Source organism: Sparus aurata, chromosome 13, assembly GCF_900880675.1.
Source record: "Sparus aurata chromosome 13, fSpaAur1.1, whole genome shotgun sequence".
Lineage (NCBI taxonomy): Eukaryota > Metazoa > Chordata > Actinopteri > Spariformes > Sparidae > Sparus > Sparus aurata.
In genome coordinates this window covers 6361734-6650091 of record NC_044199.1, presented here as the reverse complement: position 1 = coordinate 6650091, position 288358 = coordinate 6361734, and the positions used below count along the sequence as shown (strand labels likewise).

The following is a 288358-nucleotide window of genomic DNA, read 5'->3' as shown; positions in this document are numbered from 1 at the left end:
TTTGAATATTCTCTTTGATATTGGCATATGTGATGTATTGGATTGTGTGGTCTGGTCACAAGCCAAAAAGGTTGGTAAATCGATCTCATACAAATAATTCTACTTGACACGGTTGAATATTTTTGTTTTAGTTTTATAATGTGAAAGACTTAACGACAAAGGTAATAAGTACAATATATCCATTTGAGATGCAGTGCTGTTGAAGCATAAAGTGGCATAAAAATGGTAAAACTCTTGTACAACTGCCTTTAAAATTGTATTTAACTGTGGTACTTGGAGTATATGTGCTTCCACTGCCCAAACTAAATGAGAATATACAAAAAGATGGGCGGGAGGGGACAATGAGATGAAAAAATATGACAAAAATATATAAAACAAAAACCACAACAAAATTTGAGACAATCCAAACATAATTGTTCTGTTATCCTAACATTATGTCTATTATATAAATCACCTTAACGAAATACTTCTGTGAAGAATAATCTTTCCCTAAACCTAACAAAGTCATTTTTTGTGTGCCTGAACTTGTCCAAACTTTAACGTTGCCAGAATACGAAGGTAGCCCCAAAAGTGTACATCTAGTTTGAAGGAAGTTTGCTTTGTAAGATGGTTAACGAGGCAATTAAGTTTGTGTTTAGTTTTCCTTTCCTGACTTTTTGGGAGTTCACTTGTTGGACAACATACACAACTCACCATTTTTCTCATCTCCCAGCTACAACTACTGCGGTACAAAGTGGCGTTAGGAGACAAGACGAGTTGGAACGTTTTCTTGATTTATATAACGAGGACTTGTTGGGCCTTTAATTTGTAGCGTCAGTGAACATCATGTCATGTCTTGATTGGGACTTTTTTCTCCCGCCTAAGACGTACAGTGCACGTTGTTTTGATCAAGCTGTGTGGCAGTCAGTTTAAGAACTGAACACATCGCTGTCAGTGAAATTAATCATTTAAGTGTGTTTTTAATGCTGTGAGTTTTTAAGGCTAATTCAATAATTAAGGGAACTCATGCATAATTAGTTTTAGTTTGGTTATTATGTTGTGACATTTTGCCAACGTATGAATTTTTTAATGCCTCCACCTACCTATTTGCACCAGTCGTAAGAATCCATAAATATTGCAAAACCACAAAGATGAATGACTGTCTGGGGGGACAACAGAAGAAGAAAAAAAATACTGCCACCTCTGTAAGCCATTAGTTCTTTTGCACCGTTGAGGGGAATCGGCCCATTGTACGTCCAGAGCAAAAGCTGATTCCTCATAATAATACGGTCATTTGATGCCTACTATCATCAGCACTAGTGTCTGCATAAAGCAATTTGTTCGCGTTATTTGTTTACACTGTCACGCCACTTCTTCCTCTTGGTTAAGGCGTCCCTCACATTCTTGATGAACACTGGGCAAACAGAACATCAAAAAATTACAGAGCGGCATTAACACTGACTAACACAGCATGGCGAAAAAATGGGAGAAAGAATTGCCTCTCAGCACTTTCACAGCCCTAGGAGATTTAAATAATAAAAAGCACTGGGCCTCTGAACAAACAGGATAATTATGGCCTACAGTCTTCCTGTCGCTCGTCTGGCACGGCCAAGCGGAAAGAAACATGTTATTATCACTCAAAGGTTCTGCAAGGAGAATTAGGAGAAATAAATGTTTCATGTGGAAGGATGGCTTCATCGTGAATCCCTCTGACCAAATCAACAGCCGCTTTTTATTGCTTCCATATATTTTATAGTATAGCGGCTATAAAAAAAAAAACATACCGTATGGAACACATCCATGCATACAAAGGCGTCAAAACACACTGTTGAATCAGACACGTTTTAGCCTATTTGTAATATATTTAATTAAAATCACCCATTTAGTTTGATTTAGTTATAGCCTTATGGTAGAACAAATATGAATCGCTCCAGCAACAATTACTGTGCGGCGCCTTTGTTAACTCAGCATTTAAATTCAGCGAAGAGCCCCCCGAAAAAAAGTTTCTAATTTTCCCGGCGTCAGAAAACACCATCAAGCAGAGGAATTCAAAAGGACCTCCACTGATCAGTTTAGATAATTAGCCCCTTTGTCATAAAATAACTGGCTCTGTCAGGGCTTAACAGAAGCACGGGGACTCGGACCTTTTTTTCTGTCTGGCTCTCTAGGTCTCGCTCCAACATGTGCGCAGCTGCCAGCGGTACTGTTCAGTGGAACAGATGGAGTTGTAATGGAAAGAGCTTGTCTCCATTAGCCGCCCCTGCCTTCCTCTAACACAGTCATTGAAGGCAGCCGTCGCTTTCATATTGCCACACTTTTCAAAACATAACGACGGCGGAGCAACGCTGTGACCTTTTTGTGTCTTGCCGCATACGAATGCAGCACCAGCTCTGCCGCTTTTTCCTCGTTCTTTACAATATCAAGGACACCCACTTCAACCGGGAGAGACGCACATTGTGCTGATTTGTTTGTGATTTCGGCCTTACCTTAACACTTTGCATACAGATGAGCCTTTATTTACCTGCAAACACATACATTCATGTGCAACCCAATAGCTAGAATAAATGTTGGCTACCTTAAGTACGTTTCTGCAGAAACCACAGATCATTCCAACTTAACATTTCTTTATGTTACAACTTTGTCTGTTCAGGTTCAATTTCTCTCTTGACATGGGGCTGTGCTTATGCCCTGGTTAAGTTATGGCATTGGTAATGGTGAGTAAAACATCATGGTTTGGCAAAATATCTCCACAAAGACAGCTGGAGAAGGTCCGCCTTGCTATGAAAAAAACATGGTTTTGGTTGCAACTAAAATGGCCAGACATGGTCCCACGTCCTGTCAAAACACCTGGTTTTGGTCACAACTAAACAGCTGGAGAAGGTCCGCCTTCCTGTGAAGAACACCAGTGGACCGGTTTTGGTCGCCACAGATTGGGTGGAAATGTCTCCGCACACTCAATCGCCAGTTTCCGCGAGCTCATGACTTGTAGTATAATAAAGCCACCGCCTTTAAATGGCTGAATTGTTGTTGACGATATGGTCCGGCATGTTCTGTTTTTGTTTGGAGGAGCGCCGTTTTCTTCTTTGTGTGTTTTTATGATGCTGTGTGCGCTGCTTTCCTCCCAGCAACATGTGTGCTCATGCTTCGTCTGCGCGCCAAACGGTGAATGCTAATGCTAATGTCGAGAGCATGCTAGCAAGGAGGGCTGATGTCTGTATTGTATGTATGTATGTATGTATTATTGTTAGTATGGTATATAAGATTTATTTTGTTTCATTTGGAGAAAGCACGTGATCATCTTTTGTTTCACACTTTCCATATTTCATTCATAATTCATTATTCGCCCGTTAAAAAGATTTGTACTGGGTTTGAAATGTGATTTATATATGAATTGTTAATGCAACTACATGGAAATATTTTGTATGTCTTCTGTTTTTATCCTGTAGTTTTCACGGTGTTGTATGATGATGGAGAAGAAGGACAGGGAATTAAAAGGACACCCGTTTGAAACTCGCTGCGTCTTGCTGTTAACTCCGAGTGGCCGCCACACCGCCTTCCCCTTTCGCCTCCTCAAAGTTCACATTACACGCTAATCGGCATTTAATGTGAACTTCATATGTCACGTTTGCTACACACCCACACATTTGCGGTCTTATAGAAACGCTAACGCTGATGCGTCCTTGAAGAAATTTCACAAATATCTGATTTCATCCTTAGGAGTCGTCGGGCCTTTCCTTCGGTGCCAGTTCATACCTGTTATCATAACAGTTTGTAGGGAAACAGACGTCTGGATGGCAGCTAATCTAAACAACCTTTTTCCCCCCTGTCTGACACAATCTGATCCTTCAGTATATGTGAGAGTGCGTATGTTCTGCTGTTTTGAAAAAGACAGAACTATCAGAGCTGGCTCGAAGTGTTGACGTTGACGTGCGAGATTTACGTATGCGTGACTCGAGAGCATCACTTCATCCCGGCACACTTAATATCAAGGTGTTGGGAAAGATTTAGCAAGCGTTGATTGCTTGATTTGAAAAAATGGGTTTGGAGTGTGCTGTGGTTGTGAACTGCACGGTCACGGATACCTGAGAGAGAGAGACTGAGAAAACCTGACATCTGCTGTGATCCAGACTTGGACTCGGTAAAAAGGCTTTGTGCAGGGGGGAAATTACGTCGTCTGGCCGGTACACTTTAAATTTAATGAGCGCTGCATGCTCTGATTCAAATGTCATAATCTCGCATGCCAAGTTTACATCTTCTTTTCATATTTAGCTAGGCTAATGCAGTTAGACCATTCAGTCAAAAAAAAAAAGAAGGAAAAAAAAGCCACCTTCCTCCAGACTCTGTGTATTAATTATGAATATGCTTTCAGGGCAAGACCATCCAGATGTCTTGTGGCAATTGGAAAACCTTTTTGCCTCATATTTTTTTTTTTTTTTTTTCAAGATTGTGGAAATCCCCTGTGCACCTTCGAGAGGCCGTTTCCCTCGGACCAATTAGCATCTTAAGCAATTAGCTAGAGCAGAAGCCCAGGGTGAATGCCAGCGCGGCCTGTGTGCACCTAGGGTTAAGGCATGCTGTGCAGGGGAATGTTTGCATTGAAATAGCAAACGCACAACCAGAAATATATCAGTCTTATTTGCGCTGAGGAGGAGAAGCCGCCGCCGAATAATATTTATGCCGAAGCCTTTCACAATATCCCACTCTGTGTGTCGTTAAAGCCAAATGTAGCCACTGATGTACAGCAGTGTGACAAAAAGCCCGGTTCCCACTATCTAATTTTCCCACCACCCTTTTGAGTTTATTGCTCATTTCAAGAGCTTTGTCATTTTCTTGGACATTGTTTTTGGAAGCATAACGGGGTTTAAAGTGTATACTTAGCCTCCACTCAAATCATATGCCGCAAATAAGACTGTATTAAACTGTGAGTGCTCTATGCGATGTGCACTTAAAATAATGCAGCAGAAGAGAGAGGAAAGACAAAACAAACAAAAAAAAAAAATCAACCCACGCTTATACATATTCCATTGCGAAACGCACAAAAGGCTCACCGTGTTGCACATTTCGTTTGTGTTTCTGAAGTTTCGGCGGCACGGCGCCGGAAAAAACAACCACGAGGGGCCGTTTCAAGCAGGTAAAAACAAAGAAGGCATTTAAGATATATAGCGTATAATGGTCATCCTCGTCCACAATGAATGTCTGCATTGCACTGCGACACTAAAGTCACGAAACGCCTGATGAGACGTACAGTTGAGCACCCACACAGCGTATGGTGAGACGCCGCATCCACAAGAGGGATTGATTTCGGTAATGATGGTGTCGAAATAATTAAAACTTTTCTTCATGGCTTCCCAAACTGCAGTCTAAAAAAAAGACCACCTAAATTTCATGTCGTTTCACCGTAATTACTTTTTTCGATAGCCTTCCAGCGGCGCACAAATAGTCAGTAGCAAAACAAGAAGACGTGAGAACTCTTTTCTTTTTTTTTTTTTTTGGATTCAACAAGCGGAAAACATGACAGAAACACAGATTTCGGAAAAACACAGATAGGAACATGTGAGTCCTGGCTCTTTTTTTCTTTTAGCGGAGCAGATAACACTTGATAAATGGCCGAGCTGCTACCACATCACCACTCTGTTTTCTTACCCGGGCTTCAGATCCCCTGTTAAAAAAAAAAAAAACCCTGAGCCTGAAGTCTTTTGTCATGTTAAATCAACAGCCTTCTAAGCTACAGACTCCCCGCTCATGACTATACTTAATTCTTTTCAACATCGACTGCGCAGAAAGGATATGAGACATGCACCCAGATATCCACTCTGATCTACTGGCCCGGAGACACTTGTGCTAGCAAGAGTATGTTGTTTCTAACACCAATTAAAAGGCTCCTTCCTCTATCTGCAAGTCACACGCATTATCATGTTGGCAGCTATTTTAGATTGAGTCTTAGTTCAAGTAACATTTTACAGGGTTCATACACATTTTTCAAGGTCAAATTCAAGCACTTTTCAAGCATTTTTAAAGGTCATTTTCAAGATTTTCCAGCACCTTAATGCTGGGGTGAAATACGCATCTACAGGAATATATATTCTCTTGATTTTTTTCTTCACTTTTTATCACAATTATGTACATTGTATTATGCTGTAAACATCTAAAATTATGTTTCATAATAGCAAAAACTTCAGAAATTAATTATCCAGTCTGATCCCAATTTTGTGAACGACACAGAGTTATAATGTCAAGCACTTTCAAGCACTTAAACTAAAATCCAAGCACTTTTCTGACCTTGAAAACGCAACATTTAAATTCAAGCACTTTCAAGGATTTCAAGCACCCGTACGAACCCTGATTTTAATCATTTTTACCCATCACAGTTTTAGTAAAGCAATACATTTAAGTCAACTTTGAGTCAAAAATGTTCTCTCTCTTTAAACTCATTCAGTGAATCCTAATGGGTTAGCATCAGTTAGCATTTTCGCACATCTGGTTCCCTCATCTCAAAGTCTACGAGTTTTTAAAATAGTCTTTTGGTTATATGCCTGAAATAAGGTTACCACAGGCATAAGATATTTACACGTTCTGTTCTACATGATAAAATACATCATTAAATGTCCCACAATTGAATTTTAAAGCGTTTACGTGTCCTTAAAATGGCAGTTGCTAACAAGTGGCTAAATGAGATAAAAGTTGTAGTTGTAGGACTTTAAACGTCACCCGACTTTTACCCATTAGTCCGTCCAAAAGTAACTTTTTTAGTTTAACTTTTTTTTTTTTTTTTTTTTAACACCGTTTACATCGATCAATTTACAGAAAACGTGTATTGTATTTGTGTAGTTAGACTCCTTGTGGTGGTGAGGTTTAAGTCACGCGACCACAGCGTATTAGCTTTTTAGCTTTTTCATTTCATGCTTCGAGTAAAATGCACATTTCATCCTTGGTTTTATCAGCACAGATCAAGTTTTAGCTCTCATTTAAGTCATGAAAGGTCACAAAAATATTTTGCAATAGTCTTGGTTAACAAAATGAAGGCATACTGCGTCACTCTGCATCCAGACTCCACCTGCAGCGTTTCTTGACAGAAGGTTGTACTGTATCTGGGGGTGTTCCATATGCCCCCCAAAAAAGGTATTTCACATCTCCACACACAATTACAAGGACACATAAATACTTGGCAAAAGAGTGTGCTGCTTGGTCCCTTGTCTCTAAATGAGCCTTTTCGATTGTGTTGATCTCTCAGAGGCCTGCCCAGCCGCATTGCAATCACACGAGAGACAGCCGCACTGGACATAATAACGGTGTGGGAAGCAACTTAATCATTGTCTTTACTCGCTAAAAGGCTACGGGGGTTGATAGCTACGAGGTGTTTTGATTGGTCCGCTTCTCAAAAAATCAGGATTAACACAGACGCTCTGCAAATGTGCGCTCTATCAAAAGCCAAGAGCTCTGGGGAGAGAGTCAGATACCGCTTGAAATCCATAACTACGGCACAGGTTGAAATGCACATGGTTGAAACGTCCTTCCAAGAATTCTTAAGAGACGGACTAATCCTTAACAGAAACATTTGTGCAATTAAATATTTGGCTCACATACTCGCGCTTTCCCCTCGCCACTTTGCACTCACTGAACACTCTCAAAGGCAGCACTTGAAACAATCTATAAACCTTTTAGATGGAGGACTAAAAACAGAGAGTTCTGAAAGACATCATTAAAGATATACTGTGCCGTTTTTTTTGTTTTTTTGTGTGAAATCTTTAAAATGTGATGAAAGAAAGCCCGCTACATATCATACTGGTGCATGTGGCGGAATACCGGCCGTGCAGTCCTGCTAGAAATAGGTCGGATGCGTCCCGCGATGTGAGTGCGTTTCATCAGATTTAGATCGTTGAATTAAAACTGAGTGCCGAAGTGATGGATGTAAGACGGGTGGCTTTCGGATGGGGAACGCAGATGGCGTACTCCTCAACCACCTCGGTCCCTCGTCCCTCTGTCCATCCCCGCGCCATGTTGCTCTCGCACTACATTTCCTGCCGCTGTCCCTTAAAACAGCCTGTACTATTCAGAGAAAGAGGCTTTTTAATTGCATTTCCATGTAGGTGTTTTTTTTTTTCCGAGGGTGTCGTTCCCCAGGCAGAGGGGAGAGTGCTCCGAGACGAGCTGTACAAGCTCACCAGTGCAGTCAAGCCCCACCAGGGGAAGTGCGTCAGAGTGGAGAGGTGCTGGAAGTGCAGACAGCCCTGTAGGGACACTTGAAAAAGCCATAACAGCCCGAGTATAAATAAATGCATGGGGAGAGCATTTTTCCTCATGGATGAAAAGCCTTTAACCTTTTGGTCCAGCGTAAGAGCAGGAATCGTTCTGTGACATTTAACTTGCATATTCCTCTTCTTTTTTCTTTCCGGATAGATAATTTTGGAGCTTTTATAGGTAAATCAGCGCCGCCTTATTGGATTCCGGGCAGCCTATTAAAACATCCTCAATCCTCGACTCCACGCCAGTGAATTTGAATAAATTCGGATGTTCCAAAGGGGGAACACCTGTGAATATTGAGAATGCCGCTCCCTCTGCCCTTGGACAGTTTGCTCGGCGTTAGCGAACGCCACGTCAATTCAGCCATGAAATGACAGAAGAAGAGTTTGTTTTAGCCCCAAATCTGCGATGCCACACTGATGCATAATTGATTTGGAAAAAAAAGGACAGAAAAGGAAACTGTGACATAACCAGAACAGTGTTTGATGGCTAAGGGTGGGCTCACTGGTCTGAACAGATTTCACGAAAGATAACACTGAGGAGAAGCTGGCGCTCGTAAGAATGGTGTAAAAGAAAATAAAAAAAATCCGCCTTGATGGGCTACACACTCGAGAAAATCGAGACAAGTGACTGTTAAATTGCTGGTTTGAATCCCGAAAAAAAGAAAAATAAGGCTTTCTCCCCTCTTATACTGCCTTCATGCACCTTCGAGTGGTATTCGGTGGATTGGGACGCCGATCGCCTACAAGTGCGTTCAGTGTTGCATAACCGGCATAACGAGGCAAAGTTATTTTTGACCACATAAATTAAAAAGGCATCTTCACGTGCCGATTGTCAGCGGTGGAAAGGGCAGCACATTGGTGAAAAATGGTGATATATTTAGAGCGAGGCGAGGGCACCTCTCCACTGGAAGGGCACCCAAAGGGCACTTCTTCATGTTTTCTTAACCGGAAGGGCAGCCTTAAGGGCACTTTATCTCGTTTTCTCCCCTAGAAGGGCACCCTGGGGGGCATTTTATCACGTTTTATCCACCATAGAGGCATTGAAGAGGGCACTTTTCACTGCTTTTTTTCCCCTAACATGGGACCATCTTGCACCCCCGTTGAGATTGTGATTGAGGTGTTTTACTTATAGTGCATAAAGAGATCAATATACAGTCTGCTTTTTTTCTGCAGTATTTACAATGTCACTGATGCAAACAACGCTTTGCTACTATCACCTTCTCTGCGGCATTAATAATTTAGGTGCCGTTGTTGTCTGGCGCCGGGCTTTAAAGGACCCGTCAGTCAACCTGACAGCCATAACAGGTTGTGATGTTTTGACGTTCAGCAGCGGGTCAGTCCTCTTTTTTCATCTGAATCACAAATTGTCCCCCTTCAGAAACACTTCAAAAGCACAGATTGGACTGATCAATAGCATCAACGCCTTTGGTTGTAGCAGACAGCAGCGGGAATCAAGTGCAATCACTCCGAACAGTAGCGCGTGTGTGCTTATCCAGGTTTTTTTCGCTGGATAAATAATGGTTAAAAAATCCACCCAGTCAGTTTCCGATCCATTGAAGTAGAAGAACAGCTTCGGGCTGTACATCAATGTGACATCGCAGATCATAGCCGCGGATCTCTGAGGGCTCATTTATAAAGCTTGTATACACTGAAGATACACCCTAAAAACTGCGCACAGCAGCTTCCAATCTCAGGCGGAGATTAAGAGAACAGGGATGTGTGCTCATGAATCTGCGGAGAGGGAGTATCGGTTAAATGCTGAAGAAGAGCGAGTCTGTAAAAATTAGGGTAACGCTTATTTAAGCGTGCACTTGCTGGGAGTGCGTCGTGATCTTTCGCATACGACCGGCTCGCGTGGCATATACGGGGCGCGCTTAATTACAGGATTTTAATGAGTCTGATGAGATGGCCTCGCCGCAGTGCAGCAGACTATCAGAGACCAGAGCAACCTTGACGCAGTGCCAACACTCAAGACCGCTCAACGTGGTCATAACGTGCATATATTCCATTTATGATATGCAAGGCAACATATAAAAAGGGCCGCAGTCATCGCCCTTAACATTTATTTCATATTATAACCTCGTCGAGTCAGTCCTGCTTCCCGGCTTTATTGGACAGTTTTTTTTACCACAGAGGCAGGCAGGAAATGAGGGCGGGGAACCATTGTGGCCACACGGCGTGGAAACAAACCCTTGGCACCTCTAATCTCGGAGATATGTTTAAGTCTAATGAAATTAGCGATATGCTGAATGGCGAATGAATATGAATAAATAAGGAGCCCACGCGAGGTGGCTATTACGGCCGAGCTACTTTGCTGCAAATGCAACCTATAGCATAATGAATATAGTCTGAATGGCACATTATACAGTGTGTCCAAGTGCTACACTCTCTCCTGTGTTATTTGTCGGCCTTTGTTCCTCCGTAAAGCTGGTTTGTGACTCAACGGTGCTCATCCTGACCTTTGCACAGGTCGGTAATGGCTCGTTTTTATATTGTACTCATCGTGGGCTACAAGCTTTTCCGGTAACGCTGAATAATGACAGTCAAATTGGATTTATATTAAGCTTAACAATGGCACGACTCACGATCCTTCCTTTTTTTGTGTGTGTGTTGGAGGAAATTGCGTTGTCTTTGCAGCAGCGGCACCAACGGTAACACCACTTGGAATCACTGAGCGGGAGAAGTTGTCTGCTGCCACTTTGAATTACGTTCATGTAATTGGAATTCAGCTAATTTGGTTGCATATGTATTTATGTATGACATGACTGAATGTACATTTCCTTGATTGAGGAAATACTCTTATATAGTCACTTGATCAGTTGTTAATGGTGAGCAAACAGGAATTCACGATAGACCCAGTATTACTTCAAGTTTTACATCATCATGAGACCTGCATTAGTTAAACATCATTTAAATAAGTATTATAATTAGGGCTGTCAAACTTAACGCGTTAATAACTCGTTAACGCAACATCCTCTTAACGCAGTTCATTTTTTTAACGTGCGATTACACTTGGTATTAAAAAAAAAGAAACGCGCATTGTATGATTTATGGCCGTCGATGGCACCTGCAGTCTTGATCCAGAGGGTGGCAGAATAATAAGAAAGGGAGTCAGAAGAAGAAGAAGCAGGGTTGGCTTTCGGGAAAAACACGGTAGACTGAAAAGCGAAAGTGAAAGGAAATGGAGAAAGGACTTATGAACGGCAAATTCACTTTCAAAACACTGCCAGATGGTTCGGTCGGTAGGACAAAAGTTATCTGCACGTACTGTCGACATGAAGTGAGTTACCACTGAAGTACGTCGAGTCTCAAATATCATATGCAAGCCAAACACTTGGCAGATGCAGAGAGCCCACCGCCCCCCTCGCCAAAAGCAGACATCACCATGTTTTGATCCCATTTAGGGTAAGGGGATATTTTTTGAGCCTTTTATTTTCCTGCAAGTGTTGAATTAACATTTTCATAAAGCAAGCATATTTGCCCTTTCTTATGTTGTGAAAAGTATTAAGAACATGAAAAAAATACATTAAGGTACATTTAGAACAGAAAAAAATTTGCCAAAAAAATTGCGATTAATTGGGAGTTAACTATGGACAAAATGCGATTAAAAAAAAAAATAATCGTTTGACAGCCCTAATTACAATAATATGAATATGGTGATAGGTTAAAGGAAAATATTGAACACTTTTTTTTTTATAAATTGCAGAATTGTTGAACAGGCTTCAGGAAAAAGTTAAGGCTTAATCAAGATTTATCAAATAAATGCTGAGATTAGCCCTTTATGCTGAATTGGGTTGGGCTAATCAGCAAATGTAGAGCCAATAAGAAGAAGAGTCATCAGAATCTGACCAGGCCAGCATACTGCAGATGATCAACAGAGGTTTCAGTTGGGATATCATGGAGTGCTGCTTTTGCACACCTGAGGGTCGACAGGTGCGTAGAAGGCCGACAAAATCAGGAAAAAAGACTCCCTCAAGATCACACAGTGTATTTATTTGTATGTCGATTTGTTGGTCCAGGCGTGCTTGATGGCATTTTGAGGGACGTCTGTCTGCGGTGTGGCCTGATTGGGCCACGCAAGTCCACAACCCCACTTAAAGGGATATTCCGGTGTAAATTTAATCCATGGTCTAAATCACCGTGAAACTGTGTTAGACTCCCTCTTGAGAGATCAAGTTAGCAGACCGCTAATTTACAGAGTTTTATCAACCTCAGAAACGACCGCACGACAACAATACACTGCAGTAAATGGATCCAACTATAAACCGTCACCAAAAAGCCACAAATAATGCTCAAAACAGCACCAAACTTCAGCAACAGTACAAATAGGGTCTCAGCACATAGTCTGGGGCATCTAACCTCTGCTAGCTTAGCTGGATTTCTACTGAAAAGCTGACAAAATGTACCACTCTTCTGCAGCAGCTTCCTGTTGACGGGAAGTCCCGATGAGTCGATTACCGAGTGCAGTACAGTTCCGCAGCTCATGGATGAAAATGTATGATTATGACTCCATGGAAAAGCAATCAAAGTTCATATGTGTCTTACCTGACAGTTTATAACAGTTATTATCAAGAGCGGACAGGGAAAAGAATGGAATTGAGCATTTCTAACTGCACTCGGTAATCGTCGTGTTGGGACTTCCCCGGAAGCTGATGGGGGAGAGTTGAAATCTGTTTTTAGCTTCACAATAGAAATCCAGCTAAGCTAGCGGATGTTAGATGCCTCGGACTATGTGCTGAGACCCTTTTTGTACTGTTGCTGAGGTTTGGTGCTGTTCTGAGCATTATTTTTGGCTTTTTGGTGGTGGTTTGTAGTTGGATCCATTTACTGCAGTGTATTGTTGTTGTGCGGTCGTTTCTGAGGATGCTAAAGCTACGTGAGCTAGTGCTCTGCAAACTTTATCTCTCGAGGGGGGGGGGTCCTACTCGGTGTCATGGTGTGTTAGAACATGGATTAAATTCACACCAGAATATCCCTTTAAGACAGCCTCCCCCATTGTCTTGTAAGATAACCCGATGAAGGTCTGAAGAGTCTTTTTCCCTGAATTGGGATATTATAAAATCTTATGGGGATATTTCAAGATAAAACACACTGTGCGGTCCTTGATATCGAAGCAAAAAAAGAGGCCATTTTACATTAAAAACAATATGCAGGAATATGGATATGGAGTGGAATGCAGGAGTAGAGCTTGTGTGCGAGCGGGGCCGAGGTAATTCATGTGTTGGAATGTGTGTTACAAAATCATAGCGGGATTAGATAGCTACTGATGAGATAGAAAATAAAATAATATTTTAAAAAAAAGAAACCATCCAAATATCTCTCTGCTCCATCCCTCATGCCTTCATCCAAGTCGAACCACAAGATTTTTCACTCATGGTATTTGTGAGGTTTTGAAATCCCGACCTTGAAATATTATGTCCCCGTCAGGCACACGGGTGTATGTTATTGCCAGAATGCGGTGCCAAAAATCATCATCCCTTCTGCTTTCATCAAAATCACAAGAGTAGTGTCGGAGTGATTAAGTTTAAGTCTCGCCTCGGAGTGTTTTTATAAGATATTAACAACATCTACTTGGACGGCGTTTTCTTTTTGTCACGTACTTTCCATAGTGATTTATATTCTATGTATTTTTAATTCTTAGGTATATCCAGCTTCTCTGCTGTAATAGGTGTATATGGTAGGTGTCTGTGTTAACATTTCATTCCAACTCCAAGCATGAACATCACTGAGTCATTGAATAATACATCAAATTGGATGGCTCAGCTCGACTGAGCTGAAGCTGCAAATAAATCAATGTCCGGCGGTTGTACTGTAGCCCACTCTGTACAGATCTAAGTGTGCCGACAAGTTTGCTAACACAGACGGGGTGTTCAGGACTAACACAATTATTTCCGTCCAACCTTTGGGAATTACTTCAATTTCTGGCTGGCTGCTCCCTCCAAAAAAAAAAACGTGGTTGATCAGCTTCATTCACAGGAATTAATCATGAATCAAATGAACCGGTCCTGAGTGTATTCACTGCGAGTTGGAAAGCTTGCAAGAATTAAAAGAATCATCTTCCCACTCTAATTTCACTCGCTGGCGTTTCAAAGGGAAAGAAACTCCCATCATTATCATCAATCAATACGCAAAGTAAAGAGGGGTACAATCGGACCTGCTGATGTTCGTTGTTAATTACGAGTAAAAGTACCTTATTCCCACAGTTGCTTCACATGCCCGTGAGATATACGTGGTGCTCAAATCTATGCACATTTACATAGCATACTCGGTGGTGCAGGCAGGAAAAGGTTTCAGCAGTTTAAATTCTTAAACTAGGAATTATTTAAAGGTGCAGTGTGTAGGTTTAGCGGGGATCCACTTGCAGGGTGAATAATCACCTGAAACTAAGTCTCATTGTGTTTTCATAACCTTAGAATTCACCTTTTGTATCTACAGGAAGTCTTGCGTCTGTCACTGACCAATGTGAGTGGCTGCCTGATTTGTATGTGCGAGCGGCGCATCCGCCATCTTGGACAGCCAGGACATTTGATATTGGAAATTTGTAGTTTTTGATGTGCATACTGCTGTGATTGTGCAATGCCCCAAATATTAAGTCAAAATTTTGCTTATAAGTTCCATGTCAACGAAAGCCCCTTTGAGATGAATTAAGTTTAAATGAATTGGAAAAAATGCTATGCAACGGAAGGCGACCACGCTCAGCCGTCTGAAAAAATCATTTGTAACTGTGTGTGGTTTGTCCAGTTGACGGTGCCATACGTAACTGGCTAGGATGCGTTTGGGCAAGTTCGACTGAACCCACAGTTCATCCAGCCATCAAGTGGCATTTCTGCAGACTTGGGTTGCAGACTTCAGTGATTTAACCGTTCATTCGTGCTCCGTCGGAACTATCGGGAAAGTGGTTTATCTGGCAAAATTCCCGTGAATGCCTTCTCAAGTCAGAGCAACAACCTGGAAAGTCGGAGAAAGTTGTCGTGCATGAGTTGCTGAGTTGACGTCATATGGCGCTAAAAACATGGCAAAACATAGTTAACACCGGGTAGACAGGTAAGATACTTTTACCAACAGGATTATGTAGTGATTGTGTTATTTCCATGGCTCTTGACTGTCAGTGAAGCTGTCAGTGTGTTGTTTAAAAGCTCTGAGTGAGGGACCATCAGAGCTGCATGTGAATGAGAAACAATTAGTCAGTTGTTCATTGCAATACTAACGTGACATTGTAGTTTTTCCAGTGCAGACGGGAAAACGAAGAACTCGGTATGAATGTGCAAAACATTACGTGACTCTTGAAGGTCAGAAATAATATTCCACTTATTGGCGGTAGCGATGATCAGCTTGCTTTTTTATTTTTGTAGTCTTCGAGGATGAAGGTACTTTATTTGTCCTTGTACTGCACGTATAGAACATATTGTAAATTCAGAAAAAAATACACATATGAATAATAAATTAACAAATTCCAAGATATTATTTAGAAGTGATCTTTTTTTTTTTCCCTGCATCACTACAAACCTTTTTTTCTGTCACTCACAATAGATTGCCTGGGGGCGGAAGTGGCAGAAAATAATGTTTAACCACTGATGACACGGTCTATTTGATATAATATGAGCTACCTGGTCACTTACCTTCTCTGTAACGCTTTTTTCCCGCTCCCTGTCTCTTCCTCCGCCTCCCACGGGACGCTCGTATTGACAACCTCAATGTGATTCTCCGACAATTTATTTTATTGTTTTGATCTTGCACCTGCTATGAATTACCCATGTATGTTGCGGGAAAATGTCACAGGAGTGCGCCGTATGAAATAACAATGCAGTTTGCAGCGTAGCAGCTGGAGCCTGTTCTATCCTCCCGCCGCCCGGCTCTCATCGTGTCTGCTGCTCTCTTTGATGGCTGCATTGAGAAACTAAGACATAAATTTGTTCTGTTTTTGTGCTTAGCGGGAATGTGGTCTTTTTTTCTTTTCTTTTTTTTTTTTCACAGAATCCTCCAGAATGCTTTTTTTTCTCCTCTCTTTGGTTGGGAAGAACAACAGTTGCTGTGTGTCAAACAAATGGTAATACATTTGAGTCTTATTACTGGATATTGTAAACAAGTCACACTGCAAGAGCAACATTTCAGCTGTTTCGCCTGCATTATACACCCGAAAAAAGGGGCTTTCTTTCATCAGACTGAGCCGGGAAACGCTTCTACGCGCACATATTCCTCGCCAAACCTGTATAGCTGAGAGGCAAATTTGTGTAAAACAATTCCGAAATACTAATGACATGCTCTATGTGATAATATTCTATTAATTCCAGATTCGTATTCCTCACCTGGTCCTCTCTCCTTTCTCCCTGCTTCGCCTGTGGGCGCCATCATTCCCTCTAACTCAGTCTAATTCTGTTTTAACAACAGCCGGGAGGAAAAGCAAACAAGTCTTTATCCGTTATGAATTCAACATTAAAATTGAACATAAGTATTACTTATCAAAGTATGCTAATGGCCCGCTTGCGCGCCTACAAGGACACAATGGCCTGCTTCCAGAGCAAAAGTAAGCTCTTCGTCTGACAAATAGCTTACCTTTAAAGGTGGGCGGGTGGCGGGTTCCATTAGCAAACCACAAACATGTTGGTAAAACACGGCAGTCTATAAACCGTCTTATTGTGTGCTCTCGACATGAGGAGTCTGGTTTCACTTTTATATGTGACAGTCCTGTTTCAAGGATATTCATGAAAACGAAGAAGGCAGAATGATAAGGAAATGATAAAAAAAAAGAAAAAAAGACACCACTCAATAAATTCAGCCGGAGGTACGCAACAGACATATTCATGTTTAGACATCATCCACAAATGCTGCGTCATAACGTGACAAGTTTAACGATCGGATCGCAAAAAATCACCTTCAGAAGATAAATGCAAACACGGCCGTCAGTGAATCACGATGAATGGAATTTTTTGTACACTGTAACTGTGTTGAGTATTGTGAATGCTTGCATCCAACCAGGCAAACTCATGGTGACTAATTAATGGTACCTTGTTTATATCTTTAGATCTGGCTCCTATTTGATCTAACTATGTATTTTCTGTTTATTCCAACGCATTCGGTAACCTGGTAACTGAGCGGTGCTATATGAATTAAGTTATTATTGTTATCATCATTAATTATACAGTGAAACAAAATGACAAATCTAATAGAATTTCCCTTGTCCAAACATCACTGCACTGATTGCCAATTAACAGAGAGGTTACCTTCTTGTTCATTATTATCTGGTCAATAACGTGAAATCAGCGCTGACCTGGAGTGATTGAGCAAAACAATTAAAGGTTTAATTTGAGAGAAATTGCTTGGATTTGATGGCAGCAGTGGTATTGCTTGAAGGCAGAATAACAACTGCAACTGTTGCTCATTGTACCTTTTGCTGTAGCTATCTTTGGCTTCAACCACTAAAGCTGCTGTTAGCAAGTTGCTCAGTTGGTTGCAATGCTATTGCTGACTGGAGCCAGTCTGGACCATAACCTCGGAACACAGGGGCAGTCGATGCAGAGCTCAGCCGCCTCCAAGTGAAAACAGCTGGACATCAGACTGGGACTGAACACGGCTTCTGAGATCGACAGATGACAGTTTGAAAGACAGATGATAGAGCATGGAGGTGATTTACAGTGACTCCTGGGATGAGAAGACACAACAAGCAGGGACAGGGGAGAGAATCTCACTCCAGCAGCGGGCAGAACCCCTGTGTAGAACCACATCTTACAAGGTGTTGAGGATTTATTTTGAGCATACCAGAGTGTGTTTCACAATGAGTAAAGAGGCAATTAAACTTGTCTTAGTGTGTTCAATGAGAGAAACTGGAATCTCAGACGGTGTCTCGTATTTTTCTGTATGGTAAAGGAAAAAAAGGCGTACAAATATTTATTTTCTGTGACATTCTGTGATTTATTTTGTTTACTTTGTTGGACTAGAGAACTCGCCGCTGTATACATCTCCAAGCTGCAACCACTGTTGTTACAAAACAGGACGGGCCTGTGCTAGCTGTTTAGCATGCTAATTTCAGCAGACGTCCAGCAACACAGCACATAGGCGTATCTGATGCTGTTGTATTTTCACATTCCGTTGATAATGTTTAAATGTTGTAAGCCAAAGTTCTGTCCAAACCTTACATTTTGCATAAGAAATGCAAATTAATATCAACTGTCAGCTGCACTGTAAGAGCGGCACTAACCCCACCAACCACAGCCAGACTTAGAAACACGACTGGAGCGAGGATGCATTTGCTGTCTGAGGCTTTGTCAATTGTGATTAAAACAACAACACAGAATACATTATGCAGGGTGGTATGCACTCACTGTACCAAACACAGTAATGATGTTGTTTTGTGACTTTATATATCAGCTCGCAGGCTCTCACACACACCCCCCTCTCCCACAGTCTCGAGGAATAGTTTTGGGAGCGTGTGTCGCAGCCCTCTGCGAACACATGCAGTGTAAAAGCACAATCCGTTAATTCCTGTTTCATAAAGAAGGATCCACTTGGCCACTGCCTTCACAAACAGCTGGCCAGATAATTTCACTCTCCTCCTAACAGCCATTTGGAATGTGGTGGCAGCTTGAGTTTGCAGCTTTCTTTTATTTATTTATTTATTTGATTATTTTCCATTTCAGCTTTATTTTTTTTTTTTTCTAAATTGAATTATTCCCTCAGTCTCCCTTTGTGTAATTAAATGGGCCTGACAACCTCCATCAAGCCTACCTGGAAGATGCTGAACACAGTCGATCATAAAGCATCTTCATTAGGTATTACCTTATGCTACGCACTGCACCATTTGTTTAGAGCAGTAATCAAAATGATTATGCTCTTGAGCGTATGTCTTCTTTATGTAGCCTGACCGTGTAAGTGATTAATTGACTCTGGAGCACAGACAAAAACCCTGCCCACTCTTCGGGGTTCAAGAGAAAAGTCAAGTCGCTTTTGAGTGCAGTGTTTTTCTATTATACTGCTGTGTAGTTAACCTCACTGAACATGACATGTTTTAAGTTATGTAAATGTTTTTTTTTTTCACATTTTGACGGTCACAGGCAACAAATGATCAACAGTGTGACCTTAACACTCTTTGCAGGGTGTAGAAGAGTAGTGGAGAGTAGTTTTCTTCACTCAGTGTACGTCATCTGATATTGTTCTAATGATACTATCCTCCGAAACAGTCGCCAGGATAAAACATCTGCAGTCCACGTTTCTGCAAAACACTGATACATGCACATGTCGCGGGCTACATACCATATTTACAATTCTACAAAAACCTGTCATATCAAATTTACATTACATGTTTATGACCTGACTTACAGATGTATAGGTATGAGAAAGAAAAGTCAGGAAGAATTTTTTTTAATTTTCATTATGCACTTAAACAAATGTCTAGAACAGCGGTCCTCAATAGGCGGCCCCCGGGCCACATCCGGCCCACCGGCCTCCTGTTTGTGGCCCCCGAACTGTTATTCCTTCATCATGTGTTTTGGTTGGGTCAGCACATGTACACCGGGACTTGTCTCCATGCCAACGATACACATACAGCTGGGTCACTCACCGCTGCGATCGCAACTTTTAACTTTCACTTTCGTTTTCGGAGCAGTTCGCGTATTCACATTTCGCCGGTGGTAAGAGATTGAAATGGCGTTTTCCAAGTAAACTGCTATAGCAAAGTGGACAATGAGAATCAGCCACTCATAGAAGTAGGAACTTTGCATTCATTCATCCTCCAACCAGGACAAAACCCACGGATCTGACGGTGCTGCAATAACACACACTTACGTTGTTTAACAGGTAATATATTAGCAAGTCTCATCATGTATTTTCAACACAAGTGTAACGGACGGGGAGTTTCTCCCGGCAAACACCCTTTTACTCATGGTGCCAAAATTTTTATTATCCTTGTTAAAACTCAACACCATTTAATCACAGAACAAATGACGTGAATTAACCCACAACCATCTTACATATCATCTTATTCACAAACACATTCATGAACCATAATTACATCAACACCAACAGAATACCCAAGAGTCATTGCGCCACAGTCCACAAGGGGCGTTACAATATGCCAGGAGAAGCTGTGATGAAGATTTCCAATTTGAAACGGCATTATGAGACGAAGCATAGGAATTTTGAAGAGACATTTCCTCAAAATTCAGAGATGAGCACAACACAAATAAATGCACTGAAATCGTCATATCAAGCTGCAAGCAGGATGCTCGTCACATCTATGTCACAATGAAATAAAATAATGCATGACAGAAGTGATGGACACAATGTTTGAAGGCAAACAAAAAGAGTAAATATTCAATTATGTATTTTAATTTATGTTAAAATGGAAATTACATTTTATTTTAGTTCGTATTTTGTTGTTTAGAATGAAAAGGACATTTTGTTTTGAATATTACAGTATTATTGCATGTGGCCTGACCGACCTCAGCACATGGACCTTTGAGTCATTGAAAAAAATCTTTGTGGCCCTTTAAGATTTGTATTTGAGTACCCCTGGTCTAGAATAAAGTCGAAATGAAGTTGAGAGTTCAAGGTTAAAGTCAACATATGACCGCCTCAACATAATGCCTTGTGTAGATGAACTGGTGAAACGTCATTCAGAAACAAAGACATTAATTCTCTTGTAGCTCATCGGTTGTCAGTTGTCAGTGTTGGGACAAGTTCATCTGTTCAGAAGGAAAAACCACACAAGCATGGAAGAGACGGCCGCGTTCTTGCAAGCTGAAATTGCAAGGATGGAGTAACGGCAGAGACCTTTGACTTTATTCTCGACATTTCAACTTTATTCTCGACATTTCGACTTTTTTCTTGAAGTGCATAATGAAAAAAAAAAAAAATGCCCTCCTCTCATGTTTTTCCCTCATCACTGGTCCTAATACTCTTCCCTACTTATCAGAAGGTGGAGGGGATGGTGGCGGAATTACAGGCGAAAAGGCTGCCGATGCCAATGACCGCATTTCGAGGCTACGCTACACACACACGCACACACACACACACACACACCCCATCCCCCCCTTCGTCCTTTCAGTGGACACCCCCAAGAATTCCGCCCACCTGTAAAAAAGAGATCCTGGTGCATTACAATACTATCGCTCATTGCTCCCTTCACCTGATGTTCCTTCCCATCATTAACTTCCTCTATCCTCATGCATTTACCCTGTTATTACCCAATAACAGAAATGACACTTTGCACGACACTCAGTATTATTCTCCTTGTTATTATCATCATGCCACAATCCAACGCCACCACTTTATTTCCATCTTTTTGCATTATTGCTGAGCCGTAATGCAAAGTGCCATCAATTATTTATCACAATATTTCACGCTTTTATATAATCATTTTTTAAACGACTGTCCATTTACGCTCCTTCTTCGTATTCATTCAACAGAGAGGACAGCTGAGAAAAAAAAACTGTTTACAGAATGTCCTTGGAAAAAGGTGTGTATGTAAACTAAAGTGTAGCAGAAATCGCTGGGTTGAGTTTGGTTCACTTAACTCTCAGTAAAAAGGAAAAAAGAAAAAAAAAACGAATTAAATATTTGTACCTCTTTTTTATTTTTTTCAAAAAGATTCAAATGTGGTTCTTCGGCTGGATGAATATTTCAAGCAGAAAGGCTTTGATGGAGTGCATTTGAGAGGTTGTGCATGTTGTGTCTCCGTACAATGGCTTCGGTGGGCTCCATGCTTGAAGCACTTTGGCTGCAGAGTGGCAGGGAGAGAATGGCCTCCGTCCAGCTGAGATAATGGAATTGGTGTGTTCTCCCTGTGCTGTGCTCCTGGCTGGAGTTAATTCTGTTAATAGCAGGAGCTCCTACAGTCAAAACCCTTTTCCCCCAGCCTGGGCAGTGCTCATAGAGCACACGGGGTGGCTTCTGTAAGATGGGTGATGGATGTATAATGGATTATCATTAAAAGTGGCACATACGGCTTACAATTGTTCTTGAAGCTGGTAATGTGTAATCATGAAAGGACCTGGCTCTCAATATTCAAATCCAAGTGCTATTCATGCAAGGCCAAAAGTGCCACGGTATTTTCGACCTCTCGCGGTGCAGAAGTCAAGATTATTTTTTATAACATGTACAATGCAAGGCACACGTCAGCAACAGTTACCCACCCGGTTTATACTCTTTGATAAGAAAGAAGCAACTCCCCCAGCACCTTAAACACATAAGCACAATGAGCAAAGCAGCAACTGAAACCATTTCTATTCACAGATGGGTGAAGGATGCAATCAGCACCACAATTTAACCCTTCCTCAAACCCTGTATTGATATTTGTTTACGCTGACAGTATAATGACATTGATTGCTGACTGTTAACTTGAAGGCTTAAGCAAGTTTTCAGACAGGATCGAAGTGTGTTCTCTTCTTTCTCATAAGCCGCAGTCACAGTCGCATATCTGCTTGATTTATGGCAGCGCAGTGGAAAAGGAAAAAGTTCACTCGCAATATATGTGTAAATGTAATTTATGCAATACTGTCTGATCAAGAGCTCATTCCTTCACTTGGAAAACAGTCAAATTAACCCGTTGGTGCTCAACATGGATTAGAAATGACTCAACGGAATTTGTATTTTCTGCCATTATATATTTGCTGTAGATTAATGTCATCATTAAATATTTCAGATATGCCCCAATTAACCTGTTTGATCACCACAAGTCCTCATTTTCATTCTTCCGTTCTTACTTTTTGATTAAATGCAATTCTCTTCATGCGTGGCTGACTGTTTCTTTACCTTATCTTTGAAAGATGTCTTATTTTTACATCATGCTGAACATACGTTTTTTTTTTTTACTTTTAGGACTGTGACATCCATTAATAGCGAGCCAAAGAAATATGACCAATACCTCTACATAGGTAGTTGCTGAGAAATTCACTTATAGCTAGCTAACATTAGCGAGGTTTTACAAAATTCAACTGTTATGTAAGTATCAATAAAGCATATGTCAAACATTTAATGTAGGATTGTTTGGTCCAGGTAATTATAGTTATAATAGTTACTCAAACAAAATTATTATCATAGTATGTCTTGGATTTTTTAAATGCATTTGCATATATGGCTTATTTTGACTTGCTAAAACCATTTTTGCTCACAAAAGAGCAAAGGTAAAATGAAAATAATAATTTGTGGCTATCAAAAACAACAATGAATGCTTGGAATATTACATTCAGAAATAATTGGTTGTAAAAAAAACATTGAGCAAAGAAACACTCAACCATGCATGAAATAACACCATAGTCGAAGGGGCTGTGTTTTGTCTGTGCATCAAAGGGTCAAATAAGCCATACGTGACAAAGTCAGGCTAAGATATTTCTCAGCGTGATTGATAATATCTTCAGGTCTTTCAATGGGATTTTCAATCAATGCAAGAAAACGACAGAGCAGCAGACAATAGAGAACAGCAGCTCTAACTTCATTGGCTGTGTGAATTGGTTCATTAACTGTTCAGTTAAAGGTCATGACCTTTAATTGTCCCACATGCCAATTTTGGTTTTGCAACCCCCTTTTTTTTGAGAACTCTCCTCCTTCATATGCAAATATCTCTATAAAACTAATGCAGGCACCATTTTACTTTGGTTGAATCCAGTTGTGCACATGTATAACTATAATTTAAGTACAGCTTAAGTTAATTAGATGACAAAGTGCAGTGTATACATTTTCCTAAATTATACTAAATTGCCACATACATATGATGTTCTGTCTGTAGATGCATTTTCTGTTGTTTTTTTTTGTTGTTTAAATGCCATTTTAATTTAGATGAAATGTACACATTACTTCTATATGACCTATATAAGCATGGCTATTTATGAGTAGTCATTGTAATTATCCTTTGCACCCCTATAGTCAGATTCTGACTTGGTGACAGACATTAAGAAGGAGATGCTCCCTATGCTCTGTAGTCGGCTGGTACGGCACTGAAACAATGGCCATAAGTAGATACAGTACTTTATCATTATGCATCCTGCCAACAGCCGAGTTTTTAAAAAGAAAAACATTATTTAAAATATGTTGCATTGTTCTTTCACTCGCCTCCAGAACAAATGCTCGAGCCAGCCAGATCAGATTTTTCAGGCCTTTGCACACTGGGGACGTGATAAATGAAACCATACGAAAACTATTCACAGTCAGTGATGTAAATCTGGGATATTATGCTACAATATGCAATAATCCAATTTGAATTTGTGAGTATATTATCACACTAAAATGATACTTGCCAAAGACCTAGCGGGGGAAAAAACAGCATAGAGCTCTAAAGCAGAACTGACCGGCTCTCTGACAGGTACAGAGAGGTGGAATTCACTGGGTTCATCTCAGCTGACTTTCTGTTTCAAAGAAATTAACCGATTGAGGCAGCAGTACACCAGCAGCTTCCATGTTCTGCAGGGTAAAATAAATGTTTTTTTCTTTTTATCAAAGTAGTCCAGCGGATTTACAGAGAGCACAGATGGATATAACAGCTTCAGTTTCCCCCCGTCGATAAATCCCACATATATATATAACAGCCTGTCTTTGCAGAGAGCAATCAAGGTTGTACATCCCGAGTCACCTTTGTCACATTGTCTTTATTGTTTTGTGTCCTAAGTCATATAATAGGGTAATAACAATTATTGCTGACAATGTCATAGACTCACAGCATTATTGCTTGATGCCTTTCTTTCGTAGTCCGAAAACAAAGACAACCCAGCCTCGTTCTGAAAAATACATATGTCGCTTTTTGCCACTTAATGTTCGCTTTAGTGAAAGTACTCATGAACCCAAGTACTTTATGAATGCCTTATGACACGAGGCGGTGGTGCTAATCTGCTTTTGTCCACAGGGGCCGCCAGAATCAACACAATTGAAAGTCCAATGTAGCTGCTTTAATTGTGACACAGCAACGCAACGACAATTATACAGCAGAGTATTTCTATGTGAAACAGTGACAGTCATTACTCCCTGAATATAGGCTGTCAGTGTTACAGACTCAGCCATCAGTTTGTCTCTTGAAGCAACACTGCAAATCTGTCCTTTTGTTTCTTTGTCTATAATGCAAAAGTGCATTAAAATGCATGGTGCTGTTACCATAAATACATATCAATGACACATGCCAGCTGGGTAGATTAGTGTGCAGTTCTGATCGCTGTCAGAACCATTCTCTATCAGCTGCAGCAGAAGCTATAAATGAGGCCCATTGTTTTGGGCTTAGGTCAGAATATGAATTCTGCATGATGTGTACACACTAGAGAAGAAATCTCCCGTAATCTTCACCTCGAGTTAATTACTGCAGACAAACATTATGGATCGCCAGAGACTCTTATCACTGGCTGCTTGAATACAGAGGAGATTTGCTCCGCATCTGATATGATTTTGAACTCTAAGTAATCTTTGCAACAAAACAATCTGTTTGCCCCTATTGTCAAATGTATCCCTTTTTTCCGTGAGCCGATCTGAAGGAGATGGATGTACATTCTCACTAATTACAGCAATTATTACTCAGTGATGATATAACAAGCTCTCAAACAATTACCCCCTTCTCCCCTCTCTCCCTCTCTGCCTCGTCCTCCCACACGGTCTCAGCAGAAGCATTTTCACTGCACAAATACACGCCTGCCATTTGTTCTAGCTCGTCAGGAAAAAACTACAAGCATATCATTCATTATACTGCACGCCAACATAGAAACTAAACAAGACCAGCACTGGGGAGCCAACTGACTTCCTGCTGAGCACAAGATGTCAGGATGGCGACACTCTCTACTATGCCAAATTTGCAAGACTGCTGACTAAACTTGTGCTTATGCCTTACATATACAAAAAGTATACTGCCCGGAGTGCAGGGATGCATCCACTTTGAAAATACTGCTGGACCCCACTGACTCTACTGTCACTGCAGACGCTGTGTTTGGTAAACATAGAATTCTTATTTCCTGATTTAACAAGGCATGTTTACCGAAAATACATCCTTTTTACAGCTATAGTTGCGGTGTGGTGGTGGTGGTGGTGGTGGGGGGGGGGGGGGGTTATAGGCCATGTGTACCGACAGTCACAGCTGGGAGCTACAAAGAACAAACACTACAGCCTTGTCTTGTTGTCCTCAGAGCAGATCTATGACTGCCGTTGCTCCATGCCTTGTTTAACGCCCTGCTCAGGGGCGTTTGAGCCGTGGCGGATGACAGAGGTGAGGTCACTCCTCTATCTGTTCCCAACCAGATTCGCAGAAGCAGCACCATTCCTCAGCACAGGCCCGTTCTCCCCAACGCTGCCCACTGCCACATGCATGACTAATACACTGTGCATGCCTTTTGACACAATTATGCTCGCAATGTGCGGTATCACATTCCGACGTTTGTTCGAACGTTTGGAAACCGATATTCAAGAAGTGATATTCCTCTCTAGGAATAATTTGGCTTCTCATCAAAGTGCTCTCCTTCAGTTAGTCTCCGGCTCCAGCTAGCATTTCTGTGTGCCACATGGCAGAGACTATTGAGGGCCTGTGGGGGAGTGAAAAGTGAGCACAATGGACAAAGGCATGTGTGGCACCTCACATCCATTTCTTCTCTTCCTCGCAGCTATTATCGTATGAAAGTGCTGTCGACAGCTTTTGCACCGCACTATGCATTCTCAAACAATAGGGAACTTACCTGCCTTTTGCACATGGAAATGAAATGGATGAAAGATACACCCGTAGATCTTGAAACTCACTTTTGTTATACAACAAATTGGTACATACCAGTGTGTAATCACTCTCCATGCACTTTGTTTTGGATTACGTTTTATAAGGGATATAAATGTTGACCTTATGATTAGACAAATGTGCTAAAACCCTGCAGTGCAATAACGATATCCAGCCTGGTGATTGGTAATTACTTCCTCTTGATTAAAGAGGAATTTTCTTGTATCCCAAGTGAACACGCTAACATATTAAAATGGGTTTAGCGTCGCATGACAGTCTCGCTAGTTCTGGGATGTTAAATGTCACAGTGGTAGTTTTAGGGCTGAAAGTAATGATTATTTTCAATAGATTCATATGTTGATTTATAATAAATTAAAGGTCCAGTGTGTGGGATTTAGTTGCATACAGAGGTGTCATAGGCTGAAACCAACTAAATAGCCCTCGTCTGTGTTTGGTTTATCATTTCTGGCCATTCCAGTAACATGGAGGTGCAAGATGGCAGTCCTCATGGACCCTTTCTTTTTAAAAATGAGGATCGGTCTGTCTGAGGAAAACACGAAAACACATATATTCTTAGTTTAAGGTCATTCTATACTAATGAAAACAGATATACAGATACTATTCATATTTATTTATTTAGATTTATTATTTCTGACAATATTTATCACATTTATGTGCCAAAATCCTACACACCGGACCTTTTAAAGTAAATAAATAAAAACTGTTGAGTCTATACAAAGTCGATAAAAGATGGAAAATGCTTGTCGCAAGTTAACAAAGCCTTATGGTTATTACTTTATCTTGGTATTGACAACAGTCCAAATGTTCAAAATATTTTATTGTGCGTGCTTTAATGCTCGTGAAACACATCAGTTCTCTCATACTGTTTTAGCTCCTGTCTCTTTGAGGCCTCTCCTACTGAATACCAAGTCTCCTCTGATTGGTCAGCTCACACATGCCTGAGACGGGCACCACTAACGACAACAACAGAGCAGCTGTGGTAACTCAATTCTTACATGAAAAACTAGCCGCTAGGCTTAAAGATGCAAATGTGTGACTCGGTTACATAGTGTGATGTCACAAAGTAGCACAATTGAAGGCCGGACTACAGAAGATGCGCTTCAGGAGCAGTGTTAAATGTGAGAGAGAGGCTCTTTTTGAGCTTTTTTAACTTTCAAGACTTTTAGCATGCAAAATAACATATAAGACACACTGAAGAAACAGAAGAGAATGAAAAAGCCCAATAAATCTCCCCTGAAAATGTTGTGTGTTGATTTAATAATCATTTAAGGGACTCATCTTTCAGCACAATACCATTCAGTATGTGTGTTTCTGTATTAGTTCTACATAGTTTATGTCTGTATTCATAATGTGTACCAGACATGACTAAAATTGACCTTAACTGACAAAGGGCATGCGAGTTCACTGAGAGACACTGGCTATTCTCCTGGTAATGGGGACATACTCAGCTATATTTCCTCATCTGACTCGGTGCTGAAACAGCAGAATCAGTTCAATAGAAACTGAATCACTGTTTCACTTCTAGTGATACTAAAAAGACACGATCACTTTCCTCCGCTAAGTTACCTTCATCCAAAAATAAAACTGTATTTTTCTTTATTCCTTGTCATAATTCTTTCATTCCACTCTCATAATATTAGGCACACGTTGTGGATTTAGCGAGTACAGCTGTACCGGATCTTTGAACCCAGATGGATGGATGCGGCTTCATTCATCCCCCTTGTCCCTGGTTTACATTGCAGCCCAGATTGCGGAGGATTAAAAGATTTACCGTGTGGCCTTCTTTCAACTTTCAAGGTTTCGTGTCTTATGTTGCGAAGATGCCCGAGTTTTCTACAGTGGGTACGAAAATTAAATCATTACAGGCGATTGTATATAATGAAATCATTACTCGCCACCGGTATGTTTATGACAAAGCTAATTCGGCACAACAGTTAGCTGGACGCTGTCATATATTTTCTATGGTCGTTGGATGCCAAGATGTAAACTGCTGTCTGAGGCCTTGAGATTCACCTCCAGCCTAATCACACCCTCAGCGTCCCCCCCCCCCCCCCCGCCTCCCCCATGTACAAATGTGCCTGTTGATGGGCTGTCTAATGTGAGAGCTGTGGCCAGGCCTGGAAGAAGTCATCCACTCGCCTCATTTGGTCGCTTCATTGCACTCTTGGAAATATTTCATGAGGTCTAAGTGACTAAAACACACAGTGAGCATTTTTTATCAGATCTTTACATTTTAATATGGTTGAGATATTTTAAAGTTTGGAGTGGGAGGGAAGAAAACTTGCTCTCTGCGCACACGAAGGCTCGCGACGGTTCAGATCCTCTGAAGGTCAAACTAGTGATCGCGTACCTAATAACGTCAATGATGATGACGGTCATAACCACGCCTGCTATCTTTTAAAGTGCATTTCAGCTTTATTTCAGATTATGGGGCAAATTGGGGCAATAAGAACTGAGCGCTTAAGCATCGTAGCAGTACATTGCAAATGACACATTCTTACTATTAGGAAAAAAACAACAACATTATAGACAGATAATAAAACCCTATGCACTAATCAAATAGTATTATATATTTATGATATATCATGTTCACTCTGTCGTCAGCTTTCTATGTTTTTAAACAATTATTCGGCTAGATGTCAGATGTCATTTACGTAGGTTCAGCCTTCGTTTTTATTGGCTATCATGACATTGCCTTTGCCAGAGATTTCAAAAGCAACACTGTTAATTTCTGTTTCTGTTATTTTTTCATTTTCATTTTTTAAATATTTTTCATGCACTTGTGATCTTGACACAATCGGGAAATGATCCAGCTATTGACTCTTTATGTCAGGTAATGGTATAATCTGAAGATTGTGATATGAATTTAAGTATAATTATTATTTACCTGCATGTTTTGGTCCCCATACACAGTAACTTACTCAACATTTGAATTATCATTATTATCATTGTCAAATAACATTGGAGGCATTTTTCTCAATCTTGAATGTATTTATAATTCTCTGTGTACACCTCTTTTAAATATAATTCCACTGTTTTCTTTAAGCGTGCGTCTTTTATCTGCATCATCTAAACTCACGTCACTCCAACTGGTTTTGTTACTCTCCCAGAAATGATGTATATGTAGATCACTAATTTGTTTATCCATCATGTTTTGAGGGTAATGCAATTGCCTGGATTGTGTAAAGTGGCAAGGTTTTTTTTCAAGAGGAGGAAGTGCTGTGTTTGTATAGGCACACATACACAGCGTAGGAAGGAGGATGGAGGAGATGATGCACAAAAAGCATTACTTTGGTTGTGGACACAGGGGGTTCTCTCCTGACTCATGCATCGGCCTATGGTTAGCAAGGGCGGATATTTCATTTCGCTGTCAGGTGTGATGATAAACAGAAACATTACTTGAGAGCAATTCCTGAAGGGCACAACAAAAGTACAGTTGTATTAAATGCAACACTGGAACACTGATTACTACCATTAAAGTGTACTGGGTAATTGAAAGGTAACTAATGTAAGGGTTGTCCCCGGCATGTTAAAAAGACGTGCCGCCATCGTAGCCGCCCTGACTCACAAGATTCCATTGTGAGTTAGAGGGCTGAACAAGATGCAGTCTGGTTGTAAACTGTAAATGTGTTTTGCTCTCTTGAGTCGCAGAAGTAAATAAACACATGAGTTAACTTTTGTGAAGCAGCTACTAACTGGAGGTCAGCAACCACCACCAACACACTCCCAGAGCCTGCTCAATAGTGTGTGAAGTGAAAGGTTGGTACAGTGGACCCAACCATGGTGTGTTATATGAAGGCGGGGTGGAAACTGTAAACTGAATAAAATATAATAAAATATGTTATTGATAACATTTAGCCACATTCCATCTCCTCCCTTCCACTGCATTCACGTCCCAATGCCACTGTTGTTCGAATCATCTGCCCCCTCATGTGGGGGCCAGTTTGTCGCACTAGCTAACACTGCTAACGCTGCCTTGCAAATGTAAAAGATGCTAATCCGAGCTGGCTAACTTTAATGTTGTTAGCAATATCTTACGTCAGGGCAGTATGCTCAGCATGATGGGTCAATACTGTCGTTTTTTTCCACAAAGTGGCAACTATGGCTGACAAAATACAAATACCACTCGATACCAACAGTGTTATACTATTAGCACATGAACATGGATAGAAGCAGGAACTGTCAGAATTCTTACACAGAGATGAACAAAACAATCATTTTGGACCCAACAAATTATTTTAAATGATTAATCAATGATTATACTAATATTTTTTTAAGGAAAAGAGATTCTATTTTCAAGCTCTGTAATGATAATAATGATTTTTCTACATGAAAATGTCCTCATCAATATAACACATTATTTTCTGTCTGTACCTGTAAGTGTTTTAATGCATGCAATTATATTTAGAATAAAACAATTAAAATCAGATGTTTACAAGGGTGAGGTCTTTTTAGGGGGACAACTCACAACAACACATCCTCTGCGTACTTGTGTTGCTACGAGTGGATATTGTTTTGCAATCAGTATTTCCGGCATTCATTTATCAACATTTGCTCATTTTATCGATGACAATTATAATCCAGGTGGCACCATGTGTCTCTCATATTTGCTGTGGTACGTTAGCAGTACCCAGACGTACTGTTTATGAGTGAGGGTTGTTGTATGAAGCCACCTGGGGTGAAAGGATTTAAGGATGAGGTCTGACATTTAGTCACTCAGAACCTGTACTGTCAACTTTTCATCACAGTAATACCAGCCTTAGGGGACAGGGGTTATTCTCTGAAGCTGTGGCTTGATGACCCTATTCGCCCACCTTATCACCTAGGGAGCTGCCCTTTTGTATAAAAAAAAAAATCAAAAATGCATAGGCGCGCTCCATCGTGGACTGCAGCAATGGCTGAAGCCGAGTAGACAGCGTCTGGACACAGCACAAGGCAAGAGGGTCTGCAAAAATATAATTACAGCTTGCATTGTATGCACAATATGGCTCAGGCATATAGACTTCCCTAATGCCATCCTCTGTGAGATCCACATACCAATTCAGCCAGCAAATATAGAGTGAACTCATGTGAATCAGCAGCTCATCCTGCGTTTCTAAATACGGTTGCTTCATATGAGTAGGAAAAAAAGCAAACAGAAAAGCCTTTTTTTTTTTTTTTTTTTGCTGCACCGGTACCAGAATCAAGAGGGAGACCCACGAGCCCTCTGCATTAAAGTGGCAATCAGAATGCTTGGTTGAATCATAAGTGTTAAAGCAAACCACTGATCACTGGCTGATCTCACTCTTGATCATACCAAATGACTCTGAGACCTATTATGGATCTACTGCCAGGGGTCACGGACTGTGGCCGAATTGAAATGACAGGGACATAAAATATGGCTATAATCTGTTTATTGATGACGGGAGGAAAAGCCTCTCTCTACATGTTTTAGCTAGAGACTCAATCCTTACTGGTATGTGGAATAATAAAGCTCAGACATTGCAGTAAACAGTGCAATTACACTGGACCTACTGGCAAAGTTTTAGAGACTGGAAAGGCGAAAAAAAGTTATCTTTAGGAGGAAACAACTGCAAAAAAAGTGGAGCCACAGGAGACGGCTGTAGCTGTTAGATGTGGAGCTGCTGTTAAGGTCTTTTCATGCTTCAAACCAAATTGCAGTCAGCTGATTTATACCTGCTTGTTTCTCTTCTCGTCTATAGGGTGCTTCAGGGAGGAGTCTTAAAACCCACTGGCAGTTCCCTCGTCTCGAAGTCAACGGGTTTTCGGTTACTGTAGAGAGCATGAGGTTTACACAAGCTTAAGGGATTTCTGCCTTTTTTATCCACAACATAATAGACGTCAGTCATTACAGGTAAGGTTTACACACAGATGTCACTTGATTAGGGTTGGAGTTCATCACGCTTTGGCTTAAAATACCAGTTTTGGTTGCTACAATCACAGATGTACCTGGTCAGACTTCCTGTAGCGTGTTTAGGTTTCCACTAAAAAACGGCTGGAAATGTGTGCAGGTTTTCCTTAAATGATCATTTGGTCACGTCGACACAAAAGAAACGTCTGGAAAGGTCTGACGGTGTCCTTAAAAATACCCAGTGGTGTGACTCAACCGTTTTGCAGAATTGTTGACTGGTAATAACAGCACCACCTATCCCCTTCACCTCCTGACGGGAGGGTGGCTAACAAGCATATGATGTGCAGGTGGTAACCCTCGTAGGGCAATGTCAACCTCGAATGTATCTGACTGCAGAAACATTAATTGCCAACATTATATCTTGGCGACTGGGCTGAAACACAAAAGTTCCTTCCTAACTTCCTAACTTTAGCTTTTTATTCCTGGCAATTACAATCCTTTAGGTGTTTTTGCTGAAGAAACCGGGGTGATGCTAACTTCCAGGTCAGCCCCCCCAAAAGACATTATCCTTATTGCAACCCCTTAAGCTAAAGTGGTCATTGTGGCTCCTACCCACAGATGTCATGTTTTTATATATTTTTTTCAAACCCAGACTTCTACTCAGCATCACTTGAGCTACAGTGACTTGTCACATTTTGAGACCTGACTCCAGACACTAGAATCACTTAGATCTATTCCACCAAGCCTCAGTTGCCAAAATAACATACTAATGGTTTAGCATCATGACCCCGTTGGCAGCTTAATCATCTTAAGGATACATCCGAGGTGAAGAGCATGAACTGCCTCCCAATCCCTTTACTTGTTTCCAGCACTTTGACAGTGACCTGATATTTGGTATTATCATCATTATTTTCCGCAAGTGAACTTCTTATTCTGTCCAGTGCCTGTATGTCCTCACCCATAACCGTCCTTGTCCACTGCAGTCTCTCTGTCTGTATCAATGTCATGTTCCATTAGTGGTTCATACTTTATAGCGTGAACATAAAAAAAAAAGTATTATGGATGACTCAGATTCAAACAACTTTTTTTTTTTTTCGCTCTTCTGTTTGCTATATTTTTAAACTGTGTATTTTTTAAAATCTGGCTATCATGAAAATGTGGTCCTCATTCGAATACAGCAAAGAATGTAATGGTTCCAGCTCCCGGAACAGCTATGAGTGAACACTGGCTAATTCAATCTTTGTTGAAATCACCTCTGGCGAAAGGCTTAATGACATTCAGTTGTTACTTTTACTCCTTATAGACATAATCAAACACATAGTTTTGCATTTGCACATGATGCTTTCTAAAGATTCCCTCCAGAGATGAGGAAATATAAGACATTGTTTCTGTTTCTGTTTCTCCATAAAATTACCATGTTAAATAAAATATTAAATCATCTGCGCCTTCTCCCTCGTTCTAAAATCCGGAATCTATGAATATGCAAATATTGTTCATTTCAAAAGATTTGCCGGATGAAAGATGTCTCTGACTTCAGTTCAAGTTCATTCTCATTCTCAGTCTGCATGGGAGGTGTCAAGTTCCCACATCGCACTCGGGTATGGTGCATATTGGGTAAACTATTTGAGATGTCTTGAAATGATGTGGTGTTGAACGTGTTTAAAAAAAAAAAAAAAAAATCACGCCCAGAAAACAGCCTTTTTGGTTTTAGAATCGACATAATTTGGTAACACTTTAAAATTAGGGAAACATTTTTTAGGGAACAAATGAAGACTGGATGAGGAACTAACTGCTTGTTAACTACTAGTTAACAAGTAAACCCTAATCTAATTTTATAGAAAAGCTAATGAGTTGTCAATTATTAGTTAATTAGGAAACAAGTGAGGACAGAATTTGGAATGAAAAGGGAAAAGGAAACTTGTTCACTAACGGACAGGTAGTTATAAATGTGTGATTTAGTCCTACCACGAAAAAAAAAACTAAACTAAAACAAACTATTAACTACTTTTTTGTTAAATTTGCTGAAATTGTCATTAGGGTCTGACAGTAGAATAAGATACAGGTCAGCTGTCTGTGGCTCCACCTAGCGGCCCTAATTTCATATGCAAGAATCCATCGCTCCTGGATCAACACAACCAATCAGAGTCAAGGGGCGTGTCTGAGAAGTGTCAATCACTCTCTTGCATACTGTGGCAGCCCCCACACAGGGCAATGCCTGCTCTTACCTGGTCAGCTATGTTCAAGCCCAAGTTGTAAACAATGGCGGAGAACAGACGACAACAACAACAGAGCCGAAATACCCCACCATTGCCCACGCCAAAGAGAAGAAATAAGAAGAGTGACAAAAAAAAAACGAAAAGCAGTGTAAAAAAAAATAATTGGACCGAGCCAGAGAGAAATCACAGATAAATATCCAAGTGTCATTTTTAGAGGTGGAGGGAGCTGCAGGATTTGTCAGGACTCAAGAGCGACACAGAGTTAGCCGCTTTTCTGCTGGACAGGTAAGGACCCCTGCTTGATGTATGTTTAATTCTGTGTTTTAACTACAAGGCTAAGATGGCGGCGGTTACAGTAATACTCCCAGGTTGCAGTCGAGCTACGTAGCTTGTTGCTAAATCTGGCTTGTTAGCTTGTATGCTAACTCCGGTGTTTAACTTTGTCTTTATGGCTAATGGTTAGCAAAAGTGTCTCAAGTGACTGGCAGTAATAATAACGTTAGTTTGTGTTCAGTACACTCTGAAGTGGTTGAATTGGTTTAGAGAAATGATGTTACTCATGCAGAAAGGCAGCATGGCAAAGTTGTTGCACCTGATAATTTTAGCTGGTAACTCTGACTACCGTGATGTGAGGAATATTGTTTGTTAATCGGCATATCTACAGTGATCGGCATGAGGCACCCGTCATTGTAATTAAGTTGTATTGATCAGAAATGGGCTTATGTTGTTATTTTGAACGCGCCACCTTGGTTATCTGGCTTCCTCTGTTCGCTTTGTTACCAGCCTGCTCGTGCACGGCAGGCTCCTCCGTGGGGAGGGGCTTTGAAAGACCACTTTTCTACTCAAAACTCCAGACTGCAGCTTTAAGCAATAGGACTCACATATTTCTCAATCAATAAATCCCATGAAAAGACTCAGTAAGGCTCAGTAATTTCCTAAAACAGCTAGACACTGCAATTTATTTTGTTTTGGCAAATCACAGCCAGAGTGAAAGTGCATTTGTTTGGTTGTGTTCAGCGGTGGATTAATACACACGAGGGAGTGTTACACTGAATGTCTCAACTGACTTTAGTTTGACTGGCTCAAACTAAAATTACATGTTCATTGTGATAGAGGAACATGTCTCCTTATGGGTGGTATGGGTCAGGTCATGGACCCTATGTAATATGTTACTTCTATAATTGGAAGAGACTGAGCCGCAAACGTTTTCAACCAGCTCGAGAAGGATGGTTTAAACTGTTGTTAATCTGTTAAACTGGTAAACATTGCTACCTAATGACCCGTGAACACTTAAGCCAATGTCTTCTCTACGGTTGGAATAAACATATTATGTATGTTTATGATTGGATTGGCCAAAGCGCCAGTATTTGACGACCTCTATGGTTAATTGCATTCAAGTGTATTAAATAGATAGACAAGCTGGAATCTAGGTTCACTGAATTTGATGAGCTGTAAAGGTTTTTCCAATCGCACGTGTTGGTCCATCTTGCAAATTGCATTAAGGTAGAGTGAATTAATAAATACAAACACTTCCTGTTCTTCTCGTATCCGCTATATTTCCGGCTGATTAGATGCTTCACAGCAGGCGGAAACCACTTTGCACATATCAATCACATTATATTCTCATTAAATGCTTTGGGGCATGTAAACGCACATCTTATGTTTGATTGATTTGTTTAGAGTCCATATAAACAATTTTGTCGGACACTCTAATCAGTGTGATTTTAATCAGACTGAAGAAATGTTGTCTGTGTTAGCACATATATGGATGTTTAATGGGTGTTAGACAAAATGGAGGTCTATCGTGTACAAAAAACAACACCAATCCATTTTGGTTTTGGTCTTTTTTGTTCGACTTTGACGCTAAGAAAAAATATTGGATATTCCCAGTCTTGCCTTTTTAAAACAAGTCTTGAACACATTCACTCGGCCTGTTGGGGTTGAACAAAAAAATAAAATAATTGCAGGGAATATAAATGCAAGGACAATTAAAAAAAAACAAAAAACTTTAAAAACACCAAGAGAGCTGGACATGAAAAGTCAATGCGTGGTGGTGACTAGAAAATTACCATGCAAATGACTAAGTGAAGAGACGGAAGACGATTGCAACGAGCATATAATTAATAAGCAGGGAACCTTCCATTGCTGTGCATCCATTACTTAATACAAAGACAAAAATCACATCAACAAATCCTGTTAATATTTTTGTCTTCGCTGAAGAAAGAGAGTAATTGCAATACAGCCTTTAACACTGGCATTACACTGTCATTATACCCTCTAACTATCAGAAACCAGATGAATTTAGAACTTGAAGAAGAACTTGTGGAAAAAGAGAAAAAGACTTCAATGGGACCATCATCAAATTTAAGCAGCAGAAATGTGGGCCTTCATTACTGCAGCGCACTGCTGGCATATGACTTTGATGTGTATATGATGTGCGAGTAGAAAGGGAAAGAAGAAGTGACACTGGAACGGTAACTACTCTGATAACGGAGCTGAGATCCTGCGCAGAGAGCCATCGCTTTTCATTCACTCCAATTACATGAATCTCCTGCATGGCCATCATGAATCATAGAACAGATCATGGTCCTTTAATGGGGAATCACTGACAAGTCGGGCCTGGTTGTTTCCTGATCCTGTTATTTCTATGCTCGGCAGTGTGAGGGAATGGACCGAAAACGATTTCTGCTTTTTCCTAAACAAGCGGAGTTCATGAAATTACGAGTTGATTGAGGACATAATTGAGCGAAGATGAAAGATGATGATGGAGAAATCCTGCCGCTAATGACACGGAGAGGAATCGGAGGGCACATCAGCATTGTGAGGGAGCAAAACAGTGTGTGGCTGGGTTTGCGAATGTCTATGTGCGTGACATCATGTGAAATAACAAGTCAATGCATGTACAATGTTTATTAGTGATTTGCTTTGCGCCTAATCACTGTTTATGTTAAGCAGCAGAGTTTTTAATTTTCACCTGGATAAGTTGTTCACATGCACAAATGGAACTACTCCAAAAACAATTTGTGCAAAAACAATTTGTGCAACTGTGTAGCTGTCACTAATTCATATTTATTGTTTACCTTTTTGAATATCAGTGTGTTGATGTGCACATGAAAGCCAAACTAGTGGTTTCATTCACAGTAAAAAGATGCTCTGTGGCTGTACTGAAATATGACGAGTTGTGTTGCTCCTAACCTCCTGCCTTCGCTTTTAAACATCAATATAACCGATCCTACTGCACAGCTGTGGACTGCTGTTAAACATATCAATAAGCCGTGATCAAATTTCTCTGGTTGGGTTTTCTGACAACAGAAAACCGATGTTAAAAGAGAAATACAACACCAAATCACTGGCTTGCCGATTCCACTATGCAGGGCTAACAACATCACATGACCTCTGTGTTCAGCGAAATATGGTATGTAAGATGCATTGGAATTTTTTATTCACAAATTACAATGAACATGTGAACACGATATGACATGTGGAAATGCCAATATTGTCAGTAGCCAGTGACACTGCCCATTGCCGGCATCTTCTCGTGGTGACACTGTCGCTGTCAGTCCTTTCCTGCCAGCTGTACACAGGTGTGAAAGTGTGTGTAAAGTCAGAAATCTATCACGGTGATGAGACGGATATAGACAGGGTGCCGCGATGTGCCAATCAATACTCGAGTGTTGATACGTTTGATCCTTATGTCTCCGTTTGCCAAAAAAAACCCCCATCAATACGAGTATCATGTGAACATTTAGTGAGGTTGAATGCACATCTGGTGCAGCAGACACAATGTAAAAGAATGACATGTTTCACACTGCTGCTCAAGGGAGAGAAACCTCTGTCTCCCTGCTTCCAACACAGCCTGTACACAGTGAGAGAGTATACAAAGCACAGGAAGAAAACTTAGCTTATTAGCTTTATTTCCTCAGTACTTGAGGATATTTTCAGACTTCTTGGTATCAAGCTGGTGTCAAGCTACTGTTAAGGAAATTACTTTGTATAGATGCGGAAAAGAATCGTTGATGGTGATGATTCATATAAAGGTGATTTTACAGGTAATTGCCCATTGCATGCTGGGATAGGCTCCAACCTCAGCACTCCAGACATATGGATGGAAGAAAAAGTCACTGAATTAATTCAACTACTCAAATATAAATTGCCTGAATAAATAGCCTATATTTTCATTTCTTCAGAAGCCTTTACATTCAATCACAAAACTTAAGTACATATATTATGGTATAACATATATATATATATATATATATATATATATATATATATATATATATATATATATATATATATATATATATATATATATATATATATATATATATACACATGTATATACATATATGTATATATATATATATACACATGTATATACATATATGTATATATATATATATATATATATATATACATAATAACCAGGCCCGACTTGTCAGTGATATAGATAGATAGATAGATAGATAGATAGATAGATAGATAGATAGATAGATAGATAGATAGATAGATAGATAGATAGATAGATAGATAGATAGATAATATACATTATTGAATGCAGGGGGTAACATTATTGTTGCTTTGTTCCAGGTTGAAAGTCATATAAACATGGGAAATCTGACAAATTGTCTTCACTTCAGAACTTAATTCAAGGCAAAACAACATGTTTGATAACCTGATAGTTAATGTTAGCATTCAGCCATGTCCTAGCTAGCATTACCATCTGTGTTTCACTTATAGGCTTAATTGAAAATGACGATGATGCATTTGATATTTAAGAATTAATTAACACCTTTCCTATGTTTTCAAATGGTAATGTTGGCTAGAAAGTGGTTGAATGATAATGCTAGCTGCTATCTAACAGAAGCTAATGGGTAATCAAATACTTTCCTGTACCTTGAAATATTGAATATTCATGTATACATAATATTCAATCCTACCAGATTGTCACTAACCATCAGTAGCTGACATTAGCTTTTGATGTTGATTTTGCCTTGAAATATGGCCCAAAGTCCATCTGGAATTTCACTTTCCATTGTCTTCTCCGTTGCTGATCCATCAGAAAGCAGTGACATGGTAATGATTGGTCAGATTCCCTTATGTTCATAGGACTTGCAACCTGCAGCCTCAAGAAGCAAGCACAGTGAGTTTCTGAAGTTTTCTCAAAATTACCATTTAAATAAAAAAAAATAAAAAAACCTCCAGATGCTTTATCTCCAAACCTTTTTGTAAAGGTCACATATTCCCTATCTGTGCTGCGCGGACCTCCTTTGACACTCGCCTTATCTTCACCCAAAAGAACAGCCTTATATCATGACAGTTCTGTTTTTGTGTTGGATTCGGTGCCTGCAGGTAATCCTTTTCCCCAAAACATAGTCTGTGTGGTCCTGTGAGTGATGTGCTTTCATGAATCATATGGTCAAATTTCCTAACTGACGTACTACATTTTGTCATTCTGACATACATCTCCATCCAAGCATCCAAAATGGCACTCTGTAAAAACTTGGTCTGGGAGATAAAAATGTGTTTAACCACAACCAGAGCATTGATTTTGAGTTTTGTGTACTCCAAAATGTATTCCAATGGTTAGAATTGTCATTGGATAAGATGTCTTGGCTTGTTACACAACAGTTTTCTTTTTTTTTCCAATCCAGGGCTTTCACATTTTGAGATCCTTCCGGTGTTGCTCAGCTGCCCTGTTGGAAGAGTCACCAAAATAAGCACTTAAGAGTGTTCTTTCAAATTGATAAGCTCACATTTAATGTCATATTTTGTCAAGCATTCATTTCCATCGATCACTGATAAGAACACTGGCATTTATTTTGCACATTTTGGTGAAGTGAAAAGCAGGGTAATCAAAGAAAAGGTGCAGCAGTTGTTGCCATTTCTTACATGAGTTTGAAGTAGACAAACACACATCAGCTCTCTGATACACTCCAGCTAAATATACTTGTGACTCCTCTTTGGAGTGCTTCGGTCCTGTAAAGTTCATGCACAGTTCGCTTTTTTTAAAGAGACTCCTTTGACGGGGGAGTCACTCTACTTCACGACCGCCCTTCGCTGCTTTAAAAAACATCAGGCAGTGACGAGGGAGTTTGACTGCAGACTCAATGAGCACGCACAGTCTATTTCAAAGTCGCGCGAGTTGTGAGAGCATAAAGTCATTGATAAAATCGGAGCTAATGGAGATAAACTGAATTGAAACTGAATTGTTATTAAACATTAATGGTTTTATTTTGGAGGGTATTATTTGGCAAAGTAAACATGCGCGTGTGACTGTGACCAAAACCAGTCGTGCAGTTATACTTTCAATCATCATAAGAATGCTTCCAAATGTACGTAAAAGCAGGCCTATTTTCTGTTTCACAGTCCTGCTTGCTTTGACTCCTGTAAGGCTTTGTGTAATAAGTGGAACTGTTTGCAACCATGCAACTGATCAAGGCTAAGTGCATTTCGCACAACATCTCAAATTGCTGCTTCTTTTGTTGTTCGTCAGTGATGGAAAAGTTAAAAGCACCAAGTCAGGTGCTGACCAATTATCAGGATCATAATAAAAGTTACCTCTGCTGCTTTCTGGGTTTCAGTGACAAGCTTTTCTCCGAAAGAGTGTCATTTATCTCAAAACTGTATACTGTATTATTCTGTCACCTGGAGAGCAAAAGCATAACACTGGCATGTCATGTCAGGCAACGAAAACCCAAGAATGAATGTTTGACATGTAAGTTTCGGCATTCCACGGCTATGCTGAAACTTTACAATTATTTGGTGGCAATTCTACGTTTGTTTAGGTTTGATTTTTTTTACCTTATGTTGTGATAATGCACTGCTAATGGTCTGGTTTATACGGTGGCCCCAAGGTGTCAGGCCAAATACAAAAGCCACAACACAAATACAAAAGCCACAATGGAGATAGTCCGCCAGCAACAATCCGCCTCATTGTCAACATCTGTTACAACATCTGTTACCGTTCACTTGTAGGTCACTTCCGTTGTGGGTCACTTCCCTTGTGGCTTTTGTATTTGTGTTGTGGCTTTTGTATTTGGCCTGATACCTCTGGGCCACCGTAGGTAGAGGTTAGGCACAAAGCAACACTTGGTTAGGGTTTGGAAAATATCTTGTTTTGGCTTGAAATGTTTGTAATTCAGTTCCGGTTGCCACAGACATGGCTTAAGATGTCTTGAGGTCTTGTAAAAAAGGTAACTCCACTTGTTTTACCCATTAAAGTGTGTTTCCAGGTCTCTGGTAAGCCTCCAGTGATGTCACTCAGTGGCTAAGTTGCATTATGGGTAATGTAGGTGATGGGTTTTGAATAGCACTCCACTGATGGACAGTTTAAGGAGAAATGATCTGATGCAGGACCAGAGATATTGCCCTTTTAATTCCATGATTGCTTCTTCCTCGTCACAACCATGTGCCTGCATTACCCACAGTGCAACTGAGCCATTGAGTGACATCACTTGACATGATTTACCGGATTACATGCAGCTTCCTCCAGAGCCACAAAAGGCTTTATTTCGCTTACGCAGTCGCACTCTCCAAGACCCGTAAACACACTATAGTATGTAAAATTGGTGTAGTTACCCTTTGAAAACACCCACTTTAATAGCCACAACTGCTGGAGACGTCTCGAGATCTTATTAAAATGATCCTGTGGTGTCATGCTTACAAATGCTGAAAACAGGTCTCGACTGCGGCCAACGACTCGTGCAAACCCTCTCTCCTAGCTCAACCGTCACCCCGTCCACCCACATATGTGAGAGTCAGGTCACAAATGTGTACAGTAAATGTGAGACGACACATGTTGTAGGAACTCCACTGTGTGGAGACCGCGTCAGGAGAGATTAATCAATCAGAAAAGTACACCCGCATTTCTGGGATGATGCCGAGCGTCTCTCAGCAGCGGCATGTTGTTCCTGGCGTGTCACTCCTGCTACCAAACACCTGTTTTCCTGAGCTTGTTTTCCCCCTACAGTGTGCTCGAGAGGAGTGTGTACTGAGACAGTGTATATTAGTTGTTTTGAATTGGGGGGGATCCGTTATGCACCACTGACAGTGTAAGACATGCAGTCAGCAAAACTGGCAAATCTTTCCGTGAGTGTCATAAACTCTCCCAGACACTCTCTCAGGGTCACAAAGCCACAGAAAACACTGTGTATGTACTTTTGGGACGACTCACGCAAGGTGGTGGAAATCAGTGGCACTATGAATTTGACGGATGTGTGACGCGCGTTTGTCATGCAATCCAAATGTGATTGTTGTTTTTTATCTCTCCCCAAACCTGAATTGCTGCCATAAACCACACTTGTCATGAAAGTAATCCTACCCTTTCAAATGGCCCTGAGTGATGCGTGTGTAAAAGCCTCTCCGAGAGATGTTTTCTCGGTCGACGGCACTGTTGTCTGGCGGAGGACGCACATCTCTAGGTGTACCGCTGTCAGCGTGTTGTTTTGACTGCGATTCTTTAATGTTGACGGCACTTTTAATGTCTCATTTATAACATTTCACGGCAAACAAACGTTAATTCTGGATGGAAATGTTTGATAAAACTGATCAATCAAAGTCTCTCACAGACGGCTTGATCCATCGCTATCCCTCCCCATTTCTTAATGTTTCTTAATATGAAAAGCAAAATATGACGCGTGTCATCGCCCCCTCTTCTTCCTGCTTTAAAGACCCTTTGTGTTTACCGAGGAAGCCACACATGAGTTCACTTGGAGTGGAGAGAGCAGGTGGGTATAAGCCGTTTGACAGAAACGTGTAATATTTCACAATTTAGCTGTCAGCTGTCTGAGCTTTGGAAGACATCATCAGGCTGTCTGTGTACATGCATGTGCCACTTTCCCCACACAAGACTGTCTTACAGTTTTTATCTCGAACTTCAATAACTAGTGGGTTAAAAAGTTTTCATATAAAAGGTATAAATATGCGTGCGTGAGGATTTCTTCTACAAACATGTTTTTTTTTGTGTGTGTTATTCTCACCCATGTATAGGTTTACACCCTGTCATTTAAACTGTCCGGTTAATGTGCACATAATGCATTCGAAATTTTAGATTGCTTGTCATCGATCAATAGGCTATTATGGTTCAAATTACAGCATGTAATGGCTGCGAATGACAACACATGAGCCGCTGTGCTGTTGTTACAAGACGTATCCAGTGTCAGACCGAGGGTCCAGATCCTGAATTCCAACATGATACAGATACTGATAATGTGAATATGCAGTAGCCGTTTTGTGCAGAATTTCACGGTGACTGATATGTATGACCTGCGGCAATCTAATGCAGCGGCGGCATATTGTGCTTCTGTGCACACTGTTGTTTAGCCTTGAAACAACAGTATTATGCATATTTCCCCCCTGAAAGTCTGTTGAGTCTGATAAGAAAAAAAAGACTCATCTGTTGCAGAAATGGAAGAGAAATATGCTGTTACTCATGTTAACTACACAATTTGTATAGGACACTGTGTAAATACTACTTGTCTTTTGTACAATATGTATTAAGATGTTATAGTCTAGTCTATTACAGAACTTCATGAACCATCAGTAATGCATATGTACTTATTGGATCTCATGCCTGACTTAACGCAGGAACAATACTTAAAAGTACAACATTTAAGAATCGGCAACCTGTTGAGTTCACACAAATAGGGGGGAGCATATCACCAAAGTAACTGCTAACTGCTGCCTACTGTAGCTCCTGTTTGCTCTGTTAGCTCAGTTAGCTAAGCAGCTAGAAATTTGGACGGTGAGCTCTGGGTGGTATTATGTAAAACGGACGAGCTGGGGTTAGCTGGTTAGCATGCTAATTTCAGTAGATACCGCTGCAACACAAAACATAGATTTTTTCCACAATCTGTTGATAATTTGTGTTGATTTTTGAATGTTGTAAACTAAAATTTTCACGTGTTGCATCTTTAATGCACCTAAGTGTTATTGGTAAAGGCCACGAACGTGATGAATTAATCAAAAAGAAATGCTAAATTAATCACAGTTTTTTGGCTTGTCCCCTTGTCTGCAGACTCAACTATGAAGAAGACTATTAATAACCCAGAATTCATGATTGTTGAAATACATTAGTTGTCATCCTGGTGGCTCGTCAAGCCATGCCGAAGCCCCGATAACAACCTATTCGCTTGTTGAAGCACGAGACCATCTAAAAGCACCAGATTCAGGATTGAAGTTTGAGGAGAAGAAGAAGATTAACTGTCCTGTTGTCCCTGCATTAAGGCAGACCAACAATAAATGTACTTTACTGATACGTCATGACTTTATGCTTTTTCATGCATACAAATCATGCATGAATTGATGATCGTTCATACCCTTAGCATAAGGTGCTACCAAAATGTTCAATTCACATGTGCAATTGTGATTTTCCATGTTGGTAAAAGGTAATATGAAAATAAAAGAGATAATTTGAAACACTTTGATATTTATTAAGACTTCAAAGACAAAAATGTGAGGGTAGGAGCAGCAGGCCAGTAAAAAGCCAAAAGCCAAAAAGAAAAAATCCAATAATTTCATAAGAAATGGTGTGAAATTCAGTTGCATAAAACGTCACAGCCACACCAGAATATTTCCACAGATAAAGTGAGGTAATTGAAAGTAAAATAGAAAAGACAGTCTTGTAAAACGGCTATAATTAAAATAATGTGAATGGTAATAAGAATTGTTAGTTTAAAACAATTTCAACTGGTGGCGGGGAGGTTTGAGATCAACTTTCTGACATGGCTAAACGGTACGAGGGTAATGATTTTAATTAGGTGCTGTATTTTTGTATTAGCAGTCAGGGGCACTGATATAAAAAAAAGCAGTCTTTCCGAGTTCGGCCCTGACTCGTGGAACATGAAGTGTGAGCCGGTCACTGGAACGAGTCTGATGGAGCCCATCAGAGAGATGAAGCATTTCTGTCAAATAATGTGGGAGCTCTCCAGTCAAGACTTAATTTGGCCGTGATTCAATATTGAGATTTGACATGAATTGACGCTGACATGAAATTTCTACCCTTTTTTTTTATCTTTAAAAATATTTAATGAACCGAATGCTCAAATATTGATGCACCGCCGATCGATGATAGAAACCCATTGGAAGTAAAAGATGGGCGTCTTTTTTTGTGCTGCAGCCAAAGTGTGCATTTGTTGACTTCAGTTCCAGGTTTGGTGTGTCATCCATCTGCATTCTGCATTCTCAGCAACACTATCTTTTCCAAAAAGCCTTATTGCTTCAGCTGTCGCAATCGACTGGTAGGAATTACAGGCCAGCGTGCGTTACCTTTGTTGCTAGCTCGCCTCGGGTTGACTGCTCATGCAAGGTAACATACTGCAGCATGATGCCTTACAGTGCTGTGTATTCAGTTACAACCCAATACCAGTACAGGCTATACATGAACACAGCAGGAGTTAGTAGCTATAATTTGAAATAGTACTTGTTGTCAATTATTCAGCCCCTTCAGAAACAGCTCCAGGCCTCACTCAGGAAACGCCGTTGATTGGAATAATTCACATAAGAACACGGAGCAAAAAATAGAGGCACAAAAATAGTGCCGAGAGTCACTCAAAGAGACGTATTAAAGCGCAATGTTTCAAGAAATTTTGTTTTAGAACATCCACAAATTGAACACTTTGAAACACCTGTCAGCGAGTCAGAACTGCTGCCTCAGGGAATCAAACTCTCAGTCTGGAGCTGGATTTTCTGACATTAGAGGCACAGCGCTCGACAGTACACAACCGGCAGCAGAGGCAGGCTGTTGCAGAGAGAGGAGCAGCGTGAGGAACAAACAGTCCGATTTATTTTTATTTTTTTTTAAAACAGCTTGTTGACATACGCGCAGTCTCAACCTCAGGAGTGTTCATCGGTTAAAAAAAAAAAAGTGAGTTGTCGCTACATAATAAATACGCTGTTTTTTTCTTTTTTTTTCCTGCAGAATGTTGTGTTTTTAACTACGGTATAAAAGCCGACACCTGGGCTGACCCGCCGTAAACTGCAAACCCATCTCGGCAAGTGAAGCGTAAACTGTTAAGAAGATTATTTTCAGGTGTTATGAATGAGTTATTAACCGCGCTTCAAGCGACGCCTTTCTATATGATTGAGTTTCTCCAGCCCCCGTGCGTTCTGTGGGGAGTGCAGCATCATGGGGGCTGCCTTGACAAGCTCATCCATCAGCACAGCATGTTCAAGTCCCCATCAAATGCCTGCACCGCTCCATAAAGTGGAGGAGGAGAGGTGTCACTCCCTAAACAGGATATATGGTCTCTCACTGAGACACAAATTAGACAGTAAATACATTACAGTGGAAGTAGCCTCTTCCGCGGCAACATGTTTGCACTGCCGCTGTGCCAAAACCAACACTGCAGGGCTATTAGAGGAGGCTGCTCGCCTGCCAACAAGACATACACATTTGCATTGGATTACCTTCTGCATCTCACTCACAGCAAACCGGAGCATTAACATCTCGACGGCTTTATCTTTTTAATGCAATCCAATTTTCTAAAATCAGCAATTCATAAAATTTCACATTCAAAGTCCGATTTTAACCAGAGCTATTTGTTTTTTTTATCCTAATGTTATTACCTTGACAATCAAACCGAATTAGTGTTTGTTTTTCATCTAGTTTTGTAGCATAATTATCATCATTTTCAGCCTTGACTGACCGTTATTCAAAGCAATATACTGGAGGCACAGGTGGAATCCAGCCCATCACGAATTTTGATTTGGCAACGCGCTGGGACTCGGATCTGTGTTGTCGGTTCATTCTGGCCGATCGAGCCGGAGTACTTGTCCCACACATACAATGGAACATGACTGCACACAAAACAGACAGAGCTGTCACACCTGCCAACACACTTTATTAATTTCCCCCCCCCCCTCTCCCCTCCCCTCCCCTCATCTTTTTGCCGCTTCCCAGTTTGGTTTGGCCAATTCCCCAGCAGCGCTTGTCTCTGCCGGCCTGGAGTGGGTGCAGACAGTCACATTAACAACTGACAAATGTCGAAGCCAACACCGGCACTCAGCGGCTACGACATGCGAGAAAGTTAATATGATATCCCCTAAATTGCACTCACTCATGACCAAGAGGAAGCAACAAAGGCACGATACTTCATTGCTCTCCCGTCATTGAACATGACTGTGTCTGCTGGGAGTCACGCGACCAAATCCAGAAGTGCGACAGCTGGGGTTCGAGTCTGGTGTTTTTTTTTCTGCCACCTGTGCACCCCGACAGGCTGTTTAGATCCTTGGTAGGGGACCATGAAGAGGTGCTCTTTGTAGTTTTGGAGAAAAAATGTTATTCAGGAGAGAAAGATCCTCATTGATAGATTTTTTTCTTTTCCTTATGCCTCAACACACTAGATAAACTCTCTTTGCTTTCATGGCTGAATAAACAAACTGACCCTAAAGATCAGTAAATGTAACACACTTTCAGACTGTTACTCTCACTGTTTATATGTGGCAGACCCACCTTTCTAGCTTCAAATAGTGTTCTGGGGACCTTATTATCCCTCTAAGAACAACTTGTTATTCAGTGATGGAAAAAAAAGTATTGCTGAGTTTGTATTATTATTGTTAATATTAAAATTCTGAGTTTGAATTTCTTCTCCTAAACTACATAGCGCTGCTATGTAAGAAGTAAGAAATCTAGAAATCAATTTCACCTTTGAAAAAGGATATGGCAGATAGATAATCAGAAAGGTGTATCAGACACATGTCAAGGGCGAGTTATTTTCCATGAGAAGCAGGAGCCATGTTTTTTTCTTTTTTTTTGTTTGAGGAATTTACCAGTTTCAAGGCCGGCAAGAGAAATGTTATTATTGAGCACGGAGATGAAAACTGAAGCGGCTTGTCTCCGCCGTGTGATGTAACGGAGACTTTCAGTCCCCCTGAATCCCTGAATGCGAGGCTGGAAGGACACAAACCGGGCATTCATGAATATGCATGATGCAGTAAAAAAAAGGCAATTCAAAACAAAACTGCATTCACTGGGAGGGCTACAATGCAACGGGAAGAAAGCACACATTTAGGCACAGGTCGACGAACCTTGAATGCTCATAAATAGATTTGTGAAAGTTTTTAACGAATCCGTTCGCGGTAGACGCAGAGAGTTTTCCCAAAATGCCGACACATGGAGCTGAATTAATTACAGTGGAACAGCCCACCGAGGGGCCAAGTTTGAATCTCCCGAGGCGAAAGAGTTTGCCCCTTTCATCTCAGACACAATGCCACAACTCCGCCTCGAGGCCGCCTGCGCGCCGAGTATGTTTGGAAGCATTTATGTGTGTAAACAAATGTTTCTCCGTGATGAGGTTTAACAATCATCTCGCAGGTCCGCCTGACAGACAAGACGAGGGATCCGCTCTTTTTTTTTTTCTTTTCAAAGGTGTCTGCTGTCTGACTACAATGTATTATTTCAGGAACAGCTTTCACAAGTTCTCGTCGCCGCTTTTGTTTTTCCGATGAGCGATCACAGTGGAGTCGTCGCAATCAAACAGGAGGGGCAGCTGACGCACAATGAGCGGTGTCAAACACAAAATCGCGAGGAAAGGCAGACGTTTCTTACTGAATTGATACGGATATGATGGTACAGTATGAGGAGAGAGAGGCTCTGCATGGCTTCATTTGCAAAGGAAGATGGAAAACTGACCAAATTAAACGGAATATTGACAGTGTGAGGCTCCGACTGTCAGAATGTGCGAAAAGAGAGAAAGGTCAAAAACATGATTTGGGTGTACATGTTCGACAAAAGGTTAGCGACTGTGTCAGAATAGTCACTGGCTGTCAGTCTATGACAAAATAACTGGCCCATTTGGAAATGTCACAAACAGCCTGTATTACCCGCTGAGATTGAAAAAAACGGGGGGCACTCTGTAAATATGAAATATACACTACAGCATTCTTTTTTTCACCCGAGAATGAATTGTATTTGTGGTCAGGAGTGCCAATCCGAGTCAAGTCTGACTAAAAATAAGTAAATAAGTAATATGAATTCAGAATGGCAGCGTCTCCCAGTACTCAAAACAGACAGAAAGAAACATGCACAGCCACAAGCAGACAATTAAAAAGGGACCGGCAGAACGTCAAACACAGAAAAAAATCAATGAACAGAATGCATTTTTTATGCCAGGAGAACAAACCCTCCATGTATGAGTTTTTAAACAAAAAAAAATACGGTTTACCGGATAAATTACTACAACATGATGAAATTCAAGAGACGGAAAGACTCAAATATTTGTGAAAATGTTGAGACATGACAAGAGAAAAACAGGGGAAAAAGGGCTATATTCTTGTGACAAGAACAAGAATGCAGTGCGCAGTACCGATCCTAAACACTGGGTGATGGCAGTGCTTGGTTTTGGCTGCACCAATTCTCGTTCTGGTATTGGAAAAGGAAAAAAAAATATGCTCTGGCTTCGTTGCATGTCTGTAAAAACCAATCACAGTCGTCTTGGTTGGCGCTCAACCCAGGATGCAGCAACAATGCCCCTTAAAAATAGTGCTGCTAGCTTTTTTACGTTTGTGCCCTCAGTGAAACGATTAGCGTTGGAGTAAGTGTATCAGCAGTTTACTACCCAATCAAAATTGTTGAAATTGTAAACACTGTTTTAAGTTCCATTTATCCCTTGTCTGAATGAGGGATTTGTCTTTTTTTCCTGGGTTGTATGTGCCCCCCAACAAAAAAGCCGGCCCCCAACCTGGCCCCCCTATTAAAACTGGTCTAGAACCGCCACTGTTCCCCCTTAAACGTAAAAGTAAACAACTCACAATATGGGTTCAAATTCAAGCGACGACATCTTCTCACCCCCAATTTGTCAAATCCAGCAGAACAGTCAGTGGCTTGAACCTTTAAACTATCACGCTCCACTCGCCCATCTGACATCAGTTTCAGCACATGGAGGGCTCAGCAGTCAAGTTAGCAATGATAAATCTGTGGCGGCCGGTTAGATTTTCAATAAAAAGTTTGTTGACATCATTTCACATGACATATTATTACGATTGGATTGATAAATGTAGGGTTTTGGTTAGATTTAGGCGACACAACTACTTGGTTAGGTTTAAGAAAAGATTGTGCTTTGGGTTAAAATAAATAAGTAAGTTCTGTCAGGTCACTGAAGTTACATGAACTACTTTATGTAAGTAGCCTTACATCCGTAAAACAACTTAAAAACAAATTAATCTCGACACTTGTTCCGTGGAACTGTAACCCAGGTTGCCTTGGGAAAAGTCCTTGATACGATACATCCAACCACCTCAACAGCCCACCTGGGGACAGTTTTTGTACCACTGCACTTGAATGACAATTCCAGATATTATGCTTGAGGCATAAAACCATTGATCAGGCTGCCGTATTTGACAAGCTGGGAGCAAGAACGGGCTGTTAATCATTCTCCATGACAGCCTATTTCGTTTGTTAATTCGTCCATTCTTCTAAAGCAGTTGCATTAAAAAAAAGCACTCCATCAGTTTAGCATACTAATATAACGTTGTTAGACGTTACACTTTCTTCTTCACCAGTTCGACCCAAAATTACACACTATGCTCATGGTGGCTTGTGTAGCCCCTAGCTGCTCGGGTCAGGCAGAGATCTATCTGCTAAGCTCACTTCTTTCAACCTTCCCATTTGCTGTACTTTGTAAACAGATTGTGAAGTCAGTGGCGTTGCCCTTCAAGCTCAGTGGACGGCAGCACTGGGCTTTGATTTTTTTTTTTGGCTGGCTTGTTGATGGTCATCAATCTTGGCAGTTTATGATTTCAAAATGATGAAATCCACAATCCTTATCTTCGGAGGAAAAGACAACTGAGCCAATCCACGGGGATCATTTCCTTGTCGGACATCAAACTAATCTCCCAGTGTTGTCGTGATGGCTTCACAAACAATGTTTGAATAACTTCAAGTAAGTATCTCTGCTGATACCGCGCGCTGTATTTAAATTAACATCTAGTGCATCAGTTTCAGGACCGAGTTGAAAAGGACATTGCAATGTTGGCATTTACCGATGAAAGTGAGAATTTTGGTGCTCACCTCTTTAATGGTTTTGGAGGGCTGCGTGACAGGATCATTTCTGACAGGCTGATGGGGAGAATCAGTGACGAGCCACGTGGCAGTCTGATTGCAAAGAGAATAGAGAGTAACTTCATTAGTGACACCAATCAATCAATTTGAGCAAAGCTTTACAGACATGTTTATGAGAACAGACATCATAGTCTTACTGTGACAGCTCATCAGATTTATTGGACTTCGTGCAGCTGGACGTTATCATGTGCAGGACACTTGAAACTCATTACATTTTTGGTATGCTAACTAATAGAGATATACAGGAAGTTCAACTATGTTGTCATGTAGCTTTCTAGTTCATATCAATCATCATGATGATATGCGATATTAGAGCTTGTGTGGCTCACAGGCCTGATAGACTTTCAGTTATGTTGTGCCTCCACATTGAGTTGTGAATATAGTTATAGCTCTCTGAAGAATCATGCTCAGAATTTGATACGGGATAACATCTTTTCAGTGCTGTGAAATTTTTTTACTGTTAACTAAAATGCATTCATGGAAATGCATCAAAAGTGACTTTGGCACTTTCCACAAATTTCTTTTTTTCTTCAGACATTTCTTCATGTCTTAAAAGGCGCTAAAAGGTTATGGAGCCTCTAAGCAATGACTTACTGACTTGGGAAGTTATTCAAGAAGCAATTTTTGTAATATTTGTGGGTGTTGCAGACCTCTGAGCCCATTCAGTTGTTTCATTTGTCCTGTCGTTCAGCTGCTAACGAATTAGCACACAGTCCATGAGCCAAATAACAGAGCCGCTACAGCAGCAATGACTTGTTCAGCAGCTAACATAAGCACAAAGCACACAGTCCCTGAGCCAATCTAACCAGTAAGCTGGAAGTACACTACAACAATAGGTAGTAACTGTCGGACATGTAGCCTATATGGACTCGTGTACATTCATGACGACTATTTTCCTTGTGTTTATATGATTGTGACATTTAACAGAGTTGTTTGTTCATGTATTTATTAAGCTAAAAAAAGCTAAGAGAGCTTGTGGTATGTAGGGAACTAGCAGCTACCTCATCTCCCAACTAACCAGCAAGAGCTATGGTGCAGATACTACAAAATTGTGCTTTCTCTTGTTTGTCCTTACCGACCTCAGCTTTGTAGCAGCTGATTATTTAACACAAATATGCTTCAGATGTGTTTCTGCTCCTTAATGTTAAATATAAAAGGGCTGTATGTAGCATTTCAAATTGATCAATCACGTCTTTATTGGTCATATGTGAGCAGATCGTAATGTGACATGACAAATGAATCCTTTTCCGTCTCTCTCAGTTGCATATACAAGCCCGTGGACAATTTGTCTAAGTTGTTTAACGCTGCTGGACTGTGAATTTCTGTGTGATGGACTCGGGTCGGATTTTCCGCGACAGTTCAAAGGATGTGTGCAGATTCTCTTGTGCCTCTCTTCTGCAATGCTAAAAGGAAGCAACAGCCGCTAACGCTTAGAAGTGTCGGAAATGAAGTCCGCTGATATAAACAAACGAGCGTCTCTCAGCACAACAACAGAAAGTCCAGAGAGCCCCTTTAACGACAGGAAAACTTATTGACATGTCAGTATACATAAAATATACGAGATTTAAATTAGCGACAGTCCTGCCGTCAAACACAACACCTGTGCGACTGCATATGGTCTGCGGACCTCAAGAATCTCACATCAGCGTGTTGGCAAAGCCTACACATAAGGCCACCATATGCCTCACACTATAGTTTCCATTCTGCTCTGAATCCCGTGTGTTTTCTGCACGTCTTTTTTTGCAAATTCATTTGTCTGCAGCAGCCGAACACTTAAGGAAATAGCTCCGGCTCGAAACATTTATTAAAAAGACAGAGACAAACCACGAAACCTGTTATATATATGTACGATTCATAAAAGTGTGCAATCATATGTGTAGTTGGCCATCAAGGATGTGTCAGGTGTGAGCGTAACAGACCAAACCACGAACAAAGAGTACGGTCTGCTGGCTGTTACGGCCGATGCACGTCAACCCACCTGTTACCTATTAGCGGAGTGTTTTGAAGCGAAGACACATCATTAGTGTTGGAACAAAGCATTGATTAAAGAGAACAAAAGCAAGAAAACACAAAGGAGCGGGAGTTGCGCTCATATAATATCTGTTGCAAATATTGCAACACACTTGACATGTGGTTTAGGTTGTGATTTTGTTCTGTTTATTTTCCCTTGTATGTGTGATTGATTTTTCTTTCTCTTTGAGCAGCTGTGTTGTAGTTGTTTTTTCGCAGCGAGGTCAGTCCCGCCGAGACCTGTTACCACCTCCTCTCGCAGATATATATATATATATATATTTTAAGTTGAAGGCTAAAGCATTGTGTTATCCAGTGAAATCATGTTCGGTAGCACTGTCTGTAGGATTCAGTCACTTCCTTGTGATCGTGGTCCAATAAATTCAAACACTATGTAATACAGACTACACAATGTCAGCTGTCATATACGAAGCGTAATCACCCATTTATTCGCCACTCAGCCAGCGTGATCCATCAACGTACAGGCTCAAAATAATCCCTTCCTTTTTCTTTTTTCTGTCTTGTGTTCATCAAGTATTTCGAGCTGATCACAACACTTTTCACCCCTTTATTTATTTATTTTTTTTTTTATCTCCGGAGCACTTTGACATCAGTCATTTGTCAGACTCGCAGCTATAATTTGCTTAACTACTCTGACAGAACAATAGGAAACTGCTCGTTACAATGCTTGGAAGATGTAGACGGATGATAATGCAACCTGCTCTGCCTCCTCCATCTCCTCCACTGCATCCCCTCTGGCTACTTCAACAACACGCCAACACGCGAAAAAAAAAAAAATAAAGGAATGGGAAAGGGCCATTTTAACTTTAGCCCTTTGACACAGTTGCAGACCTCGTGGCAGAACATTTCAGTGTGAAGCTGCAGTACAAACATCTTTCTTTGTGGAACTACAAGTAAAGATATAAAGGAAATTCACAAAACTAGACAGAAACTCTGCACACAGACTCAACACTGGTTCTGCTGCGCATTGAGCTTAAATACATAATTTAAATATATAATCAGGAGCTACCCCTGAAAATGCATACAGTATTTTCTGCAAAATTAAAACAGTAGTCTCGCTTTTCCCCAGATAAACGGAGCATCTTTCCTTAGTTCTCGCTTCTGTTTTTTATTGTGACCGCAGTCGTTTGGCATGAATATATGTTCTTTAACATTTTTTAGAGGATATTTTTGTACCATTCAGAGCCGCTTCTTCAGAAAAAAAAAAAAAACAGCTATTCACTCCCGATATGAATCTCATTTTGGCAGAGAGCAAGCACAGCTTTGCATGATTGGCTGTATTGCTGTCCTCTCACACTCCCACAGACATGCATTTGATTTGTCACCGGCATCCAAAGTCTTATCTAAACACTGCGAAGAATCTCTGAGTAAATGTCCCCGTTGGCACACACTCCGGCAGCACAGAAACCAGTTATTCTGCAAAAAGGATCCTCTAAGTACCTTTTTTTTTTTTTTTTTTCATACGCGGGGAGATTAGAATGCAGCGCAAAATAAAGAGAATAAATGATGAGGAGATGACTTGGCACATAAAAACATGCAGGCTGTGGTACGTTATTACCATATGATAAGAGGACCGTAGGAAGTTTTCATTCAATCCTTCCCGCGTGAGAGGGGGAATGAAAGAAAACAGGCAAAAACTTAAGTAATTGGCTTCAGAACTTCCAGCTTTCTCCATTTCTACAGTGAGAAGGAGAAAACCTGCCATGCTTGTCAAATCTGCCTGACTGTTACTGTGATGGCCAAAGAGTGCGAAAATGGCCTCTATCTCGTAAGAATGAGGGAGAGGGGGTGGGGGATACAGGTTTGGTCATGTGTGAAAGAACGTCTCGTTAGGGAAGTTGGAATATGTCATACTGGCAGCTGCCGGACTGACATCATAAAAATAAAATTTACCGATTCCCTACATTGTTAAACAACTGTGAACTTTTAAAACAGCTAATCATGGAAACAAAGCATGAATCGGACATCAGAACGTTGCGTCTGCCAACTCGGCTTCTAACTCTCTATCTCTTCCCTGTCACGTAAAGAGAGACGTGGCGCGCCTGTAACAAGGTCTGATTTATTGTCTGACAACTGTAGCGTCAGTGTCAGCGCTGATTTGAAATATGATCGCTAATGAGTACGGTCCTCGTGGAAAGAACACCTGTTGTAGGCTGTGTTATTATTATTTATTTCATTTCTGTTCATGAAAATAAGAGAATGATAAGAAGCAATAGGAAATGGCCCCAAGGTGTGAAGCAACAGTGGTTAATTTTGAGGACACGGGGGATTCCTGGGAGGAGAAGTGTGAAAACACCACGGCAACACGTTTTTTCGTCATCATCAAACTGGCACGTGGGAGACCACAGGTGAATAGAGGTAACGCTCTAACTGATAGACATAACACGAATTTTCCCCATTTCTAGCAGCTGTATCGCAAGCAAATTCTCAATTTACTTATATTAGGACAATCATTTTTGTAGTTTTCTGAGATGTTTGCAAATGGGGGATGACCTGATGACAATTTGGATTCATTTCCAAATCAAAATTCTAAACATTTAAACCATTCTTGTCTCTTTTTGCTGATACATTTTGAGAGTTTTTATTAACCCAATTTCTATGTTTAATCACTCAATAAATCAGAGCTCAGCGATATATAATTCCACGTTCGCCCATGTTTTTACGAACAAAATGTTATATAAATCTGGCTATGAAAGATATATGAACAAAACTCTGTAAGAACATTCAGAATGTACTGAAAAGTATGGTGTGTGGAAGGGCAGCTGAGGTGGAGATGAATCCCTCAGCGCAACAGAAAACAAATTAATTTGAGAAAATGGCTTTTAAAGCACCATTATGCAACTTTTGTACCTTAAAATAACGACTTCAGAGTCTCTGTGATACCACAGTGTCTTTTAAAAGGGTGAATGGTGTCTCTGTCTCTGACACTTCACTTGATTCTGCACTCTGTAACTTCATGTTTACTTTAACATACAAGTTTTCAACACATAACGTTCTTATGATGTCATTAGTCGGCACCTACATTACATCTGACAAATTGTCAGTGGTGTTCCAATAAAGAAATGGGGGCAGCCAAACTGCACAAAATGCCAATTTCTATATAATGTTGCTTTAAATATATGTATTACAAAATTCCCCAAATTTTGGACGGAAGAATGGTCAATAATGAAGAGATCACCATGAAACTGCCCCAGATGATTACTTATATTAAGACAATTATTGTTGTTTTCTGGCATTATATGTTTATGCTTCAAATGATGCTGTCTTATTAAAATATGTAGGCTACTGATTTGCATATATGCCCATAACAGAAATCTGAATTAAAACAAATACCTCAATTTTTTAAGTTGATTTTTAATTTTTTTTTCTCAGAATAAGACCGGTTTCAGAAGCTAAATTGACCAGTGAATGAAAAAAATGATGATATAACGTTCTGTCTCTCCCAGCAGCTGAGACAGATCCAGCAATGCTGGGAACATAAAGAGGCTTACAGGCTGTGGATGCATGTGATGACTCTTGACTGAGAAATGTTTCTCACATTGATTTATTTTGAGAAAAACAGTTTCAAATTGAAACAAGAATACGACTTTGGCAGGAGTGGCTTCACACCATAACTGTAAAAAAACAAACAAAAAAACAACATAATTCCCAGTGTTTCCAGAGTGAGGCTGACAGTCATCAGACCTTTAATTGTTATGCCAATACAGCATTTACTGGCAATAACAAATACTGTATCCGCTTTAGAACCAAATTCCATTTTTTTTTTTGTTTGCTTGTTTTCGCCTCCACATTATCTTCTGCCATTCTCTACACGGAGCATGTGTTTGCATTTAAAGACATTTTGCTTGTCTCTCAAACTTCCAGCCTGGATGAGAATGCGAGTGAATCCAAACAGCAAGCTGTAATCCCAGCAAACAATGGCAGGTATTGTGGTGAAATCTTTTTAACTAAACTGACATTGCATCACTGTTTTAAGATTTCCTTAAATACTGTGTAATGAGCTGTCATCGTTGGATTGCACACTTGCCAAGCACACGCGACTTCAAAATTCTGGTGTGCCTTTCCAGAGATAGGCCTACTTGTAATCAACCGAGTCCTGATTTCCCAAAACTGATTAGCTGCTGCCATTCAGTATTTGGCAGGCAGTGTCCCCAACTGTTCAACTTTCAGAGCTGTAGCTCACATTGCCATGTTTTTTTTCTTCCGTGAATTCGTCTTGGCCATAAAGACTCCAAATGTTATTTTAATAAAGTTCGAGCACCAAGTTATCCTTGGTGAAATAGGCATAAGCAGGAACCTAAGTAAGGCTCATTAGCCAGCACAAAATCAAGCCGACTTCAGTGTTCAATAAATCCTTTGGCGGGGGGGGGGAATTTAAAGTTCCGTTCTGCACTTGGCAGCCAGATAGACTGCATCACTTTCCTGAGCTTCTAGCTGCTCAGTGGGAGATAAACAGCCAGGCTAGAGGACATGAGCAGGTGCTGCAGCCTAACATTACATCCTGACTCCCCTAGCTACAGCCACCCCCTACCATGCACCCCCTACACCTCCACAGCATGAAGTACAAACCTCAGGATATTGATGTCACGTCCCAAATAAACAACTAAAGGTAGGAACCTCGGTGAAGGAGACAGATTCGTTTTTGACGCTTGATCGGAGGAGTGCGTGCTGCATGCATTTACAGTGACACTGAAAGCACTGTGCATTTAATGCAAATAATCCTACTTACTTCCCGGTCTGAGTGTTGAAGGTGTGGAAAATATACACAGCAATCTTGACCAGTTCAAAAATACAATGAACATGAAAATGCAAATTGCACTGATCATCGGTTGTTTGAATGTTTGACACTAAGATTGTCATTTTTACTGCAAATGAATATCAGTTCGAAGAATTGGTTCTCCGTCTCCTTGATTTCTAATAATCGGTATCGGCCCTGAAAAAGCCATATTGGTCGGCCTCTGCGTATTTATGTATGTACATAACTATACTAACTATTTTCTCACTTTCTTTTCCTGTTTAACTTGATCATCATCATCATCATCATCATCATCATCAGCAGCATCATTAGTAGTTGCAGTAGTAATAAAAGTATTTTCTTCTTCACTATAAAGCATATACAAGTTGTAGGAATGCTGTAAGTGTAGACAGACATCATATGGAAATGAATGTAAATTCATGTAAAATCTTGTATCGTCATAGTAAACTATTAGAAACAATCCTTTGGGGCCAGTAGTGTAATTCAGATATACATTTGTATGCATTCACAAGATTTGTAGGAACAATTGTGCAACATGCAGCTGCACAGTAACAACAGTGTTGCCGTTTTAATAGCTGCACCTCTTTGAGTACGTCATTTACATATAATGGTAATTTCTGCCCTTGTCTCAAGAAAAAACTATCCGCTCCTTCTGTGACCAACCAAAAAGTAAGATACATAACAGAACTATGTGTGGTACTTTTGCAGTGATATATTTCCATAACCTTCTTACAAAAGCACAGTGCAGTCTTTATATTCTAATGGGAGCTAAATCTAGTGCAGACTACTGCAACTAACAGACTAAAAATAACCCTGCTGCCCTCTCAAGACACAATTACAGAATTTGGCATCATACAATACTGAGAGAATAATACTTTTTAGGTTTGCTCTGTTTTTTTATTCAGGCTCCGCAACAGGGAGGAAAACTACGGAGGAGACGCCTCAGCTTCCCTCATCGAACAGATTTGCGTCCCATATGTCTAGGGCAACAAAAGAGAGGCAAACAGAACCTTCAGTACTGATACAGGAAGCAGACGAGATGTTGAGATCTTAAACATCTAAAGGAATGGGCTCGAGTCCAAAACAGTGCTTTAGAGCTGCGCGGAGGAAGTAAACAAGCAAGAAAAACCCCCACTGGCTGGGAGCTGAGGTGAGAGGTGTGTCGAGAAGGAGCAGACAGAATGCTTAAAGCTTATGGAGCGAGACAGTGATATTCAATTACGCATTTTCTAATTTACTTAAGACGTAAACGCGGCAGGAAAGGAAGAGGAGGCGAGTTTATTTAGTTGGGATCTGAAAGAGAAAGGGGAGAGAGTGAGACCTTTTATTTGACGAGCACTAGACACGCGAGGTGAGAGGGAGAACGAGAGACCTTTAATTAGACAAGATCGACAGTGAGAGGTTGTGAAGTCCAATTAGGTGTGTTTGAAAAAAAAAAAAAAAAAAAACAAGTTCTTTTTGAAAGCGAGATCACTCAACTGAATGAGAGACTTCATTATAAATGAAAGAGAGCGAGAGATGGACTGTGTATTTTTTTAAATCACTATGGGCGACATTTCAGATAGCGAGTGATTAGCTCTTTTGTCTGTTTCATTAGCGAATGAATTTCCTGTCAATTTAATTTTCACGATACTGAGGGCCCCCTAATTTTTGTACCAGAGCAGATCAGGCTCAGTGACCTTGTAAAGTGACAGTCTCATTGAGCAGAAGCAGGTATTTTCCCTGCCTGCACCCATTTGGTAGTTTAATGGCTCTCTATGACATCGCCTGCAGCAGAATGTGAGGGGGGCACGCTAAAGGGAAATGTCAATAGAAATCGAGCAGTTTGTAGTTGAATATAATGCCGTCAGAGGCTTTCACACGTCTAAGCACAATGGCTGCCGTTTTATGCTGTGTCGCTTTAGCATCGGATGTGGAAGGCACAACATAGATGTCTGAAAGTAAACACATGCTCCTCCCAGCAGACATTTGAATGTTTTTTTTCCATGAGAATTTACTGTTATTGTGCAAAAAAAAAAAATTCTCTGCTCTGGATATTGTCTTTTATTGGATTAGGTATAGCACTTATTTTTCAATTCAACCTCATAATTATAACATCAAATATCAATGAGGTAATAATACAAACACAAAAATATAATTGTTTCCATAACTGAATAAACAAACTGTTTTCTCAGAGGAAAATAAGGTCCCCAGCACACTGTTTGAAGCTGGAGAGGTGTAAGGAAGTAAAACAGTATGAAACTGTGTTGTACTTTGAGGTCAAACCCTCAGTTTATTCGGTTATACAACCAAAAAAAGAGAGTCGGTTCATTTAATCTGTTTCAGTATAAAAAAAATCAGTCGATGAAGATCTTTCACAAAACTTTCCCTTTCAATACTTTTCAATACATATCTGAAATGATAATTAATTACATTATGTAATATTATACTAATATTACTATTATGTAAGTTTATAGCACATACTGGTTAAGCATATCAACAGAAACACACAGACTTTTCAAAAAGGAGATAATATACACCATTGTGCCAAAGAAGGCCACTGTACCAAAGAAGATTTTATATTATCCTGCTTTGAAGGCTCATGCTCACCACTGCCACAGCACCTCTATTCACCCTCTGCTTAAACACTCCATTCCAGCTGCCGTCTCTTTATAATAACGATAATAACTTTATTCATATAGTAACTTTCAGAAACCAAGTTACAAAGAGCTTCACAATAAACACATGTAGTAAGAGACCCAGACGTTAAGATGGTAGCAAGATAAAATAAAAGAGTATACAGAGTTTGCCTACCTGAGATCCTCAGGTTCATCAGGAGTTAGAAAATCACAGATAAAGGCAGGAGCCAAAGCCATTCAAGGCTTTCAGTACAAGATTTTAAATCGTAAAATCAGTTCAAACAATCATGGGTAACCACTGAAATGCAGTGAGGATTGGTGCAAGTGGGTGTTAAACTTCCAATAAATGAGATGTCTTTATTACGGTAATCACTGTAGTAGAGTGTTGGTCAGTAACCCATGTCTCTCTTCTCCCAGCTTATGCAGTAAAAGAGAAAAGAACATTTTTTGGTATCCCTGCCCGCTGTATCCAGTCAGGACAGAGAACTCCATAAAGAAGCGGTCCTGTCTGCCCCTTCTTGCTGCTATGTCTGGCAGTTACCGCTGCACGTTTAACACTTACAGCACCTTAGAAGCCTATCAGCAGTTTTTTTAGTATCAAGTGTGGTGATGGGTACTACGCTTGATATCGGATTTTTTTTAATTTCAGTGAGTTCGGACATGGGCATGCATTCGTAGTGCCAGGCTTGATCGGAAGAATCAGTTGGTTGTCATCCATGGACAGTAAAGATCAGTAGCATGTCACCACAAGATTTGCCCCATGAGTAGGATGTAAAAAGTTAACGAGAGGGGACAAACATAGATCTTATAAGGAATCTCACAAAATTAGCCACCCATTAAAAAGTTGATCGGGCATGATTGGGGGGTGGACTGTATAGTTGTGACATCACGACTTTACAGAAGTCCTGAAAGTTTCTTTAAAAGCCAAGTTTTTTCACACTGGCCGTGTGCATTTCTCTTTGGATTGAGTGTTTTGAGCATTTTCTAAAGAAACTAGACCTGTTTTATAACAAAAAGACATGGGAATCTTTACTTTCCACAACATGGGACCTTTAAGTCAAATATTGGCCCTCCTTTTAAGCTTGGCTTTTGATCTTCACTGACTCCTACGGGAAATTTCTGGATCTTTAGCTTTGAAATGCTGCACTCCTTGTTGCTAACTGTCTCTGTCTGTTGTTTTGTGTCATTCAGGTAGCCTCCAGTGAGGTTTTTTTGGAGCTTTTTCTCACTGAAAACAGCAGCCTATGGTGGACAAAATTGATGCTTTGAGGGTGGTGAAAGTGTGCCAAAAGAGTTAACTTGAGGACCTGACGAAGAGTAAACTGAGAGATTGTTAAAGGAAGTTCAGTCTGCTCCCCACATAAACCTTTTCACATTACACATTTGAACACGTGATCTCTGTTATTAGAAAAATATTGATTATAGCCGCTTTAAGCAAATGTCCAGTTTACCACAAGTGCTGTCTCGTGTTAAAGTAAGGGCACTGACGGGTTGGGTTACCGGATGAGTGTGGATATTTTACACCTTCAGTCGTCTCATACCAATCTTGATTGGTAACTAAAACCCTCGTCAGCAAACCATCACAGACAGAATGAGCCAGAGTGCCTTCCTCACTTGGGATTCACTCATAAATTGAGTCTTAATAGTTATGAGAGAGTCCGGCAGAACTGTTTAATGATTATGCAGTGAATGAATGTAGCCCTTATCTCCCTGGAAACCATTTTGGAACTCGTATAAGTTGAATCATTAAGTGTAATATAACGATTTGAAGATGTAGGTTTAATAGACTTGCTTTCTAAAACAGGGTTTTAGGTATCAGTTGTTTTTTTGGGGGTTTTTTTTCGTGCAAGAGCAATATTCATCCCACATCTATTTTTCAGGAGACTGCCAATTTGGAGATACTTCCCGTCCCTGATTAACACGTAGTTTGTATTCTTGACAGAGTTCCTCAAAAAGCCTCAAGGTATTCCTGTCATATGGATCTTTTTTCACCAGAGAAATCAGCCCCCCCTTTACCAGTCGATATGTAAGCTACTGCTTCTCTCTCCGCATTTACAGAGCTGACTCATCCTGCCGCGATCCCACTCTGCTCCCATGGCTCCATTAAATATTGTGCATGAGGGTGTCCCACTCAACCTCATTTCACACACGCAGCTCATTCACTGCAACAAAACTTCTCCGCGCACTTTACTTCCAAATTTACATTTCACAGTCTCAACTGGTAAGGTGAGGGAAAAGGAGGGATCTCAAACTTTTATAAGGGAGAAAACAGACGTTCGATGGCACGGAAGAAAAACGACAGCACACGGCATGTATGAAGATTTTAACACGCTGGAATATCACTCAAATATAATGCCTGTTAACAGCTTATCCTGGTTTATGAAACCTGGATATGCTTCCAAAAGAGGCAACTGTGTCTTGTAAACAGCTTATGCAGGTTTTTCCGAATATCCTTTGTTGGTACAGAACAGACATGGTGAGAAATGTGCAAGAAGATGATCAGAAAACCTTGATGATCACACTGTATAAAGGGAAATGACTGACAGGGTTTCTCATGTTCCATGTAAAGGCCACATCCCAAGTACAATCAAAATAAAATTAAGACTCTTTACAACAGCAATTTCTCAGTTATTCAGGTTTTTCTTTTGATTTCACATCACTACTTCTTCAGTGACCACTGACAAACCTCAACATGTTTTAGCTTATTGTGGATGTTATCAGAAATAGTGTCCGTGTTTGTCATTTTGAATACTTTTCAAAATATTTTACATTTTTCAAGAATTTTCCCCCAGAAACCTCACCTTCTTTCCTTAAAAGGTGCAATATGTAAGAAGTAGCCACTTAATGAATTTAAACTTACAACAAGTATGGGGCAGCTTACCACCAAATTACCCAATAAGTGCTGCCAACTATAGCTTCCGTTAGCTCAGTTAGCTGTGCAGCTATGAATTGAACTGAATTGAATTGGATTCTTTATTGTCATTGTAACAAGTACAACGAAATTAAGTGCAGTCATTTCAGTGCTAGAGGTCTGGAATGGGAGCTTGGGTCACTGGGAAAGTGTTGGTGTTCAACAACAGAAGCAAAGGAGCTTTGGACCCGGATGGCCCAGAAGTAGCTGGCTAGCAGGCTAAATATTGCATCACATTGCATGAAACTGTTATTACTCAGCAGTCTGTTGATAATTTAAATGAAGTCTTGAACGTTTTCAAACTAAAATTCTAACCGGTTGCACCTTTATCCCACATGTCTGACTCTTCGTACATTTTACTTTCTATCAAAAGATACATTTGTCCTCTTTCAACTGACTTCTGCATACCAAAAAAGAAATGTCCCAAAAGCTAAAGGTCACTTACTGCAGGCCTTAGGAGGATGATGACTTTCAAAATAAAAGTCTGAATTCCATTTTCTTATTCCATTAAACACAGACACTCATACAACCATAATTTAACTCCCTTCAATATACAGCAGTGCTTGTGCTGAGCCTTCAACATGATGGTGCACCCTCATTCTATCTAAGACAACTTAAGTGACACCTCAACTTCTTCCCTTTAGCTCATATAAGTCTTTAGACTACAAGTCTTATTTCAACACTTTTCATTGCTTTCACACCTGAAGCAGTCGAAATTTAGCAACTCATTGTTTTTCAGTAGCAAACAATCCCATAGCAGTTTCTTCAAACATTGCATTAACTAGTGTCCTCTTTGTATGTATGACCAAAACACAATGTTTCCACTGCACTGAATAAGTCTAAAGCCAATTAATAAAGTCAAGCAGAAAACGGCTGCATCACTGCACATCCGACTGCCTTGATGTCCTTGAAACCAGTCGTAAACCACCGACTGCAGCGCCAGAAAATAAAATGTCTCATCTCAGGACCAGAAGTAGACAGCTGACCACACAACTGGAAACAAACAAGCAGCAATGGGACCAGAAATAAATGACTGACCCAGAGAGGTGGAACTAAACCGGTGATCACAGGAGAGTAGATAGATGACCAATTATCAAGCGGTGAGCAGGCAAAGCTCCGAGGGGTTTTTGACATCCGTGAGCTGAGTGCGTATCCCCCCTCAACAAGCCGGTGCCCTTTTCGGCTGCCTCTTGAAAGACTCGGCCGCTCTGAATTTGCTGTCTACGCTGGCTGTCCCCGAGGAGATGGGGCAGTTCCTCCTAAAGGTTACATTCTGTCACTGGAGGGGAGAGGGTCAGCTGTTTGGGAGGATTACAATCAGCTGGTGATTATTGTACTGTAGATATGTGTGTGTGGAACGTGACAGACCAATAAAGGTTTGGCTAATTAGTTCTGCAATATATATATACATATATATATATATATATATATATATGTATATGTATGTTAAAGTGTATGTTTTTTTTATACAATATGGAAATAATATTAATATGTTTATGTACTGACTGCTCTTTAGGGTAAAAGTATGCTTTAATGAGTAAGTAAATCACACCTAAAAAGGCTCTGAATACATTGATAATATACACTTTGCTACTATCCAATATTGATCCCCGATGAAAGCGCATTTCAGCACAGATAGTGCTGGTCAATAACTGCTGGACTGTGCTTGTTAAAATGCTCAAAAGCTGTTAAAAAATCCAGAGCCCCTCGGACATTTCCATCAACTGGCATTCGAGGCTATGTTCAAATCCGTCTCCCCTCAAAAAAAAAAAAAAAAAACTGGTCCTGCAGCAGTTTCTAAACATTGCAGTATGTTAGTTATAAGATTGGCAAGCACAAATTAATACGGCAATAAAACCCCCGGTGAAACAGAAAGTAGAGAAGAGAACGCTCCGACTAAATAACGCAAAAGTCTCACACAGAGATAATGTAGCATTGGGATAATGAGCCCAATCAATTATTTGGATCCGCTCAAGTGACACTCGGGGGGCTCCCGCAAATCCGACAAAGTCAACTCTGCCTGCGAGATGTCACTGGATGTTTCTGTTTAGCACAAGGATTCCACCGTCGCCGTCACCTAACTCTTCGGAGAGAAGAAGACACAGAAGACAAAAAAGGAACTACAACATCTCCCTCCTGGAAGAAAGTGAACCATAACCAATTATTCTATCACCTAGAGGCCCCTCGATGAGAAGTTGACGGATTGTATGAGGCAGGTGATTAGTTTTAAGTGTCAGATGATTGGGCTGTGAACTCAAAGGACTATTACAAGGACTAATGGAAGGAAAGCTAATATTCCTTCGCAAAAACTCCCTAACAAGCTTTCTTACTTTCTTTTTTTTTTAGTTAAACATAATGAAACACTTCAAATGTTGGAACAGCTCTCTCTGTCAAATACCTGGAAACCCTTTCACACTGCAGTCGACACACCGGGCATAATGATACAGGCGGTGAACGGAACAACTCGGAACTGAGAACTACTACTGCACTTCTACTTCAGTATCACACCAGACCAACATACAACTTAGCATGTGACGTTACTGAAGGGTTACGCCAGTGCAGCGAATTACGCACCGATAGAGAGAAATTCTGCTAATTAGATTTAATATTTAATTACGAATCACGGCCTGTAAAGTATAATAAGCCAGGACTATCTCCCAACAACAGACTGTAATGCCTGAGGGCGTTACACTGTTTCTAGACATGGCTCTTGTTTAACATTTCATTTGCCGTGAGATTTCTTCTGTTCTCGCGGATGACTTTGCGCGTGCCGCACGCCGGCAAATCTCGGATCTTAATGAGCGAACGCGCTCTGAGCATGTGACCCCCCCCCCCCTTCTTTTTGTTCAAGTACTGCTGCTTTTGAATCCTTATTTCATGTGGATTTATTTATTTACTTATTTTTAGTTAGCTTTATTGGGAACTTGTTTATATCTCCTCCACTTCAGGACAGACATGCATATTTCATGGTCCCCGTCTGCCTCTGTCTTCATTTACCTCCTGCTTTTGTGAGGAGCCTTTTCTGGTCCTTTTTGCGGTTCCTAACAGCAGCCTCGGATTACTCTGGGTATTAAGTGCCACCTCTTCCAAATCCATCCTCGAATCTTTACATTTACCTTCCATTGGGATCTGTACCTGGCTTGAACATCAGTCTCAAAAATTTTTTTTTCCCCATAATTGTACTTGACAAACAACCCGCTGGCGCGAGTAACTGTTTATTGACTTGTCTCTCTGCACAGTGCTGCTGGCCCTCACGATGCAGCCCCACTGTAGTTGTTTAAGAGGCATAAGGTGCTGGCTTGCACCCATCCCCACCCAGGTGCCACAGTGTGTGAATTCAACGATCGATTTCGAATTTCTTGAGAGCTGCAGGGAATGCCCGTGGTCACACAGAACTGTCCCATAACCATAACATCTGAACTCACCTCCCTGCAGCTTTGCTCACATATCCTGTGTCCCTCTGGCAGCAAGCTGCTAAAAAAGACTGAATAGAAACATAATGAAAAGGCTGATTTGTGTTTGCAAGCATGCACAGTGCGTGCTCCAGGCTATTCCGAGATTAGTCCAGTCGCATAAGCCTATGCATATGCTCTTGACATGCCTGTTATTGTTTTTGGATAGTTTTCACTTATTTACATTCGGAAATCAGCTCTTAATAAAACACCATGAATTTTATAACCACATAAGCCTAATTATTTTTTTTTAATATATAGATTTGGCAGGAGATCCGGCCCTATATCTAACTGAAACTGAAGTGGGCACTTGAGGAAAAAAGGAAAACTCCCACCATGACCTCTTATGTCAGGAGCCTTTACTAGTTATTGCAGATAGTGGTAGACATTATAAATGCAGGGCTTATGCTGCTAATGGAAATGAGAACGAGATAAGGGAGAAACTGCAAATGAAGCCCAGACATCTGAAGACGTCTATGTATACACTGGATACATTGTGGGGCGACTGCAAACTGCGTTAATTCCATTTGGACCTGTAGTGGTGGCTTATTAGATTACTGCCTAAATGTCATGTTTATCAGGTTTAGAGATGTAAATGGAAGGCATTAAATGGATCCTCTAAAGGTACAAAGTGGTGGTGAGCGAGCTCTCCCATGCTAGCAGAGAGCTTGTGGAGAGTTTAGAATAGAATTTGCGACTTATTTAATCTAAAAACCGTCCTGAATGCCTCGACGTGCGCGGGCGGTTTGCATTAAACTAAGTGAATATTTGGCGCCGCAGACAGGCCCAGGAAGTGTTTGGACAATGAAACACTGTTTGATATTTTGACTCCATTCTCTCTCTACTTTAAAAAAAAAAAAAAAAAAACACACAAAAAAAACGATGCTAATGAGGTTAGTTGGTTTTAATTTTGGAGTATTCTTCGAGATTAATATTCAATGAAGCGCTCGTTCTCCGCTCTTTATTTCTCCGTTAGAGCCATTATGTGCGTGCGGCGCCTGGAGACACGAGTGCCTCTCCATGAACAAGGGGCTTGTTGTGAACAGAGGCCAGCAGCACTGAAGCGCCTGCTCACCTGTTCAGCCCCGGCAGCCAACTCCGCTCTGCTCTGCCCTGCCAAGCTACACTGCAACCAGCTGGTAGCAATCTTCAATTACAACACCTGAGCCGCATTAACTCGTCAGCCTCGACCCTGAAAGCCAGCAGGTGCATTGGTGGGGGGTGGGGAGGAGGTGCAGGGGGGGGGGAAGCCTCGCTGGTGCCTGTGGACAAGGTTTGGCTCGTGTCAAAGGGAATGAAGTTGTTTTATTAATTTACTGTTGTGTCGACTTTTGTTCCCTTTGTGTGGAAATTGGAGATTGGCGGTGTGTAATGGAGCCTACCGACCGGTGAAATGAATGAATGATAAAAAAAACAATAGAGCCTTCATCACAGCTTTTAAGAATGATGGATGTGCGGCGAGCACCGTTAAAACTGTTGATGTTTTAATTTTCCACTGAAGTCATAAAACATTCATGTAATAGGGAATTTGCAGGCTTACGGTGTGATAATAATAACTCTAACATAATACACTTCTCATTAATGTAATAGATTTTTTTTTTTTACCTGCCAGTGATGAGACAACTTTCATTCCGGCAGCGGAACAAATATAAGATTTTATTGGCCAAAAATCCATTGCAATATAACAGTGCTAGTATTTAATTATAAAAATTGAGATTTTTTTTTCTTTCATGTGAAATACCTAAACTAATCCTGTAAAATGAAACTAATTGCTTTCATGCATTTGCACATTTCCTGTAAAGTGAAACTAATTGCTTTCATGCATTTGCACATTTGGGTTTTAAACTAAGAAAGTGATGATTTTAAAGGAGACATATGCTTTTTTTATTTGGATTACTAGTAGAACATAATTACATGCTTAAGTGCTCAAAAATACATCAGTTTCCTCATTTTGTCCAGGTGCTGCAGCACTGTATTCATTTAGATCCTGTGATTGGTCAGCGCACACACGCCTGAGCCAGCACGGTCGGCTCGGTCTTGTTTTCAGCTTCCAGTTGGCTTCACTTCTGCCTTCAATATCTATCTATCTATCTTTATCTATATCTATAGCTATATCTCTCTCTATATATATAACTTTAAAGACCTTTTACATGGACAAGAACCTATATATGTCTAATGAAGAAGGAAAGCGAAAAGCATAGTCAGTCTCCTTTGAGTAATCAGAAAGCATTAACATCGTGGGAAGCTGTCATGTTATTTTTCTATTACAGTCTTTGGTGTTGATAGGATTATTTTGTAAGGAGAAAATCTTCAAGATGAGCAGCCAGCATGTATTATCACACCCCACCTTCAAGTAACAGCACAGAGCGAAAAGTCAAGGATCAATTCCCAGTGGTGCTCTGTGAAAAGCACAGGCATGGGAGGAAAACAGGATGTTCAGGTTCACAGCTGCGTAATTGCAAAAGAAGATTTCTGACCTGTTATCTGACCAATTACTTTTCACATCATTAAAATTAAGAAAGAAATGTAGGCGCTCTGTGCCGGAGACATGTGTTTTTATATTGATATCAGTGATTAAAGTAAACCTTGTGTCCTTCAACCTCGCAGTCATTATGTCTTTTTCTTTGTAAAACAAATCATTACACCAAACTCGAAATTCAATCCCACTCAGTGCTGTCGCATCATAACAAGTCCTCGATCTTGGTGGCAGCATGCCGCGTCGTTTGAATTAATTTTGAAACGCGCTCAGCCACTGCCTCTATTTAGACAAAGATTTATTGAAGTGAAGATATTAAGTCTGAAATTTGTTTCAGATATTTTCACAGAGGAGCGGAGAGTGACAGTTAAATTTGATGTTTGTTAAAGGGATTTGTTCCAAGTAGACTGTAGCAGGAAGTGAAACTGTCTTCAGGGTTATGATGGATTAATTTAGTTTATCTATAATTACAGATAACAAAAACATCCCAAAAAGATATCTGATACTGTGAGATTTTATGGTTCATTGCTTTGTGTAAGACGGCACTCTGAAATCAGCAATCACGCCGACCTGATCGTCTGAGGGCTTGTCGTTCGATCACAAAAGTTCTGTCGGTGCAAATGGGTAGCTTGTAGGTAATTCAGTAATGACTGAGGGTGAGCTCAGGTGGGACGTGATAGAGCGTTAAATGAGACGATGCAAGGCTTCACATGCAGGCTCAGCCGAGGTCTGCTGTGACGGCCGAAGCACACACAGCGCGTCTTCCTTCTTTTTCTCAGTTTTTTTTTTAGTACGTGTGAGAGCCGCTGACGGGCAAGATTAAATTAATGATGATGTTGTACATGAAACATACCAAGTGCACTCCTCGAGTGCACTTCTTCATTTAAAGCAAACGTCCCGTATGATTCACTTAAATTTACTTCATCAATTTTAATGCCGTAATAACATCCTCAGTTAATCAAAGTGAAAATCCTGGGCAGTGATGTAAATTGCTGAGTGTGCTCCGACTTAAAGACTTGAAATTGTCGTTCGCTCCGCCTATATCATTTATATAGAAATGGCCTTGAATGGAAGAGCAAAAAAAAGATAAATAGAAATTGCTCCCTCCAGTACTGTGAAACAGTGGTGCACACACAAGGATGCAGAGTTGCATTGATCACTCAGGCATTTTTTCCTCCATTCTGTGAGATAACCATAACGATGTCCCCAGCATTGTTTTTGCTTATTTGAGCGCGGGGGGGGGGGGGGGGGGAAAAAGCATCACAGCAACAAGGCAGCTTCTGATCCATGTTGCATTTTGTATTTGCGGCGCTGAAAGAGGTTCTGACATTCTGGAGTCATTCATCGGTATATACCAACAAAAGTGCAGGTTTTCAGAAGCATAGCTCCCAGGTGCATGGTTTATTATATAGAGAGCAGATGTAGCCAGAAGAAACATTGCTATTTGAAAGTATTTAATTGGAGACTGCATTTCAAGACAGCCAGCCCTGCCGCTGGTTTTTATTCTAATTGCCAGCAGCAACGCACTTAATGAAGCGAGTGGTGAAGAGTGTGGATAAAAGAGTGAGAGTGACCAGGTTTCCAAGGCAACAGCAGCGGTAGCCGAGTAGTGTTTTCATCTTGAGGAAAAAGGCTACAGGAGAGCAGTGTTTCCCCGCAGTGCTTCCTGCAGCTCTATAATGCATATCTATACGGTAATAGATATGTTTGGGGAGATGTTGCAAGGCTGAAAAATGTGCGCAAAACCTGTGGAGCTCTCCACAATCCACCAGAGGAAAAAATTTCCCCACCGAATGTCAGGTTTTAAACTTGTGCAGGTCCATTGCTGATGTGTGTGCCAGCTTAGAAGTAACTCTGCAGGGAGAGAGAGCTCTGAAAGCTTTCTGTCTTAACATTCGAACAAAGAAATAGGCTCGTCAGTTATTGCCCTGTTTATCTTTCAGATCTACAGTAAATCAATGCAATATCTTTGGAGTCCAGGAGGTTTCTATTTGCACTATATCAACCAGAGATGCCCCAGTGGATCATCATTACCCCCGAAGTCCAGCTCTGTAAACCAACCTGAGCCTAATGGCCCCGACACAGTATCGGGGTTGAGTTTTTTTTTAGGTGCACTCCAGCCTCAGGTTGTGTTCAGGTTTGGTTATTTTTCAAATATCATTTTAAAAAGAAATTGCTCTTCCTTTTCTTTTTGCCAATGGTCTGCATCCATGTGTGTCATGGATTCCAAGTAGGACACAGTATGCCCAGCAGGAGAAGAGAAAGAGAGGCAGTGCGTGGACGATGTGTTGCGTTAGGCTAACGGTCAGTAATGAATGAAATAAAGCAAAAAAAGAAAACTTGCTAAAGGGAGCAACTCCAAAATCCCAAATGATTTGAGGCTTTTTTCACCACAGGAACATTATGTCCTGGTATGATCCACGATTATGACTGTACGGAGAACTGGCAAGTTCAGCTGGGAAAGACACTCAGTGTTTATACAAGCCAATATTGGGGTAATGTCAAAATTGAGCTTGATATGGATTAACACATTCTTAGTCATAAACACTGAGTCATAATTGGTAGTCTGCCAGTGCCTTTTCCCAGAAATAAATGTTAAAATTCTGCCACAGCTACAGTATGTTCAAGGGACCGTTGCGAACTCTAATCCGTAGTGATTTGTCAGAAATGTACATTCATTCTAGATAGTTTTTTTTTTTTTTAGTTCAATGGTTTATGAGGTGTTTTGTGGGAAAAACATATCGGCCAGTTTGACCAATCAGCCACCAGAGCTTACCTTTTCTGGTAAGAGGTTAATGTTGTTGTGCTTTCTGCTTTTTGTGGTTGTGTTTTCCTAATCGCAGTTTGGTTTTTCTATTTTTCTTATGTGAATTATGATCCTAGGTGATTGTTTTTTGTTATTTTTTACCACATGTGGATGTGAATTTCCAGATGTGGAACAACAAATATTCACATCTAACAATACTCACCACTTGAAGAGGCAGACTCCATCCTGGGCTTGATTTTCAAATTAGCTTGTCGACCTGTGTCAATAAGCCGAAGAGTCTGTTATTCAAAGTCCACCTGTGCTGCAGAAGCAGGTAATTTTCAAACTCTTTCCTCTGTACCCCGTGGACCCACACCATCAAACTACTCAGCTCCCAAGCTAACCATTCCCTGGAGCTAACAGCGGCGCACTGGCTGGACTACAGGAGGTAACTGAGGAGGAGCTAACTCAGAGAATCAGTACGCTTAGATGCAAGAAGCGCCACTTGGGTTTTATTTATGTTGGCCAACTGTTGTATTGAGCCACAGACTGAGTGTTTTTTGTTTGCTTCCTGGAATCCCAAAAAAGGAGCTTTTTGTTGAGACAACTGTGGGTTTTTTGTCTGGAGGTCTGAGAGCATTTTCAAGTCAAGTATCTAGTCGTCGTAATGGATTTCCCATGTTTTGAGTCTACCCTGTCTGATATAGACTAATTAAAATAACATAATTAATTTTGCAGGATGGGAAACTTATGAACAATAAGGCTAATGTTTGATGTAGTCAATGAACCCTCAGTTAAAGGCTACGGGTTGCAATTCTTTTGAGATTGAATAGGACTTACAGTAACAACTGAGAGTAATTACTTCATATGTCCACTTATATCTCTTTCACATTGTCCTTGCGCTTTTTATTTCAGGACGACGCAGTTGGTCATTGTCGATTTTCTTTTAAAATTGCTGTTAGGTTGGGGTATCTCGGTTCAGATCAGGTAAAGAGCTCATTCACGGCGGGTTGAATGATTGTTAAGGAAGGACAACTGGAACACTTGATTATATGAAAGGTTAATGGAAAAATGAATGAAACCAGTTGTAAACTCATGCACCACTCTGACCCGCACAGCCTCACTTTTCACTGTGCTACATGCAGCTGCTTCCCCCCCCCCCCCCGGCCTCTAAGAGCTGTTGAACGTACAAAGACGACTTTTCTTCATCTGCAGACGAGCGGATGAGCAAGACAGATGGTTTATCATTATGAGATATTGTACTTTCATGTGCTGCTGTCTCGTGTCAGCTGTTATTTTCACTGTACCGAACGTGTGAGAGGAATTGAAAATATAAGCTACTTGTGTCTTATTGTACTGAATATTTTTGTTATTCCCAATGTAGGGATATTTTTTTTGACACAGGGAAAGAATAGTTAAGAAAATAATGTATGTCAGTCTTGAAACTCAAATGTGCCAGTTTAACTTTAAAATAAGCTTCAGTTACTACAGTTGTAAAAGGAACATGATAAATAACTGAATTATAAGCCGGACTTGCTTGCAAGATACGTAAGGAATTATTGATCAATTTAACATCTCCAATGCATCATGTCCCCACCCTCGTCTTTATTGCCTTGTCAATTACCACATGCTCACAGGTCTCCCTCGTCCAATTCTAGGTGACTCTCCTGAATATCAAAACACTTCCATGAGTCAAAAAGCAGATAATAACCGTAATACCGAGACAGCACATCCCTCAAGTAAGAGGGTCTCCAGCAGAACACAGACACATTAATAATTGATAGATAGAAACGCAGCACTGCACGGCAATTTTGAGAAGCCCAGCGCCTGCCACAGGAGACATTTTCCAGCAGCAAATAGGTCTTGAAGGTGCCAGTTATGTCATCTTTCACTACAACAGTGAGGGGAAATGCCGACCGAGACTAATAGACTAATAAATTAGAAAATGGAGCCCCTTACCCTGAGTTAAAATTCAGTGGAGATTAGAAATGCTGTAATGTCTAAAGTAACAATTGAATCAGTGTTACTGAGATCACAGAATATCTGTGGAAGGTGCAAAAAAAAAAAAAAAAAAAAAAAAATCCCTTCAGCCAAAATTCTCTAAAACGTACTGTAGTCCTGCACTTACCAGCATACTATACCCCAGTGTGCCAGCCAATGAGCCGTAGTTCATGGCACACTTGTTTCAAAAGCTTGAAAGATTGTGCTGTTTCTTTCACCGGAGTAGATGATGCGCAGCAAGCTAGCTGCCCCCTGTCCAGCTTTAAGGTTACATAGTATTGATGATATTGGCTTCCTCTCACTCCGCAGCAGGCAGGGGTTGGGCTAAAATTAGCAGCAAGATAAGCATGGCATCAGAGCTGATAAACTCAGGGAAGTTACTCATGCAAGTTCCCATAGCGAGGAAAGTGTTGGAAGCTCGTGGAACTTCTGCACCTCCACCCTGCTGCTCGGAGGAGAACTAATAGGATGAGCCATTATTATTATTATTATTGCGTATGTATTCAAAAACCTTACCTTTTTAGTATAGCTGTTCAATCACTTCCTCGTTGCGACCCTGGTCAAACGTGTATATATGTGTTGCTGCTAATGTCCGTAGCTTCACCTCGGTGATGGTGAGGTTGAACTGAGTGGAAACAGGCTGAGGCCTTCTGATTGGTCAGTCCGAGGTGATTGCTCCCTTTGGATAGGACCAGAGGGATGACATGACCCTCCTTTTCTCCCTTCCAACAAACAAGCAGCATGTTGTTCCGTGTGTGCATTCAGTTAATCTGTGCGTAACTAGCATGTTGAGTGATTGGCAAAGTTCTTGACAAAGCATTGAATTGGGCGGTTTGGTGAAGTGAAGAGCTTGTTATGTATATTCTGTGTTTTATAAATGGTAACCTGTAAATAGATTGTGTAGCTGTTAGGAGAGAGACACCCTGTTTGTTTACCTTAATCTCTTTCCCCTGTTTTTCGTTTAGGAGATTTGGTAAGTTTTTCATCAATCTTTTACATCTTCGTGTTTTTCCTTTGTTAGGGCTGATTAGCACTTTTATGTTCAGTGTTTAGAGCACTGCTCTACTCTAATGCCAATAAACTACTTTTGAAACTTGTAACATCCTCCCAAGTTTTATTCCCCCTACCCAGCTGTTTCTGTTTCAGTTGATCATATCATGTTGTTAAACGTTAGAACCTGCAAAATTGTTTCATCACACAATTGGCTAAATAATAGAGATGTTTTTAGGCTTTATCTCAATACACAGTAAATATCTCAGTATTTTGAAATCTCCTCAAAAGCACTTCATTCATGGATGAATGCTAAGACTTCAGCGACAAAACCAAATGTCAAAATATTTTGATTAAATCCCTCAATAACAATGTTGTAGGGATGACTACTGCTACTTTGCCAAATTATTAAAACAGTGACATTTTTGCAAAATAATCACAAGTAAAGTGGATGATGGCTGAGTAGAAGATTGCGGTAAATTCACAACCACAAACCACAGTCTTTAATCCTGTAAAAGTCAACACTTCTACCGTACCACGCCATTTTTGTCTCGCAATATGTATTTATCCCTTTTGAAATGTGCAATCTTTTCTGCTTTCCCATCTGAGAAGGATGATCTTCTTGGTGACAAAAAAGCACAATCATTACTACTTTTCTTTTCTAGTGTTTTGTGTGACTAATGATAGGTCGCCCTGGGGTGGGAGAGTGGATCTGGCAGTCCAAGGTCAGGGACAATTCATCAGTGTTTTCCTCCTTGAAGTGTTGCCCAGGTGGGCAGTGCCAGCTTGCCATGGGTGTTATCATCCAAAGTGTCAGCGGTGTAGAGTGTGCAGTTAATCTGCAGAGACATTTTAGTATATTTTTTTGTTCACTGTGAGCTGTGCTCTGTGGTTTTCTTTACATCGAATCTTTATGTTGAACCATTCGAAGGTCGGGTTTATTTGCAATTGAGAGTGGATTTGTAAAGATCCAGGAGTCATAAGGATACATGTTTTCCCCAGTTTTTAAGGGGAAGGTTGTTGTCTAATAAGGCAATATAAACTTATCAAGGAGTTGAATTTTGTGAATTGCCTTCGGCTGACTAGAGTTGTCACTATAGTAATATTTATGAAGCATTGGCAGCTTTTTTATGGGCTTGTTGATGAATGGCAATTGTGAGGCATCACATTGTTCCATAGGTTAGCTCCATTTATATACACTGCTCAAAAACATTAAGGGAATCTGTTTAAACGTTGTATGTCTGTGTAATTTGTGATTTTCTACCTAATGTACGATGTAATCTGCATAAAGACTTATTCTGTGGTTTACGTTGGTTGATTGTATACCTGAAATTCTGTGCACTGGACAGTTGCAGAAAGGGGTTCATTATGAAAATGTAATCAAGTTTATCTGCTGATTGTTGCTATGGGCCTTGCTGAATCGTACAGTGTTTACCCAGTTGATACATTTTTTGTTGATCGGCAAAAAGAAAGATCCAAGGAAGTTAATCAAAAGCTTTGTCTCCACCTAACAAAGCCACTATTGTTTCATGTAAGATTTTCTTCATTCACATGTTACTTTATTCATTATGTCAAATAGTCTTCATGTGTTTTTGTATGTGTCTATCTTTATTTTATCAATCATAGCGCTTTGCTGATGAATTTGACGATAACTGGCAGGGAAGGTGGAGTCTTTAGTGGTTCTCAGTATTATTGTTTGCAATAACAAGAAGTCGGATTCTGACACGTTGTGGCACTTCTGAAAAATAAGGGTTAAAGGGTTTTCGAAAAAAAAAAAAAATCCTTCAGAAATCTCAATGGGGAAGCAATCTGGACCTTGTGCTATATGGAAGGGGTGGTAACCAACGAGGTGTTCATTACCGTCCTCTGCTATGTGTCGGATGGTCGCCTCCATGGAATCCATAATGCTTGATTATGGACACCCTTAAAGGAATTATCCCACTTATACCATGATCTCTTGCTAGAGAAAAAATGGTTATATATTTTTCATACACATTGTGATCAAAATCTCATCTTTTCCACAAGCCATAACCCCATTTCCAGTACAATCCCATGGGTTTGTTATGTAATCGAAACATTTACTACTCCCATAGGACAAACCTTAGATACAACTTAGCAATGGGAGATAAACTAAGCACGTCTGCTAAACTCACAGAACCGTTTGGCTCAGCCATTAGCCAGAAAGCAAATGCTTTGCTAGCAATATTTAAAGTCAAAAACGCTGCGTACGGGTAAAAGATATTTGATGTTATGTTGAATAAGTGTTGGAAGCTTGTTAGGAAAATTGTTCATATCATTGAGGTTAAGATATTTATCTGATGTAAGGAATTTAGGGCAGAATGCTTGAATATATAATTTCTCTCCTTTGGTTTCTTTCCTGGTGACTTTTGTTATAAGAGTGATAGTGTTTATTTCTTTCTGTTGTTGGAGTTTGTTTTGCAAGATTTATTTTCTATTGATTTATTATTCCATTCAAAGTGAATGTGATGTAGTTGCTGCACTAAAGTATCATTTTTATTTGTTCCATCAGTCAATTGTCATTCATACTCCATCCAATTATTACGGTTTACCTCTGCGGGAGTTATTTGGACGATTGTTTTCAAATCTCTGCTTTCCAGTTCCAAGTTGCTTTCATGATTCTTTTTTCTTCTTCTAAGATGAGTATGAGATTATTTTTTGCTCCATACTCGCGCTTTTAGCTGTTTCCCAGAGTAATTGGTGAGCGGAGAATCATTCGTGGCCATGAAGGATGCCCGCTCACTCCTTAAGAACCTGTCAAAGCCACGATCTCAGAGGAGTGAAACATTAAAGCGCCATCTGGTAAAATTGCTTACTGTGGAGAACTAAGCGGATAGGGGCATGGCCACTTATTATAATTGAATAGATTGATGTATCAGTTATGTCTTGTATAATTGAGTTACTAGTGAAGTGTGGGGAGAAAGAGTGATGCAGCAGTGAAAAATACTGTATAAATATTCATATTTCTTTTACTCTTGGATTATTTATATGCCAACTGTCACCAAGTCCTGGCTACTACATTAACTGTTTTATTGTCACGGTGGAAAGTTATGAGATATCTGTGAAAAAAGAGGGTCATCTATAATAGGTAGATAGAAAATTTTCTGTGGTAAGATCCATGCCGTTGATTGATATGTTAATTCGAAAGAATCTGCAATCTGGGTCAGTAGTGGTTTAAGTGGGGAAACGATTGAGGCGTTTTTTTGCCTGCTGAGTATTTGCCTTAAGTAGTGTCTGTTTGTGTTTGATTATGCAAACTCGTATGTGTAGAGGTTGCATGCGAGCGTGTATGCGCGTGTGATGTTGAGAAGATCTTTGATTTTTGATATTTTTTTTTGGATGCCGTCAACGCTTATGATTAGAACAATTATAAAAAGTGTCAGAACACAAGAACAGAACAAAAAAAAAAAAAAAACAGATAAAAACATATAAACAAGCACAATGCCAGAGAACAGAGATAACGTGAATTTGAGGGTTGGCTGCTCACACAGAAGTCCATTATTTGCATATGTTCGAGATGGGAGGGTGTGGGGGAGATGGTTCAAATCATGTTATTACAGTCACTGATGGGTAGGCGTAATGTAATGTGTTGGAAAAGCTGCAATGTTGTATTGGGGTCACAGGGAAGCTATCCTTCTATGTATAATTCTTGGCAATCAAATTTGCACATTGTCCGTGTTGTTTCATGACGGTGCTGTGCGTTGTTCACTTATTTTACATGAGAACTGTACTTTAAAGAAGTATTCCACTGCTGGAAAGATGGCCCTTGCTGGTCTTTGTAGTAAAATGACACACATTTTTTTTAATTAGTGCTACATGACCACAGAAAACTGATGAAAAAGGGCTGTGAAAAGGCTGGTTGGGAACACAAAAGTTCCTATTCAGGTCTGTTTTTAGCACCTTGGCTTTTAATCAGTTCATTGTGTTTTAATTGTTTCTAATTTGGCAGCGATGGGTTGTTCGAACGTGATCCAAGACTGTGACCTCGTTAGAAAAGAACACGAGAGCCAGCACATATTTTCAGCGGTGGCCTGTCAAACCTCTTCATTCAGTCAATGGCAGAATTGACGATCCATCTGATGAGCTGAACTTAAGCTTTAGGTTGTTTTCATAGTTGCGTTGGCTTTTCTGATTAAATCTGCATATATGTGAGTGATTCAGCAGCCAGCTTTTTCAGGTGCACCTGTGCAATCTAATGCATTCCAATATATCCTGACACTTTGTCAAGGCTGTCAAAAAGAGCATTTGTTCCACTGTAATCAGAAGAATTAAACTTTAACTGCTGTTAAGTGACTCTGTAATTGTCTACCAGTGCAAATCTTCTTTGTCCAGATACTGTGTTCAGGGCTAAAAAAATGTCTGCTTGTATGGACACATGTGCTAATGTTTAGAGATGCCTCCCTGTGCAGTGGTGCTCAAGGCACTCACAAGGGACGAGGTCTTTTGAACCCATCAATTGAATCCCTCTCAAGCTGCTGTCTATTAAGACATGGCTGCTGCTTGCCTTAACATCAGTTAAGAGTGAGAGACCTTTGACCACTTTTGTCCATCTGAGTCACAAACTCATCAGACTGAACCGGAGCGAGCCTGGGCCAATGCTGAGAAGCGACCCATCCCTCATACCTAAAAGCATTCGGAGCTCCAGTGCAGCCCACGCATCGCCATAGCACGTTCATGTGCAGTGAACTGCCGCACCATGACACACTAGCAGCTCTTGGCCGGAATGCTGTCAGAGGGGCTGGTGAAGGGGGCCGGGTGATGGCATTTGACGAGACTGCGTGGAGGAGACTGTGGTCGGCACCCTGTGACTAATGTATATGCTGGGCGTGTAGAGGTCTCTTTTAAGGTCTCTCTACTTTGAACTCTGGTCAGAGTGCACTATGAGTTGGAGCCACATGCATTAGTCTGCCCGTTGCTCCCATTTTCCAGGGAGAATTGTTCTCAGCAATGCATGTCCCTCTGCCTCACCCCTTAATAACCACAAGTTAGTAGCAGTGTCTCTAATGCTACTTTAAAAATGTCTTCTCCACTATATATATATATATATATATTTATTTGTATATATTTGATTTAACTTCTGCAGATTCAGATTTTTCAGTGAACATTTCCCGTGACAAGAAATGTTGCTGCATCAGAGCCAAAGTAACACATTTTTTAGATTGTATCATTTTATTAGCAATTGGACACAAAAAGCTTTTAAGTTGGCTTCGGAAATATGGCAGGCAGTGTATAACCAGAATAACCCATAGTTGCTGCTCTTTGCTACCCATCCTTGGTTGTAGCTTTTAGGGTACAATGTGGTGTAGTGGGACAGGTAGGGCCGGGGCTAGCTGGTTAGCATGCTTACTGTCGCTTTTTCACACTTTGCTGATAATGTCAGGATGTTCGAACTCTAATTCTGGCCAGATCTTACAAACTGACCCCTGCAGCTTCAACGTTCTCATGAACTGATTTGAGCCGTTTTATGCTCAATGTCACTTTTTGCCAGCGTTCACTGAGATGGTGTTTAAAACAACCATACAGGCACTGGAAACAAAGAAATCTCTGTATAGCAAAGCCATACATTGATTACAGTCCTAATGATCACTGGAAGCTTTGGCTAAGGATGTTGCTCCTAATGAGTGTAGATTATCAGGCTTATACGAAGGAGATTGTTGCTTTAATCTATTTCCAGAAGAGTTAATACCTACAGTTCTGCTGGGCTGTAGCGATGGCAGTGTCAGCTGGATGATCCGCCGCTCCGGATGGATAACCATGCGACCGGGTTAAGATATTCATGATCTTTGTTAACCCTGGTGATCCCCTGACCTGATTTATCCATCATCACTAAGTCAAAATGTATTTTTTTTTTCTCAAAGCTTTGGTTTTTGACCAAATGCCTTAAAGGTCAAATGACAGCGATTCCAAAAGAGTTTGATTTGAAAACAGTACAAGCACAATATATCCAACATTTTACCTCAACGCCTTCATTGGTTTTTGTAAATACATGCTTGTTCTGAATTTGACGACAGCAGCACATTTCAAACAGGTTCGAGACAAAGGCAACAAAAGACTGGGAAGGTTGCGGAATGCTCCAATAAACACCTGTTTGAAACACTCCACAGGTAAACAGGTTCACTGGTAACTGTTGCGAGTATCATCATTTGGTGTGAAAGGGGCATCCCCCAGAGGCCCTGTGGTTCCAAAGGAAGAATGAGGTGAGATTCATGTGTTTCCACTTTGGAAAACACATGAATCACACCTCATTCATTTTCCACTCTGGAAAACACATGACTTTATAAAAGAACACCTCACAACACCGCTGTTAGTGGTACTTTGTTTGGAAATGATTGCATTGAGTTTTTATCTGTGATTTTGGGAATCAGGGTTGTAAGAACGTAATTCTGCCCGAATGTTCAGAACAATTAAAGACCTCATTTATAACATCTCTCTAGGTCCTTATTCACATATGTATATGTCTAACACTAAATATGATATCATAAATATCATAAGGGACTTAGTGTGATAACCAGCACTTTGGAATAATGTTATGATTTTTGTTAAATAATGTTATGAATACTTTTAATTGCAGGCTCAGTCATATGAAACACAATGGAGCTATACCTTCTATAATGTCCTGACTTGACGAGACAAAAATCTCTTTTTCGGTGCCTTTTTATTTCAGTCCACGGAACAAGGAATGCATGGTGTGATTCAAGAATGTAAATTAAAGTGCGCTCCAGGAATTAGGATTCATCATTAGGCTGTCGAAATACGTCATTTCAGTCACAAAGAGACAAAACAAAGAACTTACAGTCTCGACTATATTACACACACATAGCCTATAGTAATATGGTCACGCACGGTGTGGATGGATTCTTAAAAAACAAGAAACGCCCAACTTTGGTTTTTGTAACGCAGATTGCAACGCATTACATGATACAACGGCAGTATTATATTATTAACTTAGGCACTAAAAGAATCAGATTACTGTAACGTGTTACTTTTGTAATGCGTTACAACACTGGAAATATGGAATAATGTTATGACTAATGGTCTTTTTTGCTTATGTAAATCACATATGGACATAAGTATTAAATTGAGGCTGTTCCATATCAAGTTTTCTATCAATGAATATTACAGACATATCCATTTGCGTCATTTTGCTGCTTTTTTTTGTTGTTGTTGGTGCTGTTTATGATCTAGTCTTTTACACAGTCTTTTTCATGATTATACAGGACAAGGTTTTTCTTTTTATGCTCTAAAAGCACTGAAATGTGTGCTGTCATAAATTTCCTTAAGTGCTGGGACTGAAAGCAGCGAAGAGTAAAAGGTGTGGTGACGTATGGAGCTATTTTCTCTCTGATGATGATGAGAGAGAATTATAAAGCCGGACGACGTTACTAAAGAGCGTCTCCTCTCGGGAACTGTTTGTGACGGAGGCCTTAAAAAATTGCTTAATTGCTCATGTTACATTACTGTAGTTCACACATTATTAAATAATGCGGTATCTTTGCAACAATGATTAAGTCAATTAAGCTTCACGGCTTATGTGCTCATGATCCAACGCCGTAGAAAATACATAGAGCGTGAACATCCAGACATGGAGAGAGTTCCCCTTTCACGGAATGCGTTCAACCGCAGCTCGATGTCCGTTAAAAGAAATCTCGAAATTAGCATCACAAGACGGTGCTTTTTCTGAGCTGTGTAGCAATGAGCAGCTCATCAATGCTTTAAAGAAAATGTTCTGTGTCGAGCTCAGTGTATGACGCTGACTGTGTACTCCTGGCACAGTGTTTTTCTAGTTGAAGTAGTGAGCACAGGTCCTGGGACTCTCCTACTTCAAGCCCTGGAATGCTTCCCTCTCAACATTCTGGGGCTTCCTGACTTAGAAATGAGGCGCTGGTTCCCACATGACAAGAATACTGGTTCTTCTTAATGAGCCCGGGTCCTAGAGTGAGACAGATTTTTTTTTTTTTTTTTTTTTTACACAGTGTAGCTCCGAGGCTGGGAAAAAAAAAAAAACCTCTTATGAAAATGCAACAACCCAAACCGTTGTTTAACACTCGAAAAGCGATGAATAATAACAGAAAAAAACAAAGAAAAAAACACAGGCAGGATTCATTTTTTCCCTGAAGTGATTTTATTACAAAGTTCATGAGGACTTACAGTATTACAAGAGAATTTGTCAACATGCGAAAAACAGAACAAAGCCGAACACAGGAGTTTAACAAACTAGTAAGATAAGACAATCCACTGTTCACGATAAACATAAAAACTGATTAAGTCCTCAGGAGGTGGGAGCCGGTGAATGACTACAGTGCAGGCATAGAACGGCCACATTCACACTGACTCAGCAAAGGTCAATCCAACCAAGGCAAGATGTGCACATCTCAAGAAAAACATGTTACAATTTTTATATGCCATCGGCTTTTCTCAGAACTTTTAGAAAGCTTCACTTGTATGTACATAAAACTGTACAAAAACATGGCATCACAAGCATTTTTATCCTATATAAATATACCAACAATTAGGATAACAACTAGATTCTCTCTTGCAAAGACATATTTTCAAGGCAATTGTCTTTGTTTCTAGATGAACTGTGAAAAAAGATGAAATGTTCAGTTAATTTCAGTTCGTTTTGGGAGAAGGGGCCTTTTTGAATATGAACCGGAACTGACACTTCAGTAAAGTAAAAAAGAAAAAGAAAGGAAAAAGAAAGAGTAAACAGTTTCTACCAATTATCTTTGGAATTCATGCTAAAATCATCGCCTGCTTGACAGCAGACTTGGGCTTGTGGAGATCTATGTACATTACACCACCAACAGATTTTCTTTATTATTATTTCATTTTTTTCACACAACCAGTTCGCTAAGAGTCTTTGATCGATAAGAAAAAGGAAAAAAAAATAAATAAAAATATCCCTGGCCAATTTCAGTACAGTAAATTTGTCCATCTTGTCCACAGAAATGATCACCGTACGATACACACTACAGAGAGGCAAAAGATACTCAAGTGAATTCAACATTAAATCAATGTTAAGTACAAATTAAACAGTATTCAACATACTTTTTGAGTGTATTTAGGTGCGTCATGAGGTCCTCTTGATTTTTTTTGATCAAAGAGGACAGTTCTGTGTCTGAGAGATAGAGAGAGAAGTAAACACAGTTCATTCAGCATGAGTTCAAAAGAAAGGTCAGACCCGGTGATATATTGTTCCAGGAGTGAGTAGCAGGAGGTCATTATCGGCTGGAGTCCGACTCATTAACAGAGAGGGAAAATAGGCCCGGGCTTTGTCTGTGTTTCGCAGACGATTTAAACTCCTGTCATTCCGTTGGTGTCGTGTACCGGCGTTTAGAGACGAATCTGAAGAATACACTCCAGATTGAAGTTGATATTTAACCTCGGATATAAATCGGAACGCAAAGTGAATCTGAATCGAGTCAAAGCGTTTTTTTTTGTTTTTTTTTAAATAGATAAAGTTGTGATTGAGGCTATGTGACACTGGTTTTTATCGCTCGCCGCTATCTTTCTCACTTGTCCTTAATTCCAGGTCAGTGATCTTACCCGCTGCTTTGAGTTCGTGAAGCGGCTATCCACAGCTCTGAGAGGGGTTTGCTTGAGGGAGCTGCGGGTGGGTGGGGATGGGGTGGGGGGGGTTTAATCACAGTGTATCATGGCTGTTGTTTGAATTTTATTTCAGTCTCTAAATGGCTTTGAAACTGGCATAATGTGCTTTCTCCCCCCTCAAGGCAGGATAATCGCCCACCTTATTTAATCACGGCCATGTCCAGTAATTTCCATATGTTTCCAGTTTAATTATTCTAAACGCTGTTTTCAATGGCAGCGCGATGAGGCAAGCGCTGATAAAAATACCCCTTTTAACTGATTGTAGCTCTGCGGGTGGATTTTGCATTATCTGGTGGGTGCCTTGTCCTGGGGGTGTGCTCGCACATGCCCCGGCTCAGGACTCATTACTCACCCTAATTAGGAAACGTCCATTCTGGGCTCCTCCACCCTTACTCACAGACACAATCTCGCTATGGAAATACTCTGCAGAGGTGAAAGGTATCTACAAATCTAATCAAATCAATGTTTAAATCAAAGACAGCAGCTCGGCTCTACGATGTTGTAAGGCAGCCCAGTGTTGTCATCATTAACATCCAATTACTGGCTAATACAAAGTGTCCTTCAGACGTATCCTTCAGCCTCACTTGGAAAATCTTTGTAAAGATAAATGAAGCCCACGGGCATGCCCTATTTTTTATTCTCTGTTCAATAGCCAGAGGAGGGAAAATGCCTAATAATTTATTAAGCATGTTGTCCTCAATACAAGGAAAATCATAATTAACAGGAGCTGCGGTGAATCTGATCCGATCTAATGTCTCCACAGTGTCCTGTATTAGATATTGATTACTGACACGAAATCAAACATTTATTTTGAAATAACCCCCTTCCTCTTCCGTCTAACCTACATATTTATTTGACTTGAGGAGCCACACAATCCGTCAATTCTTTGCTTTTGGTGCACTGTGTATTGAATTCACCTCTGCAGTGTCTAGTGAGGACTCGTAAAAACAAAGCGAGCGCTCTCGACATAAAGCTCCCATAGTTTGCATCGGTTTGACATTACTTCTGTGAGTACTCTGCAGTGGCTCTCCACACTCTAGCGCCGCTTATATGTAAATAACTCCTCTCGTCAGATCGACATGGATCACATGGGGGAGAAAGGGCTACGAGCTATAGGGGGAGAGGACTGCGAGTTACACGTCCAGCCCCGTCTGATTGTCACGGTAGAGAAAAGAGCTTTTCAAACGGAAACACTGGTATGAGTTCATCAACGCGGTGAGTCACCGGGCGTTGATACGACAAAATAAAGCCAATCAGAATGGGTCGTGCGAGGCGCTCCGCGTTTGGTCATCGTGACTCCGGGGGTACTGTGGCCAAGTCAACCGTTTTCATGATGAACGATAGGTCACAGTGCTGAGAGTCAGTGGAACATGATGTCAGTTTAAATGTTGCCGCACAGCCTTTACTCCACCAGTGGCAGAGCTCTACGGGGAGCAGAGGCAAAGGCCATTCTACCATGATTAGGGGTCGAAGGTGTGTGTGTGTGTGTGAGTGTGTGTGTGTGCATGTGTGAGATTGTGTGGAGCGGATAAATGCCTACCACGATATATATCGAACTCCACTTCTGGAGATGGTTTCAATCAAGTCTAAACAGCAGCAGCAAAGAAAAGCTTAAATATGCTAAAAATTCTGAGGCAATTCCTTTTTTTTCAGCTTATGCCAGACAAAAATATATGTAGAACACACCATTCAAAATGTATTTACAGCACTGTACATTAAGATAGACCGTTTTTCACTTGATCGTTAGTCAAACGTGTTACGCCTTCTGATAGGGCCTGGCCGGCTGCCTATTAAATTATATCGAGTAATGGCACAAGAGCACTGATCACAACTTTCATATTCAAGAGATCACTTCACAGAATGGGACTTGGCTAATTACAAAGAGAATCGGTTACTACTGAAGTAGCAATTACCGTCTGTATTTCCTTTTTGGATCAGTTTGAATTGTATCCTTCAAGATTTTTGTATAAATAAATGAGTGAGTGCGTCGATTGACTTTGTGGAGTTCTCAATAAATATGCTAATAAATTAATAATTTAAGGAGGAGATGACAAAAAAACAAGTGTTCATGCCAGTGATTGGATGAGTCACAGCCTACTGTTAACTACAAAATGGGCATTGGCTTTAGCATGTGGACAGCCTGTTTCTCCTTCTTGAAGTGGGTGTACCTTTTTTTTCCCTTCGTTTGTGCACCGTATGGACGCGATGATATTTCCTCACAGGTAAATCTCTCTTTTTGGAGTGTGGGTGGAGGGGGAGGTGGGTGGGAAATCAGAGGCTACGCTCAGGGGCATCTCCTCTAAGGGGCAGTCCTGACTGGCGTCGTGACCGCTGTTGGAATAGGCACTGCGGGAGGGCGGAAGGCGCGGCCGGTGCTCCTCGCCACCCAGCCTGGCGCTCCCGTTCGCCAGGCGTCCCAGGCTCCCTCTCTCCTGGTAAGGCACGAAGGTGGAGAGTTTCGGGGGGTTCCTGGCCTTGCGCACGGGGGAGGGATGCCCAGGCATCCAGCAGGCGTCTGAGTGGCCCAATTCGCTGCACTCGGTCGTGCAGTTTCCGGTCATCGCCACGTCAGGGAGGGAGCGGATGTCTGTAGGCAGGAGAGAGAGAGAGAAGAGAGAGAGAGAGAGAGAGAGAGAGAGAGGAAAACACAGGGCCATCAGAGAGCTTCATAGTGATAAACATCGGAACATTAAAAAAAAAAATAAAAGTTGTAAAAAGGCATTTGTGAACAGAAATGGTGTCATCTGAAACACCCCATGAAACCCACCCACCCCCCTCCTCCTTGATGTCTTTGCAGCTGTTGCTAAGCAGTCGGCAGCAGTTGCTATGTAGCTGTTGCTATGCACTGTGTAATGAGCGCTACTGTGTGTGTGTGTGTGTGTGTGCAGTCCACTCGCTGGTGTGATGCATTCAGGAGGTGGCGTGCTGTGTCTATGTCATTTAGAAGTATCCAGCAGCAGTAGGTACGCTTGGAACATATCGCAGCTTAGTCAAAGCATTAAAACAGCCACGTATTGATTTCTGTTGTATGTTAATGTTGGTCACAAGGTGTCAAAATTGGGAAAAAAGCAGCGAGGACAGGCTGCTACAGGCACACATACAGTAGACGTATAGTGTTTGGAGAATGGCTGGTTCCCCCTTCGGGCAAAAAAAAAAACCATTGCTGAACGAGCTATTGATTGACAGTGCTGAAATGAGTTCCCTGCCCTTGATTATCATCCATTTTCTATTCAACTGTTCCTAATTAAATAAATGGGCCCATGACCCAGTGACCTCGTTTTGACGTACAAGCTGTGAAAGCTCCAAAATAAGTTTCGGCTCCAGCCATCACTCAGAGACTAACAGACGGTTTTCTAAAAGTGAAAAACCGCGCTCAAGAACCCGCCGCGTTTGTTTACCAGATATGTGCAGCTGGCCGCCGACAGACTTGTTAAGCGGCCCACCTGTTGACGAGCTAAACATACAGCCCAGATTTTAATGGAAATACCGCTCAATTTATCTTTGTTATCCCTTCAGACTCAAGACTGGGACGGCCAAATCGATGTCTGTGAGGAGAGGAGCAAGACGACCCCCCCCCCCCCCCCCCCCGTGTAAACTTTTTGATTGCTGTGATGAACGCATTACTGTAATGCCTCGACGCTGTCCGCACCATCAAAGAAGCGCGTCCATCAGCGACGCCGCTCGCTCGCGGGACCGTGTGTGAAAGACAGTGAATGTATTCGCGGCGGAGAAGATGCTGCTGCATGTGAATGATGCAACCGCGCGAGATGACGTACGAGGGAGGGAGGGGGGGGGGCTGTGGCAAGAGTTCACAGCTAATAAAGAAAGTGCCGGCTTGACAGTAAGCCTGCGAGGCGTACCATCGGTATTGTACTCATGACCAGTGGCGAGATAATTATCACGCAAAATGTCAGACCGGCCGAGGCTGGGGGAAAGGAAAAAAAAAAAAAAACTGCATCTAGCCCCGCCGAGGCTCTCGATCAATCAGGAGCCAAAGTGAGACGGCTCGCGCGATGGCAGGGCCCGAGTTAAGATTTTAAACTGCTTAATAAACATTAGTGGAAGGTATTTGTCTTTAATTTCCCGATTTGTGTCTAAAATGTTCATTACTCGTGGTTAATCCATATACAATTGTCCCATTGTTTGCGAGAGAATGCATAGCTTGATCTATTGTCGCCGTTAATCTCATTGTTTGGAATAATCCTGAATCGTAGATGTTTAGACTATATAATTTATTTGCTTTACCATTGTGCAATGATCTGCCTTATTCTTGCTTAATTATATCATTATGCTTACGAGTCAGATTCCTCTCTCTGTTTACGAGGCCAGTGTCAATGATTTCTTTTCAAATGAATGAAATGCACTTTTATGCCTGATTAACGGAGAGGAAACTGAGTACGGAGCTCTGAGGAAAGACAACTGAGCAAAGAGTGTGTGTTTCTTTGTGTGTGTGTGTGTGTGTGTGTGTGTGCGTGCACGCGGGGGGCTTCGCGCACAGTGATCGGAGTTTCATTTTCTCGGCTCCGCTAAGAGCGTTGTCTGTATGCATCACTGCGGTGGAATGGGCCCTCGCTACAAAAGATGTTCATGGGGAGAGAGTTGGGGAGAGGGTTGAGGAGTACACTTCCAAGCACAAGCGCAGTCGTGTAGGCATCTCCTTCCAAAAGGATTTCACACTTGATTAAAACCTCTGCACAGCTTCCAGGAGGTTTATGCCACACCAAGCGGCTTCGCGGAAGATTTCAGAGAGGCTCCGCATCTAAAAAAAAAATCAGTGTGAAGGCAGAAAAAAAAAGAGGTACATTTACACAGGTTCTCTTAAAAACACTTGCCACAATTGGACATGTTTGTTTCTGCGAGGATAAGAAATTGCCATTACATGTGTGCGCGTGGTGTGAATACATGCGCGGAGAGCTCACAGTTAGAAAAAGAAAGTGTGTCATTTCTCTTTCAGTCTCGCAGAAGACGGGATCAGAGACACAAAGGTTAACGCTGGGTCGGTAATCGACTTTAGAGACAACTGTGTTTTTCAGAAAACGTAATTCTGACTTGCGTGAAGAAAACATGTAATGGAGAACGATAACATGTACCCGCAACAGGAATTAAAACGTATTCTTTGCCGTGCTCGTCATCGTCAGGGGCCATAAAATCCGAAGTGACAGCTAAATACGGGGTCTGGCTTGCCAAAAGTCTGCCATTTCCCTCAGACAACGCCAGAGTGCAGGTCTCACGTCATCAGGAGAGAGCATAAATGCACTAATGGCAGCTATTTTAGTAGGCCATTACCTTGTCTGTTAGTGTTTCATCTAAATTTCATATGGTTTTATTTATAAAGTCGCTTTGGCATATTGTCTGCTCTTAACTGACAAATGACTCCGACCTGTCGCGTCGGAGTCATTGTTAACACATGCTTCGCCTTCATGTGTCGGCTCAAAGCAGCTTTTTCAACATGCAGTATAATGAGTGGCTCATTGTGTAGTTTTTGACGGCGCGTCCCGATCATTATCAGCGCCGTTTGTGAAAGCACATGTTTTTTACATTTGCTCGCGCTGACCTCTCTGTCGCACTCAAATCCATCTTATAAAAAAAAGAATCAATACTGATGATAGTACTTTTGCCGTCTGCCGTTTGCTGTGGCTGTTAGCCATCTGTAGCCGTAGTGCCCACTTACAGTGTGGCAGAGCACCGTCTGCTCCGCACATCAAAAACACACTCCCGCGTTTGGCTGAAAAGATCGTTGTTTGAATAATACGCGGTAGACGGGACAAAGCCAATGAGTCGACCGTGAGGTGAAGGTGCAGCCGAAGGCACGGCGGGAAAAAAATAATAAAAAATTGGTATTTTCTCACTTGCCCAAGTGTGTTTTCTCCTGTACCTGTGCCTGAAATAAATCTGCTCACAGTCTGGAACAAACCCTTTAGAGTTTATAGTCCTGTATGTCATGGATGGAGAGCCAAGGTGGACAATGGAGAACAGATGGGCAAACCACAGCACTATTATGCCAGTGGCTGGACCTGACCGACTGGATTTAGAGGGCTTGCGATTCTGTTTTTTTGGGGGTTTTTTTTTCGGGAGCAATGATATTTCTTGCTCTCTGCACAGAAGAGACTCCTTTTCCTCAAGACCTTGAGATGGATTGCACCTGTAGCTTTCTCCTTTTACATTGGGTCACACCTATCTGGCTGCTTCAAGCAATATAGTGAAAGAAGAGGAGAAAAACAGTAATTTCCACCTTCTACCACCTTCAGTAGCACATCAACGACTCACGGTGAAACCTTAGCAAAGCTCCCTAAAAGCACCTCGACTGCAGTAGCATAACATGCACTCCACAGTGCAGTTACAGAGTGGGGGTACACACAGAGCTTAACCCCCCGGCTGACAGATACATGTGAGGGGTGGGTTTGCATGCTGCTTGCATCAGGGTGCCAGTGGGAGGTGTTGAGTGTCTGAGGCAGGCTTCCTCATCGTCTGATCCCCTGCCCACGGGCATGGGGGAAGCTGCCTCTTCCTGAGATTTCACACTGCTCCTCTCTGTTTGATTGCAAATGCTGCCTCTCCCCACCGGCTGCTTTCCAGCGCGCGCGCCACACCGCTATGATCGATGGCGAACAAATATGAGAGACCCACAGCTCATAGAGGGATGGCGGGGGAGAAAAACACCTACTATCGTTTGGGAGCGTGTGAGTGATATTAATGGTATATTTGTGGTCCCCCTGCAAACAGTTTCACGTGGTAAATGACCAAAAAAAGTTCCCGGGAAACAAGAAGGGAAGAAGAAGGAGCATCTCGCGTGCGAGTAGACGTCAGTGTCTGGTGCCGGCTATAGGTGCACTAACCGGGTGCGAATGCATTCCGTGGTTGTCATACGCGTTAAGAAAAACAAGTAACTGAGGGTTTTGTATTGCTTTAGCTATGACACGTCAAGTCTTGTTATTCAAGCGCTCGGAACAGTTTCTCACAGTAAGCAGAAGCTAGCAAAAACACTCTCTTTTTCTTTTTTTTTTCCCCTCCAGAGGGGAGGAATTTTTTTTAAGAGAGAGGAAAAACTTGCTACAAGCACACAAACAGCGTCGGCGCGCACATGTTCCTTCGCTCATTGTAGTGGAATGCAAAAAAAAAAAAGAACAATGGAGCAGTTTGCAACCTGAGATGTGCACTCTCACAACTCACGAGTGAAAACTAGAATGTGTAGGCTTGAAGGGCTTTTTTTTTTTTTTTTACACCAGGCCCATACAGACAGTATCATGAGAGATGCAGCTGCAGTGAACTCTTTGGTTATGAGACTGTGGCTCAATGGCATCAATTTGCCTCTTACAGCGCTCGCACAAAGAGCAGCGCCCGCCTTCTTGCGCAGCCTTGATGGGGTGAGTGTGTTTTCCAAGTCATGCAAAAGCATAGTTTTCTATGTCTTTTGTGTCTTTAAGAACCTGTTGATGCATCATATCACGCACACAAAAAGGTAATTCAATCTCTAATCTGAAGTGGTTTTAAATGTCCTGGTGGAAACAGGAGAATCAGGTTCTTTTGTGCAGGAATAAGAGTTGGCGCTGAAGTTTCCTTTCACAGATTCAGTCAGGTCTGAATCCTCAGCTTTTCCCGAACAGGCCAGCCTCTCGCTGACAAAAGCTGACGAGTGGACACGTCGGCTAGAGGCACGTCAAGAGAAGCCGCAGTAGATGGTTCAGTGGGTGATGGTACACCTCCTGTCAGCTCGCTCTCCGTCCACCATTTTGTCTCAGGGTTTCCTCTATTTGAAGACCGCCTTTGTACCGCTGCATTTGACAAAGCCTTAGCACCTGCTGACAGATCACGCTATGCACCGGCTCCTCCAATTGAGAAGTTGATATGTGGTGTGAAATGTCAACCAGTACTAAGGCTTTGTCAGACTGTGACACACACATAAGGCATCTTCAGATAGAAACGGATTCAAAAAAAACGCTGGTGGAGGACCGGGAAGGAAACCCCTCTAAATGATGATAGAGTTGCTTTTTTGTAAGTAATCTAATCGTTTCTCCGTCGGTGCACGGAGATGTTTGTGAAATGCGTGTGCGGGGGAACAACTTCATGGCTCTGCCCACAACACTGCGTTTGGCTTGCCGGCCAATTACTGACTGGAAATTGCCTCCTGAACCTTGACAACGGAATATTGATCTGCAGCAGGCTGCCAATGCACTAAGAAAAAAAAAAAAAAAAAAAAAAGCAAAAACAAATTATTTATCATGAATGCAGGAGATTCAGGTTTTTATATACAAGACCCGGTTTAGCATTGTTCCTTGACTCGACTAAGTTCAAACAATACCAACTTTGTTTTTGCAGTCAATAAAATCAAAACCCACCGAATCAACACAAAACACGTCTCCGGATATGAGAGGCGGATACAAAAAAGTTCTACTCATTTGCATTAAAACAATTCCACAAACCACGGTACAGTTCGTCTTCTTGACCATGGACCCAGTCGGTACATGAGTCGAAAAAGAAACGACGCCAACATCGTTTTCCCCTAAATCTTTTATTGGAGCAGTCAGCTCGGATAATAAACAGCATTACTCTATATGCTGGATTCAATCTCATATTCATGCAGAGAGGGCTTCAGGGACCTCCCGAGGAGAATGTGCATGTTGAGTCTAGAAAAAGCATTAGTTAGACATCAGCGCCTAAATTTAGAAAATTTGCATTCGTTCTTTGGGGCCGATGCAGGTATTTTATTAATGCTGTTCATTTAAATCTTCAGTGTGGGCTGCGCCAGCAGTAGATTGCGGGGTGTAATGCGAAACACAGGGAGGCTGATTAGGAGTGAAATGCAGCTTATGCACAATGAGCTGCTTCTGACACACGTGTCGAGTGTGATGTAAATACAACCGAGCATATGGCCAATAATAGTTAGGTGTTGAAAAATGTGTTAAATTGGATAACAATAAAGAAAAAAAAAATGACTTATTCACATTTTGGCTGTCAGAGGTTTACTGCAAAGCTGATTTTGTAAAGGGGTAAGCAAAATTTGACAATCTCATCATATATTTATGCTAGCCATGTAATAATCTGCTCACATTATTACATTAAGGCCCACTCCGGTCCTCCTCCTCTCTCACGACTCCTGAAAGAGGAAACCTTGCATTTCCCATTCAGTTTTTTTTTCTGTGTAATTTAATTAGAGAGGCTCAAAGAAATGTAGACTAAATCCCTGTGGTGTGGGGTTGTGACTGGACGCTCAATAGGCTGATGATTTTTTTTAAGGCTTTTTTCTTCTGCCACAAAAAAGTGTACCTCCATTACTAAATCTGCACAGGGTCAAGGCAGAAGAAGAGGACGGGGGTACATTCATCAGCTGGAAACAAACTTGGTCGGTGCAATAATGTTAAGAGCACGTTCCAAGCGGATCGAGTCGATTGACTCTGCACTGCTCGGCTGTGAGCGAACGCGAGCGGCAGAGGTCTGTTTCTGGTGCAGATTAGCTAATAACAAAAAAGAACATGCAAGATTTGATTTGGCTTAATAATTGGTGACAGCTCCGATGTTAGGGAGCAAAGATGGCGCCGAGAAAGATCAATACCGAAAATACCTTTTTTTTGTGTGTGTGTGTGAGAAGTTCACGAGTGATTTAATGGGAAATATTTTCATGATAATTAGACAGAACGTTTTATCACCCAGCCCCTCTCTTGATTACTGCGTGACATTTACTTGAAGAGTCACTTGTCTATTCCTGTCTCACACCCAAACGTTCTTTCTTCTTCACGTCTGAATGTCTCTTTCTTGGCCCCTGCCTTTGAAGCTTTCTTCCTGCTTTAGGCTTTTCACATTTGCACTCTGTGGCCCTTTCTCCTCTCCCCCCCCCCCGCCCCGGGTGGCAGCGCTCCATGGCCTCATTCTGGCAGGTACAGGGTGAAACGTGGAAGGGAAACATGTAGTCTTGCTGTCAATGTTAATGTCACGTTTGCGCTTTTTATTTCCCTGAACCAAATGTATCTGTAAAACACTTGCAGTAATGGGCTTTTATACTCAGGTCGCAATACGTTGCTGTTATCTTTTGTTGTCGCCCACACGCTGACCCGGCTCTCCATCTAACCCATTACAGAATCCTTTGATTTCAACAGGAAATGTTTTTTTTTTAAATATTGTTTTCAGTCCGGGAGAAGGTAGAAGTGGTCGCAGCGCATAACGTGACTCATCTGCAATTACATTTTCATCAATACGGAAAATAAAAGTCCTACTTTACATGTGATCTACATCTCCAATTATCAAAGACGGAATTATTTTTCCCTCTACCGATTTTTCCTCTGGAGTTAAATCCTATGTGTCGCTTTCATGCTCGCTATCTCTCACTCGCTGATCTTATTGACATGTAAAACGGATGTCTTCCATGATCCAGTTGTTGTTTTTTCCTCCCCTTTCAATCAAGATGTTATCTCCCTGCTAATGCTGCCTTTGATCTCCCCCGGTCTGCAGTGTGAGACACGGTTAACTCGGGAGAGATAACATTAGCTGCTAATTAGCCTACACCTGCGCAGTCTGAATAGGAAGTAGAGACGAAGAGCGCGGCTTCAGAGAGGTTTTTTTTTTTTTCCGCTCTGCAGTGACATATCCCCGACACCTTCCCATGTATGGTTGCGCTGCCTCGTCCGTGGCCGTGATTGCTCCGGGGGGGGGGAACTTTAATCATTTGATCATGCTTTATATCCTCAAACCAGGCGCCAAATGATCAGGCTCAGGTTTGCTGTTGCGAGTACATTCTCAGTCTGGATGCATTCCAGGCGAACTGCATATATCAGCGCGAGTGATATAACGAGGCAAATCTGATAAAAGTTAATACGCGCGGATTTAAATAATACACCCACAGTAGGTGCGTCGCTTAAAAGTATGGACAAACATCGACGTAATCCCCGCAAAATCTCATCTTTAGATTCATGTAAGCAGTCCACGCAGCGGCTAAATAACGAGCCCGGAGAGAGGCAGAGCTTTATTTGACCATTTACTGTAGACGGAGAGTTGCTGCATGACTGACAATTCTGTGGAGAAGTCGGCATACTAACGCAGTCGGATGGAAAGCTCTGTTCCCACAATGCTCGGAACAATAGAGCTGTGCGTTTCCCGAGCAGGACAATTCAAATGTACGACATGATGAAATATGAAAATTGCCTTTTGTGTTGCAGAGAGGCAGAAGCAGCAATTTCCCAATGCGGCTTCACCCGTCTGCACCCCTCCGTCGGGCGATAGCTTTTTCCTGACAAGGCTTTGATTAAGTGTAAAGGAAATATCACATGGAATCAAGAGCATGATTGAATATATAATTATTATGGGAAACTGCATATCTAAGTCTTTAAATATGGGCTTAAAGAGAGGCGCAAAACACAGGAGGCAGCGGGGGGTCATCATATGGGCCTTTGATTCCAGCGTGAGTCCACCCTCCCCGTTGTTTCTTACTGATCCACTGCAATTGGCTGCTTGTGTTGGCTGACTTTTATGAGCTTAGCATGACGGAGAAGGGTCAACATGAATGTCCTTTGATGTTGCTGAAACCCTCAAACAGAAAAGTCTCACACTGTAACACAGTCGACCTAATATTTGCTCAGATATGGGAGTGGATGTGGGGGAAGGGCGGGGGGGGTATCTGGGAGTATTTGGGCTAATTGAATGAATGAAGACCATACCTGCACTTTACGCTGCTGTCTTGTGTATTAAGAGGCGGCATTAAAACAGAAACATAAATGTTTCATCGCATTAAAATAACGTAAATGGACAGGCCGTCCACTTCATTGTCGGGTAATGAAATTAAAATTTAATCAGCTGATGGGTAAATTGGGTCACGAGCACAGTGCAGTAGTCTGGGCCTGTCTGTGACCCTGGCTTCGTGCGGCATTATTTAAAGGTGTTAGGCATATTCGCTCTGCTGCTGTTTAAAGCAAATGAAGCTCGCGGTGAGACAGGTTGGGGTTACCAAGTGCAAGGGAACCATAGCAATTACAACAATTACGTGGGGAAGCAGTAAGGGAACGGGAGAAAAAAACACAGCAAATGCACAACAACAGTAAACATAGCTGTTGCTGTTTTTTCTTTCTTTTTTTTTTTTTTTATTAAAGTGGCTGCACTCGCCATCTGTTTTCCAGCGCCTGTGGTGGCTGAGCGTTTGATGGGTACCTCATCTCCGGGCTAGATACTGTTTCAGAGTAGACAGCTCATCAAGATGAGTGACAAGTGCTGGAGCCTTACAAACATGACCATCTGAGAGGGACTGACCCAAAGGGGAGGGTGGAAATAAAGCGCATAATTGCTTTAAGTAATACAAGACTTGAGGACGGTTGACCGATGGGAATTTACACTAAAATCTGGCGTGTATGTGTTACAGCTCTGCAGTTTGGAAACTGGCAAAAATCTGTCACAATATTACAATGAAGCGCACTCTCTAATTAGAGCAGAATTCCAGCAAAAAGGCATAGCGGAGACACGTTACACCATCATGCAAAATTCTGTCAGAATTACCTACTTTTGGCTCGAGCACAAGGGGTCTCTTTGGGGATCTCGTGCACCAGAAAGACAGTTTTAAAATGCGTTTTGAAAGCCAAGAACTAGTAAAGTCATCGCTGAGATGGGGTTCGAAAACCCTGTCAAAATCTGTAAAGGAAATCTAATGATTTTGTGTGATAGGGCAGAAAGGTGTTATTTATGTCACCTTTACATGCTCGGCCACGAGGTTAAGCAAGACTAATTCAAGTCATTTCCGTTGAGCTTAAGGCATGTAGAGTATTGACTGGATGATAAACCATGTTAACACAATACCGTAAATTAAGAATTGATCCATTTCCATTTGTAAAAAGAAAAAAGATATACTGGTGCTTTCCTACTTGGTTTAAGGAAGACATTTTCCAGTTCCACATGGTTTAGTCCTCTTTGAGTTTGTAAGGTCCTTGAACTGCACTGAGTTTTGAGATATTTCCGACCGACTGTGAGAAAAGCCTTACAGCGAAAGCGGCTCCATTCCTTTGTAACTCTCTGGAAATAAGGAAATACATGTCAGACCCATACAGTACAATTCCAGTCCCTCAAGTGCCATCCATCATTGAAGGGCAGAACACTAGTTAGAGGGAGGTTCAGCGACTCGCCGTCCCCATCGCACTATGATGGAGAGATGACCCCCAGGGCCTTTCTCTTGATGCCGGCTTGAGCTGCCCGACCAGCTGAGGTTGAAGTGGATCTGGCCCCTGGCCAACATCCCCTCCCCGCCGCTCGGCGCTCTACCTGCTCTACGAATCACATCTGGGGTGAGACTGGGTAAGACCCACTGAGAGCTGCAGAGCTCTACCACCACTTTCTATTTCTGCTTCCATAATTATCCTTAAAGTTCCGACTCAGAGTCCCATGGACCTGCCAGTGGACACTCAGCTAAAAGCAGCGTCTCCTAAAGCCACGAGCTACACCGGGCTAATTAAGAAATGTTTCTCCATGTGTCTTTATAAACTTGTTCTTTCAAGCCTACATTTACACACACACACACACACACACCCACACACACACACGCACACATTACCACCTCCAAACCTGCTGCTTCAGCACGCTGTTGCCCAGACTCACTGGCGTGGCAAGAGCAGGCTGCATGCTATCCAATTTTTGCCTAAGTACAGAGAGCCATCCACTTTTGTTAGAGTAATACATGAGCACATCTAAAGCTTAGGGATACTGGCTTAGGCATACTGGCTCACTCATTCATTTTACAAGCTTAGTGCTAAAACCAGACATTTTTTTTTTTTCCGTGGCTGCGTGGTGTTAAAAGCACTATTTATGGGACCCTAATGTGTGTTTCTGCGCATAATTCAAAACACTCATCTGGGTTTTCATCCATGTCACACACATGTGGATAAGAGCTGAGTAGCTTGTGCAGATCACAGTTAAAATAAAGAGGACTGGGAATCCATCCCTTCGGAAAACATTGCAGAAAACTACTGAATCACTTATGATTCTTGCCTTTCTCTCTTTCATTATTTAAACAACATCAAAATACTTGTTTTTCAGATTGTCTGGATTTTCTTTTTTACACCTAACATGCTAAAAAATTCCCATATACAAAGACTGACTGGCTATATGTGATAAATTGATTCACGGCTTGAACTTTAGTGGCAGAATTCTGACTTTATTCTGACAGCTGGGCGAGACAACTGCCAAGAAAAGAGACGACGATTCAAGATGGCAGACTGGCATTGAGTATTTGAGAGAGAAAAACAACTGGATATTTTTGGTGAGACGTTGGGGAAGACTTACAACCGTAACCGAGTGTTTGCGGGACCAAACCATACCGGACTGCGAGCACAGTGTCGTCACAACACCGAGCCAAAAATTAAACTTGAAGAAACGTAAAAAGTAAAGAATGTGAAGACATTTACACCACTAACATTTATATTTGCCATCGGTTTGCAGGTTCTGAGGAAAAGCATTTTACTATCACTAATGTTACCAAAGTCTTCCAGTCAGCTGGACACAATGATGAAACCGCAGAGAAATCCCTTTTATGTGTGAAAGAAGGTGGTATGAAATTGAATGCAAGATTTATTGGGATAATGGGGCTTCTGTTCGGGGTTCCATCTAGATTTAACACGTGGCTGCGATCTCTGCCACACAATAATATGCTGGGACGCTCTGATAGAAAATAAGCCCGTTCCTGACGTAGCTACAGTTAATGGTCTGAGCTGTGATACATGTCCCCTCTCTCACGCGGGCCCTTGTTCAAAGGGCCGGGGCCTGTCTGCGGTCGCTCGGCGAACGCTTTGATGTGTGCGGTACCGAAGTTTTGGTGACGAGTGCGTCGGTCTCATTGTCGGCGTCCACGCGAGCGAGAGCACATTCTCAGATTCAAATTGGGCGGAGGGAAATCGGGGCACATTGAAAACCGCGTGACGCGTTGACACATCATCAGTTCCATTTTGGATTCAGCTGCATCGTCCCATGAAGTCATTTGTAAAAAAAAAGGGGTTATAGTTAACAATTGTCCATGGTGTCAAAGCCTAATTCAGGTTGGAGAGTTTAATTCTGCTCCAGTTAGGCCCAACCAGTGACCTATTTGCTACGAAGTAAAATGACAAACAATTGGAGGGGTGGGGTGGGGGGACAAACAGCAGCAGTTGATGTGCACAGAGCATAATGCGTGTGCTAGAACGAGCTCGGGATTATAAGCATATTACTCATGACAACTTGCCTCGGGGGGACCACTTGTAAGGAGTTTTTTTTTTTTTTTCCGCAGAAGCTTCCACAAAACTGCCAGCCCTGTGACCTGTCCCTTTCTCGGGTGGTGGCAGTTCCAGCAGCGGCTGGCTTAGGCCACTGTGCTGGTACAGGCTGGCATGGTCTCCGCAGCACTCAACAGTACTAACAGGCAGGGACTCAGACAAGGCACAATGACATCTGTCTGAGGAAACCCGCACCCCTGCATCAGCATGCTATACTGGCACTCGGACAGGGGCCCAAGCTGGCACTCATAGGACAAACAAGCCCCATTAAGCTGATGCCCTGCCTCCCTGTTTGCACCATGTCTGCCCTCCGCATCTCTGGTTAAAGCGTGGGGCACCCTGTGTGATACCGATATGGCGTGCATAGGAAGCAGGAAAATCACTGACAGGAGTTCAGAAAGAAAAAAAATATATATATAAAACCCTGTGCACATCATGTGGGAGATCTAAGGCAGGAAAATCAGACGGCATTACTAAAGAACCTTATTATCATGCAAATGCCATTTATTCCATTTTATCTCACCCTTCTCAATGGCCCATATGGCAGCGAGTCCGCACGGAGGAAGACACGGGGAGACCTCACACTGGGCAGCCGGCCACATCAAAATTCCTCCATCTGTGGTCAATTGAGTTTGTGTGTGTGTGTGTGTGTGTGTGTGTGAGAGCGCGTGTGTGCGTGCGTGCGTGGTACCCGTCTTCAATCCACCTGTGTCCTAGCAGTGCTAACCCTCATATCACAGCCAAGACGCCTAACCACCGATCCGCAGAAGAGTGATTATTGTCCAGGTTGGACCGGACATGAAAGAATTGCCAGTCAAACTTGTGTCCAGAAGGAGGGAAGGGGCCTCTCAAAGGTCCTGGATGAGTCATGAGCGGGGATCTTGGGCAACGGAAAGTTTAGCAGTTTTAAGTGTTGTGTGACTCCAGGTGTGTGTCGGGGCTAACGACACCCTCTGTGTTCTTGGGATGATGGATATTGAAATAATGATTTGAAAAGTTATGAAGTAAAACTAAAGAAACTAATTAGGGTCGGCCAATCAATCAATATGATGTTGGTCTTGTGATATAAGACTTTATATTGGCTCATGTTTTGGATCATGTTATATTTGACATCTGACATAATTGTTGTCTTTTTCAGGATGCATAACAGTGAAGTGATGTCATTTTATAAACTTACTGTTCTAATTGTTCTAAAACTTGCCTTTACTCATTATATCCACATTGCTGTTGACTATTGATCATAAAATTGCACTGTTTGAATATTTTTGTGAAAGTACCGATAACCGCCCCTATGATGTTGTCTCAATATCAACACCCGAGTATTTGGTCATAAATATCCTGGTATTTGATTTTGTTGCTCAGCCTTAACAACATCTATGAAGTGCTTTTGAGGAGATTTCAAAAATAACATCAAACTATCGCGATGTTATCTTAAGTCTGAGCCGTAAAAGAGAAGAGAAAAGAAAAACTAGGTGAAACAAAATCAGATCTATATAATTACAGTGGCCTGATGTCATCTTGTTCGACACGATTTGATGCGTGTGTACTTTCATTGGACTTGAAATGCTCAAAATGTAAATAGCGATCCCCCCCAAAAAATGAGGCCTGTGAACCAATCAGAAATAAATACTGTAAATCGCTTTTGATTCGACCGCTAATCAAAATCCAATCAGCAGAGCTCGAGATGCTGTCGATGGACAGATGGGACAGACGGAGATGAGCTCTACCGACTTCCTCTGATTTTTCGCCGCGCGGGACGAATTGCGCGTCTTGATGGCAACCAGACGTACGAGATAAGCAGTTTTCATGCCGTCTGAAGCAATCAACTTAAAGAGAATTAAAGAGCTCAGTGATTATGATGAGAGTCTATTAAAATAAAATGGCACTGTAATCAAAATGATTTAGAGGTTTGGGGGGGAGGTGATGCAACGCCCTTCAATGCAAACAAATATGCATGCATGCAGGTGCAAACACATATACGGAGTGGTAAAAAGGAGAGAGAGGGAGAGAGAGAGGCATGCATCCGACGGATAAACATCTCTGATGATTAACCAACAGTTGAGCAATGTGCTCGCTACACGCGTGAACACAAGAGTGGAGAATACACATGGGGGAACTGAAATGGAGTGCACTCTAACACAGCCCGAAGACAAGAATCAGAGGTGGGAGGAGGGAGCAGCTGCTCAGGCATACGGAAAGAGGAACTCCAGAAAATTAATTGCTGCAGATCGGGGCTGCATACATGACAAATATCAGAAGATTTTATTACCGTAGTTTGAATCTACTCTTAATTCCAAAGCACGGCTGCCATAGGGGAATATGTTGATGCCTGCTTAAGCGTGGCAGAGAGACCGTTACAGACCGCGTTCTCTCTTCCTCTCAGCCACCCACTCCAATAAACTGAGGTCAGATTACTTGCACCTGCAAAAGTAAAATGGAGCAAACTGATATAAACCGATTAATAACTTATCATTTACTCTTTGCTAATAACCAATCTCTGGCGTTACTGTCCTTAAAAGTAGCACGTCTTGAATGGACTTGTTGCATGGACAGAGATGCAACAGCGCCATAATGGACCATCGGGTTCCGGCTCCAAAAGGCTCACCCGAGAGCCGAAAGTGGATCTAAAATGGAATCGTGTACTACATCGCTCTCAACCACAGCCCGCCGACACGCTCCCCAAATGTAGATTCGCCACTGTCAGAGTTCAACCCGTGTAACAAAACACACATCCATGTCGATATTTCCAGGGGCCCAGTGATGCAGAGGCTCGACAGTCTGGGGTTCGTATATTGTGTTTCATCCAACTTAAATGGAGTGACACATCATGCTCACCTCCCAATTTTTAGCCTGTCACTCATCTCTACTGCAGCGAATAAAGCGCCGCACCAGTACAACCTGTCACTCTGTCACTCAAACGTTTAAAAAAAGAACTTCGCGTCACCGTTCAGGTGGAGCCGGGGAGGAACTCCTCTGTCTCGTTTTGATTTTTCTGTCTAATCTTTCATTTTATGTGGGCTCTTTGTTATCTCCCTGAAGGGGGAATCACATTTTAATTAGGTCTATCCTCGGTTAGCGGTTCATCTTCACATCTCCCTGTCCTATGCGCTTCATCCTATGGGCTTCGCTTCCCTGTCAGAGACTCTTAGTCCTCGCTCCCTGTCACAATCTAACATCTGCCCCACCCCATCTTGTGCCATCTTTTCATTCTTTAACTGCTCCATCTCCACTCACAATCTTGCTCTCCTGCCGCTGACAACAAAGAGCGCCCTGTCTGACAAAACCTGTTTTCTGCAGATGGGAAAAAAAACACAATAAAGAGCCACAACAATGGAAAAAAAAGAGGAGGAAAATGCATATATTAGACATCATAAGTGCAGAGATTAAACGAAAATAGTTAACTGTCGGCTCCTGGGCTCTTAAGCTCACCTGAGGTGACTGAATCCAGCTATTAAATGAGATATTAAGCAATCTCTGACCTCTATAGAACCAGAGGGAAGCAGAGTATTTTCAGGACTTATCCTCTCCCGCACACCCGCCGCCTCTTTCTATCCTTGAATTATGGTGTCACTGACTGACATAAACCAAAATAAACAATAAACATTTGCAAAAGAGATGAACGAGCGAGCTAATGAGATCCAGCACAACTGTCGTGCAAAGAGGCAATGCATCACAACGCCCGGATGCTATACTAATAATAGAAGTTTGTCATGTGCAGTTTTAGCGTGACGGTGACACATTTTAGCCTTTGATCCTGCTGCGTTTGGTTTGGTTTTTTTTTTTAGAAAAGGGAGTGCGTGAGACTGAAATAGTTTTTTTTTTTTACCCTTTCGCTTTAAAAAGCCAGATTTTCTCTCCACACACAGGCCTATCGACGATAAGGTGTCATTTTCTTTGACAGTGTGACAAAGTAACTGTCAATGCTGATCAGCAACTCCATCAAGCGCCCGCCGACACGCGCCCCACTTTGCACGCTTATACCCTTAAAAAAAAAAATAATCCATAAGCAGAACCGCACATGCTTTTGAGGTGCAGTACCACAGCAAACTAATGATGTACAAATAGGAGGAGAAGGGCGAAGTATCACCACCTAACAGCGTCTGATACGGAGGGCGGCACGATGCAAAACACTATAATGACTGGAAATGCACCATGAGAATCACTTATCATAGTGTCTTATAAGGCAGGTAATGGATTATGTTTTGCGGCTTAGGGCTGCAAAATTGTTATTATGATACACAGTTCACAGAACAGCAGTCACAGCTTTTGGCTAAGACTTTTTTTTTTCCTTTTTTTTAAAAAAAAAAAATGGACCGGTGCTGAGACCATCAGGTCTCAGCCTGCGGGATTGATTACTGTGCTGAGAAATTATGGCTCTTGCACACCTAAGCTGCAGTCCAACTCGGTGTCCAGCTAACGGCGGGGAAATGCTTCGAGTAAACACGGCGATGTGCGCACAGATGTCATGGTTCGGATTTATTTAGAGGGCAAATGCTCCATTAGTTGGGCTTTTTAATTAGCACACTTGTGAGAGAGGGTCATTAAGGATGTCTGACAGAGGACCTGCTGATGAGGAGGATGGAGACACTGCTAGCTCCAGCTTTGATACCACACACACACACACAAGCCTACACAAGCGAAGATCTGCTTAAAAACCAATAACATCTCACACGGTCATCGACAAACGCAGCCAGTCAACGTCACGGGTGCCACAACATTTCCACTCCAAAATGGCCACGGAGCACAAACAAATCTCCCACAAGTGTCTTTGTTGACAACAGCACCACACACGCACACACACACACACACACACACACACCGAGCCCATTAGGAGCCATTTACATTCAAATACATATTCATGGGGAAACACAACAGATCAGAGGTGGATTGTCACCGTACCATTTTCAGGGTGCTCGGTCTCTCCGATGCTGCCATCTGGAGTGGTCCTCTCGTAGTGGTCCTCGGGCAGGGTCAGGGGTCCGATGCGAGGACCAGACGACGATTTGCTGCTGGGAGTCTCTGATTCCTCCAAACCGCTGTCATAGTAGCTGTGCTGGGAGGCATCCTGCAGGTCCTGCACGGGGTTGGCCGTGGAGAAGGTCACTCGCCGATGGGGGTGCTAGAAAAACAGAGAGACAACAAAATGAACATCTTGGACACCAGTTTTTTTTTTTTTTTTTTTTCAGCTGCACTTTTTCTTCTCATTCGACGGTGCCGTGGAGACGGCGGGCAGGTTTGTACGGCAACAGCCGCAGCTCGCACCATTTAAGACCGGCCCTATAAAGTTCACACTTCAAAAGTCAGAAAATAGTATTAAATATTAAAATAGCCTTAAATATTAAATAGCCTCGTGCAGTTTTATTATCCTGAAGATTATATAAGGTGGAATATATGAACAGCGTGAGGATATGGACTTAAATAATAAGAGCAGAGCAGCAGAAGTTGAAAAACACCAACACTATTAAAGCGTCCCATACAGAAGTCCAAAATTGAAATATCTAAATATGGGGCATGCGTTTAAAGATTCTGTAGATGTAAAGAACGATTAAGATATATGTGTATGCAGTGTATAATACATGTCAGGTTCTACTGCACGTGTTCAGATTAACGTGTCTAAAATGCTGTATGTTTTTTATGGAAAGAACTCCCACATTCTGATGCGGTGTAGGAACAGATCCAGAAGAATTCATGTAACCGGTCCTCCATCTTATCGAGAGCTCCAGATGGAGGTGGCCTCGAGTACGTGCGGAAAAAAGGAAACCGACAATGCGAGCGCCGTGTGTATTATTGTCAGCCATGTTCACAATTCTGCTCAGAACAGTTGCTTGCATTGATGTAGACTGTGCATGGAGATGCAGGAAAAGATCCCCATGTATGGAGACAATGCCTTTACATTTTTGCATGGACGCGAAAGCGAAATGCTACAAACAAGCGTCACGGCATGTCACGGAGATTGAGGCGGCGGAAAACTGTCGTTATGAGACAGACAAAAGTTTCATTTTTCTAAATCCGCCACTGCCAAATTAATTCTGATGACAATGATTGGTACACTAATCAGTAGCCCCAGTGAGCTACTTCCTATCTCCATATTTTAATATTTTCCCCCCTTTTTTTTTCACAGCTTTTGATGTTCAACCGAGTGGAAAGCGAGACAATATTTTCTGCCATTTAACTGAAGAGGGGTCCCGCGAAGATCTGAACAGGGCTAATGAAAGGATTAAAAAAAAACATGGTAGTACTTTGGAAGTATGGTCCCTGACAGTCGCTGTTTTGCCAGCATTAAAATGTAATATAAGATCACCGTTCACTCTCACAAGCCGATGAGGTTTGGTGAAGGAATGAAGGAGTAAATGAATGAATGAAAATGCTGATGAAATCTTAGATCTGATCGCCTGAAGTGGAGCGGGGCAGCGAACAATAAATCAGTCCCGATCACACCCTTTATCAAATTGAATGGCTTGTAAATACAGTTAGGAGACCATTAAATTTCCTCTCCCAAAGATCAGTTTACTAATGGCTACTTACCGCCGATCCACAACAGAAAGATGACTCCTTGTAGTGCACATGCAATCGCACTCTTCCCCTCCCTTCCCTCCCTTCCCTCTTCCGCTCTTCACATGAGCACGTCTCGTAAAAGAAAAAAAAAAATGGAAAAAATCAGGAAAGCACTGATACAGCAGAACGGGCTCTGCCTCCGCTGCACGAGTCAGCCCGGATCAATACCACGGTCCTGTGCTTTCTACCGTTCCACCACTTTTTTTTTTTTTTTTTTTTTTTTCTGGCAAACAAATCCATGCCAGAAATCATTCAAAACCATCAGTCCTTTTTAGGTCACACACGCACACGCACACCAGATATTGAGAAAATGCTTTCAGAGCTCAGGTAAGTGCCATCAACAACGCGTTGGTAATACTGTTAGCAGGCTTTCCGGAAACCTGTTCACCTCCCCATCATCTCAACCAGTTTACTTTCTGCACTGATGCATCTCCTGGTCTTTCATCTAAATAATGATTACTTTTTTTCTTTTCTCTCCCAGCAGCGCTCCGACATCAATAAATCACACATGATGTACAGTAGGAAAAGAGGCTTTGGGCCTTTCAGTCAGCTGCAACATTTGATGGAATTTGATGCAAAAAAATAAAGGAAACTTTGAAACCAAACAGCTTGTTTTGTGTCTTTCCGTTTGTGATTTGCATGTTTGGTGCACAAACGAGAACAAGAGAGCAATGAGAGGTTTTGAGAGGATAAAAAAAACAATATGCCGTTTGTTTTTCTTTCTATTAAACATGCTCTTTGATTGGTTGCATCTTTGCGCTGCTGCAAAAATGTGCTGGCAAGGAGGCGCTGTTTATCATTACCCACACAAATTTTGAATTCCATGAATAGCTCTGTACGGTACAAAGTGTTTAAAATGGACCGCGCTGAACAGGAAGCCTCAGTAGGGGAACCACTCCAGCGCACCAGTTTAATGGTGACTTATTCTACTATCGTTTCTGTGACATTTTCAGCGCCGTATTGAACTAGATAAATGATCTTTTTCAAAGGTGCATTCGTGAAATATGATCGGGGGTCGCCGAGGCTCCGCGACTGTTTAAATGCGTGGAGGGGGGGGGGGCGTTTAGTTGTTTAAATATGGATTCTTGCTTAAACTTCTCCTTAAGGCATCACTCCTGAGAGTCAGCATGTTTCCTGGGTATGATAACTAGCTAGGGCTGCAGAGATGGGAAATAGATTCTCCTTTTTAGTCAGAGCACAAATCCTTTGCCAGGCCTTGGGGGCTGTAGGGATGCGGCAAGACGGAAAGGGATGGAAGGGGAGGCTGAGCAGGAGTGGGGAGTTGGTCAGGCAGACACGGACGGCGCTTTGGCTGGAGGGGACAGGCGGAAGGATTAGATTCTGGGAGACTGGAGGCAGGGAGAGCGGGATTGTTTGGGCATTGTGGTAGGAGTAAGAAGCTATGGGGCCGAGAATGAAAAGAGAGGGGACATTTATGATGACATGTGAATTCATAACCCCATTTAGATTGGGCTAAAATGGCCTCATTTATACGCCTAATATTACGATCTCAACGCAGATGGAAGGAAACAGCGGGGATTCTGTCTTTACAAGGGGACCAGGACACATTTTAACAAAGTAATAAAAACCAATCATCCGCTGCCTACCTAGAGCTCCCATAGCCCTTTTTTTTTTCTGCCAGAAATATTATATACAACCTACTGCGTCAGAATAATTTCAAGCCACCCGTGGTTACAGCTGAATATGCCAAAAGATCCGGAAAGAGAACAAGGCAATTTGCTTCTTTTCTACTATTATATACGCGCGAACGTGATTTCCCTTTTTATAAAACGGCAAACCAGCATTCTACCACTATATTTAGTTAATAGAAATATATTTAAAAAAGTACAATAGCTGCTGCTGCCTGCCTCAAGCGTTTCAATACCATAGATTTCATACTTACCTACACCCTGACTATCGCACCACCTTACAGCTGAGATTGATTTGCTTTCCCGCCTCGAACATAATGCATCTGAAAGAGAAAACGGCACACTGTACACCCACGCCGAATGACATCGTAGGTGTACAGGTGCTTTTATACCCAATCTCGCTGCCTCACAGGTACATAATGGTGGCAGCACAAGTCAGCACCTGAGCTGGTCGAGTCTGAATGGACAAATTTGGCCACTTGTTATGAATCAAACTCACATGAGAGTTTTTTTTTTTTTTTTCTTTTTGCAAAACCATCACCTTGATAGAAGTTTGTTCACTGCTTAGAACTGCGGTTTTAAAAAGGAAGAACAAACAAAATATTTGTTTCCTTTGCGGGGACAGAAAAGAAATCTGTGTCTCACGGCCAGCGCGCTCTTTCTTTTTGCCAAATATTTTCACTTTTCGAAATGGAAAAGTTTTGGGTAGCTGTAAAAAGAGACATGAATGGGTCGACTTTGATGGATGTTTACGACCTCACTCGCGTGCGGACAATGCAGAGGTTTATCGGCAAAATAGTTTTCTGTGTTAAGCGGGAGAAGAGGGAGCCTTCCGGGAGTTTTTAGATGAGGGGATGTCACGCTGAAAGGCCCTTGTCACGGAAAACAAACATTCTTAAGACACTCGTGGGCACGATACAAGTTAAAAGGTACGCTAAAAGCCTTTTGATGTGCTTGTACTCGAGGTCATGCGAGTTGAGTGTGCTCATAGTTAATTAAGAACTATCGATGTAATGAATAACATCTATAAGAAAAGACATTTGATTTAAAAAGCACTATACTTTCAATCCCTTTGATCCTCCAATTGATTTTGTACGAGATGGCATAAAATATCGACACTCGTGTCTAGTGGAGGGCGTTATAAAGACCGCACATCAGTTATTGATGAACTTCAATTTTCCTTTGGTTCATCTGAGGATGACTACGCAACATGGTGTTAAAACAATGGGAGACCGCAACATAATATGTCAGAACCAAGCTTGAAACGTGTTAAGAAGTGAAGTAGTCTGCGGCAGATAACGCTAGCTGATGATCTTTGTGAGTAAGATCAAGAGTTTGAGGGGTTAGAGAAAGAGTAAAAACTGTTGGTCTGATCCAAAGAGTGCATTTTAGGTTATGCTGAGACTGGCAGCCGACAGCAGATTTTTTTGGCACGCTGAGATGGAATATATGTATTTCATTCATCAAAAACAGATCTAATCCGCACTCTTGGGTGGTTTGATGTCTGATTTGAACGTTGGCTTTTTTCAAACTGCCCTTTGCATCAGCTGCGAATCGACACGTAGCGGTGACGTCACGTCCAGCGAGTTAGCTGTTAGCCTCCGTTATCTCGCTACGACTGCTGCGGAAAAAAAAAAAACATACATCAGCCACCTCTGTCGCTAATGTTGTCTGGTGTGATGGAGGACTTCTGCACTGAGACAAGATATTGCCACGGTGTGAAAAGTGAGAGAATACATCTCCATTATTCACCCGGCCTGCAGCCTTTGCCGTTTTGGTGTCTGTATCGGGATGAATGCGCCGACAGTTTGCGTATATGTACTGGCGCCTATGTTGTTTCCACAGCAACTGACGCAGATGGGATATCGTTGATGGTTTTATCTAATCACTTGCAAATAACAGCCCGGACAGTCTGCACTAAAGATTAGATTGGAAGTTAAAGAGAAAAAATAATGCATCGGCCTGCAGCTTGAATGAAGCGATATAAAGGGATTCCTGGGGCAAATGGCTGTGCCTAAGCAACACGCAGAGCATTTGGTGACTGTGCAGCATCTCTAGTGCCATTGCTGATTTGCACCACTGATCCCTGATGGGACAGCAGACCCGCTGCCGTTGTTCCAGTTCCCAGTCCGTTTTGAATGCCCTGGAGCTACCTGACACCACTCTGCCGTCAGGTGCCCTGTCACCCAGCCAAGCCTCGCTGATTGCCAGTGCATCGGGCCGCCGGTACTTATGCAGATGGGAGAGCTTTTCCATCGTCTCTGCCACTTTTGCCGAGCAGACTTCCAGCAGAGTCGCAGGTGAGTTAGATTCAGTGTTTGAAATCTCTCTCTCTCTCGCTCTCTCTCGCTCTCTCTCTCTCTCCCACGCTTCCAAGTTTGCGTTTGAGTTTTGACTGAACATTTGGCGATCAAGCTGGCGACTCTGTTTTCAGTGCTTTAACTACCTTGTAGAATTAATTCCCTGGCATTATTTTTTTCTTTTCTTTTTTCACAGCGAGTGACAGCTTTACTGTCGGCACATATGGTGCGGCTAGATACAATCCATATAGTGTGGTGACTGCAGAATATTAACATCATCATGAAGTACATTCAATAGATATATATAACAATGGAATTATTATCAGAGCAGAATAGCACTCTGGTGGTTCCCCCCCCACCCCACCCCATGTAATATAGATTTTAATAATAGTACATCTTTTAATATCCAACCTGAGATATAAAGCTTGACGACGCGTGTAATCTTTTCCGGCGCTAACCTCTGAATTTTTAACTAAAGTGGCTGATACTTCATTTGTGCCACGCAGATTGCGATCTCAATTTACGCCGCTTTTCGACTGCATGTGGGAAAATATATCTGGATCAAAGTACGCAAATTGAAATGAATTAATCAGAACCATAATCCTTTTTAATCAATCCAGTGATCTATTTTCTTCTAATGTCAAATACACTACAAACATACACCAGATTAGGTTCTAATTTCTCCCTCGTTACATTTTTTTTATTGCTGTGGAGGCAAAATAATTGTTTTTCTACAAGCTGGAACAATCAATCAAGTGGGTAACATTGTATTTAAATGGAATATCTTGTTTGCTTCCCATGGCCCAATGGGTGAGAATGTGTTTGTTACAGCAGATGTGTTCTTGAATGTAAAGGCTCACGCGCACCTTGAGTTTTCTAGACAGGTGCGTGGGAGGACATATTCACGGGCAGTTACAGTTAGTGTGTTGCCTACTGTTCTTTTAATCTAATTTTCTTTTTTTTTTTGACACAGAGGTATTGTTTAAGATTAGTCACTGTGGCCAGCGGAGGATAATCAGAGTTTCAGCAGGAGGAGGGAAAGACTAACAGGAGCCTGAGTTGCATCATTTTGAAGATGACACATGAATGGGGGATAATAACCTACTAAACATAACCGTCGCTGCGTTGCGCTGCGACTTGGGTGCAATTTGCTCGTGGAAAATACGGCTTCTGCGAAAGACAGTAATGGCGCAGTATCCTTTTATTGTACTAAAAGCAAACTGGTCAAATGGGAGGCTTCAGAAGGTAAGGAATGCATGTTTTTTTCCACACGGAGGAGGGGAGGGGAAGGAATCTGTGAGGTTATGCGTTTGATTTAGTTTGCAATGGAGTGCTTTTAACCGCCTGCGAAGCCAAACAGTCATCGTATACTCAACTGGAATACCCTTGACTTCTAAAGCTGCTGGAAACCTACCGTACGAGGCCCTGTTTATCAATCCTGAGTCGAACTGTGTTGTATGTGAACCGGCGCTGGAAGCCAGACTCCTTTCCTATTGAATCACAGTTATGTGTCTCTCAGATATTATGAAATGGGTTTTCTGCCCATGTTAAAGGAAACGGCTGATGTCTCAGTGCCCCTGTGATATGAAAAATTCAATTTAAAAAGGATGAGAGAAAAAGAATGGTGCACGGCCTATTTTCATTCCCCCCACACTGAGAGATATGAGAATGATGTTCTGTTGTGTGGAGGAAATGATGCCAATCGTGCTGCAGAGAAATTCCTTCATAATTCAATTCAATTTCTTCTAAATCCCAATGGCAAGCTCCTCTGCCAAAGAGAGGCAGAACGACAGAGACAAAAAGGGGGAGGGCTGGAGACTAAGATGGAAGGAGAGGGGACCAAAGATTGAGACTGAAACAATGGAGGAAGAGAGAGAGAGAGAGAGAGAGAGAGAGAGGGGGAGAGTCACGGAGAGCAGCCAGACTCGCTGAAAGGTAAGAGGAGACAGCAGCACAAAGTGGAGGGGAAGTGGATGGAGGAACCATTTTTTAAGTGATGATTAATTTTGATCAGTGTGGCATTTTAAGTACAGCCAACTAATTTCCTCTAATTGCCTCTCTGCAGCATCTGACAGAAGCGGAGGAAATCGTGTTTTGTTGAGATCTGAGAGGACAAACTGCACATTTTTGTGAAGTGGTGTTCAAAACTGGTAGACAAGTATCTACGAAAAAAATGCAGCGCGTGCCTCCGCTGTTATTGTAGCAACGAAACGCGCGTGTACAAACTCTCCGATAGCGTCTCTTTCCGAAACGTGGGACCACGAATTTCCATTTAGTCACAGTGTTGGTGAGTACATCCCGGCTCTGGCATTTTTTTTTTGTGGGGGGGGGCGTGCACGCAGGAATCAATGAGCTGCTGCCTCTGAAGGTGCAAGAAAAAATGAGCTGCACCAACAAATATGACAATGAAGAAGTGCACTTCTCAGTGTATGCAGCAAGCATAAAAACCATACAGAGTGGAGCGGCTTGCGAGAAAAGGAAATGCGTATGGAACTGTTTTTTATTTTCCATTCCACCATTATGTCCTCCATTCTCATCCCATCTACTGCTCTCTTCCTTCTTTCTTTCACTCTCTCTCTCTTTCTCCACAGACACACACACACACACACACCCACACACACAGTTGTTTTTGTAGGTGCAATAGCTCCAAGGCAAGCAGCGTGGAATTGGAGTCTTCAAAGAGTCTTGGATTATCAAAGAGACACAGCTACCAGAAAACTAGGGGACACGCTGGAGAGGGGGAGGGAGGAACATAAGCGGGAGGCGGGGAGGGGGAAAGAGTGCAGAGGAGTCAGCATGGGTTTGGGTGGAGGATGAAGTGATCAGACAAGGGGAGGGGTGGGGGCTGAGGGGTGGATAAAGACCAGAAGTCCCTTTGTTCACGTTACTGTAAATGGAGGAAGAGAAAAAAAAAAAAAAAAACAGGAGCTGGAGTGAATGCATTAAAAAACAATCACATAGACCTTAATGGCCTTGATAGGCAAGACTGAATTCGCATTCTTCACTGTCTGTGCCGCCGCCTATTCTTCGGTTTCTTTTTTCTTTTCTTTTCTTTTTTTTTTTTTTTCCCTACACAGAGAATTTCATTTCAATGGGAGCACTGGCCTTGAAATACCATAATGTTGTCACAGTAAAAGCAAGTATTACTGCAGCAGGACCCACCATGTGTGAATATAGCTGCCACGTCTAATGACAAATCGGACTGCTCACGCCATTCCGTATGACAGGATGTGGGAGTGCTGGTGTGAATGCATCACCCTTCGACAAAAAGCTTCTCCGTCAGCCCCTCTGTCCCACGATGAGCTATGGGTGTCTCTTTTTCTTTTTCTTTTTTTTCTTCCTTCCCCATTACAAGAACACCTCGCTCTATAGAAACACATTTCAAGTCAGTGTATGAAACTGATTCTGGTCGGTTCGCCGCTGTCAGCTGCGGGGCATCATCCAACAATGATCCCGTCCCGCTGGCGCAGACGCCGCACATAAAACCTCCCACCTTCCTCGACTTGATTTGAACTAAATTTGACTCATTTGGTGGCGATGAGAGCGTAAAATGCTCCTAACGCGCGATGTCAAAAAACAAATCTGGGTCCTAACAGTCATCTTCCTGTCTGTGCACGGCGCCTCTAGAAGCAAAACAGAAGTGCTTGAACAAAAGTGGGCACCAATTTGGGTAATGCTGGGGAAAGGCATGACATGATTTATTCTAAAATGTCACTCAGTATTTTCACTCATGTACAGCACAATTTGAGGTACTTGTACTTGACTTTGGTATTTTCCTTTTTCCACTGCTTTATGCTTCCTCTGCATTACATTTTGGAGGCAAATATTGCACTCCCCTACATTTATTAGCTCCACCAAGGAGGTTATGTTTTAGCCTGTGTTGGTTGGTTTGTTGCCAAGATCACACAAAAACTACAGAACGGATTTCCACAAAACTTAAATGGAGGATGGTTCTCGGCCCAGAACACACCCCGTTATATCTTGGTGTGGATCAAAAGTTAGTAAAGAGACGGATCCAGGATTTTATCTCACCTTCTTCAACATTGCTAGATTCAAAACATTTCACTAGATGCGCTAAAGGGAATGTTGTATGGATCTTGAGAAAAAATATCTACATACATATCTAATGAGTGCAATCCTATGCTGATCCAATTAATATTCAAATATGTTATAATTTGATTGATATTGGATGAAAGGGGACTGCTGGGCCTTGGTGGAGGCATGCGTGCACTGAATCCAAAATGCCATTCGAGTTTGTTAACTTAAGTTACTAATTACTCTGCATATTGAATGCTGCATCAGAGCAAAAGTAAAACAAAAGTTTAAAAAAATGTCATTCGGGTTAAAAAAAAACAAAAACAACAACAATGATTAAGAACGTCAGCAAAAATGCAAAAAATCAAATTAAGTACATGTCCAATTTAATTTGATTTGTACTTTCAACCCTAACCCATTTATTGCTAGAAAAAAATACTAGTACATTTAATATAAGATAATAATGTTTTAATATGATGTCTTTACTTTTAACAGGGGCAGAGGAGTGAGGGTCATGTCTATGAAGCAAGATGCTGGAACATTTTCACCTCTGTCCACACAGACCGCAGGTGCAGGTGTTCTGCGCTGTTAGATGGCATCCTTGACCAAGGGCACACGTGTGCATGAACACAACCACAGAACCCCACACTGCATAAACTAAGTCCAGAAAGAGTTTTGGTTTAGCTGATATGGTGAAGTGTGTGGAAAAAATAAAAAATGTAATGTGGAAATATAATATAATATGGGTCACGAGCAGAGACAACTTAAGAAACTGATAAACTATCAGACATTCAGACTGCACAACAGACTGTTATTTTAACACTGTTGTTATTTGTGCTCTAACGATCATTTTGTGTCGGCTTCAGTCAAATTGCTATTGATTCATTAGTAATAGTCATTTCTTTGAGTTTATGTGGGTGTAATACAAAAGATACACACAGTGAGTCAGAGCTGATTAATAATACTAAATATATTTTGTTCTAATTAGTATTTTTTATGACAGAATGAAATACGACGATGGAGTGAGGAAACACAAATGTAATATTCATCGCTGTCTGGGGAGATTTGGAGGGGAGGGATAAGCTTTGGGGAAAGTCTGAGAAAGGATCAGTGGTGAAACTTAATTGGGAAGGGCACAGGATTAAAATTTTGATTGGTTTAGGGTTTAGATGGGGAGGCCTTTCAACTGACACGCTCATTGTCTTAAACTGCGGGGACTAAATATGCTAATATGCGCTCAGTGGGCGCAGCTTTCTAGGGCCGAAAGAAATCCTAAAGAACGACTTTTAGACTCGCGCTTGCAAGTGGTGTGCTACTAGACACTATAGAAAGGAATCAATGATCTGAACAGAGAAACAAAAAGTAAGAACGGGAGCAGTGGAGGACACGGTATAGAGCAAGCGAAGAAAAGAGTCCGAGTACAGTACATAGAGTTACGATGGAGAGGGAACTGCAAAAAGCTATTCTCTGCCACAACACAAAAGGGAAGAAGGAGAACTGAGAGAGAGAGAGAGGAGAGAGAGGACAGCTTGCCACAGCTGTTTGGTAGAAAAGATGTGAGGTTAGAAAAGATTTTATCAAACAAGATTGATGTTATGAAGATGTCAAGATAAATAACAGCAGGAGGGTGAAACACCACCAACGAAATACGATTAATATGACAGAGGGGCAGCTTTATTGATGCTTCCTCTTTGGGCTGGTCTGCTACAACTGAAGGTTTTTTTTTGTTTTTTTTCTACTCTTAAGAGTCAGACCTCTTGACCCGTGCATGTAACAGAGCTTTAATAATGCACTACAAAAGTTTTATCGTATCAATGGTGGGTTTTAAACAGGGAGCAGCTCTTACATTTTTACCATGTTCATCCATTCTCTGTCAGGGTTTTAAATAGCTATTTGAGATTTCATTGGGAATTTTTGTTTCCACTCTTATCTGATTGACGAGTCGTGGTATTATGACCTCGACTTTATATTTACACAATTAGCCTTTGCTATGTGTCTTTTTTTCTCCCAACATACTGTATAAAATACTACATGAGTTGAGCCTGTTGTTTTATCTCCCTGATGTAAAGGGGTTCAAGTAATGTTCAATCATTCAGATTTAGAATTTCATCATTTACTCTCTACAAGACTTTGGTTTCTTTGAGCTGCTCCTTTGACCAAGAATCTAAAGCGGCATTTATTATTATTATTATTATTATTGTTATTATTATTAATAATAAAATAAGTGTTAAATATGTCTGTATTCTAACAGCAATCACTGTTATAGAGGGTATTTGACGATAACCCATGTCTCTCCTCCATCTGCTCATGCAGTTAAAAACTAAATACTATTTTCTAGTATCCCTGCCCGCTTTCTCCAATCAGGATAGAGCGCCACAAAGAGGCGGGTCCTGTCTGCTCATGAACTTGTAGAGATCAGGATCCTCCTGTTTGCTGCCATGTCTGGCGCTTACCTCTGCACCTTCATGTGGTGACGTAGAGAGGAGGCGGGGGACCGCTAACTGCAAAACGGACAGGAAGTTATCCAAATCGACGACAATGCTTACAGCAGCTTTAACACTTCCTCTGAGGCCAAAATGTTCTTAGAGCAGTCTAAGCGTGTAATTGACCCCCTGATCCACCAGGATGTGACCTCGCCAAGAAGCATAATAGGAAAGAACCAGAGAGTCAGCGCTGGGAGGAGGTCGGGGTTGGTGGTGAGACTTTTACTCGTTTGACCAGAGCTCGAGACCCGTGAGAAGCAGATAGTCGATGGTGACTTTATTTGAAAGTCTAACCGGATACTGAATGTTTGTCATTACCAACTTCACCACAAAGTAAGACTGTGTTGTTTTAACACATAAACTAAACCGATCACGACGGCAACACGGTGGACCAGAGAGGACATACAAGTCTAACTCTACACAGGGTGGGTCTATTACAGGCCGGCCCACAGTGTACAGTACATACACGTAGTAATATTTAATTGAATTTGTACTTTCTGTATTTATTGCCAGTAAAATACTAGTACATTTATCTTTACTTTTTAAAAAGGGACAGAGGAGTGAGGGTTCTGTCCGAGAAGCAAGATGGTGAATTATTTTCACCTCTGTCCACACAGACCGCAGGTGCAGGTGTTCTGCACTGGTTAGCTGGCATCCTTGATCAAGGGCACACGTGTGCATGAACACAACCACAGAACCCCACACTGCATAAACTAAGTCCAAAAAGTGTTTTTTTTTTCTGTTTCAGAGCCACAGTTAGCTGATATAATAAAGTGTGTGGAGTGTACACAAACTGTAAAAATATAACATTTGTCCAGAGCAGAGACAACTTACGAAACTAATAAAATATCAGACATTCAGACTGTACAACAGACTGTTATTTTAACACTGTTTATTCAACGATCATTTTGTGTCGGCTTCAGTCGAATTGCTATTGATTCATTAGTAATAGTCATTTCTTTGAGTCTATGTGGGTGTAATGTAAAAGTCAATATACACAGTGAGTCAGAGCTGATTGATAATACTAAATATATTTTATTCCAATTAGTATTTTTTATGACATAATGAAATACGACGATGGAATGAGGAAACACAAATGTAATATTCATCGGTGTCTGGGGAGATTTGGAGGGGAAGGGATAAGCTTTGGGTAAAGTCTGAGAAAGGATCAGTGGTGAAACTTAATTGGGAAGGGCACAGGATTAAAATGTTGATTGGTTTAGGGTTTAGATGGGAAGACCTTTCTTCTGACACGCTCATTGACTTTTTTTACTCATGTGACCAGAGCTTGAGACCCGTGAGAAGCAAAATAGTCAAGGGTGACCGTTTTGAGAAAGCACAAGAGATGTTTCCCTGAACCTCATCAGGTACTTTAGTGCCTTAACCTAACCGAGTAGTTCTGCTGCCTTTATTTTGAAAGTCACAACGGCAACATGGTGGACCGGAGAGGAGATACGAGTCTAACTCTTGGCAAGGTGGGTCTATTACAGGCCAATAATCAGTGTATGTAGATATCATATGTAGAATTTAATATTATGTGTACTTTCAGTCAACACGGTCTTGCGTGTCGGTAGTTGGCTTAAAGTCTAAAGTCAAGTCAACAACAGAACTTGAATCTAAAAGTGTTGTGAATCAGAAAGACTTCTTTGTACGTTGGGCCAGCAGGAGGGCAGGTTAGATGAGAGCTGTCAACTATTCAGCACAGACAGGCGTATCTTTGTTCGAGCGAACAGAATGTGGTTATTTGTACAAGGTTACTGCCAATTGTCTCCTTTATGTATGATATGCATCGCTTGCTTCACTTTTCTATACAGTTCATCTACACACTCAGCATCCTCCTTTCACTCTTCTCTTCAAGCTCACTTAATGCTTTCCATGTTGTTTATATCTTAAGATTTGAGTCTTATTTACTGTTATTATTTACTGTAAAGCACTCTGTAACCCTTTATAAAGGTGCTATATAAATTATGTGAATATAAATCTATACAACTTGCCTTCCAAATGGAAACATCGCAGAGATCTTGATATAATGCAGTAACGAGAATCATTTTTCTCACATCATAGCTACGGGATCACATCGCCGCACATGAGAAAAAACATGGTGACAGTGATTTTAATATTACCGGAAACGCGGTTTCAACTTAAAAACCCGACACCATCTGACCTCAGCGGGATATTTTAGGTGGCACCGCGCGACTCTGAAACCTCTGAAGCAGCGGCATCGCTTCCCTCTTTAGTAAAGCGCCTCTGGTTGAAAAACAGTCGGAGTGGAGTTCACTGCTTTAAACGCGAGTGAAAAGGAGCTGATTTCATTTAGTTACGATAGCAGCAGACTCTCACCACAGCCGTGACATGTAATTTATCCTAATCTGGCCTCTATTGCTTTGCTGCAGGTAAAAGAAAAATACATCTTTGGGTCAAAACCCCACATGACCTGACACCGCTAACTGAGCCAGCCATCTAGGCTTGAAAGTTTCAAGTCCCTAATTTCCTATTCCAACAGCAAGAGAAATCAACTTTTACATAAATGTCTGGAATTTGCCAGATTACATCTGGTCATGCTCCATAATGTTGCTGAGCAGACGCTTTGGCAGCTTTGCAAATTGCAAGAGCTGTGTGTGTTTGGCCTATGGGTTCAAAGCCCTCTAATGGTCAATTGCAACTATATTTTTTATCTACATAAACGTCCCTGGGGCAAGTTTCCAATTCAATCTCCAGTAGCTGCGGTCCTAAACAAAACTGAATTAAAGGCAGGCAGAATTTAGAGGCAATACTTTAACAGTGACGTGAAAAGGAGTAAAGCTGCTGGACCGACTTCCCACCGTGCTGACAGGAAGGAGAAAAAGGTCAAACGCATTCGTTTGGGCTGTTTGGAGACACAAATATCATTTTTTCTGGTAGTTTTCAGTTCTTCATATGAATTCACAGCCTTTGCCTGACATAGATCATAGCTGATATTAGTGGTTTACAGCACCTTTTTCCATTTGTTTTAGCATGAGAGCTGTTGCCTCAACTTCTGTGAAACCAATCAATATTTAGTGGGGTTTTTTTTTGAGCCCACAGCAGAAGTTGCACAGTCACCACACCTTAATAGCTGTCTGTAGGCCAGTATACACTCTGTCAGTGTAGTCCTGTCAGCAAGGGCCGGTAAGCTCATTTGAACAAGGTTTATGTCGAGTACCCACTTAAATGGTTTGATACTTCTAGAAGTACATACTCACAGCAGATTGTAGATAGTCAGTTAGCTTCATCTGTATATCCTTTATCTATCCCCCATAATATATATATGTTTGTGTGTGTGTGTGTGTGTGTGTGTACTTATATATACAGAAAAATAAGCATCTTCCAAATGGTCTCTCTGTCAGGCACAGAAGGAGTTAATAATGCCAGAAGGGAAAGATAGACGGGGAGCTAGATGGGCTGATGAGGGAAGCAAAGAATCAGACATGAGAGAAATTAATCCTCAATATCCACTCCCTGCTGGGCACCTTATTGCCTCTCAAACTTCCCATCTTCAGAGTTAATATCTCTATTCCTGCTGCATCTGGCTGAGAAGCATGCATATACTTTCATTTGTTTGAACTGGAACATAATTGGATTGGGAAGAGGGATGAAAAAGCCTTCAACCATACTTAAAAGTTTTTCCTTTTTTTTTTTTTCCTGGCCATCCTCTAATATGCGCACGACGGCGTGCGATTCAGCGCTTTGCGTGCGTGCCCACGTGCACGTACATGTATGCGTCGCTATAAATAGCACCTCTCACGGTCTCGCTTGTCTTGATTTGTTACCCGGCATCCGAGATGTCCCCGATTGGCAATACATTCCGAGAGCTGGGCGATTTTTGGAAGTGTGTCTGCATCTCATTCTTGCACTCAGAGTAATCCTATTCAATGCGACTGGATGGGGAGCCCCTCATGCTCCTCCATCTTATCAAGGAACTGAAAAAAAAAAAAAGAAATCATGCTTAATTAGATTCAGAGTGACCTTTTTCATCTCTGGCTACAAGCGCCCAGCTCGCAGCCGGAGCAGGATGTGTTCTCAACATTGATCTTTCTGCAGACCCGGGGATCGAGAAGAGCCCGACGCGGTGAAACGAGGCAGAAAAACAACATATCAAAAATCATCAGATGAAGAGATTACTCTGTTTGAGTGAGCTGCTCTGTGTGTCGAGGCCTTTAGGAGTTAGCGTGTTTTTTTTGTTTTTTTTTTTGTGAGAGGAGCTTCTGTAATCCACCGACTGCATCTCAATCAAAGAGCAAACAAACTCGCACACGAGCACCAAGTCCTGCCCTCTTGTCTCATCGCCCATTTGCCAGACATGCACATGTAATCCATCTGCATTTTGCGCTCTCAGATACCACCCTTCTCTTCCTCTTTGCAATCCCCCCCCCACCACCCATACTTTCTGCAACAGCAGCCTGCAACTGAGCAATGATCTTCCTGCAGGCTTCAAACAAAAGATGACTTACAACTTCCATCAGAGCAGAAAAAAAAAAAAAAAAAGATGCCCTGCTGAGCAAACCAGTTCGTCGTGATCTGCCATTTCCGGGGGAATGACGGCTCGGAAATGTACAACGAACACTTGCAGCGCACATCGCTAAAGCGCAATTAAATTCCAGTTATAAATACCACGCACATCACCAAAGAAAAGCGCTTTTAAGACATCTAAGCAAACAGCTTTGGCTAGAACAACAAGGGGAATTCTCATTTAGAGACATTAAAACATACGAGCAACATTTTGGCGTAGTCCCTCCGCCACTGTGGTAATACTGTGGGGGAATGCACTAGACGCAGTTGATACAGATATGGTATGATATTGATGACAGATTTGATTAATCTACTGATGGAATTTTGTTGGGAGTGCTCCACAATGGGCTTTAGACGGAGCCCCCACAGCAGAATATCTAGTATGAATACTCAATTGCCATATCCTTTCAGAGCTCATTTGAGTCATATCTGACATATTTATGGCTCATCATGTCATATCGCAGCCATCAGAGCACGAGCACCATGAACCATTTAAATACTGTGGGCCATGCTGTCATCTCCCGTTAGTAACATATGTCTGATCGATGCATAAGAAGGGGCACTCAACTTGATTCTTCTTTCAGAGTGCTGCACAGAAGCAGAGCCCAGAGTTGGGTGAATTTACTGGCAGGAATGAATTCGCGAGGAGGGCCTATTTAAAGAAAAAAAAAGAATTGACAGCTTTATGTCGAATGGAGCGCATGAGAGGCAGAGATGCTACTGGAAGCACAGCAAAACACAACAAACAGGAGCCTTATCTGGATACAGAACGCCACAGTATCTTTATAAAGAAGTACAAGTTAACAGTTGCACTCAGGAAATCTATAATGATCCTTTGTGTGCACCTTAACAGAGTTGCCTGGCAACAGAAGTAGAGCTCTGCAGTGAATTTAAGTGTCAAACGCAATACGTTTGTAATCCAAAGGCAACATGGATTAAATTTTAGACAGTAGGAGTGCCTCTTGGACAAGATTTCAATAGCTAAGGTGGGCAAAGTGAATTGCGGGGAAAAAAAGCAAATAATCTTCTGCGCCTCGATAACTTTCGGAGCGGCGGCTCCCACCTGAATGTGGACGATTGAGCGAGCACAAAACAAGCACAACTAATTAACTGTGGAGCTTTAAAAACGGGCCCTCTTAATGGGTGCACTTCTTCATCTGCCTTCAGCTGGAATCTCTGAAATATCACGAGGGTGGACGTGAGGCTGATAAATCACGATAGCGTATGGATCAGTGTCATACCTTTTTCCCTCTGAATTATTGATTCGCTCATAAGCAGGGCTGCTGTTTGAAAACACATTTCCTGCTCGGATTTTTTTGGCCACTAAAAGCCGCTTGATAAATCTCGCATCAAAAAGGGGTGGAGAGGGGGGGTCACGGAAAACAAAGCTTCTAATATGCTTTATGTATGAACAAGATGAAAAAATTCTCAGAAACACGCTGGTTAACCCCCCCCCCAGCTCCGCCGCCTCGCCGTCTCAGACACACGCGAACACAAATGTTTTATAAGCAGACTGCTTATTTTCCGCTAAACAATGTTAAGCATTTACACAAAGGGACCCAAATGAGCCGCTGATTGACGATAGAATCGCTGCCCGAGCAGCCCATCACAGAGCCTCTCAATCCCACATATGCATGATTAATACATCAAACAACATCAATTCTCCTTCCTCTTCCACTTGTCAGCGAGTGCGCACGCCGTGCACGCCATGCACGCCGCGCACGCGCCGACAAACCCACTAACGCTCGCACACGCACGCCGACACAATGTGCCCAAAATCCTTACAGGACTGCGCATGAACACACAGACGCTGCCCCCTCCATCATGGTTAATACATCAAACAGCATTAGCTTCCTGGATTCCTGAAGCTTAGACAGACACGGTTCTGACAGCCCATGATTCCTCACTGGCTGCCTCGCTCCCTCCCTCCCCCTTCCCCGCCCACCCCCTTCCAGCTCCCCCACTTTTCTTTATTCCCTATGAAGTCTGTTTGGGTGGTTACAGAACATGCTGCCAAAACAGATTCACTTACATATTACCTTTTTTTTCTTGTAAGCTTGTATAACGTCATGTTAGAAAAGCCCATCTTCTTACAATAAGATGACACCGCCGAGGAGGCTTTGGAAGGCATCCGGAGACGTAACAATAATAACCGCGAGCCCTGATCAACAAACTCTTTATTTCATGCCGTTTGCCATATTATTCTGACATCAGCTGATATTTTGCGAGCGCGGATATGCGAGAGTCGCTTCTGTGGCGTCGGTTCACGAGAGTCCCCCGAAATCAGCATAAAGCCAACGAGGCCATCAAGAGCATTCAAATCTAACCTTTACAATTCAAATATGTTCCGTTTTTTTTTTCGAATGGGGGGCGTCTTGTTCTGCAACATCGATGAATAGCTCTCCAAATGAAGAGAGCAGGTGGTCTGTTGGGTCACGGTCTAATAAAATGGACATTCATTAGTATATCTTTAGCATAAAATGCCCTGTAATTACCGATAGAGGCCTCCTGCATAATGATCTCCATTTGATTTTTACGGCACTTTCAGCTTGATGTTGATTTGATCCCGATTTTGCTGATAATCAGTAAACCACAATCTCCTCGTCTTCCCGCTCTGAAACCCGAACCGTAAAGGAAGCATTTTGTCGTAGTACGTCTCCCTCCCTAATACGACGGACAAACTGTCAGTTTTTTTTTTTGTGATGCTTTCAACATCAAATGAATAAACATGCTGCTCCCACCAGTCTCCATCTGTTTTCATCCCACTGTGCGCTCTAACAAACACTAAAGCGGGGCGGAAGGAGAATTCGGAAAAAAAAAAGACCTGCAATTTAAAGCCTCAATATTTACCTCATTCCAATACAAACCGCACCGTGCTGTTATCCCTCAACTGGCGTTCTATCTCCTGTTATCTAATCTTCTTTTTTTTTTTAAGAGCGAACAAGTGATTTACCAGCGAGCTTCTGAGGCTTCGAAGACAGATGCCGCACTGATATCCGTCCGCCATACTTTCATTGGCTTGAAGTAGTAACGTTTAAGGCACTTAGCAGATTGCTTCACGATTTTGTTTTTGAACAGTATCCAATGAATACAAAGACAAAAAAGAAAAAAAACTAAATGGGAGGGTTGTGTGTGTGTGTGTGTGTGTGTGTGTGTGTGTGTGTGTGTGTTATGGATCACCTACTGGGCTGCTGATAGTGTAGCTTAAGTGCAGAGAGAGACTCACATGTAGTCTGCTATACTGCAAATCCTCAAAAAGAGGATAAAGAGGCTTTAAAATCACATTTACAGCACAGGAGCAGCATCCCGCTGATAAATACAGATCATGGTGTTTGACCCTGTCCGTCAGCGCATTGGAAAGGCTCACTGGCTTCTTCACTATAAAGTCACAAACCGGCTTTTGTCAATAACCGATACAGGGCAACACTCGGATGGCTCTAAATAATAGCGCCGGCCCGCGAGACCGAGGGAACAACTCGGGGGCATGTCAGCTCTGACTCCTGAATTTCTCAGAATTGCACGCAGCTGTTTGACCTTTCATTTGTATTAGAACAAACAAAAGGAAAAAAAAAACATGGCCTTAACCCTCAGACTTGTGTTTTTTCAAAAAGTCAGAATGCAGAGCCCGTTGCGAAATACCGTTGTAACTCGTGGCGGATCGATAGACATCCTAAAAGCCAGCACGCCATATTTTGCTCCCCTCATAACATTCAACAACAACCTTAAATGTCAATACTGATCACCATCTGCTAGACATTTTCCGCACTACCTGAGAAGGAATTAGCTTTCACGAGATTACGGGAATCCGGTGGCAGCAGGAGCATTGGATCCCGCTCCTCCAGCCACGCCGTTATTGCCGAAACCAATAACCAGGCTCCTAAGACACTCCTCAGTTAATGGGAAAACCTGTGACCTTTACTGGGCCAACGTGTCGCAACAGGCTTTGTGTTTAATAATACAAACAAGATTCCAACCGCATGATTAGCCGTGTCTTTGCGCGGAGAAAAAAAATAAAAAATAACCTGCAGTTTTAGTAATATCTGGCAGAAAATTATGTTTTTGTATTTATTGATATTTATCTCTGCAGAGGGGGCTCCAAGTGCGGAGCTGCTTATGAATTCATAGTTGTGTTTTCTTGGAGGGAAAAACACTCTCGGCGCCGTAATGAAAATAATTAATGGATATGGAAGTGATTTTTAAGGGTTGGTTTGTGTTTTATCAGCCCTGAAGTCGCATTGATTGGAGATATTTTATCGTCCCCCGCCCCCCGCGACAATCTAACGAGGAGGGAAAAGGCTGCGGATCGGCTCCCGACTGTCTGTCTATCGCATTTGCCAGGTGCATTAATTAATGTGATTGTTGACGAAGCAGAGGGACAGAACACATACGAATCTTAAAGTAAAAACATTCTTGCCTGAGTCCGAATCTTCCTGTGTTCTGTGCAGACGACGCGCTGAATCACGGACGCATCTCTATGTCGCGGAGATCCATGTTAGCTGGTCAGAGGGGAATTAAATAATTAAACTGGATAAGATAAAACCATACATGAGCTGACAACTCATGTTTATTTATTTATCTAATTTACGTGACGGACACACAGCATAGATAATTCACCAAGTCACATGCCGTAGCATTTATAATTGGTGACTCTGGTCCCTGCAGTGCGTATACAGTGCAGTGCAATGAAAAATACATATCTAACAGTAAGAAATAACACTAGAAAAGTACTGGGGAAAGTACATGCAATTCTGAGGGGAAGTTTGCCTGATCCCTCCGGAATTAACTTTAAAACTGTCCCCTGTAAAGGAGGTCTGCATATTTACCCAGTGAATATGGAAAAAAGTCCCAGAGTCACTGAGGCGGAAAACCCCGAGAGGGTTTCCGCCGTGTAGCCGAACCCACTGAGCAGTATTATAAACGTTTATGGATACAGTAAGTTCGGCATCGCAAAGTCAATGAAGTTATCGGGCTTAATGTCTTGAGAAATCACGGGAATAATGGGGGTCCTGTTGGCCCGCCATCCGAAATCTTTACAGTGCGAGATCTGCTGACGACTGATTGTCTTAAGAGTCTTGAAGCAATTAGCCACGTCGAATTAAACGCAGGAGGACTCGCTGTGTGCATCGAGCTATTGTTAGCATGAAATGATTAACAGATCCTAATTTGCTTGTGAGTGAGGGTGTTGCTCCGTTTCCACCTGTGAATAAATGAGAATCTAACAGGACCGTTCTAACTTCAGGTGAGGGCCAAGGTGGAATGTGGTTATCTAAAGTTTTCCCGATGTTAAGTGTTAGATATGAGTTTTTAAATCACGCCGCTATGGATTGCAGATGCTTTATACAATAAGATACCTCTGCTTCTTATACAAGGCTCTGGCTACACATACAATAAAGCTTACACTTTCCATATTTTAACGTTAAACTGATTCGGGACCGCAGAGATTCAAGCACCGCGGATCACCAGACGGGCCCGGGGTTTGATAACCGTGTTATTTGACGGAGATAATGAACAGCCACTCCAGGAATTCAGCTGTGTTTTCTTCCTGCAGACATTAGAGGCATATGAGGGGAAAAAAATAGCTCTATTTCCCCGGTGGCATTTTAGTGACATTTTGATGTGAAGCGTCTCTGGTGAGTTGGGGCAGAAATCTAGTATAAATGCTCGGATAAAAAATCCACAGCGCCGCGTATCATCTATCTCGGTTCGATCGCCCGGGCCCAAAAAAAAAATAAAAAATCCAGATGACCACCCTGAATCAATACGGGGAAATTAAACGGTGTGTTCTTTACCTAATCTTCATGGTGTCTCTCTCTCTCTCTCATAACCAAAGCATCTTTTTCTCCATAATGGCGGCTGGTGGCCAACGCCGCTGCCCGGCTGCTGAGAAGGCGGTGGCAGGGGAGGTTAAGTTTTAAGAGTAAATACAGTCATGGCAGGTTTTCACGAGTGTTGGAGGTGGTTTGTCAAGCTTTCCCCTTTTCCAAACCTGAATGAGAACAGACCTGGATGACTCATTGGCACTACAGTAGTAGGTTTCTGCTTTATTTATGAGAGCTGGTGGTTTTCTCCTGCGCGTCTCCTAGGCCCAGTGATTCATGAATGGACTAGACAGCCTGAGCCTGCAATTGTGGAGGTGCATTGGGAGCAGTGGATATTGAGGATTAATTTCTTTCGTGTCAGAGTGTTATTCCCAGCCCCCATCAAATCCATCTCTCTCTCTCCCGCTCTCGATCTACAATGACTTTCCCATTTCTTAGTTTAATAGTGTGAAGCACAATTATTTGTCCTCTGCCTGACAAATGGTCTGAATATTACGATAGAGCAAGCCTCTGATATAGTGTAGTGTGTATAATGTTGTCGGTGGTGGCGATGATAAACAACACTACAAGTCATATTCCGGCTTGTTTTTGTTTTTTTTAAGCACACGTTGGGTTTCCCGCTTGCACAGTGGACCCAGATAGGAAGAACTCCTGCAGAGTGACGCAATCGCGGGTTCCAAAAGGGAACGTAACAATGTATCTGGCTGCGCTAAAAAAAAAATAATTAAAAAATGGAGCGAAGTTCAATTATCGTCCTGGCGAGCTGGATCTGGGCATTTTCTCGCTCACTGACTCGGCTGCATTGTCCTGATGATCAAATGTGAGAAGCCCAATGACTCAAATGACGAGAATCGTGCCACGTCCTGTCACATTCGGAGCTGTTAGACAGTTAACTTGAAATGTAGTGCGTGTCTCCAGTTTCGGTGACACAGTAGGTGTCCAGAGGAATCTTTGAAATAGATGAATATGTCCTGGTTTCAACAGCGTGTGTCCCCAGATATTCAGTTTTGGCAGATTGTTAAATATTCCTTTCTATGTAATGCTCCTTCTGCATCCTGACCCACAAAAATCAAAACCATAAAACAAACAGCGATAACCCCATGTGGGGTTATTTCTGCAGCTGTTGATGGTTGCTCAGCTGCTGACATGCCAGTCAATCACAACAGAAATAGTTTGAAGCATCCTCACGACATTGATTCCGAAGCAGCGCCTGCTGTCTGACAGGAGAGATTGCTGACATTTTGCATTTCACCTCACCAAAGACAAATTGTTCAGCAAAGACCTCTCGCTAGAATCGTGTTATCTTTGGCTCATACTTAGGCAACTCAACGATAGTCGGCTACAAAACAAATGAGCTCTCTGTTGGTCTATTTCTGCTTTAGATAAAGGGAAGTTTAACTTCTGTTGTAGGTGCAGCGGGTAGAGATGGGAGGATGTCAGATAAAGTCTCGCATCGGGATGAAAAAACTTGATCAGGGTGAATTTCCTTTATCGGGATAATCTTGAACATCCTTAAATCAGTGACTTGAAAAGCTTGATAACATGCACTTTGATTTCCTGACTTATCTTGGATTGCCACAAAAGAGGATCGCAACTTTCCCATTGCCCAAGAAAGGTTAAAGGAGACATATTGTGCTAACTTTCAGGTTCATGATTTTATTTTAAGTTACTCCTAAAATAGGTTTATGTACTCTAATGCTCAGAAATGCATGCGTTTTCAGGAATATATTCCTCTTCTGACGGAAACGCTCCATTTTATCTCCTGTCACTTTAAAGCCGCCCTCCCGAATACCCAGTCTGCTCTGATTGGTCAGCTCACAAACGCCTGAGCCAAGTTTTTTTTAGCTTCCAGTTAGCTTCACTCCTCAGTTAATGTAGGCATAAGCCATGCAAATGTAGGACATAGTGATGTTCTGTGATGTCATGAAGTCACACAATAAAAGATGGGACTACTGACTTCAGGAGCAGTGATTTCTGTGGGAGAGATGAGCGTCCATTGTTGCAGACTTGGGGCTTTTTTACTTTTCAAAAACTTTATGTAACACGGAAGCAAAGGGAAAAAACGGAAAAATAAAGAAATACATAAGAGGTGTCTTTACCAGCCTTTAAATCAGATGTTTGCAAATAGTATGGATTCCAAACAATCCAACATAATGCAAGGTAAAGTGATTCCGGTGTGTTTTAGTTCCATTTTAAGAGTGTAAAAACATATTTTGGTGATCTTTTGGAATACGGCGAACCCTATTTGTTTCCTCCAAGACGACCGTGGTATAGTATTCCCAGGGTTGGGTCTGAGCAATGCTGTTCCATCAATTGTAAGTTAATCCATTACTCACAGTAGTCCAAGTATTTGGAGTCAACTAATGGGATCGACCCATACGAAAGATTTTTTATTGGGCCAAAAAAGGTATTCGTATTAAAAGAAGCAAGTTCTCCAGCCTTTCAAAAGACAGATGACACCGTTTTGTTCTGGTCCAGTCGATGCTGTTATTAGAATTCTCGGCTGATCAATGTGTTAATTTGATTTATAAAGAACGAGAAGTATCGAACCGAGCAATTACTAAGGGTTGCACAAAATGACTGCAGGGAAGCTCCACACACACCCACAAAAAGACATTTTTGCGAGTCTTTGATCTGCTCACATCCTTTACATCCTAATCCCATTTGGTGGTATAATCTGTTCTCCCCCATAGTGCTCTCATAGTTCAACAGTCATTGTGAAAATCTCGCTATTTTGACTCAAGAGCATGACATATCATGATTCTCATCTCCCAAAATGTTCAGCAGATCAAGGTTGTTCCCCTCTGCTTCACATTATCATTTCTGACGCTGTTAAAAATGACTTCCTAGAAGAGAAAAAATAATAATTTCACAACGCTAGGATTTGATACTCAGTTATGAAATGAAGTATTCAAGCTTTCTGATACACCTCGCTGGCACGGCTCATAATACAAGATAAGCTACTGGCTTGCAGGGAGCAAAATCTTAAAAAACAAAACAAAGGAAAGAAATGCATTATGTGCCTGTTTTCTTATGCTGTCAGTGTGAAAATAGACTGGTCTGCGATAAGTTCAGTCATATTGCAAACAGACTAATACATCATAAGAAAGAGCTCTGAAATGCAATGTTGCCTTCCAAAGTCTTATTTATTCTACTAAACATAATGATGTTGGAGGCTTTAAAGCAAGAATACATTTGGCAGTAGACTCTCAGCATTATATAATGACAATAATGGCATTTATTTTTCTCTAATTGCGTAACACATTTGCAATTCAAGTCTCCTGCCTTGAACATGCAGAAGAGGAAGTATGAATTACGCTGAAGAGAAGGAAGGCATCAGTCTAACTGGGGTCAAGTGAAAGCTAAGACTTTGTATGTTTTGCCACCAAGAGCTGCTACATTATACAGAGTTACATGACCTCAGATATGGATTGACATGTAACTACTGCGGCTCTGCTAAAAAAAAAAAAAGAAAGAATGTCAGATTAGCTAAGCATCTTTGGAAATTGTTTTATTTATTTATTTATTTTTTATCTTAGATGGATAACTCCCACTGGAAAGAATAAAAAGCAGCTTTCCTCCGTCTGAAGCCAGACCTAGCTAAATAGCCGGGAGGGGTTACGATGAAGAACATAACCAACAGAACTCGGATCGCCCTGGAGCTAACTGTGGGTTTATCATAAGATAAATATTAGACGAAAAGAAATGGAATAATTCCAAAAAAAAGCAGCTCGATGGCAGCAGCACAACGCAACCGTGACCCAGCTACTCTTTCTAGTCGTGACATCTTCGTCTCTACAGCCGAGCAAATAATAAGACAGACTTTCCCCCCCTCCTCGTCTGTCCATGTCTCACTCTCTTGCCCTGGCGCTCCGTCACTCACTGTCTGCGGTCTGCTGGGTGTAAGAGCATGTCTGACACATTTCCATTAGTGGGGAGACTATTCAATTACCATAGCTCAAGATATTTAAACCTTGCCAATTACTGAACATCTCCCCCTTTAAATTATGCATACACTGAGCTGATAAGGTTGTGTGTAGTGATTTCTCCTTTTGACACGTTGCAGTGTGTTCCGCTGTGTCAGGCTTTGCCTCCTCCTCACAAAAAAAAAGGAGAGAACGCTACATATTTGTTTAATTCACACGTCCGCTCAGGCCTCGGATTCTACAATTACACTGGACATCTGTAGCCTGTAATCCACAAGTGCTGTGGCCTAAAAGCTGTAGTCAACAGCTAAATGTTGTTTTTTTTTTTCCTTTTCTGTGTGAAAAATGTGTGGATGGTCAAACAATATGCAGCTCTGTACACTTTTTTTTTTTTCTTGGGTGGTAAAACTGCTGATTTGGCATGCGGCCTTGTGATCACAAAAAGTTGCTAACGCTTGCTAGTTTTCTCTTTAACAAGTAATAATCATTGGCTCTATTTTTTTTTTGACGCCATACCGGGTGGGTTGCGCGCTCTCTCTCCAGGAGCATCTGATCTTTTCCCTCGTATCCTAGCAACCCCCCTCAATTTTCAAACGGTACAGCAGCATTCGCACATCCTCCCACTCGCCAGTCCCACATGCCCTCCGTCTCTGCACCCTGCACCTTGACCCAATCCCCAGGTGAGCAGCTACCAGCGGTCTCCTGCCAGACTTTTCTTTTTCCCTCACCTTCACCCCAACCTACACATTGTTGCAGGGATACATACATAAAATGAGAAACCCACTGCCTCCCTCTCTCTCTCACTGTACATGAACTCTACAGAACATTTATGCGCTGCTGACACTTTTGACACATGCAGCGTTTGGTGTTCAGCTAACAGAGAGATGTTCCCCGCTTTAAAAAAAAATGCGTTTTCTTTCATACGGGCGAGTCGGACGATGACAGAGGCAAAGTAACGCTGGTTTTATAAAAGTGTCTGCAGACAGGAGGGAAAACTAAAGACAAAATGAAAAAAAAAGATATACAAAAGGGATAAAGATATAGTGCAAGGTTATAAAGGATCTGCAGAGGAGTTCAGGAGAGAATTTAATCAAACCGTTTCAATAGTGTCTGAGTCATTCTCATTCTTTCCCATTGCCAGTTTAAATGGGTGTTTGGATTTGTGTTAATACATAACATCATGTAATGCTCTAAAATACTTGTTCTCCCTTCAATCTGCTGAATACCCAACAGGTACAAAGGTAGAGCACAGGCAAATCTTGAGGACAAAGTTGACTAAACTCAATTTCACCAATTTATTCAGGCTGTGTCAGACACCCCAATGTTTTGGCCTTCAATAGAACACTGAGGAAAATGGAAGTCGTGCCATTTACATACAGGCCTTGGCTGGCAACTGGCTTAAGGGTCATATGGCAATTAACTTCATAAGGTCCAGTGTTTCCCCTACCATTCTGTTGGAGGGGCGGCCCGCCCCGCCAACGCAGGCACCCGCCCCCCTTGAAAAACGTGAAAATCTAGGCGCCAACCCGTGCTTGTTGTCTGTTTCTCTGCACACTGTCGGATGCTATTTACATTTTACACTTTTCTTTCAAATAAGCTAACGTAGCTGCCGCAGATGTTTATTTTCATCTATGAGACCTACATTTATCTTTCGAAATGAAGCTATCCAGCCTGTGTTTAATCTCCAAAAAGCTGCAGGTAAATTAATCGGCTTGTGTTCTTCTACCGGTATGACGGTGAAGTTTTGACCGCAGATCACCTCAGCATACCTGGGCTGGGCTGCACCGCCGCTCCGCTACAGGTGCGGCTGGTCTGGACTTCTCCCACCACGTCGGAGCAAATGTGCATACAAGCGTTATTTGGATAAACTGGCGGCACAACGGGGAACTGAACGGCTACTTTCTCACACGAAAAAGCTTTAAAACCTGATGTTACCGGCGGAATTTAAAACAGAGTTACGGCGGTTTCAAGTTAGCCATAGCGAAGGGAGGTTCGCTTCCTGTTTATAAAATAAAAGCACAAATTCTATCCTTATGGTTTTCTTTATAATTAATGGACAACGGGTGTTTTATTTTTGTGAAAATGACCAGAAGTACCTTGAGATTTGAGGAGTTGCTGAATGTAAATTTTCAATGTAAAACATTTTCAGCCAGACGGATACCACCCTGCCAACAAAAAAACCTAGGGGAAACACTGAGGTCGGTGAAACGGTTAATCCCAAACAATTCAACTGTTCAGACTGAGGTTGCAGATTCAGACACTTTCTATTTTCACATGTGGAAACTTCACAGAAAACGTTTTTAAACCGCAGTCGTCATTCAGTTCATTTCACTCTGAACATAATTCATCATTTTTTACTTTTTTGTACATCACCGCTATTAATTTCCTCCACCGAGGAGGTTGTGTTTCTTTGTCGGTTGGCTGGTTGGTTTGTCAGCAGCATTGCAGAAAAACCACCGAATGCATTTCCACAAAAATTGGATGGAGAAATTTAAAATTTCAGAGTAATAAAAGGGTTATGGAGTTTGATATAATGCCGTAACTGAATCAAAGGGGACTGTTGAGCCAACACTACTGGGTATAGTTCTTAATGAAATTATCGTTGTCTTCCTTCCTTGCGTTATAAACAAGTTTGCTTTATTATTTTAAGTGCCATTTAGGACAACTCTGTCATTGATCTGTCTGAATATTCAAATATGCTCAAAATGTTGAATACACTGTATATTCTTTAATTTCCTACCCAGCCGAGCAACTTTCCGTCCAAACGGTAGTTTCAAGTGCACACAGATATCATCAAAAACTGATTTGACAATGAAAAATCACCACATTATAGACCTAAATTTCCCTAATATGAAGCCCACTGTATTTGTACTTAAATAAAACAAGAGTTGAGAGGAAGAATTAAAGCATATTAAGAAAATTTATAATTTCATCAACAGGTCTAATTATACTAATGCTAATTATAGATTTGACTAAGACCATTTTAATCCAGAAAGCACTTTAAATGATTTAATCAATAATGCAAATATCTAATTAATTGCTACTGAAAGCTTAGTTAGATTATATCCCTTTCTCCCCAACATTGATGCAGCAGGCGGTCGGTGCTCGGCAAACGGGAAGCGGTGACATCCAGGAAAGAGATGCTACCTCCACAATTCTGGTCTGACGGAGAGGAAAAAAAAAGCCGATGAGCTGTGTCATTTGCTCGTTAGCCCTAATGGCACGAAAAACACACCGTGTCATTTGCTTTCAGCCGATAGTCGTTTGATAGCTAGCCATTTGTCTACAATGAGTCTGGCGCGACTGTTTGCAGCTTGGACACTTCTGTCAATGTCCAAAGGCAACATCATGATGTGACTGTTATCTGACCATGTATGTTTGCTGATCTGCAATACTGAAATCCACCATGTAAGTGTTGTCAAAAATAGATATGTTTCAAGTTTCATGTCTGTCAGGACGATAACTGAGATAATAATCGCGTAATACTGTAATGATGTGAAGCTGTGACGGTTGTGGAGAGTATGTAGTGAGTATTTTAACTTTCTTCTTCATTGCCTGTAGTTAGCAAGAACAAACTTAGTAACATGTTTAACATGTCTAATAAGACTATAGATCAACAACGACACAATATGTCAGGGGGGCGATCCTAAACGAAGTTATCACACCCTCTCTACGGTTACATTTGCAGACGTCCCTCGCCCAGAGATTCCCCTTATACCTTCCAGTATTTCTCTCTTACAAACAAATCCTTGTGATATGAGGTGTGTGTTACTTGCACTTGCGCTGTATAATTATGTTTACATTCCTTATTATTGGTGATTACATGAGGCACTTTGTTATTAACTATGTGTCTTTGACTGTAATTGTTGTAATGTTGTGATCGCTTTCCAGTTGCCGCTCGCACAAAAATACTTTCTATAAGCTAACTAACAATCTTGTGCTGTTGTAGCTTTACTGTATGTTATGTTATAATACTGATGCTTTTATTGGTCATCTAACAGAATATTTACATGCAGATCCAGTAACTTCGCCCATGAGTAGAACTGGATTTGGCCCCAGTAAGCCCCGCAACCCCTCAGGGGGATAAAAAGCGGCAACACCCCGCAACCCTCACGGAAAAGCGGAAAAGAGAACGAACGAACACACGAAAGATCCAGTAACTTATTACATGCATGCATCAAGCATTCCTGTCACATACAGTATACAGTAATTTCCTTTTGCTCAAAACATATTGTGCTTTATTGCATAATAATGAACCATAACAGATACTGTGTACCTGTGTACAGTTTTACACGTGTGTGTATATATATGTATATATATATATATATATATATATGTATATATATATATACATATATATATATATATATATATATATATATGTATATATATATATATATTTCTATTCTTACAGTGTAATTTTATATTCATTTACTTATATGTGTATTTATTTTATATGTATATTTTGTGTGTGTGTATATATATATATACATATATTTGGTTTTATATCTTTATATGGGTGTCGGCTACTTTGGTGTCTCTTTTTTCTTGATCCTCTGTATGTGTCTAACAGTGCTGTGTGTGACATGGAGCTACAATTTCCTAAGTCTAATGATAATTGCATATATGAAAACAACTTTATAAGAGACACTGCAGCAGCAGCAGCAGCATAGTCTCACTCTGAAATGAACATCACGTACACATGGGGCCCGACCGGGTCATGCATGTTTCAAAATGTCAAACATGTTTAATGCATTGCTGCCACATACTGTCCTACAGCGAAAAGAAAAGAAAAAAAAAAGACGGAAATCACCTATCCTGTAATTATTTCTTAATCCATATGTTTCTGTGTGATGCCTCCATCCCCTGAAGCTCTGCGTACAGTGGCAGCTTTGACCTTAGTGCTGCAAAACATTACAGAAACCTTTAATTAACAGTTGAAAAGAGTCAAGCCCAAGGAAGTACTGGAACAAGTCCAAAAAATGCTCAAGGCAGGGAAACAATTAAGACCAATATCCGTTTGCAAGGATTCTTTGCTACAAGGAAAAAAGCTTAATAACGAAACTATAAAAAACTCGTACTGACATCGCCTCACCTCTGATCTTATCCCGGAGAGAAAATGACAGAACCAAAGAACCATTTTGACGAGGTGGGAAAGGCTGGAATATCTGCCGAACATCAAAAATACCGTTGCGAAGCACGGATTCGCATTCTTTTCTGGTGACTCTTTTTTTTTCCCAGACACATAACCCTGGTAGTATGGGATTGTTGACATAACTGCAAATATCATCAAGATGCAGATTAGAGGTGTCAAGCTGTCTGCGGTGGTGTTGTGGCATATTATCAAATACATGTCAAGCGCAAACTGAAAGTGTGAGGCGCATCTTCTTTCCCCCCCAAATATTCAATCATCGCTATTGTGACTGGCAGGAGGAAAACACTGGGAGTGGGAGCTGCAGGAAACAAGACAAACACAAACACACACACACACACACACACACACACCTACACACACACACACACACACAAAGATTCAGCTTGGGCTTATTTTGACATCCTGCTCTTCACCGGCCATTTTTGATAAACAACCCCCAACTCATAAATCATCTCAAATGAGTGGAGAAGATTAAGGGACTTACATGGAACCGCGTCTCCGAGAAAGCAGAACAATTGAAGCCACTGGCGATGGCGCTCTCTTGTGCAAAACCTTTATGCCGTTCGTAGGAATGGAGGAAAATGAACTCTGTTATGCGTTATTACTTGTGAAATGGAGGAAATTAATTGAATTATATTCAAGTCATAAGGGTAATTGTTTCTGAGTCAATGACTGTTTCCGACAGCGAGGCTAAGACAAGCCAAAAGACACAAACAAGCTCCCAGCTGGAGAGATATACGCACAAAATCACGGATTCAAGCTAATTGCAGACGGTTATAATCAAATACACAGCCTGACGGTGTTGGAGCACGCTGAGCTCTGACGATCTCTGTGATTTTTATCAGATGGATTTTTATCTAAACAACAAACCAGATGGAATAAACCCGGACCTCATTATCACAAGCAGACATCTCGTACACCTGTGTAAAGTTGACATTTTGGCTTTCCCCAGTTATAAATACACAGAGAAAGGAGAATGGAACAGTTATTATCATAACCCTTTGCTTTTCCCTTGACGGAATTAAGTGTGCAGTTTATAATGCTGAGCACGACTCGCACGAGGAAACTTCCCTCAATTAAAGATGGCTCCTCGCTGAGGCGTCACAGGTGTCAGAGACTACATGCAGATGCAGTATCTCCCTGCTTCAAGAGAACATAGTTCACATTTTTTAACAGATACAGTGTTAGTCAGATACAGTGCTGTGCTACAGGGGAGGACAGGTTCAGTGGTACAAGCACATGCTGTCTAAAGTCCCTCCTCATTACAAAGCAAAGTCATGATACGAGACACTCAGTCGGCTCTGCGACAAGCGATAATCCGGAAAAAACTTAAAGAAATGTGCGCAAGAGTTTGGATCAGGAAGACAGTACTAACCGCGCGGAGAACACAAAAGGCTCAGGCTTTATATGGAGGGCTGCAGTCGAATGCGAGGCTTATCACACAATCCCAGCGCAATGATTTAAGACATATGCTTATCAAGCACATACAGAAACAGTATTAAACTCATAGGCTAACATATTCGCGGGTTGGGGGGCCTTTCTCAAACGGGCTCGGAAATGTTTAGGTTTTATGATATATTGTATTTGAGCTTATCCATCTCTGCAGACTGTCTGCCGCCCCGTTAACAAGGTGGGAATAGTCAAAGGAAGCACAAATCTGAGAGACGATATAAGGAGCTTCTGTCAGATAACAAATGTACTGTTGTGAGCGTGTATACTGTGATATAGAGTATATCGACCGTGCAAATCAAGTAATCATGGATCTGTTTTTTTTTTTTTAGATTCACTACGAGCTCAAAAGCAAATTACTGACTTCATTTCCTGGGTAAGCATTTCTGGCTTCAACCAGCCGCATCGGGAGAACGGCAATACCTGCGTGTGCTTTCTCCTAGAGGTAGTGGAACCTTTCAATAACTTTTTGTAATCATCAAAGCGCTGAAACTGCCCCTGGTGGGGCACTGTAACTTAATACCTGATGACGGCAGATACCTGCAAGCCTTGGGTATAACTACTGTTCCGTCTGAGCGCAGTCAACAGGAATGGTTACGCAACCGGAATTGGTTAAATGAGGAACCTGGGCTGCTGTCTTATAAGTCAGTTTTTGCTCGTCCTGCTTCCTGAATTGTGCACCGACATGCTTCAGTGGCAGTAGCTAATTTTATGGGCTATGTCTTTGTGTAGGTTCAATGGTGAAGTGGCCCTTTTTTTCGCCTGCCTGCACATATTTTGGAAGAGAAAGACAGTTAGAGGCGTCACTGGTCACCCGGACCATCGTCTGCATAGTTTTTGCTCTCAGAAATGGATATATTTCGTCTTTCGTCTGGGATTCGGACCACGGACGTTCAGGTTATGTGCATACAGTGCGGCACCTGGGGCACATTGTTCACTGTTGACCTGTAGCAGGCATGAAAAACAATTATGTTTGTCCATATTGTGTTGCAAACATGTAAATTCTTATTTTGTTGCTTACCTCCCAAATTTGGGAGACTTCACGGTTGGGAAATTTCACAATAAACTAAACTCGGACACTTACAATAAGTTGTGTTTTTATATATTTTATGCATGTTTTGTCTTATTGCAACTTATAATAAGGTGCAACAGACTGTACTTGTAAATGCAGTGCACGTGAGCGAGAATGGCTCACAGTGTTTTTTTTCTCTACATTACATTTATCCACAAACATTAAGCATTCATGCGGTGGCGCTGGGGCTGCCATGTTAACCCTACTTTACCACCTGAGCTACTCTCACCCCACATACAATCATTACCTATGAGGAAAAAAAAATAGTCGACTGCCAGCTTTCATCGTATCCAGGAATGTGAATCCTCAAAATAATTAAACAAAACTTTTAAAAAAAGGCAAATCGTCTGCCCTTGGCAGCCAAATCTGAGTGTTGTATACGTGCCCTTGGAACTGCATGTTTAATAAGGGAACAATAGGTGACGGTGCTTCCAATTCTCCACTCCATTACCAGGCTGTCGTGGTGGGAGAGCAGCACTGCTTTAAAAGGGGGATAAAGGAGCCAATATTATTGGCCACAGTTGTTACAGCCCCTAACAAACCCTTACAAAATCACCTTTTATGTATTAAAATTGATTCACCGTAATCCCATCCTAGCTGCTTCCACATGCACACAGAGGTGCAGCGTGCCCACAGCCACAGAAGTACCACAGTTGTGTTACCACTCCCTACGCACACTGCATCCCGACCACCTTTCCTGCGTCTTGACTCACTAATTTAGCAGCTGTAGCCTCCTTCTGATCAACCGTAGAAATGCCCGAGCCTAAGAGGTTAAAATTAGCCCAATCATAAAAGTAATTTGATTAAAACAATAGTTTTTCTGGTGGAATAATTCTGGAAGACCTCCGCCTGATATAATTTAACCTACACGACGCCTCGCTCACTTATCAATGATTGTAAACTGCGGCACGGCTCCTGCTTGTGCGTATAAAAGTTTATTGGCGAATACCACCATCATGTCAAGAGGCCACACTGCCCTACTTTAGCTTCAGCATGCTAATGCGACACCTACAGAAAGGGGAAATAGCATTTTAAGGCTAATGCCTGTTTCTATCCCTTTGATTAATGGGTAACTTAATTAAACTGGAACTCGATCTCGCCCCGGCACGATGCCTCTGGAACGTCTCTGCGAGCGACGGAGCGCTTTTTCAGCGAAGCATCATTTATTGGGCGTTGGTCGATTAATAATATATAGGTGTATATTTGGTCTGTCAAGGTTAAAGAATTATGCATATTTAAGTAAAAAAGCACATCAATTATGTTCTCTCTTCATCTCACCGGATATCTGTTCTGTCTTTAAGGGCTCTGGGATTACTTTAATGGTAAAACAGAAAGTAATGCCGCCTGAGGGGCCGAGTTCAGGATGAGACAGTCCCATAAATATGCTGCAGGAGATGGGAACTTTTTAATAGTCACATAATGTGCACTCTACGCTGGCAGATACTGTGTTCAACACATCACTTGACAGCAAACTAAGTGTGCTACAGTCTCGTCTGTCAACAATGTCTGTCAAATGTGATTTAAATGCACAGGTACTGCCTCAGTGTCACAGCAATTAACCAAATTGATTCTTGTTTGTGATGAATATGTTTTTAAACTATACCAGTTTTTCACACTATACTTCTCCTACTTTAACATTCGTGTTTATTCCACCTCGTGAATGCTGTTCGGCATAAAGCGACCACTTTTTTTTGCGCCCATTATGGGGGAAGCAGGAAAGTGCTGCTGCAGCAAGCTGTTTTGTGGTAGAGTTTCTTTCTCCCGGTGTGTCTCCATTTAATTTGAATTTTGGGGATGTATTGTGCCTTGTGATTGTGAATTCATTGCTGGAGCTCTGAAGGTAAAAAAAAAAACAGTAACAGCATGCTTACGGTGCTAACCACAGCCACACACACACACACACAGAGACACACACACACACACAGAGACAACGAATACATCGAGAGGATTTTACAATATGTGACGCATATTTCTATGATTATAACGGAAGTAATCACGAATGTATCCTTAAGTACGCAACAGTGGCTGCAGCTGCGGCGGACGCATATTGTTTGAACTGAAGTGGAAGCTGGACAATCGTCCTACTGTAGGATGCCCTCGAGCTCAAACTGTGCAACCATGGAAATATCAATGTGCCGGGCAGAAGGAGCCTTAGATGCAAAACCGACTCCAGCTGAGCCACCGAACCTCTCAGCAGCTGGAACCCCGGCACTCGAACTTCGGCTGGCTTGTTTGATTACCAGTCTGCTGCGGTAAAAGTTCAAGGCTTTTCACAGGATAGTTTGTGAATGCATTAATTCTAAATTTAAAAAAGAATAATAAAACAAAGAAAAGATGTGGTTTGAACACTGGGAACTATGAATTTTTGGTCTAAGAGACTGCTACACATGCATTTATCAAAGAAATGGCAAGTCATGCTACAATCTGATCTGTGAGCAAGACTACAAGGGGGGGGGAGGGGAACATTTCACCAATTCTGGTTGCTAAACCTGCAGAAACAAAAGGGTATAATAAAGTAAGAAATACAAATCGACAGGTGAAAAGCTACATATTGTTGTGGAATAAAAAACGTTGACAAGCCGTTCCAAAATAGAGAATGCATTCAGAAACGACAAGAGAGATTTTTTTTTTTTTTTACTTGGTGTTTTGTGTTTATTTAGAGCCACATTCGCACTGGAGCGCCTGAGGGAGAGCTCTATAAAGACCTACTTGCAAAACAAGAGCCAGATGTGTGCAAACCCATGAAAACTGTGAATAAATAAATGTGCAGATGTGTCACAAAAAGTCCCTACCTGTGGTAAGGGGGAATGATGTATTGTGCTAACATCTTGATGGGTTAGAAAACCTTTTGCTATGAGTTTAGACTACTGATTTTTGTTGCCAGTGTACATCCGTGCATGGAAGAGGAGAACTGCACAAACACACATTAAAAATGTTTGTCCTAATACTTTATAACGACAACATAGTGCTGGTAAAAACAAGCGAGGCATCTGCTTGCAGATTCTTGGCCAGTGACGCAGCATAATCAGTTTAATAGTATAAGAAGGCTGCCAGTTATCCTGACCTCGAGACAGCGGAGCCCACAATAATTCTTGTGGCAAAATAATTAGTTTTATCACACAATGACATGGGTCACCCGTAAGGGCTTGATTATAACAAGAGAACAATATAAGAAAATGTGCGGTTCAGTGGAGCTCTCAAAGGGGATTGCTTCTTCATATCTTGTCAAATTCCAGATGACATTTCATACAACTGCAAAACCAGAAACAATCCCCCCCCCCCCTTCCGTATGAGCCGCTGCAGCCTCTGAGAGTCATTATGTCGAGAGCTGAAATTCCACACTGCAATGCTTTAGTCCTCGCTCTAAGTGCCGCTTCTGTACCGACACTTAGCAGAACGGAGGGGAAGAGACAGGAATCGGATTTTTTCTTAAAAAATCAATGCCGTCTGCAGCGTTTTCAGCGAACAAAATATGCAAATGTCATATAAATATGTAAACAAAATATTGAAATTGTATGAGCTGGCTTGTTTACTATTAATCTTAACCTCGAACTGATTGACAGCATATATATATAAGGTCGTATTATTCTTCGCATTTTCCATTACCCATGGCGGGCAGCTCTTAATGGCACTGTATATCGTGCCCGCCCAGAGGAAATGGCGTGGCAAACATGCACATTTTGCTTTTTTTTGCTTTTTCATCTGACTCCCAATCTGTACGGTATTGACCATACGTTGAATAATATGGCCTAACATTTGTTATTCCAATTACACTCGGTACACAGTATTTTTTAGCTCTGCTTGATGGATTTGCACTCATCTAATGTGCGCAGTGTACTGCTGCTTAACAGACTCAGAATTTGCATTATAATGATTTAGAACACCAATGCATTTTTAATGCTCATAAGCAAGAGTGTGCACTGTGGCTTTCTTCGGCGAATGTGTTTACTCCACTATTTAACTGTGTATATGGTCGTGACATTTGAAGCAACTCCTCGGTACAAAATGTGCTCCTGCTTTCTATATGAGACTAATCGCAGCCAATGTGCAGCTCAGCTGCAGTACAAAGACGGACGTTTAACCAGAATTTGAGGCATCAAAATGACACTGACTTTGGTCACAGCCATGACACAGCTGTGATCTCGGTGTAAGCTTGCCTTCAAGAGAAACTTCTAATTAATAGCGCGCCGCTTATCGTAGTTCCGGAGACCCGGTGTTTTGATACCGATCAGCTTGACGGATTTACGCATGTCACTGGTGGGTTTGGGTGTTTTTTAAAATTGCCCTGATTAGATGGGGGGGGGCACTAAAGCGTTCATTCCTTCCTTCAAGCATCACGCATGATATTTCAGATAGCACTGACTGAATTCTGCTCAGTGGAATTTGTATTTCACTGCTCAGAAGATGGCCTTTGGGAGAAAACTAGACCGCCTATGCAGTGTGAAAGGTGCAGATATCTTTGAAATGGATGTACTGTGCAGAAAACAGAGTAAAAAGTACAATGGTGTTCCCTTTTGAAAACCTTCAACAGCCAAGAACACTTCCATAGGAGTCCGTTTTGTGACAGCAACCAGTATGGCGGCCAGCAAGTAACCTATAATATTGTATTACATCCAATCAGCACACTTGTCTATTTCTTTTAGGTGAGAAATAGGCCATGAACAGGATCGTTGTTCATATTCATAGTTTGTCAGCTTCTGTTTAGAAATGAATAATATGGCAGCCACTGCCAGTTCATAATTGTTCTCTAAAACAGCTAAACAGTATGCTGAAATATGTTTCTGTAGGTGAGAGAGGCAGTGTAGTAATCTGGGTTTGTAGTTTGTCAGCACTGCATAGCTTTGGACAGATTGATCCGGATCCAAGAGACAGACAGACCTCTCTTTCCTGATCCATACTATGCTCTTACAGACCTATGAAATACAGAGCAACAATGTCTAGTCGATACAACAGTCTTTAAATCCTTGAGAAGACATGTTTTGTGCATCATTTGGCAAATTTCGAGGGCTCTGGGTGCAGGCATAATGAAGATACGATTTACCAGCGTTTGTTAGAATAAAACTACCAATGCGCTGGTGATGCGAAGCTTCTCGACAATCGCCACAGCTCCCGTTTAACAACCTGCCAATGAAGCGAGGAAGGACGGAGCACGCAGGACACATTCCTCCCGCCATTGATTTGTGTGTATTGGAAATGTGATGTCTAGTCGCTCCGTCACTCCGTCAATCTAAGAACAGCAAGTGTTATCGCGGCTCGATAGAAATATCTCCATCTCCACGTGAAAGTATACATTCGTTGTCAGATGCAATTTTCTTTTGTTTTCCTGCTTCTTATTGATTTTTTATTATTTTTTTTTAAAGTCCACCTGCGGAGCATTACAGGATTTCTATGTCAAATACCAACAAAATGCAACCTTACGCTCGCTATGCACCCTCAACAAAAAAAAAAAAAAAAGAAATGCAAAAAAAAAGAATCAGATGAGTCTCTAAAGGTATTAGGGTGGCCCTGAGCCTTTATCTTATCAGGTTGCAGTCCAACACACAGGGGGGATGAGGGCGGGGACAAAAGGAAGCCAAGCAATTAATTGTCTTCTCTGCTTGGCATCTCATTTCAACACCCCAGAAGGTCTATTACAGGAGCAAGACAGTCATTAAACCTTAACAATAATCACTGCTGAGCTATGCCTTCATCCTTCGTGCTACTTCAGTGTCTACCGCTTAATGGCAACCGCCTATGACAATCCCACTCAAAAGCAATAAAAGTTTGATACATGCAAGGCAATTTATAGTTTTTAAATGCCATGTTAGTCGCATCGGTGACATGAAACAGAGGCGGGGAAGTCATTAGTGTGTGCCGGAGTCGGTCTATCTACTCGACGGACTAAATAAACCACTTCGTGATAGAATGCAGCAGCACCCCTTTTTCAAAAAGCTAAAAAAAAACAAAAAAACAACTCAGATATTGCTCGAGCAACAGGGCGAAAACAAAAGAGAGAATAAGGGAAGGTTATAGTGGGAGGCAGAGCAGTAAAAGAGCATCACAAGGAGCAAGAACAAAAGGAGGGTAAAAAATATATAACTGAGTTTGGAAAAAGAGCTTGGTAGGTGAAAAATGAAGAAGACGGGTTGAAAAAGCTCGGAGAGAAAATAGCAGGGGGATAGGGAAGAGACTGAGGGTGGGAAAAGGGAGTCGGTGAGGAAGAAAACTGGCAGTTGGGGAAGAGGAGATGGTTCATTTGTCACTGTCAGATCAGTTTGTTTCTCCTTCATAACTGCAAGGACGAGATCTGGCCCACAACCCGGCCCCTCGATCCTCCCCCGTTCTTAAGCCAACCACCCATCACCATCTATCCTCCAACCTCTGCCAACACCTGCCCTCTCCCCGATCGCTGGAGATGAGGATGCAACCCATGCTACAGTGCACTCTGTACACACACAATTTTTGCCTGCCTGCGTGGACATGCTCGCTGAGCCTAATCGAAATGCATGTCCCAGTAACAGTAGCAACCTATAGCCTGGAGTAAAATCATCTATCCGAGGGGCGCGTCTGAACGATGTTAGCATTCATTCGGGGGGGTCTAAATGAATCAGTAACGTGGCGTATCCTTGCAATTGTACTCTTTTTTTCTTTTCTTTTTTTTACAAAGCTCACAATTTTGAATGGAGGGCGGATGCTTGATTTAGACTAAATATCAGACAGGAACAGCTGCTTATAGCTTGGTTTGACCATGGCCCCCTCATTCCTCTCTATATGTACCTCCTGCAATGAAGCCCAGGCAACATGCTGATCTGGCACTCCTGGATGCATCACAGGCAGAATTCGACAAACTTTTATTGGCTGTGCTTCTACCTCCAACCTGAGCCCTATAATGAGTACTGTGGTGATGCTTCCTCGGTGCAAAAAAACCTCTCAGTTGGAGGTTAAAAAACACTTTCTTTGGCTCGTGAAGCGCGGCGTAGTCGGCAATCATATTGCACGCTTGGTCCTCGGTGGGTAATGTGTGTACGCATCCTTCACCAGGTGTAATTAACCTGAATTGTCTGCGGCGTGTAGGTAAGTCTGCAATTACCGCATCTAACTGCGAGATGTTTCCGCTTGCTCGTGCAGTTATCTGACAAGCAATTCCGTCTCACGAATGATAAGAACGGTCATAAGTGTTTCACGGGGATACCATTTTGTTGGCGTTTTGAATAGACGTGTTTTCTTACGACAGCGAGGCTATTTTAGTCTTTTTTTTCTTTTCCGCTTCCCGCCCAATTCCCATGCATGTTACTTTGATTTCTTTTCATCATTACATTAGTGTACGTCAGTATCTGATGTAAGCTGGATGACTCATTCGTCCCTCTTTTTCTTTTTGTTTTCCACCCATATAGCATTTCTTCTTAACAATGTCGTAATAGTGCAGCTTTATGCAACAAGTCATGTCTGAAAAGTGAAAGTCTGGGAGAACATATTAAAACTGTGAAGGTAGGTTGTTTTTGAGACGTTTGCCTGGATGAGAGTAAAGTTAGAAAAGCAATATACTGCGTCTAAAATAACACTCTGGTCCAATTATTTACAACTGCCTGTACTGTATCTGTAGTGGGCATTAAAATCATCGCATTTTGCATCATCAGACACACGAGTTGGTTGTAATTATTAGCAGTTTCACATCTTCAAAAATGTGACACACTGCATTGTGGGATTGTTAGCAGGAAGCAGCGCATGCAGTGTTCTCCATCAAAGTGCACTATGTACCTCCCGCCATTTTATCTAATAGTCCAGGACATGTAATGTGTTAGCGAGACGTCTCTCTAACAATAGACGCAAAGAAAGGGCACGGTGAGAACGAAACAGGAAAAGTAAAGGATGCAAAGATCGATTGGGGAAAAGGTCATTAATGATACGTATTGTAAAGAGGGTGTGATTTTGGTTACAGGATTTTACGTTTGGTTGAGACTTGAGGCTTTTTGGACTGTCTGACAGTTAGGAGAACTTGGCCGTCGATTCTTTTCATCCATACAAGTAAAAAACCTAAACTGCCGACATTAAAAAAGAAGGAGCAGGCTGGCCAGAGGATGCCTACGAGCCAGATGGCTACCATCTCCCTCCGGCTCATAAGAGGATCTCATGGAGCTACAGGTGAGTCGAAAAATGATTGCCCCAAGGCCGTAAAAAAACACACTCAAGGGGGGGGCAAATCTGCTCATCTTTAATTCCACCACAAATTTCTCCCCAGTAGCCTAACAGTAACAGCAAACAAGAAATAGCTATGTGATATTTAAATTTAGCTTAAAAGGAAGAGCAAGGGGTCAAACAAATTCCCAAAACTATCTTATTTTCATGTTGGATCTTGTCAGCCTGCTAGCAAGACAGTCCTATTGCATCCAACAATTAGTTTTAAAGGTCCAGTGTGTGGCATCTAGAGGCAGCCAGCCTTTAAACCGCTCATCATCCAACCCTCCCCTACACTGACGAAAACGCGCAAAAGGCCCTCTTGAGAGCCGGTGTTCAGTTTGTCTCGTTCTAGGCAACTGGAAAACATTTTGGTGCAACATATTGTACTCTATGAGGAAGACCTGCTCCCTCTGTGGACACAAAAGGCTCGTTCAAAGGCAACAAAACCCTCCAGGTGATGATACACTTGTGAAAAATACAGATACGATGCCTCTAACTCCTCAGCTGAAAAACTTTTCCGGAGCCAAATGCTCCATGAGCCACAATCTTCCTCTTCCACACGTGTTAAAAACACATACAACGTGTAAACAAGACCACCTTTACAGCTCTCAGCTCACAGCAACACATCGCAGAGCTGTCTCCGCAATGAACATACGGATGTGACACTTGTGTTCTCGTCTAAGTCTTGTGGAAAAACAGGTAACAGACGTTCTAAAATACCCACAAATGCATTCAATGTTTTCAGAGGTGACAACTACAGCCTTGTTGGTGTTCACAAAGGCTCCTACGGCAGTTCTAACAAGTCACAACATGATCATTTACCCAGGGAAATTAAAACTGCATACGGATGCACATTATCTAAATGTAAAATGAGTTGTTCTAATTGCTTAATAGTTGTCGAAAGTGTTGAAATGCGTCAAAACCTTGGTTGCTCCGCTAATAAAGTGAAACCTTTGTGAGAAATCTTGATGTTACCTTTAGATTCACATTGAAAGTGTTGAGCACATCAAAATTAATGAGATGATTTTCCTCCTGACATGGTTCTTTTCTTCCCTCTGTCTTTTCTTGCTTCAGTTAAAAGCATCGGAGGAGCGAGGTCTCTAATCAGAAATGTAAACGGCATAGCCGCATAACCGTCGCCCCCATTCATTCGGCTCTTACCGGCTTACAATGCATTCCAAAATCCTATTGATAACACTTAAGTGCTCATCAATTTGGAATTAACGTTAGCATAAAGTCAAACACGTCAAAACCCCTCTCGCAGAGCCGTTCTTCATTGTTCTAACTCGCTTTGATTGCCGAGGCAAACACACTCGGGATAGTATCACATCGCTGTTGATTTTTTTTTTTTCTTTTTGCTCGCTAACTCATCAGTAAGCTCTCTGCCCATTACCCGTGTATAACAAGTTACAAGATAGATACTGTAAAAGCCCTTTGCAAATGCTAGATATAAAATGCAGTGTTGCACGATTCAAAATAATTTGAATAGACGTAATTTCTCTCAAGTGAAAATATTCGTACAATTAGTGCAAACATTCCGGAGTTAGAATATCTGTCTACAAATGAGACTGTAAGTGACATTATGGCTGCGAGAAAGAGCAAAATGTGATAAAAGAAAAGAAAAAGAGGAATGAAAAGAGCATATCCACTTGAAATGTGAAAAAAAAAGAAAAAGAAAAGTCTCCTCTGGAACACTAGAGGCTATGTGTTTCAAGTGGTTTCCCTTCTTCTGAAGTTCATTTCAATTTTACTAACATCGAAAAATAATAGTGCTTATATAAATACCAGAATACATTATTCTGTATTACATAAACACAGGATTATAAATGGATGTTTTTTCTATGTAACCCTTCAGGGGCCATTTTTAAAACATCTTAAGTTTATTGGCGCCCCTCCCCCTCAAGCATATAGAGAATAATCCTCCAATATACTGTAAACATAACTCCATTAGAGCCTCAGTCATGCAACGGGGAAACTAAAAGCACCAGAATTGCATTACAAGTACAACAATGACCAGTTACACAGACTCGTATAATGCATGTGAAGAACACAATTCAAAGAATGTAACTCGTTTGCATATGTTTATCCATCATCAGCTCTTTATGAATAATAAAGTGCAGCAATACAGCAAAAACGAAACAAACAAAAAATGTGTGCTCGCGAGTGAGACTGGAGGAACAAAATAATGAGAATGAGTTCTCTACTGCGCCCCCCCCTCAAATAAAAAACACATGAAATTAATCATAAACTCACGACAGTTTGTCACAAAGAGAAATGTTTTCCCAAAGCTAATTAAAAAGCACTCATTAAGCAGTGCTCCAAAACTCGCTGGCAAACTTCTGTTTCGACAAAATAATGTCGGTTTTGACATATATATTTGTAAGCTGTTGGCGATGTTCACCAAATGTTGTGAACATCTACCACAGATTAGGACACAGATAGGATTTGACGGTCATGATGCTGTTTTATCTTTTTGTAATGTATTTTTTTTTTACCCTAGAAGCGCAATTTATATGGCCGAGTCAGGGATTCACCTTTTCGACTTGATCTCGGATTTGGAAATTTCAAACTCACTTTGAAAAAATGTGTCTGCATTTGGAAGATTTGGGTCAGGATCATCAAACGTAATAAGCAGTGCTCTGATCACATAAGAGGCAGTATGTGAAACCTCTCGGCTGAATGCAATTGTTCCGGTGGAAGGAGGGCGAAAAAGCTGCCATTTGCTTGAAGAGCGGTGACAAAAGACTGAGGGGGAAATCTCAGCAGGGATCTCTTTTTGGGCACAATAACGCTTATGCTAATTCCTATTTATTGTGAAAAATGTACATTATGTGCGCCATAGCTGTATAGTTAAACAGCTGTCACCGAACATCACTGGATGCAGGGATAATTAAGACTTACTGACAGAGATGCAAATTAAGTTTCAGAAGCTATGTGGGAAAATTGATGACACATAAAACAATGCTTTTTCTGTAACAAAGGAGAAATAGCTCTGAATAAAATATCCAAAGGAAAACATGGTGTTTCAAAAAGACAAATCAAATAACTTTTACACCATTTGTAACTGTGCACCTTTGTGGCTGACCGGACTTAAAGGTGTCTCTAGGCCAGAGCACTTCCCTAATGGACCTTAATGGGTTTTATGGTGCACTGCAGGCTTCTAATGGGGTAGTATGTCTGATGGGGATGCTGCTCTCTGGTCCTCCAGGGCCCTGTCTAGGTTCCTAATGTGACCTGAAGAGAAGAATACATTATGTATCACGGTTCCTTTTAGTCAAAGGTTAATACCCGGAGTTAAAGAAAAGTGGAGATATTTTGGGGTGTGAAAACAGGGGGAAAAAAAATGTGAGGTTATGAGAATGTGTCAGAGCAAAAATACACAAAAAGAGAAGCCCAGGAGTTAAAGCAGCGGGAGAAAAAAAAAATACCATGGCATATTATTGAGGGACACTTTGGTGCTAAGCTGCTTATTGATAAAAGCACTAATCTGCCTGGCAGAAGGTAAGGAGGCTGGGATGTTTGGTGATATAATATCTAAGCTAAAGGCAACGCCATCAGGGAGCTGAGCCTCCACACGGCTTTACCTAAAGGAGTTACTCATTTCATTTTATTTTATACATAAAAAGACGGAATCTGACCATGTGCCCCCTCACGGAAAAGCGAAAAAGCAGCCCTGAGGAAAAAAACGAGAGCAGATCATCGTGAACGACTGGCTTTTCATCAGACATTTCATCAGGCTTGATCGATAGGGAGGGGCCATCACTTTTTTTAATACGTATATAGATCACTAGCATCACTTTAATTATTTTTCCTCTACATCAAAGAGCGAGTCAGCAATTGCTGGGCATTTTTGATGACATCAAGAGGGCTCAAGGTTGGCGGTCAGGGCAACCGCACAAATAGTTCAGTTACAACTGCCATTCATCAGGCAGACTTTTGTCACGGCCACTTTACCCTTAAATCAATACGCTGTTACATTATTAAAAAAAATAAAAAAAATCTTCTATGCATAAGTCAGACACTAAAGCTGACATGCATGAAACAGTAACCACAGCTGGGTAAATAAAATATACCACCGCAACCTCATATAGTTACCAGCTGTCCTCTTTAAGCTCGTACTCATATTGTTTTGTCATATTGATTGTCTATTGTGGTAGACTTTTGCATTCAGGATCCAGAAACACATAGATGAAGCTCCGATGCTAACAAATCTTTGATCTACTCTTCTGTGTAGACCGATGCTGACAACATGACAGCTCTGACCGCTCCCTTTTCTATCAAAGCGTCATGGGTTGGTAGATTCTATCAGCTGAAGCTAATCGATGGAAATTCTATATGGTGGCGGGTGACGGTTTCAAGATTGTGATCAGCTTTGAAGGTGTCTATAATCTATTTGTCAGGCGAATCGAGATTAGTGTGTGTAATATCCTCTTACTTCTGTTTTCCAAACATTACATCGACTAGCAGATCTTTGATATGAGAACGTACCAATGAAGTGATGTAGGCTAGACTGGATGGCTATGTTCGGACTGGACAAATCATTTCACACGTCTCTTCCTTGGATGATTTAGTTAATGGAGTATTGTGTCTTTGTAGGTACATTAAATCAATATTTTGAGCCTCATAGTTCTTAAACAGGACCTGTTCTATTTGAACGTGGTTGTAGCGGGTCATTAAGTTTGTCAGAACAATATCAATATCAGTCAACCATCAATGTTTTGTACCCTTTGCTGCTCATAGCTACAGGTCATGATAGCTCAATTCATGTCGATGTTGATTCATTTTTGGTCTCGCTCAACAGAAGCATCCCACAACTTAACTGAATCTGAATTTGTATAGTAATAGCTCTTTATAACATTACTTATTTTGCAAATGAAGCAAGAGATAAGAGAGTTTGATATTGGCGTTGGATTTGCTGAGATACTATCAAACCCCAACACCACCTCAGTCGGAGGCACTCGATACACTGTTGTTGAAATTTTAATCACCTCGCCATGTCGCACCAGTCCTGGAGTACAATGCCAGTAAAAAATCTGTTCAAAACAACAGGCAAACTGGAAGTAACATGTTTCACACAATGTTTGTATTCTCATACCCCTAAAATAAACAGCATGCACCCAGTGGTATCACACTCTATTGGCACATTTTACAAGTTTTGTTGCAATGTCTTGTTAGAAAAAAAATTATGAAATGAAAGGCTCTCCAGACAGCAACCGACAAGTATGTTAATTATGCTTTACATACTGGAAAGTTTATGACTCCCTTGGGTTTACAGCCTAAGCGCATAATCTACATCTGTCTGTCTTGCTACACTGCTAAAGGCTGAGCCAACTAATCTTAGACGGCCAAATCATTCGGTCTGAGAGTGAGGTGCAAATGAAATCAATCCTCATGTCCTAGTTCAGAGAATGCTTCTCTCATTAGGACAAGTCTGCTAATTGAAGTAATTTGCCTCTCTGCTGTCTCTCGTGCCCCTCGCCATGTTGATCGTCCCTCTAGTTAGAGGGTTTATCAGCGGGACCGTTTGGAGTCAATCCCCCGCTCTGTTACCTGGAGTAGTGGGAAATAGCAAAATACTTATATGCTCAACAATGGTTTGCAAATGATTTCTCATCCGAACATATCGCACATACTGTCAAAGTCATAGTCAAAACAAATATGGGGCCCCATGTCACAAGAGTAAGCGTTAACTGATGCTAATTGTAGCTGCCATCAGGGACCAGGGGAGGGCTAGTGCTTACGCTGCATGTAAGATTCTTGGTCCGGGATGATCATTTTGGTGTAATTCCTGAACATTTTCAACAAAAATTCGTACATACTGCCCGTTTAATTGAGTTCAAACTGATTCTAATTTCTTGATAGTAACCAAACAAAAGAAATAAGCGACCAGACACACTAGACCCCACACATGGCCACTGGTATCAACTTTACAATTCCAGCCCACACCAGTCTAGCACTTGTCAGCAACCAGTGTTAATTGGTGTCTTCCACACAGTACCATATATACACACTCCTGAAAGACCCCAGTGCCTTCAAGACAGTTAAATATCTTAATTAATAAAATGCATTGTATGAAGTAACTACATTCAGAATGTACAGACAATCCATTTCAGTACAGTACAATTTGTCAGAGACATGCTATGTTATTCCTACTGTATTTCTAATATCTCAGTAATTTGTAATTTTGTTTTGATTGGCAACATTTTTTAAGTACAAGCTCGAATTTAATTTTCGCTTAAGCCCCATGATTACTGGCCTCCTGTCAGACGTGCAACTTGAGGTGTGGAATATGTAAACCCAGCTGTAATCATGATCCATGGATTCTGACTTTGAGATGACTGGAATTTTAATCTTCTCTCCTCAACTACCTGGAACCCACCAATAAATCTGGCACCGCCATTGGTCTGTTGGTGTAAAAAAAAAAACGAGAAATCTGCATGCTAATTAGCGCCGAACACTTCAAATAGGATTTGACTTGGTTCAGTCACAAGAGTTTTAGAGAAACTCGGTCCCTCTAAGTTTCGACAGTTGATTGGCGCCTGAATAATTAGGATGTATCCTGATATTCCGGTGCTCCAGTCTTTAAATCAACATGAAACAAGACGGCATCAGAGGGGGAAACATGGGGGATGCCAAGAAATTGTAAATGTGCTGAGTATAGCAGGCAGTCTGTACACCAAGCGTTTCCGCATAAGCCTTGATTATTGAGCCGTGCCATCTTTTATACTGCGCGGAGCCAGATCGCACAGCTGACATCCGTCTCCGTCTACTGTAACTCAAGGTAACGCACACACACACCCTCTCTACCCTGGCAAGATACTTCAAAGGAAGTCTGAGGGATGTTATGTGAATATTTTTGGCCTCAATCTCCACCAGCACTGCACAGTTTTTAATAGCAATGAGCAGACACACCAAAGAAGACATGAAGGGGCGGAGTTTGAGGATCTCAGGCTCGAGGACTCGAGACCTATGCGGCAACATTATTAGACCTGCATAAATAAAGTCATACCCAAGTTGGATCACTTTGTTGTGGTTGTTATTTAAATTCGGTCATTGGATTCAACACTGCTCCTTTTCTCCTCGCAGTGTAGTGTTAGCAGACCCAAAGGAGATTATTTGATATTGTACACCCAGTCTTTCCCAGGCTTTGGCAATCTAAACACAACCTTCCTCAGTGTCTTTTCCAAAAGGTGGTGGTGTGTTTGCAACAAAGAAAAAAAAAATCAATACATCCAGCTTTTGGATGAGATACAGCATGTTCATAGTTGGTTAGCTATTTTTGTCAATGAGCTAAATGTCTAAAAAAGATGCCTGCCTGGCTGTTGCGTAACTTCGGCTGCTGGAGAGACAGCAGTTACAGTTCCTACAGGCATGTCGAGGACAAACACCTTGACTTTTAAAGCAACACTGACGAAACTAAAGAAAACAAACAACAGAAAATGTATTTGACATCCTTCATACATGTTGTATGTTACTATAAATCGCTGAGTGGGGAACTGTTGAGGAATGTGAGATTCAAGTCTGCTGCAGAGACACACCAGTAGCACGTCTATAAATTAGAAATAGTTTGTAGTAGCGCAATGAAAAACATTCATAATGGGAAAGAGGAAAATCCTATACAATGCTTTCATATATTTAACTTTTTCAAGTATTTAATGTATGTATTTCCTGCGAATGTCTCGTTGTGTAGATAGCCCAAATCTTTCCAGGATGTGTGGAGAATATTGTATTATGCTTTAACTTAATTATTGTCCCGAAGGGGAAGTTGCCAGTTCAGTCTTCGTGTTCAGCCATCCTAAACAAAATGAAATTAGGAGCACACAGTATTTAAAGGCAATGCTTCAGCAGAAAATAATGAAAGGGCTCTGGAGTCTTTGGCTTCATTTTCTAATGGGAGAGGAAGCAAGTCTGGGTGGGAGCGGCTCAGCAATACAGAAGACTCGTGGAACTGAGCGGCGTAATGTTATTTAGTATTTTCCTCATTTCTTACGGGCAACTTGTAGATGACAAAAAAAAGGGGAGTGGAGCACACTGAGTGATTGCTAAAAAGGTTTCGACACTACCGTCTTTATCAGGCGTTACACGAGGTAAACACACATATGGAGTCTACTTAGTACAGGTGTACAGTTGCTTGCGGATAATGGGATGAACTCTGGTTGTTCTTTTGTTTGTGATTTGATGATTAGTCTGTTTACACAATTAAAAGCTGCAAATTAATCGGCGCGCTACGCTCTCCCTTGCTGTCCTTGGTAACCTGTTTCAACTTGAGCGTACCTTTTTACCGTCTCTTCGTCTGCAGTATCATCCCAAAAGTTACACTTTGCCAAGATCTTCTTCAGTCAAGCATATATTATGCTCTACTTTGTATTGTCCTCTATTATGTGACCTGTAACCGAGTCCTTCACCAGAAAACTGAATATGCATACAAATACTCTTTTTTTCCACCAACGTCTACCTCTGATACAGTCCAATTCTATCTCGAGCACAATCGCTTGTGTTGCTCGTATCTCGTTTTCAATGCTGACTGCAGCTCAGCCACACACACACACACACACACGGACACACAAGAGTCACTGTGCTCCCCACATCATCTCGACTCTCTTCCCTCCCTTACAGATTCACACTCAGCCTCAGTCTGTCTCTCTCCTGTCTCTGTGTATTCGGTGTCAGTGCTCCCCTGCCCACAGTTTCCCTCCGCTGTAGGTAGCCCGACCCCATCACTTGTCTGCCGAAGCTGCTCCTCATCAGCAATTAGTCCCAGTGTTTGTCGAGGGCTGCTCACAGCCAGGTAATGTTACTTCTCAGTCCAAACATTTCTCTTGTTACCTGTTTGTCTGTCCCATTTGCCTGCTTGCCTGTATGCCTGACTCCCAGTTGTTCATGTCCTGCCTATCTGCCAACTCTAGCACTGAGGGCTGGTAAATTGCCCTTTAACCACCCTGCTGTGCATTAGTGTCTGCATTCCAGTCCAACTTTCTGTGTCAGCAACCCGAACGATGACAGCATGGTCTTGCCAAACTATGGACCGAGCAGACTTGATATTTGCCACGGAAGAGAGAAGGGGAAAGGGAGATGTATGAAACATCACGACAAACAACTCCACTGTGTACATTATCTGTACCCTCATGTTATGTGCTTTCTCCAATACTGCAAGAATCCCAATTAAAATGTATTGAAACCTATGAAAGCCTTCTCCTGAGGATCGGCTTCCTGTCATCTTTATGACTGTTTGATCCAGCCATGCCTTGGCTCCATCAAGCCTGGATCAAAGTAGCATGAAGTGCATTCATTACTGGCTGCTGCTCTTAAAAAAAAAAAAAAAAAAGCCTGTTCGGTGTTTGTTTTCCATGTCAGAAACATCACCGAACCTGAGCTGAAAGTAATAATCCTACTTCAATAATCAGTTTGTTGCAGTAACTCATGCAACCTATAGCTAAAACACTCAGTTCGTTATAAAGTTATACAACTTACAGACTTTCAGAGCAGCTGAAATGTGTTTAAATGCTGCTGAAAAGCCTCAAGAAAAGATAAAAGTGCGTTACAAAGGCAACAACAATGGAACGAAGGCTGACAAGCAGATTTAAGTGATGGCATGTAGGTGTGTGTATACTATATATAACAATACACTGGAAAATAGTAGGTGTTTTCTAGAAAGTTAAGTTACATAACTGTACTAGCAGCGATTCTCAGAGGTAATATGCTCCAATTATAAAAAAGAAAAAAAAAACATTGAGTACTAGGCATACTATATATATATATATATGTATATATATAAAAATAAGACCAAGGTCACCAGGCTGTGTATAAGAAGGCTTGGCAACCGAACAAGCATAGTAAAGTCTGAGCCAACATTTGGAAACAGATGTGAAATGGCAGCAGTACTGGTGAGTACATAACATAGCATTTTCACTACAATGCAGTGTAAAACACAATGCATTGACTCGCGCATTTTGTGCTATGAAACAGTGAGAAAACATGCAGCACAGGCAGAGTAAATTATTCCAGCATCTACAATGCTTTTCTTTTTTTTTTTTTTTTTTTTTTTACCTCACTTTCCTTCTAGCATTCCTTTTCTGGGTAATCAGCCAGGGCAAATATGCGGTGCACAAAGAGCCGTGTGTGGGTGTCTTTTTCTCTGCGTGTGTGTGCGTTGGTATATGTCTGTGTGTCGTGCCTGTTTGAAAAATACTGGAAGGCAGATTGGAAACCGAGATAGGAGAAGATAGGGAGAATAAGTCAGCTGCACTCCTCGCTTTCCCCCCACCGACTACTCACGGAAAATCCAGATGGCATATTTCCGATGATTTCCAGGGTTTCACTGGTCTTGAGCGGAGGTACGAGAGAATAATGTGTCACAGACTTGTAGAACAAGTGCAAAAATGTTGCCTCCGGCCTAGTCTGTAACACACCTCTGCTGGGTTCAAACAGCAGTATTGGGCTAAATTGGGCTAATCCCAGCTCAAGGAGATGCCTAAAGTTCACAAAGTGTGGGCCCTGCTTAACAAAGAAGCAGGTTAATTAAGACTCACAGTGACTCACTCTATCCCTTTTCCTGCTCTAACAATCCACCGGAGTGGCTTTAGGTGTCTGCAGTAAGCAATGGAGATGAACGAGCGGCCTACAGCAGGACGACACTACATCCATTTTTGATAAAGTATTTGACTAGTGTGAACGTACATTGGGGATACATTTACAGCCTTCCAAGTGGCCGCGATTGCTGTCTTAGTTCTATTTCCCTGCGTTTTCGTACCGCGTACATCGCCTTGTGTTTAAAAGTAGGATTCTCATTAGGTGAAGTGTGAAAAAAAAAAGGTGCTAGCTGTTGGACCCAAAAGGGCTAATTATCAGTTCTAATGGCCAATGTGAGTCACTGGTTTCTCCAGCAACCATCATGCAATATCACACATTCGGAGGTGATGAAGGGGGGAACTTAAAAGCACAAAGACAGTCAGAAGGAGCTTCTTGTTTTTTAGCTCACCGTGCCAGGACACCATATGAACCTAAGTAAAGAATTTCAACATCCTTTTCTGAAATAATCCTTGAACTTCCATGACACTGAATGTGAATGCGTAAATGAGCTTGAGTTTGTGTAAATATATTGGTTCTTTGTCACAATATAGATGTTGATAATGTTAATATGATATGATATTACTGTTTCAATGTATGCGTGGCATATGAGACGGTGTGCAGCTTTGTATTCACACATTATTCACAATTATTCCCCTCTTAATATCCAAACGTTTCCTGTATGTAAATGCCTACCCTGGCTCGATAACAGAATTGCAGCATCCACCTGAGAACGGTTAAACTTGCCAAGACCCTGAGGGAAATTCCCAATGTCCCCACTTTAATTACAATATAACCCAAACAGGTGCAGTATGGAAGCAATTGTACGGACCTCTGTTCAGCACAGGGGAGCTACGGCACCTTATCATGCAGACGGCTCATCCTGTTTGTTTCAATCTGGCATGGAGAGACATTTTTGGGTTTAACTTGATGCTACATTTGCACTTGCTAAGGCTTTTTTCATGCCAAATAAATTGGTTTTCAATCAGGACGAGGAGAAAGAATGGCTCAGGTGTTTTTTTCAGATTTTCTAGGTGTAGGTGCCTTTTCAACACTTTCAGTGAAAAGCAGCAGCGTTTTTTAAAATTTAGCATTTCAAACATTTAATTAGTGTTTGGTTAAATTCTAAAGAGTGTTTACAAAGGGCCGTGGAGGACAGGAGTCTGTCTATATCAGCCTCACAGGGGCTTGTCATCTTTTTCTCCGCTCGTGATGCAACCGTACTCCATCTGCAAAGAGGCTTTGGAAGAGTTGGCAGCAAAGAGCACTGTCCATGGTTCTGAATTTCATTGGTTCTAGACACATACAGTACATGACAACCGCTGGTTACAACTGTGGTTTAGGGTTTCGGGTGTCTAAGTCTATTCCTGTCATTTTAAGGTTCTTTTTTCTTTATTTATTTTTAGGGCATTTTAGAAAAAAAAGGATTTACTTTGAATATGCTGTGAGGCAATGGATATTTTTTGCCCAACTGCCTTCAACTGTGTTTAGAGGAAGCTGCTTGCCTGTTGTAATATATTAAAGCCCGGAAACGGCATTTCAGGAATTCTGTTCCAAAGTGGGTTAATCTAAAGCAATTACAGGGCTGAAATATTCCCTGCAGACTCTTGGGAGAAGATCAAAATGTTTCTGAATTGATAGCAGAACTAGCTCCGAGCATAGGAAACAAAACAAATACTGCTTTGCACATATAGCTGGCACATGCCGAAATTATGCTGTGATCAAATTAGGACATCGGAAACATCTGTTTGGGTTTTGGCACCCTTAACTAGCCATTCTCGAGTATACAGTATTAAAAGATTGCAATATTCAGTCTCAGGATGAACTCAGAAGTGCACTTATAGGTGTGGATGTTCCTGTAAAATGTATATATTCTATGGTGGATAAATTAATTATATTCTATTGTAAAAAAAACAATGATTATGTGCAATATTCATTTTCTAGAATTAAAAAGCTGCAGCAAAGAAGGCTAAATAGTCTCATATCTGAAAAGATATGAGGGCAGTGACACCCTCAGGATAAATTATGTACATTTGTGGTGAATAATATTTATATACAGTCTACCACTGCCTATCAAATCCATAGCTTATGTGCTGCTTGTGGTCATGTATGTGGGCTCTGTGAAGCCTCTTGACATGAGGCATTCTACAGTCTCTTATATTAACCTGAGCCCTTGATGACTACATGCCTTAGCCCCTTATCCTAATCTCATTCCATCCCGAACCCAAAAAGCAAGTTCTTGAAAGATGTGGAAGTTGGCAAAATATATTTTTTAAACTCACTGTCAGTGTCTAAAACGCCAAAACTCATTCTCACAACAACATAAGTGAAAAGACCCCCACGTACAAATGTTTTTTTTTTTCTTTATATAGTTTCCAGATCAGACTCATTTAGTTTGTTAAACACTGACTCTGCTTTCCCCAAACAATAGACCGGTATTCATAAGTAAAAATGCCTTTAATTAAAGCCTGAGAGAGTTGGAGAAAAAGAGCGATAATGCTGCAGATAGTTACGGAGCTTAGCTTTGTGGTAAAATCCTTCAAATGCCTACCAAAAAAAAAAAAAAAAAGAAGTGCTAAAAATGCACGCTATGTTCTGTGTGCTCATAATCTGTTCACACACAAGCTGTCAGACAAAATATCAAGAAGTTTAGCACAAACCCAGACACCTGACCAAGTTCCCAATAAAAAGGCATTGTCGAGTGTTGCACAGTTAATTAAAGCAAGGGCACCACTCTACATCTGTCACATCACTTGGCAGTTACTTAATTATATATTTCGGTCAATCTGTTCTTCCTGATGTGAGAGGGGATGCCATACATGAGACAACATCTGCTGAGGTATGTCACATGAGCTTCAACATCTGCCCGTGTTTTTGCACAGCCTGTCAATCACTTGAGTCATGTCTCATACGCATTTATGTTATCATATTGAGAAACCGCAAACACTGTCAAGCGCTGAGAGCTCACATCTGCGCCGCAGCTACAATTAACACTCTTTTTGCTAAGCCCCAAAATCTACACACAAACACAGAGATTGGCACTACACACAAATACCCAGACACACCCCGTGGCTCGCAGTCATTTCGGTCCCTTATGTTGTCCATCACGGAGACAGTGGTGACTGTTCTCTAAACTGACTCCACCCACAAAGGCTTGTGATCACCTAAGCTGTCAGCAAGCATCTGCTGAAACTACCAACCAGCCAACTGTGATACTGGCTCTGAAGATATCTCGACAGAAAAATGTGTCACCTACATGCGTTCAGAACTCAGCGGCATATTTTCCAATTCTCTTTCTGCTAATTTTCCTGCAGCAAACTTTATCTGCAAAGCCGAGGAGGATGTCAAACGGCTCTGTACGTATGACACCGTGATCTGACGTATGGAGGCGTCTGAAAAGCCGATATCAACTTGTCTTGTGTGAAACACAAATTGCACACGTCAGAAGCCAAATGTTTTTGAATAAAAAAATGATGACCATCTTCTAATTCCTCTGTAGCAGCAGTAATAGTGTTTTGTTGGAGCTACAATCTGTGAGATTTGCAAATAAATCAGTTATCACTCAATAAACTCAGAGGCAGCGAGAACTGTAAGACACGTTCATTTGCCGGTGATGGATGAACTACATTTGTTTGAGCGGGAATGCCCCTGTAGTAGGCAGTCTTTGGATTTGAGGGGCTCTTTGAAGTTATGTGAGACTGTGTCTACCTCCTACAGACACCAGGGGAATTTTTTCCTCACGTAGAAGAAAAGTTCAGCAAAGTGGTTGTCGGGAGACGCGGGATGCATTTCAAAAAGTCCATATACAGTACAGCTGTCTCGTTAACTGGTGGGATCACAACATATGGACATTTTACTGCACGATAACAGGTTATACTATTGAAGCATAATGGTGTTCAGTATCCCTCTGAGCACACACACACAGACACAAACACACATCTGCAAGTCCAACACGCAAATTCACATGCTCGCAGATGACACAGAAACCTAGAGACAAACTAGCTTTCTATCCCTAGACTCTACAATTTTGCCGTTCGTAATCCCCTCTGAGTCTATTAATATTTCTGTTTCCATGGCGATTAGAGCCTCGCCAAATGTTGTAGCGATAAGAAGAGATAAGAGCATAAGGGGCAGGGAGATAAGAGCGAGTGACCTGCGGAGATCAGAGCACTAGAGGTCAGGCAGGAGAGCATAAGTAAGTCACTGAGAAATGGACCTTCCCAGTTCAACTCTACTGCCAACCTGATGAAAAAAACAAACCAAAATATGAAGAGCCATGTACATTTTTCTTGTTGTGCAACACTTAAGCTTTGTCTCTATGACCATAGAAACTTTTTCCTGACAGCTAGAATTTATGCAATTCTGGTTAAGTAAAAAATAAAAAAAAATACAAATAAAAAAAGTAAAACATTTTGCCTCTCCTTAATCTGTCATCTCTCACATTATGCACAGTTTATTGCAGATAATTAAATCTATCGTGACTAAGAAAGAAGCGATAGTCACAAATCTGCCATACATTCTGAAGTATCAGTTTTACATTTTCACAAATTGGACTGATGGTGCAATGATAACAAAAGCCATTCAACTTATTCAAATTTCTTATCATGTTATTGTCTTGTAAGTCATTCATGGCATATTACTGCCACTGACAATAATAATCCTCCATGAGGGTTGCTCCTAATAAGAATAATATTATAAGCTTATTATTCTGAAATTGAATTTAATTATCCCTCTTCAGTACCCCCAAACAATGCAACACACGAACCATCGCCTCCTCTAACAGACCATTGAGAGAGTACATCTAGAAGGCATCACTTTACCTGTTTGTTGTTGTACTTCGGTTGGCTGGTCTTGTAGCTGTAATCTGAGTACTGGTCTGAGCCGGTAGAGTTGTCGTCTCCTCCTGTTCCTACAAAGGTGTTGGCAGCAGGGAGGTCCTGGACGGCCTGATGCTTCTGTGAGGCTGAGGGAGATTGGGCCTGCAGCTGGATGGAGGGTAAGGGGGAGTTGGAGCGGTAGTGCCTGCCTATATCAGGGCTTCCTGGAGAATATGTTAAGGGCAGATGTATCCTGGGGCTATCATTGACTCCATCAAGGTTGAACTTGAGACTCTTTTGAAGGCTGACCTCCTCCTCTTCCCCGAGTGGTTTTGGGGACTTCTGGGGTTTGCCTTTTCTTCCTCGTTTGCCTTTGGCATTCTTTGGTGCCTGTTTTGGTGCGTACAAGTCCTTCGTTTCCTTCTTGCCAGCCTGATACCCACTCTTAGTTTCTCTTTGGATGCGGTGTCGAATGAATACCACCACCAGGATCAACATTACAACACCTGCCACACCAGCGAGGCTTCCAAACAAAATATTACTACGCTGTGCTGCAAAACCACTGTCAGGATCACCAGCAATGTCCCTGTCCAGTGGAGTGTAAAGACTGTGTCCAACTAGAGCCTCCACTAAGCTGACATTTGAAATGGTTTCATTGACATAGATGTGGACCAGGGCAGTGGCATGACGTGCAGGCTTCCCCCTGTCGCTCACTCGCACCACTAGGCGATGTAGTCCACCGTGTTTCCGGGTCATCTCTTTTGCTAGAGTGATCTCCCCACTGGAGGGGGAGATGCGAAATAACTGGTAAGGGTTTCCACCAGCAATACTGAAGACCAGCTCTGCATTCGGCCCGCTATCCAGGTCTTCAGCTTCTACTACCTCAACATGACTATCTGGAGAAGCTAGAGGTGACAGGCGCTTGAAGGAGGAATTGGAGGGCTTGGTGATGACGGGGTCATTGTCATTTTCATCCAGTACATTGATGGTAACGCCCACATATGAAGACCTGGGCGGCTCTCCTCCATCCACCGCTTTTAGACGAAAGGTATAGCTGCTCTCTTTCTCCCTGTCAAACGAGATGCTTGAAAGAATGGTGCCTGTTCCATTTTGAACAACAAACTTCCCTCCGTCTGGCTCTACAGAGAGGTGAACGTGGGCATTCTCACCTTTGTCCACATCAAGGACTGTCACCATGCCAACTGGACTTAGAGGGGGCATATTTTCTAAAACTGAAAAGCTGTAGCCACTAAGCATGAACTTGGGGTCATTGTCATTACGGTCGAGGACTTTTATTACTACAGTTGCTGTTCCTTTATGAACAGGTGACCCTTTATCTGCTGCGGTGACCCGGAACTCATAGCGCTCTTTATGCTCACGGTCAAGTGGACTTCGGGCTCTGACTTCGCCTGTATTTGGGTCAATCTCAAACAGACCTTTGATGGATGAGTCAGCCACGATATTGTAGAGGAGTTCCGCATTAGTGCCACTGTCAGCATCCGAGGCCATAACATCCAAAACCTTCTCTCCTGGTTGGTTTTCTTCGGCAAAATCTACTTCAAACACGGTTGGGGAGAATATTGGGGAGTTATCGTTCACATCAGTCACCTGCACCTTCAAAGAGTTTGTACTAGAGAGCGCCGGGTTTCCTGAATCGACAGCCACGATCTCTACCCTGTAATCCCTAACCCTTTCGTAGTCAAGGGGAGTGGTGGTCTGTAGGAAATACTTCCTCTTGTTGTCACTGGATGAGTCGCTGGCAGGGCGGAGTTGGAAGGGCACATCCCCTGCGACCACACAAGTGACGACGGCATTCTCTCCCTCATCCTTGTCAGAGACTTGCACCAGAGCAACAGCTGTTCCCACAGGCATGTCCTCTGAAATGTTAGCCACTCCTTCACTGTGTGTCACAAGGCCTATCCCCCGGATCTCGACAGCTGGAGCATTGTCATTTTGATCAGTCACCTCAATGGTTACAAACGTCTTAGAGCTTTTAGGTTGAGGACCCTTATCCCTTGCCACCACGTAGAAAGACAAGCTGCTGATTTCCTCCCTGTCCAGTGGTCCTTTCACATAGATAATGCCTGTGGACCGATCGATTCGTAAGAGTTTCGGCACTGGTTCTACTGCTTGGTGAAGGGTGTACTCAATTTCTCCATTAGGGCCCATGTCAGAGTCATTTGCTTTGACCTACAATAAAAAGAATAATGTGGTTAAAGGCAAGATTTATGTCCAAACGATTTGATGTTAGAATTAAAAGGACGCCAGTGTAGGATTTTCTCTACTAATCATCGGTCAATGAATGCATAAATGAATCAACAGATGTCTGATCACTTCAAAGAACAGCAAGTGAAGCTTTATTTGGGCATATTCCATTACTGCATTTCCCCTTTGCTCTTGATATTTATGCCACGGGCAATTTTCCCCTTCTTCCCCCCGTTCTTGTATTCCAGAAAATGGAGAAAAGGTTCACATGACAACATGCGGCAAAATATTAGAGCTGCTATTTCTCTCATCACAGCCACTGCAATTTCACAGCGGTATGTAGAGAAAATCCTACACAAAGTGTCTCACTCCTACTCTCAGACATTGTGTATCTCTAACTCAATTTCTGCAAGCACAATAGCACAACAAAAGCAATAAGCAGCTTAATCACCTGTACAAGCATAACATGCAAATGCTCTAACACTTATTAACATGCATATTACTTAAAAACGCACATTAATTAATTTCAGTGAAGCAACTTGCATAAAACTAATTCTAAAAAGATGAATACGATGAAAACATGTGAAGTAGCAGGGAAATTAATTTGGCCTTGGTTTTTCCAAGAGCTTTAGACTGGAGGCTCAACTCTGAACATTCAGAGCTGTCAAGCCATTTCTAAATATTTTAAAGCACAAAACCCTGATAAAAAAAAAAACTCTCTCTGATATGGAGTTACGCTTAAAGACTAATCTGTGGAATAAAACTGCGCAAACATGAGGCACAGACTAATTTTCAAAAACATCTTGATAAATTGGCTGAGCATTGTGGTTTATTTGGTGCTGAATATAGAATTCAAAACAGCACATCAAGCAGCACAAACAAATATGGTTTCAATTTAACTTGTCTCAGACTGCAAGTTGATTCAACATGAAAATACAATAAAACAAAATTGTTTAAAAGCAAGTCTCTTTTTGCACTAGAATCTTACCTGCAACACAGAGTGCCCCACTGGACTGTTTTCCGACACCTCCGCTTCATATGTGGACTTTTCAAACTTGGGAGCGTTGTCGTTGGCATCGGTCACAACCACCCTCAGCAAAGCGCTACTGTAGCGCTGAGGGTTGCCTCCGTCCACAGCCTTGATGGTGAGGTCATAGGAATCCTTTAACTCGCGATCTAGGTTGCCCAGGACAATAAGCTGTGGGAGCTTACCCCCCCTGTCGTCAGCCACCTGTAAACCAAATAGGGTCGCGGCGTCTGGACCTGCAGTCAGAGCATAATCCGCCACCCCATTCCTGTCTGAGTCCCTGTCTGTAGCTAGAGGTATGGAGAACAGTGCCCCCATGATGGTGTTCTCGGGGACAGAGATGGTGAGCACAGAAGAGGGAAACTGCGGAGTGTTGTCATTGATGTCCTGTACCTCAATGCGTCCTTCAATGAGTCGTGGGCTCTGGTTTTGTATCAGATCGGTCACTGACACTTCAAATTCCAGGAAACAGGGCTTACCCTTCGTTAGGGTTCGGCAGTCCCTCAGGGTCTCTCTGTCTATGGGAATCTCTGTGGTGAAAATGTCTCCCGTTTTTCCATCGACACGAAGGTAAGGAGCACCCACCTCCAGCTTGTAGAGATGACCCGAGTCTGGCAGGCCCTGGTCTGCTGCCAGGCTACCAATAAGAGTGTTGGGAGGCTGCTCCTCCTGGACCCGGTACAGGATGCTGCCTTCAGCAGAACCACAGTGCAGCACCAGGACCCAAAACAGCACTACTCGTAAATTCAGTTCCATTAGGTCATCAGAAGATCTGCCTGGAAATTAGAGGGAGAAGAACACTTGCGTTAGAATGGTGTTTCCATTTGGAAATCATGTTTAAAGATTCAGCGATAAAATGCCTAGCAGCTGTACCAGGCTCCATGGGCAATAATTACCGAACACTAATTATAAAGGAAAACAACAGAACTCACATCGACAACTGCTTCAGATGAGAGTGATACATTTAGTCAGCAGGAAGAAAGACTGTCTTCAATGCATTGTTCTATTACAACTCTACCGCTGTAAAATGAATTACTTTTATCAATAAGTTGTGCCAAAAGCTACAGCAGGGCTGGAAGCACAAAAGCACAATTAGAGAAAAAAACAACAACAAAAGGGAAATTATGCATTAAAAAAAAAAAAAAAAAATGCAACCGCAACTCCATCCCAACATGGTTTCTTTTCTGTCCTAGGGCTTCAATAGCTTCACTGAAAGTCTCAGCTTTGCGAAATTTCATGTAGAAATTAATGTAGGAAGGAGAAAATTATATCTTGCGAGCTTACAAGCAAAACAAACACAAGGGCCAGTGTGGATTGTTTCAGCTGTATAATCAAATAAAAATGTAATACCAAATCCGATCCAACGCAGCCTAAGAGACTCATTATTTTAGTATTACACTAATAGACATTGAGCGGTGAAGCAATGTAGCTCAGAGGTAACCTACGCTATCAAACATACCCTAAAAATAAATCCTTGCCAACCTGCCATGATATTGTCTATCGACAAATTTGAACTGTGTGATGTTGCCAGAGAGTCCTCTGCAAACAAGCCACAACAAGGGCTTTCATTCTAAAGGCCACGGAGGCAATGAGGCCATTTCTTCCCATGCAGATTATTCAACTTGGCCGTTATCATCACATGCAGCTTGCAAACAATGCACAATGCAGAAAATTCCAACCGTGCTCCATTGCTGCTGGCTAACTCAAACACTGTAATCATTATGTTTGATTTTGAACCTTTCAACTTTGTAATTACGTCCCATTATTTTAGTGTCTTCTTTGATCTGTATTCCCCCCAGCTAAAGAATTCTGTCTTTTTTCATGCTACAGTGATTTCCGACTATAATTGTTTCTTGTGTGAATGTGTGAATGTGTGTGAGTGTGTGTGCGCGCGTGTGTGTGTGTTGGTAATTGAAATGGGAGCAGACATTGAGGTTAAGTATCAAGGTCCAGTGTTCCGGAAAAGTTAGTAGTGGCAACGTTTTACCAAATTTCATGTGATGTCTACTCACCAGTCGTGAAGTGCGGATTTCTGTGTGTGCTTTCGGCGCAGACCGTTTCGCGCCGTCTACTGCAGCATGTTTGTGTTACTGATTCACTAATCCAAAACACTGATTCAAGTTGGCTACGATTCTGACCTTATTAGACGGATAGGAATTTTCCCAGACTAGATTAAACACTGCTTGCATTAGTCACTTCTCGACAAAGTTGGAACAGTTTCTTTAAACTTTCATGAATCATGGAACCCTTCAAGCCTTTAAAGAATGTTACAAACTAAACATCAAGATTTTTTGTTAAAAAGTGTAATTGGGGCACCAATTAGCTCAGTCGGCAGAGCGGGCGTCCCATGTACAGAGGCACTGTCCTCGCTGCAGTGGCCCCCAGGTTCGAGTCCCGGCCTGGGGCCCTTTGCTGGGTATCACCCAACACCATCTGTCTCATCCTGTTTCCTGTCATCCCTGATCCTGTCCTATCAATAAAGCCATACAAAAGCCAAAAAAAAGGTGATGTGTAATTGAATCATTACGTTAGCTGAAGAATTTAACAAATGAGGGAAAAAAACAAAAGGAGTACAGGTGCCGGATCTTGTATCGACCGTCGCCCTGAGATTAGGGATCAGTGATTTCTTGGCTTTCGTGGGTTGTGAGAACAGCCAGAAATATACACGAATATAAGCACGGCGTGTTAATCTGAGTTCAAATCGGTACATTCTGCACCTTCTTACATGAAACAGTGTTCCGCAGAGGAGCAAAGCAAATGTGTATTAAGCTAGACAGCAAACCACAAATATACAGAAATCCAATGAGAAATCCAATTCCTTTTGAATACATTAAAATTGGAAGTGCAGGTTATTGATGCACTAATTGCTCAGTTATCGATGTGTCCCTTTTTACATTCGCAGGGGCGAGCCTTTAGTCAATGTGGCGTGAACAGTGAGTGCGCTTTGTGTGTTCATGTGCGCAGGGGGAGAAAAAAAGGCAGGCCGGTGTAAAAAGATAATCAGCGGATACACTCCAAACACATTTCTTGTTGCTACAACGGACGGTTATCATCGTAACGTCATCATTCGTGATGTTAATGAAGTTATTCTCAATTCAACAGAAAATGTTTCATGCAGTGTTGCTCTCTTTACTTCTTAAAAGCTTGGAAAAAAATACAGAATTTGACTAGGATCTTTATTATGGTCATATTAAAGTGTATTTGATCAAACTCAGAATCAGCATCGCCACACTGTTTGTAATGTGTGTTTCTATTTTTACATTTATTATTCACATTTTTTTCTGTAGTGTCTTACTTGTGATTTGTACTACCATACGCGCCTCTGCAATTCCCCTTCAGGCACAAACAAAGTGATTTTAATTTGATTTAATTTAATTCAGTTAAGCCTTTTTGACACTTGCATAATCTCTTGATCTTCTCTTAAAAAAAGAAAAAAAAAAAACATTCACTGTTGAATTCAAGTTTGCAAAAATCATTTTTTACAAAATGTCCATTTAAAAGAATGCAATCCAAAATGATTTGTTCGGCTGTTCCCATCGCTCTGCCGTTACAGCCACTTCCAGAATGAATAGGCGTGCTTTGATAGTGACATGATTGTTATGGTTGATGACACTCATGACTTAATGTCTTCCAGTTGGCCTCATGCCTGTCTTCCAGATGGCACCGTGCCTGGCGGCCACAGCGATTTGGTGCTTTTTTTTTCCCCCTCCTTTGTTTACATTTACATTAAAATTCATGTTGTTAGTGAAACATGCGCTTGCCATCACTCACTGAGAATCTCTGATAGGGTGAATATTATTGACACCGTGCCTTTGGATTTTTATCTCACATTTCTCAGCTGTCTCACAAGTATTTAATCAAAAGCTTTGACAGCATAGATTTTTTTTTTTAGGCAGTGGCGAAGGTTGAACATACGCTGAGGTTTTTTTTCACTACTGGACAACGGCACGTCTCACCGAAGTTCACTACCTGAGCAGCAGAGATGGATAAATTAGAGCTGCTGAACACAACTGGGAGTGACATGTTCCAGCATCTCAGCACTTTTTGCTCTGAAAAACTTGGTTATCATCTGCCATCCCAGATGGTGCGGTAGACCCACAAGGCTACAAGCTGATTCAGGCAGATCGCGATATAGAACTCAGCATTAAAATCAAAGGGGCAGGAGCAAGAAGTTAGTTCTTTCAGTGTGCATCAGATGTCGTCGTATCACAATCGTGGTTTACCAACTAGAATGCCAAACAGTGGGGCAGATATTAAGCTGGCTTGGGCACGGCAAAACTAAAATCTTCAGAGAGTGTATTAAACCTCACCCCGTACACGGCGCACAACTGTGGCGGCACAGTGGTGGTTATCACTGCAGAGACCATTTCATCCGTGCACTGACTGCCCATTACTACAACTGCAAAAATCGCAGAGCTACTTGCTACACCAAAGCACAGTTTAGACCTGGCTAATGCTTGGGTGACCTCTACTGTACTACAAGTTGCATGAGTGCAGTACACACACTACTTCCTTCACGCAGAGCTATTAGGGCTCTGCAAGACCTAAAGGGCTCATACCGTAAATTCCCTTAAGCGCTGTGTGCTGCAAAGAGCATCCTGCACAAAAAACAGACAAACACATCGAGCCAGACACTTACGGAGGTGTCTTCTGAGCAACAAACATTTCTGGAGAAATATCTTTCCAAACACAATCAAGGCGTCCACTGTCTGACTGAAGAGATAACTTTAACTCTACCAGCGAAGCAGCATTCGCCACGAAGCCTCACGCTGTGATCCTGCAATGGTCCAGATGGTTCCAACATAGAGGAAAAACTGTAGGCAGCCTGTACCACAGTATGGAGGTGGACTTTCAAAGCCACGCTCAAAATCGCCTGATGGGTCTGCAATTTGCTGTATCTCTCGTTAAGATGTTTGACTCTGCAACAAAGAATACGGTCGAGGCGAAAACTACTCAGGCGGTGGAGTTTAAGACCCCGAGGAACATCACAGAGTAGGAGCGCCGCCGGGCCAAAAACCCAGCTTATTAAGACCATCGGGGGTGCCAAGTCTAAGTACAAGAAGAGACCAGAGAGTCAGTGTTTCATGACTCATGCTCAGCGTGGCCATCACTCCACACACTCACAAGCTGCAGGAGAAGCTCACCCAAGCATACCCCTTCACCTGCCAGTGACCTCTATAGATAAGAGTGTCGCGAGGAGAGGAGGGAAAGTGGTTCTCACTTCGGCCCACTGTGTCACCTGGGAGTCCTGTCGTCGCTTGTATCGACATTTTGCTAAAATATGGTGTCATGGTTGATCAACACTACATGTTTTACCTAAGGGTAAAAAAGGGAAACGTTACGACCCGGCGTTGCAGTAACGAAGAGGCGATAAAGGCAAAAAGAATTACATAAATATTTGTATAATGTGCTTCCACGTTCATCAAATGATAGTGTGAATATGTCAAATGTCAGTTCGGAAGAATGTTCAAACACTTACACAGCTTTCTTTCACTAAAAATACAGAAATATAAATAAGAGTGCAGGGATAACTGTTTTGTTTATACAACCATATAGCCTCTTAATAGTCAAATCAAAGTGGATTTGTCTCATTACGAAATATGAAATACGCAGAAGAGGACAAGAGAAGATAAAGTGGAATATTGGAATAGTTGTGGCAACTTCAAATGGGAAAAGAGTGAGACTTGAATTGCACCAGTGGAGCCGACGTAAGGGGGGAAATCTCTTTCGCTTTGTGGCTCCATTTACCTTCCTTCTGATCTCTCCTTTACCTCGTGGATCGGCCCATTTCCTCAAATGCCATTTTGTGTGACAGTGAACTCCTCAATTCCTCCCAGCAAACCTGCCTACAATCCTCTATCCCTCCACTCCTCCCTGAAGGCTCAGTGCCCAGTGCCGGCGCTGCTGCTCTCCTCCTCACAGAGGAGAAGGTGAAAGACTTCACTGGCAGCTAAACATCAGTCAAACTGCAAGGTCTGATTGAGTCTCACCTGTAGCCCTCACACAGTGCACCACCCAGCTGCACTCCCTGTTCCAAGAAAACGTTTCGAGTCTCGCACGTCTACTATCACCGACCCTACCCTTGGCAAACCCTCGCACAGTTGGTCTCATTCTCAAGAGGGGATTCGGTTTTCTGCCAAAACGAGGCTAGGGCTGAACCGAGTCATAACATTGAGAAAGTGGAACCGTCTCAGTTTTACCAACATGTTTGCATGTTGGTCAGCGGTCTGTATCGCCTCGGCCCCTGTTGTAGGAGCCTGTTCGCTCCGTCTGCTTTAGAAAACCATCATCCTTTAAACTGTTGCACACATGTTCTGCCAAAATCCTTCTGCACCCCAGGCAGCTGTCAAAATGTCTTAGGGAACATTGACATTTCATAGGTGGGAGGAAAGAAGAACATAAGGTTAACTGGTGCATTCCAAAGTAAGTGTAATGATTTATTTAGTTTTGTTTGAGAGGCTTCCATGTTTATCAAATCTCCGTAGCTATGTGGTTATCAAAGAAACAGCATGGGCATCGGTCAAACTGGACCAGGAGATTCCTGTTTGGATATTCTATCGATTACCTATGTTAAAGGGCCATTACGTAGATTTGTAGAAAACGTCTGATCTCAAAATGTGTATATTTGTGGTATTAATGAGTTAATAATGCAAACTCGGAAATATCTTTTTGTTCATAAGTGAATAAACAAGTTGTTCCCAGAGGAAAATAAGGTCCCCGTGACACTGTTTGAAGCTAGAAAGGTGGCAGGGTCCGCCACACATAAACAAAGTAAAACAGCGTGAAATTGTGTTGTCGTTTCGAGTTTGTTATTTAGTTTGTTTAGACATTTAAAAAAAATAAAAAACTTTCTCTTTGGAACAACATTTCTTGCCCAAAACTACAAACTGCACCTATAATGATTGTATAGCAACTATAGGGTCGAAAATAAAGAAGTAAAAGGACAAGTTTGATCAAACAGACACAATTGAAAGATATTAAAGGGGCATTACATCAGCAATCCATCAACATCATCATGCATTTTCTAAATGTAACATGGATATTTCACCATTTGATGGCATGGGACAGTTGTTTGTAATTATATCACATCAATTTATAGTATATGGTTATTTTTTAAAGGTATTACATATTTATTTTCATTTTTTTCAAAGATGCTATTTGGCTTGACTTAGGACAAGTTGAAGAAGTTAAGTGTGTTTGGCCACAGACATGCGACTGTTTCCAAAACTCATTCAAAGTTAAAGGTATGCAGTGGGAGAATATAATTGTGTTGCGGAGCATGTGAGCCTCTCCTGGTTACCATAGAGACAGACTATCTACCGGCTGAGTCAACTCAGTGACTGACTGGGTGACACTTGCTCTTTAAGTTGGAGCGGCTGGCTCCACAGGTCCGGCAGAAGTGACTCAAGCGTGGAATCAACCGAGGCAAAAAAAAAAAAAAAAAAAAAAAAAACGGTGGATCACTAAGACGTCAAAAGGGGGTTACGACATTGTGCCTGGAGGGGGAAAAAAGAACACTAGAGTGCAGGAGTGAAACTTATTATGTGCTAATTGATTGCTTTGCGGGTAACTGCAGAGAAAGATTATGATCCAGCACCCACCACCACCACCACCACCAACCACTGCCAGTCTACCTCTGCAGAAAACCCCCTTACAAATGTTCATCTGTTACTGGGAACACATCAAGCTCATGAATCCCTCCTGTACGACGGCGTGCCGCTCGCCTCGCTGGAGTGTGGAAAAGATAACAAATGATTTAATGATTTTCTCGACTGATGTGATTTGATATATTGGCTGACTCTGCGCCTTTAGCTAGTAGAACAGGTAAAATCCATTAGCCTCCCACCAGCATGATTTATGATGGGTAGCATCACAGCTCAGGTCTCCAGCACGGCTGATCCACCGGTAGAAAATTTACTGCAAAATGTTGCTCAGCACACTTGCACGCTACTGACTGCAAAACCCCTGGCCACTGGTAATGAGAAAGCAATGGCCCTTTGGTTGGAAACACTTGCTGAGGGCACGAGCGTTTGATTTAGCTTATTCATGTAGGCCGCTCGGCACAAAAACCACTGATGGAGGGGTCAGTCCAACCACTATAAAATAAAATAAAAAAGCCCATTGAATGCACTGAGATCAGAGAGGCCGCAGTCAGACATCGCCAGAGCGTCTAAAGAGAGAGATATGAGCGTGCAGACAGGTTGTACACTTTGCATTCCTCAGACTAACACCGGAGCTCAGTCAGATTTTCCTTCATTTCACCGCTTTTTTGTTATTCCCGTGAAGGATTTTGCACTCTTGAGCTCTATTTCATGTCAGAGGACTCCTTTTCTGTGATTTGATATGTCTGGCAGAGGGTTAGCCTTTTCCAGCAGCTCCACCACATGATAGATAGATAGATAGACAGATAGACAGATAGATAGATAGATAGATAGATAGATAGATAGATAGACATTTATCCTTTGCAGAGCTCCCATCACACACTGCTGCTTTCATAATCAGCTGGCTCCCCTTCATCACATGCATCAGGTTTGTGTCTTATGGACAGTTTATGGGCCAGATCTCGGTCGCAGGCCTGCGCTGTGTTGTGACGGTGGCCTCGTAGCCCACAGTGTTAGTCTGTATGTGTGGGAACCCAGACCCTTAGACATCTATGTTGGAGTGGACTAGTAGGAAAAATGCGCCTGGTGGTCGGCGGAGTGACGACAAAACAACACCCCAGACTCTCCGGAGTGCAGGGTGGAGAGTGGGGGGGGGGGCGGATGCGCTGATCAAAGATCCCCACCACCACCACCACCACCCTTCCCTCTCTCCGTCCCCCCTCCCTCTCCAATTATACGCGCGAATCTCTCCATAGGAAGAAAAAAAAAAAAACTGCCGATCACTTATGAACATGGCAGCCCTGCGTGCGTCAGAATAATCTTCGCGAGATAATAATAACAACAATAATAATAATAAATATTTCTCGCGCGTAAACAGCTCCACTAATAGAGGCAATTAGCGCGATGTTTGCAGCCTGTATGAAATAAAAAAAAAAAAAAAAAAGGCGAGAGAGAGGATGGTAACCAAATGGATCGCATTCTGTCGTCCACCGGATCGTAATGCACGATATGGATGCAATTAGGACGGATCCGAGTGAAGCGTTATGAGCTCATACTGTAAGGTGAAGTGCCACGATACGCACATCTAATGACTTAATGCCATTACTAACGCAGGCTTGAGCGCCAGTCCACTCGGATGCATGTTGTTGTTGTTTTCTTATCTAATTGCGATGCATCGTCTTATCAATCACGCAGCGCACCGCTTGTTGCGGGGGTTGACGGATCTCCGCCGCCGCGTCCGATCAACCTGTAACACCGAGCCGCCGCCGCCGCCGCTGCCGCTCCGTCAGCCTCGGCTGTGATAAAGTGCACCGGGGACAACTTGTTGTATAAAAACAGCCTATTCGGAGCCGTGGCCTGCGCTATCATGAGGGGGGGGGGGGGGGGGCTGCAAACTTCATTCACATCGCAAAATAAAGACAACTTATTCTGCGGTCGTTTTCAGTAACGTTACCTGAGCCGGAGACTTTTTTTTTTTTTTCCTCAAAATCGAGCGCTTCGACGCTTCCAAAGCCAGTCCCGTCCAGCAGCTGATAGAATGTCCAACCGGTGATCCCAGAGGCAGGTGTCTCACCCTCAAACCTCCGTCACGGGGGCTCGCATGAAAAAATAAAAATAAAACATCAAATCAAATAACTTCAGCAGCCGCGGAATCCGGTCACAGCAGTCGCAACTTTGCGCATCAAAATTCGGGGATAGCGTCCACACACACGCACACCGTCGTCCCGGCACTCTGATGGAGGAGATGACGGTGTATATAAATATATCTGTCCGTAAAGATATCAGAAGTTAGGAAAGCTGTTGGATTATTATTTCTTATGACAGAGCTGCGGAGCGAGGAGTCTCATTCCGCGGGGATAGCCTACAGTGTGCCATGTTTTTTCTTCTTCTCCAATCCTCAATAACTGATCCCTGCCAAGATATGCACTCGCTGGCGCATCCCTTCGGTCCAAGTTTCTTCCCGTGCGCTTCCGCACCCCCTCCTCCACCTCCTCCTCCTCCTCCTCTTCTGATATTAAAGCAGCCTTAGAGCGCACTCTGAGGACGCACCGGGTGTCTGAACGACGGCAACGTGGATGTCATTTTCTTTTTTTTCGTTCTTTTGCAACGTGAAAGCGGAGCGGCGAGAGAACGAGAAGCCCATCTGAGAGCGTTTTCCAGAGAGCAAGTGGTGAGGATACTGTGGGTAGGTTAGTTGCTCTCTCTCCCTTCTCTCCCCTCTCCCCTTCCCTCTCTCTCTCTCTCCCTCTACTCGTCGGAGCGTGGGAGGAGGTGGGGCTCCCATCCACCGCAGCGCACAGCAACTTCACACTCAGCATCACATTATGCCTGGGCTGCCGACCAGGAAATTGTGTGATTTCCTACAGTTTAAGAAGATCTCATCAAAGTGGGTCAGCTGAAATGGGGGGGAGGAGGAGGGGGAGGAGGAGGAGGAGGAGGAGGAAGGGGGGGATGCACCTTATTAAATAAGCGTGTCACGCAGGGAACTGTGCATGCCCTGCTTCTTTTATAATTTTATAATTATCTTTTTTTTATTTTTTATTATCCTTGCTGCAAAAACGACTCATGCGTATTTTGGTGCCAAACGCACTGATCGCGCCAATTGTCTTAAATTTAGTGTTTAATCAGGTAGCGCCCCCCCCCCTCCCGAAGTGACAGTTTACTTGTTGATATGCATTCCATGTAGCAAAAAAAAAAATGAATGGCCCTTAAAATGGAGAAGCAGGTTTGACCACAATTTATTCATTTGGCGCCACCCTCAGGCGGTTCTAATAAGGAAAAAAAGGGGGGAAGTGACACAGTCTTCTTCTTCTCCTTCTTCTTCTTCTTCTTCTTCTTCTTCATCATCATCATCAGAACAGGGAACTGGCAGGTTAACAGTTGCATCATGTTCTGCACAGTGCAATGTTGTGAAGGCAGTGGCTATCAATTACGCAGAAAAAGAAAAAAAAAGGATAAAGAAAAAAGTGTGCAATGCCGTTGGTGTGCATTGAATTAAACTAGTTAAAATCTGACATCATCTGCCATCAAAACTGCAGCAGTGTAATTAAAAAAAAAAAATAATAATGAAAAAACACAATGCTTTTCGGCTCAGGGCTGTAAATCAGCGTGGCTCGGCAGGGATGCGAAATCCATCCCACGCCACAGTTATCCTCCTGCTTTTTTTATTTCTTTTTTTTTCCCAAAACACTGATGCCGGTGATCATAACTGCTGAAGCACAAGCAATGGACCAGGAGCAATGAGTCAAACAACAGGCTCCGTCACAAAGGAAAGCCTTGAGCAATGCACCCCCCCGCCCCAACCCAACCCCACTTTCCTCCTCCACCTCCGGAGAGAAACTTGATTTCCTATCTCCCCTCAGCCATTCTCTCCGAGCAAAGAGTTTATCAGAGTGTTTCCAGCGTGTGATCCTTTTTTTACTCCTCCCCCATCTCTCATTAGCTGCAAACACACAGCTGTTGGGTTACCTCTCCAGGGCTCCCATTAAGGGCTGCCACTCAGGCTTACAGTGTCCCTCAGCCAATCATATTAGAGCGCCCGCCCACGCGCTGCCACCGCATGCTGCTCCTCACCCAGCCATACTAATAACGTTTAAGTATTTCTTTCACAGGTGGCCCATAAGTCGTCTCTGCGAGGAGACAGAGAGAGGGGAAGGATTGTTAAAGGAGATGACAGTGACCGACGAATGAAGCGATTCGATTTCCTCCCCTTTTTTTCTTGTTTGATTGTTTTTTGCTGTGGAATTAATATTTGTTTTGCTGGTTTTATCACACGAATCAAAATGTGCATCCGGGGCAGTGTTCTGAGACCTCACCCAGCTCACACAAGTCGTTTATTCTAAAAACTCACGCATTACGTAGGCAGACGGAGGCTCCAATCCAACAGAGGCATTTGTCTGTTTCAGTCAGAACCGTGTGGGCTGGAACACGGCTTCATTTGATGCCTTTATAAGTCGGTATAAAGAGTGCGGGTCTGTTTGATTCCCACTCACCTTCTTTCCTGGTGGCCGTATGAGAGAGAGGTAAAACCGGGACGAGGCGAGGGTAATCGGTGCATCAGAGCAAAGGCAAAAAAAAAGAAAATGCCCTCAGACTCTCTCCCGCATTCCCCAAAAGAGCCCGGCCCCGCCATGCTGTATCTGGCCCGGCACATTGTCTGCGGCCGGTGCCCTGAATATTACACACTGGCACTTTGATGGAGGGGGCTGATTCTTCCAAATCCGACTTAGCCGGCCGCGTAAACGCATTCAACGAACATCAATTAAATGTCTGGCAAGTTTTTCCTCAACAAAAAAGAAAAAAAAAAAAAAAAAGAGAGAGAAAGAGAATGTGTTTTTCAGACCTGTCTCCATTTATGTCTATTGATGTCTGAAAACCTTGAAGCTTCGGGGAGGCTCTCTCGAACTCTCCATAGGCGGACGGCGATGTTATAATTCTGAGCTCATGGCTTGTTTGCAATTGCAGGCGCACCGACAACATGGCGTGCGAATGTGATCTGTATATATTTACATCTATTCTCTTATCACATACCACACCTGGAGCACCTTCACCCCCCCCCTCACCAACACACACACACACACTTCCACAGGAGGCATATATAGAGAAAAGACAAAATAAGACACTAACAGACAGACGCAAAGCTACACACACACACACACACACACACTTGGGGATATATCTAAAGGGAGAGAAAAGAGGTAGAAGAGCACAAGTGCAGTAAAAGTTCTCTGTGTGCACTTTGAAGAGTAAATCCACACTGAATGTGAACTCCCCGTCCGACTGTGATAGGATGCCGTACCTCCGGACACACCCATGTTAGTGATGTCACAGCGGGCGCCTCGCCTTCGGCATCTGATTGAAAAACACCCGCTGTGGCGCGCAGGTGGTCGAGTGGTTAGAGCGCATGCCATAAAACGCAGCCGACCCCGGTTCACCGTGTCACCTCCCCCTCACTCTCCCATGTTTCCTCCCTGTCTACTGCTAATAAAGGTGTCTATGCCACAACAAATCTTTAAAAAAAGAAAAACACCCGCTGTGACGTCACTGGGGTGTGGTCAGCAGCGCCAACACATTTAAGCCCACAGGTGGGGGTTTTTGTTTTGTTTCCCCTGCGGATTTACTTTTTAAATGTCACGACGTTAAAAATAGAGCCTGACATATGTGAGGGAGAAAAAAAAAAACATCCTCTATCCAACGTGTGCTGTCTTCTCTTCCTGGGCGGACGCTGAGTGGCAGAATGTGTCGGATTTCAGATTTGTTAGCACGTCCTACTTGTGGAGCCGGAGCAGTTACAGATGGATCAACGGAGGGATAGAAGGAGCGCTGATGCGGAGAGGAAACTTTTATGAATCCCGCAAACTGTTCAGCTCGGGGGACAAAGCTGACGGCGAAGTCAGCAGTTCATGAAGAAAATTTGCCACCGCCGAAATTAGGTTCCCATTCACTCGTGAGTCCGTGACAAATTAAAAAAAAAAGAATAATTTGGGAATATTCCTGAATGTGGGCATTGATTCAATAATGGCGTCTATTCACAGAGCGCAAAATAAGCCTATCATAAAATGGCAGCTGTGGTCAAAATAATGGCATCCACAAACACTGGTGATGTTCAGATCTTAAAACATAACATGCGAGGGATGCATGTAGACTTCTATGGGACGTTATATGGTAAAGTAGTATGTTGGGCCATGCTGTGATGCTGCAGTTACCAGAGGTTATGTGGGAAGACAATAGAGTAGCTCAACTCATTTAGAAATGACTGTGTTAGGACAAAAAGATTTTGAAATTTTGAGTCAACCCAAACAAGTGTGAGTGTGATCACTGGCAGGCGAGTTGCAGAGAGATCGATCAGAATCAGAACTCCATTATTAGTCCCGCAAACGGAGGAAATGTGTGCGTCACAGCAGCTGAAGGATGGTAAAATTACAATCAACAGTAATAATAGTAAGAAACAATATAATGGAATGGAGTAATGGAATAATGGAAACAATATAACAAAAAGACATGACATAGAAATAGCCTCAAATATACATAATATGTGCATATGTTTATAATATTTAGACAGTTACAGTTGCAAAAGCACAAATGTTTGAAATACTTGAAGGATTTGGTGAATTTAATGACTAATTTGGTTGAAAAAAGATATTTAAGTAAGTTAAGTATTGGGTGAACAGTGACAGAGTTGGTAATAAACAGCTATATTCTTAGCTTTGATATTTGATAGATGGTTGAAATAAGAGATTAATCAACAATGGAAATAAATAGCTTAACATCACTGTTACGGAATAGCGAAATGTTATCGATGAACTGTTGAAACTGAAAGCTAAGTAAAGGATAACTGGCTGCAAAACATAACTTGAAATTGGTAGATTTCAAGATAATAAAGAAGACCTTGTTTTACATAGTTGAGTAACTTAACTAACTAAAACTAAAGAAAAATCAGTTGAAATGGACACATCTAATGGTACTTCAGTTCAATCAGACTTGATGGTGTGGCAGAAAAGCAAAGTTGGGTTGAAATTAATTGAGATGCCATCAATCTTTCACATCCATTCCTCATTCTCAAGTTTTAATTCCCAGACTTCATGGCAGTAAAAGTTTGATCAAAACTCTCTTTGTAGATGTAGTTCGTTCTATATTCAGGTACTCGATCAATATAACCTCCTCATAATGTAATTATGCATGGTCTGAAAGAAGTTTCTCAGAAACTCCGAGCTGAGCTAATAGTTTCATGATATTACGATATAAAATATTGTAGTTTGCGGTTATTAATTATTACACAACTTTCAGTTTTACTTGGTTGGGAAGGTCAGAAGTTGGGACAGGTGTTAAGCAGGGTTCACTTTGTAAAGGACAGAGGTGTGAATCTTCACCGGCCTCACTAATCGATTACGATTCACCTGTCAGTGGTGAACAATGGGAGTGGACAGTGATTCTCGATGCCTCTCAGTGTATGTCTCGTCCCTGTTTGTGCTTCTCACTGAGTTAAAAAAAATCGTGCTCTTAAACTACTGAGTGTGTTGTTTAATCACTCCCAGCTGATATCTGCCTCTGTCATCCATATCTCCTGACATCAGCAACACTGACACTGTTTTTGGACCATTGCAAAATCAACAATCAACATTGGATCGCGATGCATCTTACAGTCAAGAAATCCCCACACCTGCTTAATGAACATGTTGAATACATCCTTGTCGAAATCCTTCTGATTATTTGCATACGATTTAGATAAAATGTAATTATCTTCAGCATATCATTACATTACAAATCGCTCTCTCTCTCTTTTTTTTTTAACTCCACCTGCTAGTTTTTAGGGTTTTTCATCAGAATCTCCTCAATCGATCCTAGATGGGATATCAGTATGTTACAGTTGCCCCTCTCTGGAATAGAAATATCACATTTTAAAGGGATTATAACAATATAGAAATAGAGAAGACGATCAAAAAAAAAGCAAGTACGAGCATCACATATACATATGCTAAGACAGGTGACAACTCTGTATATTAACATTTAGAAATAGGATTGCTACAAGAAATAGAAATGTAAGATATGCGCCTAGTGCTACACTATAATAACAGCGTGGATCATATTAACGAACACTGCAGTATGTGAAAATTGCCAGGAGTTGACAGTATCAATAAACACCGCATCAATAGGGCGCATGACTTTCCACGGCTGCTTGTAGAAAGTTCAGATTCACATAAACTAGAAATAGAAAAGGACAAACCATCGTACTTGACGGTTTTGACATGACTGAAATGGGTTAATGGGCGACTGATGTCCTAATTGCACCAGGAAGGTGAGGAGATTTACAGGTGTGGTTGTGTTTATATAGCTGTCAGCGGCAACATGAATAACTCACTGTCATGCCCGTCATGATTTAGCTCTGCGCGCTCGTGCGCCAGTGATTGGCAGTTACAAAGGCCGAACAATTTACCCGCTGATAATTCAACCGGCAGCTGCCAGGTTCAGTTATCACCTCACCTCCTGCACCCTGGTTTACCTCTTTCCAAACAATGTCATGCATGAGGCAGGTGGGGTGGGGGGGGAGCTTTAGCAGTAAAAAACATTTACAAAAAAAAAAATGTAAAAAGACACTCGGTATGGTGACAAAGCCAGCGTGAGTAGTAAGACAACGACGGTTATGGTCGTAGGTTAAAACTATACTTATGCCGGCGCATTTATTCTTTCTGCACGAGGTCTGACTCTCAGTTCCCCCTTAAGAGATCCCCCCCCTTTACAGGTATATGCTTGCCTTTTCTTATTTTATCTATAGCATTGACATCTAGCTCTTACTCATCGGGAGAGTGTACGGTGAACTTAAATCAAAAACAAGAGGGAGCGTTTGGACTTATGTTTGGCCCCGTGTGGTTTGGCTAATTAACAGAATGGGCTCTCTCTCTCTGTAGCAGGCAGAGAGCATTAAGAGGTGGGAGGATCCGCATCACTCCTCCCCATCTCATGGAAAAAAACAAAAAACGCAGGGAATTTGGGGGAAACACAGAGCTCTGGAAAACTGTTTCTTTTCATCTCCGTAAAACTGTGCAAACTAGCGTATCTCCTTGCATGGTTTAAGCACACCGGTGTGCTTAAACCATGCAAGGAGATACGCTAGTTTGCATTTCTTTCCCTTTTCTCTTTTCCCATTCATTGTTTATGTTTGCCACCGGGGTTGGGATTATACATCCACGTGATACCCGACAGTTAGGCACGCAACCGACAACAATGGCGGTTCCGATAGTGAAACAGTGGGCTTTAAACACCGACAACAGAGAGAGGGAGAGACCAAATTAAGCTACTTAGCACTTTGCATTTAAAAAGATTAAATTACGTACACAGTCGTAAATACATTCTACAGATTGGAATGGATTAGCAAATGGCGGCACCCGTCTATTTTTTTTTTTTTTGCAGTTCGAATCCAGGATTTACTCGTTTGATTGCGGCTCGAGTGATTTGGTCTCATTTTCCGAACTTTTATTATTATTTCTTTTTCTTCCGCCGTGTTATCGTGCCAAACCACTTCGCTGATTACGCGCGCGCCCTCAAGGAGATGGAAAATGACTCGATCTTTGAGCTCTCTCTCTCGGCTTTAAGTATCGGTGCAGTGGAGTATCATCCACTTGGTAAGTGCAGTCTGGAAAGTTGACTGGATGAGAAAAGAAAACAGGTTCAAGTGTTTATCGAGGGGGTTCAACAGATTGGACGTGTTGCTTCAGATGTTTCATCTGCTCATCCTGGTCCAAACTACGTGAGAAAAAACAGACCAGGAGGCAGCTCGCACGCAAAATAATCAGAGGCATCATCAGCCTGTGACTTCATTTATTATATAGACAGCTCCGCTTGCACATATCATGACCTGTGGTTGAAATGAAAAGCCTTTTTACCTTTCATTTTAGGCTGAAGTGAGTAATATATAAACGATGTGCTTTAAATATTAAAGATTTGACGGCATCAAATGAAATATAAGGCTGAAAAATTCCATGTGGTGCAGTTTGTTATTCCATATAACACTGATGTGTGGTATGGGCTGTTAGGAGAAAGACTCCGGGGGACTGATAAAGTGCCTCTGCGTAAAGTGTATTGTTATTTTCATTATTACATGCTGGTAAAACGAGTTCTCATTTCCATGGGTTTTAATATATTCAAAATCAGATCCAGGCCCTCTGCAGAAATTTGGGGAAAGGGCTACAGCAGGAAATCACTTCTTTTTTTTTTTCTTTCTTCTTCTCATTTTCAAATTATTAAAGTCGACTTCCTGAGCATTGTATTATATACGTATGAGATCATAACAGAGATTGGTCTTCGCCTCTCGGCCTGTGTTCGTCTGTTTGTGTTCAGGCTCGTCGGTCGGGCCGTCGACGCGAAACCCTGTCGCAAACCAGCAATAACACTAACAGATGAGGTGTTTTCCGAGGGGGCTGCGGCCTTAGACCTCCACCTGCCAATTAAGAGAATTTGACCCACTCACTGGTTCATTGGTTTTTTAGAAAAGTGCTACATCCACTAATTGCCTTAGCTCCCTAAAGATATTGGCTGAAGGGAGAATAAATGATCTGACGGTTTTGCCGGAGCTCACCCACTCAACTTTATTCAAAGACACTGTAGGCAGGTAAAGGCGACATTACACCGTTTCCAGGTTTTAATAAACTTGATCTTGACCTTTCAAGCCACCTACATATCTAACTTTTTTCTCCGTCTGGGTATGAATTTGCATTAATGCCATTAAAACCCACAGGTTTTTCCTCACACCTGCAGTGCAACTACTACTATGTTATCAACAAAGACACATTTTTTTGAAGCGTATACACTTCAGAGCTAACACAGTGTCACAACAAAAAGGTAGGTCTGTAGACAGGTAGTTTGGCTGAGTTTATTTTTGTCTTTTAGCAACAGATTAGGCGGCCTCATTTGTGTCGTAGGGATTTGCTATTCCTTAACATCGTCCAATGTGAGGCACAGTTAGGCTGCTGATGTTTCAGAGTCACGGTCGGGCCGATGGACTTCAGCGTGTGCAAACGTCAGTCAGATAGACGATCAATGAGTCAGAGAGACGAGACTAACATACTCAGCTGAACATCCCCCTCTGCCGCTGCACTGTCACTGCTAAGAGGGGATCGAGGGGGAGGAGGGCAGGCTAACCCTCAAATCACCTTCTGCCTATAGATAATTGATCATTACCCCAAACCAAATAAGACTACAGCACACCCACAGACAGTACCTAACTTTAATTTCTCTCCTAACTTTTTGAACTGCAATATTTGAATTACATAACCATCTAGACAACAACCTAAATGGACCGTTTCCTTGTTGCAATCACGGATATTGACACTTCCTAACCCAGTCCATTACATTCTCTTCTGCGATGAAAAACCATGTCCTTGGTAATACATATCACAGCTTGCTATTCCTTTCATAATTCCGCTCCCTCGTCTTCTCTTTACTTCCTGTCTAGGCAGCGCAGGCTGCAAGGGGTCTTTAGAAAGCAATCGTTATTTGCACTTTATCCTGAATATAAAGGAACGTATAGACTGGAGTTCAAGAGGTGCACGCCTACGGTTTCTCATCCGTCAGACCTGGTGAGAGTATTAAGCAGAGTCTTATGAAACTGTACGGGTCAGATTCGCAGTAATTGTTGATGCCATTCAACCTTCCGAGTCTTTTGTTAAGTCGGAATGTGTTACAAACGCCGTCCGATCCCTGCAGCAAAATAAGACCGTCGTCGTCTACTGTTGTTTATTAACTACATTTGCGTTTCCCTGTTAATTCTGCTTGTTCCAGGTTATAATTTGGCGCAATCTTAATGCAGGAAAAGAGACATTATTTTTCAGGGGGGTGGACACAATAACAGCAACAATCTAATGGATTCTAATTAAATTGAAACAAACACCATCTTGGTAAAGCTTATATTATTGTCTCGTCTAAAGGGGGTGGTGATTAGGCTCGATGGGAATCTTCTGAGGCTGTTCTTTATGATGATGTTGTAATGGATTTTTATGTTTTTTCCTCATTTTATTATTTTGCTCACAACCTCTGCAAGGCTGCAAGTTTTTTTTTTAGATTATAGATGGATACCTATGTTCACTAGATAATGCCAATTTGAGGCAGTTAAGTATACTGTAGGTGGTATTAAATCTACCACCCATGCAGTCTTCCCGCGCTCTTTCAAAATAAAAGGAAAGCTCATTCAGTCCTTAACGTTAGTGTGTTAAGCACAATCTGATCTTTAGGCGAACACCCCCAGCTGTTTTATAAAGCCCAAAGCCTTGGCATGCTACCTTGTGTCACAGATAGTTATACTATTAAACAAATTATTGTTTTCCTCTCCTAAATGAGAGTCAATATGGCCAGATAACCAGAGGGAAGAGACATAAATCCAGTGTTTGTTCACCAGTGTTGGCCAAAGCGAAAAAGGAATAATATGAGAGGAGGCCTTCGACTGCGTATACCTTCATGGTTGTACAGGGCATTTTGTGATGAAAAAACATTCGGCAAATGACAGCTATATAAGAATATCCACTGGCTGAAAATGAAAGAATTCTTTCTCGCTTTATTGTGCATCCAAATAGCTTCTTGAAAAATACAGAGGCTGGAGGCTGCCAATAGAATACTTCAGGGAACAGAGAGAAGGCAAAACATCTGGCCTCCAAATTTTAATTAGACTTGCCATTGGGATTTCTTCCATTTTACGTACTCGGGTAGTTCTTTTTCCCTGAGGAATACTTGACAACATGACGTGAAATGAAATAATGAAATACAAACTATTCATTTAAAGTGGAATACTATTTATTTAGGAATCCATGTCCATTTATGACTCTTTTTTTTTTCCCCCGACCTCCGAGAGCAGACCAGACCAGAGCAGCAATTTCCAAAGAGCCTCATACGCTGAGAGAAATTCTGCAAATAATTTCAGTCCAGTATTCAAAAAGATGACACGCTTAGACACAGGCTTAATCGTTATCACGATGTTTGAAGCTACGCTGTAAACAAGCGAAAGTTATTTGTCAGTTCGCTTGTTTGACTTGAGATTTTATGCGCTCAAATTACCAGTTCAACTAAAGTGCATCTGGCACTGGAGCAGAAAATGTACTCTTATCTATAGAAAATACCCTCGAGTGAGTTTTTACATCACACAGGGAGGAAAACTGCTGCTTCACTGCTGGAAATGGGTTTTGTTTGAAGCATTAATCTTTCTTCCAAGCATTCTCTGGACAGTCTCTCAGTCACCATTGTACACTCCATTTCAACACCAGGAGAGTCCTGCCCCTTGCATGAGTTCAAGTATGATGTACCTTTTTATTTTAAAGAGGGGGGCACTTAGTAAGCCTTACTATTTAAACTGTAATGTGCAGCTCAATTGTGCCGTCGAGTGAGGTTTTTTCTGCTGACTTAAGCTTGGACAGTAAGAAATAAAATCCTTCATTATCTCTGCTCCCTGTCCTTTAGGCTCCTAAAGGCATGGAAATTAAGTCACTGGGTCTAATAAAGTGCGTTTAGCAGTTATGAATGTATCAAGATGCTTTATTGGGTGAAAGTGAAATTAAAACTAATTTAGCCAAGAAATCAGTATATACTGTATATATATATCTTTGTTTTTTGTTTTGACTTGTGTGTAAGATAAGATAAGATGAGATGTTCCTTTATTGATTCCCCTTGAGAGAAATTCACGGGTAACACAGCAGTACAGAGGGAAATAAGAGTAAGTTTAAAAAAATAGAGACAATAACAAGGAGATATTGGAAAGAATAAAATAACTATTTGAATAAAAATAAACAAGCTATATACGGTAACTGTCCTTGTGTGTACATGACGTGTGCAATATATAATAAATGTGCCTGTGCAAATGTGTAATGTGCAGGGCTCCTGACATATTAAATGTATATATGTGTGTGTATTTCATCACACTGTTATGACCAAAAAGACCAAAACAGATTTGAATTTATAAAAATAGCTTACCAGCTGTTCTAGGTTGTAATTTCCACCTTCTGGTGAAAGTTATATTGAATTTTGGATGCTGTAAAGATACGACGAAATCTTGAATTGCTTCCGGCAGTGATGTAATGTATTCCAAATATATTTCTAAGCTACTTCTACATTATTATAGTATTTCCATTTTCTGCTACTTTATACTTTTTCATTTGGGAGAAAAAACGTATTTGTGAATTTTAGGCACTTGTCGCTTCACAGATTGCAGAGCCATCAGATCCAAAGTAACACTTATTATAATTCAAATGATATGAAAAATGCGGAAAATCAGATGCTATAATTAGCATCGATGCTAACTGGTCGACCCCTAGTATACAGAATGTACATACATTGGGGTTATGTGCCTTTGGCTATCTTACAATCTGATATAAATCGAATTAGAATCGATTTTTGATATAAAGCAATTCCCAAATCAACAACATTTCTTGGTTGATTGAAGGTAAAACATGTTTTCAGTCTCTTTGCTTCAGTCTACTGTGTGCCAAACATATTCACTGGTGTCCTTATCCACGGGGATACAATAGTAAACACAACTGGAAATTAAAGATAAAATGTTCCGGAGCCTTTTCAATTAAAAAAGTTAACAGCATGTCTTAGTGAATGAGTTAATTTGAAAGCGTCTTCCAGTCGTGCCTGTATTTGAATAACAAAATGAGCGGGGAGCGTTCCTCTGTGTTATTAACGTTATGTCCAGCAGTGTCCGGTCCAGCCGCCCCGTTGCACCGCTCTGGAGAGGGTCCAGATTGCCGGTTGCTGCACTGCCTTGCAGCTGAGTTCTGCCTTTAATCGCTCCATCAGTGCCGTGTTATTGATTCACATTTAGAAAATTAATTTTTGACACCTGTAAATCAATTCTGAATCATAGAAGATTAGCCTCTAGATTCATGTTGATGAATTTTATATCTGCCCTTACATCCGTTTAAATGCATGAATTGTTTACTTTCACTTGTGCTTTTAATACTCGAGGACATTTAATACCAGACACTTTTCACTGAAGTAATATTTTAGCAAAACATCTTCATATGATTTTGGGTACGATATTTTGGCTCGTTGAAAAGGAGAAAACATTGCTTGTGTCATAACTAGTAGGCCTTACAGGTCTATGATGAGCTGTAGTAGACCATAGACATTGACAGCATGTGTCTTATTATATTGGCTGTCAGATGTCAATCATCTGCTGCCCTGTGAAATGCCCTTCTGGAGGCATGATGCCTAGACACTGTGCAGTATATACAGTTATTTTGAAAAAGTGCACAAGAGCTGCGGCATCATTACACTTTATGTTCTGGATCTAATGATCTGCAGTGTCATTGTTCTCTCCCAATATTTATCATTACATGTATATTTCCGCCATTGACCCAACAGGTCTGTCTTTGGAAAGCGACTACTGATCTAAGACTTGGATTCACCGTGTTAAATGCAAGTTATGTGAATAAAGTAAACGGGAACACACAGCGAGCTGTGTTCCTTATCATATCTTTTAAACGTTCGCTTTTATTAAAATATGTTTTAACTAATGCACTAAGCTTTTCCTAAATGATTATTTCTTCAGTATTACTTTTCTGCTTTTTTTATGATAGCACGTCTTGTTCTTTGAGTCTCTTTTTCTTTAATGTATTCCACTAAATTACAGAATTATGGAGTAGAATTGTAATTTAATGACTTTGGACAGCACTGTCAAATTAGGGATTTGTGTCTTAAATAGATAAACCCTATTTGACCATATGATTACTAAATAAATTATATTGTAATTACTCTGTGCACAGTCACATCATGAAGAAACCACGAGATGGGGCTGACTTTTTCCAGTTCAAACCTCAGGTAGGATGATCTGAGAGCCTGAGGGCCTGGAAAGCCTGAACTGCCTGTGGTCTTCAGTCTAGACTAGAGAATGGCCAGCGGGGTCCTGTCGTAGTCAGGTTAAAAGACATGCTTAGGTTAGGAGATCAGAGATAGCTTCAGTCAGACACACCAAAGTGTTCCAAGTTATCGGAACAGCCTGAAATGAGAAACTCAAACAATGTGATCACACGTAACATTCACAGACAGAGAGAAATGGATAGAATAAATTGCTCTGAATCAGTTTCTTTTAGCAACTTCTGCTACATAAGTCTTCTGAAATGAACACAGGGCCTTAAATGTGTTGTCATAAATATTCTTTATGTGAGCTGGAAGTTTACTTAACACTCTGATCATTTGTGATCGCAGTGGAGCAGTGACTGTACTTGTTTTCACAAAATCTTTAATTTTCCCTGTCAGCTTACTTATAATGAAAAATTATTCATGGCCTTTTAATGAATTTGTGAATGCAGATGAGGCATTAAATTGTAGATTCTGGATGTTTGCGTGTAGTAATGGTCGTAATTGTGCCAGGAGGACTTGATAAAATGAGCTCTGAACAAAGTACAACTTGCATAATGTTTGCAGACACGCGGGAGGAAATACAACAGCATTTGCAAGTGACAATTATTAAAGGCGGTAGTGCTTGTCGACCCTGTGAGTGTGACAGACTGGAGCCGTGGTCACTTTCAAACAAATTTTAAAAAATGCCACAGCCCCCCCAAAAAAGTAACATGGATAAGATGTCAGAGGTTAAAGTTATTTAGTCCAATTCTGAGGTGATTCGTTCGTCACTCGAGCTGTATGTGTTTGACGCATTTCAAGGGATTTCACATGAATTTCGCTAAACTGTGAGGCACATACCGAACAACTCAAGAAAACACATTTACCAGAGCTGTCCACCAAGTAAGGAAAGTGCAAGTATATCAGGGCACAGTTTTTTATCCATAAGCAGCGTGGCTGGTCGGTTTAATCATTTACTAGCCAAAAAAGTGAAGGAGATCTATAGAGTTGCTGGTTAAATTAAAACTAGCCATTGCGAGGTGGACGTAAAAGTCCATTTTTGGATCCTATAGGTTCAACATGGTGTTTGGCAAGCATGTTGAGCAGACAACAAAAAGGAAATGCAGTTTTCTTCCTCAATTTTCCTTATTGTACCTTACTGTTATTATTTCCTTGCTTGATCATTATTGATCTTGCCAATTGTCCCTTTTATAGGATACATTGGATTGTATAGGAAGGATCTCAGACTACATGGCTATATCTTCATCTGGCATTGTTGTGGGCAAAACAATAACCGCAATGGTCCTTCTGCTCGTATGCTTATCACTTGAAGTGACACAATAAACAATAAAAACATGTGACATATGTCCAGAGTCAGAACAAGTACATCTGGTACAATGTTAATGTCGAATTACATGCGATGTTAAAGGGATGAAAGCATGAAATAAGAAAATAAAACTGTGAGTAAGCTAAGCGACACAGGGATTTTCAACCCGACATCCAGGGCATTAGAACAAAAAACTGCCCTCGGGTTCAGCCTCACAGGACTAATCTTTTGGAAACTGAAGCGACTGGTAGAAAATGTGAGCACAGACAAACTGAACACTATACAGTGAGCAGTTTTGATAATGAGCAGGCAAAGCAATGGGGAGACATGTTTCACTTCATCTTTCAGCACAATCGCTGCCAAATTAATTTGCATGTCATGGAGTAACCTCTGCTGATAGGGGCGTCCACAATGTGCTTCTGGGGGAAAATGAACCAGGAAGACAAATGTGCTTCAGATAACTGAATGATGGAAAACTACCATGTGCTGGTGTAGAAATGGGTGTTTTTTGATGCTGAACGTGACATTATACATGAAAATGAGAGTCAAACTTTGGACTGATGGTGACACCAGGGGAACTGTTGGTAATGTGCACACAGCTTTTATATATTAGTGCACAATGGCGTTTATGACGAGGCAAAGCAATTGAGTGAAATATCACACTAAATCTTACGTATTTTGTACCTTTCCGCCAACAAGGAGCGTTCACTGGGATTCAAGAGAACGTTCTCTGATGGTTCTCTGAGGGTTACACAAAATATCTTTAGAGAACCTTTGGGGAACGTTCTCTGACGGTTCTCCAAATGTTTTTGTGAGAAAAACAAAAACAGAAACCTTAAAGAACGTTCCTAGAAGGTCGCCTAAAGGTTTCAAAAGAATAACCTTTAGGGAATATTCCCTGAGCATTACCTGTTTGCTGGGAACATGTGAATATTGCTTTTATTTAGTTGTACTCTGGATACCTAAATACTTTACTGCCAGAAAAATACCTTTAAACCTGAAATACATTTAATATCAGATAATTTTATCTTTATGTTTTCCAAGTAAGTGTACCTATCACACCATATCATACCAGTTTTGATTATGGATTCTGTTCATTAGCCACATTTTCAGGGATGCTACCATGTGTGTGCAGCGGGTTAACAGCAAAGGACAATTTTTTAAAAGTGAGTCTGAAACTTTGGTGGCCTAATAGGAAATTCTGGTTTGTCTTCTGCTGCAAAATGACTGATATTCAAAGCATGGCCAGCTTTTGCCAGTGCACCAGATGGCTTCTACAACTGTAACTCTGCATGATTTACAGGCGACAGAAAAGCAGAATTAAGAAGGTTTCAAGAGGCTTTTCTTTGAGAAGGTAAAGATGATGGTACTTCAGCTTTTGAGCGAGAATGAGTAATTGTGACTTTCCAGAGCTGTCCTGGGTAAACCTCAGGGACACGGATTAGCAGTTTTGTGAGCAGACGGCTTTTGTAAATGCATTGCTGGAGTCCTCAAATACCCATTGTGTGACGCTTTGTACCAGGATGTTTTAAGGCACCAGCCTGTTACATGGGGTCATGCTGGGTTCACACACGCAGCTATTTCGGGCGTTATATTTTAAGAAAAGACGATAAAGTTAGTAAAGTGATATAGCATATCATGAACGAGGGAGTTTCTACTGAACGTGCGTCGTGAGATATCACGATGATGAAGACTGCCATTACCACGAGAACTGTCACTCTGCGCTGTTTTGAAGTAGACGCCAAGATACAGAGGAAATGAGAAGCTTTTCATGTTTAATTAATAATGCTAATGAAACTTAATTAGAGCAGCTTATGAAAAATGCATTCAAATGAGAGATGAGCTTTATCCTTAAATAACAAGCCTCCTGTGCTGGATTTGGTGTCCTATTACATGCTAATTAGACGGCACTAGGGACTGTTAATGAGCATAGATCATCTCAATCGTTAGCGCAGTGGGGCCTCCACCGAGTGCTTATGACCATATATCTGGAAATCGCTTTTCATATGTTGTTCGCATGTACAGAATACGGTGTTTTGGAATTATCCGGGCTACTGCTATTAGCCACAAACTAACATTATACGTGCATAATGCATGCATAAGGCCCCTTTAAGTTTATTTAAGGTTCCGAGTGCACTTCATTTGGAGAAGACATCATATCAGCGAATGATTAACTGACTCTCTCTGATGATCTCACGTCGTCTAATGTGTTTTAATCGTGGTGATTAACATTCGCAGCTCTAAAAAAAAAGGACAAGCCAAGACTGACAAGTGCATCGTAAGAAAGCTCAGAGCTTTTGGGCATTTCACGATCCTTTGGGAGTGTCTATTAAAAAGACCTTACAGACTGCAGGCTATCAGTTCACAGTATACAGATCTGGATAAAAAAAAAAAAAAAAAGAAATATCTTCAAACAAGCCGGTGCCGTTCATTCGGTGTTCACAGAATCCCGTCCAAAAAGTACATTTGCGATTTTTGTATGTTAGTCATGTCAATTATCCACATTTGGTTTTCCCTGCTCTTTCATCTTAACGTAAAATGTCAAAAATAATAGATTTGTAATGCTAAAAAGCTTATCTATTGATGCATGCTGTGTGCTGAAAGTACACGGATGGTCTTTATGTAGAAAGACAGTGTTGAACTGTCACAGCGTGTGTCATCTCCAGCTCTCTAACAGCTTACTAACATCACAGCTCAATTGTTGAAAATGCCTGTATACCCTGCAGGTAAGGGTCTATTAAATCCTCCTACACTGTGATCCTGCTCCTACGCCTGATTCTATCTCAACCTCTGGGGCTTTTGGTCAGCAACACCTATTGCAATTTACTTCTCTTGAATTCCAGCAAATTAAGCCTTGAAAGAGGGAACAAAGCACCGAGTGTTTTTTACAGCTTAGGCATGACACTCTATACCAGCTGCTAAACGATCATCACGGAACGTATACATAAACTAATTGACTATATAACCGGCGTCTCTGTGCAAAAGAAAGAGAGGGGGCTGGATGAATGGGTGGATGTGTGCACTCTGTTTTACACTGTCAATTTGGCAGACGCTTGCAGGGGCTGGTGTGTTGCCATGGTGATATGAGCGAGGCATGAAAGAGCAGCGAGGTTTGCCTAACAGGACCAGTCTCATAAGGGCTGATAAAATGAGAACCTTTCTTTAAGAGTCTCGCATACACTATAAGACTGTTCAACACAGCCCTGAGCGTCGCCTCTTAGGCATAACACCGCTTGCAAAATGACTGAATCACACCTGCCCGTTAACATGCTCGAGTCAGTTAAAGAGCATAAATAAAAATCTGCTTTCGTTCCAGCCTCCGCCGTCTGTTACACAGATGCAAGTATTTTAAGGGTTGGTTGGTCCTCACCAGAATTTTGAATTGTAAACAATCAATTTCTAATTCACATTGTTAAATTGTTATTTACCAAAAGGACCACCGAGGTCTTGAGCTGGCGACACGGCCTCACCCGTGTGATTTATCGATGCAAACTGACCGCTGCTACGACTGCGTCTGAACGTTGTGTCAGCCCGCGACGAGATTATACTGTAAGCGTGAGAGACAGACAGTGGCAGGCGCCCACAAGAGAGAGAGAGAGAGAGAGAGAGAGAGAGACGCAAAAAAATGAAAGATGCATCATTAAGTTAGTCTACTTCACCAGAAACTCTCCGCTCAGCACCGAAGAGACAAAAGAGGAGCAGTTCACCGACCTGTGTTTTCTCACACGACTTAACTTTTTCTGTTTCCTGCCGTTCCTCTCCTGCTTATTTCTCTTGACTTTTAATTAATTTTCACAGCAGCTCCAGTACAGCAAGGTATGATTGAAGAGCCAGAAATACCTGAAAGTAAGTAGATGGTTTTATTCTTTTTTTTATTATTAACAGCTATCTAGTCAAAGGAGCTTTCGAGTTTTGCCAAAAAATCTCACGTAATTATGTGAGATAACACTTTGAGCATGGAACTTTGAAACTGACACCAAATTGACTGTTTTAAACTGTTCGCCTCAGTTCTATCAGGTTGACATATATCTGGCTGTTAGTGTAACTTCTACAAACAGATATCTACCTGTGAACGAAGAATCTGTGGGCGAGGGGACAAGATTTTGGTACCGGAAGTGTTCTGGTTTTGTGTTTGTAGTCTGACTATTGTTGACCAACCCAGTGACTTTGGATGCATGCGTGTAAAAAGTCTGTGTGGAGAGCTACGTCCAAAATGCAATCACACAACCTATCACATATCATTATTACGATCTTTTTATTGATTCATCCGCATTTATATGCAGACATATGTTTACAAAGATTAGCTAAGTCATCATCGGATGATAGCCGGTTGGTTCTGAGAGCGTAAACAATGACTGGCACATATGAGAGAAAGTCTTGGCCCAGATAGCTGTTATCCGTTTTCCAAATAAACGCTGACTACACTAGAAGCCCTGACACAGCGGCTGTTGCCCTAGAGCCTAAATTATCGCCAGACGTCAGCCGGAGGGTTCCCAGATTGCTTTGCTGAAATGTGCTGCGACCGGCCGAGGCCTACATCCAGGACGTGTTCAAGCTACACTGCCAGACCTGTCCACTACAGTCTGCTACCACCTACCGGCTTGTTATTCCTTCACTATGCGGGGCGGGGGGGCAGATCAGCACTGGCGGCTGTCCTGGCTGCACAACAGTGTAACGAGCTCCCCACTGACATGAGAACAGCTCACACGGGTTCTTCATTACTTAGTTTTATATTATTAAATATTATGTTATTATGTTATGTAATTGCACCGCTTCTCACTTAGATGAAATAGCAAAGTTCAAACAAGGATCTGTAGACTATGACGTTAGTTCATTATAATACAGCTGCAGTGTAACAGAGAACACGACTGCCACAGATACTGATGCAAGCAAATAACTTGAATCACGAAGCAATAAATGCATTTTTACTAATGATCATTCAGACAATTCATTTTTGAAATGCTTCAAAAACAGGAGGAGATCTTTGATATCTACAGTTGAGGAAATCATATTTTGTTAGCAGAATACAGGATAGTCAACCCACATTTCATTAGAATGCATTTGTTGCTCTAGATGCTTGACCTCTGTCTTGATAGTGATTGAGTGGTGGTGATAAAGTGTGTACAGGAGCAGCACTTACTTACCGTACAGTAATTGCTCTACGGCGCTTTCTTCTGGTAACACTCCTTGATTTCCTGCCGGCATTTCAGAGAATGCTGCGAAACATTTGCGACGCATTTGCCCAGCTGCAGTTTTTAGTTTCAGTTGTTGTTTTGGCAAAAGCAGGAGGAGCAGCTAGAATGGGATATGCGTCAACCCATTGAATAAGAAGGGTACGGAAAAATGTAATCTGAAAAGTAACTAGCAACTAAAGCCAAATGTAGTGTGCAAATTCCTATGGATGACCCTGTGGTTCAGGGGTAGAGCCAGTGCCTTGTTATCGGAAGGCCGCTGGTTCAATTCCCCTGGTCTGCATGTCATAGTGCCCTTGGGCAAGATACTGAACCCCAAAGCTGCTCCTGATGTGCTGGTCGGCACCTTGAATGGCAGCCACCGGCATCAGTGTATGAATGTACGTATGAATTACTGTAAGTCGCAAAAGCATCTGCTAAATGTTAATTTAGTGGAGTAAAATTACAAGTGTAAAACAAAATGGAAACGCTCCAGAATTTTAAATATGTACTTCAGAGTTCAGGATAATATACTTCGACATCGTCATTCACAAAAAACCAGCAAACAAAAAACAACCTCACACAGCCGTTAATGCAGATATCCTGGTTCAGTCCCCCAGCAGAAACACGTCTGTCCTGGCCAGACGCCTTATCAAACACATCTGGTAGGGGACCCTAAGTGGGAAGTCGGTGAGAGATCATATCCTTTACTGCACTCGCCACTACTGCTGGCTTTAGCAGAGTGAGATCTTTAAGGCCAGATAGCGTGCCGCGAAGCTCCGCGTGGATTAGGTCCTGCCAGTCAGGCCTCCTCGCCGTCGGATGAAAAGGAGCGGGTGATGCGACTACATGCCTAGGTGGCGTCCAAACCCCTCGACGGGCCGACGGTTAGTGCGTGCAGGGACGAGGAACACATGGCACAGTGGACGTGCCATTCCAAACGTAATGTATGGTCAGGAGGTGACATTTGTTTCTGAAAGCCTCCGGTGTAGTCTTTATGTTAGTGATGCTCAAGAAATGAACAGGTATAGCAGTCGCATGTGGTGATCCCATAAAAGAGTAAATAGCTAGTTTTTGAGTAAATAGCTGCATGCAATATCTGTTTGTCTTTCTCTGGCCCTCTCTCTTTAAGGGCGACTGTAATTTTCCCTTTTAGATAGCTGAACAGGATAATGAGTAGTGTTCTCTTTATTGCCATTTTCAAAGATTTCATTCAGAGGTAGGGTTATCTGCAGTCAATTTTTGTCTGTTTCTTTTTTCTTCATCGTATGAATTTCCAACGAGCAACCTTCATTACTCAATTAATCCTCCGAGTCATTTCAATATTTTCTGTTTTGCTTTCACTGTGTCAGTCCCTGTTGTTTGTTTCTCTGCTTTTATACCGTCTCAAATACTGGCGTGCCGGAGTGTGACGGGGTTCGATCGACACGTCGTTAACTATCACTAATTGTTTTTAATGCGGCGTTTTGGGGTTTCATTTGTTCTTTTCTTTCTTTCTGCACAACACACTGGATGACTGTTTTTTTTTTTTTTTCAAATTGCAGATTGCTTTCCTATAACCTGCTCCCTCTTTGCCATGTTGAAAACTGTATTACACTCTAACCAGGCCGCGGCACAACTTCTTTTATCTCCTGGCCATGCTATGGAACAATTGACTGTTTACTGTTCTCATTAGTGATCTGCTACGCTCCACTCATTATTCCAGCTGACAGGTCAGTGTACCCTTTGGGTGAGCCTGATTCGCTTTCATGCGTGAGCCTAATCATTAATTCGACCAGCAGACATGGCCCGCAGCTTTGGAGAAGACAGAATAGTGGGTACTTTTCCTGCCTTTCAGCAACCTCAGAAGCCCCGTAATTAAGAACTTCCAGCCAGGACAGGAACGCTGGAGTGGCATGCTAACTCTGATTCACAACCGCTGATAAAATCCCCAATACCCTGCCCAACACAAGGTTTAATAGGCTGAAACATCCAAGTCTGCTGATATTACTAATAAGATAAAAAGGCTTTTTTGGAGGTTCTGGAATTCATTGAATATTGATAGTCATGTGCATTAAAAATGATGGATCAATCATCCTTAGCACATACGGCAACTATGACTAACACATCCACAGCTTTGATGTTTCCAACCGCACCAGCGCTGAGAGTCTCTTTAATGGTGATGATGATCCGAGCATGCTTTAAACTCCGGACAAAGCGAGCTCCGCCGTCCTCCAGAAGGAGCTGCATCGCACTCAGCCACCTCTTGTGTGTGTGTCAGCTATTATCGGCCGTGTGCGTCTTACCAAACCAACTGTCGCAAAAAGTGGAAAAGATTCACAAAACTGGTTCAGATGCTTCAATCGTCAGGCCTGAATCTACTCAGAATACATGATTTGCACATCCACACACTGAGAGAGCGTATTTCAACCTATTAAAGATGCACAATATCGTCCTTCTCTATGTGTGATTAGTTAAATTTTAGCTAAAACTTAAGTGAGTGAGACAAAATTGCAGCTTGAATAATACTAAAATAGGGTACAACAGTGGTGATACAGACGCACACAGAATTTGAGCTGACAGTTTTATCACCTCTGTGTTATTACAGCATCAAACGCAATCTTCTGCAACGCTTGAATTGAGAAAACTTTGGACTTAAGACTCACATTGTGTTTTTAAATTTATGGCACAATCTCCCATCTTTAAGTAGAGTTTGAAACTTTTGAGATTAATTGCTTATAGACCCACTAGTTACATGCGCTCGTGCCAATTTAAAATACAAAATCATAATTATTGAATACACATTTAAGGGCACTTTTAACTTTGCCTTTGTCCTTTATTATGTCCCCCCTCAATTAATCAACAACCTCCTATCATTTCTTTTTATGTCTCGCTGCTTTTTTTGGGCAAATTCTTTACCTTTTATTATTCACTTTCCTTTTTTTTTTGGCTGTTTGTCTGTCCCCCCCACCCCCCCACCCCCCATCTTATTGCAATATCCTCTTCCCCACCGCTCCTTCTTACTGTAAAACCGCTCCTTTTCTTAATTCTTCCTCCCCTCTGTCTTTTGTCTCCTCCCGTTTTATTCTTCGCATCGTATCTTTCCTCTTCGCCTCTTCCCCCTCTTGTAATTCTCTCTCCTCCATCCTCCCCTCTCCTTTTGTGTTTCTCCATTGCTCTCATTTATTCCTGTCCTCCAGCTCTCTTTTGTGTTCATTACTGCGCTCCTAATCCTGCTCTTTCTCTGCCTGTCCCCTCAATTCTTTACATCTCCTCTTTATTTCCAACTTTATAATCTTTTACCCCTTAAATTAACAACAGTGGGTGTAAGCAATAACACTGTAATAGTTGCACTGGCTCTTAAGCCATCGCTCACCCTTGTATTGGAAGTTTAGGGCCGGTGCGACTGTGGGTGGAGCGCGCCCGAGAACTGACAAAGCAACTATTTCAGCAGCAGCAGCTAATTTTTTTTTTCTTTTTGTCAGATTCTGAGCATTCAAATCTCAAGAAGAGTTTCACCAACAACTTTTCGGCTAACAGGTTTCAACAGCACATCTGCATACCTGTCTTTCGGGAGTCTTATTGATGGACCGGCAGGAACGAGCGAGGGAGTGCTGAGTCTGATTTCACTTGTACTGTAAAACGCGGTGAGTAACAGGGCGACACTTCAAGGTCACATCTAATGGATTTCTTTTACTCTTCACTCAGAGCTGTTTAAGTGAGGGACACAAACTTCACTGTGCAATGTGCAGCTTTGAAGATACCCGGCAAAGAAAAAAATGTGACGACTCGCCTCAGTCTTATTCGTTCTCTTGCAACTCACAATTGGTCCTCACCCTCCGTCAAAACTTGATCTGCGCTTACTCGTCCGTCCCTTCTCTCAAAACCTTGACATGGGAGGCTGATGTCAATTCAAATGTGTAAATGGTTCTGTCACTAATAAGCACAAACAGCTGACAGGTACTGGATGTGTTGCTTAGGCTGAATGATGCATTTGCAACCATGGTTTATTTTTTGAGTGGCATATTCTATAATTTGAAGCAACTTAGCGAGGGAATAGTTTTGGTGCTGGAATAAAACTGTCCCCTGTCTTTTGTAAAATAAAAAATAAAAAATTTCAGAACCTGGCTGGTCCCTTTGTTGATTTACACTAATGTACAATTTTTCACTTTCTTGGATTGTGTGGAACACCACGCAGCGGTTACCTGTAGTGATCTGGACTCATGACAAGCTTTTTTTATTTTTTTCTGGAGGCGCTGAAAGCCATTGTTGCATTGTAATTTGACAACTTGAAATCTCAGCTGGAGTTATCCGATTTGTGCCGAACACTTTCTCTTGTTTATGTTGCTGGGAGTCTTCAGTGACAGCGAGGCGGTTGATTAAATAACTAGAGAAAAGCCATTGCAGAGTCTAAAAGTTTCTATACCAGGAGGCCTGCACTATTTATCTTAACATTTTCTCAATCTCACACATGAATGCCGGTAAATGTATCATCACTCACTAACGAATATCTCCAGTGTCTGTCTGTTGGATGACATATTGTTTGCTACTCTCAAAATCTCCATATCATGCACATGCACACTCTCTAGGCCTATTTGCACCTGACTAGTATAACCTGGGAACATTGAGTAATAAATAATAATTGCTGAGGATGTCTGTCAGCCTAATCCCATGCGAAGCTGCCATGTCTCTGGTTTGTAAAGTAAAAAAATCGACCGCATTTTACGCACCATATTTTGCCAGACGCAGAGATATTATTAGCCATGTGCGTACCGTAATGTCTGTGATTTGGTGTTGTATTTCTTCCAAAACATCAGTGTTTCGACAACAGAAATGAGAGAAATTTCATCACAGCTTATATATGTTCAACAGCAGTCAACAGCTGTGCTGTGGGATCGGCTATATTGATGTTTAAAAGTGATGACAGAAGGTTAGCTGCAACAAAACTTATCATATTCAAGCACAGCCACAGAGCATCTTTTTAGTCAATCTAAATGAGCTGCAAATGCACATTTATGCTGGTAACAGATGCAGAAAGTGGGCAAATCAAACTCTAAACTCTATTAATAAGGCGGCTGCTGAAGAACAGATGCTCCACTTCTGAAAGTTGATGCTACACAGAGTCTTGACATCATCCGGGTTGTGAGTTAAATACAAAAGTATCCCCCGTAAATGCGCAACACAAAACACAAATGTGTGGTGCAAATTGCAATTCCCCGGTTTATTATTAGTACTGTGTAAATTGGTCTTCAGATGGCAGATAAAGAGTTTTCAGATGATATATTAAATAATCAGAATTCAGCAAAAAATGATTATCATTGTCATGGTGGAAAGAATCCCCTTATTTTTGTGAATGCAGTATTTTACAGTGTTTTATTTTAGGGTGTTATTTCTACTTATTCTACTTATTTCAGGAGAATGCAGCCTGTGTTCCAATTACTGAACATAACATGGTTCTACAGTATGTCTCAGTATGGTAATCAGTAGGTGGGATACTGTATATAGGATCCATTGTTGAAAATGAAGCCAACAATCTAAGCTGACCTTGTGATTTTCTGCTTTGCAATTCATGGAAGAAAGAAAATGAAACCAGTGTGAGGCAAAAAAAAAATAAATAAATAAAATCAACTTTACAGTTGCACTTTGGCTTTTATGTGCACATCAACACTCTGGTTTACAAACCCTTAATATCAGGTGAAGACTGAAAGACGGGTGATGAGGGGTGTTGTTCAAAGCTGAAGAGACTCTCCAGATTTGGTGCAGCTACGCTTTTCTTCAATTCAAAGATCTGGTGTGGAACGACAGATGAAACGAGAGTGATCTCCTTAATGTGCAGGCCCTTTTCGCTCTACACAAGTGTCTTTCAGCTATATGTTTAGGGGATGAACAGTCAGCATCCTTATTATCTAGTCTTACTACTGTTGGGCCTCACCTTACACAAGGCCCGGTTAAGGTGTGTTTAACAACAATAAAAGGGGGATTTAGGTTAAATTTGGCTATCAACAATAATTAATGATTATTTGGGATAATTATTAATTATGATAAATAATATGATCCAATTTGCATTAGATCACCTCGGGGCACCACCCTTGAAGAAGGGAAAAAGATAGCAATTTTACTAAATCAGTCTCATAAAAACGTACTGAACTGTTTATAACTCTGGTTAATAATTAACTTAATAACTACAACCAAATTCACCATAACAGCTAGTAATGGTTGAAGGATTTTGGAGTTCTTGACAGTGTAGAGGTTGGCAACATTCACTCATGTACAATATTAAATAGACAGCAAGAAGGTTCAAGATCTTTTATTTAACACAAAATGGAAACACACAATCTAACTAACATGTACTATACCAGTGTGTGTGTGTGTGTGTGTGTGTGTGTGTGTGTGTGTGTGTGTGCGAGTGCCTGGCAGAACAAAGGAACAATGGCGGTCAATGATATCACATGTGGGTGTGATATGCTCTAGCCTCAAGGAATGTGTGTGTCTGTGAGTATGTATGTGTGTGTGACGTGGTGCCAGGTTATAGAAGATGGTTAGTTGCATGCAGAGACCCTGAGTCTGTGTGAAGCATAATTCAATTAATGTCGAATTAGCCGTCTAGGAAAGCAAACTACCAATAACTTGACTCGAGGTCACCATAACACCAAAACATTGAACAAACACATCAATTGAACACATTACATCAACCAGAGTTTAAAGTCCTGTGCTTAGCCGTGCTATGGTTTGCTATCTAAGCCCAGTTCAACGTTACCAGTCTTTGAGGAGAAGGTGCTGGTGGTTGCAGGAGAAAGTTGGGTCTCCAAGGTTGAACAAGCTGCTCTTGCTGTGCAAGGTTTGATGAAAGTCGGCAGAGGAGGAAACTGGTCGCTCCTTTACTTTGTAAGGATAGCAGCTCGGTGCTAACCTGCTTGGTGTTCCTTAGATCCTCAGATTGGCAGGACCTCGTGTCGCTGCAGTGAGGAGAAGTTCTTTGGGCCTGCTGCCAATGCAGCTTGCAGCTCTCCACAGCTTGTTGGGCCCAGAAGAAGGGATCTAGAAGGCAGGCAGCCCCGTGGGGGGAGGTGGAGAGGAGCCCTTGAAGATCCAAAGTTAAAGGAGGAGAGCGCGTTGAGTGAGAGCGAGAACATTGAATGCTCTGGGGTTTTGACTACCTGATCAGCAGGGGGTCTGTCACCCTGACCAATAGTAGCTCAAACCTGAATTCTGCACCTAGGTGTGAAGAATGGGGAATTCTGGGACACTGAGTTCATTTCAGAGTCCATTTTGAAATCCACAATGAATGACTTCATCTGTGGGTCCCAACACTACTCTTATAGCATCTTTACATGCAACAGGAATCTGCTTTTTTTAGCAAATTTTGTGTCTAGCCGGTGAAGAAAGGGAAGCATTTGGCAGCTAGAGAGACTGATTTTTTTTTTCTCATTGGTTGTTGAAAGTAGAGGAGATAAAAGGAGAGTGAATGGTGGACAGACACAGTTTTAAAAAAAGGTTTTCGAATGCTGATATTGTTCCTTTTACACTGGAGACTTACATAGGCGACTGTTTGAAGCATGATTCCATTTCGATGTGTTGGCAGTCTTGTTAGGCTGCCTCCAAATGACCAAAAAATAAAAAAAAATAGCTAATGAACATTTTAAACTGCCATTCAGTAATCATACTGGCCCAGGTTCTCACAGCATATTGATGTCACTGGATTGGAAAGTTGAATCTAAAGTATATTGCCAAGGGAGGAAATGCAAGTTTTACATACAAACATTCCTCTTTAACTAACATGACATGCACACACATACATATTGTGGGTCTTGATATCAGCACATGGTGGTATTAGATGACCTTTGTGTTAGTTGTTGCAGCCAACAACAGGAATTGGCCTGCTTTGCTTACACCTTCCACATTTCACTGGACTGCAGACTGTGAGGTGGGTGGTACTGTAGCCTAGATGGAGGAGGGTCCCCTAGCTGGAGGTGGTGCTATGTTACATGTAGTGATGTAGATAGTTACAGGTGTAAAGGCTGGACTGGAAATGAGGCGTTTCAGACAGTTCAGATGTTTTCTTTAGGAGAGAATAACTCCCTCTTTGCATAGACATTGGCCTTAGTAACTTTGCAGATGCTTAACATGCACGACGCATCTATAAAACACACCTCAGGAAAGGGAAACAGTCCAAAAAGCCTAATATGGCCTCTTTAAATGAGCCTGACAGACAGGTTTACAGCTCAAATCTTCAATTTTCCAAGCAGAGGCTCTGCTTTTATTTGCCAATATATCTAAATCCAACACTGAGGACTGGGGACATTAATTACGTCAGTTCAAAAGAATCTCAGAAATGAACGCAGAGGCTCTCTGATGTGGCAGAGCAAACACTGTTCATCAAAACATATGCAGAAGTCTTCTTTGAGCTTTTCAAACTCCATAAAATTGCAGTTGAAATAGCACAGCTTCATGTTAACAGAGTGGAACCCTGAAATTCATCAGAACTCATCTTTGGTCTACAATAGCAGATGAGAGAGTGAGTCACTTGGTCGTGTCTTGAAGGGCGAATGCGTTAAATACTGTTTTGGTTGAAAACTTTGAAGCAAGACACTTGAAAATATGTGGCCCAAGCATGGACACACTTTGAAGGTCTTGAACTGCCACTGTCTTAAGGGCAGCATTTTTTTGTACAGTAGTTTGATATTTTTCAAATTTCGCTTTTAACACACGCCATTCAACTCTAGTCAGTGGGAGGACGAGCGCCTGTAGCAAATCTCGCTGGGTCACAACAGTTGGTTAATGGAAGCAGACGTTGGTAAGAGCGCTGTACAATTGGGGAAATAACTACTCTATCAAATCATGAGTCAAATAATAAGAATGTTTTTGCCGACAGAAAGACCCCTCCAACCAAACTTTCTGTTGGTTGGTGAGAGATGTTAGGAGGCGGCCATGCAGTCTGTGTGTGGGCTGAATAACCAACAATAAAGCACAAAGTGGCCAAAAAGCTCCTCAGAGCTGCATAGCTGTTGTGTTATTTTTTGCTGTGGTTCTGACAGTGAGCAACCCTTTTTACACAGTTCAATGGGGTTTAATATAGAAGATATTCAGTCATGAAATTCCATTTTCCTAACAATTAGTTTGTAAAAGGTCCTATCGTCGACTAGTTGGTCGGTCTAGTCCGGACCCACCCTTTCTGGGAAAAACAGAGTTGTCCCTCTCTTTAGTCTTTATCATTGTAAACATATAATTTCAAATCATACAATAATGTGCATTTAAAACACTTGTGCTATTTATGAGGTAAAACAATGTCTTTGTAAGTTTTTAAAGATTCATATTTGGCCGACTCCACCAAGATGCACCTTAACACATCAGCGCTCTATACGCGTGCCTGCAGGGTAGTCTGTGGGAGTATGTTGTGTTGTGGTGGTGGTGTTGGTGATTGCTGATTTCCAGAAAGTAGCTTCTCTGCAAAAGTTAACTTAAAAAAAATATGTTTATTTGCTTCTACCACCGGCTATAACAAAATGCACTGATAGTTACAGCTGGACAGCATTTAGTTCAGTCCATTACCTCCCGGTTGACTGTTGTACGTCAACAGCGCCATGATATTGGGATGTAGCAGCTGCAGCTTTGAAAATGTCACCAAAACCCTCAAGTTATTTACCTTTAAATTATCCTGTATAGATTAATAGTAGTCATCAGAGTGTCAGAGTGTCCCCAATCAACAGTGAAATGAGATATCCACCCTTGTTAGCATTACAGCTTGAGGGCAACACACTCAAGTTAATACACCAACGAGCTGTGTGATGATGTCGATGATACATTAAAACACTCAAAACGTCGCTGGAGTTGACTAAAACAACTGGATATGTTGGCCTTATCATGCTTTGAAACAAAGTTTGAGCTGCCATTTGAAACACACGCAGCCAACAAACTGAATAAAAGAGCAGCAGTGGCTGTTGCCAGACCCCCTGTGGCTTCGCTGATGGCAACACTTTGCCTTCCAAAACATGCTAAGGCAAGACACGCATGTATACAAACAAACAGATGCACACAGAAACCACATAAAACACACAGCTATATGTAAAACAAGTCCCCCTATCATTTCAAGTTAAACCGACAACTCAGCTAAAAGCACCAGTGTGCTTCGGGGTGTTAGCCCTACAAGCATACCAGTGGATGTCTGACAACATAACAGCAGATAATAGCCTACATTTGTGTTGAAGCTCCGAGCATCTCACTATGTCTGGAGGGGAGGTGAGCACAACAGCTGCGGTGCCAGCTAACGGGGGCCTGTAAGTAATTGGTGGCAGTGCTGTGGAACAATCCATACACACAACAGCAAACAATCAGATCAGATAAGCAGAATTTGTTTGTCCTCTCTGTGCTTTCCGGCCACAAAGCAAACTTTCATACACAAGCCACTACGAGATGTCTAGTTTGATCCATCCAGCCTCTGCACAATTTCCATTTCTACACGGGGGCTGTTTTCCACAGTATTATCTCCTGTAGCATGATGGGTTGAGGCTGGGTTAGTAACTCGGATGTTTGATAGTTTCCCATTATACATGCAGGCAACCTTTACGGGAAAAAAAGGGAAATGGGCAATGCCGTGGATTACAGAATACATCTTAATTCTTCCCAATTTACAGCGTAATGTTTTGCACTGAGTGTATAAATGTATAGTAGGTACACGGGGATGAGGTGTGACATTAGGGAATTAAGGGCTAACAATGTGGGCACTCAGTTCAGAAATCCGAATATCAGATTTAACTATACTACTGTAGGTATATTTTAACAAAGGGGTGTCTCCTCTGTTATCACAGTGTGAGTTTGACCATTACTGGGCATCAAAGCCAGAAGTTCAGGGAAAAAGTGGGTAATAAGTTCAATGTAGCATTTCAGAAATCTGCTGTAAAATTACCAAAATGACCATGTACCAAGAGGCAGTAATGGAGGATGACAGTCTGTCACAGTGTCACGAACATTATCAAAGTCAAAATACATGACTGGTTTTAAGTCATTCCATAACTTTCAAAGTCATCTCATCTCATCGGAAGGTAAATAACCTTCAGGCAGTTTACACTCGCATCCAACACCACATTGATGTGATGCTAAAACCACAGACGAGACCTGTTTCAATTATCTCTATAGCATCCCTCGACAACAAGTAGGTGGATGCTTGTTCATGACAAAGGCCGCTCTCAAGAATAGTCATTGTCACACTATAAAGAATACCCAGCAGCTAAAAATACTTACAGAGACCTTGAATATCCATCCAAATACCAGATTGTTGCCCGTAATAACAGAACACCAGACTATGTCTTTGAAAAGATATTTATGGTATAATGTAAATTTGTTTGAGGGTCCCCCTTATTCCCTCACTGTACATCTTGTTCCCCTTGTATCTACATGCATGAAGAAATATTTGATTTGATTTATTTGGATTTTCTTTTAGCTTATTGGCTAATCTTCCAAGAGATACAATGACTCATAAATGATTCAACACACAATTGTTGACACAAGCAGACGTAATTGCATTTAACCTACATCCAATTGCACATAATGTACGTATACTGTAACTATTTCTACATATATTCAACTACATATGTTCACAAGTATTAGCCTACTAGGGATCTTATTGATCTCTGGTTGATCATTAAGTGATTAAGATATCAGTTAAGAATTCAACTGGTTAAAATAAATATTTACTGGCAATCAGAGTTAAGCAAAAATATATTGAAAGTATATTAAATGTAAATACTTTCTTCTCATGCAATTATTTTGTATTTTACATAAGTAATCTGTGATTAAAGGAAATACAAAAAGACATTATTACATTTTATCCATTGATTATCCTCAATATGGTTTGGATTTTATCTGGTCAGTTGATGAAGTGTGACAGATGGGAACTATTTTTTTGTTGCTTATCATTCAACTAAATATTTTCCTCATTTATCTAATCCTAATGTAGCCGACTCTCGTGTTGCATTGAACACAGATCATGTCGGCAGTTTTCCAATGGAAAAACTTCCAAGATATTTAATATACATTAGGGAATATTGATTGTTAAGGCAGCCAGCTGTATATTATAGAAATTGCTTGAACTTTGGATCCCTGTAGCCGACCACTACCTCCTGACAACACAATACAAGTTGTTGTATTGAACAAGAGTTTGAGGGTCACCACATCCCGCAATCAACAATCCAACTGTGGTACTGTTCTTGAGTGGGTTAATGTAATACAATGACATTCAAACAAAAAAGATATATAAATGGTTTGTTGTCAGTAATACCAACAGAATGGTGTCTCACATGCTCTACGACTGTGCCATCATATCTTGTGTATATCACTTGTGTTATTTCTAACAGACATCCTAAGAGCATTTCGGCTGCCTTGTTTGGTGTGATCTGGGATCTCCTCATATCTCTCTGAGCCGCGTTACCCCACAGTGCACAGACATAATTAACGTGCCTGCAGATCAAACTGTGAGATTATTACCTTGAGAATGTATTTAGATAAAAAACTTTTACAACTCATCCAGCCATGACTACCACTTTCATCACTCTTTCTGAAAGATCGGTAACAGTCTATGAAAGGTTGCTTTTCCCTTAATTATCTGTATTGTTCTACCTGTAACCTCTTTCTCAGAACACTTCCATGTGTCAAAAAGCACAGGTTTGATTTTTCTTTCCACTTTCTTGCAGCACATATAATCATATTTTTAAATCTCATTAACATGTTATTCCACCTATTTGATGACGCATCCTAAAAAAATCATTTGATAAATATTTATGCAATTGAGTTTGCAAATCTGTTTCTGGAGTGATTGCTGTGTCATTTGTAAAACATATGAGCATTTCAGTTGGCTACCGCTAAAGGGAGGCTATTTGGGTATATACAAAAAACAAGGATGGTCTGTGGCGACCCCCTCGTGGGACGCCACATGCAGGATAGAAAAAGAACCGTTAACACAGATGGATTGCTTTTGAAAACATTTGAATTGAACTACTGAAGCCGTGGTGAATTATTTTTTAATGTACTGAACTGAATGTTGCAATGAAAGATTAATGAAAGTTAATCTTGAAGAAGGGTACTTACATTACGTATCAACACTGTTTATTAGAAGTATTTTCAAGTAATACAAAATAATTGTAGTACAAAACTACTTCTTTGTCTGAGATATGTTAACCAAAAAGGCTTTTACTTCCCGATATCAGAATCAAAATCAGAGATCCTCTCGAGGAAATCTCTTGCATTACAGCTGCTCCCATCACAAATCTTATATATAGTTTTTATTTTTCTGCATATTTCTAAGTTAGAAAAATAAAAATAGAATACAAATATAAGAAATGTACATTCTACTAGAAATGTATCTATATATACAGTTGAAACGTGGACTTAACGTGGTTCAAGCAAAAAAAAGTAAAAATCCAGATTGTCTCTAACTACCGAGACTTTGTGAAAAAATACCTACATCTGACTGGTGATTGCTGTTCGGTATTCAGGTCATAAATTCAGTTTAAAAAATGGTAGGAAGTACAATATGAATTAAAGCTGCAAGCAGCGATGAACGGGCCCTCACAGTCCACGTGTGTCGGGGCATGCTGCTGTCGGGGTGTGCTGCGTAGATGTATTCAGGGCAAGACCCTCTACATGTTTGAGCAATTTGAAGTAGATGGCAAATTTCAGGTGGAAGTTATAATGAGTTGATGGTTTTATGGCAAAGCATTAAAATGGACGGTGCCACCAGGTGTGACGTAGGTGAAAGCTTTTGATAAGTTTTGTCCACAGATGCTACTTGCAAAGTTTGTTGCAAATGGGTGAAATGGCCTTGGTTGTTGGGAAAAGTAAGTTTATAATTTTCTCACAAAGCCTTAGTGGCTCATGGGCAGTGACAGACTGGTAATCTGGAATTTGGGCACATGCCAGAGGGGCCATGGGCCCTCGTGGGCCGGCCGACCAATCACAGAGGGGCATGAATGTCGCCGCCATGCAGCCTCAAGATTGCTTCTCTCTTCCCCCATTCAATTTCTCCAATTCCTGCATGCTTAACAGCTTGGCAATCTGATCAGTATTTATATACCACATACGAGTCTCTCTAACCCTCTACAGTATACAGTCACAAACTTTTATATCAGTCTGCATTGTTTATTAGCGAAATGTCTTATTCAGACGTTCAAAAACGTGCATGGTTTGAAATAAAACAAATCTACCTGCATTTGTTTTATATGATTATTTGTTTGCAAAAGTTAAAATGAAGCAATGCCTTCTGGGAATTTCAAGCCTGAACCGAGTAGACTGTGTCTGCATCGTTGTTGGAAGTTGGAGATTGGAAGTTGGAAGTTGGATGAGATTAAGCTAGCAAAAATGCTGCAGACTGATTTGTTTTAAAATCAAGTACAGCTTCAGCTAGCAGAAGCGCTAACACTGCTAGCACTAATGTTAGCGACACAGCTGAGCCAGCACACCAGGGAGAAAGACAGAACAGTGAGGAATATGAGCAAGGGGAAGAACAAAACGAGCAAGAGGAGGATGAAGAGGTAGACATGGATAACAAACGACGGTAAGACATGTTTTTATTATAGAGTGACTGGCTCTGATGATTTATTAATTTTTCTTATGCACTGGGGTTGTGCATTGATATGTCCATGTTCTGGTGCAGTTGGTAATAGCATGGCAGTTTACGTTCACCATCACTGGGGCATCAAAAGTGCGCGTTCTCTCCGTGTGTCAAAAGTTGTTACCCCCCCATGGTCATTTGGGGCCTAATAATAAAGGAAGTAGGTCGTGCTTACACATCACATCAGAGGATTTGGAAAAGCAGTAAAAGTAGACAAAGAGACAGTTATATATTGATTTAGAAATTTTGAAGAAGACTCCTCCTTAAGCAGTCAGACCGCCGGACAAACGTTTTATTTTGAGGCCACGTCAACTAAATGTGTGGGAGATAATGGGCTCAATCTTTCAAGGGGCACAAAGGGACACACAGCACAACATCGCTAGTTATAGACCTAGTTGTCATCTCCAAGCCCAGCCTCCACATTGTGCAAATAGCAAATGTAGTTGCACTTCCTGTGTGATGGTCTTAAAGTTAGGTGTGGTCAACCTGTATGACCAAAATAATGGACTCAATTCAAAGGGGCAGTATTTTTTCCTGCCATTTAAAGGAACGCACTATTATAGGACAGTAAGATGCGCCTGCACAGGTGGGTTCACAAAACACGTAAACTGATTTGTTACTGTAACAAATATTGTGGCACATTAAATCAGCAAAACCAAAAAAAGATGAAGCGCTAAACTCTCCAAAGGAAAACAGAGTTAAACGTTTAGCCTCTTAAATAAATATTGTTAGACTGAATCTCAGGATTGATCAGGACAGCTGCCTCACTCCAAACTATTTTACTGTATGAATCTGAACGTTACGTGTGATCCAGTGTAGAAGACCACATTACATGAATTAACATGAAATAATAATCGATCCTGTCTGAGAGTCAGGAACAAGGCTGTTGGGCTGGAAATGGACATGTGGCCGTGTGGAGTAGTAACCACTTTGGCTGCCATGGAGCTCTACCCGTCATTTTTCTAAAAATGTCCTGCATCACACTTACACAATGTCACATATTCACACCTGCCAATTTGCCAAGTACAGCTGCAGTCTGGAGACTGATTGGCCGAGAGCTGGTATACAGCAACTGCTCTGCTGGAGAACACTTGTGGAGAGATTATTGCTCATTTACTGTACATTAAGTACAAAAACACAGATTTCCCAGGACAGCACAGGGATCTGAACAAGTACCTCTCGCTCACAAGCCTGAGACTTCAACTAAATCAAGCAGAATTAAAAGGTTTATTTCTGTAGATGTAGACAATCGCCTCATCAAACTGAGCTCGGGTACATTAGATTCACTTAATTACATTCCGTCGCTTGTGTCTTCTACTTGCATCTCAGCCTGTTCCACTGAAAATTCCTGGAAGAAATGAAGGAGACGGGAACAGAGGAGGCTTGTTTTTCAGAGAAGGAGACAACCTTTTTTTCCTGAACCATCATCTGAAGGGATGTCAGTTTTTGATGGCGGTGGCACAGCAGGATCACCTGTCACTGGCTCCAGCTCTATCGGCTCTGAAGTGAGCTTCTGATGGTTTGCCGATTGCATTTCACCGTATGCGCACTGTCCAAATAATAATAAAGACCGCAGAATTACCTCCACCAGCATAGCACAAAAAAAAAAAAAAGTTTTTTATTTGTTTGCATGTATTGTGGAAAGTTGACAACATGTAAATATAGTGCAGTCACGCCTGATATAGTTTCTGCCAGATATTCGGGGATTTTCAGCCTCATGTGACTGAATGGAAATGGGCACAGGCAATTCAACTGTGTTTGCTGATTAAATACTATCCTGCTCTCTCCTACTAAAGTATTGTCTATGAAATAGGAATTTAGAGGGAATGGGAAAAATGTGAGTAGAGTTGGTTATTTGTCCCGGGTTATAACTGAGGTGATGTCGTGACGCGGTTCCAGAGCGGTCCATCAGCCGCAGCATCCAATCACTAACAGATTACCAATAAAGGGTCTGTGTCGTTCCAGCAAAAGACTTATGCGAGGGCTGGTGTTGCGTATCCTCACTACTCTCTCCTCGGTGATCCCTCCTCACTGCTGGCGGCGGAAGTAAGAGAAATATAACGTCATTCATCCTGACAGAACCGGAGCGATTTCTGGGTCAGGTGAGGAGCAACAAAACAATCAAAACCTGTTCATCTTGATGTAGATGTACCCCGAGACTCTCTCTGAATACCTGAATCTTGCCAGGCAACACCAGGAGCCAGCCTTTGAACAGAGTCAGACTCATGTTTGACTTGTCTGGCTGTTTAGATTCATGTTGTATAGAGCTAACATTGAATAATATCAAACTAAAATATATAAATATAAACCCTGTAAAACTGAAAATGCAATTCGTTGGTTTAAGCGTTTTTCATATGCAAAGAAAAGGATTATAAGGCTAATAACAGTAATACAGTAATAACACAAGTATGTAACCACGCACCAACCTCAAGCTAATCCCCCTCTTTTGTTTCCCCTCCAAGTTACACGGCTTCCTACAATTGAACTGAGCGGCATTATAAGAGCCGAGCGAGGGAGTGAACGAGCGTTAATGACTGAGGTCTATTTGTCAATCAGGCCTAACGCTGGTATGTGCAAGGCTTTACATACCCTCCCCACGGGAGTATCATATCAGGGCATGCATTCTGTGTATTTGCATGGCGTATTGCCGCGTGCGCTCTCACTGGTGCGGATATGTCTGTCACTGCCTTTCTCGAGGCTGCATCCGGGAGGAAACCATCTGTTTATTTTGTCCTGACATCACCTCAGCTTACAATACCTCAGAGGCTTATTCCTTCTGAAAAGGTGTAATATGGCTTTTGGGACGGATAACTTTTTTCCTTCTTGTTTCAACATAGAAAATAGTCATCCACAGTTTCATTTAGCTTTTTTATGTTAAAAAAAAAACTTTGTCAGTCCTTCCTGTGGATTCATAGCCAAGCAACAGTTTCGACACAACAATCCCCTCATGGTGCCTTTCTCGTCTCTTTCTCTCTCTGTCCGTGTAGCCAACATGTCATGGTGCGATTGTGTACATTTCTATCACCTTCCCACTCATCCTGCTGTTGTCAAAAACATGTTCCCGCTGCTACCAAACCGTGATTTGACAAAGAAATTACCACACATGAGAAACAAATGTAATCAATTACTACATGTTTCATCAAAAGGCTTGCTTTTAAACGTATACATGTCCACGGGTGTGTTACCCACTGCAGCATTCAAAATGAAGTACCCTGGCTGCATCAGAAGCTCAGACGGATTGAGATAAACCAAGACGAGTGCTGATTTTGTGCGCTTGAATTATCTCCTGAGCCGTTAATTACTTTTTAAGGGGAAGACGGTGTGTCAAACAAAGCACTTCGGGTGTTGTTTTTGTTGTCGTTGCACCTTCTCATAAATGTGAATCATCTTTTTCAGCAGATACAAATCATGCGCCTGTCTGTAAACAGTAATAGCCAAGTTATGTTCTTCTCCTTCTTCTTCTTCTTCTTCTTCTTCTTCTTCTCCTGCAGTCACACAGACAGTCATTATGTAACACGAGTGGCTATCTTGAATTCGAAATGGATGGTGTCCTTACTCTTAAAAGACCTCTATTAGCCTGCCAAAAAGTGCAAAGATTGCCAAAGATGATGGAAAATGAATATCAAGTGCAATACATCATTCTTGTCCGACCAGAGATATGGCAATCCCGAGTGGAAAATTAATTTGATTTCCACTACAGCCTGACATTGTAAGATGAGCAGCAGGAGCACTCTCTGTATTTTCTGCCAGCACTGATCATCACAGTGTCAAGAGTCCCAGATTTTGAATACATTTTCATAATTTTGTGTTCTCTCCATTTGTTTTATTCAATGAAGGGTTATCTCATTTTTAGTTGGGGCTCTTGATAAGTTATAAAAACACTATAATATTCCAGCCCTCCAGCTTCGAAAGCTGTCGCAATGCCAGGATAGTAGGGACATTTATTTATTTATTTATTTATGTAGTTATTTTTTATTGGACTGTAAGTTGGACAAAAGAAGCTATTTGAAAATGTCACTTTTGGTCCAGGGAAGATGTGCACAGCATATTTGTTTATTTATGCATTTACATTTCATGGGCTAAACAAATAAGCAATTAATAATTTCAATATGGTGATTATTAATTAAATCATAGGAGGAACAAATGCATGTTTTTTATCCTGTTTGAACCACACATATGATGTTTGTGAATTAAAAAGATAATCTTTCAAGTCAATAAAGTGTCTGTTTGTTGTGAAGAAAGAAAAATATCATAGAGTTTCTGTGAAACTGCTCAGTGAACTACATCGTACCAATCCACATACGTCACCAATACTGACACGGCCGCCACATCGGCACAGAAAAAGTGAAAATCACAATAAAACTGGTCATATTGACAACTGCAGTTATGTTCAAGGCAAGTTTGCAAGTTCTGCCCACAAGCTATCGAGCTACAGGACCAGCTCTACAGTGTTTAGGTTACAGGTGAATGTTATGTTAATATTTAAGTATTTTTATAGTCTTATATTTCATTAGTTTGACGACTGAGGGGGACTTTCTCAAGTTGAAAAATGATCCCTTACATTGGCAAACATAATGTGTGTAATTCATGGCACACTTCAAGCCGATCAAAGAATTATTTTATGTCTCGCAATTCACTACCATACAAAGTCTCTCCAGAATAAGGTCCAACAGGGCAAACCGGAACGGGAGTGACTTTCAGCTTTTTATGACTTATGCTGCATTCACACGCTCCTTGGATGGTCCGACTTCCTGAACTGGAAAGTCATTCTTCCAACTGCGGTGTGTTCATATGCGTCAAGTCAACAAGAGGGAGCAACATAGATGCCAAAAAGAAGTCGTTTGGCATTTTGTCGCTCAGAGAATTCAATGGTTAGAACCATAAATACCATGTTATAGATTAAATGTGAGCCAAAACTCGATATGCAACATTTGACTTTGAAGAACGTTTCTCACCATCAACCACATTTATACTGTAGTCCACCATGTTTCAGCGTCATATGACTTCAACTCGGCCTCATAACGTAATTTTCTCTGACTTTCTCTCAGAGGAAAACAATTCTCTGATTAGTCTGAACGCACAGGAAAGAAAAGGAATACGTCCTGAGAGGATGGAGCCAGCAACCAATTGATATAAAAATAACTGGGCACTTAATTGACAACTGGATTGAAAGAAAATTAATTTCCAATCATGCAGCTCTACAGTAATCAAATAACTCAAAGCTGTGTTTGAGCAAAGGTTACAACCTGAACCGCATGTTCCTGCAGCGCAGCTTCACCGTGACAACTCAAAACACAACAGTATGGAAAGTTTGTGATTCTGCTTCGTATCAATAAACCTGACAACTGAGAAAAAAATACATGTGCACCAAATATATTCAGCACAACAACCCCACGAGTAGCAAAATAAGATCAGTATTTCACTGTGTGAGTATATGCTTGTATTTGAGGCAGCAACTGAAGGCCGACTGGTAAATTTAATGATGCCAACAAGCTTTTTCCACACTACACAATCTGCCTAAAGCTACAACAACAACAGTAGAAAATATGTGAAGGTAACAAAACCAGAATCGCTGTCAATTCTCAATTGCACGGCTCCGAAAAAATGCAAACAATGAACCTGCCACAGCCGGCACTAAATCTCGCTCGCCAGATTGTTTTGTACGGAAAATCGAACTGAATATACATGTAAATAGCTTCTTTATTTCACACTTATTTATGTGGCGCGTGACACAGTTGAACGGACGGGTCTGTGAATTACACCTTGCACGGCTCGACGCTTTACAGAGCTCGACAAACTGCCATTCTCTGAACTCTTAACTGGCTAATTAACAGCCTGTCAATCACGCAGCGACGGCAACACCCAGCAATTCATATTAAGAGAATTCCTTATCAATGACAAAAACAAACTGCTCAATATGGAAAGCTTGTACCAGAAAATATAGAATATACACATATATGTACAGGGGCGGTTCTAGGGGGGGCCAACAGGGGCCAGTGCCCCCGTAACTCTGAGTCTGGACCACCCTGTGGCCCCCCCGACAGGGAGTCTGCATCAATAATACAATGACAGATTTCTTGCAATGACTTTGTTTTGAAGGGAAAGGCAGAAATAAAGTGTCTCAGCAGTTTACTACTCAATCAAAATTGCGGAAATTGTAAACACCGTTTTGTCTGAATGAGGGATTTATCTTTTTTCCCGGGTTGTATGTGCCCCCTAACAAAAAAGCCGGCCCCAACCTGGCCCCCCTATTAAAACTGGTCTAGAACCGCCACTGTATATGTATATACTTTTGACAAATATCATACATATTGCACCGTTTATGAATAATCTGTCAATAGTTTTGGTGAGAAATTGATTAAAGCAACCGTGAATGCTCAATGATCAGACACCTTATAGTTGTGATTCATGCTAGTGAAGCTTTCTATTGCAATAACTACCTCCTCATCCAGTTTAATAAGCTCAAGGCCCTCAGTTGCGCATGCATATGCTGCAGTGGGATGATGAGCTAAAAGGAACAGGCCAACAGCTTCTTATCACAGCTTCAGGAGTCTTGTGCACACTAGATTCATTGTAGGTGGTCATGCTACCAATTGAGGCAAATGGTGAGTGTGCATTTGATGTTAGTGTTGCATCATATCTCTGCTCGATTTCTTTTCCCCCTCAGTTCCCAGTCTATTTTTTACCAAGATTTTCGCATCAGCTGTGTAGCTTAGAAACAGTCAAATGAAAAAAAAAAACATAGAAAGTGTGCATGCGTGACTCTGGCGCTGAGTGACAGAGAGAGCAACGGCCACGATGATTCAATTTCATCTTCAGCTAGCCTTAATAGCTGCGCGTATGACTGGTGAGCAAGTGCGGCTGCTTTGAGGGCGAGTTGGAATGCATGATGAAAGAGTCAATTAGTGCTTACACAATCAGAGAGGAAACATATCAGCAAAACCCCAAAACAGCAGAGACTGATTGGAGAATTTATTTTTGTCATTAGAGGCTGGCAAATTAAATCAGTCCTCTAGACCCCGCTCCCTTCTGAGTACCTCGGAACTCCGGCTCTCATTCGACAGACAACATCTGAAGGTCTAATCATGCCAGTCCCACAGCCTGCAGTCAGGGAGAGCCACTCCATTCACATGGTTTTTAAACTGCATCTGTGACACTAGAATCCCCAGGGCGTGCTCTCCACAGATGCTGCTGCCAGACTAGCTCTCCCGTCTACAGTCCCTATTTGGAAGGAAGAGATATGCAAGGGAAAAAGAAAAAAAAAAAAAAAAGAGCAGCCTTCTTTATATCCTTGACAGCTCATTACCACGGAAACAACCCTGGCCTGGCTTCACTGGCCAGCCCCCCTCACTGGAGGAAACAGACAATAAAAAGGGAGTGCTGGGGAGAAATGAGAGTGCAATATTACATGCACTAACTGGCCCTTTAATTAAAATGTGCTTAGCCGCAGAGTGTGGAGGTCTGCTGTACTTTCGAGCATCCGTCAGCCTCTACACGTGTGGCATTAACGCATAAATATGGTGGAGGGCAGAACCGGGTGCCAGAGAGTGTCTGACACGTTGAATAAACATGACAAATCTGGCATGAACAGCATCACTTTGTGGGTCCTATCATGGTTTGGCGCACTCATTTAAAAATGTTTCTGTTCTTTTGTTCTGGAAAAGGAAAATAATCTAACAGGGGAACAGGGTAGACAGGTGGGAAAGACTTAACTGGATTCTGTCCCAGCGTGGTGAGACAGGTTGTTCAACACGTGCAAGGAGGAAATTTAACCTCGACTGTCTGGCCAAAACAATGAAAAATCAGTTTAATTATCCATGATCACGTCGAGCCCATAAGTAAAGGAAACCACTGAGAAAAGCTGCGATCCCTCTTTCGGTAAAACTGCCAAGAAGTTTTTTTTCTTTCAGGATGGAATGAGGTCACAATTCAAAAATCAAGAGCAATTTGCATGTTTTCTTCAAAATGTGACAGGTTGACGAGGAGGAACCCACCAGGAAAACAACAGTAAACAGCATGTTTAAACTGGCGGATTGTTCATGGGTGACTTCGATCCACTTGATGAGAGTTATGCGCCTGTCGTCTGTTCCTGTAGAGTCTCTGCACCCTTGGTTTGAATAAAGTGCTTAAAGGTTATTTGGTGTGTCAAATTACTGTTTATTTAGCTTCTGGTGCTTTCTTTAAATCATGCTGAGCTCTGATATAACCTTGGACACTATCTCTGAGTACCCCTTACACATGCACTTCAAGATGAATAGATATCTTATCCATCTTTGGTTTCACAGGTGTCTGGCATTAAGTGATGCCTTAGAGACTCAGCAAGGTAGCAAGGTACGGATCGTCCTGCTCGAAGACTAAATTGACTCCTCAGACATTGCTGATGTTGCTGGCTGAGGTTAGTGTGGACTTGATACGAAATTGCTTGAAGTTATTTTGAAGTAAACATTGGAAGACGCGGAAAGAATCTCATTCGTCAGTGGACGTTAGAAAAAAAAAAAAAAGTCCTGACTGTCTGCTGGTTTTTGGAAGTAGGTCAGTCTTTTGGATCAACACATGCAAGGATTTTGTTCATGGATTTGAGCGATGCAACCACGGGTGAACCATGTGGTGTGTTCAGTCAAATTTCAAAAGAAGCTCGTTAAGGAAAACTCTTCCTCCATCTTCAGATGCAAGGCCAACCGGGAAATGTGGAGGTAGTATGTTAAGGTGCCATGTGCTCAGCTGACAGGAGCTGTCGTAATTAAAAGATAGAGACCGTCCGCTCTGTATTGATTACACCATTGTTCTCACAAATATTCCCGGTAACTTTTTAATGTTAGCGTGCAGCACAAAATCGCAGTTCCCAATCTTGCGGTATTGTTTTATTAATGGGCTGTTAATACAAGTCACAAAGGAAAAAAAAGAAGTGCTCGTGCAAAACAACGTTGGCCTATTTTGAGGTAATGGTTCTCATCTCAGATCTATATATCACTGATTTAAAAAAATTAAACTACTTCCTGGATTTAATGAATTATTGTTGGAAAGGATTACTCAGCATCGCAAAGAAGTCTTGATTTCCACGACATTTCCCTTTTAAAGGTTTATGAATCCATAAAGATAACAGAGGATAACCTCAACATGACTTATCAGGACAGAAATGTCAGCTTGCCTTTCTTTTGCAGTGTGTAACTACGCTGAATACAGGACATAAGGAGTTAGCATAAGGGGAAGGGAATAAAGGTCCCAGCTGGGGTGACCGGACACTAACACAAGCATAGCGGGCAGCTGAGAGACACACACACACACAAGAATATCTCTAAATCCTTACATGTGACACACAACCCCCTCCGTACAGCCACAGTTAGCCTCGGGGGGTTCTCTGAAAACTGCAACTTTCCAAACTCCTCGGTTGGTGAACAGAAATCAAGACAGGAAAAAAAGCACCCGAGCGGAGTGAGTGGCGACAAGAACTGTCCATTTATTTTAAAGTATATGTGGATTGTTTAGTGCAATGCAGGGTAATGGAATAGCTAATAGTATCCATTGAGAAAGTAGAGAGTAACAAGCATGTGAAATCCATGATCTACTCGTGAAAAAGAGCCTGGTCTGAAAATTAGGCGGCGCTTGCCATCATCGACTATATAAAATAGGAAATGATAGCCAGCTGGAACTCATCCTAGTCAAAGCATGCTGGGGGGGATGAAGTGCTGCCGGTCTGCATAGAGAGTGTGGAGAACCTAGAGCAATCTGGATCTCATAGATAAGCCGATGGTTGCTTGTGTGCCTCATAGCAGGCCAGGCGGTATGGTGATGAAGTAGAGTTCAATCACACACGCTGGAAAAATAGAACAAAAACATCCAGAAGATCACTGAGGAGAAGGGAGAGGAGAGGCACAGAGGAGGCTGCCCGCTGTTTGCCGTTATCATGGCAGTCGTGTGGAGGCGAGCTCAGCGGCAGCGAGGTAGTTAGGATAGCAGGGCAGGTGAGGGAGCCGGCTAACCTCGAAAGGGAAAGGTCTTGATCAGTGCGACGGACTTGATAAACAAGGCCATGTTGTGGCCGGTCAGGGAGATCCGATCCAACGCTGGAAGAAGATCTAACAGAATTTAATACATCTCGGTCACGGACTGTACTTTAATTAATTCCATCCCATCTACTCAATCTATATCATAACATACAGTCGTCCAAGCAGCAGAAAGACGCCTTGTGTGCAGGATATTTGTCGAGTGTTTCGTACACATTTACATTGAGAGTAACAGTCAGGCCTGACTTCAGAAAGTGTGCAACTGTGTGCGGGATCACAGAGGTTTCTTACCTACATAGTAGATGCTCACATCTGCAGGCAGTATGGTGTGTTTGAGCAAGGAGGGTGTTAAGACCTGAATTTATACAGTATTTCATCATTTTTTCTGTTTCTTGTCGCCAACTTGACTACAGAGAGCGCAGCCATTGTGTTAGCACCGTCAGCGATGGGATGCACGCCTTCACTCTTCGCATCCCCACCAAACTTCCACCCACATTTATGAGCCAAATGTCATTAACTTATATCTGAATTTTACTGCACAGGGAGTCAAAATCTCTCATTTTGGCAGGAAGCTTCAACCACCAAAGGGATATGTTTAGTAAATAGCAGCAGCACACATCTGGCTCTCTGATTTTAATTAGCCTCAGCTTACAGCTGGGTTTTGCGATGCAAATTCTATCCTGTGTCATGAAACCATCTTTATAACTTTCATGACCTTTTTTTTTTTTAAAACGACTGAAGATTCCTTATTTGATGGATATGAAATTTTGATATGATGCCCAGGCCGGTGAGTAGTCAAATAGACGTGGGTTTTTTTTAATAAAAAAATCAACCATTCAGATGTTGAGTTTTAAATATTTGTTCTGTGCTCACAGTACATTTTGAAAATTAGCTCTGATCTTCAAGCTGAAAGCAAAGTTCTGATGTCTTTGAAATTAAATAATGGACGCTATGTACTGAGGTTGTGGATATCACATGGTTCCAGAAGACCTTTTATCTTTTTACAGACTAGTTGGACTACTCTCTCAGAATGGTCTTTCAGTCCACATGGCTGTTCACCACAGAGCAGGTTCCAACAGTAAAAGAACTTAAGAGGGCACAAGCTTTTGTTAAAACATCCTGCCTGCTCTTGAGTTGCTGTGTGCAGTATATGGATGTAGCAGTCATAGCAGTCTAATTCTGCTTCATATTTCGGTCACATTGTTCTGTTTTTTTCAATGACGATTCATCGCTAAAGGATGGACCGACATGCCCCATACATGACCCATACAACATATTGCATCTCATGGTCTCATATATATGTGTTTCTTTGTTAGGTCTAAGTTCGTCTTTCTAAATACACTTTTGCACAAAAGGTCAAGTAAACCAGTTTACTTACAACGAGAGTGCATTCTCAATTATCAGACTTCTCCAGCCGCCCTTTTCTTATTCACTAGATAAAGTTGAGAGAGAACATAGATTTTTTTTTTTGTACATTCAATAAATGTACTGTAATGTAAGTACACTTGAAACTTTGAAATGCTCCAGTTGTCGAGACCATGAGATGTGTTTGAATGCTCCATAGGGTAGTAGGTAGACCGTTTGATAGAGTATTTGGTTTATCATGTTGCATCTTAGCATTTTGTTTATTGTCTTTTACTTCAATGAGTGCTTTTCTGTCACAGTTATTTTCTCTACAGTGGAAGATTGACTTCCGAGAAAAACAAGTCAAATGTTCGCTCTGGATGTCTCCTTTCCTTACAAACATATGTGTCATTTGGCAGATATTCTTTTCCCTCCCAATGCATTTGGTATTGAGGGATCTTACATTACGGAGTTTAAGCACAGAAATGAGAGGGCAAGGTGAATTCTGTTTACAAAAAAACTAATGAATATTGTGTGTTTACTGAGGAATAAAAAGCATTTCCTTTGAATTGTGCCATTCAACTGTTGACTTGAGTCTGGGATTAGCAGGGGGAGACGCGGGCTCTGTTCAATGGACTGCAGCTTAACACAGGCTGGAGCTGACCTTTAAAGGCAGCGCAGCAATAGTTATGTTCTAGAAATTGGCAATGCCATTTTTACCCTGCCTTTGTTATGAAAGGCCCCGGCCTGTTAGCAGCCTCTGTACATTTGATGAAACCATCGTCTGGTCAACGTATTGGTTGCCAGTCAGTTTAAACACCCGGTCCCTTTACGTGGGTTAGTGAGGCTCTGCTCCATAGATTAAATATTGATTGAGAGCTGATGTGTCCCTCTGTTGGATCTTTGTTTTTCAATTTTATCACTTCTCGTTCAAACACATGAATCGATGTTTCATAGAAAACATCAATGCAGAAAAATCACCATTGTATAGGCAAACATAGAATAAAGGTTTCGGAGCATTATCCACACTAATCAGCTACAAATATCTATTCTCTTTAGTCCGTCATAATTGGACGGGTTCTGACATTTACGCACACAAAAAATGCATATAGCTTTCCCCTAGGCTACACTATTGAACTATTATTGAATGTGAAGTATTCCACCTCATTACTTTGAAGATACCAACTCACCCGCTCGCGAATGTCAGCTCCCATACCGGGGCAAACGTTAATGGCCTACTATTGTACTGTGGGTCTTCTCAGAGAGGTGGACTAAAATGGCTGCAATGAAACTTTCTTTTATCTGGAGACAACTTAGACAAGACTCATTTCAATTGAAGTACAAGTTTCCATTCAGTATTATATTAAACATATAAGAATACTGAGGGCATAATGATAGCAGAGAATTACTATTAGTCTATATTATCCTGTAGATGTCTACCCGTCTCTTTATTTCAAATATATGTTTGCTGGTAGACACCTCAGGACACTGATGAGGCAAATTCAGCACCTCTGTTCCTCTATTCTGGGATCTAAGTGGTCCGTGTGAAAAAGCTGGGCTGCTCCTCAACCCTGCCTCTACATTTATCTCTTATCTGTTTCTAACTCTCTCCACCTCTATCTCAGTCTGAGTGTGTCTGTCTTTGTTTCCACTGCCTGTCAAACAATCGCACACCTCACAAAAAGCAGCTCACTTGGAGCCACTCACCCTTCTATGACTCATTAACCATCCATCACTCTCGCTCACTATCACAGTGAAGTTAGGGTTTGTGTGTGTGTGTGTGTGTGTGTGTGTGTGTGTGTGTGTGTGTGTATGAAGTGCAGCCGTTTCGAGTAGTATTGTCAGCAGACAGCAGGCCAAGGATATCATTACAAGTGATTTCATATTAGACCGACGTTACCACATTTCAGGGTGTTTTCACGCTCGGTTCGTGTCAGCCGCCTCGAACACACTCGGAGCCATTTGTCAGCATTTTTTTGTGCATATGTGAACACACCAAAAGAACGCCGCCGAGTAGAGATGGCTTACCATCTGGCTTGCGGTTCACTTAACCTGTGCAACTGCATTTGACCATATATATTTCACCATAAATCTTGCTTACGTTATGTTACCATAGGCTCTCTGAGAGGCCCAAAACAATGCTACGGCGTGCTAATACTGAATGTTATACGTGCCAGGGTTAATTTTCAGTGAAACTAATGTACTGCTTTGTACCGTATGCAGCAGGGGGGAAAAATGTATTACAGTCGGTTGTAAACTTTAGTATCACTCTAACCTATCCGGAAGAGAGCGTGACACTTCAGCGTGAATCTGCAAACATTTCTCTATCATCAGCGATTTCCATCTCGGGAACGCAACTTTATGCCTTCGCTTGCCCCGATCTCATTTAGCATCTTGGAGTCTTTGTTTCTCCAACGATCCCATGATTTGTCTGATCATCCATCCTTTATCAGATAGCGGTTTCAGCCACTCGCTCTTCACAAAAACTGCGAAAGGCCCTCTAGTGCCATGTATGTTCGTTCTGAGCCACTGTAGAAAGCTCCCTATTTAGATATAAACGGCTCATTCTAAGGTAACGAAAACACATTTACATTTAGCAGATGCTTTTGTCCAAAGCAACTTACAGTAGTTCATATATACATTCATACACTGATGGAGGAGGCTGCCATGCAAGGTGTCGACCGGCACATCAGGAGTACTATATGGTTCGGTATCTTGCCCAAGGACATTTTGACATTTTGACAAGGGGAATAGCACCGGCGACCGTCCAAAAACAAGATGCTGGTTCTACCCCTTGAGCCACAGCTGGTCACAAACACAACGACTTTTATTTTCAGGCGATTATTCAGTAAAAAAACAAAAAACATACTTATGAATATTACAGTCTGTTCTGCTAGATGCCACTACATAATATGTACTGTACCTTTATTGTGTCTAGGAAATCTCAGAATAACGCCTCTAGCCATTAGCGACATTACTAATAAGGGCAGAACAGAATGGACATAAATTAGCCAGTAAGAGCTGCAAATGAAAGCGAGTCCGCTCGGTGAAAATGACGTGCTGTTGTGCAGCTGACAGTTAGAACCCAATGTTGTTTGCAATATAGCCAACATGTCAGCGCTCAGACTACAGTCTAATCCCTTTCTGTTCTATTTACATCGCGCTGACATGTTTACTGGATGTGTTTGTCTTGGTATTCTGGGAGTTCGACAACATTCTTTGTGCTGTCCTAAGTCGGACGGTCTGGAGACAAGTCCCGGCATACCTGACATCTTTTCATTCTGTCGGAACCAGACAGCCATTTTCATAAACATATGCACCAATTACAAAATCCATTAATATCCATCATGTTCTGTCATAAATCATATAGCCGGGGCAGCCAGTCTGACTGTAATTATTGCTGAGCAAGAAGCAGAAGTCTGTGATTAGGTTTAGTCATTATTTCCCTCCATGTGATTAATCTCAGCTTTGAAATAATAAATGGGGAAAATGAACCAGTTTTATGTCAGCGCGTTTTGTAATTGTGAATTTGAGCGTGACATATTATGAAGCCAAGTTTTGACAGGAATCTGTTTCTGTCAGTCTCCTCTCCTCTCCCACTTTTTTTCTACGTCTGTGACAAATACGATGATCAATGCTTCGCCGTGTTGTTGTTTGTATCAGAGCGTCTAAAAATATCATGAAACCTACAAATGTCAAAATTGAAATCCAAAACCATTTCTCCGGGTCTCTGTTCACTCTAAAGCATTTAAACTACTTCTGCTGAATGTCAGAATAGGAAACAAGACATTCACCCGTGAGAAAAAGACTGCGAAAACCTTGGTGTCATGAAATTCATTAATTTTTCCCTGCAATACAATAATAAGATATATCCACATTATCACACCAGAGCTGGCAATGCTTGTATATTCACCTCTGAGTATCGTCACAATTGTTCCCTCTAGCAGAGGACACATTTTATTTTCCATTGAGACGACAAGTTTGGATGCATGCACATTATATTAATTCCCTGCTTTGTTTGAACGCTCATTAAGGCGATTTTTTTTTTCCAGCTCATGCTGAAATCACACACGCTCCAGTGAATTAAATGTGCATCACACTTTGCCTGCAAGCTTCAGCGAGCAGGGGATATCTTAAATACTAATTGTTAAAGGTTCATGTTCTTGCCACTTTGTACCAGGAAATCTCATTTGGATGCAACAAAGCCCAGTGAACAGAGGTCCTGATTCTAATTCAGTAGGTAGATTTCTCATCATCGCAGACGGTTGTATACTTTGAATCTTATTGATCTCTTTGTTCAGCAATTTCTCTTCATTATGGGAATAATCAGATTTACCGAGGCTGCATAGACGAGATTAAAAAATATCCCTCACCTTCCAACGGCAACACGTGGGGACCTTTTGCCGTACGACGCTGGCTCCCGCGCAAGACTGACTAATGTCCTCTGGCATGCACAGTTTTAGGGAAATCAATTTTTGCACAATAACTAGCCCAGGCAAGAATCGGCGCTATGGAACGAAGGAAAGCATTATTACTTCTAATGCAAACCCTATTATCAAAGACACACAGTCATACATTATTTAGAGAATGCCAGTTTTCACGAGGCTGGTTCAAAAACAAACATAAATTATTCATCCGTACCCAGATTTTTCATGTTTTTGTTTTTTTTTCTCTCAATGCAATTAATATTAAGAACAATCAGCTCGTCACAAATCAAGCGCTGTAAGCTTTTTTCATCCAACGCATCAAGTTTCTGAGAGAGAGGCAGTGATAGAATTTCCACGACCGCAACACCTAATGGGTGTTCCAGCGGCGGTGCTCATTCACAATGAAGAGGTGGGTGGGGGGGGGGATCCTGCAGGTTTATTGATTCAAGTCCAGGTTAAAGGTTTGGCTATTATTCTGCAGCTGAAAGGGGATCACCCTTTTTGCCTGGAGATCAATGAAGAGCCCGCAGCTATAATCACCATGCACTTGATGATGTTATTATTACCATGGCACGCAATGGGGAAATGGATTATATAGTCCCATCAAATTTATGTCAGTGCACCCAGAATCATAGTGACCGCATCAAAATGTGCAGCGTTACAGTAGACAGCAGTGCCAAAAAATGTTTTTTGGTTTTGTTTTGTTTTGTTTGTTACAATTTTGGAATTCACTGACGCTCGACTAAGCGTGCAGGTGACATAATGTTTGATTACATTCATTTTTCTGGAATTGGTTTCAGCAGAAACAGGTATCACTGTACGCAGTCTCTGCAGCTGGCAGCACAACCGCTCATCAAATCTTTACACCATCAAGCAGCTGTTTGCCAAATTGTCCCAACAGGCCACCCTTGATAATCAACAATCACGATCACGTGATCAGCATTTTAAAAAGCGATGGGATTCATAATGCGTGGCTTAAATGGCTATAATTACTGATTTATCTGGCATGTTAATTGTTGTTTTATGAATGTGCAAGATCCACTGTCATTTTGAGTTATTTGCTTTAATTTCAGCACACTGACATTGTTCTGGGAAATCTGTCCAATTAAAGGGAGGGATTAATAGTGACTACCAGTGTTTTAATGGCCTCTGAAATTGCTCTAACTGTTGTCTAAATGTCACAGGCCGCGATCCAGATGCCGCCCGATTCACACGGGGCCTGGGGGGGAACACGATAAAGGTTGCAAATGTCAATTATGTCTGATAAAGTTCGAAATGGCAGATTTCTGTTATCTCTGTTTGGTTTCTCCGATTGAAACATACTCACAGAAAAAAAACGATCCGACCAGTAAAGGAACACAAATGCAAATGAGTGAGGGAGGAGCTAAAGAAATGACAGTCATTACTCCTCTCTTTAAAATTAATTCAATTTGTGTTCACATATCTTTCATTCCACTTTTATGTCAGCTTACCATCTCCAATTGCCCAAGTTACAAGCACAGCTGTAAAACACAGGCATTACTTTATTGTGATTTCATTAAAATCCATAAACACAAATAATTTAGATGATGCAAAAGGCAACAATATTTACTTGAAGTGTTACACAGCTACAGTATCTTCAGCAGAAATGAGACAGCTTTGAGTCCCCCGATGGCTTTTTGGTTCATGAACTAACTGAATGTGAAAATCAATAGACTCAATCAATACACATTATTAACAAAATGAGGCGAGCATGGATGCTTGGCATGTGCTTTTACATGAGGACATGCTACGTCTTGTCATCTCATTCTTTCAATCCACGCTGGGCGGAGAGGTCAGGCTTACAAATGAGCAGTCGCTCTTCATGCAGTTGAGATCCTCACACCTAGAGACTGTTAGTTGCATGTGAGATCAGTGTGAAAGTCTGTAGTTTCTCACTGAACCCTGCCTGCTCTCTGCATATTAACATGAATGAATAACCACACATGTTAAGCTGTTGTACTTTAAAAGTGACTTTACGTCACACCAACACGATTGAGCAGTTATAATGCTTGCAGAAATATATATGGCACTTTCTAATTATAGGACCGTTTCCTGACTACTTCATGCACAAACACAGACACGGATACAAACGACTGGTTGTGGCTTGTATATTGCGACACTGAAACTGTATATTTTCAATATCGCTGTTGTCTAGGATCATGTGATTAGAGACATATCTAGTTTCTGCTGTTTTATTTTGGTTGTTTTAAAATCACATCCAGAAGCCAAACAGAATTTTATTGACACCCACCAGTTTGCTGTCATCATTAGACCTAAAAATATGTATTTCTTCAACATTCGGTGCAGAAGAAGCAACACAAATCCCAACTCTGTCCAAAAAAATATACATGAAAGGATTAAATATTGAATGATTACATTTGGCATACTGTTGCTTGTGCTGCTGAGTTAGAGACAGAAGTAGGACTCTTACAAAAAGAGAGTTACTGGTGCCACAAGCCAATTATCTCGCCTTCTCAGGCAACTTTTTTACAGTTCAAATCACCATTTAAACATTTTCCCTTAACATTCTGTTCTAACATTACAATACGGATGAGGGCTTGTTGTTTTGCAGATTTTTCCAATGAAAAATATATACTTCATCTTCCTATGCATTACTAAGGCAATCATCTAAAAGCCTGGTGCCTGGCAAACTAGACTGAAAAGCAAAAGGAGCAGCCCTATAAACTAGGCCCCTGGTCAACTCTTAAACAGCCTACTGACTGATTGAAGACCGAGAGAGCTGAAGCCATATTGCAATTTCTGTCCAAAGGCAAAATTGGGTGAGCTGATTGCTAGCTGTGGTGCGGGAAGCAGCACCGGTGTATGATTAGCCGGCGGTAGGCACTACTGCTCGGTGGTTGTGCTGCATTAGAAATGTTCTGTGCCGATCTGTTTATAGTTCCACCTTGTTTTTTTGTTTTTTTTCGGTTAAAAGTGAGACATACAGTACATGTTGTCGCTTGAGCAAGGATGCGCCACAGTTTTGTAACAGTGACAACCGAACAACAGCGCTGACAAATCTGCCTCTTCAGCCATCATGATTCACTGCAACTTTATTTGAATGTTGACCGGCGAATGGATCTCGGTGATGATTGTAAAACTGTCATGACGAATGCACATTTCACACGGAGGCAGCAAATGAAGTTTATATTTATTGCTCCCGGTACCTGAAAAAAAAATCCTGGATAGCTCTCTCTCATCTTATTAGGTCAGAGAGCGTTTGATTTATTCCTTGGATTCGGCCCTTTTTGTTTTTACATAGAACACAGCGCTGGATATTAGGCTGTTTATATATTCTCTTTCATGATTCTGAGCGAGAGAATGCCTTGATCACATGCTAGTTAATGGGGAGACCCCTCCTTATTTATGGCATACGATGCTGGTGCAGGAACAACACTGTGCTATTTATCTTTTTTTTTTTTTTTCCCTCTTTGTGTTTGTGGGTAAGCAATTAAAATAACTGGGTCACTGATTATTGAACTTGTGCTTGTGCGGAGCAGTACATTGGTATCATACAATACTGGATCTCTCTTTTGATGGCTCACAGCGGAACAGGCTTCACGTTTCTTGATAAAAGGAGGGGAAAAGGAAAGCAATTGATCTTCTGTTTATTGTTGTCCCGATCCTTCCGACGGGATAAATGGCAGAACACATAGTTGGCAGGTCAGTGGCCTATTGTCCCATGGCGTAATATCAGCAAACAGGCGACATAGCTAAAAAGGAGCACATTTCCTGGCACTGATTGTGTCGCGCTGAAGAAGAGAGGTTTCTGATTGGCATGCAGAGCTGACATAAAAGCTATTTCAACTGAAGAGACTTATCTGAAGAGGGCACAGCAAAAGAAGGGGAAAAAAGACATTACTTTGAGTACTCCTACCATGCAAAAACCAAACTGAGTGATTACTCATCTAATCTCATCCACAAGCACACGGCAACGCCACACCAGCACCAAATAAATAACTCATGGGCCCCAACAGTGACTGGAGATCGAGATGACTGACAGCCAGTGGGACCTGTAAAACATCCCATGGCAAACTGATTACCGCCCCCATCAGTATTTGGGCTGTCACCGTTATTGAGAGACTGTCATTCTGAGTGCCATCCCAATCAAATGTGAGCATCAGTCAAGTAGGTTCTCCCAGGAGCATCAAGCATCCTCTTATTAACCCGTTAACTTTGTTTGGTGGCTCGCATTAAATACAACCCTGATACCGAAAAGCTGGAAGACCAATTTGCAATTTGTTCAAACTGATCAGTCTTTATATATTTTTTAAAAAAAAAATTTTATCTGATGCAACACGCAAAGTGAGTAAAAACACAGCGTCACAACTTTTTTGGAATCGGGGTGTAATTGTGGGATGAGCTCCTATTCACTGCCATGATTCATGATTTGATTTTAATTCTCTCTCCTGATATACGGACCCACAGAATAGCAAGCTAACAGGCTAATACAACATAGGCCGATGAACAGATTGACAGACGGATAGATAATTCATTGTATGCCTAAAAACCTGCGAGCTAATAGCATATCCTCTAGACGCCTGGAGTCCAGGCAGCTCCTTTGCTGTTATCCAAACAAACAAGAGCTTACATCTCCACTCGGCTTCCTGTCTCACAGCCTTGTTTCCTAGGCAACCGTGTCAGATGAATTGAGAGAGGGGGACTGACGCCCTCCAGAGAGCCAATCCTCTCTCATCCAAAGTTTGTCTCACTTCGGGTCATGTGACACCTGTTCCCATGACAACCAGGTTGGAGGGCAGTCTGGATATCTCTTTGATCAAGGAAAATACCACACATGCCAGCGAGCAACCTTGAAATCAAGGAGGGGATGCAGACACGCAATGGCTCTTTATGGAGATGTAATTAGCTAGTGTCAGATCACTCAAAAAAGAAAAGCTTTTGTTTCGACACAGGATTAGTAGATGTCTGGTTGAATATAGGGCTGAACTACATGAAAATAAATACAATAAAGTGGGATTATTATGACGGAGCTGTGATATGAGTCACAATTTTAGGTGAAAAGGACACTTCTGCAGTTCCTTTTCACTGGAAAAAAAATCATAAGATGATGTTTTTGTGGAGGTCTATAAGCATGTATGTTCCCTCACATCTTGAAAATTGATTTGTTGGGCAGGGTGTTTCTTCAGCACCACAATGCTTCATTTATAACGATGTGTTAGCTTACCTCAGTTTACCTCAGCTACAGCTACATTGCACTCGGCTATGTTGTGATTCCGATAACATTTCAATTAATTGTCCAGACCTATATAATACACACACACAAAATAAATAAATCAATTAAAAATAACGTTTATCATATTTGAGCAAGCCTGAAGTGTAGCTACTGGAGCTTTCATTGAATCTAAACGCGGACAAGCATCTGTTTTTGATTTCCTTATTAAACATGAGCATAATAAAAAAAAAGCTTAGAATTATAGCTTGAAAGGGGCAGGTAACATGATGCCCCTAGAGTGAGTTAAAGATTGAGTGGATGCCTTTCTTGTCAGCTCACAGCAGCATTAATCACCAGCAGCAGAGTCACAAAACAGATTATATTTTGTGAGCAGGTGGCCTTAAAGCCTTAAAGGTCTTTTGGTCTATGATAAGCATTTGGCCTTTCTAAGCCTTTGAGCTCTCACAAACAAAGAACCATCCCAAACCTCTGGGCTGAGGTAAATGGTTGACTTTTCCAAGCCTTTTAGTCTGCACAAAGCTGTTGGAAAGCGTCCATCAGATAAGAGGGTCCCATGGGCATCCTTTCAATAAAATATGTGACGGGCAACAAATTGGCTTTAGACACCTGTCGTAATATAGAAAGGCCAGTCATTTCTCTGCTCTACAGTTGTCTCAGAACACCGGTGTTTGCAATAAATTACTAAGAGTCGCGACGCTGAAAAATAGTCCTGTAAGAAAAATATTAAAATAGAATGATGCGTCTCAGTCGCGTCGTGTGCTGAAGCATGAGCTCTGTATTGGTTGCGTAACGCGTGGAAAAACACATCTTGCCTATGAAAAGAAAAGATGAGGTCACTCCGAGGGTGTTTTTTCGAGTAACGGCAAAAGGCAAAAAGGGTTGTATTTCAGATGCAGAGTTTTTTGACGAACTTTGACAAAAAGGCAGGCCGAGAGGAACGCCCGCTTTGATCTCCTGCACATTTCTATCCTGAAGAAAGGCAAAAAAAAAGAAAAAAAAGTTGTGAGCTTGAGCAAAGTTCAAATTCTAATTAAATCAAGAGTACAATAAACTCCTACAAAAGGTCTCAAAGAAATTGGAATTGCCTCTAAAACCATCCATATTTAAAGTCCCAATAAACAGAGATGTTAAATTGAATTTTAAGTAGCCTGAGGCAAGGCTATGTGAGATTAGGTTGGGTATTTGGCCCAGGCCTCTGGCCAATTTATCAAGCGGTGTGCCTGAACTTTGAGATAAAATGACCACTAATTTGCAGCAGCCTTACTTGTTGATAGCACTGCCTTTATTAATTCACTGTGAGAGGAATATTTTATTAAAAATGTAATCCTAATTTTATGACATTTGACATTTCAATTACATAAAACGCCAAAAAAATGTAATAATGTAATGCCATTAATGAAATAATATTTGATGCGGACGAATGTTCAGATGTTGAGGCAATTCATAACTGCACACACAGTGGAGGAGGACTGGCAGTCGACCTGCTGCAAAGCCATTCAAGTGGCTTTTACCAGAGCTCTCAGGCGCAGACAAACAGTGACACAGTTACCTCCACACAGCCCCTGTATTATATGACTCAATATACCTCACAATCACTTAGGAATGATTGTAGACACAGAGGACACCTGGGGTTTAGAAATAATGGGTCAGATGTCTTTCTTTTCTTTTGATTTCTTTCTTTTTGACATTTATCGGTACATTAATTTTTTTTCCTGCTTCCTTCATGCCCAAATAGTAGGAGAGACTGGGGTAAGTTGAGCCAAAGGGTAAGTTGAGCCACCCCTTGTTGCTGGGAAACGGTAAAAAACATTTATCATGTGACCAAATATTTAGGAGGAAGGCATCATTTCATAGCGTCTGTGAAGGAAAGAACCACATGGGTAAAGTGGTTAGACATTTATTTCCAAAAAAAAAAAAACATTTTTCACTCTTGCAAGTGAATTTAATCTATCGTAAGTTTCATGAGAATTGTGTTTAGACCCAAACAGATGATTTTAAATTTGGTGGTATCTATGAGCTACAACATGAGGTCATAAACCAAGCACAAGTGCACCATTTTAGCTGTTGGGAATAATAAAGTCAAAATGGTAGCTCTGGGGTAAGTTGAGCCACCCAGCAGAGATGGGAGATGGATGGATCGAGGGAGAGATGGGGATAGATGGAACGATACGGCTCAACCTACCCCGCTCCTATGCTCAACTTACCCCATACACGGGGTAACCGCTTTTTTTGGACATGCTATATTATCGAAACAGTTGTGTTTACACTCATTCTGTTTGTTTGAAGGGTTGCACAACATCCTGAAATATATGCAGATATATTAGTTAGTGACAAAACAATGATTGCCTTGATGTAGTGATCCTAAATATGAAAAATGGCTCATCTTACCCCAGTCTCCCCTTCTGGTTAAAATCAAAATATGGTGCAATCTCTACCAGCATCCATATTTTTTGCAGAAGCAGCTACTACGTAACTTCCCAGATTTCCCATGCACTGACAGTGACACAGTGGCCACAGACTTGTCATTAAAGAAGCACTGCAGCTTAGACGTGCTGGCCGGCTTTTGTTGCTCTTGCCTGAAATAAACAATGCATACACCGTGGACAGTCTTTTCTGGGTAAACTTCTCATCTTTCCATTTTCTTTGAGCTGCAAACACCAACTCTGGCTGACCGGCCTTCAGGACCTGGAAAGATAAAGACCGCTCCCCTGGGCAGGTACCCTGCTGTACCAAAACAATACTGCTGGCTGGATGTCAGACAGTTCATCTGCTGACAGAGCCGACCACAAGGCCGCAGTGAAAAGGATGGAGCTCTTATGCTGGAAAGCATTTTGAAGTCAGCGGCTCAAAAACAGCAACACTGGAGCACACACAAGCATCCAGCAGTCAGGACAACGCCAGGAAAAAAAGCTGTCGCTAGCTCTGACACTTCTAGGCAGCTTCAGTGGCAACAACACAAGTGCAACAGGAAATCTACAGTATCTGCCATGTCTTTTTTTTACAAAATGGGATTGTTGTCACTATGATAAAACAAGAGCAATTTATCTTAAATTCCCCTTTTTAGAAAGATACCAACAATTTATCAAATATAAAATCTTTCTAGTGACCACATGTGCTTTACAAAATAACTCATCTCATAATCTCTTAATCAATTCTAACAAATTTAGTACAGGTGGAAACTTGGCTCAATTAGACAGAATAGATCTCACAATCCCCATTTTTGACAATTAAACACATTTGCTTCTAATTAAAGCACAGAACCCCGTAAACAACTAACATACAAACTGAAGTAAGAGTCACTCAGACACTGCATGACCTGAGTCTCGTTTTAAAACAATCTTTTTGTACCAGGTTCCGTGATTTTCCGGTTTTGACATTGATATGAGTAACAAATTCATCAGGTCAGGCACGGGGCAAGAATTATATTACGGCCAACAGTCAGTGTTTGGGCATGAACAGTGTTGGACCAGTCATTGTGCCCTTGAAGAAAGTTAGTTTTTTTTTAAAGACTATATCTGCAGAGACAAACAAACAACACCAAAGAACAAAGTTTCCTAGGCTCTCCCTCACCATGCTGGACATTCGTAGCGTGTGATTTCTCCACTCCATGAACATTAACAGCTAATCCACTAGCTAACAAATTATGTTATGATAACAAGGACAAACAACCAAAAGCTGTAAAGTGTTAGTATTAACAAAGTATTTTTTAAATGTTTGAAATAATGCTGCATGGCGTTAGCTAGCTACAAACATACATAAAATTGATCAACTGTTGTTATCTTACTTGCTGTTGCCCAAAAAGAAGTGTCGTGAGTCAGTGTTTCATTTGTCATGTATCTGATAACATGTATTTCACTGAGAAATCTCAATATTTGAAATGGTTCGTCACCCGTTCCCACAATCTCCTCCAAATTACCAGTTAACCAACGGAGGCTGCTAGGGGAAGTGAGGTGACAAAAGTACAGAATCTGTAAAGTTGGTAGAGAAATACGGTTCATCTATGTGGATTGTATTATTGCCAAATTGACAAGAAGAGTGCTAATTTATAGTGTGGTTTACCTTTTTTCTCACCTGCTAATTATCATCTAATTGTGCTCGGCAGTATGCAGTCAACGGCTGCCCTTCGTGTGTGAGTTTTTAAACTACTTTACTAAACTCGATGTGCTTGATGGTGGTATTAATGACTCTTGACTAAATTTGAAAGCTCAGCATTCTCATCGCCCTTTTACAGCCTCCCTTTTATAAGTAACATTAACATTTATTCATCCCGAAAAAAGCCACTATTTCTCTGCGGAATATGACCTCGTCTTTCTGTCCGCTGCTGTCTGCAGTGTGTCACCTGTAGCCCATTTACAGACTTTACTTCATAATTAAAAGACATTGTAAATGAATGCAATGCACTGTGGAAAAGTAATCCAGGTCACAGCTCCTCAATGACTCTCATTGTTGATGGTACATGGTTTTGTCTTCATACAATCTTACTGACTGCTGCTCTTGCTGACCTACATTTTGACCATACTGCACCCATAATTTGGATTAACCGAAGCCCAAAGTGGCCTTCCTCTGAAAGTGGCTTCATTCCAGGCCAACAGGTATATAAAATAGGGCTGAGAAGCAACAACAGAATAGTTGAAATGCACAACAAGTGACTGCTGTTGACCTTGAGCATGTTCTGACATTTCCATATCTTTAGTGAAATCAGTTTCATCAAACCTGACAACCTGGAGCTGTGAAATGAGCTTTCCCAAACTTGAACTCATCGTTTCGGTTTACTGACAATCTTCTGTGGTCAGAAAGAAAAACATTACTCTAAAACTAGTTCTATAGAACAAGACTGGCAACCAACAGTAATAACTTTATGAACAACAAAATAAAAGTCTGATTTTTTTCTTGTCGGGCTTAAACCAAAAGAAACTAATTCTAGTTTTACCTTCCAAGATTCAGTGCAGATAAGTTTGACAGAAAGGCCTAAAGTCTTTAAAGATTAAAACAACCAGTGAGAGAAGTGACAAAATGCTGCAAAATGTTGATTTGAACAAATGGTATACGCCTGCAACATGTTAGCAGTGCAGCACGGCTTGGTTTTTAAATGGGGCTAGCATGGGCGCTAATGGTAGCTTATCAAGCAATGTTCCTGCAGGATGCTCCAGCCATCATTCTGTCAGAGCCCTACGGCCCTGCTACTATTAACTCCCCAAGTTGGATGTAGGTACTGGCACAAAATCTTGACCGCAGGCAGTAAAGGATGAATCTTTATCTATAGAAATTCAGACCCAACAACCCACATAACACAACGAGTGAGTGGCTGCATATTATCAAGAGAGAGAGGGGGAGTGGTGCAAACTGAAAGAAAGGATGGCTGACCTGAGATGTGCTGATCCTGGTTACACTGTTAATGTTGCTGCAGTGATAGGGGCAGGGTTGAGAATCAGTATAACACAATATTGGTAACACATTGTCAAATGAAGCCAGTTTTAGTGCAGCTTACATATCCACACTGAAGAGAAAAAAAAAGACATAAACTCACTGCAGCCAGATAACAAATGTTATCCTTCTTCCTCCACAACCTTCACCACCTCTATAGTTGAGTATTAATCCGCTTGCTTCAGTCCATAACCTATATATCATGCTCGCAGTGTTAAAATTACATTTGGACTTTTTTACAGAATGATCGAAGAAACCGAAAATGTGGATGTAACCTACCTAACCCACCAACTGTTACTAAAAATCTGGCTTTTGTGTGCAATTTATATGACAGGGATTTACCCAAACATATCAATTGACCCAAACATTTATCACCTCCAGCTTGGCTTAGTTTTACTCTCCTTTCCATTCTCCTCTCCACTCTTGTTTTAAAGTTAAGGCTGCTCGCTTGTTAATATCTTTCCATCCATCTCCATCAAGCAGAGCTTGAACATTGCTTAATAAGTCTAATGTCTTCTGGATGTATTCTGATGAGGTATATGATCCGCTGTTCCCTATTTTTTGCAGCACATTGGTGATGAGAAATGGGACACACGAGGAAGGGAAAAAAAGAAAGGCAAAATGGTCCACTGGCTATCAATTACTATAAGTCGCTTTGGACAAAAAGCAGCTGCTAAATGTAAATGTTAAGCAAGTTTAATGTTTACATTAAACAAATGGTAAAAGTGAGGCTCGTTGGAATTTCATTAGTTTTGTGGAATAGTCATACACCATATGCTATCAAGTAACAGAAATGTTAACCTCATGGCATTCTGGAAATCATCCGACTATCTTCACATACTGTCAAGCAAACTGATATAATAGCTTTTGAGATATTTGAGTCTGGACCGAAGCAAACAGAAGACAAGACTGACAGAAAACCATTTTCATCAGGGCGCAGCCAAAAATAGATGTATTATGGAAGCGCCATGGATTACAGATCAGCTCTACCAAGGTAGTAGGAGGTAACCTGGAAGTAAAACACAGGGTTGAGTTATCCAATACCTAAGCATTTTAACCTTGTTAAGGAGCCAAACATATCAATGTTTTTGTAAAGTCCTCATAGTCCACAGTAAACACCACAGTAATCTTCAGCATTACAAACGTATCACATTTAAAAGGCAGATATAAGAGTGGCATCAGTCCTCGTGTTCAACTCTCTGCCTGAAAGTTATTTTCAAAATTACTCTGCAATTGTAAAGACATTATACTAATACAACCCAATTAGTGCTGAGAGAATATTGAACCTGGATGTATTCCCTTAGTGGTTTATGCTGCGGTCGTTTAACTCTGCACCGTCAAGTGCTGAGACCTGGAATTCTGCTCCTTGGTGACGGAAAACCCAAATGCTAAGAGTTATGCCTGTAATATTCTGTTACTAGCCAGGAGCTAAGAATTGTTTGTGAAGCAAGCAAATAAGATGAATGAAAAAATTAATAATACTGTTAAGTGTATACAGTTATTTGCCATAAGCAATCACAGTCAACCCATAGATTTTCAATTTCAGGCTGAACATCAACCTCCAATGACCTACAGTACTGTATATAGTAGCATGAGTTTGTGCAAAGCATTAAAGTCAAATATTCCTTTACAATTCACTGTTTACAATTTCCTCCCATAAGTTTTTTTTTTCAACCAAGGGCTTATATAAAGTAAAAAAGTTTTTCTTTTGTAAAAGAAGTCTCCAGTAACATACTCCCCTAAGCAAAGCAGATGGTTTTATAACATAAAAAGAAACACACAATGGCTCCATACAGCTCAAACCTCTGTAAGTCCAGAGACTTTGCTTTGAAGAGATGTTATTCACAACCTTTTTAAAGCAGAAATCTTTACTGTAGATGCTAAGCTAAAAGTGTTGGTGCACACCCCGTCTGAAGTGGGTGCACAAGTTTGACCAATGCGTCTAGGGTGTGAGTAACATCTTTTCAAATCAATTTTGAGGTCTCTGGTCTTACAGGTGTAGTGGAAATTCTCCTTGTGAGGTAGAGAGTTGCTAATTCTCCGAAGAATTTTAGACTCAGCGTGATGAATCAGATCTCTTTAATACATGCTGAATGGAGGGAAGTTCCAGAACGTTCCCTCCAGCTCTCCAAATGGTATTGACTTAAATACAAAACAGAGAGGGGGTTACCTGCATTTACAACAGTCATCAATCATTTCTTCCCAAAACAACGCCCCCCCCGATTATCTTATCTACCTTCCTGTAACCCCTCATGTAGAGAGAATTTCCCAGCATGTGACTTTCTGACACCTCACCAAAAGTTAATTCTCCCCTCCTCCTCTCATATCCTGATCCTGCTCTTAACAGCACATTGATTACTGAATGGACAACTATGTAATTTCTCACACAGGTTCTTGGATTACTGCAGACAAAATGTATAGAGCCATTATTTGTTTACTTATTGGTTGCTTTTGTCCATCTACATTAGTTTTGTACAGTAGAACAATGCAGAAACGCTGGATTATGAAATGACTTCCAATCAGCATGAGGGTGAGTAAGACAATGGCAGATTTTCTTTTTTTTTATAGATTTGGGCGAATGTATCCTTTGACTCTTAGTTTGCCAACTGTTACTCACTGTGTAAAAAAGATATGATTGAAACCTTAAAAGTTCACATGTTTTCAAACCTTGTTTGAGGCAAGTAAGTATTGGATGTAGAAAGATTGAAAAACCTTAAGTTTGTGCCCATAAGGTCTTTGGGCTTTTGTTAGTGACTCAAACTTATTGGAAAAGCCTTGAGCACAACCATTAACCAGGAAACCAGGGAAGGAAGGGGTTCAATCATTAGAAATACCGACCAGCAGCCAGAGGACCTGAATTCAAGCTCCTCTGTCGTCCAGTATCTCCACTGAAATGACAATGAGCAGGGTGCTGACTCCTTACCATCCCCTGAGTTGCTGCTGTATTTGAAGATAGATTGGAAGTGGGCTAATTCAAGTGCGGTAGCTTTTTTTTCTTTTTTTTCTCAGGCCCATGCTTTTTCTTGGTTCATTGAAGAAGAAAGAGTGACTGGTAGAAGAAGCGACTGAAAAGTGTGACCTTTCCCTCCAGCGTTGATAGCGCTTTCTTTGCTCTCTCCCATATTTGTTATGTGCTATGCCCTGATGCCACCTGTTGTTTCAAATGCCAATGCATCCTAGTTACCAGCGATGTCCTCTGAGGAAGCTAAAACCACAATTGCCGAGAATCTGTGACTCACAGGACCTTTGTCTACCGTTCTGCTGAGGTGCCGCAGAATAACTGTTGTGATGTTAGAAGTTCAACAAATTGCCGGAAAATTTTGAAAAAGGGGTTTTGACATTCAGCTTCCAAAGTATTGCTAAAGGCACTTGAATGCTTGAAATGAGCTATCAGTCAGAAAATTTAGCACAACTTATAACATATCTCTTCACCTGTCGAGATAACATCACTGGAGTATAGGTCAACTCCTCGAAGTTCAGCAAGAGCCTTTTTCGTATTTATTTACTTACTCTAAAGATAATACAACCATATTAATGAGGAGAAAGAAAATGATGGCTTTATATAGATCTTAGATAGTATTGTATTTTGTTAAAGGTGGAGGAATTTCAGCTTTACTTTATGGTTATAACCTAAAATAGAATCGTAATAAATCATGTAGTTTGCAGTTCCTCCTACAGGTACAAAGTTTCTTAAATCTGTTCAGCCACCTACAAAAGGGTAGGATGCACTAAAATAAGTTTTTAGCATGCCTTACATTACAATGCTATTTTGAAAAGACCTATTTAGCTTCAGATCATTTGTTAAATTGTCTTTAAGCATCAACATTCGTTCACAAAAGGGCACCCAAATAATAGTCAAGGGAATGCTGACTGTTAACTTAGGGTGTGGATGATTTTTGCAGTTCTACTGGATGGCAAGGAAGTCCTTGGATGTGTGTTATTCACACCTTGCTATCACATTAACGTTTAAGATAAGTGAGGATTGTCACTTGTGGGTAGCAAAAAAGTAATGCAAAGTTGCCTCCACAGCATTGCAGAATGGTAAAGGACAGCTTATATACAGCATAGTACCAGAGGGCTAGGGCTGACTCTGTGTTTCATGCTGCAAGATGTCTGAAGTGTGATCTTCATTAGCTTCACAACTGTTCTACAACACTCTCAAACATCCTTTAACCTCGAAAAGTAGCATTATAGCAATGAATAGTCTGTGATGAAGCACTGAATTACTGGGTCTATACTCACCACACTGCCATCTTGCTGAGATGTGATTTTAGTTTCAAGTTTCTTGCTAACTGGTCGAACTATGTGGGCATCTCTAAGAGCACCTGTTCTTTTGGGTAAAGTAAATACAGTAGCGCTAAAAATGCTAAAGTTTTTTTTTTTGTGAAGTGGAGTATAAATTGGTGATTGTGGTGATTAATAAATAAACTCTCAACCAGTCACATCAGTGGTCTCAATGGTGCCAATCAGTGAGGACAGCAATAGTTCAACAAAAATAAAAGAAAAAAGACAAACCTGCCTTGGGAATTCATACTGATGTCTGGATTGTTCAAAGCAGCGCTAATCGAAGACAGTCTAGTCAATATATCGGTCGACTGATACTGGCCTGTCACAGATCTACTGGTATAGTATTTGCTACCCCCATTTGGGGGATCATTGTAAAAAAATGTGCATATAAAAGCCAATATATCAATATCTGAATGTTTTTACTTTCTCTTATCAGTATTGTATCAGCCCCAAAAGTTGCATATTGGTCAGGCTCTTATACATGGTCACATCACATCATGAACGTCATTCAACAGCATTTGCATTGTTGTGCCCCCCCAAAAAAAAAGTTGGAACATCACCCAGAAAAAAAGGATTCAATGACACGAAGAGTGACCAGTGGACAGCTGTGCATAATCGCAAGACACAGCAGTTATCGATTTGAATACTGCAGGTGTATTAACATATTATAACCACACTCATTTGTATCTTTTGAGTACTTTCTCAAGAGATCTACTAGCTGAAGTTTAACAATTATTATTTTATTAGTTCTTCCCATTTGCATCAAGTATGTAGCTTCAATATGAATAATTTGCTTAACTGACTTAACATTTTTGAAGTTGTCCCTGTTAATAACTTCCCCAGTTCTCAAAGGTATAACTTCTCAAATAACAACCCCAACTAACAACCCCAAAAAAGAAAAACTTTTTATTGAAATGTTTCACTGAGAGTGACTACTCCTATTTACAGACAAATAACGATACATTGACTAAAAAGAAGTCTGCAGTTAAAGTATTTATAGTCTAACACTTGACACATCACTCAATAAAATGGAATGGTTCAGTATGAGAGAGGCTGTGCTAAATTGGTTGAAAAGCTACAGTAGAAACAGGCAACAATTTGCACAGATAGATAACTCTAAATCACTGTGTATGCATGATGTTGATTGTATTTGCTGACGACAGTGGATTCTTTTTGTAAGAATTGTCGGCAGCTTTCGGAGGTGGTCTCAACTGAAATTAGTCAATTAAATGGGTGATTTGACACAAACAATCATTCAATTAATGGTAAAAATGTTCAGTGAAAATTAGACACACTCTGTATTATAAAGCACTGAAAGCTGTTCAGCTGCATTACCATGCTGATTTATGGTGTACATTATGGTGTGACTTATAATTCTTATTTACCGGTATGTTGTTTGTTGAAGATATGTTGTGTATGTTTGCTGTTCATTTCAGTGTTGTTATTGATTTGTTCTTTCTCTATTTATATAGCCAGTATATATTTTACATGTTTAAAATAAATGATATCCTTCTCTACTCTTGATCATATGTTGTCTGGGAGCCTTGGCAGCTTACCAAGTCATGAATTTGCCATGAGCCGTTGAAACAGTCTTTCATGTGCGGAGTATTTTTACAGTCTTTAGGTTTAAAGAGAGCTCATTCCATTATCATTACTTATTCAGCTATAAGTAAGCATGAAAAAAAAACCAGGAGCAATCCAGTTTTCCTGTTTAGAATCTGAAGATGAATATTCATAAGCTGGTACAGTACTTAGTAAACAAAAAGATACTTGCTTTAGAAGCTCAAAGTGCCGCGCTCGACACATCCCCTAGCAACTGGATTCCCCCTGGCAGGCACTAACTGTGGTGTCAACAAGCAGCTACTGATTGCCAGTTTGGTGCAGATACTGATATTGTGTGCCCATAGCCACGCTCTGCACATGAGGAGGAAGGTGGAAGGAGGTCGGCATTGAGAAGAAACCCACTGTATGGAATAGGCTCCCTCATACTACAAGTATCTTTCTCACACATAAAACGTACTGTACTGTACTGTAGTGTAGGATACAAATGTGAACTCAGCAATAAGCTGCATAACAGTTTACTTGAAGAGACCACTCAGGTGTATTAACAGCCACCCAGATATATATTTGGTGACCCGTTTCATAATTTCACAGGCTACTTTTATTCTTTTTAATTTGTCGACCCCATCCACATTTGATTAACTAGATGATTGATAGCTTTCTCTTCCCCTACCATCTACTGTTTGTTTGCATACAGAAGTATCCGTGGCTAAGATACTGAACCCAAAACTGCACTCGATGAGCTGTTCAATCGGTGTGTGAATTGCTAAGCGTAGAAATAATGTGGCAAGTTTTCGAATGGACTGTGCTGTATCCCTCCTGATCGTTTATATTGTATGTGCAAGTGTCGCTCCATGCTTTGAGCAGGCAGTAGACTAGAAAATAACTGTGTGAATGCAAGTCTATTTGTCATTCATCAAAAAAGTCCAAAGAGAAACTGCAAAAATGTACATTTGATTTCATCGGTGTACTTAAAATCCAAAACATAAACTGATTGGACCTACTCGTGTGTGTTGGTGTGGCTGCTGCGCTTGGTATAAATGCAAAGTGAACTAGGTTTGGAGACAGGAGTTCATTGAGAGGGATGAGGTTACAGGACATAGTTAAAATGCTCAAATGGAATTTAATGACCCAAAATTTGTCCAGCTGCCAATGGGGAGGGATGGGTTGGCAGTGATTTGAAAGAAGCATGAGATTTAGGAGCCGCAGAAGTCATTTGGCTCAGGGGATAGACAAAAGGAGAGAGCGATGGATGGGGAGAAAAAGTGCATGCACTCAGGTAAGTGGTGCAACTTCGCTAAAATAGGGATAGAAAAAACAGTATAAGATTAAGGAAGATTAGGAACAGAGGGAGTCAGGCAAAATGGGATTTTGATTCAATGTGGCTTTTCTGATCTGAGAGTAAGAGCTTGAAGAGCTGAATTAATGGCTAGTGGAAAAGCAACATCATCAGGGGACAGCAAAAGTGTAGCACTTTCATGAGGGGTTGAGAATGAGCCAGTGCTCCTATCAAAATTTAAATAGTGCGATCAGACAAATCTGTGTCTGAATATTACACCTATTCAAGAAAGTCAATAGAGGATGTTCTTTGTGTGACAACTGACAAAACAAAGCATCTGACAAGAAGCCACGGTTCAATTTTTGTATCGCAGTAATTACAGACTGTGGCTCCAATGTGTTACCTCCACTGCTGGAGCAGCACACTTCCTTTCTGCTACCCTCGATCAACGAACAGGAAGGATTGATGCCAGAGTGAGAAAAAAGGGTCAGGAAGAGCTGTCACTATTCATGTCCACCCTAGATACTATCTGTACCAGAGACGTTCCTCTGGGACTGAGGTCACACATCACTTCAACAGTTTGTTCCCCTGAGATGTCACACTTCCTAAAACTCACCCGTGAACCCCTGCAATCTCTTGCTCCCCTGAGTACCATCTCTCTCAGTCTTACACCGAAAGACAGACCTGTTTTTTGCCATTATGTTTTTAGTTTCAGGTTTTTAGTAGAGTCTTGGAATACATTCAGAAAGTCTCGCCTGCACTAACTTTGAACATAACTGCCTTTACGATTTGATATACACACAGAAAAAGATGGATTTGGCGCTGATGTTAATTTATTTTGCATGACTCATGGAACCACATGGCCCTCAGCTACAGCTGAAAGTCTCAATTTAAGAATGCACTCTATGTGGCACTGAATTGTATACAGTGCAAGATGGATGCACTTGAACATTTTTAATTATTTGAAGCACACAATTCCATCCAGAAGACAGATAATAGTAAGAAAGTTTCTTTTGTGATGCACTTGAATAAGAATCATGCGTTCTATAGGGCTGGATGCTGAACAGGACACCCATAGTGACGGTGGGGTTAAATAGTCATTACTGTAGTCTTTTTCATCAGTTCGCCTGCTCAATGGGGAATCATCTTCTATCAGATTACCTTGACCTGGGGCTGGGCAATACATTGGTATTATATCATCACCATGATATGAGACTATATAATGTCTTTAGATATAGTTGTATCATGATGTGATGCTTTTCTTCATTTTAAAAAGCACAGTCATTACAGTAAAGTGTTTTGGTTTTTTACCTACCAGACAGTTCTGCTCGTTCTTTACCTACAGCATCCATTAAGTGCTTTTGAGAAGATTTCAAAATATATGTGTGTATATGTGTATATGTACGCACACATTTTCTATAATGATCTCGCCAAAAAATATTCCAATGTTAAACGTAACCCTTTGCGTATTCGTCTTGAGGTGGGTAATTGGTGAGACAGACATTCCTGATTACAATCAACAGAATGCGGGTAAATTTTGGGTTTGGCGGGCAGAATGTATTCGATTCGTACACAATGCTACTGGTATATAATTAGCAGTCAGAGCGTAAAAAGCCAGTTTTACATTGCTTTGTTGTTTTTATCTGGCTGAGAGTGATTTGAGTGAACAATGTGTCTACTGTGATGTAGGCAAAAAAAGGCCAATGATTGTATCACAATACTTTGAAGGATCCTTGCAGTTGAACGTCCACAAGGGTTGCTAGATACTTCAGTGTTTCCACTAGTAACATTCCATCTCTCGTAAGTGGAACCTTTTAACTCTCTTCTGTGACAGAGAATGCACTGTTCTGTTACTGCAGCAAAATGCTGGTACTTCTCTCACACATCAGGAAAAGAGTCACTTACCAAAACAAACTGCCTACACTGTGTCACATACAGAGGGTTGTGTTAGACTTTCACACTGTCGGTCATTCTGCCAGACAGGGCTGTTAAAATTCTGCTTACCCGTTTTAATTATTATTTTTTTTTTTTTATTTTTTTTTTTTTTAAATGGTAATGAGATTATTAAGTAGCATTCAATTTTCAGAACAACTTGAAGACAATAACATTGTATACAAATGATGAACAGAGACAGAGGTCGCGCAGCCTTCTTTACTGTTATCGTCCTGTAAAAATACTAGGCCCAACAATGAAAAGTACTGAAAATAAGAAACTGGATTAAGCGTATTCTATCATAATGCGAAAGGGCACAAACGCACGGGCGCAGCATGGGGGATGACATGGTTTATCTCGTAGGAATAAGAATTATAAACATTCACTCCCTGTATTAAAATAATGATAAGGTTGATTTATTTTAGGGTGATGCATCTTGTTTTTTTGGGGGTTTTTTTCTTCAATTAATCACACATGGGATTTGCAAATAAGCACATGATTTTAAGATGTTTAGCGGTATGTTTATGCACACTGGATGCTTCGAGGTGATTCGGGAATAATATGTGAGTATCTGGTAGCTCCACACATTTGTCCCTGAAGGGTGAATTTATGATTTTGTGTGTATGCATCTGTTTTTCTCTTTGCTTCTCAGAAACAGTTATGCACCTACTCACTTTTCTGTTTTGATCTGATTCAGATACTGCCGATGCCAATACTGATACCAAGAACTTACTCCTTGTTGACCGCTGCGGCAGCGGTATTTTTTGAGAGCTTCAGCTTTGCGGTGAAGGTTCTGTGAGTGTTTTGAGTCGGGTTGTTTATTTTCTTTTTCTGTTTTTGACTGGTACGGTGGTATTTATGAAGAATTAATATAGTTCATAACAACACTGATACTGTCATTCAAGCCTCTGTCAATGATGTCCCAGTTTAGTGCATGCCAGACAGCCTTGGAGTTGTTTGATGGCGTCCTTCACTGATTGTGGTGCCCTGAAGGGATGTGACGTTTCCGTTTCTGTTTGATTATTACTGTGTTGTTAATACAAAGGAGTGTGGGGGGGGGTATGAACAGGCACCTGATGTGACTGCAATGTCACCGCTGCACAAATATAACATGTTGTCCCTTCTGGTGCAAATGTGCACATACTAAATGATGGCTCATCATTGTCCAGTCTGTAACTGTTACAATCCCCCCAAGATACAGAGCCTCATGCAGTGAGTGTTAGCGCCAGTGGGGATATAAAAATATCTGACTGTTGTATCTGGATCAGCACGTGGATCAGTGATATAAGTCTGATATCCAGCGGGTGAAGTAAAGTTACTTTGGTCTCTGCACAATGAATTCCTGTTATTTTTACATTTTGTCAAGATTTTATACAACAAACTTAGGTGAAATTCTTCTTTACTTTCACATCACCAAATATCAACACATTCTGTATTCTGTACCAATGCAACAAAACACAAAGAAAGAGGAGAGAAAGTCGCCCTAAAGCCTCCATTCAGCTCTGTTTTGTGTTAAATTACTACAGAGCTACAAGGACACATGCAAACCACATCCATTTACACCGACAGTAACAAAACATAAGAGGAGCACAGTCATAGCCATTGTACTAGCCTTGACTGTATTCTAGATATAAAAAAAATGTATATACTGGCTACAAGAAAGCCTTCAGAACACAGAAAACTGAAGCAAACAAGAACCGCTGCTATCGACTTGAAAAACACAGTTGCTGGTGTAATGAACCTCACAGATTAAGTACAGTCGAGACAATCAGTATCACAATCAACCAGTCTAAGACTAAAAATAAGCCAAAACATGTTTGTTTTCAGCAAATGCATACCACTGACTGGCATTTAACAAACTGCTATGCATGTAGTTATTCAAAGGGAAGTGAAGTGTTACAAAAACTAAACCCTGTGAAATAAAAAAAAAAATGTGTAAAAAAAATTAGCATGTCCTGCTAAACAGAACTACTATGATTAAATGCATCCAGTGTTTATACTGTACATGACAAGAATATCATTTGCTCTGTGTAGCTATGGTTTAAACACATCCATACTGCCAGCACATATGGTGGCCTACCTCTTATCTCCTCACTCCTCTTTACCTCTTACAAAAATGTATTCAGTTTTAACAAAACCCCAAAGGTGGATCAAATAAATGCAGAATATAAGAATATGTAACGTCAAAATGTCATGAACGCGGACCGATTCTAACCCGTGCAATGTCTTTTTTCTGATATCCCCTCCTATTTGTCATAACTCTATTTGGGTTGCAGACATCCACCTGAACGAGATAAAGCTCTTCTTAGGCACTCAAACAGAGAGAGACATCCTGAGAGACATGCTGTTTACCTCCTAACCCCCCTCACACACACACACATACGCACAAATACTTAGCAGGGAGATGTGAGATGGCATCATCAGTGCTTTTTTGCATCAAATTAAATAAATACACAAGAAAAATTATATAATTCTTGTTATGTTCCTGCAGCTCCACAGTGGGCGGTATGGGGAGTATTGCTGTAACTGTAAACTGAGCCTTTTCATAGCCATGTTAATCTGGCAAATGAGGGCGTAACACTTAGCACTTCTTCATGAAGAGCCTTATGTTGACATAGTGTCAAACCGATGTGTGGTATCCATCAGAATCATGAGCTAAACTCAAGTCATGAACATAAATCTCGTTTCCTTCCAAAAAGCACAGGTATAAGTTTTGGGCGTCTCAGCAGACGTACTCTCTTTTCTCTCTCCGCACTGCAGAGACTCGGTCTGCTTTTTTGAAAACTCGCGTGTAACATCCCACAATCTCGTACTCTCATGGGCTGCAGTTATCACACATAGGAAATATACAATTTAGGGTAAACAGTTGTTCCACCAGCTGTCTCCCGATTCTTCCTCACCGTCAGCATACTTACAATTAAGCACACACCGACAGAAATGTGATCCTCACTGTTAAGAATTGCTTGTGTAATGAGGAAGTCATGAATAATACAGTAACCGAGTAATAACGTAGTCATTATTAAGCCCTAATGCCCATTAGGGGCTGCTCTTAGTTCCAGCTCTGCGTAATGCAGCTTATGCTGACCACAAAGGCTCCCTAACAGCAAGCCCACATTGTTCTGACCTGCTTTCTCCTTTCACAATAATACGCCTTATTATACCCAATTCTGTTTTATTTTTGTCGTTGATTGGCGGAGATTTATGTAACTTGCATTCATATCCAGTTATTCAAAACGTTGTTGTTCCAAGATACACCGTGATAAATGTTGAACAATCATCTGGCCTTTTTTTTTGTGAAAGATATTTCAAATCCAATCCGATATTCAGTGTGTAATGTGAGGAGATCCATTACACAGACACACACAAACACAGACAAATGCTGCGAGGAGTCTCAGTCACTGTTCTCTCTAAACGAAAAGGCATTGTTTGACACATGGCCCCTTTCATATTTGACATGCAGCAGACAGAATGAAAAGCTTTCGAACTTCAATAAAAATCTTCTTTAAGCATGCAGGAGAGAGGACTGACTCTTGGTATTTTTCCAAGGGGCTGTGTGGGATTGGGGAGCGACTATCGATGACAAATGTAGTTTCTGACCTCTCCGATGTATTTGCGACTCCACAGCATTCAGGTCTGCTGCCATGGATACCAGGTATCGCATCTAACTCAGAGATCAATATGATCCTGGTCCCAGCAGCCAGTCAGTCATTTATCATCACATCAAACATGTCAGGTGCTGCACAGGCTGAGAGTGACATTATCCAATGAGGCATGCCGTAATAAACAGAGATATAATGACAGAGATAAAGCAAGTAGACGTGTTCCTCACACCTTCTTATGCAAGATTCCATCGCGGAGGCTGCGGTACAAATGTGGTAGAACATTTTTAGGCTTCTTCCACGTTTTTTTCTGGATTCAGATTATTAAGTGATTGGCGTGTTTCCATTCACAATGTATGTTTTTAGACACGTTGCAGATGCAAGCGTATGCACCCGAGCGATGGAGCAAGTGGAGTACATGCATTCCTATTATTCAATAAGGCAGCAAAATGACCCTAGATTTTTGTCCCTCTATAAATAACATCATCATCTGACAGTCCCAGCAATCAGGTGATTATATTTTAATCTGCCTATATCAATGATGATTTTGACTATTTTTGGCAACTGACAAAAACAAGTAATGAAAAAAATAAATAAAAACATCACACGTTTTTGGACCACCCTTTGAGTTGGTTCAGTCGAACCCGTCGCTGATTGTTTGCCACAGCGGGCTTCGGCTGTCAATCACAGTCTGTCAATCCACACAAGGCGTCCGACTATTTACAAAAAGTTGAGAAAATGAAAATAGAACATTGGCTAACTTTGCCAGCCGGCCCACCTAACGTTAGCTCTGCCGCTCGGACACAATTCGGCTGCAGAGATGGCACATTTGTGACGGAGCAGAGTCAAAGTCGGCTCTGCAACATGGGTTGTTAAAAAAAAGGTAGTTTACCCAACTTTAACATGACGTAACATTGGGCAGTTTAGACATGTATAGTTTTCAAAACCTTTCTAATTTTTCCATCCCCTCAGTGATTTTGTCAAATTATTGTTAATATCTCGGGCTAATTTGCTGACCCATCCGCTCTTTCCTTCACTCCACACAACAGCAGAGTTAACAGGATAAAATAGCCTGGAGCCTGCAACCATTATGGACACAATCTCACTAAATCTAGACCAGTGCAGGTGGCTGTTTCTTGACTTCAACGAAGAGGTTAGTTGGTGTACGAATGCAGGAAATTAGTCACAAATTACAGTCATTAAAATGTTTGCTCCTGGATTTTAAAAACATAGCCAGGCACCTGTTTATCCAACCTGTTACAAAACCATGATTTACAAATCCAAATTGTTCCAGCGAGTAGACAGATGTACTGGTGGACCAGGCTCTATCCTATAAGTAGGCCTATGTGCAAAACATGACACCAAAGCAAAATGCATTTTTTACATAATAATCAGTTTGGAAAGCTTGTGTGTTTATATAAGAAATATCATGCAGCTGATGTCTTGCTCTGCCGACTTCTCTTGGAAGACGCTGACAAATAAGACAAGAAAAATTACTTGTTTTTGCCGAGCATTTTAATTTGTTTATGGAAAAAAATGACAGGACTGACAAATAAAAAGCACAGTCACGAAAAACAAACAGAAATAGATATAATCTTAATCTCCTTTGTTCTAACACATTAACATCCCCTGGGAGTTTACAACTTGTTCTAAGCCTTTTGTAGTGGAGGTTTGCTTTACAGCTCAGTGCGGCTTATACAGAGTACACATGCTCACGTCGACACCACGTTAAAAACCCACGACGGTGAGTTCAAATTGAGACACTTTTACATTTGTAAATCACAGTTATGGAAATAGTGAAGCCTCAGTTCTGTGTTGGAACAACTGGTTTACCTGATATGTATAAATACACTGATACTCGGGATCACTGATCAATGTTATTGATGTCTATAAATCAAGACTCAACTCAAATTTTGAAGGAACCAGATTATAAAATGACTGTCTCTTACAGATTAAGTGAATATGTTGAGTTCCAAAACATAGAGACATCCTAAATCAGTTCAAATTGAGGGACATGTTGCTGCTCTTGTTTCACTGTTATTTGCTTTCGATTACGTCCCGCTGGATTTTCTAGCAGCAGCCACGGTATGACAAATCAGCGTTAGAGCGAGATGTGACCAGCACACCTGCACATCTGGCTTTTCGTCCTGTTCCTTTGGTATCTCTATACAGACTGCCATGTTAGCTGCTTTTACACCAGCACCTCATAAGCAACTTCACTGAGTCAAATAATGTTTTTTTCCCCATGCACACCTCTTCCATTTACTCATCTCATGTGCAAGACTACATTCCTCTCTTCGTCAAAAATAAAAACAGGTATTTGCAATTAGAGATGCACGGATCACGATTTTTGTGGCCGATCACCGATCACCGAAAGCAGTATCTGCCGATCCCGATATTGCCGATCACCAATCACAGCTTCAAATCCATAAATTCATCTATATTGTTGACTTGTGTAACTTTCATATATTTAATGATTCTTCTTACACAACATTGACATTGTATTATTAAAGCTCCTATTTGTAAGATGGTAAAACTGACGCTTTGGGTTTCCCAACTTGTCAGATACTGACGCTTTAGGATTGTAGGTTGGGTCGGCCACCACCTGAAAGTGTCAGTATCTGACGAGTTGGGAAACCCAAAGCGTCAGTTTTACCATCTTACAAACAGGAGCTTTAAGTATAAAAATTAGGAGATGAGAAAGTATCATGAATTGATCATTGATCACTGTTTTATTGCAGGCTGAGGCAATGTGCAATATTTCACACTCTAGAGACTCTCTTAGAGACAACTTGGACTCAGCTTACACAGAGTAACTGTAGCTTACTAGTGGGAATGCATGCAGTCAGGGTGGGAATTTCGTCATTTTAGGGGCAAGTCCATTTGGCCTTCACTTCACATGGATTATGTATTAAAACATTTTTTAATACCAATATCAAGTTAATGTTACATTAGAAAACTGTTTTTTTTTAAGTTAGGGTTAGGGTGAGGTGATTTTGGTGACACCACACTGAATATTAGTGTTATTGAATATTTCTCCTAATAAAATTCCCCAAAATTATGGCAAAGCACATTTTTTCCAAACAAAAAAATTGTAGAATAACCAGCAGGAGACCATTGATGTGTGGAGTGATTTTGGTGGCACTACACTCTGAATAATAGTGAAGTTATTGAATATTTTTTGTAGTTTCTTTTTTTCGGTGCTACACTTTGTAGACGGTTCCTGCGCCCTCGTCTCATAGACGGCTGACCATACAGACCCGGAGGACCGCTGGTTTTGATAAAAATACGGTTGTAGCTCGTTGTCTTCCTTACTACGGTAGGAAAGACCAGCCATTTGTGTTTTAACAAGGTTTCACGTATTGATCCGGTAAGTTTGAATCTGTGAATATATTTCCAACTTTACCAAACTAAATCCTACCACATAAGTCAGTTACGTATCATGTCAAAACTGGCTGAACTCGCTCGCTGTGCTGTAAGTTTCGTTCTTCTGTTTTGAGACGCTGCTGCTGTTTGAGAGGCTTTTTACGTGAGATCATCGATGTGATGATGAGACTCCACATGCACGAACCGCGAACTCACTTAAGTCACTGTGAGTGACTACTGTGCACTCAGGCGGCTGTAACTCAAGGCAAGCCCACTACGCTGACCGGGTCAGAGGCACAAAGGCCACTGTGGCCGTACAATGAGATTTTTTTTCACGCAGCATCAAGGCCAAAGTGCGAGTGGCCGGCGTTGCCGCCGTGAAATTCCCACCCTGCATGCAGTCAATGCACTCTATATTGAAACATCATCTGATTGGCCTGCTTTGATCTATTTTGAGAACTCCGATCAAAACCTATAGGGGCATTATCAGCCGATTGCGATCGGTTGCCGATCGATCTGTGCATCTCTAGTTGTAATCATGTACAGCTTCATTCATCTGTGTTAAAGCTCAGTGCTTCACTTAGTTGTGACAGCAGAATCTTCTCTTTTAGTCCTTCATATTATGTGGTTAGTGTGTGCGTGACTGTCTCGTGTTCTCCTGGTTCCAAAATTGTATTTATTTTCTTAAAGCTTTCGACCTCCACAGTACAGATCGGCTCGAGCAATAGGTTCAATTATTACATTTGTGATATTTTTCCATTTTGATGAATGTCAAGCTCCGTCTGGGTGTCACTGTTGCTACTGGTGAAGCACAAGGAGATGTGCCTTCAGAAATATTTCAAGATAAAAGGTAACTTTGAGAAATTAACTTCCCCAACACTGTCACTAACAGCCTATCAAGTGTTAAACACAAAAGTTAAGCAGAAACCATAAAAAAAGAACTAAAGCCTGCTTTAGGCTTACTTTTGATTTTTTTTTTTAGATGATATGCCATGTTGGGTGTTGGGCTGTGATAAGAAAACGTAATGTTATGAATATAACTTCTGTTCCCTGAAGGAGAGGAACGAGGTACAACACATATATTATGGGATATCACGCCCTCGCGTGGCCTGACTGAAGACACCTCTATTCACGCCTTTAAGGCAGATGACCTGTGGTGACGTATGTGCGGCCCCGCCTGCACATATATACGTGCACCACCACAGTCATCCTTCAGTTCGATAGCCGCTCTTCACCGAGCCCGGCTGCGCAGCGGGGCAACGTAGTGTTGTACCTCGTTCCTCTCCTTCAGGGAACAGAAGTTATTTTCATAACATTACGTTCCCTTTCAGTCGATTCACTCGGTACAACACATATATTATGGGACATGTATACACGCCCAGCAGAGCAGCCACCGAACCGGAGTCAAACCTCCAACACTCTAGTGCATCGTAGACCCAGCAGAAAGGACAGAGTGAGCCACCGTAGGGGCTGTCACGTCCAAACGATAAAACCGAACAAAAGTGTGCGGTGATGACCAACTGGCTGCAGTGCAGATATCGCTCACAGAAACCCCTTTAAACAAGGCCCACGAGGCCGCCATGCCCCTGGTTGAATGTGCCCTGACACCTTGGGGCAACGAAAGACCCCTGCTGCTGTATGCTATGGAGATAGCCTCCACAATCCAGTGGGACAGCCGCTGTTTAGACAGCGCCTTGCCCTTAGCCGGATTAGCAAAACATACAAACAACTGGTCGCATAAACGCACACCCTTGGTGCGGTCTATGTAAGTGCGTAGTGCACGCACAGGGCACAAAGAATGTAACCTCCTCTGCTCCTCAGATGCAAACAGAGGGGGGCAGTAGCTCAAGAGCTCAAAAGTCATAGAGCTATAGGCTGTGGGGATAATCTTAGGCAAATACGCCGCATTCGGGCACAGTGTAACCTTAGATCCATCCGGAGTGAACTGGGTACATGTGGGATGCACAGACAGAGCATGAAGGTCGCCCACTCGCTTTGCAGAAGCCAGAGCAAGCAATAGTGCAGTCTTGTATGAAAGAAATTTCATATCTGCAGACTCAATAGGCTCAAATGGGGGTCCACAAAGAGCCTCAAGCACCAACGCTAAATCCCATGAGGGAACGCTGGGTTTAAACACAGGCCTCAGCCTGCGGACTCCCTTCAGGAAGCGCATAGCAAGAGGGTGAGCGCCTGGCGTCACTCCATCAAAACCAACATGGCATGCAGATATAGCTGCCAAATAGACCTTAATTGTTGAGAAAGAGAGACCCTTATCCAGCAGCTCCTGAAGGAATGTCAAAACATCCACAATAGAGCACTGAAATGGGAGTACATTTCGGTCCTGACACCACTGCTCAAACGCCCGCCATTTGTAGGCATATAGGCCCCTAGTAGATGATGCCCTCGCACTCTGGATCGTTGCAACCACATTTGGGGGCAGACCCTGAGCTATCAAGTTGGACCTCTCAACAGGTAGGCATGTAGTCGCCACAGCTCTGGGCGTGGGTGAATCACCTCCCCTCCCGCCTGAGAGAGGAGGTCCCTGCGAAGAGGGAGCTGCCAAGGCCTCGCCACCAGCAGACTGATTATCTCGGCGTACCACGACTTCGCCGGCCAGCGAGGAGCCACCAGGATCAGGGAGAGCCTCTGCTGGCGCACCCTCTCCAGAACAGACAAAATCATTTCCACCGGGGGAAATGCATACAGCAGCGTGTTGGGCCATGTGTGCGCTAGCGCATCCATTCCCAGTGGGGCGTTGCGGTCCGTTATGGAAAAGAACAGGGGACAGTGGGTATTTGCTCTGGAGGCAAAAAGATCCACTTTCGCCCTGCCAAAGCGGTCCCATATCTGAGCCACTACCAGTGGATGCAATCTCCACTCCCTCACAAGAGGGCCTCCCCTGGAGAGAAGGTCCGGTCCCAGGTTTAAGTGCCCTGGAACATGTGTGGCTCTGAGAGACAGAAAATGAGCACTGCACCACAGCAACAGAGAGTGAGACAGTTTTAACAGGGGGAGGGAGCGTGTCCCTCCCTGCTTGTCTATATAGGAAACCACCGTGGTGTTGTCCGTCCTGATCAGAACATGATGGCCTGTCAGAACGGGACGAAAATGCTTCAGAGCTAAAAGGGTCGCTAATAGCTCCAGGTGGTTGATGTGGAGCCTGCTTTGTGCTGGCGTCCAAACCCCTCTCACTGCTGCGCCCTCGCACAGAGCCCCCCAACCGCTCAGGGATGCGTCTGTGGACACCACCTTGCGAAAAAACACCCTCCCTATCGGGGACCCCTGTTGTAATAAACCGGGTTCCCTCCATGGGAGAAGAGCCGACATGCAAGACGGAGTTATCGTCACCCTCCTCTGGAGGTGACGCGGCGCGCACAGCCGGAGAGAGTGAGCCCAGCGTTGAAACGCTCGCATCTTTAACAGCCCAAGCGGCACTACAGCGATCATAGATGCCATCATGCCTGTCAGCTGTAAAATCGTCCGCAAACACAGTTTGCGTCCCAACTGAAATTGAGCGAGGCAGCGGTGAAACGCAGCCACCCGGTGCTCTGACAGACGTGCTCGGCTCGAAACGGAGCATATTTCCAACCCGAGGAAAGAAAACTGTTGGCTCGGGGTCAGTGAGCTTTTCTGTAGATTTACTGAAAAGCCTAGCGTTTGGATGTGCGACAGGGTCAGTGACAACTGAGCCGCTGCTCGCTCTCTGGAGCTCGCAATAATAGCCCAATCGTCCAGATAGGCTAATATGCGAACGCCTTTCTCCCGGAGCGGAGCCAACGCCGCCTCTACACATTTGGTGAATGTTCGGGGGGCGAGTGACAAGCCGAACGGCAGCACTAGGTATTCGTAGGCTGTGCCCTCGAATGCAAACCTTAGAAACTGCCTGTGGTCCGGGTGAATTGCTACATGAAAGTAAGCGTCTGTCAGATCGATAGTTGTAAACCAATCTCCCGGTCTGACCGCGCTCAGTAGCTGTCTGAGTGTAAGCATTTTGAACTTGTAAGTTCGTAGGTATTTGTTTAACACTCGCAAATCTAGAATAGGACGGAGCCCTCCGCCCTTCTTCGGAACAACGAAATAACGGCTGTACCAGCCTTTGTTCGTTTCCGAGGCGGGAACAACTCGTATCGCTCTCTTGTTCAACAAGCTGTTTATTTCTTCCCTCATAACTGCTGCTGCTTCGCCTCGTACAACTGTGTTTATTACAGAGTGAAAGCGAGGCGGCCGGGCCCCAAACTGTAAACGGTAACCCATGGCAACGGTTCTCTCTACCCAAGGTGAAACTGCGCATGCGCGCCACCGAGGAAGATGAACAGCTAGCCGACTGACCTGCAGCACTGTGGGGGAGGGGCTGTCGCCCTCTAGCGTGCCGGGGGGGAACAGCAGCGCTGGTCTGCTCCGGCTTATTTGATTTGCATTGTTTTGAGAACAAAACGAAATCTTTATTGGATTCAATAAATGCACATTTACAACATTCACACAGTGAACAGGCACCATTTTTGGGGCATTTGTGTGTGAGAGGGAGTTGTGCTTGGGAGACTGTGTTAGGGGAGAGAAGCGCCTCTCGGGACTTGACCCCTGAACAAAACTTAAACGCGGCCTTTTTGGCGGCAACAACCGAGGGGCAGCAGTGTCTCCCTGCTGCTGTAGCCCCTCTCGAGCCGATCCCGAACTAGGACGACTGCTGCTTCTTATTCCTGGGCGCCGAGCCCCTCTGGAGGCCCGGAGGCGGACCCTTGCTCCAAGCCGAGGGGCGTGGGTTGTGACCGGGTGCATGCTGCTTCACCAGCTGGGGTCCCGACCTCGCCGGCGTCGCAGACCTCTTGGGAGGAGGCGGCGGTGCCGGTTTGTGCAGGTTGGCTGGCTGTTTGGGCTTAGCGTCCCGTCTGGGGATGATGCTGCTCAAAGCCTCGGTCTGTTTCTTTCTTAGCTCAAACTTAGCCTGGATGGCGTCGAGCGACTGTCCGAACAAACCGTCAGCCGACACTGGCTCGTCCAAATAAACAGCTCTGTCCCTGTCCGGAACGTCGGAGAGAGTCAGCCACAGGTGCCTCTGCGCCACCACCGTGGAAGCCATCCCTCTTCCCAGGGAGAGCGCTGCACAGCGGGACACTCGGAGGATGTAATCCGTAGCGATTCTAACCTCGTTAAGGAGAGGGGACAGTGGACTGTCAGGAGGCATACGTGACCCGAGTTCCGCCAGACACATAGCTTTATATGTCTGAAGCATGGTGACGGAGCTCAGTGCACGGGCCGTGCTTGCCTGTGTTCGGTAAATCTTCTCCAGCTGGGACGCGGAGAACCTGCAGTGCTTGGATGGGAGCGTGGTGGGGCCGCCGACACCATGGTTCTGGGCCGGGGCGAGATATGCTGCCAGGGACGCCTCCATAGGCGGAGGGTTGACCAAACCAGCTTTTTCAGCTCCATCCAGGTCCAAAAACTGTCCATAGCCGGGCACCGTGGCGCGGGTAGACAGTGGTTTGTTCCACGTCGAGGTGAGCTCCGCGACAAAATCAGGGAACATGGGCAGGTTGTTTCTGACAGTCGTCGGTTCGGGAGGAAGGAAAAACCCCGAGAACCGCGACTGCTTCTGAGCCGGTGGAGGAGAGGGCCAATCCACTTCCAGTTTCTCAGCTGCACGGCGGTACAGTGAGAGGAAGGATGTGTCGACCTGGTCAACCGGCGCAGCAGCGGCGGCGTACTGACCCGACGACAGCGGCTCCTGTTCATCCTCCGATAAGCCATGCACATCCAGGCCGATGTCCAGCACGTCATCGTCCTCATGGTAAGAGGCTAGCCCGGGTAGCGGCTGGCTAGCGCCCTTGGAGTGGGCCGGTTCCAACCCAGCTAGCCCGTCAGCACACTCCATATGGTCTGCCCAGCTTCTAACGGGGTCTTCGACCAAGAGCTCCTCGCCGCCGGACTCGGACGAAGCCGGGTCCCTCGACTCGGAGAGGAGGGGGTCGTGCCGTGCAATGGCTGTCTTTCCCAGGACTCTCTCCACGAACTTGACCCGTCGTTCAAGGGTTGAGCCCCGGAGCTGGAGACAGGACTCACAGGACTCGGGCTCGGTCAACGCTCTCCTGGCGTGGACAATCCCCAGGCAGACGGGACACGCTTCGTGGAAGTCCTTTTCGTGCAGGGAGAAGCCGCACCCCTGAGGACAGAGGCGAACAGAAGACTTTCCCTTCGCTTGCTTAGGCTGCGCGCTCATATCGAGACACCAAACCAGAAGAAAGCAGACGAAATTAGCGCTCCGCGGGTAGCCAGTGGCTATCACCAACAGGGGCAGTTAAGCTAATTTCAAGCTGGCAGTAGCCACAACAAGACCAAGCTAACTGGCAGCAGCTAGTTAGCCTGACTCGGTAGAGGTGTTCTTAGCGAGGTGAAGAGCGTAAGCACTGAAGGATGACTGTGGTGGTGCACGTATATATGTGCAGGCGGGGCCGCACATACGTCACCACAGGTCATCTGCCTTAAAGGCGTGAATAGAGGTGTCTTCAGTCAGGCCACGCGGGGGCGTGATATCCCATAATATATGTGTTGTACCTCGTTCCTCTCCTTCAGGGAACAGAAGTTATATTCATAACATTACGTTTTCTTATCACAGCCCAACACCCAACATGGCATATCATCTAAATCATCTAAATCTTACCGAGTGAATCGACTGAAAGGGAACTGCTGCGATCAAAGTTTAGACTCCACTCTTTCTGTCATCCCCGTCGTCCAAAATGCTGCCACACAGACGACTACTGTCGAGCCAAGTGAATCTTCAGTAAGTTAGGCCAGGCAGCATCCATGAGGTGGGCGCGTTCCAAGTGGCGATTAAAGGGGGGTGTCTTGACTTCCTGTCTTGTAAGTCTTACAGTCAATTAAAACCAAAAAACACATGTGTAGTAGAATAAAATATATTATGTCCCTCCTGCACTGAAAATAATGGCTTAAGAAGTGTTTTCAACCAATGGTAATTTGGTTGGACCAAAGTATAAGTAAAATATGTAGAAAGTACAACTAACCAATCAACTGACTGTCCTGAAGGGGTCAGCCCCCCCACAATTAATACCTTGTCGATCATTTGCCATCCCTGTGGGTGGGGTAAAAACAAAATTAATTAGCATTTGTCTGTGCAGTCACAAAATATGTTTCATCAGAGAGGTAAATGTGTAGCCAATGTTTTCCTCACTCGCTCAGGCTGCTTGGTTGAAGCCCTCTGAGGTCCCGAGATCATCTCACTCATGCTGTTCCATCTCCGAGAGGGCCGGGTGTGCCCGTGTACGCTTGGCGTAGTTTTCCTCACAAAATGTAAACACCTGCATCACTGCTGCGCTCCCTCTAATTAAAACTCTGTCTGTCTAATGAGAGCCGTGCCTGTCAGGCCCCTCCACGCACTCAATAAATCACAGCTCTTCAGGCCCGCTTTATTCCGACCGTACGGAGAGGGAGTGCGCGCATCACAGATATATGCAACTCAGACGCTCTCCCCCTGCGCTACCGTTTGTTCTCGCCGTTCTCCGGGAGGATTCATCATCTTCCCCGCTACATCTGCTGAGTCATAACGCGGGCAATGCAGGGTGGCAGCTCAAACTAAATCTTCTCTGTTGGTGGCCATGGTTACTAAATATGATTTCCCCAGACCTGAGACTCAACGAGACAGCTCACGTAACCAAACTATAACTGTCCACTTTAAGGTACGCTATGTAAGAATTATGTAGAACAGCGTGCCCTTCACTTTCGGTGATCGGTGACAAATCTTAATCAAAACAAAGGACGAGCTCCGCACCCTTCGCAAAACACATTGAGCCAAATAAAGGCGATCATTTCTCAAATGGTTCAGTGCTGCACAAGTCATTTACAGTTCACTGAGTGCCCACCATACATTAGTAATTGTTGTTGACAGTGCATCAGAGAGTTGTGGGTTTAAGTCGATGCTCATTTTTTGTGGTGTAGTTTGTGGTGGAGTGTTGTGATGTTGCATGCATTAGGTAAGATGTTTTTCTATTACAACATTACAAATATGGATTCAGCTCTTTAAAAGTAAGTGAAAAAAAAAAAGAACACAGCTAATTGAGCCAGATTGTGTTGGTACAAGTTGTATAATTTAAAATCCAATCACTTTTCACAGAAGAGAATGTGTGCAGAGAACATGGTTTTCCCTCTATTCCTAGTAGATGTGGCGATTGCCTGCAAAAATTCCATTCCAGGCCTCTGCTTCGGATAAGGCAGTTAGGGAAGTTAACGTTATCACCACAGCAGATAAACTACTGCTGCTGTCGGACTAAAAAGTAGTTTTACACTCGATTGGGTGTTTCTTTGTCTTATTTTTTTTTAAGTGCAAACAATAAGTGCAGAGCATAATGAATGTAGTACTCTCTGAACACTGAAAGTGCAAACAGAGACTGATCACAGTTTTCTCTGCCCCAACCTGACATATTCTAGGCTATAACGTGCATTGTCAGTCACAATAGTGATGCCATGGTTCGACTTTTCTAGCTCCTAATCAGAGACAGCTGCTTGTAAAACTTTTGCCCCTGCGTGGGACTCGAAAAGTGGGCAAGTCTGCAGGACAACATTCACCGTTTCCATGGCATTTGTCAGCGTTGCCTGGTGCGGTTGATTGGTAGTAAAGGGCTGTGGTGATTCTGTAGGTGGTTCTGTAGGTGTCTTTGCATAGTTACATGTTAGCTGCAGTGTACGGCACTATTTTCTCACAGTGCTTACATCTTGTTTGCGTCCTGTCTGTCACTTTGCCGTCGTTTATCGCTTTCAGCGAGTACCCAAAATGCAGCCATGCAAATGATTAAAAGTGGCAGAGGATTGATTACAGTTTCAACAGACCTCATTGTCCAAAATTGCATCAATGCATTGAAAAACAATCTTCACCAGGAGTTTAATAATCTTAAATGACTCCTGGCATCTTTTTCTGCATTATCTTCTGGAAGAAAATATAATTTCATATTGGTGCGTATCAGACACGGATACCAATAAGCTTGCTGATAGGTCATTATTGACTGATAAAACTGGCCTGTGTGAGGTGACCCTCCGTGCAATCAGTAAGCAGTCTTTGATTAATGCTACTTGGAGAGCTTTGTCTACACTGGAGGTATTCAATTTCCGGCTTTGAGGTGCCTGAACACTGACGGGAAGACTGAAGCCGCTGCCGCGATACTGCCGTCCTGCTTTCACTGTGCCCCTTCTGTATACGTGGTCTCAGACGAATTAAAAGCACAGAATGACTACAAGCCAGAAGGGGTGAATGAGCGATCACTATGGATATACTGCACATTAAGACTGGGGAACATGTCCAGCCAAGGACAAGCAGTGAAACATGTGGCAAATGGAATCGTTTAAATTTTCAGAAGTACACCATTATAAATAAATTACTCAGAGAGAAAAAAAGACAGAGGGAGATGCAGAAGAATCGAGAGCACAGTATTCCTTGACTCCCGGGGTCTGAATTTCTGTCAGTCTCCGAGACACTTACAGGACGGATCGTGAATGAATTAGCAGATGTTTTCACCGTTTTTCAACGGTGCACTTTTCATCTTGACCCCGATGAAACATAGCTCACACCAAGATGACATTCACTTGCATTATGCAGTGATGAATGTGGTAAGAGCTGCAATTCCTCGGTCTCAGATGGTACCAAATTAGTTAATTCAATGGTAGCAGCAGAGAAACCCTGGAAACACACATGTCTGTCTCAGAATTAGAGATACAAAAGGAGAACATTCTTACAGACACACTACCCCATTACCGAAAAAACTACTACAATGACATCATGGCCAAGCTAGTCGGACAATACAGCTTCACCTTTTACGGATCCCTTCTTGCCTATGGGCCATAAAACATCTCTGAGCTGACCAAATTCAACAGCTAGTTTAGATGCTACAGATTCAAAATGCTGCTCGCCCTATTTTCAGCATTAGTATTCAGTCAAAACTGATGACATGAAGGCGTCTCAGCCATTGTTAACGACATACATATCTGTCAAAAGAGTATGACAAGAAACTTTGTGCGCTGCAGTGTTCCTGACAGCATGAATTCAAACTTGATAAAGAGCATTATCTCCCTTATAGTCCGCTATTTGGACATCAACAACACAGCTGATAAGATAACCAGAATAACAGAACCACCCGAAGACAAATGAGCTCAACAAAACAACTGAGGACTGTCTCACTATCCATCAGCGTTTGCATTTTGCCTTTTTCTGACATATGTAAATACACAGCTGCTTTTTTTGAAGAGAAGAAGGGAGTTCACCTGGGATACAGAGCACAAAGTATTCAGGGAAATGAAAGACCTCATAACCAAAGGGCCTGTACAGTTTGAAAATAATCAACCCCAGGAAAGAGCCAAGGCTCCGAGTTGATACATCAAAACAGCTTAGGCGCAGGCTTACTGCAAGATGGCAATTAGTTATGCATCCAAATCACCGACTGACAGTTAAGTCAACTTTGCACAGGCTGGAAAAGAGCTTTATGCTTTCTTGTTTTTTTTTTTTCAAACACATTTTCACCATCTATGTTTAAGTCTACCTCATCCTCGTGGAGAGAAACCAACAGACTCTCGACTCTATCATGTGGAAACTAATCAAAGTAGCCTCCTCGGCCTCGAGGGTGATTATTTAAGGGTACGACTTCACAATCATCCACAGATCTGCACTGTAGTAACATATGTGTACAGAAAAGCAATCTTTGTTCTGTGTCAGGTTTGAGCTTCTTTCAATTACAAATGAAAAGCCAACAATGTATTGAGACAGGAGCTAATTCTGCTGTGTCCTACTTTGAGTCAAAGGTTCTTTTTCCCCCCAAGAAAAAAACACAACACTGAAAGCCGTACTGCTGCCTCGACTGGCTTCCCTTTATCATTTCAAAACACACGTGGATGATGACTTTTTTCATGCCGTGACTTCATAAAGCCAAAATTATTGGGAGTGCATGTCACATCAAACAACCCAAAGCTGACAGATGTGAAGATGAAGAGATCATTATATGAATTTGCCTCCCACTCTCCCTGGAAGTGGTAATGAAGAGGCAGCGAGCTGTTATGGAAAAGCGAAAAGAGTACTCAATAAAAATCGATAATTAGTTGTGTGATGAAGTCATGTGTGAAAAAACTGAAGTAATATGTGCTTTTGAACTTAATGTTCTGTTCCTTCTTCTAACACGGGGTAAAATCCATCAACGCAATTTAAGTTCTAATTATACGTGATTGATTTCCACTCAAATCAGTTGTGTTGTATATGCATAAGCACTTGTTGTTAGTGGCGCGATGATTAGTACATTAATAAATTAGCTGGTGAATACACTAACTAATTCTGATAGAGACAGGAATATCAAACATTGGAAATGTTTTTATTACACCAAAATAGAGCGTCAGCCTGTCTTGTTGATGGTAAAGCTCCCATGGTGAAAACTATTTGTTTACTAAAAAACAAAATCCATAATCTAAGGTCTTTCAGCCCCAGCCCTAGCTAGCTTCTACCCATAGCCCACTGCAATTATACTCAAACATAAACCACAGCATAAATAAAGGGGTCTTGCTGTGTCTCTGGACAAAAAACAGAGGCCAGAGGGTCACAGGAATATGCCTGTCAATCACACAGCGTGGTGTTCAGCCCAGATTGGGTTTAATAAAGCCCAGTGACTCATGTACTGAATGGGATACGACTCCAGTGGTGCATCTGTTATGGATTACCAGGCTTTGTTCCAAGAGTATACTCAGCTAGGGACTTTGTTGGATAAAACAATTTGGTGTAAGCATGCTTTAAAAATCACCAAAACATCTCTGGCCTGCAGATAACAACAGCACAGTAGAAAGAAGATCCAGTCATATACAGTGCGGAAATGCTTTTTAATTAACCATAAGCCTATACATTTCTTAAGGCATTCATCTACGAATTAGTTGACAAATAAATCATCAGTTATTAATCATGTAGCAGTTGATATGTTTGTTTGATTAAACATGTAGAAGGCCATGGCTGTCCACAGGGTGTTGATAGAGGTGTGTTGTTCAGTCATAGGTAATATTGTGCTGATGTTTTCCCACAAACTCTGGTAATAATTGTTTAATGCTTGCTGTACTGCAGGTAGTTCTCTTACAAAATATCCTAGTCGTGTCACTGAGTCCTAACTAATCACAGAGTCTGGCAGTAGAATAACAAAAATCCGACTTTATCCTACTTTGACCAACAACCCACAAGTGTCCCTAACGACTCTGAAACTCAGAGCTCAAACGTGTCCTTAACGACTCGGTAAGGACACTCCCACACAGAGTTTAAAAGCCAGTTAGTTAGAACTGAAGAAGCCTCTTGGATGAGAGATGAAACATATTCAAAAATCAAAAATCCAACTCGTTTGGAGGATGGATAATAACCACAAAATTCAGTGGGACCCTTGTAAATTACCATACATGACAATGTTATTGAAGAGCCAGGTGGAAGAGGATATGATGGACCAGTACGAATGGGGAGATAGAAAACTTCCTGTCACCATTATCCTGTCTAACATAATGTCGATTCATAATAATGTCATGAAAATAAGCTTAAAACTCCGGAAAGGGCACCAAAACATACAGGAATCACTTTACATGGGTTCAGAAACAAATAGTCATATTGCATTACAGGGGGGGCACATATCTTTTTTTTTTAATGAGCGTCCTTTTTGGAGATAAACAATACTTAAAAACTCATAACTCATCAAGCCTCCATGCATAAATCAAGGATAATTAAATGGTGGGCGTCTCATTTCCATGTCATTCTTTCATGGGGGAATCCACAGTATTCAAATACATCAGGAAATCAATGAAGAGACTGTACGTTATCGAGCTAGACAGCTTTTTAAGTCACTAATGTGAGGACATTAACCATCCTCCCGATTCATGATGATTCCGATAATGGACTCCTGGAGTAGTTCTATCCTGATTAGTAATACAATCTTATAACTTCCCATCCCTGTGAACATCTTTTCAGAATCGACATGAGGTTCAATTTTCAATATTACTGCATAGACGTTTAGGTAAAGCTCCTTTAGGTGAACTAGAGCTGCCTCACTGTGCTGCAAAGCATAAAAATAACGGAAAATGCTTTGCCTTGCCTAATCCATCTGGTATTTTACAGAAACATCAGCAGTACAATTGATGGCAATAGGTTTTTGTTACAACATTTGCTGAGTGGATCCTGTCTTTCCTAGCACTATCATAAATTCTTTAAAAAGCTAGAGTTGGTATAGTAAAGTTAATATTTCTTTCTTTACTTTGGGTGCTTAAGGTCACTCTTCTGAATCAGTGCTGCACAATTATGATACTTACACATCGTATAAGAACATGAATGACAACTGTCAAGGTGATTAATGATTTGTAAAGTAAAACTGCTTTTCACAGTTCGGCCGTGGCAGCCGGTGTTTATGTTGTTTCGTGTTTTTCCGTTTCCCCCCTCTTCTCTCATCACCTGCTCCTTCCCTGTGTGTGTGTGTCTGTGGGTGTGGCTGCTGGCTCCTGCCGCAGCGGAGAGACGCACCTGCAAGTCATCATCTCATCACTCCTGCTGCATCATCACTCCGGTCTCTTCATCACTCCGGTCTCCAGGTTGTTCTATCCCCGTATGGTGACTATATCTCGAGTTTTTCTAGTGTTGCTACATTTGTGTTCTTGCTTTTGGTAACACCCTGTGCATGGAAGTGACTTACAGTTAAATCAAATTTTCTATCATGATAGATAGAAAATGATAGAAAGTCATTAGCTAAGTTGGTAGACCAGGAGTCCCATATACTGAGGCTTTATCCTCGCTGCGCTGGCCATGGGTACTGGGTTCAAGTCCCGGCCTGGGGCCCTTTGCTGCTTGTTGCCCCCCTTTCTCTCATCTTGTTTCCTGTCATCTCTGATGCTGTCCTATCAATGAAGCCAAACAAATGCCAAAAAAAAGAATTGAAAAGTCATAACTCCTGAATAAGACGGTCCAAATTCATAAAATGTTAATTCAGAACTCAAATTGTTTGGTCAGGTTGCTTTAGAATGGCATTCCATTCATCTGGGTTTGCATACAATTGTGTAAGGTACATTTACTGTAGCCTGTAGGTTGTAAAATATAGAATCATAGTGAAGGTCCCTATATTAGTATGTGACCTTGTCATTATCCTATCCAAAAGGGGTAAAGAATCATCTCTACAAGAGCCTAATCAAAGGTGAACTTCTAACTTGTAGTGAAAGTGATACCTCCCCTTGTCGACGAGGATTTCAAAATAATGGCCCCAAGAGTGTTTAGTGTAAGTGACAAGTCTGTAGGAGTTTCAAGTGCCTCTTCTCCAGCTGAAATGAAACAAAAAGCCTGCAATGTTCTACCAGGATTTACAAAGAAATGTAAAGCTTGCACAAGCCAATGAACACAGCAGGTGGTAGTTTCAAAGGTCTGGAAATCTGCAGTTCTTTTGACAACCAGCCGAAATACTACAGCAACAACAAAAAAAAGGAGTGCAGCATGCCCTCATCACACTCATAATGCCTTGCTGCTGCACCTTGGTAGAGCCAAAGCTGCTGTGTGGGCATTTAGTTTTTATTCATTTACTTTACAGTTTGACAGCGAGACAACATGGTTGCAATTTGCAATACAAGTTTCAGAGAGCAGAGAAAAAGTCCACCAGTTACATCACCAAAAAATCCTGTTAGCACTATCAAATTATCAAATCATCAACTTTGCTCACTACATCTTAGCCTTTCTAACCCTCGTGTGCATCAACTTCACGTTAGGAACTCTTTTCAAAATATAAAAATGTGAAATCGGTTATCTTATCAGTATTGAACATGACAAATAGGTTATGGCCAATTATCGAATAGGTAAAAAAAAATCCAAGTCATGCATGCCTATTGATAGCTGCAGTTTTAGATTGCTTGATGATACTCTGACATCAATGAAAATTGACATAATAGAAGGTTTAAACATTGGAATACTTGGCAGTGTACATTTAATGACACAGTTTGGCACTGAAGGAAATAATAGACAGCATACAGATAAACACATGTAAGGGTTTGGGGGGGTTAGTGTCAGGTTAGTGATTGGCTGCTCAGAGCCCAGCACTGTGATCCCCTGACGTGTTGTCACTGTTAAAGTTTTTCCTGACAAAATGCGTACTCTGTGCTTGCTCTGCCTCGTTTAGCATTCCCAGGAGCACTATGACTAGTTTACTATGAGGCTACGATTCCATCTGCTTCCAGAGCTGCTTCTCCCAACGCAGTGAACACAGAAATATCAGAGGGAGGCTGAGATGAAAGACAGACTGAAAGGTGGAGTTGGGCGTTGTACACCTCTGTTCTTTGATTGTATGTCTGTATTGTGTAAAGACTTTTTCTTTGGTCCGTTATTTAGAAAATGTTTCAAACGAGGATTTGTGCATAGGTCAACCCAAGTGTGAATGTGAAAGTGTTTTAACATAACAACCCTTTTAACACATTGGCAAGACTGTTACCTGGAGAGAAGGAGACCTGACAGAGTATCATCTTTAGCCCTGACTTCAAGTACTTTCCAGCAAACTTAGTGCTTTCACTAAGAAAAAAAAGGCATTGTATACTGTATGATATTGACAAACTGTTCCAGAAAGAAAGGAAGGGATGAGGCTGCCTCCAATGTGTCCCCAACGGGAGAGGGAACTCAAACAGCGGTTACGAAATAATGAGAATCTAACAATGAAGATATCTGACAATGGTTGTGCTGCTGTTATCTACAGTGGGAAAAATATTGATGAATCCCACAGACAACTCAATGACTGGCAAGTCGATGCCCTTCTCCCCTGTTATACGCTAACATTTATGAAGATTGAAGTCAAAAACATATTTCCCTTTACTCTGCTTTGTGAATGGTTCACAGAAAAAATGATTTTTTCAGCAATAGCTTTTTTGTCTGCTTGGTACGACCTTAACAACCACAACGACAGATGTACTATTAATGTCCCAATTAGCACCACTAGTACGATCACTGAACCTAGATTTTCACCTTACATCTGAAAGATGCTTCTTACCCACTACAAAACAGAGCCCAGTTTTTTGTTATGGTGGATACTGAAAATACTGAACATGAAGGAAAAAGGTCAGAAGCAAAAAACAGCAGCCCCTGGGGGAAAAAAACAAGATTTTGATGTTGCCCCCATCTCAATCTCACACTCGAGGAGGAAAAAAGCACTAAACAATGTATGAGCACACTTAAGGAAAGAAAATATTACAGTTTTCACGACATTGTGGTTTCCGATATTACGTGATCATTATTATTCAATCATGTACAACCCTTAAAGAATTTAGAACAGGGTGTTTTTATGGTTAAATCTGGACTGCCAACTGCTGCCACCATCCCCTGTCCCTCACTGCACTCGGCCAAAAGGTCAGGCTGTCTGTGCAGGACTTACCTCTCCCGGTGGAATATAAAAAGTTCTTGTTTTGTGTGCCTGTTTTCTGTTTCCAAGGTCATCAACCCCTGCAGCAGTCCACCTTCTTCCTCCATGGGCCACATGTGCTGTATTCACCCACACCTTGCACTGTGTTCCCTGCCTGTTGCAGAAAGTTTAGTTTGTGATTTTGTTTCTGTGAAGTGCTGCATAAACATTTGGGTAAGTGACTTATTTTAGGCATGTCATTAGAAAAGAAAAAAAAAAACTTTAGCTCCCATGTGCAGATATTTAGAAATACTGAAAGAACTGTAGGAATGAATACATCAGCTGGATGACATTACTTTCCCCCACACAACATATTACTACTCTATTACTATGTTTTGTCACAGACAGTCTACTCTGTGAAAAAAATAAAAAAATTAAATGTGTGTTTTGTTGCTCAGGCTCACAATTTTCCTGTCTGGGACTTTCAAATATTGTCAAAGATATTCATAATGCATTGTCCCAGTCAAACTACCTCACCTTGTCATAAGAGTATAATGGAGACATTGTGATGCGACCTGCAGTTCAGCCTGTTTCAGAATCCCACAGCTTGTGTGACATGTGACAAAATAAATCCTGCAGCACTTCTTTCAAGAGAGCCATATAAATAGATTTATAGAGGAGAAAGAAGATTGCCTGATGATTGCCTGATGGGATGTTAACATCAGGTAGACAAGGGATTTATTGTACCGGGGAGAATTCACCGTGGACCTCACAAGATAGCAGATATACAGTTTGTTTTCTCTACGAGCTACAAAGCGAAGCTGCCAATGTCGTTTTCTCCAACTGTACTTTGGAAAGACACAATGAATCAGTCGTCACTGTCCCTTAGCTCAATCCGAGCTGTCACAGTCTATGAAAGAGTAAATGAGTTATGGGAACAAAAGCAAGAGCAAGTATTGTGAAAGCAATCATCGCTGGCCAAAGAACCATCTCTTGGAAAGGGGCTTTAGAAGGGAGTGATGTGTTGCTTTACAGTCTCAAATATAGAGAGACTAAAAGTAAACCCATTATATAAACTCTACACTTTTTTTGGTTAAGTTTGTTCTAAGATTGTACGACTAACAGGAGTCAGAGAGTTGTTGCTGCGTGAACAAAGCAAGATGGCAACAGGGTGTTGTTCCAAATGGATAAAACGAAACGACCTAAGCTATGCACCGATCAGTCACGACATTAAAACCACTGACATGTGATGTGAATAACACTGATCACCTCATCACAATGCGATGTTCTACTGGGAAACCTTAGATGCTGGCATTCATGTGGATGCCGCTTGACACGCACCACCCATCAGCAGTGGACCCCCCAGCAGGACAAAGTGCCCTGACACACCGCAAACACTGCTCAGGAACACCTTGAGGAACGCGATAATGGGCCCAAGGTGTTGACCAGGCCTCCGAATTCACCATATCCCAATTTGATAGAGCAGAGGTTATTAAATACAAATCTTAAAGGGCCACAACATTTTTTTCAATAACTCAAAGGTCCATGTATTGAGGTCGGTCAGCCCACATGCAATAATACTGCATTATATTATATTATATGATATCATATATATCATATCATATCATATCATATCATATCATATATATATATATATATATATATATATATATATATATATATATATATATATATATATATACACACAAAACAAAATGTACAAAAATACAAACTAAAATAAAATGTCATTTCCATTTTGACAAATTGAAATAGTTGAATAAAACAAAGTTTCTAAGTCTCTAAGTGAGCATTCTGTTGCTTTTTGTTGTTGTGTCATAGATGTGACAAGAATCCTTCTTGCAGCTTGATATGATGATTTCAGTGCATTTATTTTTGTTGTTCTTTCCTCAGAATTTTGAGGGAATGTCTCTTAAAAATTCCTATGCTTCGTCTCATAATGCCATTTCAAATTGGAAATCTTCACCACAGCTATAGTCTCCTGGCATATTAAGCACGTGGGTCTTGTGCTGGTTGGAGGGAGAATGAATTCCAATTTTTCAGACCATTCTTCTTTGAATTTTCACTGTCCAATTTTCTTTTAGCAGTGAACTTGCTCTTACAGCCGGCAAAATGTCAATATGCGAACTGCTCCAAAAACGAAAGTGAAAGTAAAAAATTGCGCTCGCATCATTGAGTGACCCAGTAACACGCTGTCTGTGTATCGTTGGCATCGAAACAAATCCCGGTATACAGATGCAGACACAACCAATACACACGGTGAAGGAATAATAGTTCGAGGGCCACAAATAGGCGGAGCATCTGTAAGACGTGCTGGAGCAGGTCTGATCCATGGAGGCCCCACCCCCCAACATATGGGACCCAGAGGATCCACTATAAAACTCCCTGGTGCCAGAGTCCACATGAAACCCTCAGAGGTCCTTAGTTCCATGTCTTGACAGGTCAGAAGCTCTATACAACTTCAAAGCCTCAATGAGAACATAAAGGCATAATTCAGCAAATGGATCCGTCCTATGGCCCCACAAACAACTATGGTTAAATTCATGTACTTTAACTAACATTGAAATAACTAGGACTTCAGTAGAGAAACTCTGAATTAATGGAATGACATACCAAGCTCCCTTATGAACACATACATGTTCTGGTCCATGCATATATGGAAATCCAAGGATTTGCTCATGTACACTAAGAGATCCTGTCAGAAATTTAAGTCACTATCCAAAACCTCAGCATGGATGTACGTCAACCTTACAATCACAGGAACTAAGGCTAAAGGGAAAAATGGGCAACGGGGTCCCAGTGAAAAATCCTCACCCCTCTGGCAAGTGCCCCATGGAAATGCCCCAAACGCTGTACGGATTCAAACATATCAGGGATTATTAAGAGACCTGAGAACAAGGTCAAAGACTTGCCGAAGAACACAGAGCAAGTTAAACTTAACTTCCACTTCATCCCCGAGGCTCTGAAAATACTTAGGAGATAGTTGAGGCAGGCTCTGTTGAAAGCTCCCCCGCCGGCACGCAAAGCTTTACTTTTGATGTTAATTCCTTGAAAGCTGTTTCTTTAGCTGGGGATTAGTGCATGAAGAGCTAGGCTTACCATGCTCTGGCTAATAAAGATGAAACATCTAACACAGGTACTCGTACATACGCTCGCCTGGGAACAGTGCCTATAAAGTTGCCTTAATTATAGAGAACTCACTTCGCTTCAGTAAGTATAAGAATAGGACGACATTTGTACTTTGAAAATACTGTGGTATTAAATGCTGGCAATCCTTTGTATTTGCGGTAAAATAATGAGTATATAGGCACATCACTTCCTCGGCTCATGCGATCAAAGCTGCCTGCTTCATAGTAACGCTTTCAGCCTCCCCAGCTTAGGTCTCGCCGCAAAAAGACTGACAATTATGAAGTGTGTCCATTACAGCTGCTGATTAGCCTCCATGTCTGTTCTGGCTTGAGCGACTGTTGTAGCTAATGATTCTGTGGCAGCGTGCATAGCAAAACCGACACCACAATTCATCTGCTCGGCCAAAATCTCCATGATTAATAGGTGTTTCACAAGAACATTCGCCCCTTTGAATATTTGAAATGGTTCTCCCCCATCACCGAGTCCTCTGCTTTGACAGTTTAAGAAGTAAATTAATCAGTCCAATCACTACATCCATCCTGCTTTCAAGTACAATGAATGGCTTTCCCTTCATCACTTACTTGGCCATTTTCCAATAACTAATACCGGGATGATTCATTCCAGTGACCTTTATTTACTAAAGTAAAGGTATTATTGATCATCACAGTACACATATTGACAGGAAGACAATAATCGCTAATTACCTCAATAAGCTTTATCACCTGCACTGTGCATTAAATACACTATACTGTAACCGCAAATCAAATCATTTTATTGCAGTTCAGCTGAATGCAATGTCATAGTTGCAGGACCATCATAATCTTCAACAACAAACGTGGCTGTTTTTTTCAGTCTCTGGTCATGTGTGTACTGTGAATCCCTCTATTTAAAAAAGGTATATTTTGATTATGGAGAAATCTGTGACCCTGTGTGCTCCCGCGAGGACGTGCATTAATATACTCGTCGTCACGGTTGTCAACTCGCATATGGTTATATCATAGGGAAAGGAAGGCATGATTACCTTAAAGCCAACAAGGGCTGTAAGAGAATGGTAAATCGTTTCCATCTAATCTATAACGATATGGCTGGAAAACACATTTGCCCCACTTGTCATCATGGGTAATTTTTTTCTAGCTAAAAGACTGCAAAATGACTCAAAATAATGGTCAATGAAATTCCTGTCAAGTCGTAAATTGAAAAAAGCTGTTAATTAAACCATTAATTTCCTTGTTTCATGGGTCCAAATTGCCTCATTGGCAAACATTCCTTTAGAGTTTAACAGTCTATGTTGTAATTACTGATTGTCAACAATATTGTCCTTGCATAATTGTCCCAACTTTGTCTCTCTGGGAAACAAATCCAACATCAAGTATCCCCTTGCATTTCACTGTTGCTGAGCACTCAAGCACATTTTAGAAAAAGGTGATTCACCTGTGTATAGATGACATTAGTGTCCGTTTACCGAGGGGCTCCAAAGAAAAACATAAATCACCCTTCTGTCACAGTGAATGTGCTCTTTGGTGCAAATTCACCATGGAAGTCAGGTACATTTAGCTGGTTCACTTAGTGCCCAGAGCCAAATGGCAGACTGAACTACTCCACTCTGTTTCCTCTAACCAAGCCTCCAGCAGTCATTGCAGTTATAGTCTTGACACAAACATCTATCTTTAACCCTTTCTGGAACATGTTCAGGAACCATATGCATGCAAGACATTCAGAAACAAAGGACTGTATTTTTCCCATGCAGTGTCTGGAGGGTGATGGCTTATGTTTTCTTTTAACACCTCAGGACTCGGAAACCAAATGTTACCCATTAGTGCATCGGGGGCATACATCACTTCACATAAACCCAGGCGCAAACAAAACACACTGAAATGGAAAAATGCAAAGAGCTGTAGATTTAATGCCTAGGGACGTCGAGGCACCAGGGTTGATACTCCAAAGTATAGCGAGGTAAGATATGTGATGCATGATGGGAAACATCAAAACCTCAATCTTTTTTGATTTAGCCTTAGGATTGTCAAGTGCCAGTGATGTATCTTGCCTTTTACCCCAAAACCACCGTTCATTCAAATGCTCCTGTTTCACAGTGAAATGAGCAGAACGGAATAGAGGACTTGGTGTCACCGAAAACTTCTTGGGCATGCCGTGCACTCATTAAAGGATGTAGCTGTTCAAATAAAACTCAAGAGATTGTTCCAAGTCTGTTATTACCTAAATATAAGTATGCTTCTTAGATTTAAGTTGTGTACATGGATAATATGGCTCTGTCACACATAATGAAATTTGTCACCACGTGTGTAAAACTGATAAGAAGGACAACATATCAAATGGCTTTAATTCGCTATAAAAAAATTTTTATAAATCTAGTTTTTTATACTGCAAAGTAAAGTACAGCTGACATAATTTTGGGGCATTTTTAATTATCTTATTTTTTTTTTTTCAATGGTGTAAAACCCATTGCTATGAATTGCATCACATGAGAATTCAATTCTTACACCCGGGCAAAAACAAGGGGAGAGAAGTGCATTACTCGGTGATGTCATCAGATAAGTTGGCATTGAGGGGCGCTATTAAAACAGTAGGGATGAAGGTAGCTCGTATTACTCCGACATGTCATCAGCACATAGGTAGAAGGGATTCTCAATGCATTTTTTCCATCAGGTGCCCAAGCAGATTTGGAACTATAAGACTGATTAAGGGGAAAATATTTGTCCTATTAATCCAGGCTGAACACTTCAGGTCGTCCTTTGATAGACAACAGAGAAAAAAATCATATGTGCAGTATTTTTCCCCTCAGGATTTCCCCTCAGTATGATTAATGTATAGTGTTATTTTTCAAAAGGATGAGTAATATAGCACGTCACACTATTTAATAGTGCTAAAGAGAGCAGCGGTCCCTTAAATGTTGAGGGAACGGGCTTCTGATTTAACGATTCCATGGCCAAATCCCACATGGACAGTATAATGTGCATAATTATTAACTAGTCACTGAATTTTTTCCCCCCTTCCCACCTGTTAGATGCTCTTTTAACCGACTGTCTAACCTTAAGTTCACTGGAAAATGTAATGAATTCATACGACCATTAAATATGCCGGCAATTTAGCTGCTACAGTTCCATCCCGGCCGTCTCCCTTGCAAGAAAACAAGTATAATGAACTGGGTCCAAACCAGGGCCGTTTTCTCCAACCATTAAATTATTCAATGAACAATTTATTGTTGTGCATGCAGCCTGGAACTTTGTGTTTAACTGGTACATCAGCACATTTACTGTTGCTGACTTAAAGACAGAATTATGTTGTTTTTTTGTTTTTTTTTGGCACTCATGTGCGAGACACTCGCTTGTGTGTGATAGTGTGTGTTTATTTTTTTGTTTCTGGAGCAGGCGAAGTACGTTAAATTACCTAGCTTAATTAGCCTCGAATTACTGTAAAGGACTTAAATAACATTATTGGCCAAACTGACCTGCATCCATTAAAAATGCTCATTGATTTTATTGGACAGCACCTAGTGTCACATCACGCATACATTAACCACTAAAAGGGTAGCTTCCACTTGCCAACAATTCACAGCGAGTGTAACTCGTTGTTGGAGGACATCAAATTAAAAACCTCAGCTTTGGATACATAGACATTTTTACAAGTTATACTTAAATTTTTTCCATCAACATGTGACCAAGTGCAGTTTCAGATGTTAAGACTTTAAAAACAAATATCTCAAGTAGCTAATCATTCATTCAGACGTTACTAAATGAAAACCTCACCTTTTTTTTCAAGCATCTTACAAGAAGTATCACCAGCGATAATTAATTTTAATGACGGTTTTATACTTGGGCATTACCTCATTAAGTACACTTTGTTTTATGTGATAACTGTGGAATGACTGCTGAGATGGCAGATGATTGAGCACCTTTTTCTGTTAATTGCAGCGGTGTTTTTTAACGCCGCACAACGGATTGGACTTGTTGAGGAGATTAATGTTTTCTTATCTAACCTAGTCCCTGGGCTGTTGTGTTGGAACCGAGTTATTAATAGCGTCACTATTGATGAACTGTCAAATGCTCAGCACTCGGCAGATGGACATGTGTACTTGATAACATGTTTTCGAGGCTAGGGGCCATGTTCCATTTACAGAGCTGGGGGGATAGTAGTGTATGCGCTGTATCATATCTGACAGCAGCATCCACACTAATTTAGAGTTAGCACATGTTGTTCATTACTGCTATGATGCATGTTGTTTTATCAGATTAATACCCCAGAACCACGCAGCGATGCATGTCCCTCTTAAACTGATGTTCGAGTGTGCATAGATGCATTTCTTTAACAGGGATTGCCACTTTTGTGGAAAAAAGAGACAACAGAAAGGCTGGAGAATTAAACTAAGCGAGCCACCTTACCAGCTTTAACACTTTTATCCCTGTAGTGGTGCCCAATCAGGATAAGTGCTTTATATTGATTCAGCAGTCTGCTTCAGCCCCTGCTTTTGATTTCCCCCATTAGGTCAACAGAGAAGGTGAACCTATTATCAGCATGCTTCATCTCGATAACCACCATTTGTTTTTTCGCTTGTTGATACCGGTTACTCCTGCATCGCATTGTGTGTGTATGTGCATGTGCGACTAAAATAAGTACCAGAGACGGCTTCAGTCCCCTCAAAGTGTGACATTTAAGATGTGCACTTGATGTACGAGATTCATGAGTCGCGCTCATCCGTCTCTGATATCGAGTATTAAGTCCCTTAATGCTAAAAAACGAAACGAAACGGGGGTGAGTAATTTGAAATGAGGACTGTTACGAAGGGGTTGAATTATAATCTCACGAGGAGCCCGTAGATAATCCTCCGTACGTCAGTTCATGAAAAATCGAAGGCCCTGAATTTTGAGCTTCTGTCAAACTGCAGCTTACTTTCTGCAATTATACCAAAAAAAGTTTAATAGGGTTTTTTTTTTTTTTTGTGCAAACTTATATTATTATATTCAATGGCTGCTGTAAAATTGTAATTACTTTATTGGCAAAGTAATATTTGATGAAAATGTATAGATAATGTATCTTATATACCTGGATAGTAACTCAGAATTTGACCCAGCGTGAATGTCTGTGGCTGTGGCTCAGGGGTAGAGCCAGCGTATTGTTATCGGAAGGCCCGGTTTGATTCCCCTGGTCTGCATGTTGAAGTGTCCTTGGGCAAGATACTGAAGCCCAAACTGCTCCTGATGTGCTGGTCGGCACCTTGCATGGCAGCCACCGCAATCAGTGTATGAATGTACAGTATGTATGAATTACTGTAAGTCGTTTTGGACCAAAGTGTCGGCTAAATGTAAATGCACGCAAGCGGCCTGTTAATTGCCTCACACAATGTAAATGCCATATTTTGTTTTCTTACCTGCCCAAATCCTTAATATGAAAAACAAACATTCGATATTGGCTGCACTGATATTAAGCAGTATATTCCATCATTTAATGGACAATAAAAAATCCCCAAGCAGCGGAGACAATATTAAAGAAAACTACACCTAAAGTACCATCTGAATAGGGTTTCAGACTGTAAGGTTCACTCGTCAAATCTTAATCTGCATTAGAAACACTAATGGGCATCATTCTGTGCTGAAAACACTTCAGTGTTGTACCCAGGTATCCGTATTATCCTAAAAATGAAAACCCCTGTTTATTTATTACTGACCATTTCCAGCTAACTCGAATAAAAATGTTGTAGCTTTAGGAGTAGCACCTACAGCTACACAAAAGCAGGATTAGAATTATCAGAACATATCCTGTCCAGGGATAAAGATCAACAATCAAGACTATCCTGATATCCTCTGCAGTCTGCCACGGCTCCATGTCTTCTTGCTCCGGGGGAAAACTGCAGTGTGTCATCCAGCTGAGAGGGTCATTGCTTGCCAGTTGCTCTCCACTGAGCAGTCGCCTAATGCCAGAGCAAAGAGGAGGGCAGGGAGGATTGCCTCCGACACTGCCCACCCAGGCAATCAACTGTTGGAGGATTTGTGGGAGGTGGAATTAGTCCATCTCCACTGGCTCCGGCTGCCGCTTCTGCAGCCTCTTCCCAATACCTGTCCGCCTACTCAGCTAGCCCTCCAACCTGAACTACATCTCTCAACTGACTGCCTCCATACAGGCCCTACATGCTGAATGATCTTTTCTGTTTATCCACCCGAAACTAGTTGCACGACAGCATTTCTGCGTTACATTGCTGTCGTCTTTCCAGAGAGAAAAGCTTCACAGTTTCATGGAGATTAGGGATTCAATTTAACCTACTCTATTTCTTTTTTTTTAATCTAAAGTCTGTCTATATTAAACTTTGTTGTGGTCCTATAGGTTTCTGTATCGTCTGCTCCAGTGGTTCAAACCGTTTTTTTTTGCCTGACGTACTCCCACGGCCCTGTCAGATGTGCTCAAGCAACCCTTCACTGAAACCACCAATTATGTTTCGATGTGTTAATTTGGATTTTTCTCAAACTGGATGTTATTTAACTCGATTTAATTAAATAAAAGTGTAACAGTAATGTTTTCACACAAGCCGTAGCTTTAACTGGAATGTGTTTTTGTTTAGTCATTCACACTCCTGTATCTACCATTGGGAGTGGCAGAAGCAGGACGGTTTAACAACTTATCCATACATTTTTGTTATTCATTTTTTGCTGGTTTCTCAGATGCAGCTTGCAGCGTGTGGTGTTGCCATCAATGCAGCTTTTATTTCCCTTTTTAAAGTTGTGTGTAAACTCTATCTCCAAGCCTATCATTGTAAGCTGTGACAATACATTAATACATTTTAAATTATATATTTTCTCTGTCTCACATCAATGCATGTATTTTTTCTTATGACCTGTAGTCAGAAGAGTTGGTGGAAAATCACTGATGTGCTCCATGCACACGCTAAGTGGGCAAGAAGCAGAACAATGGCTTTCGCATAGCACATTAGTAACTGCAGACAGGGGGTTGTCAATATTTTTTTAATTCAATTCCTGGACTGGAAATCTGGATGGAAAAAGAACGAGATGAATGCCTTTCCCTGCCTTCTACAACTACTGGCTCGCACTGGAACGCGGCCAACCGCTCCACCGAAGCTCCAGTTTCCCAACGACGAGACACTGTTGTTAAACTAAGTGCCTCCTCACTGTAAAGACTGTACATCAATGGGAAGCAGTGCCTTCATAAAAAAAAAATAAAAATACGGACATTCTTAGCTCAGCAGAGTTTGTGGGAGTCCCACGCCTTTTGTTTGTACTTGGCTATACGCTCCATTTCAAAAAGAATAAAAATCCTTTCGTCAGCTTTCACTGGAAGTTCATGTGATACGTATGCACTTTTAAACACGGCGGTGGAGCAGTTTATCATATTATTCCCCTACACTTCAAAAAAAAAAAAAAAAGTCCTGCTGACAACTGGCAATGAAAACTCTCCTATAGTGCAGCAGGTTAGCCTCAGAGGTAGGGGATGCTGACTGATGACTGAGAGGTTTCTGTTTTGAATTCCTGGTAGCAGCAACTTGTGGGTGTACAAGGCTGGGAACTAGAGGATGTGTGATATTACATCTACGTTGCATAGAACCACTATTGAACCACTCTGAAGATTGCACTGTGGGCCAAACAGTTCCAACAGAGCTGCAGCGGAGGCGAATCCTGCTCCCTGACCTTTCCAATTAAACACACGTGTCAAATGGGCTATTTGTGCATATATCTACAAGGGATGTTCCGATTACTGAGAGTAGATTAGCTAATGTAATGTTCACCCAGGCCTACAACTGAGAAAAAATATACTACTCTGGCAATCGACCAGGAAAATGTGCCACTTTTTTTTGTGCAAATTAATTTGCAAATTAAATTGCAAAAGAGTGGTAATTAATTTATATGTTACAGGCTTTACCTGAGGCATTGAACATTTATAAATTTAGATATTAATCCATTTTGGCATGTTTTGACATTGATAGATTTCAGCTAATTATAATTGGTTAGATGAGGCTCTCCTATAACTGCTCCAAATACGGAGAGGAGAACGGGAAGCGCCGGGAGAGGTAAGTTATATAAAATGGTACGCCTAGTGCATATATGCTATCCGGTGTTACATATATCTAAATGACGCACACTTTAATGACTAATAAGGAATGTGACACAGAGGAATGCCAGTCGCCAGAGGATGATTTAGTTTGACGAGTTTTGCCTTATATTTGTCAAGGTTTTGAATCACTGTGTTGAAAAATAGCACCGATATGACATCGACACTAACAAGAACTGATGCCAAAATATTATTTATTTTGGCATGCGGCCACAAAAACTGAATTCCTACTTGTCTTTGATGCTTAAGAGTGTTTTTCAGGAGCCGCGTACCTGTCCTAGTGTTAACAAAGTCAACAAGCGCTGTGTGATGTCATTGTTTCTTACTCCATGTATTTTAATTGAAAACAAATACTCAAGTCAACTAAGTGCCACAGCAACATTTTTTTTTCTTTTAATCAATAACCCATAAGAGGATTGCTTAATCATGAGCACAAACTTTTTGTTATGTTGCAACAGCATTGTTTCCTGAGCCGAATGTTACGTATGGAATCCTGCTGGGAAAGCAGGAGAGTGTTGCAGCTTTAGTGGAGAGGTATTTTAGTCAAGAGCTGGATCAGCTAATTACTGTTCCTGTCCCTGATGATTTATAAAATGATAAATGTCTAGTGGAATGAGCAATCTGGCATTGAGATTGTTAGTACATTGGAGTTTAGTTAAAAAGTGAAGGATTTTTTTGCATTCATTTTAGAGTTTAAAAGTTTTATATGTGCCATATTTTTTGGTTATGGTTGAGAAAATGTGTGTTGTTTCCCCCCCCTGAGTGAAAATACCATTTTAGCTTTGAAAGGGGAAGGCTGATAAAACTCTGTCCACATCATATTCATATTCCATTAGAAAAAGATTAGGCAGATGCTGACCTCTACAGGTATGATGTTGCCTTGCATTCTTGACAGACATCACTTCAAATAATGGAGCACATTAAAGGGGCTTGCATCATAAACAACCACTAAATTCAACTGTCATCATTTTAAAAAACTCACAAAAAAATGTGTTCTCAATGTGCAAATATTTGGAGGCGTGTATGCCAGTATGTACTGTATAGATGCTGCAAGATAGGACCACACTAGTTCATTAAATTGAGCAAAACGGTAAGCATGAGGTGCTGTTAGAAAATGCGGTCTCGCTGTGGCACTGATAGATAATGAAATGTCTCACTGGAGCCAAAATGTAGTGGCAGAGCAACGGGGAGGCAGACAGCTAAACCAAATAACCGGGCTATCAGCCTCTACTGACAAACAGCCACAAGCCTGACTGAACTGGGGAAAAATAGAGCGGTGGAGAAGACATGGTGGCAATGGAGCACAAAGTGGAGATGACAGCCTTTAGGACACAAGTGACAGCAATTGAGGGTAGACTGAGTGCAAGTGAGTGTCAGGCAGAGGGAAAAGCCATGCCGGTGCAACAAGCATTAATGGTGACTGGCACATGAGCTAAAGACGGACACAGGGGTCTCATTCAAGGGTCCTCTCAGGCTGCAACTTGCTGCTTAGTGGTCAACTGAGGAGTATATAATGATGTCTCACTGCACAGCTTCCTGAGCCTTATTTATTCGCAGAAAGTTTGCTTAAGCACTCTTTTCAGTACTGCCACCATACTGCCTGCTTTAAAGTAAGGTCTAGCAGAGAGGTTTAGGTCAGGGGGAAGTTAACAGTGGTCATTTAATTCTTTAAAGTGCAAAATGAAAACAGATCGTTTCAACGCAAATCAAATCAAAACGTACTTAAACTGGAACTTGATCTGTGAGAGCGATTGCTCTGGGACTTTCTGGTATCGGGCCCTTCGGCATGTGCGCTACCGCTCTCCCAAGTTTTCATATTAGAAAAGGAGCAACTCAAGAGTGTGTGACCTCATATTGAAAGACATATTGGTCCCAGACCAGTTCACAGAAATGACAAACCTGTCACACTGACTTGACTTTATAAATAAAAATGGTCGCACATTTCCCAACGCGATGGGAAATGAGATAATAAATCAGGGGTACATCCAGAGGTGGTAACAGAGGATCGTCTGAGTGAAAAAGAGCAGACAACCATTATAAAACCATCAACTGTAAAATAACCCCTACATCCTAAGACGCACACAGAGTAACACATCACATCTCTCATCTACAAGGAAAAAAATGAAAATGAAAAATGAGTCAGCTGCATGACTGATGTCTGATGGTATATGAAGCCACAGTGAAACTAGAATTGACAGGAAAGACCACTGAAACCCACTGACGGCCTGTTTTTTGGGATGTTTTATGTATCATGTTAGATCATATGATGCCACATCAAAAGCAGTGATGGTAAATTCACTGTCACCATCACTCATATATATATTTGTCAGCAGTATAAGTACGTATTTATATGTTTTATAAAGTCTTGTTTGTCCACTCACTAATCTGTCAAAGTTGGCGCCTTTCTCTTACACAAATAAAAAATGAAAATGAGAAATACTAAAAGAAAAAGTTTCCAGATATGCTTTGGCAGCTGTTAATACACCGAGGTGGCCCACCCAAGTAAAGTCTATGTGTGGGAAACACTGCGTCATGTTTACTTAAGTGAGACAGCACACAGCTCCATAAACAGAAAATTGAAACGTGGGGGAACAATGACGACAGGGGCCACCACAAATAATATGAATGTCTGCTAAACTCTGTGTTACATCATATGATGTAATGCTTACAGTGCAGAGTAAGTGTAAGAATCAAGCTAAGAAATCCCCAATAGCATTAAATATAATGTTACACACATTAAATATTCAAAATAAAGCACAGAGTTGCTCTGCTGGCTGATGCTGACCTTATCAAGCATACCAGGTGTCAACCAGACATAACCTATCCCCAATTATACAGTTTCTTTTTCATCTTCTACATTGGTATGAAATTTGGTGTTGCTTAGCTACTCTCAGTCAAGGCAGGTCACCAACTCAGGTCTCTATTTAAAAATGCACGACACACTCAAAGTGGTAGGTCTCGGGCGATCAGACTATGTGGGCGGCTCAGAGCGCACCTGTGGTTTTGGTTTACTTAAGTGCACAAAAAGCAAGTGGGTTTAAGTATTATTAGCACCACGGAAGGGCATCATTGTGTGCTGAAAACACAGTTAAGGTCAGTACATCAAACTGCACAAATATTGTGCGGCCTTCTCTGTGAAGTAGAACATAGATCAGAGGGCGCGGTGAGCAATAAATATGCTCCCAGACAGTCACTATAATCCTCGTCTCATTGCTCTGAAACAGCTGTGCCAAACACGGCGATGCATGACAACAATGAGCTCAACGAATGAAGAATGTTCTTTTCCAGGAAATCATACCTTGCTGTCTGGATGGTGTAGAGCACCCACAATATGAACACACAGAACCACAAATCTGAAGCCAAGGGGCAGATGGTGTGGGTTTGTTAATTACTACACTGATAATTGAAACGAAAAATACAACACAGTTAGGTGAGGCCATTTATATGAATGCAGAAGCTATTTCAAACCTTGAAAAAGAGGATCCTCTCTTTGGATTTGATGTCTGGGATACAACCGAGTTATAACATCTTCACCAATTCCTGTTTTAAACACATAAAACGGTTTCTTTTTGTCATTTTAATTGCATCTACTGGCTTCGTAGTGTTAAATTAAGAATTACTGTGCATTCGTTCGCTGTTTTCACTGCCTCGTTTTGAATGAACTTTCCTCCAGTTTTTGGGCCTCGCCAGCCACCAAAATACCACTAAAACCCAAGAAAATACCGGATTGGTCAGAGCAATCTTTAAATTTGGACGTTGCTCAGCACAAAAAAAAATAAAAATGGGGACCATTAAGTTTTAGTGCCAGTGCAACCCTGACCTCACATTGCCTTATACTAAAACTACACTAATTCCCTCAGTCAGATATACAACCTAACCCAAATTCAAGATAAGGGGAAAAGATACACAGCACAGATATCGGATCAGGAATTAGTATAATAAAAACTTATTATGGTGCTCTGTCAAGCTATTGATTTTTTCTCATCAACTTATATCAGTCCATATATTTTAAGTTTCACTGTGCTGCTATGTTTTACATTTCAATTTCTTTTTTGTTTAACTCACTGAGCATTTGTTTTTGTTTTGCAGTGTATTTGCAGCAGAGCTTATCTGCAAACTTGAGCATAAGCTCGTCGCCCTTCTAATCTTTTAAGATATGGTTTATCGGCCTGTTGTTCTATGCTATATGAATACAGCGCTTTTATCGCAGCCGGGGCATCTCGCAGAATGCAGTTTTCTTCCGAGCCAACGGACGCTTTCCCTCTTATCACCAGTTAACTGATACACTGAAGGGGTCAAAAACACATTGCTTATTATTTTAGATTTTAGATTCTCGCTTGACACAGAAAAACAACACAGAATACAATGCGAGGTTTATCGTTGTTTGTTTTATATAGTTGACCAGGAGAGGGAGGGAGGCACAGTGTAAATATTAGTTTTAGGTCCTGAGAGTACCAATGTATCAGCATATACAGTGAAGATACGGTCGAGACGTGATAGTGAAGTGCATTAACCCAATACTGCCGTTACACTAAAGGCTGAACAACTTTGACTTCACTACAGTTTGCACTTGTCTGGTGATAATATGATGTGTCAGCTCCTGGATGACTAAAATAGAAATCCAGGAACTTCTTGTTAGACATTCTTATGATCTTTGATTAACGGCTGTACAGTAACCATGTTCCCTCTAGACAGGTCATGACAGCTATTACAGTCCTTGTTTAGTGCGCAGGAGGTGATTTTGTCCTATAAATGTGTGTGTTAGCAGTCCAAGCTAACAATATCATGTGTTAACTCTCAGGCAAGGATATGCCAGACTGGATGTGATGAGGGATTTCAAGATAATGGCTTTAATGTGTTTTCTTTAACGAGCAGGAGATGCAGACAATATGGATATGCTGTGGTAAATTGGAAAAAAAAAACTATCGCCGTATTTGCATTAACACAACCTCATGAGGTTTGAGCCTGTCCGGTCACGAAAAGGATGATAATGCTCAGCAGGGAAGGACTCTACTTATAGGTATGTCTCCCTCATTTTCTATAATATCCATACAGTATCCACACAACATCTCACAGTCTCGCAATCTCTTCCCTCCAACATTGAGTCGGCACACAGGCACCACTGCATACAGCGCCGTCTCCTCTAATTCACTCACAGTGCTGTCTGCTCATCGCTCGTCTTATTCACTCTGCTTTGTGTTAGCTCGTTAAAAGGTGGAGTGCGCCTCTGAAGCCTGATGGAATCTCAGACAACAGAGAGGAAAAAGGGTTTGACTATGGTCAGAAGTAGTTGAACATAAGTGCTGTAGTGCTCAACGTATAGTGCTCAAGACTTGTTATATTTACCTTCAAAAAAGCGAGAATTTGACAGCCTCAATCTTGTGTCAATTTCCCCCCGTGGTATCAAAAATGGAATGAAATATTCTTGTATTGAAGGTATTGTATTAAAGCTATAAATTCCGGTATTATGACAACACTGGCAACTTGGTGTGAAGGTTTGGCAAACCAGACGACAGGATTCAGGAACTAAGAGCGAGCTTTTAAAAGAGATTTCAAAATGTGTAAATATATATTGTGTATTACAGTATAGCCCAGCCCTAGTGTCCAGTATGCTTGGTTAATAATTGCACAGCTTTTGATTGTTAATGGTGTACTCTGAATGATGACATAATAACAGGTCTGGGTTCAAAGAGGATGAGAAGATTAAAGGGGCCGACAATGCATAAAGCAGGCTGCTATATTTAACTGCAGATCACATTGTGGCATGCAAGTCAAATGCACTGGCAGACATTTAAAGAATTTAAAGTGGAGAAGATATATATATATATATATTTCAAATGTACTGGGTCTTTTTGCCGTGCTGTCTTTCAACTGCCCAGTCACTTGAAAGACACTTTTTCTAACCAGTAGCCATAAAGACAAAGCTAAAAACCGGAGTTAGCATACAAGCTAACAAGCTAGATTTACCAACAAGCTACGTAGCTCGACTGCAACGTCATACGGAGATATTAACTATTGCAAGTGTTACTGTAACCGCCGCCATCTTAGCCTTGTGGTTAAAACATAAAATGAAACATACATCAAGCAGGGGTCCTTACCTGTCCAGCAGAAAAGCGGCTAACTCTGCCTCGCTCTTGAGTCCTTACAAATCCCGCAGCTCCCTCCACCTCCGAAATGACGCTCTGATATTTATCCTTGTTTTCTCTCGGGTTCAGTCCAATTCTTTGTTTTTAACACTGCTTTTTTTTTTAACACTCTCAGTTTTCTTGCCCTTTGGTGGGCATTTATCTGCTCAGTTGCTTCACCACCGTTGTTTACAGTTTGAGTTTGAGCTTGAACATGTCTGGCCAGGTGAGAGCAGGCACTGCGCCTGCGCGGGGGAGGGGCACTGTGCAGGGAGGGGGGCTGCCAGCAGCAACCTATGCACGAGCGTGATTGACACTTCTTAGACACTCCCCTTGGCTCTGATTGGTTGTGTGGATTGGGGAGCAGTGGATTCTTGCAAATCAAATTAGGGCCACTGGGTGGAGCCACAGAATATGGGATAGATAGATAGATAGATAGATAGATAGATAGATAGATAGATAGATAGATAGATAGATATTGTACTTGTTTTTTGTGTCCTTGATAATCAGTGTGAGCCCTGAAGAAGGCTTCATTAAAATATAATTAAAAATATAAACACAACACTTTTGTTTTTGCTCCCATTTTTCAAAGGTTAAAGACTGAAATCCTTGTGTTCTCCACACAAACAAATTATTTATATATAAGACATGCAACACAAATTCTGATATATTTGTCAGGGAGCGCTCCTCCTCTGCCATTAACCCGTCCACTGAACAGATGTGGCATATCAAGATGCTGATTAAACAGCATGACTTTTGCGCAGGTGTGCCTCGGTCTGGTCACAATGAAAAGGCCACTCTAAAATGTGCAGTCAGATCCCTTTTTTCATGGCATGAATCGAGCATACCAGTAATATTTCCCTGCAACAATGAGAAGACTGATATAATGTATGAGCGCCGCTACACTGATGTATAGGCCTTTTACGAAGCAGACGTTTCAGAGTGTTATAGCTGGGAAAGTACAGGTGTTGCTAATAAATTTAACGACGGCCCTGACAGCGAGCCAGCATGCATAATAACTCAATCCTGCTTTCATTAGCTTTTTATTATTTACAGCTGTGCTTATCCCACTGACATGTCAAAATGACTTTCATTACAAAAAAAAAGAAAAAAGAAAAGATCTATTGCTGCTT

General features: G+C 41.6%; 1 protein-coding gene across 1 annotated transcript; it reads right to left on the bottom strand.

Moving 5' to 3' along the window:
• Positions 1–84128: 84128 nt before the first annotated feature.
• pcdh1a (protocadherin 1a) lies at positions 84129–176993 on the bottom strand. The gene is made up of 5 exons (XM_030438327.1): positions 176145–176993; positions 166551–167365; positions 163361–165547; positions 105747–105966; positions 84129–88225 (listed from the first exon to the last, which is right to left on the bottom strand). The coding sequence occupies exons 2-5, from the start codon at positions 167343–167345 to the stop codon at positions 87855–87857; spliced, it is 3573 nt and encodes a 1190-aa protein (XP_030294187.1). The 5' UTR covers positions 167346–167365; positions 176145–176993; the 3' UTR covers positions 84129–87854.
• Positions 176994–288358: the final 111365 nt, after the last annotated feature.

Coding starts and splice junctions, on each gene's coding strand:
- pcdh1a (XM_030438327.1), bottom strand. CDS start 167,345: ATGGAACTGAATTTACGAGTAGTGCTGTTTTGGGTCCTGGTGCTGCAC. Junction 105,967..163,360: donor CGAAGTACAACAACAAACAG/GTAAAGTGATGC, acceptor CTGTTTTTCTAG/CACCCCCATCGGCGAGTGAC. Junction 88,226..105,746: donor GACCGAGCACCCTGAAAATG/GTACGGTGACAA, acceptor TCCTGCCTACAG/ACATCCGCTCCCTCCCTGAC.